Below are 240,122 nucleotides of genomic sequence, written 5' to 3'. Positions count from 1 at the left end.
TGTGTGTGTGCGTGCACACGCGCACCTTCCTGCTTTGGAGGTTTCTCACTGTGTGTGTTAGTTTCAATATGTGTTTCTATGCAGGGAGAGAGTCAGAGGGAGGGTGGAATGTGGTAAGTCAGCCCTCCTTGGAGGCAGTTGTTGATGCTTCCAGGATGCCGGATATCACTCTCCATTCTCAAGGTCTGGGAATGATTGTCTTTAATTACCTGTTTGGTTTTGCTCCCATATTTCTGGACGACCACATCTGTTTTTAATTTTCTGTCAATTACTAGAGCAATATATATTCCATGAAGAAAATTTAGGGAATACAGAAGACAGGAAAATAAAATGAAATGGGCTCATAACTCTGTCATGCTGCAGTAACCACATTAACATTTTGCTGTGTTCTTTCAAGTGTTTGGTTTTACAAAACCAGGATGATGTTGTACATGATGCTTTATGCTCTCCTCTATTCTCCTATTGTTTCCCTGCATCTAGCCCTCCTTATCCCTTAGCATCTGCTCTGCAGTACTCTGTATTTCTCCATTCTCCCTCCACTACCTTACTCATTCTCTCTCAATGGTCTCCCCAAGTCATTCTAGAGAGTCCATGATCCTTCCATAAAATCACTGGTTTGTTTCTACATTCAGATCCCCTTTTGTCATCCCTTTAAATGACCAGCTACTCTTCGATTACATGGCAAACAAAACATTACAGAGAAAAACAAAATATTACCTACCGTGCTGACTCCTGTTATCCAAGCCTGATATTTTTCAGACAAAGTAGATGTATTCCTACCTCTGTGTTTCCAGTGTTCCTTTGGCCCCAGAATCTTTCTTGAGCTGTTTTTTCTGATTCTTCAGTTCTGTGTCCTCAGAGGTCTTAACTAAACTTAACACAAGCACCTCATTGGCTTCACTGCGTTGTTTAGGACTGATTGGAACATTTACCTCTCTTTTATCTGTGAAGAGAAGAATCATACCTGAGACAGTCTTGTCTTCAATAACTGCTAAAAGAAAGAGTAAATTAAAAGTGTATGTTTTTGTTACTTTTCCAGTTGACAAAGGGGACTCATGTACATTATCATACTGTGAGTGTGTGTGTGTGTGTGTGTGTGTGTGTGTGTGTGTGTGTGTATTATATAAATGTTTGGGTGGGAGCTCCACCTCAGTCCCTGACACCCTGACATCCTATACCCAAAGAGTCTGAAATGTTCTGGTGGAAGATCTACCTCAACTCCCCTCCTCCACCTCTTTTCCCAAACCTGTCTCTTCAAAGCCTGCCAAACACAGCTTCTCCCCTAGAGAGGCTCAAGACCACTCCCATAGGGTATATAAGCTGCATCCAAGAAAAGACATGTGGTTTTCTGGTCTCTCATCCCTGTCTCCTGTCTGGAGGGACCGGGAATCACCTGGGAATGCTTTACCCATTAAACTGGGGCTTTTTCTAATTTGGTCTGATTTGGATTGCTGCATCAGAGGAGAGGTTTATCGAGGTACGAAAAACTTATCAATAATGTACCTGTGTAAGTAGAGGTGCACACACACACAGAGGTCAGAAATCACCACCCTGCAGAGTAAGGGATGCTGTCATTGAACACTCTCTACAGAAGCGTGACCTGCTAGGGTACTCAGCCATTCCAGAAGGAAGGATGTGACAGTGGTGCTGTTCGCATATCAATGAGAGAAGTGAGAAGCTCAAGCTTCACTAAGCATCCGCTGTTTTCATTGTTCATGTACTGATCAGCACTGCAGCTCTACGGGTACTTGAAGATGTATGATGTCTTCATACGCTTTGAAGACAGGTTACAGCTTAGCAGGCAAGAACCTTCTCCTGATGCAACTGGATATGTAACCACAACTTATTCTCTCCTCTCCTTGGCAACTAATAGACCTCCGGTGTGAGGCTATGAGATTTATGGAAAATACTTAGAAAACATAATATTCCCCAGAGCGGGGGGAAATAATAAGTGCTTGCATGACTGGAATAGGAAAAGGTAAGGGAGGAAGACAAGTTTCACGTTACTTGACTCCTATATACACCTGCCCGACCTTGCAGCAGCCGTAGTCATAACAAAGGGATAAAAACACAATAGGAACTATCGATGCATTTTTGATTACACTACTGAGGGATTTCTATTTCATACAGCAAGAGCCAGACAGGAAATCTATTATTTATGGCAGGTTATTTGTATGGGATAGAGTTCTTAGGACACTGGCTTTCTGTCTTATGAACTTATCTCCAAATGCAATTATCATATGTAAACATTCTACTTCCTACTGCTACTCAGAATGGCCTTCTGGAGAAATCCACTTTCCCATTACTAAAAGATACCTGTGTAACACAGTTGAACTTATTTATAGAAAACATCATTGTAAAATAATGAGAGCATTCTTGTGAGAAGAGGAGAGACAGATGTAAGACCAGGAAATGAACTCCGAAGGCTCCGTCAGAGGCTGCAAACTGTATATATTTTTTCATTATCATCTCAGTTGCATTATCTTCATTTTTTTTTTTTTGCTGGGCTATTGATATCTAATACCTTATGTGCTATCCTTATTGCACATAATGGAAAGTTGCCAAAGTGCTGTGAATTCAAAATTATAGAATACAATAAAAAAATTAAAATCTATGAACCAAATGTTTAAAATCTAAAAGGTCAATAGGGGCTGTAGGTCTTTCAAACTTATGATGTACAAGCAGGGGGTGTGAGGACTTCAAGAAGGATTTATTGGGATTGCCTTGGAGAATAAAATGGTATTCTAGGCATTCTGACCTTAAGGGCTCCAAATTTATAGCTTTCTTTAAGAAAAAAAAAAAAAACTGATTGCATAGAATAAAACCTACAAATGCACAGACCCCAGAAAGGAAAAAGTGTTTGCTGGTTTCTTCCATATCAGCTTCCTCATACCACCCTGCTATGTGGCTGCCAGCCAATTCCATGGCAAGCCATTTAAAAACAACGGAGTGGCCCCATATTGATTGGCAACATGCAATTTGGCTCCGTGAAGTCTGCAGAATGAATCAGGAGCTAATGTGGTTACCTGTCTGGCTTCAATGTATCTTTGTTTGCTTACCAGAGGCAAAACAATTCAATAGCAGGCCCTTTACAATCTCGATTATAAAGGGCTGCTGCAGTTCAGTCCTCCATGCACTGGCAAAACTCAGCCAACAGGTTTGGTGGTTTTATTTATTATTTATTTAATTTTATAAAGCTAGCCTCTAACGGCCCATTTATGATTGAGTGCAGAATTTCAGAGTCTTATACTACTGGCCTCTTTTGTACCTCAGGGCACTAATCAAGCTTATGTAGTCATGTCCAAATGATAATTACATGTCCAAGTGAACATGTGATACACTTGCTATTTTGTCTGTAAGAAAATTTATGGTGTTGCTCATTCTAAAAGCAAATCTATTGGTTTAGCACAGAGACTGAACATGGATAATAACTGTCCAGTGTATGGGCTCTATTTAAGGAACAATTAGCTTTTAAGAAGTACTACAGGGAATAATATTCATCTTCCTGGTTTGAAACCAGTGTATTGAATTTATGTGGAATAGGAGTTTCATTCATGCTTATTATAAGTTGTTATAGTTGAAAAATGGGGCTTTACAAATTGTCATTGGACATTTTGTTTTTTCTACTGGTGTATTTTGTAAATTATTGATATCCCCTCTATTAAATTTCAAGTAAGATTGACTCTCTTTGGGAGTCATAACAGAGGGGAAAGTTAAGTTTTTATTTCAGGAGAGCTTTGGAAGCAATTGAGATCTTCTGATACCATTTTATTTACTCATTTTGATGACTTTCCCCTTCACTAGTCTTTAAAGAGATAATTTCTGAGTCAGTAAAAAGCCAATAATCTAATTTGTACTAGTATTTGGGAACGTTTATTGCAGCGCAACAAAAAAACTGAAGCAGAAGTAAGACATAAAACGTAGGGACATTCCGCAGCTCTGCTGCTTCTGTCTGCAAGTGTTTCATTTCCCAGGCTCCAGCCTGCTTTTCTTCCTGTAAAGCCAGCGCCTTGGCCTTCTGGCGTGCTCTTTCTCCTTTTCACACCAGGAGCGTGTACATTTTAATACTGCTGCTACCTAGATTTTCTGTCTCTGAAATGCCTTTTCCTAAAGGAAGTGGGGAGGACAAGGAAGGTCGGGAGAGGTGTGATGACCTTCCTGTCCTCCCTCTTCCCTTCCTCCCACCCTTCCTGGAAAAGACAGATCCAGACACTTGAGATTGACGTGCGACGCGCACATGGTGTGATTCTGACCTTTCAGCTTGTGTTGACTTGCTTTCCGATACTGTCATAGACATCATAGCCAAAAGCAACTTGCGGGGAGAAAAGGGTTATTTCATCTTCTGGTTACGGTCCGTCATGAAGGGAAGTCAGAGTAGGAACTCAAGGCAGGAACCTGGGTTCGGGAACTGAAGCAGAGGCCATGGAGGAATGCTGCTTACTGGCCTGTTCCTCCTGGCTTGTTTAACTGCCTTTCTTATGGAATCCAGTACCTCTTGCTCAGAGGTGGCGTGACTCCCAGTGGGATGGACCCTCTCATGTCAATCATCAATCAGGAAAATCCCCAACGACTAACCTACCTCTAGGACAATCTGATAGAGATATTTTCTTAGTAGCGGTTCCTTCTTCCCAGATAACTCTAGCTTCTGTTATGTTGACAAAAAAATGAATGAACACACAGCTCTAATTAGAAAAGAACTGCAAGTACCACCCTTGTATAATATGTGTGCACAATATTTAAATGTTCTTTTATATATAACAATAGTTATAACATACATGAATAACACATAGCCAAGGATAACTTTAGACTTCTGACTTCTGATCTTTCTGTGTCCACCTCCTGAGAACTGTCATATAAGGTCCTGGGGGTTGAAGCCAGGACTTCACGCATACTAGGTGAACACTGTATAATGTGGACTACATCCCTGGTCCTGTATAATTCTTTTTTTTTTTATTTTTTTTTTATTTTTCGAGACAGGGTTTCTCTGTGTAGCTTTGCGCCTTTCCTGGGACTCACTTGGTAGCCCAGGCTGGCCTCGAACTCACAGAGATCCACCTGCCTCTGCCTCCCGAGTGCTGGGATTAAAGGCGTGCGCCACCACTGCCCGGCCTCTGTATAATTCTTAATATTAATCTATTCCAATTTAAAATTGAATTAGAATTTTCTCTCAGCTCCAGGTTGGGAAGAGCAGATGTTGAGTTTTATCCAAATGTGTATTTTATATCTATTGAAATGTTCACATAACTTTTTTCTCTTTTACATCAGCGAGGTGAATTGTTTTGACCTTTGCTTATGAAGCCCTTTCTGATTTTTCTTTTAAATCTTAACATCATTAATTTTTCCTTCAAAATGTTTTTTGAGCTATCATGGGTTCATCTGGCTTGAAAGTCTTTTTTTAAGGAAACATTTAAATTTGATCATGTGTGGTGTATTTATTTTTATTCTGTTTTTACTCTTATTATTTACTTTGTTCAATTTCTGTTGTGTTAAACTTGCTCCTTTTCAATGGATACTTAGGTTAATGAAATCTTTCATTAATGTTAATGCTTTCTTATTTTTTTGATGGAATTGCTAAGGCCATAAAATTTTCTCAAACCATGGCTTTTGATGCTGTTTAGTGTTTGGGAATTCTCATTGCCATTGCCATTTTGATACATTATTTGACCCACATATTCAGAAATACAGTTATCCTTTGGTTGCTGATATTTACTTTGGCGTCATACTCAAGGAATGTACTCAATATTAAATCCTTCTCAAGCTTTTCTACTGTTCCCTGCAGTGTTTTCCTCTTTCTCCTCCTCCTCCTCCTCTTCCTCCTCCTCCTCCTCCTCCTCCTCCTCCTCCTCCTCCTCTTCCACCTCCTCCTCTTCTCCTCACTATCTGCTTTATTTATTATATTTCATCATTACCAGTTTGACTTTTGGTTCATTTTTGTGGGATACTTACTTAAAATTTTGATACAGTCTGATTTAGCATTTTAAATTAATTGTTGTATGCCATGTTTCAGAATATGACTCCTGATCTTGATGTGAGAGAGAATTCTTTGATATTTTACTTTTTGAAGTTTCTATGGTGGTGAAAGAGCATGCTAACTGAATAAGGTGCTGGGAAGCATGAGCAAACCAGTTTAGGTGTGATGGTGTGCACCATCAACTTACCTAGAACCCATCTCTTGAACCTCTCACCTTTCTTTATTTGTGAAAGTTGATTGAAGATTTAAGGACCACAGCCAGCTGGATCCTGATAGGAACCTTGCGCAGTGTGTCACAGCCACATTACTCTGATTCTCAAAATAATACTACGAGGAGGTTTCTTTGCTTCCCCAGTTCACAAATGAAGAAAGTGTCATGGCCAAAGTAGGAAGTTGAGTCAGCACCAGAACCAAGACTGGAATTCACATTCTCAGGTGGGTCACAGCTCCCTGAGCTCAGGGGTCTCCTCTCCTTACTTTGTGCTTTCTTTGTTTGCCTGTTTTCCGGGTTTAATGTCTTTGTTCTGACTCAGATTCTGGCTTTTTTTCATGGGCCCTTTCAAGGGACAGCTCAGTTTTCATGATCTCCCTAGATCTGACTTAGCACAAACCTCTTATTTAATATGCTTTACTTCCAGTATGTAGCAGCTCTTAGGGCTTCCACTCCACCTAAGGCTTGAGGCTCAGTCTGTTGCTTGTCTATAAAAGGGTGGTAAGTGAGAAGTGTTTAGGGTTCCTCCATAAAAACTGTGTAGCCTATCCCAGGCCCCCTAAATGCCACTCACACTCATCTGTAGTTTTTACTTTGTTTTCTTTCATCTTTTGGTCTACACTTCCTCTTCCTTCCTCCGTTCCTTCGTTCCTCCCTCCCTCTCTTCCTTCCTTCCTTCCTTCCTTCCTTCCTTCCTTCCTTCCTTCCTTCCTTCCTTCCTTCCTTCCTTCCTTTCTTCCTCTATTTCTCTTCTTTTTGTCAGATATGCCAAAATATTGAAATGGAAAGTTCCAAGCACTAAAGAATATGGAAATGAAATGAAAAAAGTGCATGTCCTGCCTTGTGGAGCTCAGATCCCAGTGGAGAGAAAAGGATCACAAATGTACTGGTGTGCAATGGTATTTCAGAAAGCGTTTCAGACCTACTGCAGATGCTATGCTTGGAGAGACAACATCAGAGCTGGGTTTCTGATTGCACTCCAGACCAGTGAGAAGGAGATGGTTAAGAGACACTTAACTTAGAATGCTGGTATCTGCTGTTTGCTTCAAAACTGAGCGGTATCAGTCTGAGGTGAGGAGAACCCAGTGACCCTAGACCATGACGCATGGTCTAAAAGGACCTTGGAAAGAGTGTGTTTATGCTTTTCAGACCTTGCCTGTGGGCCTCTACTTTCTTCACTCCCTCTCTCCTTTTATTTTTCACACTTCTCAGAGTGGTTTGGTAACCACAGAACTGGTGACAATTTATCAGTCACTCAAGGGCAGGGCAGGGCAGGGCAGGAGTCCACAGTCAAGGCTGAAGCCCTGAGAAGCTCTTGCATGATGTGGATGTTTGCTTGACTCCTCACAGTTACACAGGTACATAGATCCAAAGGAAGAAATGTGTTTTTGGATGTGCTGGGTAAAGGGCAGCACCAGTGCCCTCCGCTAACAAAGCATGAGTTTTCGTTAACATGAACTCATTACATTCCTGACATCCAAGACATCTTACAGGCGAAGAGGATTGTTCTGGCTTACAATTCCATGAGGGTACTGTCCATCATGAGAGGGAAGGCAGAATGACAAAACTGGTCACACTGCTTTAGGAGTCAGGAACAGAGAGAGAAAAGGATGTGGGGTTAAGCTATAAAACCACAAGGTCTGCAGCCAGTAATCTGATGAAAATGGAATATTGGGGTGTCTGAAAATGACAGTCTTTCTCAGGAATCCGGAAATTCAAAGGCCACCAAAGCTGCCCAGAACCAGCTAGGACTTTCGGTTTCTTGTTGTGTGAATTCAAAGAATGAAATTCACAAACCACAGAGGATAGGTTTTAGAGAGAAGTTTATTATAGACTCATATGTAGGAAGCTGGGACCTTAGGGGGAAAATAGAAAGTAAAGATATAAAGATAGAAAAAATGGACATATAGATGGATAGGTAGATGATAGATAGATAGGTAGATGATAGATAGATAGATAGATAGATAGATAGATAGATAGATAGATAGATAGATAGATAGATACACACACAGACAGACAGATAGCAGAAGCACATAGGGTACAAGGAGTCATGAAGCTGCTATTCTGAGACCCCTCTAAGGTAATTATACCAGAAATTGGGTTGAGTATGGGGAGGGGTCAGCTGTTCAGTCAAGTTGGTACACCTAGGTATTCAGACCCCTCCTCTGCATTTCAGTCATATAGGCATGTGTAACATTTACACAGAGTTGCTCATCAAAGAGATGGGAAGCAGAGCTGTCCTCTGGCATTTCTGGCCTCCAGCAAGGACGTTCTCAGAACTGCTGCTCAAGTGTCCTTGTCCTACATAGTCAGTTTACATCTCCCGTTCAAATTTGGTTATTTTTCCAGCAAGTCTCCATGAAGGTTCCACAGCTTTCACAAACAATGCACCAGCTGGGGATTAAGTGTTCAAATGGATGAGCCTGTGGGGGGCATTTCACATTCTAACACCAACTCATCCATTCTTTTCTTTTCAACCTTATGTTTTAATTTGTTAAATTTTGTTTTATACTTGTACATAAAGACACATAGTTGTACACATTAGTGGAGTGTTGTTATAGAATATTATTTTAAGCTGTGTTACTTTTGTTCATGTTGCATTTGTTTAACTCTGTTAAGCTGTGTTACTTTGCCTGTCTAAAACACCTGATGGTCTAATAAAGAACTGAATGGCCAATAGTGAGGCAGAAAAAATGATAGGCAGGCCTGGAAGGCAGAGATAATATATAGAAGGAGAAATCTGGGAGAGAAAAAAGGAGGAGCAATTATAGGAGGAGTACTCCAGGGGCCAGCCATACAGCAAGCCATGGAGTAAGAAAAAAACAATGGTGTACAGAAGTAAGAAAAGGAAAAAAAAACCCAGAGGCAAAAGGTAGACAGGATAATTTAAAGTTAATGAAAGCTGGCTAGCAATAAGCCAAGCTAAGATAAGCCAAGCTAAGGCTGGACATTTATAAGTAAGAATAAGTCTCTTTGTGATTTATTTGGGAGCTGGTTGGCAGGCCCCTCAAAAGAGCCAAAACAAAACAAAAAACAAACAAACAAACAAACAAAAAAAACAAAAAAAGAAAAAACCCAACAACAGAGTGTCATACCATTTTTTTTTAAAGACTGGTTTTTATTATTTTAAGCAGTGTGTCTGTGTGTGTGTGTGTGTGTGTGTGTGTGTGTGTGTGTGTGTGTGTGTGTGTGTGTGTCTGTAGGGAATGCGTGTATATGAGAGCAGGTGAACACAGAGTCCAAAAATGTGAAATCCCCTGGAGCTGGAGTTATTGGTGGTTCTGAGCAGTCAGATGTGGGTGCTCAGAACTGAGTGCTGGTCCTGTATAAGAGCAGTACATGTTCTTAACCACTGAGCTATCACTCCAGCCCTCATGTACATTTCAATACACGTATAAGTCATGCGCTAATTATATCAGACTAAGTATAGGTATCATCTTAAATAATTTCTTTCTGGTGAAAGCATTTCCCTAGTTTTCTGAAATGCACAAAATACTTTATAGATGTAGCCATTATAGATAGCAGTACTGTGCAATAGACACCAGAACTTCTGGTTCCCACTTAACTGTCACTTAGTACCCAGTGACCAAGCTTCCTCTTTTCTTTCCTCTCCACTCCCACCAATGTCTGCTAATGGCAACTCTCCTCCCAGATTATGTAAGATCAATTTGTTTAGATTCCATGAAAGAAGTCAATAGGTGCTTATCTTTTTGCACATGGAATATTTCACTTAATAATAATCATCACAAACACAATGAAAGCATCTTATAAAATAGTGGGCTTTTATTTTTTATTCTTCAATATTCTTACATGTGCACCATATTTTCTTTATGCATTCATCGGTAGATGGATATTAACTTATCTTGACTTCTTTGCTATTGTGAATAGTGTTCCATATCTGACTGATTTGGATTACTGGATTGTTTGAAGCTCTATTTTTAATTTTTTTAGAGGAACATTCGTAAAAATTTTCCATAAAATTAGCTTTTTTTTCTCAGATCTCATTTCATAATAGCCTCCCTTTTCTCATATCTTTACCAAAGCATTTCATTGTTTGTCTTTTGGATGGTAGTTCTTTCAAGAGTGAGATAACATCACTTTAGCTGTGAACTGCTTTTTCCAGATCTTTGATCATGTTGAACATTTTCTTCATTTATCTGGTGGCATAAATAAGTCTTCTTTCGGATAATTCTATCAATCCTTCATTTTAAATTGGGTTATGCTCTTCTATTAAGTTTTTGGGATTCCCCACATATTCTGGATATTAACTCCTTTTCAGATGCATAGTTAACAGTATTTTCTCTAGTCTGGTAAATGGTCTCTTCATTTTTTCTCCCTTTGTGAAGAAGAATCTTCTTAGTTTGTTTTAGCCCCAAGAAATACATAGAGAAATATGCTTACATCATCCATGCTCTTTAGAAGTGAAGAAATAAGCTGGGCGGTGGTGGCGCAGGCCTTTAATCCCAGCACTCGGGAGGCAGAGCCAGGTGGATCTCTGTGAGTTTGAGGCCAGCCTGGGCTACCAAGTGAGCTCCAGGAAAGGCACAAAGCTACGCAGAGAAACCCTGTATCGGAAAACCAAAAAAAAAAAAAAAAAAAAAAAAAAAAAAAGTGAAGAAATAAATGTACACACTTCAGTGCTGTGAAACTGCACAGATCCCTCATGACACCATCATCTCTTGACAGGCAGAGGGTCAGACTCATTGCCTCAGATTAATTCATGACCAGCCGGCTATTGGCTCCCTCTCTTCACATATTTATCACCTGTTGTCACATTCCTTCTGTTGCATTGACTCCCTGTGTGGATTGTACTCTGCCCTGTAGACGACTAGTCCAGATGCCACATGATTGAGTCTTCTAGCCTCGTGGTGGAGAGCATATAAATGGATGACAATGGAGTATACAGGTCACCCTTCTGCTTGATTAGCAAATTTCTTCAAATAAATTACAATTCTTCTCAAAAATACCAGTCTTTCCTCTCAGTTTTGTTTATATTCATTTATTATTTTATATGCATATGTGTTTTGCTGAATGTGTACCTGTTCACAATGTGTATGCAGTGCCCTCAGAGGACGGAAAAGGATTTCCTAGTACTGGAGTTACAGATGGTTTTGAGCCCCTCTTTGGATGCTGGGAATCGAACATAGGCCCTATGGAAGCACAATCAGTGCTCTCAATTTCTGAGACATCTCTTTAGCCCCTCATTGCTTACTAATTTGATTTACAAAAAAGTCATACACAGATTATTTCAGGGCTAACAGGGAGTCTACAAATTATATCACTCAGACCCTTGTTTAATGTCGGCGTAAGGTTGTTTGCCTACACAAATTAAACAAACAAGGCACCCAATTAAATTCAAGTTTCAAGTAAGTATATGCCCCAGACATTTGAAAACACATGGCACACTCCATTTTATCTGGTGACCCTAGGTGAACTTTCTGAAGATTTTCCAGCAGATAAGTAACCAGCTTCTGCTTTTCTGAATAGAAAGAAATATTTCTTTAGACAGAGTCTAGAGTTCTTTGAAAATGGAGTACACATGTATGTTGAGACTGAAAGAGACTAAGATAAAATTTTAGTTTTTACTTGTTTTGTTTAGAATGTCCATGTTCTTTTTAGTTCCTTTTAGTTTGTTTTAAAGAATTACCATTATTAGGATTTATCCATTTTTGAAATTCATGTGTACATATGAGTGCCTTTGTGAGTTCATGTGTTCCATATGTGTACAGGTGCCCTGCAGAGGCTGGAAGATGCTGTCGGATCCCAAAGAGCAGCAAAGGAACTATTGAAGGTGAATTTCACATGATGAAGATTAAGGCCTATAGTGTCAACAGTGTGCAAGATACACTACACAATGTCAGATAAATTGAGGAAAGAACACAAACCACAAGTAGCCAAGCTACAGAGCATGTGTTGCTGGACTTCTGATCAGAGGAACTATTCACTGATCATAAAACATCATCTGAGATTCCTAGTAGGGTTAGTTGTGTTTGTTGAACTGACTGAAGAAAGTTCCTTCACAATTATGGCACTAAAAGGGGATCTCTCTCTCTCTCTCTCTCTCTCTCTCTCTCTCTCTCTCTCTCTCTCTCTCTGTGTGTGTGTGTGTGTAAACTAACACACTGGCATATTTTAAGAACTGGTTTCCTGATAAATTAGAGATTTTACTTTCATATGAAGATTTTTTCTTTAGCATTAGAAATTAGATTAGAAGTTAAAATGAAGTTTATTTTTTAAAATAATCTTTCTTGTCAATTTTCTAGACAAATTTGAATATCATCTATTTTACTTTTCAGTATCTTATTTAAATATTCATGATACAGAAAAGTTACACTTAAGCCCCCAAACTATATAACAGTCTGTAATGATTATTTATAGACAACAAAGAATTACTCTAGGCAAATGCCATGCAGGCTGGGCTGCCAGCTGTGTGCCATGTTACTCCTTTGCCTGTCAGAGCCCCATGGCTTTAAAGACAAGACTAGGGAAGGAGTGACTTCCCTCTGTGAAAAGTATCATTTACTATATAGTGATTTACTACTAATATGCCACTAGAGTGCTTCACATTTAAGGACTCAGATATTATGAATTATTACCCAAACAGAAGAAATGCTCATCGGTGAAACAATTTACTACAAATGAAATCTACTTTTATCAAGGATAACCTGTTACTTACTATGCCAAGACATCGTTCTCCGCATACTTTATGTACACACATATTGGAATGTCTGCTGGTGCTATGCTCATGATAGGGAGAGTAGCTGGGGAGAACCAGGCTGTGTGTCAGAGGCAGGGGGTCCAGCATTCAAACTCAAGCACTGTTTCCAGAACCTCGTAGGCCATTACCATGCTCTAGTTCTTACATAAAGCACAAGCTTTCTTGATGTAGGGTCAAGATCTCTGAAAAACACCATGAATTGAAGAACCATAGAACTTTATTTTTAAAGGAAAGCTCTGCCTGACATTTGCAGTGACCCAGAAAACCAGAGCAATTCTTGCTTCTGCAACTCAGGAGACACATGTAGCTGGCTGAGTGGCCTTTGTAAGTTTACATGTTGGTAATGTACAGCAAGTTTGAATTCCCAGTGGAGACAGCTCAATGGAAAAAGTGTTTACTGTGCAAACCTGGGGACTGACGTTCAGATACCCAGCAACCACGTAAATGCTGGAGCATATGGCAGCTCAATTGGAATCTCGATGCTAGACAGGTAGAAACATGGGATGCCCAAGACAAGCTGGCTATCTACCCCAGCCCAACCTGCAGGCTCTGGCTTCAGTGAGAAACTGAGACTCCCTGACTCAGAAAATAAAGAGTGACTGATAGAGAAAGATACCTGCTGTCAACCACTGGGCTCCACACATGTACACATGCAAACATGTACACACACACACACACACACACACACACACACACACACACACACACACACGAACGCCACAAATACATTGATTATTTTTCTCATCTACTTATGAAAGCAGAAAGTTTTTTTTTTTTCTCTTGAATAACAACAACCACTATTTAGGCCTCATTAAACTAAGGACAAAGAAAGTATCAGTCTTTCAACATGGAAGCAATCAGGCATGTGACAAGAATATTTAGTTTATATCTTATTGGGCTTGGATTGAACTTCTCAATAGACACTGAGACTCCACAGGGCAAAGCACTTTGTCCAAGGCGGGCCCTTGGGTCCGTAGCACCTGTTACTGTAGTTTTCCTGTATTTTGAAAGAAATCAGGGCACTGAAATTGGTGGAGAGCATGATTTAAACAGTCCACATAGTATCTGCTGTTTCCAGTCAGCTGGAAGTCACTGTCCCCTGCTTCATGGTGCATGCTCCAGTGTTTCCCAATACAGAAAAACCCTCTGAGCTCTGTCTAGAGTCATTAATATTTTGATTCTTTTTTCTGTGCATCTCGAATGGTTTAGAAAGGTTAACTGAAATGACTGCCTACACTTCTGAACCACTCACTCTTAATACCGAAGGTCTAGTTTTCTCACATTATGGGAAAGATGCCCTTTCAATGGAAAACCCACATTTGCTATAGTCTAATCCTGCACTGGACCTTCATTCCCACAGCTACAACATTTGAAATTGTTTTCTTGAAAATGCTTCTTCTTTTACATTCCGTGACCCTGTCATTTCCTGGTGTCCTCCCACCTCTGTATTACTTCTCAGTTTTCATATCTGGTTCCTCTTCCACCTCTTTCCTATCGAGTGCATGTAAGTGTTCTTTCTGTCTTCATTTTCTCTGCTTCTAAATTCTACATTTGAGTCAACCTGTCTTCTTATATGGCTTCAATTATCAAAGAAGTTGTTTGGTTGTCTGATTCAAATACCTCTTTGATTGGATGGTTAAATCTAATTTGACCCTATCAAATACTCTTTTTAATTTTTTTTTTTTGAGGCAAGGCTTCTCTGTGTATCCTTAGCTGTCCTGGAACTCACTATGTAAACCAGGCTGGGTTCAAACCCAGAGATCCAGCTGTCTCTGTCTCCCAAGCACTGGGATTAAAGACATGCACCACCACTGCCCAGCTTCCAATACTTTTTTTTAAGACAACATATTAACTAACCTTTACTGATATGCAATCTACAAAATCTTTTCAACAATTCTATGAAATTGGATAAGAAAGGATGCCAGTGTTCCATACTTCCTATTATGTTTTGAGCGAGTGGTCCCTGCTCCCAAAACACCATCTGTACAGTTTGGGTACTGCAGTTCAGGCTACAATGATAAGAAGTGTAGTGAACCCTTAAGAACTGAGGGTTGAAATGCAGATGAAAATGCATAGGCCCACACAAGAATACTGGGATTTTGATCCATCACTTCCTGTCTCCTTATCTCCCTCCCTGTCAACTTTGTGGTTCATGATGTAGTAAACACTCACTCCCAAATGTACTTCTGCCATTTCCATCCTCCACTGTACTCAGAGGACACACCAGGGAGCCACCTGGTCTTGGATATGAATTTTCAAATTGTGAGTAGCACAAACTTTTTCTCTCTTTCTAAGTTAATTGCCTCATATAATTTTATATAGTAACACGAAGCTGATTAATACACTCAAAGCTTAAAATGCCAGCAGTTGATAATAAATATACTGTGGTCCTCTGTCTCTACATGTGTTGTTTTGGGAATCATGGCTACTTGAATCCCTTTTCAGGAACTTCTGAACTTTCACCATTAAAGTGGTGGCTATAAATAACATTGCTCTAACTACAACCTGGATTCCATAGAACCCTGGCTGAGAACAGAATTTTATGGAGGTAAAAATGCCGTGTAAGAAGTCGTACATATTAAAGTGTATAATTCAATAAATTCTGGCATATGTAAATATCTGTGAAGCCATTATCACCTCCAATGTAACATGTTTGTCCACCATCTCCAAAGTTTCTCCCACCTTTCACTCCCTTATGAATGATGCCATCTCATTCCACCCAGTGGCTACCACTGATCTCTTTCCATTACTGAAGACAGTAATCTTCCTGAGTTTTATATTAATGGAATCCTAAGTATGTTTTCATTTCTCAGTTATTCATTAATTCATTAATTCATTCATATTTTATGTGTTTTGCCTGCATGTATTTATATGCACCATGGTCTTATGGAGGCTAGAAGAGAGTTACAGATGGTTGGGAGCTCTCATGTCAGTGCTAGAAATCAAACCCAGATCCTCTGCAAAAGTAGCAAGTGCCTTTAACTGCAGAGACATCTAACCAGTTCCTATTTGTCAGTTCTCATTAGTCAATCTAGTTATTCTGAGATCCACTCATGTTGCATTTAGTCACTTATGTTTATTTTTCCCAAGTAGTACTTCATGATGATATGGACTAAACATGTCCATTTATCTGGACGAATGATGGATGTCTGGGTTGTTTTCATTTGGTGTTACTATAAATAACCTTGCTATGGAGACTTGTTTTGCATTATCTTGAGTAACCCAGAGCTGATTTATTAGCACATTTATATTTTGAAAAGGTTCCAGGCAATTTTGCAAAGGAGCTTCACTTTCTTATACTTCCATCCTTAGTATATGGGAATCCCAAAGACTCTCCGTTCTTACTAATACCAGGTATGGTCAGTATTTTTAATTTTGGGTATTATAACGGGAAGATACTCTTATCCTGTCTTCCTAATGTGCATTTCCAAGTGATAAATTAAATTGAAACACATGTGTTAAAATAGAAATAACATGAGAAATCAGAAAATAATTAGAGAAAAAATGAAAAATTAGCATACTAGTTGGATGTGGTGGTGGTACACAACTTTGTGTTTCTCTGCAGTCCAAAAACATTTGCCCAATAGTCCCTTCACCTATGTTTCACATTTTAACAACTGAAACTCTTATTCCTAGGCTTTAACTATCTTCATGTTACCAAGCACTACCACAGCTGTATCTCATTCGAAATGCTTCCTTCTAGTGCATCTCAGGATCATAACGGTGGCTTTTGGACAGAGAAAGGTTAGGTAGCAATAAAATAAAATTGGTATTTAATTTGCACAATTCTTTGAAAATTCTGGATATATTAATATCTTTATAAATAGCTACTTTTTTCTCAGACCTGTTTTTATTTTTGTTTCATGAGGTGTTTTCTTGTTGTTATTTTGATTTGGCTTTTGTTTATTTGCTTGTTGTTATTACTGTTTAGGTTTGTTACATCTGTTTTTGTTTCATGAGACAGGGTCTCATGCTGTAGTCCTGGCTGGCCTTGATCTTGCTCTGTAGACTACATTTTCCTTGAATTCACAGCGATTTGCCTGTCTCTGCCTCCTGAGTGCTAGGATTAAAGTTGTGTACCACCACCACATCCAACTAGTATGCTAATTTTTCATTTTTTCTCTAATTATTTTCTGATTCCTCATGTTATTTCTATTTTAACACATTGTTTAAAAGCATATTATTTAATTTCAACAAAACTTTCAAATTTTCAATTTTCCTTTTGTGATTAGAAACCTCATCTTGTGATTGGAGAAAAAAACTTGAATGGTATCCTTGTAATAAATTTGTTGTTATTGTTGGTTTTTTTGTTGTTGTTGGGGTTTTTTTTTTTTTGTGTGTGTGTGTGTGTTTGTTTTTTTGTTTTTTTGAGGAAGGGTTTCTCTGTGTAACCATGGATTTCCCAGAACTCACTGTGTAGACCAGACTGGCCTGGAACTCAGAGATCTGCCTGACTCTGCCCCCAGAGTACTGGGATTACAGATGTGTGCCACCACCACCTTAATTTATTAAAGTCATAACACATAGTAGTTGTACAGATGAATGGGAGTCATCCTGACTTTCCATACACACATACCATATGTCCATCTACTCTCTTTATATTCTCTTTCCTTTCTTCTTCTCCTAGCTCTGAGTCTTCCTCCCATTGCTCTTCTTAGAATCCAGCTACTTTCACGTCATCTTTGAAATACATGCCATGTGCCCTTAGAAAGAATGTTCATTGTTTGTTGAATATTGAGTGCATGTGTTTGGTTTTATAGGTTTCTTGTGTTCCTTCTGGCCTATATTTCCTTGCCTAACTTCTGCCTGGATGTTCTGAGCATTAATTTGAATGGAGTAGTGAAACCTCCAATGATTATTATGCACTATATTCCTTCCTTTAATTGTCAATTTTTGCATCATATATTTTGATATTCAATTTTCAGGAACTTTTATAATATTTATCATTTTATACTTTCTTATTGTCTTGGTTTAAAATAATATATTATCTCTTTAACGTTGCTCATAAATTTTTTAAACTTATACTCTGTTTTACATTAGTAAAACTACCCAACTTCTATTTTGGTGACTATTTACCTGAAATATCTTTTTTCCACCCTTTCACTTTCAAAATATTTATAGTTCAGAATCTAAAGTGAGCCTCTCTTATACATTGTACACTAGATGTCTTTTGATTACAGAGTTTGATTAATCCATAGTTAAGCTTTGAATTACTGGCAAAAGGGTCTTCTATTGTTTTGATTTGTTTTTGCTTTCTTTATGTTTTAAAACTGTCTGTCTCATTTTTTTTTTGCGTTACTAAGTTCCTTTTTTAAAAATCTTTAAACCTAATTTTCATTTTCTCTGTGTGTACTCTCTTCTAATTACCACGAAGACTTCAGTTAATGTTCTAAAGTCTCAACACTGTAATTTTATGTTATACCACCTTGAGTTTAATAATATACTTCCATTCCTCCCCATTAACAGTGCCGCCTCTACCCTTTCAAGTTCTTGATGTGACAAAATTGCCTTGTTATAAATTATGTACATTAAAGTTTTAATTCATTAGTCTCTTCAGCCATGTATTAAACAAAATATGAAATTATAAACCAAACTTAAATAATAGGTTTTGGGTAAATAGTTGTTTTCCTTTAAATGTATTACTCTTTTAAATCAACTGGAAAACAAAAAGTGATTTCACACACAATTTCTCCCTGCCTTTGCTTCTATTGGGGTCTTAGTTTGCTTTATCCCTTTGGGTTACCATCTGGTGCTCTTTCATTTCAAGCCAAAGGATTCACTTGTACATTTCAGGCAGGTCGAATTTCAGATCTTTTTTTTTTTTTTTTTTTTTAATCCAGGAACATCATACTTTTGAAAGACAGTTCTGCTGGCTATAAAACATTAAAACATTTACCTGACAATTACTTTTTCTATTCCTACTGCTTCCTGGTTTCTGAAGTTTCTGTAAGAAATCTGTTGCTAATATTGAGAATTCCATGTGTGTGGCAATTACTTCTGTCTTGCTGATTTCATATTATCCTTGTACTGAATTTTAGATATTGACTATACTGCATTTCATATGTTTCTATTTTAGGTTACCCTACTTAAATCCATTGAGTTTTAAGGATGTTTACTTTAGTATCTTTCATTATTTTTGGTAATGTGGGCCCTAATTTCTTCAAATATCTTTTTGTCCATGTTATTTCTTGTTATATTGACACTGGCATGATATTTATGGAGAATTACATTATGGTGTTTCATGGGTCCTTGAGGATCTATTTGTTTTTTTTTAAAAACAAATAATTTTTCCTTTTGTCTTTTAGATTTGATTGTTTCTGTTTTCCTCTTTCCAAGTTTTCTAGTATTGTGTAAAATCTGATCAGCGGCAGGTTTTCATTAAATTCCTTTAGTGACCTTTACTTTAAGTTATTGTTGTACTATTTTATTTATAGCCTTTTATTTTTCATTGCATCTTTATTTCATTTTTTGTTGATGTTGTCATTTTGTTCGTGAATAGTTTCTTGACTTTTACATTTTGTTACTCTCTTGAAAGAACTCCTAGCTTCACTGACTTTCTGTTTCTTCTCTTTCTCCCTGTGTAGTGATTTCTATTTTGACATTAATTTATTTGTGTATGTGTGTTTGATTTGCTTTTTAATGTTGAAGTTATTAGCTTGAAACTTTTTTTCAATGCAGTTATTTAATGCTACAACCGCCGAGAGTCCACATAGATAAGGAATCCACAAGACTTCAATAGGTTGTTGGGTTTTTGTTTTGTTTGTTTTTCTCATTCAATGACTCCATAACTTCTTAGTTTTGTTTATTTTTTCTTTGACCAATGATATTTTTATGCTTAGTAGTCTGTTTTCAAGACATCATGAAATTTGAAGGCAAATGGATGGAACTAGAAAACATCATCCTGAGTGAGGTAACCCAGACTCAGAAGGACAGACATGGTATGTACTCACTCATAAATGGATAGTAGATGTAAAGCAAAGGATAACCAGACTACAACCCACAGCTCCAGAGAAGCTAGGAATCAAGGAGGACCCTAAGAAGGATGCATGGATTGCCTTGGGAAGGGGAAATAGATGAGTTCTCCATGAGTAAATTGGGGACAGGAGGGACAATAGAGGGAAGGGGATGGGGGATAAGAACATGAGGGAATGCGATGGTTGAGCTTGGGGAAGGATGGGGTGGGAAAGTAATGAAAGAGATATTTTGATAAAGGGAGACATTATGTGGTTAGAGAGATACCTGGTGCTAGGGAAATTCCCAGGAATCCACAAGGAAGGCCCCAGATTAAACTACTAGCCATAGTGGAGAGAGTACCTGGACTGGCCTATTCCGGTAATCAGATTGGTGAACACCTTAACTGTCATCATAGAGCCTTCATCCAGTAACTGATGGAAGCAGAGATCCACAGCCAAGCACCAGGCCAAATTCCAGGAGTCCAGTCAAACAACAAAAAAAGGGGGATTATATGAGCAAGGGGGTTCAAGATCATGATGGAGAAATCTACAGAGACAACTGGACCAACCAAGTTTGTAGGAACTCATGGACTTTAGATCAACAGCTGTGTAAACTGCATGGAACTGGACTAGGCCCTCTGCATGTGGGAGACAACTGTGTAACTTGGTCTGTTTGAGGGGCCCCTGGCAGTGGGATCAGGATAGATCCCTGGTGCATGAGCTGGCTTTCTGGAGCCCATTACCTATGGTGGGATGCCTTGCTCAGCCTTGATGCAGAGTGGAGGGGCTTGGTCTTGCATCAATTGAATGTGCCAGGCTTTGCTGACTCCCCATGGGAGATCTTACCCTTTTAGGGGAGTGGATGGGGGAATGGGTCGGGGGAGGGGTAAGGAGGGTCATTTGTCTTATGTCTCCAGAGTTTTTGTCATCTGAGCCATCCTGGTAGCCTATTTACATCATTTTAAAGTTTAATTATTATAGGCTGTAAGTACCTGGATTTTGTTTTATATGCAACACAACAGCATTTGTTTTTTAAGATGGCATACTGATATTATTTACATTTAATGTGACTATTAATATTGTTAGATCTAAATGTCGTTTTTTACTTGTTATTTTTACTTCATCCCTTTTCTTATTTAGTTTTTTTTTGTTGTTGTTGTTTAATTTTTCCATTGAGTAAATTTTTTCTTCGAACACATTTTCTTTTCAAGTTATTAGCTGTTCTACTTAGGAGTAAAGGGGCTTTAAAGATCGATAGGGTTATTTTTTAGCTCATTATTCTGATTTCAGGTAATACTGTGATGTTTGTGTGTACAGAAACCCTGCAGCAGTATATCCAACACCTACATTACTGACTTCCAAGTATCCCCTGTGATTTTTGTGTCATGTTATTTCTCCTACCTTGGCTTTTACATATATTATAACTCTTCCACATTACTGCTTTCATTCAGTTATTCAATATCTTATAAATAATTTCAAATAACAGAAAAAATATACACGCACTTACCTTTCCAGTTCCCATTGTTAACAATCTTCTTTCCTTTATGCTCGTTCATAATTTTCACCCCTCATTGTATTTCTGCTGAATCAGGCTCTTTGACATGGGTATGATAGTGCAGATCTGCCAGCTGAGTGTCATCTTCAGCTTCTGTATTTCCAAAATACCTTATGCTTATTTTGAACAATATATTGACTGAGTATATAATTCTGGACTGACATCGTTTTTCTTTATCTTTCAAAGATGCTGTTTTCTCACTTGCACTGTTTATGAAGAGAAATTTGCCATAATTCTTACTTATTGTTTGTCTATATATTGATATCCAGTTTATTTTTTCTTCAGATGTTTTCAATATATCCCCTATTTAACATTTTGAGCAATTTGATTATTACATGACTTATGATAGTTTTCTTCAAGATTTTCTGTGATGGACTCTCACTAAATTTCTTGTATATATCTGCTTTATGTTATTTATCACATATGAAAATTTGCATCCATTATTTCTGTTTTCCTGCTTGCCTCATTCTGAGGATTAAATGCATTTTTACTTAATTTTTTTCATGCTCTATCAATTACATATCAATTTTCAAAATCAATTTTTCTTTGTGTTTTCACTTTTAAATTTTTAATTTCTGTAGGTGTAAGTTCAGTAGTGAATAACCATTAGTCTAAGGATATTTTTAAAAATCACATTAATTTTAGTTTTTATTTGAGCTGGTTTTTATATTAACCATAGCTCTACACTTTTATTATTTACAATGAGCCTCACTATGTAGCCCAGGGTATAAACACTACCCTTTAATAAATACGGGTTATTTTATATAATCCATACATAAAGCTCTACTGGAAGGCAAAGGCATTGAAATATCTCAATGGAATAATTACAAATATGAAAAAACAAAGATGTAAAATAAATAGTGGGGCTTAAAACACACAGCATTTTTTACACAATATGCTGCAGTTTAAAAGGTACACCTGTTAGTACGGAAAAACATACAAAAATGAGATATAATAAGATCATTTTAAATAAAAAGCAAATAGGGTTTAGTTATGTGCCTGTTACTAAGAGTGGTGGTAAGGTGTGACATAGGGATTTTGTCACGCAGTGGGCAAGATAATGTAGGATACACAGCCTTGTACTTATTTTTAAAAGATTCTCTGTAACATGAGGAGTGTTCGATAAGCTCTCTAAAAATAGCTTCTGCTGTGCAGATTCTTAAAGGAAGAAAAACTTGCTTGTCGACATTTTATAACTAGTGAATGCAACTGAGGGATGATATTGTCTAGACCTCAGAGTGCCAATCATAGACAGAAATAGCAAAAATCTCATTGCAAGGGTCAAGGTTAATTAAGACATTGTACTTTGAACAGCTGACCTCGGAGTAAGTGTAGTGACAAGGGATTATCTCCAATTAGTGAATTAATTCTGAAGACAATTACCTACGCATGGATTATTTAGTTTACCATGAGTAAAATTTAGAGATCAGACTGTGGCACAAATGACGAACAGGGAAATGTCTAAAGAAAAGCCTCCTGCAGGGCCAGGAATGAGAAAATCCAATTAATTCCTGGAGAATACACTTTTGTTAATACCCTAGTGAGGATAAATGGAAAGTGATACAGAAAATATGATTGTTAAAATTGTGTATTATCTCTAGAAAACAGTGGGCATATTTTTATATTTACATAAATTATCAAACCAGATGTATTATTTCATATCAAGTCATCTTTTATTCTGACAAACAATATTATTAGTTTTACATAAATTAATAGTAAAATAGTAACCTTCAAGTAAGACCTTAAAATGGTAAAATTGCAGTTCTAATCAACACTTTTTAAAAATTTTTGATATTTAAGTAGGAATATCATTTTAAACTGTAGACTTTTCCACATATACTATTTCAGTGATAACATGACTGCAGCTAGCCAGTTCTATTTTGTCACATTGTCCTCCATAATAATCACAATGTCAGGATGGTCAGAAAGGCCTTGGGGATGATTCCCACGAAAGGGAAGGGCTCATTCACTACTGTAACATTTTCAGGAATCCTCATAATATCGACTCAACTTTCCAAAATCCATTCCTTCACTAAATTCACACACATACATGGGGCTGAAGGCAGCAAACACTATTGTCTAAGTATATGATGCTAACCAAACAGTTATGGTCCCTTCCTGAGAAGTTCTTAGTATCTTCGAATGTGGTCCATGGTAAGGAGTTTGAGAGTTCCACCGAGGATGGTCATTACACGTTTTAAGCAAGGAGGAAAAATAAAATCTGACTTTTATTTCATTTTCCCATTTTCTTTATTGTTTTCTCTCTCTCTCTCTCTCTCTCTCTCTCTCTCTCTCTCTCTCTCTCTCTCTCTCTCTCTCTCTGTGTGTATGTGTGTGTGTGTTTGTATGTGTTGCTAAGGCTAGTGCTCTGTCATTAATGTAAGCCTCCAGCCCCCAATTTACACTTTTTAAAGACCTCCTTTAGCTATTTTTAATTATATCATGAAAGTATTATAGAGAACTAATAATATGAGTGAGAAAATCAGCTACTGCAATGTCCAAAACAAAAATGGAGACAGCTTGAGCTGGAAATGAAGTAAAGGAAAACAGACAGGCTTCAGATACAGCTTTAACGGGAAATTAACTGGACATGGAGAAGAAAATGTGGCAAGGATGAAATTTTAAGGTGAAAAGCCTCAAGATTGGGATCCTCTTTGTTCTGAAATGAAAAGTTAATCTTACAGTAATTAAACACTGGCATTAGAAGAAAATACAAAGGTATAACAATAGTCAACATTAATTTATCAATACCACCAAGAATGAGGTGGAGAAGGAGGAAGAAGAAGAAGAGTATGAGAAGGAGGAGAAAGACATAAAAACCAGGAGAACTTCTTGGTATAGTGGCCAATATATTTTAAGTTTTTCATTGAAACATAATAAAGAGACCGAAATTGAGAAATCTCACAGTAATCAAAAGAGAACACCCAAACTCAATAATCAAAGAAGACACCCAAACTGGAAGGATTTGAGGGGAAGTTAGATGATCTGTCTTCTCCATAAAAGGATAGTTATCATTTTGTGACTGGTGATGGGTGAATTCCAAGATGTAAGTAATAAACTTCCCTTGAATCATGTCACTGTGGGTGGGAAGCTTGTGTCGGCCCCAGGTAGTGTGATGTTGCTATCTAATGATAGTTTCATAACTCCTCATCCTTTACCACCCACAGTGAATTATGAAAAAGTCAGCTACTTCCCTTTTTGGCTACCCCTGTGTCTCCAGCCTCTCAAGGGGACTTATTATTACCAGGAATGGGCACATGAGCCCAGGCTTCTGCTGCAGGAGCTTTGAGAAAGGGTACTTCCTACCTGGCAAGGGAGATGTGCTACCTGTCCTTCCTGTGCCTCTTCCTTTTTCCTCTAGCTCCCTTTTCCCTTTCCTTTCCTATTCTTTCTCATGCTCCACTGTGGGAATGCTTTGCTTTCTCCCCTGGCCTTCTGACATGTGATCCTTGAGTCACCAATCTGACTTTCGTAACATAGTCTCTACTCAAATGTGAATAAGCCTGACATCATACTTGGTTGGATCAGTACTTTAGTCTGTTTTCTGCTTTCATAACAGAATATTCAACGCTGGATAATTTTATAGAGAACAAAAATTTATTTTCTCATAGTTCATGAGACTGGGAAGTCCAAGATCAAGTACACCCAATGAGAGCTTTCTTGATATGTTCTAGTGCTGTGGATAGACAGGTAGGAGAGAAAGGGAATGGTTTGAATATTCTCAAAGGTGGCAGAGGTCTGATACCATGAACACCTTCCCAAAGCCTTTGCCTAACAACATTGCTCACTGACAATTGAAATTCTAAAGCGCTCATTTAAGAGGAACATTCTTGTCGTGGAAGCCAATACAATATGGGCAAAACTGATGAATTATTTCCTGGTGCCAACATCAAAAAGCTCTATAGAGTCACAAAACACCAAACTAAGAATTTGATGAGTCTGAACCACAAGTTACTGACTCCAAGGCTATCATTGTTTCTTCCACTCTTTTATTCTTTGAGGGGCTCACCACCCAGCTCCCAAATAAATACACAAAGTCTTATTTATGAATACCCAGCCTCAAGATTGCCTTAATTCTAGTCAGCTTTTCTGAAATTATCCTGTCTTTCTTTTGCCTCTGACTTTTTCCTTTCTTTACTTCTTCGTGGCTGGCTGTGAAGCTGGGTGGCTGGCCCCTGGGTCCTCCTCTCCTTCTGCTTTCACTCCTACCTTCTCTCTTTTTCTCCTTCTATTTATTCTCTCAGCCTGGCAGCCCCACCTACCCCTCTTCTGGTGAGCTGTTGGCTGTTTGGCTATTTTTGAACCAATCTTGTGTTTTAGACTGGCAAAGTAATACAGTTTCACAGAGTTAAACAAATCCAACACAAAGAAATGCAGCACATCTTTGACATCATTAAGCAAATATTCCACAGCATAAACAAATGTAACACATCTTAATCTACTAATCTACAACACAATGTTCTTTTTTCCTTTTTTATTCTTTTACTCTTCTTTCCTTTTTTATTCTTTATATATATGTATATATAGAATAAAATATATTATATATTTACCTGTTTCCAGAGTCACTGATAACATAACATTTGCAGCCAAATAAAATGCCCACTGGAACAGTTCCTGACATAACTTGAAAAGTAACAGAAAAGATTCTTTTTACATATTTTTGAGGTCAAGAATGAAGCCTCAACATCAGGAGTTAGTAAAGAACCTTCATTCTGTTTGAATAAGAATTTGAATACATGTAAGGTGGAACTAGGAACAAATAAAGCTGCAGGTGACCACTCTGTACACCACATAGAGGGTCTGCTATCTTCTAGTCAGTTCCCTTTTTAAAAGATTTTATTTTTTAATTCATGAATGTCTGATGTATACATGCATACATGTGGGTGCCCACAGAGGCCAGAACAAGACCATGTATCTCCTGGGACTGCAGTTCCAGGCAATTGTGAGCCTCTTGATGTGAGAGCTGAAAACCAAACTTGGGTCCTCTGGAAGAGCAGCAAGCACTTCTAACTGTTAAGCTCATTTCTCCAGCCACTTTCCTAGTGTGTTGCATTACAGGTTAGCTAATGTCAACTGTGGATTCTTCCATCCTTTGGGCACATTCCTAACCAATGTTTGACATTAGACAATTAAATAATAAATAGCTTTTATAGTTGAAGATACTTGCAGCTATGTTTCTAACCCTGGTCCAGAAACCCAAACAGGAACTCTGAGAATCACTGTTGTTCCCTATCAAGCCTGAATTGTTCTCACCTCACAGTTGCTAGATCCAATGAAACGTGAGATCAAGGGTTACCTGATTCTGAGAGCAAGTTTTAAGAACTTGGGTTGGGTGGGGCGGCAGTGGTGCACGCCTTTAATCCTAGCACTGGGGAGGCAGAGCCAGGAGGATGACTATGAGTTCAAGGCCAGCCTGGTCTACAGAGCGAGATCCAGGACAGGCACCAAAACTACACGGAGAAACCCTGTCTTGGAAAACAAAACAAAACAAAAAACAAAATCAAACAAACAAGCAAAAAAGAACTTGGGTTGGCAGCATTCTCCAAGTTACATTTTTCTCTGCTACTCAATTTGGAAGGCATCTCCTCTGAGGAATTACACCAGGCCAAGAGACAAAGAGTTCCTGCCAATGCATGTTGGATAATTGGTACAAACAAGAAACTAACTTTTGCTCCCTATCTCTGAGATGATGCTGTTTTTGCCCTTTCCTTCACAAGCTGCCCGATCTTGACTCAACCCTCGCTACCCAGTGGCCTAACCCTCTTTTCCTCTGGTTAAGGAAATTACACAACCCAAACCAGCCCTGCAGGAGCTGCTCAGTAAAGATCTCTACTAGAACTCTAGGTATCCATAACAGCGTGTGTTTTGGAAAGCCCAAGTATAGAGGCTATGGTTTAGCCTCGTTTTTAATTTAATTTCTTTTTTTTTGTTGTTGTTGTTGTTTTTTTTTGTTTGTTTGTTTTTTCGAGACAGGGTTTCTCTGTGTAGCTTTGCGCCTTTCCTGGAACTCACTTGGTAGCCCAGGCTGGCCTCGAACTCACAGAGATCTGCCTGGCTCTGCCTCCCGAGTGCTGGGATTAAAGGCATGTGGTTTTCCTTCCCTCTCCTCTACCCTACTTCCCCTACCATCATGGTACACCCCCTTTTTGTTTTTCATTATAAAACAAACCTGATTCTAAGGGATAATAATAAAATATAATAAGAAAATGAAAGCAAACATGTGGGTATAGAAGACAAACAGAAGGAAAAGAGTGCCCCAAAGGCACAAGAAACAGATATAGATTCATTGTCTACACACTCAGGAATCCCATAAATACACTAAAATGGAAGCAATAATATAGATACAAAGGACTGGTAGGGTAAAAATAAATACATAAAATGGAAGAAAAATTAAAATTAAAAAAACTAACTGATACAACATTATGAGAATAGGAACCTCCTCTGATGCCCTTGAGTTCATTTTCTGTTGGCCATCTACTGCTGGGCATGCAGCCTACCCTTAAGAGTAGTTTTTTTCCCCCAGTGAGACTCCCTTGTAGAATACTAACTTTTCATTTGCAAGGGTTATCAATTGGAAATAGCTTCTGCATTAGGGCTGGGGGCACATGTCCACTTATTTAAGTTTTAGAACTCATATGGTGCAAACCTATGTGTACTGCCTCATCTCTGTGAATTCATGTGTGAGGCATCAGTCCTGCTTTGTTTAGAAGGCTTTGTATCCTTGTTGTCTGTCCTCCATCCTCTCTGGCTCTTACACTCCTTCTGCCTCCTCTTCTGCAAGGTTCCCTTGAGTCCTGAGGTGAGGGATTTGATGGGGTCATCCCATTTAGGACTGAGTGTTCAAAGGTCTCTCATTCTCTGCACTCACTGGCTGTGGGTCTCTATATTTGTTCCCATCTGCTGCATGAGGAATCTTATCTGACCCATGGCTGAGAAGGCAGTGATGTATGAGTATAGTAGAATGTCATTAGGAATCATTTTATTGCTACTTTTTTTTTCTATTTTTTTTTTTTTGGAAGAGTAGTGTTTGGTTTCCAGCTAGGTCACTGGGCTATCTCATCTCAAGGTTCTTGGTCACTAAAGCAGCATCCGATATGGGGTCCATCTCACCGAGTGGACCTTAAATAAAATCAGATCTTGGCTGGCTACTCCACAATCTTTGTGCCACCATTGCATTAGTGTATTTTGGAGGCAGCACACCACTGTAGCTGGCTTGGTATTTACATTTCTCCTTTGGTAGTGTGCAGAGTACTTTCTGATATCAAGAACACTAGTCAGTAGCAGTGAACGCTGGGATTCCGCTAGGTGTGGCCACTGGGGTTTCCTGGTACAATGTGTTTCTAGGTGTTGGGACCTGACAATTAGGGTTGGGAATGGGCTAGAAAGGATGTGTGGCTGAGGGGGTCCAAAGGAAGGAGGAAAGCAGGGTGTTCCTCCAGGATCTGTGTAGTTCCCTGGGAATGTGGGGAGAGAGTGAAGAGAGGCCACGGCAGGTAGTCTGCTACAGAGCTGAGGATGAGACTGGGGCATTGTATTTGGAGGAGAGGATGGGAAGATCTAAGCTTGCTTTGCTGGCCTCTGCTTCTCAGGTAGGCTTTTCAGGGGGTTGCCCAGGGAATGCCTGCTGGAGGTGGATCCAGAGACAAAGGGATGAGTGGGGAGGAAGGCTAGGGAAGATCTGTGTGATCTGATTGGCTGGAGATGGGAGCCCAGAGGAAGGCTGCAGCAGCTGTTCTGGTGCAGAGCTGGGGCTGAGACTGGGGAACTGGATCTGGGAGAAAGGAAGGAGAGGTCGCCAGAGCTACAGTTAGCCTACCTGCATCCTTGTCATTTTTTTTTTTCATCTTTGAGGAAATGGGAGATATCATTTTAAAATGCTAAGAATCACATGTGCTAAAACTAAGGGAGACATTCCCACTGGACTCATTCTCTTCACTTCTGCACAAGAGATGCGGGGTCTTAAGTGCTATCTTTTTAAAAATTACTGGCTCAAAGCACATTGTATTTCTACACTAGTAACTCCCAAAATATGGCTGCATAGTTGGGAATTAGTAGATTTCCTTGTGCATCTTAATTTTCAGTGAAGTCAGTGAAAGGGTTTTATACGTTTGAAAACAAGGACAGCCATGAGGATCTACCAGCTTTTCTGTCCTCTATGGATATAGTTCTAGGAGAAACCGCTGGAGAGGCCCCAGGCTCTGGAGACAGAGCCCATCATTAAATATTTGCTGGCACTCTGTCTTAGCCCCCAAGAAGGCTCTTGGGGGAATTCTTTCAAGTCTCTCACTGAGTCTCTTTAATTTGTCTCATTGAGAAATTATTGTACCGAAGAATTCTAAGTTCCAACCACTGAATGACATTTAATCATTAACTAAGCTAACAGAGTAGGGTCAGCCCACTTAAAAATAATATAATGTCTGTAGTGAGCCATTTGTAAAACAGAAATTAAACCAACATGTTGAATTGTGTATGTAAATTGTTGACTATTTTCACTAACTTTTTAATATCATTACTTTTGAAACTCTATTTTAGTGTTAACAAACAATGATAATCTAAGGCAACAATCAGAAACAGGAGATGTGTTTTATAGTGAATAATTCATTGTGAAGTTTTGTCTTCCCAGTTTGAGTCACAGATGGAGTGAAGTATTAGTAAAGGGGTACTAAAGCAGATTGTGGTCTCTAACAAACTGTTCTTCTGGGTTCTTAGATATTTCCAGTATTATTTAGGGTGTTTATATGATTTAAAACTATTTAAAAATATCAACACAGAATTAAACTTGAGATATATATAAGTCCCAAGTTCTTACATTAAGGCATGTCATTCTTCCTAAAGAAAAGATGAGGCCATCCACTGCAACTGTCTTTTTCATGTTCTCAAATGGAGTGGCAGACCTCAGAACGCCCATCCCTCAGATGGTACTGCACTGGCTTCTATTTTGAGATTTAACACTCTACACAGTGAAAAGCAGAAAACATGAGCTTATCTCCAGATTAAACACAGACAAAAATAAGTGAGGATGTGAGCCTATTATGGATCATTATGTTCACTAAAATTAATTTAGTCAGTGTAATTCCTCCAATATTTTAGACCACAAGCATTAGTAAAATGAAAAAGGCCTGTCCATGAAACAATTCAATGTTAAATCTCACTTTTCATCCTTTTTTCCCCCTTTTATCTCAGTAACATTTGTTATGGTTGATCCATCCTTATTTTATGTATGTGTTTACCTTGTTAAATGTGTTTGTTCCACATTTCTGGTTTTTCTTATCGCACTGGCTACTCGTTCTTAGGTTCTTGCTGATTCAACTTCAAACCCTTAGGCTTTAAAGTTTAACAGGCACTAGAGCTAGTTTTTGGATTTCCTTAATTTCCTACTCCCCAAGGATCTCTATACAACACTCTATGTGCTCCGGTGGCTCTAAAATGTTTCTTTTCTTTTATATGTAATCCACAGCATGAGATGGACTGCTACGTGCATGAAGGAGAAAACTGAAGAGGAGGGGAAAGAAAACAATTATGGAAAGTAGACAGGGAGAGGAAAGAAGAGAAGAAGGAAGAGGAGCAAATCATAAACCCGATGTCTTTCTAAGTGCACATCATAATATTTACTGGCACATGAGGAAACTATTCACATTAAATCCAGGGAAAGAACCACTTAAGAGGACAGGACACAGTTTCCGGCATTCCCACAGAGATGGGAACACAGCCAGTTCTGACCTGGAAAAATGGGCAGACTTACAACACGGAGTGCACTGGTAAAGTACTCAGAATGTTTCCTTGGGTAAAGGATGATAGTTACTACCTCTGGGCCAGGCACTGATTGGTCTGACCTGACCCATGTTCAAGTGTACTCAAGAATGTAAAATTGTTTCTAAGTAGCTATATTCTAGAATAAAGTGTAAGAATCTGCGGGAATACAAAGGCATTCAGCTTTCAATAGGGTAAATTCATCTAGAATCAAGGAAAAACCAATTACATAGACAAAGAAGAAAAAAAAATAATGCGACATAGCAAGAAAAAGCCAAGGGTGACTCAGTTGGAACTGACCAGAGCTGATGCAGATGGTAGAGTTAGCAAATAAGGAAAAAAATTCTTAGAATGATTTATAAACACACACCATGTATTAAAATGTAAGAGGCACAAAAACAAATGCGCAGGGGTAAAAATTCCAAAGACTGAAGTAAAATCATTAGAAGTTCATTCTACATATTCAAAAAGTAAGCAGCCTCATGGGCCAGGTATGATGGTCAAGCATCACTCACTTGACTTCCATAAGAAATCAGTGCCATTTTCAAACAAACCATCTCATAAAATCAAAATGCAGTTAATAAAAATATTAACAACAAATGGATCATACGCTTTAATAATATAAAGAACATATTGATTTACTTTGGGAGAATTCTATGTGATATCATCTGTCAGAGGTTGCTCTGGTAATATTTTTCTTTAAACATCTTGAGTAACTGGCTTCTTGTTACCTAATCACAGATGAAAAATCATCAGCACCCAGGTCTCCTTATTTCAAGGCCCAGCTTTCCCATAAGTACTCTGAAGAGCGGTTCGGGGAAGTGAGAAGACTGTATGAAACCCAAACAAAACTCTTTTTTACGTGATGAGTGTTTGCCTCCACGTATGCATGTGCATTGTCTGTGTGCCTGGTGCCTGTGGAGACCAGAAAAGGGCACCAGATACCCTGGAACTGGAGTTAAAGGTAATTCTGTGGATGTTGGGAACTTGAGTCCTCTGAAAGATCCAACACGCTCTCAACCTCTGAGCCATCTCTCTAGCCCCTCTCTTACTACTCTTAGGCCATAAAAAATGATGTTTTCCTATCAGATGGCTTCCTCTGAATGTCATAACTGTTAATAACCCTGATGAAAATTGAATGTATTTAGTCACAGAGAGTTGTCTTTTGGGGAAGATGTAAATCCATCTTGTTTTGTAGCTTCACTCTTTTCTAGTAGAAAATGTAAAATGTTCTCCCCAAATCCAGCACATAATCAAGTGGCAAATACTTGATGCTCTATCCCATCAGTCTTTTAACCAGAAACAGTTTTATCCTTCAAGAGACACTGGTAATGAGTGGGGAAATGTTGTTTTTCACATTGGGGTAAGGAGGGCCATCCCTCAGTACCTGCTAGGGGCCTGACTAACATATCGCAATGTGGAGAACAGACTTTAAAGAACTCCCCAACCAAGTGCACCAGAAGTAAGAAGACAAACGTTAAATTGAACAAAATCCATCGTACGAAATAATCAGAATGTGAATTTCTGTGTAAAAAGTAAAACTTAATGAGTAATCATCTTGTTTTTCACGTGTATCGAAAATTTCAGTTGTCAACATCCACTTTAAAAGCTACTCTGAATGACCAAGTCTGATAAACAGAAAATACTTGGAAGGAGGTGGCGGCATAGGGGGTGATTTGGGGCGACTTTGGCAGTGCACAAACACAAAGCCCCCTGTGAGCCCCTTTTGAAGAGGGCGAAGTGTGCATCAAGCCGTGTGTGCAGCTCATTAGTCCCCTAACTGGACTCTGTTCTTTACAAGAGAAACTTCCTCTGGGGTTGGAATGGGGGTAGAGGACCCTCAAGGGATGGGAGCGGGCGGGCAGTTTGCAAGTCTGAGAAATACAAATCTTTGAGGTAACTAAATTAAAAACATGCTATGAAGCTATAAACTCACTACTGAATCTGTGGCCTGGGGTCAGAATCCCCGCAGGAGCCCTGTTGCCTCAATGCCTGTGCTTGTTAACATTTCTGTAAGGAGCAGCCCAGCGAAGTCAGCTCAGAGCAGGACTCTGTGAGGCCACATCAAAAATGACAACAGGCGGGCCGGTGGGATGAAGCAGCGGTGGGAGGTTCACCCTGGGTGAGGATTCTGCCATGGCACACCCCAGGAAAGTAGCAAGGACAAATGTAAATGTCCTGTCTCATTGAAAATCACTTTGGACTACACAAAGCCTATTCTTTCTTACTTGAAAAGCTACTGATCTTTGCATTCATATGTGTAAGAGATGGAGATTTTTGAAGGACCACAGAATAACCCACTGACAATTCTTGTGTGTGTTTTTCTCCATACTGATTAGAGGATGCTGGCTTAGTTCCATCCCCCACCCCCAACCCTGAGAGCATACCTCTTTCTTCGATGACTTCACAACTGTCTTTCATAGCTATGGCAAAAGAATAGAAACAATGTCGAAAGTGTTCTATGGAAATCACATGTGGGTATAAATCAGTATTGGTAAAGAATATCGACCAGGTCTTTTTAATTTCTTTTGGTGCTGTGGATAGAACCTAGGGCCTTATCCACACTAGGCATTCTGAACTGGACTCCACTCACAGCTCTAAAGTCCTATTGCCCATCTTAGGAGTTGCAACAGGGGGCAGTTTTCCTGCCAAGATGGCATGGTCAATATTTGGAGACAGGTCCAGGTCAGCAGGGCTGCTTAAGATCTTGAAATGTACAAGACAGGCCCCACAACAAAAACGGAAGTGGTGCTCAAACTAAGAAACAGTGGCCATCATATTAATAACGTTGGGCACACAACTGGCGCTCCATGCTCATGGTTTTTAAGTTACTGACAAGTGGAGTAAATATTGTGTCAGTATAAAGGAAAAAATAGCAATAGAACTGATAACTCAGACTTTTTTCAGATTCTCTAGGCTTCTGTCAATGATGATGGTGTAGATCTTGAATACAAAAGTCATGGGGGATACATTTGCAAAGTACGTGAGCTTGAACACACTTTTGTTTTAATTAAGAAATTTTTTTTCATTCATTTTACACACCAATTAAAGATCCCCCTCTTCCTTCCTCCTGCCTCTCCCCCCAGCCTCCCCCTCTCACCCTACCCCCACTCCTCCCCTACAAGAAGGCAAGGCCTCCCATGGGGAGGCACATCCAGTAGAGGCAAGGGGCTTGAACACACTTCCTAAACAAAGACTTGGACTACCTAAACACAAAGTCATCACAGGGCCTCACACAAACCAGAAAAGGCAGGTTTAGCTCTATCATCAGCAATGTGGTGTGAAACCTCATTGCATCATTATTGTGATTATGTTAAACTTGGAAGTTCGAAATGCTCTAAGTAAATGTAAACTGTTACAACCTCAAAATGTTTATGAAACTAAATTAGCCTTAGGAAAACAATCATTTAATACTAGAAGTGAGTGCCATACCATAGCAGATTATTCTGGTTTTCTATGTGTATTCCTTTTAAATTGTCTGCCTATGTTTTCAAGTTTTAGGAGTTCCTACAGAAAAGCAAAAGGCTTGATTTAAAAATCACCTAAGAAAATACATATTCTACATCATTTTGATTAAAGGTTCCTGCATTGTTTCCTTGGGCTAAGTCAATTGGCTTTGTCCTATAATGCATTAAACTTAGCTACGGGGTTAGGGTTAATTAAGTAGGTTCCTGTGGTTATTGCTCATGTTCCGAACAGCCCCAGCATAGGGACTTTATGTGATGCATTCAACTTTCGCCGTGTTCTTACCTTTAATATTTATTTTTTCTTTTATATTTGCAAGTGTTAAAATTAACAAGGCTTTTGCCAAATTTAACAAGCTCTCATGTGACAGCTTCACTCACGCTTTGTACATAAAGGCTTTGTGCCAGTGAGGGGTGTACACACAGCAATCATCTGATTTCTACAGGGAGAGGCGTACTCCTCAGTTGCATAAAGTCCTCACGCCTGCCCCATATGCATCCCACACCCTGTGAAACACATCAACGGCACTTGCTTTGAAAACTTGGGAGTCAGTGCTAGAGAGCGGGCTCAGTAAACTAAGGAGGGCTTACTGCGCTTGCAGAGGACTTGAGTTCAGTTCCCAGCACGGAGATCAGGCAACTCACAGTCACCTATAACTAGGGGATCGGATGCCCTCTTCTGGCCTTCAAATGTACCCAAATACACACACACACACACACACACACACAAATAAATAAATAAATAAAAATAATAATAAAAATACACTTTTAAAAAGAATTAAACAACTTTTTTTTTTTTTTTTTTGCTACAGAAGGGAACAAAGATAAAGACCGTGGAATACAGTTCACTGAGTTTTCTTTCCTTCGCTTCCACCACAAGCTTCTACTTCTTCACCACCACATGCTCAACAGGAATGGGTAGCTAACCTGAATAGGCTTTACTGGCTGCTGACGACATATCTAGGGTGTAGATGCAGCCCTTGTCCAACAGGATCTGGTCAGTGTCTTCCTCCAGACGGAATTACAGATGGCACATAATGTCATGCATAGGCTGAGGCTCCTCCTCAACTGGAGTCTAAAAATGGGGAAGAAACCTCCTTTCCTGTTACATTTGTCTCTCAGCTCTTGTGTGACATCCATTTTGTGAAATAGTGAAGGAAACCTCAGGGAGAAATATGATGAAGGCAAGAAAGAGGGTAAAGTTCTAAGCAACGGCAGTAACCCATCGACCCCAGACTGGGGCTCTGGAAAAGATACAGGCCACTAGAAGAGAGGGATGGGGCCGTGGAGAAACAGCCCATGTCACTTAGCCTCCCTTACATCTGAAAATTCCATGCCTTACCAGTCTGAGTATGAATTCTGGTCCCTCTTCTACCTTTGTTAAAGGTAAAACCTGTGGGAAAGCCCCATACCTTCACCAAGGGCAAGCTCTTATTCTTAGCTAAGGAATATCCTCTATTTTGCTTTTCACCTTGGAGGTATGCACATACTCCAAAGCTTTTATTGCCTCTTTCTGTGCATACCATACCCCGATCTATCTGCTGCTATGCTTAATGGACGCTGTATTTTAATTGTAAGCTTTTCAAAAAGGACATGTGGGGAAAATGTTGTCATTTCCTTCTAACGCATAGCGCAATGTATTTATACAAACAAATGGCACATAAATGGTAATTTATATGTTTTTGTGAAATGCATTCAATAAATGATCGCAAGAGAATATTCACACATTTACAACTTATATCCTTAGTTCCTAGAACTCACTATTATCAAAAACATTCTGAGAGCCAGGTGGATCTCTGTGAGTTCCAGCCCAGCCTGATCTACACAAAGAGATCTAGGACAGGCACCAAAACTACACAGAGAAACCCTGCCTTGAAAAACCAAAATAAATAAATAAAGAAAGAAAGAACAAAGAGAAGTTTAAAAAAAAAAAAAAACCCAGGGCGGTGGTGTCGCACGCCTTTAATCCTAGCACTTGGAAGGCAGAGACAGGCGGATCTCTGAGTTTGAGCCAGCCTGGGCTACAAAAGTGAGTTCTAGGAAAGGCACAAAGCTACCACAGAGAAACCCTGTCTTGAAAAACCTAGAAAAAAAAAACATTTTGTTTTTAAAATTGTCAATACTATTGTGATGGTCCCATTAATTTATTTTAGCTGCCATGTTTGATTCTGTGAAATAAGTTTTATGTGGAAGAAAAATAGATGCTAGTGAAGTATTTATAGTAAGGTTTTAGCTGGATGTCAAGAATTCAGTCATTTAAGCAACTTATTTTTCAATTGCTTAATAATAATTTTGAAACAGAAAGGTTATTTGTTTGTTTTGAAACCACTGTGGCTGTCTTGGGGAGCATGCCTAAAGATTCAGGCTTTCGAACATACGTAAATTGAGAGCTGTTCCTGCACTTTGGTCTGCTCCCTTTCTGCTTCTCACTTTCTTCCACAGCAGGAGCCTAAAGCTTTTATGGTTCCGTTAGTCTGCTTTATCAAAAGGAATATAGGAGGATGCTACTTTTGCAAATTTTATAAGGACAAGACCACATAAACCCCTTCCTAGGATCTTGAAAGAGGCCCCTCTGAGCCTGGGGACCTGAAGTGCTTGAACTGCTTCCAGGTAACTATCTATGCTTCAGTTTCAAATTCATGAACAATGCAATCTAGTATCCACCCTCAGTCATGCCGTGAGAAGAGGCATCTTATTCAGTTCTGAAGTTAACAGGAGAATCATCAACAAAGAAGGTCAAGACAAATGTAGGTTTAAACTTGATTCCCTCTTCTCTTTTTTCCTCTCCTGCACAGAGCAATGTACCTCTGGCCAAGTGACGCAGCTGGTATGTTGGAACAGACCTCAGAGGAGTCTGGATAGGTAGGAAGATATTTATTAGGAAATATGCTTGGAAGTCTCAGACTGTTGTTCTGAGTTCAATCCCAGTAAGTGAGGAACATATACTTAAAAACAAAGTCACATCCAAGCCTGGAACACCCATCACAAAGTTAACAGAAAAGAATACACTTTGGTTATGAATAAGCATTGAACCAAATTGAGATGCACATCATGGACATTTTGCTAAGAATTTAAAAGTAGAAAAAAAAATCTTACTCTTATTTTGTAGTCAAATATATATAACTATTTCACGTTTTCAAGATAAATAGTTCTTCAGTAAGAGGCAATCACACATAGTTTATTTTACCTCGACTATGACAGTTGAAGTCTCTATATCTGTTAAATGACTGTCTTTTTTTGCAACCTGAGCAAGCTTAGGCTCCTACCCTTTCGCAAAACTTGGTAAGAATGCTATGTGTACATTTCAAAGAGATATCTCCCAGTTATTTGAGAAAGACAAAGCTTGTGTGCTTATTAAAGCCGGTCAAGTTTTCAAAGTGTGTGGTGTGTGTGTGTGTGTGTGTGTGTGTGTGTGTGTGTGTGTGTGTTGTGTGTGTGTTCATGCATGTATGTAGGTTCACAGTAAAAGGAGAAAGCAATTAAAACCCTTTGGGTCCCACTGTCATTATTACAATGGTAAAGTAGATACTAAATTCATTGCCTTGTCAATAGACTGATTTTTAATATCAACAATATTTGTTATACTGAACATGATCTGTTCTCTGAAACTTTGATTAGAGTAGAGAGGAAATCTAGAAAGAATTATTCCATGCCTGCTCTTTTACAGATGAGGAAAGACTGGCTTTGGAGATCAGCTATCCAAGGTCACAAGGACACAGCTCTCTTAGTTTCTCCCTTTCTTGTGTGCAACTATAGGTGCTCTCCACTTAGTAAAGAGCAGGGATCACTCAACATTAACGTCTTTCTTTGCTTTCCTGTCATCATTGGGAATGATCAACTCCATCAGCTCTTCCATGGTCCACTTAAGGGAGGATCTCTGCCTCTGCCACCCTTTTGCTTCTTGCTTCTCTCTCTCCTCAAAGAAGACACACTTGGATTCGAATGGGGAGTTATTTCATATTAGCTTATGAACATAGAATGTTGATCTTAGTTTAATGGACATACAGAAGATGAGTAAGCTCTAATGACAACAGGAATGAAGAATGAGTTCAGCTGGTCTCAGAAAGCACATGTTTAAATCAGTGCTCTAAGTTTCTAACTCAAGAAAATGCAGATAGAATTGCAAATGAAACTTTGTTATTTGCTAGAAAATAACATATGTAGGATCAAAATGTGAAACAATAATACATAAACTAAATAGATGTGAGGAAATGAAAAAATGTTGATTCCTTAAAAAGATTAATGAATCTCTTACAAAAGAGAGGAAAAATATGAAAATCACTACTAGTGATTAAAAATTAGCATAATTATAAATAATATAAACTCCAAAAAGATAGCAGAACATTAAGAGTAATTTTATGTCAGTATACATAAATTTGGATTATATTATGATTATTAAGAATAGGACCATAAAACTGACTCAATATGAATTTGAAAATCCAAAACTTCTTTTTAAAACTTACACGTTGATTCTTTTATGACAAATCTTTACTCTCCTCTTCTCTTAAGCATTCCTTAGACACAGATAGTTTCTGTTGTCAGGGCTCAGGACACAATACATCAAAGTATGGTGCCCGGGCACACTGAGCATTTTTTGAGCTAAAGGAGACAAGAGAGCCTAGAAAGCAAGATGCTTCTGACCTTCTCCACCCTTCTCTTCTACCTCTCATCTCTCTTTCTCCCTCCAAACCAGCCATAAAACCTAGAAAAATCACTACCTGACCTACTTCTCCTGAAAGTAGGTCATAAGACCCTTGTGTGACAGATGTTGTGTCCTATACCCAAAGGAAAGGCCTGTTACAGAGAAGCTAGGAAGCATCCAAAAGACGTCACTGGGTGCTCACATCAACCCCCATCATCAACAGGTCCAATCCCTTTTTTTAAATCACATTGCTCAATATGTAAACTGTGTTTTTCATCATAGGTAGCCAACAACAACAAAACCCTACAGTTTCCCTGGGTAAAGGCTCTCATGAATTGTAAAACTTTGATTACATATATTTTCTTTTATTTATCTTTTCTTTGTTATAGAAGCATGAAGCTATGCTCTTTTGGAAGGATGAGGAAAATACTGCATTTCCCCCCCCTCCCTGCATTATTATGAGAAGTAACAGTAGTCTTACACAAACTTGTGCCAGAAACAGCTAGAAAGTAACACTTATCATTGTAAGAGGCCGTGTAGCCTTACTCCCCTAAATGTTCTCACTTTCAAGGGGGAAAAGGTACAAAATAATGTAGAACCAGTAAGAAAACTGTTAGAGACATATAAAAAGAATATACTCAATGAAATATATCGTATCTAAGTTGACTTTTAGATTTTGATCCAAGAATGAAAATACTATTTTGTATTTAAAAATATCCAATTCAATTGACCCTCAAACAAAAGACACACACACACACACACAGAGAGAGAGAGAGAGACAGAGAGAGACAGAGAGACAGAGAGACAGAGAGACAGACAGAAAAAGAGAGATCATGTGATCACATTTCCACAAATTTAGAACAAATAAACATTTATTATTTAAAAAATAGTGAATTGCAAAGATAAGAAAATCTCACAGTCAGATGAGGAGCTGATATTCAAAATAGGACCACAAGTGCGATTATAAAAGAAATAGTAATGAATTTTTTTCTATAAAGTGTTGGAGACTGATCCTAGTTCACTAAAACAAAACACAGAAATGAAAGAAGAAAGCTGAGAGTGTAAGACATATGGCAATATGTGTAGAAAACTACAGTTATTAATTTAAAAATCCAATTTTACTACTTTATATTAAGTACAAAAATAGAAAACGAGGATCTAAAATAATTCAATTTATTATAGAATAAAACATTAACAACTCAAGAATACATCTAATAAGAATGTCCAAGGTGTTTACAATCGAAGCACAAGGCATTCCTAAGAAAGATTATTGCAAACTGAGGTGTACACTATATGAGTGATCTGAAAGATAAAGGTAAGATTTATCTTCAAGATTACCTATCAAATGCCTTCTCAGTCAAGATCCCAGAAGATACATTTAGAAATATCAAGTTACCTCTGAAATGTATACAGAAAGGCAAGGATCAAGGTCAGCCACTGCATTCCTGAAGATCAGTCATGTTAGAGGGCTTGCATTTTAACGTATTGATTTCTTCCCCCACAAATATACAGTAATTAAGGCTGTGTAGTATTGGTGTATGGCCAGATAAACTGACCAGGGTACTCAGTATAGCTTAAAGAAAGCCCAACCAAACTGCCACATACTTTATAGTAAAGGAGCCGACACTGCTTTTCTTATTGTTATGATACAACACTTGCTAGTATATGCTATCAAAGAAAGGAAGATACTCCTGGCACTGAGGATTCGGATGATTATAGAAAGGACTGAATGATGGAGCTGAACCACTCAGGTCTTGGTGGCCTTGTAAAAGAGGGGGATGATTGACCTTGTGGGCTCTTTCATTTCTCCCCCTTCATTCAATCTGGGCCCTAGTCTATGTGATGGTGCCACTAACATTCAGGACAAATCTTTTGCCTTTAGTCAGGACTCACCCAGAGATATGCTTTACTGATATCCTAGATTCTTCTCAGTCCTATAAAGGTGACAGTGGAGATCACTGTCATTGTGACACTACCTTACTAGAGCAAAGGATTTTTTTTTTGTAAACAACTATTTGTTTTATAGGTGTGAGTGTTTTGCCTGAATTTATGTGAGTGTACTGAGTTCATGTCTTTTGCCCATGGAGGACAGAAGAGGGCACTAGATTCCCCAAAACTGGAAGTGCATGCAAGTTTTGAGTTGCCATAGGGTGCTGGAAACTGAAGGCAGAACCTCAGCAACAGCAGAAAATTCTCTTAACTGCTAAGCCATCTATCCAGCCCCAAAGGATGATTTTTAAAATAAAGGATGATTTTTTTTCAATTTGATATTCATGTGGAAGAACACCTGACCTCAACTCTGTAGACTCAGATCAGTTCTAGATGGACGGTAGATATGAACGGGAAAAGTTCAACAGTAAACAGCCAAGCAGAAAACAGAGCAGAGTTCATGAATGCCAGAGAGGCAATGAGTTTGTTAGCGGGACACAAAAATTGCTACTGACATAGAGAAAAGGCTTTTTTAAAGAAGGACATTCCAATTGCACTAAAATAGAGGGCTGGTATTCACCAAAAAGTATGACTGTATGAGAAACCAAGTGGTTCCATAGGGGAAAATTGTTAGCAGTGTGCCACACTGAAGGGAGCAGGCAAAAGCACCTTGGCCTCAGTACTGCCATTTTGACTTCAGACTCCATTTTCCGTACAGGGTAAAATAAAATTCAGGTCCCCAAGCCCTAGGGGAGCTGAGAACTTCCCAGTGGCTGATTAACCTCATCCCTAAACCATAGAATTGGTCATTATGCATCTTTAGTTCTTTAGAAACACTATGGTTGTTCCTAAACACAGAAAGAGCCAATGAATCTGATTGGTTGGACTGAAAGGCTTGCAATATATATTGGTTGACAATGATGGAACATTCAAGGAAAGTCCCTGATCTCCAAATCCCAACTGGTGAAAATTGTAACTGTAACTTGGCAATAAATGTTTGTGAATTTTATGCTTATAAACCCCACTTCTGCCCCTGCTCAGGGCTGTCAGGAGAAACAAGGCTCCCGAGTTCTTTTCCTGAAGCCCTGATTGATCAGTGATCTGCTTCATGGTGAATTATTAAAGTCTTTGGAACCCATACGTGTTGTCTCTCAGACTGGAGAGATGGTGCAGCAGTTAAGAGCACTGGCTGCTCTTCCAAAGGACTCGGGTTCAATTCCCAGCACCCACGTGGCAGCTCACAATTAATTGTAACTCCTGTTCCAGGGGACCTGGCATCCTCACACAGACATATGTGTAGGCAGAACCCAAATAAATAAATAAATATTAAAAATAAAAAAAAGTGAAGCCCCCAATCACAGCGGTTTATGGTAGAAGCCAACAAAGTGTGAATCGTTTATGTGAAGTTCAAAAGCACAAAGCACGTATGGTACAAGAGGTCAGAGCAGCAGCGGGCTTGGGAGTTCCTGACCTGGATGAAGATGGTACAACTGCGGAGGAGGACGAGGCTCAGAAACTGTTGGTTTTCTTCTGCTTCTTGATTTGGGTATTTTTGTTTGGTTATTTGTTTGTTGTTTCGTTTTTTTTTTAAACAGTGTATCTAACTTTGCATTCACTTTGTCAAAATTTACCTAATCAAATACGATCTTAGCATTTTCTGTGTACTATACATCAGTAATATTTAATGGAAAGTTCACTGATGCTTTATTAAAAGACCATTAATTAGTCATCTTTACTGTCACTGTCGTGTAAGAATGTGGGCCTCTAGTTTTTTTAAGAGAACCTAAACATATGAAAGTAGCATTAATTAATGAATTAAAATTAATTCATTAATTAATCATTCTTCCTAATCCCACTGACGTGTGTGTGTGTGTGTGTGTGTGTGTGTGTGTGTGTGTGTGTGTGTGTGTGTGTGTGTCGCTCTGTATATTTCAAGCTGGCCTTGAACCCATGACCCTTCAGTTCTGCTTACTATGCTGCCATTATAGGCATGCACCATCAGGCCCAGCTCATTTTTCTTATTTTTAAATAATGTCATTAAATAATGTCAACTAATCCAGATCAAAACACCCTGCTTTAGTTACTGCTCTTGTCATGGTGGAAAATATGTCAGAAGCAACATTTTGCAGTAAGATATCTTCTGGCTTCTGGTTCTTGTGGTGGGGGACAGGTGGCTTCTGGAGGCTGCCATCTGGCTTGTTCTTCTCTCAGCAGAAAGGAACCAGAGCTCATGGTGGAACCAGACACTGAAACCACCTATTCCAGCTAGTTCTACAAGCCAGGGCACTCTTCTGGTTAGAATGTGAAGGATCCCCCACAGTTTAAATGGTCTTTAGCTGAGGGTGTTGTTTCAGAATGCTACGAAGTCTTTTAAACAGAGAACCTAGTTGGCACATGTAGGAACTAGAATAGATCACCAGTGCTCCAAGCACCATGCCTCCCCTGAAGTATGTCTCTGAATCAAAAGTCAAATACAACTCATTCCCATTGAAGTTGTCTGTGTTCGGTATTCAGTTACAGCAATGAGGCATGTAAGTAACACAGCAATGTTCTCAAAAGTTCTGCTGACTCCTAGATCGACACCAGCAGCTGGTGACCAAGTGTTCAGACACATGAGCCTGAAGGGGACATTTTATATGCAAACTATAATACAGCCACATCAATGTGAGCATGAACAGAATAGCAGCCATAAGTTAACAGAGTGGCTTTGAAATCCACCTCCCCAGCTCTACAGTGAGATAGTTCTACACTTTTTGGTGATGATTTCCCTTCCTCAAGGAAATAATTGTGTGGAAGGTTTATGAATCTGTAGTATACAGAAGCTAAGAACCAGACAATTGGAGGCATTGACACAGCACTCTTGTTATTTATTATTAATGTTCTACATCTCTCTCAGTATTTATCTTAATTATCTTTCATGTTGGTGAATATTGTATATTTTTGCTAAATAATTATTACAAGAGTATCACAATAAGTTAACATGGAGTAGATATTAATACAAATTTGCAGCTTAAGCATATGTGCATCAATCAATGATGTCATATATATATATACTTCATTGTTTTTGACATTATATGAATTTCACGTAATATGTAATATTGTATTAATATTTTAGAAATTACAACCATTTTGCAGTCCTGTCCTGAATGATTTAAACTAGTCATAAGTTATTTCCAGGTAGTTGGTGTTAAAAAAGAATTGTGGTTTTTGAATGCATATAAAGTATCTTTCCTATGCTATCCAGAAAGGGTGGGTTTAGTTACTCACTCCACTTTCTGCCATTTGTGAACTCTAAGTTCTCAAACAATTCTTGGAATCCCCTGTGAAGTGAGAGTAATATCACATGTGTAGAACTAAACTTATCTTCACATGCTACCACTCACCATCCTTGATTTCCCTTCTTCTCTGCTCTGACATATGCATACTATTCATCTCTATCATGGCTGTTGAAACCTACGGATGAACACAGTAGGGCAGCTGATGGACATCCTTGAAGATGCTGAAATCTATGTCAAGGACCACCATCCTTTTACATCAGAAACTGCTTGCATCACAGGAGCTGCCAGCAGCAATGTACTGATACAGGCCTCAGTGCTTTCAGATTGCACTAGCATCATTTCAGCAACCATTTCCATGCTTACTAGAACACGAAGTTGAATTGAAGTTGAATTGGAGCTGTATCTAAGATGTTGTGCATGGTAGAGGGAGGTATAGAACTAAAAATGAGAGAGAGACAGAGACAGAGAGACAGAGACAGAGAGAGAGAGAAAGAGAGAGAGAGAGAGAGAGAGAGAGAGAGAGAGAGAGAGAGAGAGAGAAATCCACAGCAACACAGAGAGATAGAAAACAGAAAATTGACAAGGAATAAAAGTGCCTTTATTTGTAAACTGAATTCAAGCTTAAATGTTTTTATTTCAACCTGAATACTTACTGTAATTGGTGCTACTTAGTAGTCAGAGCCATTGCAGTTTTTCTTGTGAAATTATCAGTCATGTTTACTATGTTTCTGGTCAACATCATGTTTATTTGTTTCTCAAACTGGGCAGGATTCAAGTTAATATATGACTTACTTCCTACATTACACATTTTAATATGTGTGGATAGACACTACACATAACAAAATAGACAATCATCTTTCCTGTCATGCTTAATCTTTACTGTCAACTTGACTGTATTTAGAGTCACCTAGAAAATTGTTGAGTCATATGTCTGGGTGTGTTTGTGGGGGACGTGAGAGTGTTTCCAGAGAAGATTAGCCTTGGTGGAAGACCCACCCTAAATGTAGTTGACCCCCTTACATGAGCTTGGAGCAATGGGGATAGAGGAGAAAACCAGGAGAATGGCTGGGTCATCCTTTATCTACCACCTGGCCTTCTTGTCTCTACCATGTTGAAATCAATCTTCTGAAGCTTTAAGCAAGACAAATTCTTCCTTGATTTAAGTTATTTCTATCTAGTATTTTGGTCACAGTGATGACAAAACTAATAATATATCACCTGATAACCTTGTATTGAGACTCGGTGTATGGTGTAGGGGACATATTGTGGACATCTCTCTATGCATACATTTGTATTTACTCTCTCACACAAACATACAAATGTACTCTTACTTAACTATGATCTTATAGTATGGGCTTTAGATAATTTCCTTTCTCCATACATCATTTTACTTTTCCACTTTATAGGAAGATGAATGAGTTCACCCATGAAGAAATTTGGCAGAGTCCTTTTCCTTAATGGAGTGTTAGTTGTATATTCTTAATAGTAACAAATAATTCATTCTGAATAATAATGAATGATACAGTATTTCAGAGGGTAAAAGACCAAATGGTTATAAGACTTTCACTATATGGTCAATCTACTAGGTTGAATGTCATGGTTATTACATTGACTGTTTTTTTCAGTTTTTATAACAATTGTTTCAACAGACGAGCAAAGTGAAGCATACAATGACCATCCACACATCACACCTGCATCTGCATTTACCAGTGAATAGCATCTTTAATATTTGTTGAGATGCCTCTTTATTAGTTTCTTAATGCAGTCTTTTTGACTTTTCTCCTCTGAAACATCTTAAACACCTCTTGTTCCTTCATCCCTAAAGTATTCAACCTCTGTTCTTCTATACTCACATCATCACATGTAATTACGATTCCAGGTTGAGTGTCTGAAAATTTGAAATCTGAAATGTTCCAAAACACAAACTTTTGTGAGTGCTGATGTGGTTCCTCACATGGAGCAGTCCTCACCTCAGAGGATGAGCTGTTGTGAAAATGTAAGTCCCTAGAATACTGCATCAGGTCACCCCAGTCTCTATGTAAAAGGAGGACATGAAATAAAGATAGATTTCATCTTTCTACTTAAATCCAGACTCTAGGGCCAGAACCCCACTATGTATATACAAATAATTCAAGCTCTAGAAAATCTGAAACCCTTCAGGCGTCAAGTATCTCAGATAAAGGGTACCCAAGCTGTGCCACACACTTCTAACAAATCCCTCAGTATTGTTTTACATGTCGATGACTTATTCAGAGAGTCAACTTGCAAAAACTAGGGGGAATATCCTTTTAACTTTAATTGGGTAGCTCAATTCTTTTAAAACAAAGTCATACAGTCCTTAAATGGCCTTTGATTCACAGAGTTTTATCTTCATCTTCTTTGTCTATGCACTCTTCACAATATGCCACTGTCAGTAAACTAGGAGCTATTTCTCTCCAGATGTGGGGAGGAGCTACAGGTCTGAGTGAGTTCTTTCAGGGAAAGCATATTCCCATTCGGCTTTTTACAGCTGCCATTTTACAGGGACTACCAGCCTGAGGACCACTGCCTTTCAGCAGAGAGAATGTGACCTTGGCTCTTTACTTTTTTAAAAAAGAAATGATTTATTTTTATTTCTTCAGTGTTCTGTCTACATTTATGTTCGTTCATCGCGAGTGTGGCTGGTGCCTGTTGAGGTCGGAAGAGGGCATCGGTTTCACAGGTGGTTGTGAGGTGCCACGTGGTTGCTGAGAACTGAACCCCTGTCCTGTCCAATGGCAGTAAATACTCGAAACTGCAGATCCATCTTTCCAGTCATTGGGCTGGGTTTTCATGCAATCAAAGAAACAACTGGTGAAACCATCCAAGCGTGGGCTTCAGGAGACATACTCCTATGGTGCAGCAGTGACACAGGTATCCACCTAACAGGACAGATTGCTTTCGCACGGTGGCCAGGATGAAAACGTGCTTTCCCCATGTCGTTCCACACACTCATTTTGTTCTTTCAAATCACTTGCTGCCATTACAGAAACAACTAATCTCCCGGGATGAGGTGAAGCCTCTGTCTTTTCTCATATATCTCTATGTACAGCACAGAGTCTCAGCCCATTCCAGGTGCTCCCAAATTCTGCCGTGTACATTGAAATGAATACGATCCTGTATGGAGCTGGGTCTACGACCATATCACCTTGAACATACCCAGTTTCTTATTGGAGTTGGAAAGATCAGTTGGCGTAGGAGGGAGGCTTGTACGGCATGCATGTGAGTCTGGGTAGGGGAGAAGGCCTTCCTGCTTGGGAGGAGCTGCTAGTCCTAATGCGCTTGTAATATGCATGTGAACTTTGAGCTGTTGCCATGCGGAGGAAGGAATTACACTTCTGCAACTCACTTCCACCACAACCCCCAGGGGAACTCTAACGCAGGCACTGAACTAAGCCCATACAGCTGTGAACTTGATATTCAGCCTCTCTGGGTGCTATGCAACCTAGTCTGCTCCTTCCTGCTCCAGCAACCCCACCTCCTCCAGGTTCCTGGAAGGAAATCCCAGCCAGGGGATGGGATAGCAGAGAGCACTTCAGTTTCCCTGTTGAATGCACAGAGCCATCAAGGGCGGCGGTGAAGGAGGGTGAGCTGGGGGCAAGTATTGTTAAAAAGGGAACCACTGACTTCCTGTGAGCATGGGTTCTTCTCACCCCTGCCTGCAGCGCTGTGGAGGCTGTTGACTCCATCTTAAAGGACACACACATAAATACACTGAACCTGCTGCTCCAAGGTCCTTCGCGTTGGGGGCCAGGAAAGCTCTCTCTGGTAACATAGATGACCCCATTTTCCTATAGCTAAGGCCACCAGGCTTCTGGTTTCACATGTCCCCCAGCTGCTGCCATAGTTGTGGATCTGTGTCTCTTATTGAGAGCTCGCAAGGTTCACAGCACATGCTTTGCAGCTGCACCACCCAGCTAGAGGGTGAGACCAGGGGAGCATGGCAGGCTGAGATCATTTCCGCCCACATCAGAAGGCAGAGAGAAGTTTGCGGAGAGCTACAATGAGCCCGCCACCAACTGCTTTACATCTTCTGGGCCAAGATGTCTCTTCCTACACCATGCATTGATGGGAGACCACAGGGACAGAATGTTGTGGTGGGAACCGGCCTTAAAAATTGCATGGGTTTTAGGTGTAAGAATTCTTTCCTTACCCCTGCTTCTCAGCAATTCTGTTCAGCACATCTCAGCTCCACTTACCACTCCCTCGTAGGATTTTATACACATTCTGAGTGCATGGGCAAAAGGCAGAGAACAAGAACGTCGGTGTGGGAGGAAAGAGTAAGGAGCTTCGGGAGAAGAGAGGGAGGAAAAGGAGAGGGACACAGAGAGAAAGAATGTGAAAGAGAATGAATACACCAACCAAAATTTTCTTCAAACATCACAACACAAAGACAAAAGAAAGAACATTTCTTTTTTAATGGAAAATAGAAACAAGTTGGTAGCAGAGACAGGAAATCGTAAGAAAATTGTTTTATTTTATTCTTTTTTAAATCTTCATCCATGACTGCTGTCTATTATGAATCTCACCATAAGGAAGAGCCTGAGAGATTTTCCACTTCTCCCCCCACTGACCTGCCAATGTGGGTGAGTCACCCTTGGGATCTTTGCTTTCTGCTTCCCACATAGTCTCATGGCCTTTTCTGTAACCTGCCCCACCCACCACACTTGGACCCTAATTGCTGCCCCCACCCTCTTTCCTGTGCCCTGCACCTTCTACTCACTCAACCTACTCACTCAAGCATCCCTGATCACTTCCTCCTTCAAGCCACAACACCATTTCACATCAGTCACACCACCCTTTGCTGGCTTAGCAGTCTGTTTTCCCTTCTAGAGAGTGAGATGCTGGTCAGTCAGCATGGACTTTCTCTCGGCTTAGTTTTTGTGTTCTGAGGTCCTATGACCAATGCAAAAACAACAACAACAACAACAACAAAACAAATCCCTCAAAGAGTGAATACATGACTCTCCTAGAAGAAGGAAGTCTTCCCCCATGTGTTGTGGCTATCACATAACTGTGCTACTTGCTCTAACTCAAGAAGACAGGCAATCCATTTCTTAAATATAAGCCATTTCAGGACATCACTAGATACAACTAGATGTGGGCACACACAAAGTACCATAGATTTCCATATCTCTTGGCTTCAATTTAAAATGCTTTAGTTTGAGACTAAGCATTTATGTGGTTGCCAGGGAAGCCCCTAAATACAGTCTTTCTCAGCATTGCAGTTTTTAGTTCAGAAAAAAAAAGGGGTGGGTGGGTGGGTGGGTGGGTGGGTAGGAAGATCCTCTTTCTCAGAAATACTAACTAAATGGCTCCTTTATGGTGATTGGCACATGTTTCCACTGTAAAACCAATGCCTCTGGCCAGGAAAGACCTTTCTTCTTCTGGGCTTAGATCTCAGTGATACAGTACTTCTCTGTAATGACCTGTTCCAAAGCCAGGGAAACGAGAGAGAAGTGCAGAGGTGTTTACTCAAAGAGCAACCACCTGTCAAAAATAATCAGGTGAGGCAGAAGGCGAAGAGAGCCAAGTCTTAATTCTTTGAGATTTATATTAGATACAAAGAACTTCATTTATCATCCAGTTCTAATGAAAAAATAAATAAAAATCTCATCTGCTGTTTGATTTTAGTATAATGTATACTTTTAAACATAATTTTAAAGAGAGAACTTCACTCATTTTGATAACTGAGTCATATCAGACCAAGAAAACTGCTTGCTAGTGACAAGATCAGCAAAATTCTTGATTAATAGGAACTAATAGGAAAATTTTAAATAAAAAATTTTTTAAAGTTTTTTTGTTTTGTTTTGTTTTTTGTTTGTTTGTTTTTTAATGGAGACTAAAACTTGGTACATCGTCATAGAGAAATTAAAAGTGAAAGTAGGTTTTCATGACTGTCTACTCTGAGTTGTTCTGTGGTGGTCTTTTTCTATTAAAGCATCCAAACTGGAGAGTGGTGCCCAGCAGAATGACTGGACAGTGTTGCCATTAGAAATATCATTACCAGCTTCTTTGGCCCTGAAATACAATGCCACCACACACATTTTGAGTGCATGAACAAAAGACATAGGGAAAGAAAGATGGGTAAGGGGAGGAGCAGGAGGGGTGAGGGTGGAGTTGAGAACATAAATGAGAATGAATAGATTAACCTCAACATGTGTGAAAACATGAAGACAAAAGATAAAAAGCTTGTTTCTGGATGAAAAGTTACCAGGCTATACAGTTAATTTGAATGGAAAATAGAAAAGAGTTGGTCTCGAGATGGAAATGCATGCTATCTTCAATCCCTCCCAAGCATCTCTCTCTGTGCCCTCTTTGTTCTTCATGATTCTCAACACCGGGCAACTGAAAGTTTTTAACATGTAGGTAAGTCTGCTGTTTCTTGGCACCTCATCTGTTTAAAGTTTGGACTTGAAAGTTAAATAAAGCTTAAACTCTTTATCAGAGCCCAAAGGCTCCTGAAAGCTCCAGTCTGGTCCTGGTCTCTCCTCGGTCCTACATGGCTTTTCACTGTTCTCTTTTGCCTGTCCACCTTGAGCTCACCCTGATCTCATTCTTTGTGCTGAACTCAAGCCAATGCTCCCCACCACCAGTTCCTGTGGTAGAGACACAAGGCTTGCTCGCTTCAGAAACAAACAAACAAGTATGAAACAAGACATTGAAAAGTCTTGAAATATGTCAAGAGCAACTTATTGCATGTGAGGATCAAACCATCAACTCAAACCCCAGAGTCATACACAGGCATTCCAGACAGCAGAACTATAACTCTCTAGATCTCACAACACTTACTAGCATACTAAATAAGAGGTTAGAAAAGATGAAATTCAAACTGCTTTGTTTAAAAGTACTTTAAATAATGGATTGCAATATTTGAGGACTGGACTAGAATCTTAGCATTTTACTTTTTTTGTTTTTGTTTTTTCAAGACAGTTTCTCTGTGTAGCTTTGCGCCTTTCTGCCTCAAACTCACAGAGATCCGCTTGGCTCTGCCTCCCGAGTGCTGGGATTAAAGGCGTGCGCCACCACTACCCAGCGCATTTTACTTTTTTACCCATTTATCACTCTAAGTTAGTTTTCTAACTAGGAAGAGTCAAAGGCTTAAAGTGGTTTAATGGCCAGGAGCAATTGAGTCACAAAATCAAGAAAAGAATTAAGATGTCCTGATGGCTGCTGTATCTCACTAAGGTCTAGATTGTAGGCTATATTCTCTGAGAATATAACATTTCCTAAGCCTCTTCCATATTAGCAACACTGTGCTAGACTCTTGACATGACATTTCATTTAATTTAAGCTCTAATATCACAAAGTAATGTATACTTCTTCATTTGAGGAAACTGTTAAGAAAAAAGAATCACTTTTTATGAGATCTTACAATGCAGATAGATACAGGAGTTTCATATTTAGAAAGGCAAGCTGGCTTAAAGATTTGAGTGTTGTTTTAATACCTCTAAAAGCTGTATTTATATTCAAGATTCCTCACACAGGAAAAACAAATATACACCATTCTTTCTTTAGCTCACTCATATATTTGTATATATGTAATCCATTCTCTCCTTTGCTAACAGATATTTATCAGGCACCTTCCAGAAGATAGGTACTGTTCCTTGTATCAGATACACAAAGGTGAACAAGTTAAGCAAGACTTAATCCTTTGAGGAACATATTTAAGGGACATCAGATGAAAAGTGAGCAAAGAAATAGACTAAAAACAATGGTAAGAAAGAAACAAGGACTTGAGATGAGGTAGAAAATGAGAGTTGAGGATCTACTTCAGAAAGGAGGGTCAAAGAAGGACGTTATGAAAAATACCCAGTGGCACAAAGTATTCCAGGACAGAGGCCTGTCTGAATTCAGCATATGGAATCAGGTTAGGGTGAACTGAAGATGGGCAGGCAGAAGCTACAGTCAAAAGCCACACAGGGACAGAAATGAGAGCAGGATGGAACTGGAGGCCATATGACCCTCTGGGATCTTAAATACTTTAAGTTTTATTTAACTTTCAATCCCAAACTTAAACAGACTTAATGCCAGGAAACATCAGTGTTACCTACATCTGAGAAACTTTCAATTGCCCAGTGTTGGGAATTGTTGGAGGCCAGCTCCCGCATTTATTTATCCCAGGGACTCTTGAGGAGTGAGGGGTAAGAGATTTAGATGGAAAGAGAGAGACAGACAGGAACACAGGATAGCCTTGGGAGGGCCTGGGTCAAAACCCACCAGCCCCTTCTGTCTCTTCTAAAGGGTTTTTAAAGGAATGCCAAAGGGGGAGCAAAAGACTTTCCCTCATCACAGCCAAGTGCAGAACATTCCAAATGCCTGGTAACCATGCACATGGTCAAGCCAACCACTAATGCAGCCCTGCTGTGTAAATCAAGCTCAGATCTCACTAGGAAACCTCTGTGGACCCCAACAAGGAAGCATGAAGACAACAGCAAGAGTGAGCATAAAGAGAGGTACTAGAGAGAGTCCAGCTGAGGAGTGATGCTGGCTAGACCCAATGGCAGTGAAAATGGGAAGAGATAGGTGAGGTTGATAGACATTTTAGAGGTCGAACTGAGAGCTGGCTTCTAGGTTAGCCTGACCTTTCTAAAATATGGATTGGGAATGCTAAAATAGGCACTTTGACATGACTTCGTGCCTGGCCTGAATGACAGTGTCATCGGAGGGTGCCTACGCTACCATAGGGACATCTTTGGGTCTGACAATGTGAGTGGTTATTGTCCCCAGACCATGTGGCAAAGTGGGTATGTCCTTGAGGGCCAAGGCTTTTTATCTCTGTGGTGTATTATCTGTGTAACTTCTCCTTCTGCCATGAAGTGAAGAGGGCAGAAGACCCAGGGAATAAGACAGCTCACGATGGAGCAGACAGAGTCCTTGAGTGTGTAGACATTTGCTGTCAACCCTCAGACACCATATTAGATTGTCCTGTAAGATAAAAGCCATGTCTAAGTCTATATGAAATAAATCCTACTGTTCCAAAAGGTAGTATTAACAATGCTGAGAGTAAAAAGGACTTCCACTGAAACAGGCTTATCTCTGTCAAAGAGAGTTCAGACTTTATATGCTCGCTTCTTCCTGGACACATGTAGAAAATGATTTTGTCTTTGTTAACAGGAAGAGGAAAGGTGTCAGATTAAGTAAGTATAGCAGAGAGAGATTTGTCATCTCGAATTAGGTGTTCAAAATTAATACATTCTTTTGTTTTCTATAATTTGAATTAAATCAAACTTTATTCTTAGGAAATTTATTCTCTATATTGTGGTTCCAAGAAAGTGATGAGAGCTTTAGGTTCTGCAGAAGCAACAAGATATATCCCCATCCATTACAATGGCAAATGATTATAATTTGTTTCAGAATATGGGTTAGGGGAGCTATCTTTGTAGAGCGTACAGTTCTGTGGAAAATAAAGAATCATTTAGATAATTACTAAACAATGTAACAAGTACCATGAAGAAGACAAAAATTTCACTGGACAAATACTGGTAAGATTTTTTATTTCTTCAAAGAATTTAGGTAACAATAGAAGGATATGAGGAGAAAAGCAGGATTTTAAGGCTGACAGACATCATATGTGAACTCTTTTACCTTGAAAGGACCATGGCTAAAACTTTGTTGAGCCAATGTATGCGACTGGGTTAAAGGACCTCAGAGATTGTGAGACTGGGAACTTCAGAAGTTGGGGAAGGGCGATGTTAAATCCTACAGAAAGGTTAAGTACAGGAAGGTAAGTACAGAAACAGAGGGTTTTTTGTATTAGGAAGTCATGGAGAATACATTGTACAGTGAGAACAATTAATGTTAGCTAAGTTAAGCGTAGGGGGCCATTTTTATTGTCTAAGATATGTGAGAAACAGGAGCTGGAGAGTTGATAGCTCTGTGGTTAAAAGCACTGGCTGCTTTCCAGAGGACCCAGGTTCAATTCCCACTACTTACATAGTAGCTCACAATGGTCTATAACTCCCGCTCCAGGGGATCTGACACCCTCACACAAACATACATGTAAAACAAAAACAAAAACAAACAAACAAAAAAACCCAGTGTACATAAATATTTTTAAAAAATCTTAAAGATTTAGAAAAAAAGGAACTTTGAGAAACAAAGTCAGAACTACTATACACAGAGAGAAACTGATAAACTCAAGATATGTTTAGGAAGTGAAAGTAGAAAGATATTGTGATGAATTAAATGAACTTAATTTTAAGAAGATATGAACCATTGGGTAAAAGTTTTTATAGTCACAAAATTCAATCTATTCTAAACATCCTAGCAGCTATTTCTATTAATAAGAGCAAAGTGTAGCTCACCTGCATCTAAAAGCCCATTTTGTCAGCCTGAGACAGATTCAATATTGCTTCCAAAACTAGTGAAACCAGAGCTCATATGCTACAAAGTTCAAAAAAATTACAATAGAGGGTGGGCCTCTTAAAGGTGCTTTGGATGTTCGTCAAAGTAGTAAATGATGGCTTTGCAATGCCAAAAGCGTGTTTGTAGAAATTTAAAATAAATTTAAATTCTGGAAACATTTGATCTCAACTTTACACATGCTCATATGCCTTTAGCTCATGTCTTTTTTTTTTTCATTCATTTTATATATCAACCACACAGCCTCCTTTCTTCCCTCCTCCTGCTCCCCCCAACTCCCCCCTACCTTCTCCCCCATCCCCTCCTCCAACAGGGTAAGTTCTCCCAGGGGGGGACAGCCAGGCCTGGTGTATTCAGTTGAGGCAGCACCAAGCCCTTCCTTGATAGCTCATGTCTTATTTCATCTAATTCACTTTAGTGGAATCCAAGCTAGGATTCATGGGACAGTTCTGCCACATGACTCTGTGTTGCAACCTAGAGCATCAGTATGACTGTTGTTTGGAATTTTAAAATTTGCTTTTACCATTTTGGAAGTAGCTTTTACTCTGAGCAAGCCTAAAACAATTATATTGCTTTCCTGCATCTTCTAGGTTGTACCACTGTATCTCATTCTTCTGAGAGACGTACTTGCTTTATAAAGCACATTTGAACACTGCTAAATCAGGGTACATCTGTAATCAACAGTGTCTTCACATTGGCCAGAAAAAGAGCAGCAGCTCTCCCATTTGTGCCTCCTAGCTCAGAGAGTCCTTGTCACTAAGGTTTAGCTCTGTGGTCTCCATCCCCCACAGTTTGACACTTCAACCTCATGGCTGCCCTTACTCTGTCACCTCACCCCTCCCTATGTGCAAAGACTCTTGTCCAACTTGCAGAAAGAGATGGTAGGAAAAGGTCTCAGGGGAAATCTCTCTCTTCCATTGGCCCCTCCTTCCCTCCTCTTCACTGAAATTGGAAGTCTAGTGCACATTTTTATGCTTGCATTTTTGTGCGTCATCTGTGCCTGGTGTACCAGAAGCCAGAAGAAGGTGTCAGATTTCTGGAACTGGAGTTACAGTTGGTTGTGAGCTATTCTGTGGGTACTTGGAGTTGAACCCTAACCCTCTAGAAGACTATTCAGTGCTCTTACCCTCTGTGCCATCTCTCTGGCCCACAATAGACTGAGTTTTATCTGTATTTTCATTAAACACAAAGACAAGAGAGTGGATTTATCCAATAAGGCAGACTTCTTTGTTCAGTAGAAAGGTGTTTTTTTTTATGTTTCTTTTAAAAGTATTTCTTTCTTTATTTTTATGTGTTATGAATGGTTTATAGGCCCCACGGTGACCTGAAGGAAGTGTTATGTCCCCTGAACTTATAGTTATAGACAGTTGTGAGCTTCCATGTGGGTTCTGGGAATTGAAGCTGGGTCTTCTTCAAGAACAGCCAGTGATCTAAACCCACAAAACATCTGACCAGCTCTAGTACAGAAGTTTTTAAATGATAAAATGTCAGAATCTGAGAATGTGCATTTTTCAAATAATAAACATATAAAAGTAGTTCCTAGAAAAAAAAGTAGTTCATAGAAAAGTTTTGTTCTCCTACAATATTTTGTTCATTGATAATAATGTTTATTCAATCTGTTATTGTGACCATTGATTCAGTCATGGATCAATATCACTTTCATCAGTACATTTTCCTGTAGGGCAAGCACAAGCTTCTCCACCATCCTGAGCCTCTATTCCTATCAACTCCAATATTTTGTATAAACCCAGCCTTGTGTGTAAATTTGATCATTGGTTCATTCATTCATTCATTAGATTTTTCCATAAGATCATTATAGTAACCACCACTGATTAGACAAAACAGTCTATTATCTACAAGTCAAGTTTATAGTGAAGGAGGTAGAGATGTAGAAACATAAATGAATACATCACCAGGTTGGGAGAAAATTAACAAAGTCTTAAGGTAGACAATCTCTATGAGGAAGTTAAGCTGTTGATTAACGAATGTTCAGGGTGATAAATGTGAAATAAGTAGGAAAGAGCATGTTCAGAGCATAGTATGGGAAAAATGGAAGATATAAGTAAATGGGTTGAGTAATGTCCCCAGAAGCTGAATTTTATTCAAATGAAACCTGGAAAATATTGGTATGTTTTAAACAAGACTTAATATAACCTTATTTGTATTGATAGAAGATTAATTTACTCCTTGGAATGGCAATTGAAGGGATGGAAGATAGAAATTTGGAGATCAGTTTAAAAGGTTTTCCAACAGTACGAGTGCTTCATCTCATGTGTTCCAGGTGGAGATAGAGCAGAATTAACAGGTGTCTCACACAGAGTGAAAAGACTTGTTCACGAATTAAATACAGTTGTAAAAAGAAGGGAGAAATAAAATGCAAACTTTTTTCTTTCTTTCTTTTTTTTTTTTTAGAAAAATTTACTGTGTGCATATTGGTACATCTGTAGATAGGATTGAGAATTGAGGCAGGTTTAAAGAAGGGATGGATGAAGACTGCCAGTGTCTGTTGGGTTGGCGCCAAGTCAATCAATGGACTGTCAAGAATGTAGCAGCAAATTTAAGTCTAGAGACTTGACACTAGCTGATGCTACTAAGAGTAAATCATGAGAGAACCTGCATGAAGCAGCCCAGAGACAGGTGTACTACTGCATCTAAAAGCAGTGCAACAGCAAGCTGTATGATAAAAGGGTTAGACAAACTAGAACAGATGAACACCAGCCAAAGCAATATGCAGCGACGTTGAGAGGCCAAGAGCAAGATGCGGCTCATGATGTAAATCTGTATGTCAACACGAAAGACTTGGCTCAAACTGCAAATCTGTGAGTCACTCAGGAAGGCAGAAAGGGGCCAACACCGAGTTCTTAGTGTGTCATAGGAACCCTTCCAAGTCAGGTGGATAGAGAAGACCCAACATGAACACTCCCGTGAAAAAGCCAATCAGGGTCAAAGACCATGTGTAGATGGTGTTTTGGAAGCTGACAAAAGACAATGGCTAGAGAAGTTAAGACGAACTCTAATGCTACTGGGAAGTCACATAGGACAGAGAAGAGGGTGACAGTGCAGCATCTGGCCATGTGAACATCATTAGCAAGCCTATCAAAATGCATGCTCACAAGGATTCTATAAGTCCTTATTATTCTTAGGATAAAGATAAAGTCTTGGAACCTGGAAGGCCTGGCAAGCTTTGGTTCCTGTCTCTTTCTGCAGCATCATTTCCCACACTTTGCTGTTCTTCATGGTACCACATATAGCCCCTTTCATTCCCTGTACGCAGGTTTCTTCTTTAGCTCCATTGTTCTTTCTGCTGAGAATATTCCTTTTTCTCCCCACACTCAACTAACATCTACTATTGTTTCAGATAGAGATAGACAGTCAACCTCTTCATTTCAGGCAAACTTTTCAACATCAAGATTAGACCAAATGTAACATTGTGTGTTTCAATCAGAGATTCACATGTTTCCTGTGTTCTGAACTTATCAGGAGGATTAATTAATGACTAGGTTTTCCACCATAGTAAGGTAGGGCATGGAGCATGCCTAGTTTTGATGATCATTTCCCCTCCTCATGCCAGGCAAATGATTGTCTTCTATCAAGAGCTCATTTGTCGAATGAAAAATGTTAATGTCGGCTGGCCTTGCCTCTTTCTTTCTGTGGCAATATCGCTCCTGCCATCATGGTGAATATTCTTAAGACCCGTCGGACGTTCTGCAAGAATTACGGCAAGCACCAACCCCACAAAGTGACATAGTAGAAGGGCAAGGATTCTTTGTATGCCCAGGGAAAGTGGCGCTATGACAGGAAACAGAGCAGTTATGGTGGGCAGACTAAGCCTATTTTCTGCAAAAAGGCTAAACCTACAAAGAAGATTGTTCTGAGACTTGAGTGTGTTGAGCCCAACTGCAGATCTAAGAAAATGCTGGCTATTAAGAGATGCAAGCACTTTGAACTGGGAGGCGATAAGAAGAGAAAGGGCCAGGTGATCCAGTTCTAAGCTGATCTTGTTATGAAGACAATAAAATCATGAGCTTGTACTCACACAAAAAAGAAGAAAAATGTTGATGTCCACTTCTGTAACCTCATGTAAGCTGTTTATATAACTTCTGTAGCAAAAACTGTAGAAAATGATTTGAGCAATTTCTGTGATACTTTCCTTAAATTTATTGTCAGTCAGTTTTCTTCATTTTAAACCTTGATTGATCAAACTTTGGAATTGTTTCAGATGCACACTGCTGTAAACCATTACGCTTACTCCATCTGAAATGCAGATACCCTTCTAAGGTTGCTAAGGTAACATGACTTTCGTATATTTTATATACGTTCTCCCTTTTAATATGATGGCATACCATGCTTTTTCCATCTGATCCCCAGTTTTTTCAAACACTTTACTTAAGACCAAGTTAACAGAACACAACTGTTTGCTTGAAGACAGACATGGCCAATTCACAGAGTTGGCCATGAAAAATGAGTTTTAATAGACTGGTACAGGTATGAAAAAGGGAGAGTCCTTATTCACACTTGGTGAGAGGTTAAACTAGTGCAACCACAGTTGAAATGAGTGTTCATGTCTCTAATCAAGTGTGGTGGTTTGCATGAGAACAGGCCCCATAGGCTTATATATGTGAATGCTTAGTCACCGGGGAGTGGAATGGTTTGAAAGGATGAGATGGATTAAGAGGTGTGGACTTACTGAAGGAAGAGTGCCACTTGAGGTGGGCTTTGAGGTTTCAAAAGCCCACACCATGACCAATCTCTTGCTCTGTCTACAGATCAGGATGTACAGCTACTGCTTCAATGCCTGCCTGCATGCTGCCATATTTCCCACCATGATGATAATGAACAACATCTCTGAAACTAAAACAAGCCCCCAATTAAATGCTTTCTGCTATAAGTTGCCTTGGTCATGGTGTCTCTTCGCTGTAATAGAACAGTGACTAAGACATCAAGCTAGAACCAGAACTACCACGTGACCCAGCTATGCCACGCCTGGGCCTGCGTCTAAAGTAATCTAAACTCTACTTGTACTTCCATGTTCACTGCCTCTTTATTCACAACAGCAAGGAAACTGAATCAGCTTAGAAGTTCCTCAACATATGCATGATAAGTAAACTGTTGCATATATAGACAACTGAATATTACATGTTGCCCAGCTCTAAAGACAAATGATATCATGCAATTTTCTGGCAAATGGATAGAACTGGAAACAGTTAGACTAAGAATAGTAATTCAGGCTGGGCAAACAAAAATTTACATATTTATTCTCATATATGGATCCTGGCTTCAAATCTTTTCTTGCTTGTTCAACTTGGACCACAAATGGAAGCTAGGAATCTAGAAAGTGGGCATTTGGGGACACAGATGTATTGATAGATGACAATGGATTATAGGTAAAGGGAAAGCAGAGAGGTGAAATACTGAGGGTAAAAAGCCTTGGATAGGAAGGACCATGGGAAGATGGGAGAAAATGAAAGCGTGTGGAGAGAGGGTTGGACTAAAGGAAAGGTGTATTAACTGGCCATATGAAAACCTACTGTCTTTAAACCAATTAAAAATATAATTGGGAGAGACAGTAGAACACATGTGATATGAAAGGAGATGAAGGGACCCTGGGGGCAAAATGTGTAAGCAATGATGGAGTAGGGGCTGGGGAAGAGAAGGATGTAGTGGGTAGATGAACTAAAGCTAAGGATGCATGAAAAAACTTTGTGAGAAGCCACTAATTACTAAGCTAATTTCAAAGTATAATTACAAATAAAAGGAAAATTAAATGGAGGTACCCTACATGGGTGGTCAATGCTGTTCCCAGAATATTTGAAATTTTAAACAGAAAAATGGCAAAACCCAGCATGGGATACTAATTACTGGCCAGGGAGGCCTCAGAGGTCTCCAAAGTGACACTGGCCATTGCCATTCCTTTTGCTTACTGAATATAAATATGGGGTATGTTTCTGTGGCTGAAGATACCACATATTTTGGCTACAAGACAGAAAAATCAATTTGAAACTGACTATGAAACTTCTTTCCTGCTGGCTAGCTCTCAAAGTGACAAAGTGCTATGGAAGCTATAGGAAAATACTCTTATCCAGTGTTGGCTCTTGCATAATAAAATACTGACCTGTGTAGGTGGAAGTTTCTTTCCCAACTACCTGTTCCCAAATACCCAGCAGCTGTTTCTTAAATAATTGATTCAGAGGCTTAATATTACTTATAAATGCTCAGCCAGTAGCTCAAGCTTTATAATCACTAGCTCTTACACTTAAATTAAGCCATAATTCTTATCTGTGTTTAGCCACGAGGTTTGGTACCTTTTCTCACTGCCTCATTCTCATTACACTTCCTCTGATTCTCTCTGGCAACTCCTGACTCCACCCTTCCCCTTCCCAGAATTCTGCTAGCGTAGCTGAAGTTTTCCTGTATCCTGCCCAGTCTGCAGCTGCTCAGACCCAAGTAAACACACAGAGGCTTATATTAATTAAAACTGCTAGCCATTAGCTCAGGCTTACTACTGGCTAGCTCTTACACTTAAACTGAGCCCATTTCAATTAATCTATATGTTACCACGTGTTCCATGGCTTTACCTGTGTGCCATTACATGCTGCCCCCTGGATAGTGGGCTGGTATCTCCTGACTCAGCCTTCCTCTTCCCAGAATTCTCCTTATCTGCTTATCTTGCCTATACTTCCTGCCTGGTTACTAGCCAATCAGCATTTTATTTATTAACCAATCAGAGCCACATATATTCACAGCATACAGAAAGACATCCAATCATTTCCCCTTTTCTTTCTGTTCAAAAGGAAGGTTTTAACTTTAATGTAGTAAAATTACATATAACAAAACAGTTATCTAGCAAGGATTATAGCTACAATAGATAGTCTATTTGTATCTGGCAAAATTAAATAAGATATCCTATCTATCCTATATTTGTGAGTCTAAGGTTTCAGATCTACCTTATCTCTTATCATAAGCAAGGAAAACCATAATTATAACTATATGGTCTTCAACTACATCAAAGACCTCAGAAGGATATAATATTACCTAAGTAAACAGGAAGTGCATTGTAAGCAACTTCCAAAAATCTAGAATGACAGAAACAGCTGGCTGCCTGGACAGTCACCCAAAGTTCTTTTGCAATGTTGGTGCATCCATCTTCAGCCTATAGGCCTAGAGTCTCTCAGTTGCTTCTCTGTATCCTGTAGAATGTTTGAGAGTTCCTTCTACAAAGCAGGAACATGAAGGACCATCTCACCTTGGAAAGTTCAGTGATCACCTTCCTATGGGTCCTGTATGTTGGCTGGTCGCCCCACCTGTACTTCCTGCCTGGCTACTGGCCAATCAGAATTTTATTAAACCAGTTCATGTGACAAATGTTAACAGTGTACAAGAGCGTTATCCCACAGTAGACCTGTCATGCAAAATGTCACCACTGATATGATAGTGACATAACAGTTTAGGTATAACCAGTCACTTTCTGATCGGATTTGAGACCACATGAAGGAATTCATACCTGATACTATAAACCTGATTAAAAACCTATGGTTGGGAAAGATAAGTTTTAATAGAATCTACTGTTGGTATTTTTCTAAAGGGTTATGTTGTCAAACTACCTATATCCATAGACCTGGAATGCTCTCAATCTTGGTCAGAGATACTATTTTTTTTTTGTATTGGACAGTGGCCAAGGCAGAAATTCATTGCTGGTCAAAGTATTAAGAATAAGAGACTGGGTGTTAAGCCCTAAAGGAGACTTCTTTAACAATTAGTTCCCAGAATCCTAATGACCAATGTCAGATAACACTGCAGCAGAAGAGGAGGAGGAAGAGACAGAAAGACAGCAAGAGCATAAGGATGTGGAGGAGTAATATGAAATGCTGCCTTCTGGACATGCCATGCTGTTCCATGTATGAACTCAGTACTTGTGGTTACTGTAAAGTCTTGTATGAAGTTAAGACAGCCCAAATTCCAGTATGGAGAGTGGAGGAGCTCGTAAGACCCTACCTCTAAGTGGGGAGTTATTGGCAGTAGATTGCTGAGGAGAGGGTGAATCATTTTTCTTTGAGTGTGCAGGTTAAACAAGCTCCAGGGGATGGTCCCAAACCCATTAGCATATGGGCAGTACTGATTGGGACTTGATGGATTTTTAAAAAGAGAGTAGGACTTGAAACTGGGAGGAAGAATATGAAGGGAGTTAGAGGGGAGAAGTTTAAAGGATGTGTATGATCAAGATACATTGCATACATATATGAAATTCTCAAATAATAAGTTTAAAAGAAAATGAAGTTAACAAATACAAATCAGAGAAAATATGTGATGGACCATGGGAGAGAGAGGCTTTCAAGAGAGGGGAGATATAACACAGTGGTACTAAGGGGTCAAGGAGAGAATGGAGCAAGAAGGGCTAAATGGGGTGAGGAATGGAGGCAAAGGTAGAGAACAGAACTAACTAACACTAAAGAGTTGTGGAAAAAGCCATATGGAAACCTGTAGAAGTGTCTTAAAATATACATACTCATACATAGAAAGTTTAAGTGGAATTACCCTATAGCAGGATGATAATGCTCTTACTAGATACTATGAGGAAAAAATAAAATGCTCAATGCCTGGAATGGTCACAGACACACAAATATTATAGGATATCATCAATACTCTTGGTTCTTTTCCAAAATTTAATGATAAGACCCTATTGCTATAGATACCACATATGAGAGTCTTAGACCATGAATAAATCAAGATGGGTCTGACCTGGAAGCTTTATCCCTATTGTCTAGATTTCATCATGCTGGAAAGTGCTATACACAATACTGGAAGAAAAAAAGAATCCTCAGTCTTACTCAACTGTGAACCACATAAGCCACAGTAGTTACCCACTTACCAAAATAAGCCCATGGGCACAATAGTGGTACCAGTGTCATCGTAGTAACCTACCATTTTCTAATTGTATTGAAGGTTACTCCACAAGATGAAACAAATACCTGGGGGTATTATTGGGTTTAAGAACCTGAGGTGAGATGGGTCACAGGCCTTATGGGAGAACCTACTACTATTATTCTGATAAATGGACATAGTGTTAAGTTGCATCATTACCGACTAGTACATCTTTCAACACCCATCAGAGAATTTTCTTCCTGAAGATGCCAATTAACACATTGGCCCACACTGAACAAAATGCAGAGAATAAGAGACTGTGGAATGCTCAGCCCTAAATAGAACATCTATATCATAACCAGTTATTCCAAGGCTCAGAAATTATTATAGAAAAAGAGGTGGAAAAATTTATGAGACAGAAATGGTAGATTACTACAAAGAAACAGTGTGCTGATAACACATTGGGGCAATTGCATATATGTACTACAGTGGTTTTGACAACATGCGCAAGACCCATGTAAGCTCAAGCCAGCAAACAATGCAAGTTTGGGGAGTGAGGAGAGCAAAAGCTCCAACCCTTAGCTGAGGAGATATTGGCAACTGGTAGCTACTGGGAAAGGGAAGTCATTTTAAAAGCACAGACCCTGGTAGGTCAAACACTCAAGAGTATATGGGCAGCACAAATTGGACTCCATGAGTTTAAAAACAAACAAACAAGCAATCAAGCAAGCAAACAAACAAATAAGGACACTGTTAGGATTCTGCTGCATTCCAGCTGCATGACTCCACATGCACAGTTCAAGAGCTAGACAAGGGGTGTGGCGTCTTCCGTCATCAATGTGTGCTGGTGATTATGTATGTGTGGTATGGTCACGCAATCTGTGCATGCATGGCATAGCTCTCTAAGCCCACCTGAGCTCTAAAGAGCCGTGACTCACACCCTACCCTCTCTCTCTATTCTGTTCTTTCTCCCCCCACCATCTTTCTCACTGTTCTCTGCACATGCACCCCGCCCAGGCCTGATTCATCTGCCCCAACCCCTCTTCCTCCTAATAAAGCTCCAATACTAGGTAGTTGTGGCCGTGCCTCATGACCTCTTGGTGCGGTAACCAGCACCACTTATTTTTATAGACCAAGGATAGCTGGGCAGGAAAGAAGGGGTAGGTAGATCTGGGAGTAGTTGGCAAGGAGGTGAATATGATCAAAATATTTTGTATAGAATTCTGAAAGAATTAAGAAAACAAAAAAAGAGATAGAGTGATGATCTAAGCACTGAAATCATGGAAAATGCCACTGTTTACTTACATGAAAATCAGTGTTTGCTTTTTAAAAGCCATTAGATTTAAAATTACATTTTCTCTAATATGACACCCTAATTATTTTTACTGATTTAATGACCTGACTTCTAGAGATAGAAAATTATCAAACTACACAGGTCAAAAGACTAGGGGAAGAGGAAAGAAAAATGAGAGGTTCCTAAAGGAAGTAAAATGAAATTTGGGGTTTGGGTTCAAAATGATAACTTGTCCACTTCTTACCTGTGTTACCTGCTGAGTGTTTGCTAGAAATACTTAATAAAGGAATAGCGGTGGAAGACCAATCTGTAGAAGGTGCAAGGGTGGTAAAACTCTTGGGGGTCTTACAGTCTGGTAAGACACATATGTTACCTGGCAATGCCATTGACAATATCCTATAACAGCTTGTGCCTGCACATTTAAAGGAGCTACGGGTGTTCTGTAGAGTCTTGGGCTATTGATAGACGCTCATATCCCACTTTGCCTAACATGTCTATGTAAGACAAATTGCTAAAGGTCTTATTAATAAAAAACCCAGAGCCAGATATTGGGGTGAAAAACTGAGAGATCGGAGGAATAGGACAAGCCAGAGCCAACCCCACCTCACCAATCCCCAGCTTCCAAAGAGACCTACTTCCCATATACCCACATCTATATGCCTTTCTGTTCTGCCATCTCACTTCCTCTCTCTGCCCAGCTACATCATTTCCTGTCTGTCTGTACAGACCTCCAGACCTCTATGGTTAGTGTTGGGATTAAAGGCTTGTGCCATCAAGCCTGGCTCTGTTCCCAGTGTGGCCTTGAACTCACAAAGATCTGAATGGATCTGTCTCCTGAATGCTAGGATTAAAGGCGTGTGCTATCACTGCCTGACTTCTATGTTTAATATAGTGGCTGGCTTTCTTCTCTGATCTCCAGATAAGCTTTATTAGAGTGGACAATATATTGGGGGACACAATATATCACCACATGTCTATCCTCTGTATAAAATGATAAAGAGCGTTACATGGGATTGGGACAGAAAAGATCAAGATGCTTTTTAGCAGGCTCTGATCTTTGTAGGACAGGGTAAGCTTCTACCCCATTACTCCAGTGTCTCTTCCTGTAACAAGCCACCAGAAGTTCAGACTGTTACAGCTTGGGACTACACCAAATCAACCTGAGTAAACAGTTCCAGCAGGGTTTGGTTCTCAGCCATGGAAAGAAATGATGTATACAGCACTAGAAGAGCAGCTGTTAGTGGTATATAAAACATCGCAACAGGTGAAATCTATAACAGGCTCCACCCCAGTTAGAGATTTCTGCTTATCTACATAACAAACCTGCTTATCCAATAAAGGGCTGGACCGAAGGCCTCCTGGCTACCCCCTTTTTGATGTGGCACAGAATCAAACCCTGCAAAGGTGGCATGCTGTTTACAAGCCATATCACCAAATGCTGTGCAGGCTGTCTTAGGACCCGTGTCCTTTAAAGCCACCAAGAATCCCCTAGTAATCAAACAGCTAAACAAGACAAAGAACTGAAAGGGATGAAATTCATCCTAGCTACCTACTAGTACACAGATGGTACTAGTAGACACATGAAAGAAGAATGATTAGCTGTTGCAATACAAAAGAAGCATTCAGTTGGGTGCTTGCTTACAGTTTCAGAGGTTGAGCATATTATCACCATGGCAGGGAACCTGGAGGCACACAGGCATGGCACTCAGGAGAAGCAGCTGAGAGCTACATTCTGATCCATAGACTATGGTGGTATTTTATTTGTACTGAAATGTGATTTTAATTGTATGTTAATAAATAAAGTTGCCCAGGGGTCAGAGCTATTAGAGCCATAGAAAGAGCGTGGTGGTGGTGGCACATGCCTTTAATCCCATAGATCTCTGTGTGTTCAGGGATACAGCCAGCATTGGAGACATACACCTTTAAGAGCTGGAGGGCTGTACTTACAGGCAGTGATGAGGCAGTCATGTGTTTGGGTTTACAACCAATGAGAAGCAGAACAGAAAGACTATTTAAAGACATACACACAGGAAGTAGGTCTCTTTCAGAGAGGTAGGAGCACCGCAGGAGCAAGGGTGAGATTTTAGCTCTGAGCTCTGACCTCTTGGCTTTCTCTTTTACATTGGTTTTGTGTTTTTTATTTAATAAGACAGTTGGTTACATCTACACCTGGAGCCCAACATGACAAGAATCCATTAAAAACTGCTTGGCTTGGCGGCAGGTCCGGTTTCCCGCAAGGGTGGTCAGCTCCGTAGCCCAGGCGGTTGGCTCCCTAGCCCAGGCCCAGGTCGACTTGGCCTCAGGCTGTACTAACCATGAGCTGCTTGCTTAAAGCCGGTGCTACAAACAACTCAGGCCTGCCCTACCAAACAGGGCCCCTGCCTGTAAAGCCAACACATGTGGTCAGACCTTAAGGAAGGCAGAGCCAAGCCTCGACTCGGCTCAAGAGGGAACACGTGGCTGGATTTAAGCTTTAGCCAGCTACGCTTTCTTGTGTTCTCTCTCTCTCTCTCTCTCTCTCTCTCTCTCGATTCACACCTCGGACACTAGGTGGCTGTTTTGAAATTTCCTCAGATTTCTACTGTTCTACACAGATTTGATAAGTCATAACATATCAGATATTTTAAAGGAAACTATTTAAAAGAGAAATTTTTTCCACATTTAAAAAAATGGGTTTTATGTGTACATTGGAAGAAAATTGGGTTTTGTTTGAAATTTTAGGCAGTCTGACAATGGAACAACTATATGAAAAGATTAGTATTGTTGGAATTATGCAGTTTATCACTATGCTTATCCTCATTTTACTATTTAAAAAGATATTCAATTTAAGTGCCAGGATGACAGTTTTAGAAAACCTTGTTAAACCTGTAAAAATTCAGGCAGAAGAAATTAACAATGAAGTTGTTTCAAGTTTGGATCATAAGGTTACAGAAAGAAAGCCTGTTTTCACACAGTCACCCTTAATTTATCCTGTAATCGTACAGCAGTTGCCTGATCAAATGACTACACAAAATAATTGGGCTCCAATTGAAATGTTGGATTTACGAAGGTTTGAGGAGGCAATAGTATCTTATGGCATGCATTCCCCATATGTAAAGCAAATGTTAAACTCTTGGTCAACATATAATAGGATTGTACCACAGGACTGGTGGGAGCTGGCACAAGCTGTTCTGGAACCCAACCAGAGGCTTCAATTTTTAACTTGGTCCAAGGATGAAGCTAAAAACGTAGAAAAACAATGGAGGGATAAAGGAATACAAGTTTGCCAGGATCAGCTTATTGGAGAAGGCCAATATGCTTCAGTACAAACACAATGTTTATATGATGTCCAAACCCTAATTTTATGTCAAACAGCAGCCTTGAACACATGGGACAGAGTTGAGGAACAAGGAAAAAAACTGAGTCATTTACAAAGGTTATGCAAGGCCCAAAAGAATCTTTCACAGATTTTTTACAAAGACTGGCTTCAGCAGTAAAGAGAATGGTCTCGGATTCAGAAGCTAGTAAGATAATAATTGAATTTTTGGCCTTTGAGAATGCGAATGCAGCATGCAAAAGATAATCAGGCCATTAAAGGCAAGATCTGCACCTTTGGAAGATTGGATTAGAGACACGGTTAATGTTGAGTCTGATGAGCATGATGATATGTGGGTTTGAGGAATGTTAGATGTTTTGGATGTGGAAACATCAAACTCAAAAGGTTTGAGGAATGTTAGATGTTTTGGATGTGGAAAGCAAGGACATTTGAAAAGAGACTGTAAATAGGTCATTCCTAGAAACAATGTTTCTTCAAGGAACAATGGCAACAGAATGCCCTGTCTTTCTGGATTATGCAGAAATGCAGAAGGTGTGGTAAGGGAAAACACTGGACCAACGAATGTAGATCAACAAAGGACAAACAGGGTAATCCTTTGCCTCAATCTTCGGGAAACTCCTAGAAGGGCCTCATGTAGGCCCCCACAGCAAATCCAGTTCAAACCTTTCCTGCAGCCATAGAGGAAAGCCCTGCTCAGAGCAATTAAATAACCAAATGCCTATTGGAATAAATCATGCTGGTCAGGATGATGAAACAGAGAGAATAGAAAATTCAGGAGAAAACATAAAGAAAAATTTTTGGCAAACTTCTATTAATGAACAAAGACCAAAATTAACGATAAAAACAAATGGTGTTTTGTTGTCTGGTCTGGTAGACACAGGTGCGGATGTTACCATAATTGCACCAGAATTTTGGCATCCAACTTGACCTCTTCAAGAGGTAAATGTTCAACTGTTAGGAATTGGGACATTATCTCAGGTGAAACAGAGTGCAAGATGGCTCGAATGTATAGATCCAGAAGGACAGAGAGAAAAATTAAAACCATATGTGGCTAATATAGCTATGAACCTGTGGGGTCGAGACTTGTTGCAACAATGGAATACTCAGATTAACATCCACCCAATCTCAGAAACAAATTATAAACTAGCACATGTTTCTGAGAGAAATATTAGAAGATATTGTTCTAATGAGTGGTCACCAGCCATCCATATTATACAAGAACAGGGTACCACAACTGATGATCTCCCAAAGACACCAACAGCTCTACCTTTAAAATGGTTAACAGACAAGCCTGTATGGGTCTAGCAATAGCCCTTAACAACAGAGAAACTCCAGGCTTTAGAAGAGCTGGTAGAAGAAGAGTTAAATGCTCATCATATTGAAGAATCAACCAGCCCTTGGAATTCTCCTGTATTCGTTATTAAAAAGAAATCTGGTAAATGGAGAATGGTAACAGACCTTAGAGCAATTAACAAAGTAATTCAGCCAATGGGCTCTCTACAATCTGGGATGCCTTTGCCTACTCTGTTACCAAAAGGATAGCCTTTCATAGTTATTGATTTAAAAGACTGTTTCTTTTCAATACCCTTACAAGAAAAAGACAGAGAAAGATTTGCTTTCACAGTGCCTTATAATACTATAATAATTCTCAACCGGTTAAAAGATTTCAATGGAGAGTCCTCCCACAGGGAATGTTGAATAGCCCAACTCTATGCCAATATTTTGTACAACAGCCATTGGAAGTGATACGTAAAAAATTTCCTAAATCTATAATTTATCATTATATGGATGATATTTTACTAGCTGACTCAAATGCAGATACTTTAGAAAGAATGTTTGAAGAAGTAAAGAAACTTTTGCCTTGCTAGGGATTACAAATTGCTCCAGAAAAGATACAAAGAGGAGATTCTATTAATTATTTAGGATATGAAATAGAGCTACAAAAAATTAGACCCCAAAAGGTGCAAATTAGGAGAGATAGACTACAGACTCTTAATGACTTTCAAAGAGTATTTGGAGATATGTCTCATATATGAACTATTGTTGGGGTAAAAAATGATGAACTGAATAATTTGTTCAAAACCTTTGAAGGTGACAAGGACTTTAATAGTCCAAGAGAATTATCACCTGAAGCTGAAAAAGAATTGGCCTTGGTAGAAAAGAAAGTACATGAAAAGCATGTGGATCGTATTGATCAAAAGCTGGATTGCATTTTGGTTATTTTACCTTCTAGGCATTCTCCTAGTGGAATATTAATGCAGAGGGAAGATATTATATTGGAATGGATATTTTTACCAAATAAACCAAATAAAAAATTAAAAATTTATGTGGAAAAAAAATCTCTGACTTGATTTGGAAAGGAAAATTGAGACTTCGTCAATTATCAGGAATAGACCCAGCAGAAAGTCATACCTTTAACTAAGGAGCACATTGAAAAATTATGGACAGAAAGTGAACCTTGGCAAAGAGCTTGCAGTAATTTTTTGGGAGAAATTAACAGAAATTTCCCAAAAGCAATAGAATTGATCTTATAAAGAGAGCTGATTGGATCTTGCCTCAAATTGTATGGGAAAAACCCATATCTGGAGTTTGTACATTTTATACAGATGCCAACAAACAAGGAAAGGCAGGTTACAAATCAGAAAATTTAAGTAAAGTGGTTCAAAGTCCTTATAATTCAGTTCAAAAATCAGAATTGTATGCTATTCTGTTGATATTAATGGATTTTTCAGAACTTCTCAACATAGTAACTGACTCTCAGTATGCTGAAAGAGTAGTATTACATATTGAGACTACAGAATTTATCCCTGATGCTTCATAATTAACTTCACTATTTATTCAATTACAAGATACAATCAGGAAAAAGAGTCATCCTTTGTATATAACTCACATTCGATTCTATACTGGTCTGCAGGCCCTCTAGCACAAGGCAATGATGAGATTGATAAATTATTGATAGGAAATGTGCTGGAGGCCTCAGAATTTCATAAAAAACATCATGTCAATAGTAAAGATTTAAAAAAGGATTTTTCCATAACCTGGCAACAAGCCAAAGAAATAGTAAAGAAATGTCCTACTTGTTCCTTCTACAATTAAATGCCATTACCAGCAGGATGTAACCCAAAGGGTACTCAGAGGAATGAAATCTGGCAGATGGATGTGTTTCACTTAGCAGAATTTGGAAAATTGAAATATGTACACCACACCATTGATACTTATTCAGGATTTCAATGGGCAACTGCTTTGAGTTCTGAAAAAGCTGATTCTGTAATGACTCATTTGCTAGAAGTTATGGTCATCACGGGTATACTTGCACAAATCAAAACGACAATGCTCCATCATATGTCTCTGTTAAAATGAAACAGTTTTTAGGTTATTATAATATAAAGCATATTATAGGTATACCACATAATCCTACAGGTCAAGCAGTTATAGAAAGATCAAACAGAACTCTAAAGGATATGCTAAATAAACAGAAAGGGGTAACAAACCCCCCCAGAAATAGACTGCATAATGCTCTATTAACTTTGAATTTTCTCAATGCAACTGAGAAAGGAACAAGCTGCAGAAAGACATTGGATAATAGAAAAAACTACAGAATTAAATCAGCCTATATACTTTAAGGATGTGCTGACCTCAGAATGGAAACCAGGGTATGTATTATGTTGGGGATGAGGTTTTGCTTTTGTTTCTACAGGAGAAGATAAGCTGTGGGTACCATCAAAATTGATAAAGGTTCGATTTATTTGAACAAGGGAGACCTCTTAATTAGAGGAGGTGATAGTTCATCAACCAGCATCCAATTTAAACTAACTTGTACCAGTAACATATGCCTTTTCATTTAATCAGATAATAACTTGCCAAAAAGGAACATCCCCAAAATTAATCTTGGGGAAAGGTTTTTGCTTTTGTCTTTTAGGAGAATGAAGGTTAAGGAATCTGAAGAACACTGGACAAATGAGACAACTGAAGAAAAGTGACAAATCATCTATTCCAGGAAACAGAGTGAAACGGCGTATGGGTATATATTATCTAAAATTTTTTTATGTCTTCCTAAATGTTTGTTTCTGCTTTTCTCTAAAGATTTAACACTATTGGTCTTCTAATAGTCCCAGTTCAATTAAAAATTAAAACTGACTTTGGAGTTGGAGAATGGCTTTAAACTCAAGCATGTTGCTAAAAGAAAAATGCAAACTCCCCGTATCATGCCAGAATAAAAGAGCCATCTTCTGCTATGGGACAGGACAAAAGCCAAATTAATTAAGGGACTATTCTAATACTAATCTCAAACTCTTTGATTCTATTCTGATTCTTTAAACTTTTCTTAAAGTATGAATTTTATATCAAAATTTACAAGACTAATATATAGATATATAGATATATATACATTTTAAACTTTGTTAAGATATGAATGGTCATATAGAGTATTAACTAATTCTAGAAAAAAGGCTTCAATTAGCTGCATATATATGTCTTTTTGTTCGAGTCTCTTATCAGTTTTCTGCAGGAAATCACGGCCAGGCCTAACATCAACTGAAGTCTCCAGAAAGAAGATGGGGCCCCACAACAACAACAATTCCACGTGGACAATAATAATATCATTAAGCTGACAGCTGACAAACATCATCTACAGCTCAACTTTGAACTACAAGGTGCTCAGAGCAATTTTTTTTTTTTTTCGGTTTTTCGAGACAGGGTTTCTCTATGTAGCTTTGAGCCTTTCCTGGAACTCACTTAGTAGCCCAGGCTGGCCTCGAACTCACAGAGATCCGCCTGCCTCTGCCTCCCAAGTGCTGGGATTAAAGGTGTGAGCCTCCACTACCCGGTGCTCAGAGCAATTTTGAGATGACTAGCTGAGATGATCCAGTCTCAAAGACTACTTGAATAAGGACTTGAGATAAACCCTGAACTTTGGCATTATACACAGACTGGATAATGAAGGATGTAGTTACCTTTCCTAGAATTTGACAATTAACCTAAAATTTTTCTTTCAGGATAAAGATAACTTCGCCCATACCCAGCAGGAAGCAATTTTAAGAATACAATGCCCACATTCCCAAAGAGGTGGTATGGGGCAAGTGGTTTTTTGGTCCTTTTAATGGGTTTTGGGTCTGGGATAATTTTCATTGTTTAGGGGGGTTGGTTACAAGTTGTTGTCAAGGGTTAGGAAAAAGGCTAAGCAAGGGAGATTAGATTTAAGTTTCTTGTTTTAAAAAAAAGGAAAAGAAAAGAAAGAAAAGAAAAAGAAAATTACTAGTTTTAAACACTTTACATTGGATTGGATTGTTTTATATTGTATACAAATTTGAAATTGATATTGTTAGAAAATGCTATATTTATTTTTCTAATTGTATTTATACCATTCATTTAACAATGTAATGCAATTTTCTGATCTTTGAACATTATTATTACCAACTATTAGGATATAAAGAAATGAAAGTAAGTAGTTAGCCATTACAATAGAACTTGTAGTCATATTAGATATGTTTTAAAAACTGAGCAGATATATTTTAGATAGACAGGTCATCTTCAAACCCTTCAGAGATCTACAGAATATGGCATTTAATATGTTTTAATAACTTAGAAATTTTTCTTTTTTGAGACATGTCAGCTCCTGGCAGTACCAATCTACTTCAGAGAAAATATGGGCATTGAAGAAACTGCATATGGAGTTAACTTTCATTGTGGCAAAAGTTAGCCACTGGACAACAAAGAATCCTCGAATCAACAGGACAAAATGGACAGACAGAACATGAAACAAAGGACTACTGATTCTTGCCAAAACAAGTGTGGTTATGGCTTTATCAAAGGCATCTTCTGAGGCCAGGACAATATGGCACCATCCCTGAAGTGGCCTTCGCAATTTGGAAAAGGTACAGTGCCCTTTTCTTCGAAGGCAGCTGAACAGTCAGTGGGCCAATGGCTTCTGTTGTGCAATGGAACAGCAGCTGAAAGCTCACGCCTCTCAATAGTAGACTGACAGAGGGATGTGGAGAAGAAGGGGATGCTGAGATGAAGCCATATATACACAGCCAAAAAGAATGGACAGCTGAATTCAAAAACCGTCAACAATTTCCAGAATTTAAAATCCTGAATCATGACATGACACTAGTGGAATTCAGGTGTTTCTGGTATATAGACTGCTCTCACCCGATGTGAGGTTGAACTGTTGACCTTGTGTACACCCTACTTCACAAATGAGTCTGTCAGATATGCTAAGCCTATAGGCTGAAGATGATGCCCCAACACTGCAGAAAAACCTCTGGTGACTGTCTAGGCAACTAGCTGTTTCTTTCAACTCACAAATTTTTTGGAAGTTGTTTGCATGCACTTCCTGTTTTTATTTTTTGTTAGCTAATATTATTTCCTTCTTGGGTCTCTGAGGGAGTTGAAGATTAGTTAGTTATAGTTGAAGATTAGTTAGATATAGTTGAAGATTAGTTAGTTATAGTTGAAGATTAATTAAGATAGAAAGTGAATCAGATACATTTTGGACTTACCAAAATAGGATAGATAATGAAATTATTTGCTCTGAATTTGTCAAATACAAATGGACTAGACATTGTTTAGGTATTTATTGCTTGTATATATTGTATATAGTTATTGTACTTTTGTATATAGTTTTTCTCATGTTAGTTATAACCTTTTTCCTTTTTTCTTTTTATTAAAATAGAAAAGGGGAAATATGGTGGTATTTTATTTGTACTGAAATGTGATTTTAATTGTATGTTAATAAATAAAGTTGCCCAGGGGTCAGAGCTATTACAGCCATAGAAAGAGTGTGGTGGTGGTGGCACATGCCTTTAATCCCATAGATCTCTGTGTGTTCAGGTATACAGCCAGCATTGGAGACATACGCCTTTAAGAGCTGGAGGGCTGTACTTACAGGCAGTGATGAGGCAGTCATGTGTTTGGGTTTACAACCAATGAGAAGGCAGAACAGAAAGACTATTTAAAGACATACACACAGGAAGTAGGTCTCTTTCAGAGAGGTAGGAGCACCGCAGGAGCAAGGGTAAGATTTTATCTCTGAGCTCTGACCTCTTGGCTTTCTCTTTTACATTGGTTCTGTGTTTTTTTATTTAATAAGACAGTTGGTTACATCTACAATAGACCCAGAGAGAAACTCTTGGCTTAGCATGAGTTTTTGAAACCCCAAAATCCACCCCAGTGACAAACTTCCTCCAACAAGGCCACCCCTCTTAATCCTTTTCAAATAGTGCCACTCCCTGCTGACTAAGCACTATATGAACCTATGGGAGTCATTCTTATTCAAACACCCACAGGTGGACATCTATAATCACCCACTCCAATACTCGGGGATCAATGTGCAAGACGGGGCTGAAAGAACATAAGGGCCAGAGGAAGGGGGTGGAGCACTGTGGAACAGTTTCCTTTGAGACTGATACATTCATCCGGCAGGGCAGCTCACTAAACAGTGGCATAAACAACTCAAAATAGCTTCCCGGGAAGTTCTCGAGACTGAGGAAATTCACTAAGACCCACCCTCCAGTGGTAAACAAGCCAAGCTGCAAAGAGTACGGGGATCAGAGCCACTGCCTGGAAGAGGATTAGACCGGAGTCACTTGGAAAGGACACTTTCCAACCTGTTGAGCTCACTGCCAACTGTGAAGTGTGCTCCAGGTTCCCAGCTTTTGTGAGCTGTTAGCCATGCTGGTATGGGCTTTGGTGATATAGCTGGCATTGAGTCATTCCGCTCCTGTAAGTAACCCTTTATCCCTACTCCTGTAAGTATCCCCAGTGAAACAGCTTGGTAAATTGGTTTGCCAAGCTGAACTTTGGTGGTATCTGTTTTGTGCTTTGGTCTGTCATGGGCTCCCTATCTAGGGTGAGTAGACATGTGTGTGGCATCTCCCCAGGAAAAGTTTGTCACCCGACAGGCATATTTAATGACTTATTTTAGGGAGGATGGACTATATCATTATCTACATCACACACTGTATCTCAAGACTTTAAATTGATATTTTGCAAGATATTGTTATTTTTCTTAGAAGATTAACAATTAAATTTCACATTATAACCTTACATCTGACATTTTGAGGAAAATATAGGAAATTTTGTACACAAGTAAGTTTTTTTTAAAGTTATATTAGTTTACATTTATGTAAATTATGTTTTACATGTCATGTTTTAAAGTAAAATTGATTCGATAATGTTACTTATTTTCATTAAGTCAATAATTGAATTACCCACATATTTTAATAAAAACCCCAAAGTTACAAATGGAAGAAATATCCCACTGACCAGATTCACTAGGCCCCTCCCTGACAGAGTAAGCTATAAAAACCAAGTCTCCCTCAAACAAAGCAGAGAGACAAGCTGCAAAGACTCTCAGACCAGACCAGCCAAAGAGATTTAGACCAGCTGAGGCACCTGGAAAGGACATTCTCTAATGGGTTGAGCTTCCGGAACATTGTGCAGTGTGCTCCAGGTGCCCAGCTTTTGTGAGCTGTCACCCATGCTGGGGTGGGCTTTGGTGATGTGGTTGTTTTTGAATCATTTCTGCTCCTCTAGGTCACCCCTCACTCATACTCCTGTAAGTAATGCCAGCAAAACTCACTGGTTCGCCAAGTTGGACTTTGGTCGTATTCGTACTTTGGTCTGTTGTAGGATCCCTATCTGTGTTTAGTAAATGTGTGTGTGTGTGTGTGTGTGCAGTGTGTGTTGTGTCTCCTCAGGAAGTGTTTGTCACACAACACACGGGAATGGCCTCCCTGTCCTTTGCAGGAGACCATCTCACTGCAGACATGTTTGCCCCCTGGCTCTTACAATCTATCTACCCCCTCTTCGGAGATGTTCCCTGGGCCTTCCATGCAGGAGTTGTGTTGTATCACGGCAGCTTGCCCTACTAACTCAGTTAAGAACTAGGCTCTGGTCCTGCTTCTTGGAACCGAGCAGGTAGTTTCTGTTGAAGAGCCACAAACCAAGCCAATCAATCTCCCAACACCCCCGCACCACCACCACCCCAACCCGCATCACGGACAAAGAGACCTGGCTGGTACTGCAGGCCTGAGCCACAGCAGCTCAAGGTGATAACCAAAGAAAGACAAAGCCTGGGACTTTTCCAAATGGAAAAGCTATAGCCTTAACCAGCCTCTGACTAGCCTTACGTAGCCAATTAGAAAGTACTAATAGTATTACCACTTGCTTAAGCCAGTCATATCTGAGATGACCTAACTGCTGTAGGAACTCCCCTTAACGGTGCTTAAAAGAAGCCTGTGAGCTTCTCTCAGGGGGTTGTAACCCCTTTGCCTTTGTGTCAGGTGTGCAGCCCCAGCATGCTGGTATCCTTCTCAAGATCATAAATGCTCTTTCTGGTTGCATATGTGGATGGTGGTCTTTTGTGGAACTTCTCCAGGACTCTAACAGTATCCACTGGGACTGGGGTCCCCATAATCAGTTGATCTCTGCATGGTGACTGGTTGATTCTCTAAAATGGTTTCAATTTGCTACAAAAAGAAGCTTCTTGAATGTGGGGGTGAGAGCGACATTTATATATAGGTGTAAAGATAAGTTTTAGAATGTAGGCGTTAGGAATCATGCATCTCTAGGAAAATGGCAGTAGTAGATTCTCCTCTGAGATCTGTGACCCCAAGTAGTTGGCCAGTTCCTATTATGAGGCGTAATTTCCCTCCTGTTGAATGTAGCTCAGGTCCAGCTAGATTGCTGTTGATTACCATCCATATATGAGTGCCGCTCTCCTACCTTTAGGAATCTCTGGACGTTTTGCTCATTATTGTGGTTTGTAGATGCCACAGCTAGCTGGGTAGGAGGACTGTTTATTGCTTCCCTCCCTAGGCAGATGGGGCAATGAAAGCTAGCCCACAGGAAGGAGGCTTTCAGATTAGATCTGAGCTGTGCCCAAAGTGTGTGGTACCTTTAGTAGTGGGGACTTACCTTCAGCCTCTGGGAGGCAACCAAGAACACCCGCAATAGCCTGTATCATTTTGAGAGTCACGTGGACTACCCTGACCAACTCTAATGGAGGTTTCTTGTGTCTGGTATTGGAAGTTTTGTCAGGTGGTCTGTGGATCTTGTAGAGAGTACTGTCAGTCCATTTGGCAGAGCTTATAGGTATTATATATAATTTGGGGTAAATACAAAAATAACGTGGTTCCTTGAGGATTTAAAATTTTATAATCTAGAGTTTAAGCTGTAAGGTTATTTCCATGTATGCAAAGGGGAACACAGGTCTGACCCTGCAGCTCCTTGAAATCTAAGTAAGAGGGAAACAAGTAAGTTTTAACTATCAAAAATGTATCTGCAGCGTGATGGGGAGGTGGGTAAAGTGCTTGTTGTGCAAGCATGAGGACTTGTATTTGGATCCCTAAAAAAAGTGACTGTGCATGTGTGTAACCCCAGTGCTGGGGGATGAGAGACAGGGACCACCCAATCTAGCCTAAATGGTGAGCTCAGGCTCAGTGAGAGACCCTGAATCCAAAACTTACATAGAGAATGATAGAGGAAAATACCTAGCAGTAACCTCTTGCATCCACATGTGCACATGTACACGAACACACACACACACACACACACACACACACACACACATACACACACACATACACACACATACTTACAAAAATACAAAACCCTACAGTATTTCCAAATTGGGGATTATAGTCACTTTGGGGGCGCTGACTGCCTTCCTGTCTCCCACACGTTATCTACGTATTTCAAACAATAACTTGTGATTGTGCTTTTTTTTTAAAATGCAAGTAGGTAACGTAATAGTGCTAGATTGGTTTAATTATACTATTGAATTCATAGTGACTTTTTTTTTTAACTAGTAGATATATATTCTTTTTTTTTTTTGGTTTTTTTTCGAGACAGGGTTTCTCTGTGTAGCTTTGCGCCTTTCCTGGAACTCACTTGGTAGCCCAGGCTGGCCTCGAACTCACAGAGATCCGCCTGGCTCTGCCTCCCGAGTGCTGGGATTAAAGGCGTGCGCCACCACCGCCCGGCTAGATATATATTCTTATTGGTAAACTTACTAAGCATAACACCACAACATGAAAAGCACTGTAAATACTAATCCTTATACCTACAGATAACTGTAGCATTCAGTCCTCATCAAAGATGTTTGTTTCTTATCGCAGTAGACGGAGACTATTACAGGAAGCCACAACTGGTCAAATGCAAAGAACAACTGACCTTGAGGCACCCAGTCCCAGTTGATGCATCTCTAATACAACCCCTATACTCAAGGCTCAGGAAACATCACAGAAGAGGGAGCAGGAAGCCTGCTGCAAGAACTGTCTTTTAATACAGCAGAAAAGGCACACTCGTGAAACCCCAATGGTGGCTTGCTGCATTAACACGACTGAACAATGACAAAATCAGTTGACTTGCTAAGGTGGATGAGGGAAATCTCAGAGACCTCCACTCCAGATGAAGCACTAAAGATAGTTAAGGACTGCTGAGAGTGAGAATGAGTCTTTCCCATGGTGAGATTCCCCCATTAGTTAAGTGATTCAGTCAGGCCTAACCACACGTGGACATAGATAAGACACAAACACCTATATACACACCTACAACACACACAAACACACAAACACACACACACACACACACACACACACACCTCTGCACATACAAACACACTACACCAAAGTCTGTAGGTTATAAGTATGTGTGTGTAACAAATAATCGTTAAAGAAAAGAAGGCCATAAGTTTGAGTTTAAACAATATGTTGGACCTACGAGGGGTTCTGGGAAGAGAGCAAGGGGTGGGGAATGATGTAAATATGGTATACATGTAAAACTGAGCAGGAGTGTGTGGAGGGGGTGGGGTGGGAAAGTATTGTGATAAAAAGAAACAAGTTAACTTCTTGAAAAACGGCCCTTGGTTTTCATTGCTCTCCCTTCCTTGGTGAATAGCAAGAACACACCAGCCGTAGAGGCATTCCAGTTTGGAAGGAGAATTCTCTGAGGCAGAAAGGGGAGTCTAACTCCCGTGTTCACAGTGATACCTACGTGAAACCAAATGAAACCAGGAAAAAAAAAAAACGATTTAGGAGGCTCCTTAAGCCCACTGGGGATAGTTTTGCATAGGAAAGCCACATAACTGAGACAACTGGGACATCATTTGAGCCTGATGAGCTCCTTGTGGTGAGTAACAGGAGTTGACAGACATAAGCAGAGAGAGTTTGGTTCACTTGGTCACCTTAAATGGACTGGAGAGCCTCGTGCTGGCTTAGCCACTCACTATGTTATCTTGCCAACCCCTGTGTTGATATACCCATGCAGAATCTGTTTTGTCATCTCTTGGGTAAGAAAAATTATTGATGCTTTGCGGATGGATGTATCATTTTTGAATCAAGCTTTCTCAAAAGGATATTATAAAGGAGCAGCATTTGAGTAGGGTGAGACTGTTTTCCCTTAGAGGAAAATTGAGAAGAACTACCAGCAGCGTAATACTTGAATTAAGGAAGTAAGCCATTGCACTGACTTTGAACAACTTTTTTTTTTTTCAACTTCCTGCAAAGAGGACCCTTTACAGTATTTTTGGAGAAGTTAGTAAAACCGAATCTGACATCACCATTTAGCAGTGCATGCAGCTAGCAAGTGGTTTGTTCTTAGGGTAACAGAGAAGGAAACCTGCTCCCCATCTGATAAGACACAGTGCAAAGTATGCATTAATTTCTTTTATTTCGAGTTAGCTTTACAGAGTCAAACTTCTAGAGAGATAACCATTGTTTTGCCTTTCAGGGGGACGTGTGCTATTTCTTAGGGACACAGCTGATCTCCAGATATGGCCATGTATTTGTGGCTCAAACTTCTGGCCTTTGGCTTTGCCTTTCTGGACACAGAAGTGTTTGTCACAGGTAAGCACTTCAATGTTAACTTTTACTTTCTGATGTTCTGTTCCTTTTGCGGGGAAGGATTGTTTGAAATGGATATTTTTAAATGTTGTGTGATGGAGACTGAAAATAAGCTGGCCGGCCCACTACTCCAGGGTCAAGGTTGTAGCTCAGAGAAACCAGGCCTGTCGCAGGGCAGCAGACACTGTTTCTGTTCAAAAGACGTACATGGTTTGGGGGAAAAAGACACAATTAAACAGAAAGCTGTCTCAGTCTCTTCATTTGACAATTGTCCAAGGATGTCACTAAAGCAATATACCTGGACATGCAGCTATGACAATCAAAAGAATTGTTAAATAAGTCAGTTTTTATGCTTTTGAGCAAAATACGAATGGTTTAAAATCATGAGACAGCTTTGGTTGTATGTAAGCCAGTCAGTCATTTCAGACTGAAGGTTGCTTCCTCAAGTGTTGATGGTTGTTAAAATAGGGTCTCGAATGCTTGACTACAGAAAGGTTTGAAGATGAGTTAGGTGCTTTCAAAACTGTTAACTTTTCATGTTGTCTTGTCAGAGAATGCATTTTGAATTGATTATTTTAGTTCCTCAATAATGGTTCTTACGAGTTCTGCTGTGGAAATTCTGATAGAGCCACCGCCCTTCCTGGGTGATGGGTAGATAGCTAGACGGCATAGCCCCGAAGAGGTAGAAATATTAAATTTCTTAAGAATCACACAAACGCTGTGTCCTTCTTTACTTGCTTAAGTCTGAGATCTTCCCACACTTCTGGTCTGGTCAATAGATACATCTTGAGTAGTTTCAGTTCGGGTTGGAGTTTTGTTGATTATTAAGTGACTCATAGATAGCATTTCTCCTTGTAATGTTTAACCTAAAACCATCTTTTTATTATCAAAGGGCATTGGCAATGAGTCTTTGTAGAAATTTCAGGATACTTTTAAGTAGGAACAGTTTTTAAATCTAATCAGAATTCAATTTTAAATTTTTCTTATGTTTACTGCTCTGAAGGATGGAGCACTAACTAACCACTGAATATGTCACATGGCTAAATTATGGTTTTGGTCATCTATGGGCCTGGGAAAGAAATACAGCCTGAGATAACTTTCTCTTGTTATTACTACAGTAAGTTTGTTTTGTTTTTTAATTGGAAAGGTTAATTTAAAAAAATCCACTTAGGCCAGTTGTGAATTTGTTTGGTTTAGGTTTCCAACATAAAGATGATTTTTCAAAAATACATAGAACTACAGAAATTTGTCATAATGTACAAACTACTTCTCATGTTGTCATCCCTCTACATTTTTTGTATAATCTAAAGAAAATTATGAAGAACTTAAGGTTACATATATGCATTTTATTATAAATTAGCATATTTTCACTTGTAAATCCCCTCTCAAGGTAAGTTACTAATTCTTTTTAAACGAGTATGAAAGAACCCTGAGATACCTTTAGGCCTCAGAGCAAATCACCATCACATTTTTAAATCAGGCTATTTGGTGTTTTTTACAGAAGAAGCATATTTGAATTCATGATCAAAATGTGTATAAAGGGATCTAGAAACCTTTAAATCAACCTTGCTAAATATTTTAGTCTATAAATAAATAGATGTAGATAGATTATTCATCAATATACAGATGATGGATAGGTAATAGATAGCTGATAGAAAGAAAGATTTTGAAAGATCAAGTTTACCATGATTGCTCCCATAATACTGAGGGTAGAGACTTCTCAACAAGGCACTGATAGTCTCTCTCAACATGTGTATTTATTATTGGAAACATATACACATAATAACTATTTGTATTAGAAAATGGTGTTTAGCATTTCCAGACACATTTTTGATTCATGTTTTATACTTGAGAATTTATTAAAGCTTTAAAGTATATACTTTTCTTTTTTAAGAAACAAATGACTTAGAGCCTACATTTTATCTTCGGGTGTTAAATTAATTCTGTATATATAGGAAATAAACTTTCATTCATCAACTTTTTATTATATGCTTTAGAAAAATAAAGAAGTACACTGACATATAAATGAGACACCGATGGACAATACACATCACTGTAGCATGTTACTTAATTTCTGAGTCCTCATGAGACCAAGGTCAAATTTAAATTCTTCCATGGCACCAGTGATGCTGTGTTCATATTTACAAAATGTCTCTGATCCCTTTGCTCTGTGCCTCTCTGCCATGGCAGTTGGATACTGCATGCTTGTTTAAAAGTTCTTAATAATTCTAGAGCACGGTGATGGACTAGGATGCACAGGCTGGGTGCAAGGTTTCTACCTCTAATAGAGTCCTAATTCTAGGCCTATCTACCACCCATCATCTAACGGCTAAAAAGCATCTTCAATTGTGCCCTGAAGAGTGTGCAGTGAGATATGTTATGAGTCAGAACAGTGAAAACTCATTTCCTGAGCACAATTGTTAATTTTCCATCAACTTTAAAATATCTCATGTAACAAATATGTACTTGGCCTTGTATACCACAAGCATTTGATACAAATTATTAATTGAGTTTGACAAGCACTCCTATTAAGTTCTGGAAATAGCAGGAGAGCCTGGGCTGTGGGAATGATGACTTACTACTTTTTTTTTAAAGATTTTTTTTTTTTACTGCCAAAATGTTTTCTGTGACCCTTGTCATTGCTAGAATGTGAAAAGCATTTTGTTGGAGTCAAGAAAGGTGAATTAGAAATGAGGGGATCCTTTCTCTTGCTTGACACTCTGAGCTTAGGATCAGAGTGGTGAATTGCCTTCTCCATTCAGTTTGGTATCTTTCCAACAGTGTCAAGCAATGAATGTAGCATGCAGATGTTTCTCCATTGTTCATGTGCATATGCACACCGGCATATAGATATGCATACATAATACATACACATAGTGCTTTGTTTATTTGTTGTTACCACCTACTACGTGTCTGTCTACTGGGTCTCTGCACATACTTAGCTGTTCAATACTGAGGTTCTGTGAGCGCAAGTCCTTCGGCAGGTTTAATGTTCCCCTGTCTAGACTGACTACTTCTTCTGTGCCTGCGAGCTTATTTCCAACCTCCAAACTAATCCTTCAGAAATGGAAAAGTTCTTTTCTGAAGTGCATTCACTCATATGCTCTGCAAACAGCTAAAAAAAGTTTGTCAGCTTCCAACATCTTTGTTGGGATCACCTCAATTCCAAGTCTCATTATCTTTTGTCTGTAACATGGGACAGTATTTTTTTTCCACCAGTATGAATCTCACCCTTTCTTCATATAACTTAAAGTATTAAAATTGGGGGGAGGGGGGGTCCTGAGATTTCCTCATTAGCTGTGTTCTCTGTTTTTAAAATGTCAGCATGTACACACTGTACAAAATCATGACATGGATTCTGCCATGCATGCCAGTAGTGGATGTTGGTCTCATTCCCCCTCCTCTTTTTACAGGCCTCTCCCTATGTAGCTTCCTTTCCCCTCCTCCCCTCCTTCTCTTCCCCCATTTTCCATGACTGATTCACAGAGAACGAGTGGGAGGTGCTTTCAACATCCGGTTCTCTATGCCCTCCAGTCCTTTAAAGGTCCATGAACATTCTGTTCCTTCTCTGACACTTTCTCCCACTTTTCCCATTAATGTGACGAGGATTTTATTATTGTGAAAATTATGGAGATAAACAATTTTTTTTTTTTTTTGGTTTTTCGAGACAGGGTTTCTCTGCGTAGCTTTGCACCTTTCCTGGAGCTCACTTGGTAGACCAGGCTGGCCTCGAACTCATAGAGATCCGCCTGGCTCTGCCTCCCAAGTGCTGGGATTAAAGGCGTGCGCCACCACCGCCCGGCACAAATTGGTATTTTTAATAGTATGTACCCCACATGAGAGCATAAAGTATGTATTGTATCTTTCTGAAATTCTATGTCTGATTTTATATCTGAGTTCTAGTTAGTTAATAAATATCTGAAGGAGCTCCTTGATAAAACTGTTGATGATGATGATGACTACAGGGGAAGAACAGGAAAAGAAGGGAGAAGAGGAGGTGGGCAGGGAGGGGGAACCTCTAAGAGGAAGGCCAGAAAGAGAAAAGGAGCAAATAAAAACTATTAAGAGGCAAACTGGGAAAGTAGAAATAGAAATTTTGTCATGATTAAATAAATTTATTTTTATTTAATTTGTTCACACTTTGATCCTTTTTTGTTATTTACCTCTTTTATATCTATTTCGTTTCTTGTTGGGAAGAACATCCCTGACTTCTTAAAAATGCATGACTTGAGAATATTTTTCCTTGAAAAGCTCTTGCTAATATCTTGTTGATGAGATTCATTCTTCAGAGAAAGGTGTCCCTAGGAAGGGGGGTCAGGAAGGAAGAGGGAGAGGCACATAGCAACACTAAGGTGTGGGTCAGTCTTTTCAAACATTGATTTGGATACTCAGGTTGCAGATCTGGGCTTCCCTTCAAAGGTAGATGGAAGATACTGGACACACAAAGTTTATCAAGAATCTGGGAGTCATTTTCCCCCATTTAATGGGACAGTGGACTCTAACCAGAGTAGACAAATAGTGTATATATCAAGATGATTCATTTTGTTGAATATGGTATTAATAAAGACATTAATTTTCTATTAAATTATTTATGCAGAAAGAAACTGCAATGAACTCAATTTCTGTCCAAACAAATTATATCAGTTTTTCAGTACTGGACTCCAAACCCCATAGCAGCAGCCTGTCACTCACTGAAGGATCAGCATGGATTCTGCTCACACAAAGATGAAACTTCTTAGAGAGGTTACAGAAACAAAAATTAAAAATTTCAGAGTATTCACTTAGCAACATCATATGATATCTATTGATATATAATATACAAATATACAAAAATAAAGATTATAGTGGTCATTGGACTTTCTGAAGCATCTGCTGTGTTAGTTCCTGGCCGTACTGTGAGGTGAGAGACCCTACAGCCAGATTCATCTTGAGATTTTTTTTTTTAGAAAGAATTTTAAGTATTTTTTAAAGGAGATAATGGGAATGCCATTTGTAAGACTGTCTTCAAGTCAGCTAGAATTAGTTTGATCAGTGATCCCTCATTTGCATAGCATTCTGATTAGCTTATGCACCTTACACTAGTTTCTTATCCCTCAGTGGAGCAGCGACTAAAGAACAGGGCCACAGTATAAAACGACGGGTAGGGGCCGCAAAGCATCCTACTGTGGTTCCTGTGTTTCATCAAAATGAATGCAATTACTACCGTGAACACAACTTGGGTTAACTCTCTACATGAGTGGAGCTTTATCTGTAGCCATACTATTGTTGTAACTTGGATTTTTTTTTTTAAGAAAAATTTCTCTGTCTCTCAAAGGTTGGCCATCCTCCCTTTTCATGCCTTTCTGTCTCTCTGTCTCTGTGTGTGTGTGTGTTTTCTCTCAAGTGAGCAAATTAAAATTGCTTTTCAAAATTTAGCTCAAAAGTCATATCCCTGGAGCTGTTTCACCTCTCTACTCCATCCCATGCTATGAGCATTCTGTCTTGTGGAGAGTCTCCAGGAGTGCTCGTCTTCCTGCCTTTCCTTCTCCTGCTTCCTCTGTCCTCCATTTCTACTTCTTTCTCTCTGTACCTGCAGAACCCTTGTAGCCATCACCGGATCCTTTCTTCTTTACCAGTGTCGACTGGTCCCCAGTGCTTGCTTTATGAAGGTCTGGGTAGTCTGTGAATATGACCCTGCCCTGTGTGTATAAAGTGCTTACTAAATCATATGGATAATTTGACTCCTGCCCTTTTATTATTGCTGTCTGTGTAAATTACTCAAAGTGAAATTTTCCATGTTGAAGGAATGTCAAGAAATAGAAGCAATTGTACAGACTCTTATGTTCCCTCTTTAGATCACATGGTACGAATAAAATCCTCTAGTTTTTTCCTAAGTAAACCATTATTGTTTTAGACAAATTGAGAAATCCAGAAATAAATAAACAGATTCAGAGTAAAATCAAGGTCAGATTTCCCAAACAAAGAGACATAGATTATTGGCACCCAAGACCTAAAATATTCCTCAGTATCTTACTTAATCAGGTCAACTAAATCCATTCATTTATTTAACTTGAAATCTGATGAACCAGTATTTGGAGAGTGAATTCTCTCCACAGCATCCACGAATGCCATGCCTTCAGCTGGCATTCTGTGATGTGTGGCCTGCTGTGATGTGTGGCCTGCTGGCTAAGACAAGATTACAAGTCTTCAGTTTCTTATTCCAGACTCAAAGGCTCTTACTCAAAGTAGTAACATATTTTGCTGAAGATAATTATTGGTCGTGATAATTTTTTATAGATACTTTTAAAAAAAAATCACAGCCGGGCGGTGGTGGCGCACGCCTTTAATCCCAGCACTCGGGAGGCAGAGCCAGGCGGATCTCTGTGAGTTCGAGGCCAGCCTGGGCTACCAAGAGAGCTCCAGGAAAGGCGCAAAGCTACACAGAGAAACCCTGTCTCGAAAAACCAAAAAAATAAATAAATAAATAAAAATAAAAATAAAAAAAAATCACTAGTTTAAGACATAATACTCAACAAAGAAACAAACCCACTTCTACTTTGGTAAGCTGCCTTCAGGACAACAGTACAACTAGATTTTTTTTTCTTCTGTAGACACTTCAGCAGAAGGTGTTCTAGAACTCCCAGCGATTGTGCAGATGATTAGATATTTAATAGAATAAAAAAGTGGTAGACACTAAAAGGAACTGGGCAGTCTCTGTGATTTGCTTTACTTGTCTTGGGATTTGTTCTCAGCAGAAAATCCTTCCATGGAGAAAAGCCTTAAGGCAGATAACTGCTTTACTATGGCATAAACAGCTCCTGGCTGAATGTGAATTCCAGAGGAACATTACAAAGTCATCTGCTGGGAGTGGAGTGGGGGAAGGCTTCCATTTTAACCTGGGTCTGTCTGTTTTTTTCCAGTCTACTCATTTTGTATTAAGTCAATCTTGCTGTTGTTTCAGCTTGGTAACCAGGTGCTTAGAGGATGACAATGTTCATATGCAAAACACAGCAGGACGAAATGGTAGTTGGCCATCTCAGAGGTCCTCTGTAGGCAGCATGCACCACAGGCCTACCCACTTGGTTTAACTCCTTCCACACACCATTGCTCACTGGGTCTCTTGAACATCTTTGGCAAAATCTAACTCATTTGAGGTTCTTGCTCTGTTGAAAAGTACAAAAAAATCTTTGATTAATATGTGTTTCCCACAAATGCCAGTGCCACCCAGTTGATGCACAAGTAATATGATGAGAACACAGGAGAGTGAGGGAGCACAGGATTGAGTGTCTCTTAAGGTGGGTGATATGAGGAAAACAATGGATTTCCCCCCCCCATTTAACTTGCTTTTGATATTACACAAAGTGAGAGGCATTGAGTAATTTACTCAAGTATCTGATTCTGTTTTGTTTTGAAGTGCAAGGGAAGTAATTTGACCTTTGTTAAATACTTTGATCATGGAAAACACACAATGTTCTCATCTTGCTCCAGGAAGTGCAGGCACCAGCTCATCTTTCCACAGTCACCCCAGAGCACAGCGGTGTTGGCCACAGTGGTATTGCCCACATTTCCACTCTAGAAACAGGTTGGATCGGCTTCATGGGAAGCAAAGAAGCAAATTATTTACTGATGCCTTAATATTATAAATACGGATTGCCAATCAGAAATTGTAAATCACATAAGTTGACTCATTAGACATGGATTTCCAAGTGCCCTACTAACCTCTAAGGTTAAGTGTTAACTTATGCCCTATGAGTCTTGAATATGCCTAGTTTCCAATGAGCTGGGTTGTTATGATCTGAATTTCATTATGGGTACTTTAGTTATGATCCAAACATATAATGGAGGGCTCAAAAGACGGCTTAGTGATTAAACAAAGACATATAATGGCTAAAAACCACTTAGTGATTGGTTCAGAGTCTTGACTGTGATAGTGAGCTACACAAGGAGAGTAGGGACAGAGTCTGTGAGCTGACAGGCAAACTCAGTCTTAAAATATAACCTAGATTCTACTGTAACTGCCAGGAAACATTGTGGAAATCATGCATCAAAATCTCAATTTCCTCAGATGAGAAATGGGAATAATGACAGGAAATATTAAGTGAGATAATCTATTCACTGAATCAGTTGCTTGCAGAGTGCTACCTCTGAGTCGGAAATTATTCTAAAGAAGAAAAGGCACCCACTTCCATGCAAAAGGTGCTCATGTGAGAAAGAAGAAATGATTGAGAAATGTTCATATGTTAGTAAGTGTTGTTTCGACAATTGAACAGTATAATATGGGAGAAGGCCAGATCCAGGAGTGCATGTTTCTTTATGGAGTCATCAAGGAAGCTCTACTTGAGGACAAGTCATTGAGCCAATTGATGACTAACTAACATGAAGAGGAATATGATGTGATGAGAATTTGGCAAGCACAAAGGTCCTTTGATTACAGCAAGCACATTGATGTGTTTAAGGCATAGAAAGGTCAAGTATAGTAGCATGGTGATCAGGAAGATGAGCAGGAGACAAGTATAGAGTTCCCTGTAAGCGGGGTATGATGGTACATGTCTTTAATACCAGCACTTGGGAGGCAGAAGAAGGCATATCTCTATGAGTTTGAGGCCAGTCAGGTCTACATAATGACTTACAGGACAGCCAGGGTTTCATAGTGAGACTCTGTCTCAAAACAAAACAAAAAAAGAATTCACCATGAGTATACTGAGAAGATGCCATTCGGAATCTTAAGGATGATCTAATCTTATTTCTGTGATGCATATACTACCCAGGATGCTGAAAAGAAAATAGGTTGAATGTAAATCAATCCTAGAACAGGAAGAATTCGGGTGTGTGGGGGTGGGTGGGTGGGTAGGATGGAGATAGGGGTAGACTTTTACATAGAACCAAGAAAAGTGGCTTCAGGAAAGGGACATGGAACGTGGAAAGTGATGCTGAAGAGGAATGATGGGTAAACAAGACAGCTAGTGAGAAGAAACAAATGGATTTGCCTTGCAGGTGTGTAAAGGACTTAGCACATCTGCTGCTTTGCAATGATATATCATTTAAATGCACATAAAATCCCCAAATCTTGTCCCTTCTTGAAAAGTGAGGCAGGGGAGTCTTTGTCACTGCTCTGTAGCATGTCTTGTTTTTATGCACTTTGATGAAAATAGTCAAAAATACCTTTTACTCAACATGCGGGTGACTTGGAGCTTTGTTATAAGATTTTTGTTTTTGTTTATTTTGCTGGGTTTCTTTTTGATTGTTGTTATTGTTATTGTTCAAATGGTAGTTTCCAAACCAAAATTTAAATCCTCCATTTTGTTGAAACATTTGAAAACCAACTGGCTATCAAGTTGGCAGGTGTTAGGTAGGAACTAACACCCTTGATAATGATAAATCATGCTCATGGGAAGAAGGCTGTAGACAGGTGACTAATGTAATACTTGCATCATTTTTACTTCTGGCATGATGGATTTTGTTTGTTTCTTTGTTTGTTTGTTTGAGTTTTCATTTAAGTACCACTTGCTTTTTTTCTCACTGGTAATTAGTTAATGAGAAAGATAGCTTTGTGAGGAAAAAAAAAGGTCTTATAATATCTCAACATTTTACAGTGATAGCTTATTGCTTTCAATATAAATAATTCTTCTAAATATGCTTCCAGATAAATAGGCAATGTACCAGTACCATAGTCTCAAAGGAAATAACAATATTTAATGTACCAGTAGCATATTCTAAAGGGAAGTAGCTGTATTTAATTTTCCTTGTTCTAATATTAAATACTAAAATTGAGGAAGAATAAATAAGGAAAATTGAGGAAGAATAAATAAGGAAAGGGAAGTATTGCTGAGTATCTGCATGCTTGTTTCTCTACAAATTGCTTAAGGTACACATTTGCAGGCTGCCATTGCTGGGGATCAAACCCAGGTCCTTATGTACTCCTGGCAAGTACCCTACCACTGAACTAAGTCTCTCGGCCCTTGACCATTCATTTCAATAAGAGAAGCCACATGTGTCTAAACTCAAAGAAAATGAATGATCGAAATTTGGCCCTCATTTTGTTTACTGTGTCTTTTTTAAGTTGAAAACAGACACTAGATGCTTTGACAATTTGCTGTGATGTCTGAAGTGGGAAATATGAAATGACATTGGAGAAAGTGATGCAGCTTTCTCTTTTTGCTCCTACTTAATTTTCATATAACCGTAGAGGGGCCACCTGGGCACATCTACTTGAACCCCGTTTGAAAGAATAATCCATCACAGCAAATGTATGAGGATGGATGGAGGGAGAGAAATACTCCAGTGTTTGAAAAATAGATCATCACACATGTAGTCTCTGCCAACTGTGTACCAGAAGGTACGATTGCTACAATGCAGAAAAACCTCCATTGCATAAGCATTGAAAAGGAAATGTAAGCTCAGGGAACCTAAGTAATCTGTTCTCAAAAGTGTTAGCTCTATTACGTGCACAGGCATTACCTTTTTTGTTTCAGGGATAAAAGTGTAAGGTAGAGATCTCGTTCTGTTGGAATGATAGAAGAATACATTCTTTGTAAATGTGAACAGCTGTGACCGGCCCTTGCTGGGTGGCAGTCTTAGTACAGATGGAACCCACCAGACCATCCAGAAGCTCAGGGGAGGGGGTAGTTCTCATACTGGGGAGGATGAAAGATGCTTACAGGTTGACGTATAAGAGGAAATCAGCAAAGCCTTTGAAACAGCAGATTTTCCCGTTTCTGAGCACAGACCGTGGTTTGTGAGGGCAGCTAGAAGGCATGGAAAAAACCAACATGGAGGATGGCCAGTGAGAGATCAAAGGCAGGGGAACCTCAAAGCTCTGGAAGTGAAACAAGTCGGATATAGCATGAGGAGGACTTCAAAGATGGGGAACAAGATCATAAAAATAGTTTGAGTTGTCAAGTCTAAGAAGTGTGCCAGTTCTGTCACATTCTGTTTCCGGGAGGGCTGTAAAATGGAAGATACTTTCTATTCATGTCCATTTAATTACGCATATCTCCCCATGTATCTCAGCCAATTTGTAAAAAAATAGGTTATACTATGCTCAAACACAAACTCCTTTTCTTATTCTTTCAATAGAATACATTCTCTTAGCATCAGTTTTAACATGTATACTTCTAAATGCAGGGTTACATCAGAAAATCAATGTGAAAGCATTTCATAAATGTAATGCATGGGACAATACCAGGGATAGAACAGTACTTAAGTGTTTGGAAGTTTATAAAGGGGTTGGAATTCTGCCGTTACTAATATATGCAGCTTCCGTTTGGGTCTTCAAGAGTTATGGCATAAGTTGAAATCTTGCTTTAAAAACAAGCAATAGTTGTTATGTTATTCTTTAAATCAAAGTATAGAAAAATGAAATGCCCAGCCATTTTTAATGCAGATTCCTATTTTGAAATTAATCTGCTTTAAAGTCATCTATATTTGCTAAAGAACAACAAATAACAAAAAAAAATGATGAATGCAACTCATAAAACATGATTTTATACAAAATTGTCTCCAGTTTGTGTTTCGTCAGTGTTTATGAGAAAGAAACTTCTCATAGATGTATCATTTAGCTAAAGACTGATTGTTATAATTTAGAAGAAAATATTCACATAAATGTATTTTTGGCAAACAACCCCCCCCACATGGGCCTATATTTTAATTCAGCTATTATTCTATCCCCATATATTAAGTTGAAACAGAAAGATTAGTAATTTTAAAACAAAAGTAAAACATACTTCATTCTAAAAATCTTTCTTGGCTGGGAATTTCCTTATATGGTTACATTTCTAGGACTATCAGAATTTGCCTTTTTCTCTTGGCCACCATTTTATGGGCCAAACACCTGGATCTGATGGGAAAGGGGCACTTCCTCCCCTGGCTTTTCTAATTATCCTCTCATAGATATGTGTGCTTCATGCTTGTTAAGAAAGTGGCCAGGGTTTAATATCTGTCATTATAACACACAGTTAATTGTGGCATTTTCAATGACTTTTCAAATTAAATACATTTTTAATTTCTTTAATAAAACAATATTGAGAGGTACCTTTAAAAACATTAGGGCTACAGATGTTTTCCTTTATAGTGTTAATTGATTTAAGGTCCATCAAAATGTTGTTAAAATGTCCAGAAGTTCACAATAATGATGGCACATGGATCAGATTAAAATTCTTTTTATGCAGGGGAAAAAAAGAAAAGAAAAACAACCTCCAAACCAAATAGCTTATTCTCCTCCATTCAGATATATTTGGCGAGTGCATTGCAGCAGCCAGGTCATAGCTAAAATTTTACTCTTAATTATTTATTCTCTTACTTTATAATAATAAAAAAGAAATATAAGGGGTGTATATAACATATAAACTCATAAAAAAGGAGATATAAGAGGTGTGTATAACACATAAACTCATACAGATGCTTAGTACACGTTTTGGTTTTGTGAAGACAGACAACCATACATTTTCTATTTCAATTTGTTCTTCTGCTTTACAACTGTGCCAATTTACTAACCTTTATTTTATTATTTCTTTTTAATTTTGAGATCATAATATAATTACATCATTTCCCCCTTCCTCCTTCCATATGCCTGTCCTTGCTCTCTTTCAAAATCATGGCCTGTTTATTCATGAATTGCTGTTACGTGTGTGCGTGTGCGTGTGCGTGTGCGTGTGCGTGTGTGTGTGTGTGTGTGTGTGTGTGTGTACATTTAAATTTCCAAACATATCCTGCTCAGTCTGTGTAATGTTATTTGTAGGTAGGTTTTCAAGGTTGACCATTTGGTGTTGGAGACTCTATTGGTGTGCTGTTCCCTGGGGACGACTATTTCTCCTGTTGCCAGCATTCTTTGCCTATAGTTCTTTGTGTAGGGTTGAAGCCTTGTACCCTCCACCCCATCTGCTTTGGCATACCTATTGTCCTTGTTCAGCTCACATGAAGGCAGTCATGCTGGTGAGACTTTGTGAATGTAGCTTCAGTTGATAAAAATACAGTATTATTTTTCAGTCCTTTGGTTAGGCTTCGCTCTAAAGATATTTTAATTACCTCTTACTTCATTTCAACCATGATTCCCTGATATCAGAGAATAAATAATGTGCTCTGTAACCTGAGAAAGCAAAGGTGAAGGAAGGTCTCATGAAGTTCACGTGAACGTGTGTATAACAGTAGTATTTTAATAAAAGTAAAATTGTGTTTTTATAGAAAATAATGAATATTAAAATTAAATTTTAAATGCTTATTATTTTTTGGTTAAAGTTATTATGAGTTGCAGATGCACAAATACTGAAGAAAATTTGTCTAAGGAGAAATTACAATGGACTGGATCTATTAAAACAATTCAATTAATTCAGTGTAGTTATCTTTTTTTCATGATTTATTTCTCTTTTACTTTCATGGAGTTTATATTGCACAGATGTAGTCAAAATAAGTAATTTTTTGTACAACATATAATGGGATAGGAAGGAATGGAAATCTCTTTCATGGGCATCACTATTTTTAAATGACACATTTACTTGGAGTCTGTTGGGTACTTTACACAACATTCAAAGGGGACATCATATCATTTACAAAAACTTCAAGAGTTCAAAAACATTTACGGGTGAGAATGTTGTCAGCTACAAAGATCTATGAGGAGGGTGAGCAAACCAGTATTAGTGTGTGTTCACTGTGAGAACTATACAGATACCCACAACTGTCTGTGCTAGGCACAGTTTACTCCTTGTTTCAGAGCCCGAGAGTCTAAGCCATAGATATTCATTAGGCCATGCTCTCTTTAAAAGAGACCCCTGCAACCACGTAAGTAATGATTTCAGATAATGTTTGTTAGGGAGAGTAAACACTAAGGGTTACAGATGTGTGTCTACTGTTCGCAAATGGAAGGAGCCCGGATCTGTTATCTTCAGTTTTTAAATTAAAAGATATTGTTGCTTTTCTTTCTTTCCTACCTCTGCCTTTCCTACCCACTGCCCTTTCCTGGTCCTGGCACCTGTTGCTACAGGATAAGGGCCTGGTACAGAGGCTGTGGACTGTACAGGGGCTACGGAGGCATCTTAGATATCCAACTAGCAGTTGATGCCAGACCAAGGAGCCAGGATGCAGAACTCTGTTACACAGCACAGGGCTATCTTCTCATGCATTGCTCCACCTTCTCTGAGGAAGTTAACCGACTTTGTGTTTTGCAAGAAAGTCACGTCATGGAGGCGGGTTGCAGGGTGGGTACATAAGGGAAGTCTAGTTTCTGTGAGGTGGGAGTTGAGAGCTCAGACATTGTTCATGGTCTTCCAGATGGACGTCAAAGCCAAGGCACCACATCCTGTGACTAAAAATCGTTAAAGGGAGCAGACATGTATTTTAGAATAACAGAAAAGATATCTAATGATATCTCCTTATCTAACTATAAGGAGATGAAATCAGAAAAGTAAAATTTATTTTACTTAAAATGGAAGTTCTGTTGTGTTTATAGGATGTGTAAATTCTACTGTAGGATGAAGTAAGAACATGTTACTCAGATTGCACATATGTGTATCTGTGTCCATGTTAAATGCTTTGATTTAACTTTTCTATAGAACAAGATTTATGCTCTGATCTAAAACATACAGTTACTAGAGCAGTGAAAATTATCCAGGTGCCCTTGTTAATCAATCACTCTTATTTAACTAAAAATAAACCCCTTGGAGATACTGCCCTAAAATCACACACATACCTGTGATGAAGTGTATGTGTCTATGTCTCCCATTTAGTGGGCAAATCACTTATAATTTCAATAGTGTTTTCATTTCAAATTCTCTTGCTGCTTCTAGATTCTGACTAAGTCCGAAAGCATAAGTTAGGAAATATTATGAGAAACCTTTTTTGCTTGTATTTTTTCTCAATTCCCACCAAAATAGAAATATCAGAAGTCTGTAGAAGTCCATTTTTGCTGAGTTTCTGGCCCTTAGGCTTCCTCCCAGCTTCAGATCTTCAGTGGTGGCTTCACGGAGCCTCTGAGCAGTTGTACTCAGTGTTCAATAGCCATTGTCCCACATCTCTCCCTTCTTCCTGAAGGGACAGAGATGTCCCTACCTTTCCTATACCATCAGCTCTTGTATATCAGTTAAACATGGATGGTAGCATTTCTTTCATAATTAGACAGAAATAGTCCGATTATTGTTGGTACTTAAAGAATGTGCTTAATTAAATTTAAACTCTATGAATAGTAGGGGAGAGAGAGAGAGAGAGAGAGAGAGAGAGAGAGAGAGAGAGAGAGAGAGAGAGAGAGAGAGAGAGAGAGAAGGAGGAGGAGGAGGAGGAGGAGGAGGGGGAGGGAGGGAGGGAGAGAGAGAGAGGGAGAGAGAGAGAAATGTCTAAGATCTGGAAACTTTGAAACAGTTGAGGTTTCTTCATGCACACTGAGAGATGGCTTTTTAAAAAACTGCTTGCCTCAATTCTTCCTAGCATAAATCTGAATTGCCCTTCACATTGAATTTTATCATCTCAAACATGTCACTTTCTGTTTGTGACTATTGTGTTAATTAAACACTGCTATTTGTTTAATTAGCTGTTTCGTGTGTCGTTTTACCTGCATTTTGGTTGAATCCTACTGTGTTTTGTAGGTTTCCTCTTTGAGGTGCTGTTGACTGAGTTCAGGACCTCATCTTTGCTAAGCACACACTCTGGTTTGAGCTGTTTCCCCAGCTGCAGATGTATTTTTAACACACTCATATTGTCATTATCCTTTACATTTCCTCTTCTGTGAACATATTACTTACTGTGGCAAAAATTTTCTATGAAGTTGTGTAAAAGAAGGGCATGCATCTGAGGACCAGGTGACAGACTGACAACAATGGCCAGAGGTCACAAGGTTTTCTGCTATGTCAAAGACTGAGACTGTGCTTGTGTTCATTTTTCTCTTTGGGAGAATCTTAGAGTTTCTGGAACACCCTGAGAAACTCAGAAGGGGAGTCTAGACTCCATTCTCCTTCTTCCTAAGAAGAGAGCTCACAATAAAATGTAGATGACTTTTCCACCAGGGCCTCAAGATGTTGTCCAGCTTGAATCTACTGCTAGTAGAGTGCTTCACAACGTGGAACTCTGCTGCCCTGGAGTTCTGCACCTGCCACTCTACCCTCAAACTTCCACCTCTAACCACACGCCTATTTGCTAACTTTCACACCAGATCTTTGAGAACAATACATTTAGTAAACTCCCCATCTTTTCTGAGTCCTTTCATGGTGGAGTTGAAAGAAACCTTATAGGTCAGCCATGAGAGTCAATGTCTGTAAGGCTTCTCTCATCCATCCTCACTATTCCAATGTTTTCTAGAGGCTATTTTAAAAGGGCCAGTCATAATCCTTCAACTACTCAAATGAATTGAAATTCATATTTTCAAAATCTTGCTCTATCTAACCCTGAGGCTCTCAGACCGTTTCCTCAGGATTCCTTGAACAGTCTTCAGACAGTTTCATCCTCAAACACAGTTGTGAACTCTACCGTTTCCATGTGCATTATGTGTACTTTTACCATAAGAACAACAGTTAAAATATTTATTTTAATAATAATAAACAACCCAATATGTGCTAATAAAAATGACAAACATATGAAAAAACATTCAGTAGAAATAGTTTTGTAGTTCTTACAAGTCTTTTTTGTTTGTTTGGTTTGGTTTTTTTGTTTGTTTCTTTGTTTTTTCCAGACAAGGTTCCTCTGTGCAGCTCTGGCTGACTTGGAACTACTTGGTAGGCTAGGCTGGCCTCAGACTCAGCGATCTGTGTGATCCTGCCTTTGGAGTGTTGGGATTAAAGGCATGTGCCACCATGCCTTGCATTCTTACAAGTTCTTCTTCTTTTTAAAATCTGTCTTCTTAGAGAAGTGCTAGGGTCTCACACTTGCTTTTCTATTCAGCTTTTGCAATGTGAGATGCTTTACCGTTTCTGGAAAGATCATTTACTAGTGAGAGAATGAGGGAGACAAAATTGCTTTTTGGTATTATCATAAAAATAATACTACATATACTACTCAATAATTTTTTGTTTGTTTGTTTGTTTTTCGAGGCAGGGTTTCTCTGTGTAGCTTTGCACCTTTCCTAGAACCCACTCTGTAGCCCAGGCTGGCCTCAAACTCACAGAGATTCCAATTCAAAAATTCCACCAGAGGCTCTTTGAGACACCATGAGTGTCTAGAACATGTTCTTTTTTCTTTTTCTTTCTTTCTTTCTTTTTTTTTTTTTTTTTTTTTTTTTTGGTTTTTCGAGACAGGGTTTCTCTTTGTAGCTTTGTGCCTTCCTGGAACTCGCTTTGTAGACCAGGCTGGCCTCGAACTCACAGAGATCCACCTGGCTCTGCCTCCCGAGTGCTGGGGTTAAAGGCATGCACCACCACCGCCCTGCTAGAACATGTTTTGCAAACACTGACTTCAGCCATCAGGGTGGGATTGTCTCCTTAGAGTAGCATAGAACATGACAATACTGCAAGCATTTGAAGGTGTTTATGACATCTTCACCGATGCTACGCTTCCTTAGAAAAGAACATCTTACCTTTGCTCTTGTTTTCTTTTCATTCTTTATCACACCTTCTATACCTTCATCCCCTTTCCCATTCAGCTGCTTCTGGACACTAAAACTTTTGGTTCCATTGCCAGTGAATGGCACTAGAAACTGCACTTTTAGGACCTGGTAATTTGATCCAAAAAACATGTATCTTCCCCAAACTGGCTATTGAGAAGTTAGCATGTCCAAACTGGTTGGCTATTCATTGTATATTTGTAATTATGAGACACATTTATGGAATGCAATGTGATGATTTGATTAATATGTAAATCATATAGTTATCAACTAAGAGTAATTAGCATACATACACATCACCTCATACAACTATCTTATGAGAAGACTTACAAACCCTTCTTCTGTTTAGTTTGAAATGCATAACACATTACCATTAATTATAATCACCTCATTGAGTAACAGAACACTGGTCCTTAGTTTCTTCCCATTTACTTGTAACTTCATACCTGTCACTTCTCTCCCCATAACCTGATAATCAATATTCTATCCTGTTCTCTTATGGGGTCAATTCTTTAAAATTCTACAGATGAACGAGATCATGTGTTATTTCTGTGCTTATAGCTTATTCCCCTAGAGGTCAGTCCCTGTGGTTACAAATTATAAAATTTCATCCTTTATTTTTATGACGAACAAGTGATGTCATGATCAGCTTATCCAGATTTAAGCAATGTGCTTGCTCCATGGTATATCAGCTATTTTAATAATAGTGATGACATAAGACAAGTAATTATCAAAACAGTTGGCAAGAATAAATACTTACTGTGCTAGAAGATATTATGTTTAATGAGTATATTAACTCCTTCGCCTACTCTTACAGTAACTTGATGGTGAATACACTTTTTTTTTATTCCTGCGTTATATAATCTTTAGTTCATAAGAGTTAGACAGTTGTGACAGTATAACTAATAGGAGCTGAAGAATTGATCCCCAAACACTTGAAAGAATCATCAGTCTCACTGGTTTTCCAAGGTTGTGCTTTGATATGTGTATGCACATATGTAAGTGAATATTTTTATATTTTTATAATTATAATAATTTTATAAGTGATATATAATACAATATTTTATATTATAATTATATAATTTTATATAAAATTATATAATTTTATAAGTGAATAATTGCGAATGAATTTCTGACTGAAACATTATCATTGAATTGAATTTTTGATAGAAATGTGAAACACGGAGGGAAATGGAAAGAAGAGAAGAAAGGAGAAATTCATTAGGATTGTTGAAATCCATAAAGTATAGGTCCCTCCTGATGTATGTCTGATTTTCAGCTTAAACCCAGATGGCTGGCGGCAGAACACTGCGTTCTTCTCCTCCAAGGACAATGTCACAGACACAGCTGAGACTTTTAGCTATTTTTCAGTTATGTTTCTTTCTTTTTTTTTTTTTAATGTCGGTCTGTTGAAGTATAGCATCAAAATATTTCAGGAAGGAACTGGGAAAATTAAGGTTTCTCTCTTGAGTGTGAAGGCTGCATCTCAAACCCTCATTCTAGGCCGGCCACTCCCTGTGTGCAGGTGTCTGTCACGGGGCAGAATGAGCACAGTGCTCACTGGTGAGGGACAGCTTGAATGAGCCTGGGCTCATGCCAGAGCAAGAACTGCTTGCCAGAGAGAAAGGGAGGGTGGGAGGGAGGGAGGGAGAGAGAGAGAGAGAGAGAGAGAGAGAGAGAGAGAGAGAGAGAGAGAGAGAGAGAGAGAGAGAGAGAGAACCTGTGTCCTACTTCCCAAGTCTCTGCAGTTAGGAAGTGTGACAGACCCCTGAGCCCAGGATCACCTTCCCGGTGAATGAAGACACTCTGCCAACACAATAGCACCGCAGGCAAGACTGAACTTACCCTACTTCTTTTGTGTAATTCTGCAATACCTGGTCCCGAGCCCCGCTGAGTACACCTGCTCCCTTCTATACCTAGTTGAATTCCTTTCTTTTCAGGCTATTAGCAAAGCCAAAGCAAGCTGCTGGTGCTTACAATTTGAATAACAATGGTCTTTAACTTTTTCTGTTTTTTTTAAAATGTGGAGCTGTCAGGAGCACTGTTAGCTACATGATCCCATTATCTAATTAAGGAAGCTTGAACGTCTTCGAACTATAAAAGGGCACAGATGGATTTGTCGAATTAGATGAGCTCAGTCCTCAGTCTGAGTAATTCAAGATGCCAGCAAGCTTCTGGGAAGAGCTGAAGGAGTCAGTCGAGGTAGAAGCTTAGTCTAATGAACATGGTCTGAGGAGGGATGATGGAGTCTCGCAGCTGCTCTTAATCAGTTCTGGTGTGGTGGCCATAGTATATAATTTTGTTATGCAAAGCAGTTTGTGGCCATCGAGACAGTAGGCTTTAATGCCAGACTTCTTGAATCCGATCTCTGTTCTCTCTTCACTTCTCTTGGGGAGTTAGTTAAACGTTTCTGTGCCCCAGTTTCACTAGCTATAAATGCTAGTTACTTGACTGGTTACTTCACAAGTACAAAGGAGTAAAGTAATTGGCCATAGAAACCATCAAATGCCCATTACATGTTATTATCACTACTGTTATTTTTTAATTATTCCTTTAACTATGGCAAGATGCTACCTGGTCGGTAACGGGGATCACACAAAAGAATATTTTGCAAGTTTGAGAACATAAGAAAAAGAAAAGTTTTTTTGTATTACTAGTCACAGTAAACTATTTAGTATTTCTAAAATATGTATTTTTTTTTTTTTACACTCCACGTGCTTTTGTGTCATCTAAGGAATGTTTTGTGTATTAACAAGAATGCACAGAAGTAAGCAAAAGACGAAATAAAGTTACTCAGGCAATTTTCTACTACAGATTTTATCTATTTGTATGAAAGAAAGTAAAGGCATATAAACAGACACACACTCTCTCAGAAAGTTGGTCTGTGGATCACGGAGGAGAATATGGTCTTTTATTTATGTCTGTGGTGAGCTGTGAGAAAAAAGGAACAGAACATCTTCCCATATTTAAAGGGAACTGTGTGAAGATGAGAAGTATTTGTCTGGAACACTTGCTTGAAATTAGTTCTGCTGTAGTTGTGAAGTGCATTAACCACAAGAGCGTTAGGTTTAATAGAAAGGATAGATCTGAAGATGCTGCGAACGAGAAAAACGACATCTCTACTTGTCCTTTGGAGAACAAGTCTAACGTGTCCCTGTAAGTTTGTAACCCTGTCATGAGGGCAAAAGGCAGACGCTGCTATCCACTTCTCAGTAGGAAAGCAGAACTTCTTGACGCACTCTTTTTGAGTAGTGTTTTTAATAGTGGCTGAGAAGGGGACATGTTGAAAACCATCACATGACTGGACACAGTCACGTGCAGTTGTCTTTAATGGCAGCTTGTGAGTGTTCTGAAAGTCCAGGAGGCTCTCAGCTGCATGTGTGGATCTGTTCTGGCCTTCCCCTTCCATGTCTCCTTCAGCCTTGCCTGTGTGAAGCCCTCTAGCCACTGCTTGGGAAGATAACAGACTCTCTCCATGGTCACTTTCAGCCCTGGTAGTTAGCTTGAGAATCAACACCCCACTCTGCCTCTGCTCTGCCTTTGAACTCCTCATGGGCTCCTGCGTGTTATGGAATGTTTCTCTCAGTTTTGTGCAATGCACATGTCAGTGGTGGTTTTTGTTGAAAAGAGAAAGACTTTGGTATCACTGCCCTATGAACACTGACTTAGGCCTCTCATTTGGAAAGTATCTTTTGGATCTGAAGAGAGTAGAGACAGTACCAAGGAGATTTTTTTTTCCCTAGGGATAGATATACATTTTGTTACTCATTATAATTTTAATGAATGTCCTTTGACATCATGGGTTGGGCATGAGAACTAAACAGCTGAATTGGCAGCTCCCCAAATGCAGCAGATTCCGCTGGAGATGGCAGCACCCTTGAGCCAGACCCCATCTGCAGGTTAACTGTGTAGTTATAATCCTGATCTCTACAACGCCATATCCTACCTAGTGTGTATAACTGACTTCCTTTCTCGGTTCCGCCCTGTCTGATTGGTAAACGCAACTGAAGCGTTCAAGGGTGGGCAAGGCCCAGCAATAAATACACAGCACAGAGGGTTAGGTATATCTGGCCTTGGGGTAAATACGTTCTGACTGACGTATTGAGGATAAGTGGCAGAAGGCACAGACAGAGGATCATGAGTTTGAGGCTAGCCTGGGCTAATAGTGTCTTTAAAATAAGATAAAATTATAATAGAAGGAAACATGGATGAATCTCTTTCCTGCAATAGGAAGACAAGGTGTGTGTGTGTGTGTGTGTGTGTGTGTGTGTGTGTGTGTGTGTGTGTGTATGTGTGTTTACCTACAAAGAATAAATGACTATTATCTGCTCAAATACTCACTTTTTTTTTTAATTTTTCCGAGATAGGGTTTCTCTGTGTAGCTTTGGCACCTTTCCTGGAACTCATTTGCTGGCCTCAAACTCACAGAGATCCGCCTTGCTCTGCCTCCCAAGTGCTGGGATTAAAGGTGTATGCCACCACCGCCTGGCTCAAATACATTTAAATATAGAGGACATCTGTTTACATAGACTTGAATAATAGTGGTGAAACACATGTATGTGTGATGTGGTGTGAGAGAGAAGTATGTGTGCGATGTCTGTGTGTATGTGTGTGTGTACATACATTACACGTATGTAGCAAATAGAGCATGGGACAATGGAGAAGGACATTTGGTGACCATGATAGCCTTAGAACAGATTTCTTGGTCTTAATAGATCTTTGCTGGACTAAAGGTTTTTACAGATTATTTGTAAAAGTAGTTTATTTTATAAGGAAGATTAAAATAACAAAATTATGTCGGTGCTGTAGCAAATATAAAATAGCAAGAATTTATGTTAATTTGCTAATTCAGGTGAAGCTTTGATGAAAGGACAACCTTTTAGTGTGCAGAAAGAATAAGTGAGAAGATGCTGGACCAGAAACAGACCTCAAGGGCATACAGCATCTCGTGAGCAGAGCAATGCGATCTTGATGTAATAGGTCTTCCAAGACATACTTCCATCATTTTAAAATACTAGGATCATTTTCATCTGTCACTATTAGTTAAGTAATTTTTAAATTTTTATTTCATGTGCATTGATGTGTTTGCCTGCGTGTATCTCTGTGTGAGGGTGTTGGATTCCCTGGAACTGGAGTTACAGACAGTTGTAAGCTGCTATGTGTATACTGGGAACTGAACCAGGGTCCTCTGGGAGAGCAGCCAGTGCTCTTAACCACTGAGCCATCTCTCCAGCCCTCCTTAAGTAATTTTATTCCAAAAATTACAAGACCTCTCAGTAAAGTTCTATGGATTACTGTGTCACTTTTCTTGGTATCCAGATGTCATACATGGTAAAATACAAATGGAGTTAGAGAACCAGAGTCTAGACAGACTTAGAGCGACGCCAACAGCCATCCAAGCATCAGACACTCCTCTGTCACTGTATTCTTTGTGTCCTTGCCTTCTTACTTGCCATGCCCTCTGCCTCCCGAGGCTGCCACACACGTACACCTTTCATCAGCCTTCTAAAAAAGAAGAACAGAAAGGACAAAACGGCCATAGTTTTTTACCTTGTAATGCTTTTGTCTTTTCCTTTAGAGGTGGGAGTCTTCCCCAAAGGCTTATTGGGTTAGAAATGTACCCCAAGACCACTCATTGCTAGAAATAGTGGGAGGGGTATTTGAGAAATAAAATACATTCATTTTAAAGTTAAACAGGGAAGGTAGTGAACAATAGATCTCATCACATGATTTGGGGAAAGATACATGATTAAAGCTGAGGTGAGAATGGATTATAAGGAATCTGGAACGCTTGTAACAGGGGAGGGGGTAGAGGAGGAGAAGGAAGAAGAGGAGGAGGAGAAGATAATGATGATGGTGGTGGTGGTGATGATGATGATGATACAAATACTTTTTAGGTTAGATGAAAAGTATGCATGGCTGAGTCTGAACCTAGTGTGGCAGAGAAAAGCAACTCTGGAAAAGCTCTATGGAAAGAAAAAACAAGGGAGAGTCCACAGATAGTTCAAAGTCCCAGACTATCTAGGACTGTGTTCTTTTTCTATGAAAGAATTAAAGAGAATTAAGAATTTCCTAAAGGGAAAACTAAGAGAACAGAGCAGAAACCCACCATCTATACATAAGAACAGCAGTAAGATCACCAGGGAGCCATGATACATTTCACTAGGAGCTGTTTGTATAGGCACAACAGGCAACACATAGCATGCAAGCTGAAGAACGTGAACACTTGGTCAGTGGCCTTCTCCAGAAGGAACTGTTTCCTGAAGCCTCCCTAACAACAGCAGCTTCAGGATGGTGAGCATAAGACAAGTACAGAGGAAGAGGTTGTGCTTGGGGTAAAGTGTTGTCATCCTTTATGAAAGTATTTATGAAGATAAAACCAAAAAATGCAATTCTTTACATCCTTCATATCTTTTTTTAAAAATGAGTTAAGCTGTTTGATGAGTGTTATAGATTGGGCAGTGTGATAGAGCACAGTTTATGACAAGGGCGGTCAGACATCATAAAAGGAAGGCACTGGGGACAGGTGAGTGGGTGTTAGCCCAGAAAAGCCTGGCAGATGAGAACAGCCAACCTGTCCAGTGATGGAGGAAAAATCAGCTCTAAGGATTAGTCACTGCCAAACAAACTTTCAAATCTACCACAGTTTGAACCTTGATAATGAGCTTATTCATTTTTTGTGGTTACCATGCAAACATTTGTGTATTTCTTTGTAATATCTGCTTAGTGTGCCAGTTTGGGATGCTATTTCAGCCATGGTATTCAAAGCAGAACCCATTTCTAATCCAGGATTTCTCTCTGCAAAGCAAATGATCAGCATATTTCTTTTGTGTGACTGCAAAGAGACACAGGCAAGAGCGCTGTAAAAGTCAGGGTTTATTTTAAATGAAACCTAGGATCTTCACTGTCTTTGAGTCTTAAAGCCTACTAAATGATGACATCACTTTACCCAAAGTACCCCTCTTCCTCCTTACTTCTTATGTTCAACATCCCAAGAGAGAGCCTCATTTGGTAAGGATAGTGCATTTTTAATCAGGTATGTACGTGAACTTTCTTTTAGACTTTAGCAAAATGCAGATCCCAAGAGGCTAGCCATACTCTAGTAGGTGGCCCTACATCCAGACATATATTGGCAACACCAAGTGGACTTGGTGGGTTTTACAATAAAACAAATAACACATGAAATTGGCAGGCAGTAGTAGAGAGAGAAGTTGGAAGGGAAGAAAAGAGGAGTGGACTTGATCAAGCAAATTGCATGTGCAAATGAAATTCTCAAACAATGAAAATAACTGATACAACTGTGTTTCTCTGCTCAAGAGTTTCGATTTAGTGTTGTCAGAACATTTTTTTCCATGTTAAAATACCATAGGCTTCCATTTTAGATTTATCTGAGGAGCTTTCATAGAGATGCAGACATGTGTAAGATAGGTCTTAAGTGAAAGAAACCCTGGCATAGCTCGGTCAGAATACACAGCGAATGAGGCATGCTGTATCAAGTAAAATGTTCCTGTTGGTTTTCTTAGCTTTTCTTTCTAAAGAATCAGCACTGTCTGCCTAAATCTCCATGAAGAAATGTTTATAATTATTGAGCAGCATCTTCTGATTTTACTAGGTACAAAAACACATTCAACTTCCAAATATAAATACACATAGCTCCAGGCTTAAGGCTTAATAGTTAAACAAAAACCCACTGACATATGCAAGAAAGGAATGCAAAGGAATGTTCATACTCATGGCTCGTAAAAAAAGAAGCAAACTGGAGCAGAGACCAAAAATAATTAGATAATTGAATAATTTGGGTCTAGAATGAAATAGAAATATTTGTACACTGTTTTTAAAAGATGAATTTTCTCTCATGGATGCCCCCAATACTTAAATGTATGTATTAATATATAAATTATACAATAACTTATTAATTGATGTATAACATATTACTATATATCAAAATCTGATTTGGGGAGAATTATAATGGAGATGTAAACAGCAAATAATTGCCCTTTGTCTACCCTGGCTCCTCCTCCTTCTCCTCCTCTTCCTCCTCTTCCACCTCCTCCTTCTTTTTCATTTTTCTTTGAAAATTTATCCATTTTTTTATTTCTGGATTTTTTTTTTCATTTTTCTTTCAGCTTTGGTACAGTGTTAACCAGGGGTAACTGGAACTAGAGAAGGTGAAATATTACAAGAGAGGGGACTACTTACTACTTTATTACATATCATGTTTACTTACATGCATTATAGTATCGACTCTTATTTATTTATTTTTAATAGATTTTTTTCACATCATACATTTTAATTAGTTTCCCTTCCCCGAACTCCTTCCAGATCCTCCTCACTTCCCCACTTCCCCAAGTCCACATCCTTTTTTTTTTCTCTCTCTCTCATTAGGATACAAACAGGCATAAATAAATAAAATAAGAGAAAATAAAAATAAACCAGACAGGACTATCTAATTAGTACCCTTGAGGTCTTTCTTGTGCTTTGTAGAATTTTAAAAGATCTTTTTATATTTTTTTTCAACCAGGCATGGTGGCACATTCCTATAATACTAACAGCTGACGGGTAGAGTGAGCAGATCCCTGTGAGTTCAGTGCCAGCTTGGTCTACACAGAGAGTTCCAGGCTAGCCGGGGGTTCTGAATGAGACCGTCAGCTTTTGTTCTGTCTTCCCAGTTTATACACAGTTGTCTCCCTTGCACTCACCTGCTCTGTATTCCTCCTAGCAGGACCCCGAAACTACAGGCATGCACACAGCAACAGCATCTAACCTGGATCCTTCCTTTAATAAGTTAAATCCAGAGGACCAAGCTTAAGCATTTGCTTGACATCACCTTTCAGAGGGGCTTGACCTTTCTGACAGCTTCCTTTCAGAGAGTCTGGGCTCCCCCAGCTTCTACCCGAGCTCCGATCTTTTATGACTTTTAGCCCCTGGAGTCTGTGTTGGTATGAATTCCATTCCAGAGACTCTCCTTCCACACTATCTCAATGGCATCACCTACTCCACTGCTTAATGTGTCTTCTGTAGGTTGATTTCTCTGTCTGTCTCCAGCTCCTTCTAAAGACCTGCTTTTGCAGCTGTTTACTTGACACCTCTGGCACATGTCCCATCGGTCCCACCAGTCCAGCTTTAGGGAAACTGTTCCTTCTGTGTTAAGACAAATCCCCAGGCTAGACTGCTCTTCTGTCTCTGGTGATATTATTTGAGAATGTAACAGTCGTTCTGAGATCAAGTGAGTGATTAGGCATTTACCCTGTAGATGTCAGAACAAAATTGAGGATGGAATTAGGTTGGATATCACAGGTTAGGATGAAATTAACCCAGATTTGTGAGATAATAAATTCCTTGGGGTTTAATCCATGAGTCCTCCTCCTCCTCCCCCTCCTCCAATTCCTCCTCCTCCTCTTTTTTTTCACCTGCTAATTGTAGCAGGAACTATTTTATAACATTTTAAACCATTTAACAGCCTCTTGGTCCACAGCTTCATGACTAACCTTGTACTCCTGACTTCCTCTTTACACAAAACCCAGATGTCCACCTATTTCCCGGCAGCCCGAGGCTGATGCTCAGACTTTCCAGCTGCACCTGGAAGCTCTTTGTCATCAGAATTTCATTTTTTTTTTCTCTTCAAACATGACAAGATCTGATTGGCCTCAAGCTACTTCCCCTGTCGGGGACCTCAGCACAGAGCCTCAATTTCATCCCTCGAGTCCAGGATTAGTGCTGCCAGCCATAAAGAGGACAGCAGGGCTTCTAATACCACCATTGAAAGATAAACTCACAAGTAGTGAATGGCAATTTTTATAAAGCAGTCTTGTGTGTGGAGGACAGGAGAGGTATCATTATCATGCTTTCGTCGTGAGGTTTTCATATTCCTGAAATGTTGGTAGGTGACCTGGCTTCTTCTGCAGTCTTGATCTCCACCAGCCCCCTGGCTATTGTAATGATGGGTCCTGGTTACAAGCACTTCCCCAATGTTCTTCTGGAAATTCCCAATTTCAAAAACACTAGTTCAAAAGATGAAAAAGAAGTTGTTTTTGATTGCTTTGAAGTGTAAATAAAGACTTTTTTAAAAAAAAAAAACAAAAACCTGTAATTTGGAAATAACTTTAGATTAGAGAAGCATTTCAGAGAAAGTATGGATCCTCATGTGCTGTCTGCTCAGCCTCTGCTGATAGTAATATTTGACAAAATGCACATTTGTTAGAAATGGCAGTCAGTAGTACAATACTGCTAGCTAAATTATAGCTTTTGTTTGAATCACATGTATTTTTTTAAAACTGAATGCCCTTTTTCTACTACAGCATCCAACGCAGGACTCCATGTTGTATGTGATAATCACGCTTCCCATGGGCTTCCCTGATTGGTGATGGAGGCTCTGTTCTTCCTTAACCTCAAACCTTTGAGTTCCCAGTAGATGTGCAGAACATTCTTGAATCTAGGTTATATGATGTGTAATTTGAATGTTTAAGTTTTTTCTTGAACATGGATGCTAATTGTAAATAAATTTCAAGATAATTTTATTATCAAATCTAACACGCTTTTTAGGATTGCATAATTTCCCATTAAGAGCATATTGCTGTATGTTCACAACCATCCTGAAGCTCAGACATCTATGCTTTCTGCAGTACTGGCCCCAGGAACAGAGGGAGTTGTCTATATTCCATACTTTGCAATGAATATAGTTGAATGTGTACTACATTTTTCGTGAGCACAGTGAATCATCCACACCCCACATCATACAATAAAAGTAGTTGAATGTTTACTGCAGTTTGCTCTCACAAGTATTAGTGAGTACAGAATTTCTTCTAAAACAACTTTTCAACTGATGTGTGTGACATCCTTTCTGTAAGTGATCATTTCCTGCTTTCGGTTTGCCTTCCTTGCCATGATAATCGCTATCTATCACCCTAGAGGGGCAAAGTGATGGCTAATTCTCTACAAAATCTATCTTTGATGCTCACCACACCACGGCAAGATAGGCTTTCTTCACCTGCCCAAGTGCTCAGATAAAAAAGAAAACATACTGGTAGGACTAGTCCAAACAGTGCTAAGAGGTAGAGTCTGGACTGAACCTTAAGTGTTCCAGCTCATTGTCATTTAAACAGCCCATGGTTTCATAGGACATCAGTTACAGAAACAGTAACCTTGAAATAGTAAGAGGTTGGGAGGGATAGGAGGAGCACTAGAAACTTGATAATTTAGTAGCAGAACTTGCAGAGGGTGGTGTGGTGCTGTGTGAAAGGACAGTGTATTCATCAGAGTGTAACACTAGAACACTTCAGCAGAGCACTGCCACACGTTAACATTCAGATAGATGGATAGACAGACAGTAGATCCTTTCAAGTTCCCATCTTTACTGCCTCTTCGGGAACCTCCATACAATCCCACTGCTCACTTACTTAATTCTGCCATCCATCCTCTATGTTTTTGAAGGTGATACTGGTCGTTGAAGTGTATATATGCAATACAACAGCCATTGCAGTTCAGTAAAACGTGACCACTTCTATGTAAGCATCTTCAAACTGTGGATATTGTATACACACTGCTTGCTCTAAAGGCAAACATATAAGGTTACTCTGTTTTTTAGTCCCTGTCACATGAAGAAATTTATTAGAAAGTACACAGATAAAATATGGCTTCAAATAAATTTATTATAGAAACTATCATCATTAATACATAATTAAAATGATTGATTTATCATAACAATTCAAATAATATAAATACCTGAATTCAATGGGTGATGCTAATGAACAGTTGACAGCAGTTAATGCTAATATGATGATGTGTTTTCCAGGTGGCTACATTAAACTTTCTGTCTTTAACTCACAAAAATGTACCCTATGTAATAAGGTAAACTTCCCACTACACTTTCAAGATCAATATTAACTCAATCGAAGTCATCACCAGCCAAATAACCTGAGTTTCATGTTGTAATTAAAGTATTTCTGTGATTAGAAGCCCACATTTCAGTGATTAAAGATCAAATATAATATGTCAATCATCCTTGACATTTCTAAAGTATTTCTCAGTCCCAGACACCTTATGAAATAGAAAACTCCGGTTCTACCTTATAAACCTGCCTTTATTTAGTGACCAACATAAACATCTAATCTGTTGAAAAGCATATGCCATTTGTCAACTGTAATTAACAAGAAGAAACTAGCTTGTTTCAGCCTGATTCTCTCCTCACTGGGAATAATCTAGTTAGATTATCATGAGACAAAATGGTGTGAAAAAGAAAAAAAAATCCATGAGTTCTATGTTAAAGTCTCCATTAAAGTTCTCTTGTTTTATGTCTTGAGATGACAGACTGTGCAAAGAACTGCATTTCTCTTGTTGCATGCCACACACAGTTGTCTTTCCATGTCAGTAAGTTGCATGAATGAGAGCACATTAGTAAGATGATAATTCAAACAGAATCCCAGTTTCTTCCTTCCTTCCCTCCTCCTTTCTTCCTTCTCCTCATTTGCCCTGCCTTTCATTTTGCTTCTGAAACAGGCTCTCCCTCTCAGAATGTAGCGCAGACTGTCTCACACACCTTCCTCCTCTTCACTCAGCCTCCCGTGTGCTTCAGCCCAGAAACATTCCACCAGCATGGTCAAAGGATGTGTTTTTGCCCATAGGTCATATTATTTCTAAAGGAAGGTAAAGTCCTTTCTTTTTCTTAATGACATCTTTAGTAAACTAGTAGCCAAGTACTACAATGGGTGGGGGAGTTTCTGTGAACATTGCTGATGTCATTGGAAAGGGCACATAGAGGAGGCTGGGAGCATTGTTTCTGAGAACAGCGACAAGAATACCACTTCTCCCTGGTGGCCCCTGAAACCAAGGCTACTGATGTGATTTGGGGTTCAGGTGTGAACACTGTGGTGAAGAGTCAGTAAAGGAAAGACATGAATCAAAAGAGACCAAATAAGAGCAATTTTGCTTAAATGACCATGAAGGATAAGCAGTTGCCATGCCTGTTTCATTAGCTCAATCTCATCCACCCAAGCATGGATGGGGACAGCTGATGCTGGGCACCAGGAAGCCAAAAGGAGTCACATTTCTGAGGTTTTAGTGTAGCTCTCTTGCGATAGGTTCACCATAAACGTTGAGTGTACTTTGACATTTAAAATGCTTCATCCAATCAGAAGGATGATTAGTCAAGTAAACATGAACCTACAAAGAGGCCTTCACTTTTTCCACTCAAAGTTGTGAAAACTTTGTTGGACAATTGTCCAACAGAAGAAACCAGTGACTGATGCGTGTGAGTGAGGGAGTTCCCTAGTGACCTCTAGGAAATAGTCTCAGGGCCTGGCTGACCTGGCATTGCTCTGAGAACATCCAGGGCCCTGAGATTCAGAAATGCCTCCCTGAGGATAGCAGAGCCCACTGTACAGAGATAGACCTGCGTGTGACCAGCTACTTGAAAACCAGGTGGCTTGCTGGGCTGATACCTTTATTGTCACTCATAAGTGTCATTTTTGATAACATCTCTTTAAAGCCTTCCATGAAATGAGGGGGACACACTGAAGGTATGCAATAACATACAACACTGAATGTTGATTAGTGTGTTCAGGCTTCAGGGTACAATGTATACTGTTATGTGGGAATATCACTCAGTGTTTTTGTTCAATATGAGGAAATTATATTGAAACAATTAGGAGAAGTATCTTGCAGAACTCTTATTCAAGATGGTAACCACTTTAAATGCCTAGTTCATAAGGACAACATGAAATTTTGTTTGATGATCATAGGAATGAACTGTGATAAGCAACCACTCATGCCTCTCATTTGTAACACAAAATCCTCTTCTAGGATTGTTTAAATAGTCATAGCACCCCACATCTGTACTAGATACTATGATTTTAGGTCTGTGGACAAAAGCTCACAATATTACTTACTTTATTTTTAACTAATAATGTTTGTACAAATTTACGTGCATAGTGTGGTGATTTGATGCATATGTTATATAGCATTGATGAAGTCAGGATAATTAATGTATTTATTACCTCACTCATTTAGAATATTCAAAACTCTTTTCTAGTTCACTTGAAATATGTACCATTTCTCAAGTCACCCTGTTTAACTGTGGCTTTGTATAATTGTAAAGCATCTCCCTTCTGCCTTTCGATCTCCTCACTGAACTCTGAGAGTCATACCCTTCCCTGTGTTTATGTCTCAAGTTTTTTAGATTCCATGTGGGTAAAATTATTATCATTCCTAATTAATTTCACTTAACCATATGCTCTGACTTCATCCATGCTTTAACATGAGGCAGGATTCCATCTTGTTTGTGACTGAATAGCATTCTTCCACGGTGTAACTCATTCTCTGTATTATGACATGTGTTCATGGGCACTTAGGTTTCCATTTCCTGGCTACTGTCTGTAGAGCTGAAATGAACATGGATGCCTAGATGTCTATTAAGCATAGCAATTTCATTTCTTGTGTACACATATCTAGCAGCCCAAGATTGAGACTGCTTGGTTTTTAAAACCTGAAGAAGATTCTGATTGGTTCAGTTAGGGTTCAAAACCAAGTTAATTGCACACAATACAAAATTCAGTTTATTCCTCAACACACATATTAATATTTTGGGGTTATCAGTTTGCATTTTGTTCTCCATTACATGAATGTAAGTGTAGATATGTATGGAAATTCAAAAGTGCATGAAAATGTCAACAGGGAACACAGCAGTATGTGATGAAATGAAAACCCACGCATGCACTTTCTCACAGTGTGTTTCAACACACTATTGCTGCAATTTTAGTGCTACAGGACCAAAGTTACAAACCTAAAGCGCCATCAGAACTATTTACTGTTATATTCTTTCATAGACCAGATGCTATGTGGGACATAAAGAATGCTGGTTTTACCAGATTCTTTCAGAGGCACATTTGCTGATGTCAAAATGCTGCAAGATGACAATAATGTCAGTAAGAACAATTGCTAAGGTTTATTGAGTTCCTTCTTGTGGAAGGATCTCAAATGACTTCCCAGTAATGAGTCAGAGCAGCCCCATAAATAGATACTATAACCTTCCTGTAACTGAAGATGAATGGATGGAAGTAGCCAAGAGTGCAGAATTTGCTACTAAAATATTTTAATAGGAAAGGTGCATATCATGACAGTTTAAAGTTGGCTGGATACTGCAGTGTGCTTGGGGAGAGCTGGGGAAGTTGACGGTTAAGAAATGCACATAAAGGCTGTGGGTTGGATGGGAAGATGCCTGACCTAGGGAAAGGCAGAGACAGAGAAGGAAGTAGCAGCCCTCAGGAGACCAGTGTCCAAGATCTTTGTTTCAAACAAGGAAAAGGGCAGGGAATGGATTTTCAGAACCCTCTACTACTAAGTGAAAGCATTATGGAGCTTTGAGGAAATCGGACTCTTTGGATTCTGGCTGGCCTGGGATTGAAGTTTGGTGCTGTTGCTTACTTGATTAGGAAACAATTTATTCAAGCCATCCATGTCTTTCTTTCTCATTTAATAAACCATGAGCAGCACCATTTATCAAACAGAGCCGTGGTTCTCAACCTTCCGAATGCTGTGACCCTTTAATACAATTCCTCATGTTGTGGTGACCCCAACAATATTTTTGTTGCTACTTCATAACTTGGAATTTTGCTACTGTTATGAATTGTAAGGTAAAATTTCTGTGTTTTCCAAGGGTCTTAGGCAACTCTCGTGAAAGGGTCATTTGACCTTAAAGGGTTGTGGCCCACAGGTTGAGATGTACAAGCCTATCTTTAAGTAGCTTACAAAGCTAGTAAAAGAGCAAGTTTCTTGACTATCAAGAATGACTTGCAGGCCTGGGAATGTAGCTCAACTGATAGAGTGCTTGCCTAGCATGCCTAAAGCCCTCAGTTTGATCCCCAGCATCACATGAGCCCAGCATGGTAGTGCATGCCAGTACTGCTAGCAAGTGGAGTGAGGGGAATCATAAATTAAAGGTTATCCTTGGCTATGCAAAGAGTTTGCGGGAAGCTGGGGCTACATGAGATCCTCCCTCATACAAATGAATAAATAAAAATAATGTCTGAAAATTGGAGGTCTGTCTGGGACTGTGGGTAGGAAACCAGAGGAGGAAAATTGGATCCAGTTGGGGATTTGGGACTTGTTGATTTTTCCAGCATCTCCTTAGCCAAGGTTGGCTTTGAATTCTCTGTGTAGCCAAGTCTGAGGATGTCTTTCAACTTCCGAGTCTCTTGTTTCTACTTCCTAATTACGAGGGTTACAGGCAGAAGCCACCACACCTGTTTATGGTACTTCTGGGGATTTATGGACGTTAGGCAAGGGCTAGTCTAACTGAATTACAGCCCTAGTCCTAGGTAGGAAACTTCCTCTAACACTTAGATCAGTGATTCTCAGTCTTCCTAATGCTGTGACCCTTTAATACAGTTCTTCACATTGTGGTGGCTGCCTCGCCACCATGCCACCATAAAATTATTCTGTTGCTACTTCATAACTGTAATATAAAAATCTGATATCCAGGATATCTGCTAAGTGAGCTCCATGGGGGTTGCAACCCACAGGTTGAGAACCACTGAAATGAAAAACCATTGGTAAAAATCCTTAACATGGAAAAATGTTTCCACATGGGACAAATGGCATCAGTTAATGTGGCCAGGCAGAGCAATAACCCAAGTACACATCTGTCTTTCAGGCCTTGCTTTCATGATACTATCATGTATAATATTAAGGAAGTCATCCAACTTAAGTAGATCAGCTCATTGAATTGCAAAGACTGTAATATGGTATTTCCTAAAGGTGGGCATTATTTTTATATATGATAATAGAGTATTCTCCACAAATATAGAAAATCCTTGCCTGATTATCTTTGATAGTTTCATAATCTTGGATGGAAAGGAACATGTTCTAGTTTCGATTAGATCTTTCCCATTGTAGTCTGTTCACTCCAAGTTTCATTATGCAAATCCTTAGTGAAATGTAAATGCTGACCCAAGAGAGGGTGAGTGCTTATATTTTTAAATACTGAATGGGATTTAATGTTCTTTTTACATTAAAGTATCTTTTGTGAGTGCCTTGCAAAGTGAAGTGCTTCTGAAATCAAACCAGTCATTACACAAACTTAGCTTCATCGTTGAAATATGATTTCACTAAAGCAAAGTCGGGTCAACCTGAAATTCAGTATTTTGTAGCAGTTAAGTGTACAACCCGGCAGCTTCACCATGAACTAGAGAAGTTGCGGTTTTACCCCGAGATAGAGCTGATTATGCTGGTGCTATGGCAACCGGTTGCACCATTTGGAAGCTCTTGTGTGCTTAACCGCATGAGCTGCGCCTCTTCCTTTCCTCTAAAGACTCAGAATAAGAAAAACAGAAGTGTGCGAGGAGGAGAAACCACAAGGGCAGCAAAGACACTGCTGTGAGCCTTTAGCTCTTGCAAGCAGCAGCATGGTGAGAACAGCCCACTGAAATCCTCTCCTGCTTGAAAGCTGCCTCTCGGCTACTTCTCCCATTATGCCTGCCCCTTAATGATTTTGAAAGTAAGCCAAGTGTTTCTGTTCAGCATGTTCAGGACTGAGAAATAAGACAAAAAAAATTAGTTGGGCATTCATCAACCTTGGCTTTGATGATCCACAGCTTTGAGGAGGTTGGGGGACTTGCAGCCTTGGGAGACATTTGATGCTGTTCATGAGATGGAGAACAGTTTGGTGGCCTTCCCACAATGTCGTGCTCATTTTCTTTTTATTTCTTATTTGGCCTCACACACACACACACACACACACACACACACACACACACACACACACACACACACACACCCTCCTCCTGGTGTTAAGAAAGATAGATGGATTCTACCGTGAGAAGAGCTTCAGGCAAGCTCACCCTGTTCACCATGCAGTACCTTAACCCGTGGCTTACAAGCTGCTGAAGTTATGGCACAATCTTTTGTTGTTGTTTACTTTATTTTATTTTATTTTTTTGTTTCAAATCATGGAAATACTAATAAGAAGACATCTTTAAACTTATTTTCCTATTTTTATTTCTTTGACGATTTGGATAAAAGGGCAGACTAGCTTCTGTTCCCACTCTAGTTTGTCTCAGGCTGCTTCTTTTTCCCCTAAATAATGAGAATTTTCCTTTTTCACTATCACCATCTGACAATTTGCATTTTAATTGATTTTTTTTAGTGAGCATTCAAAGTAATGGGTTTCATTGGGGCATTTTTATACATATGCATCATTATAGTCAATCTTTCTTGCACAGTGCCTCCCTAGTCCCCCTTTCCTCTTCTTACGGGTCTCTTTCCTCCCCCAATAGGCTTTCCTTCTGCTTTCATATCTTATATCAGCAGTTCTCAACCTGTGGGTCATGACCCCTTTGGGGGAGGGGTCGAATAAACCTTTCACAGCAGTCGACTAGGACATCAGAAAACACAGATACTTACATTGCCATTCACAGCAGTAACAAAGTTAGCTATGAAGTAGGAAGGAAAATAATTGATTGTCTGGGATCACCACAACATGAAGAACTGTATTAAAGAGTTACAGCATTAGGAGGTGGAGAACCACTGCCTTATACAGTCCGTTAGCCTTTTATAGTCTCTTTCCCCCTCTTTTAGACTTCTTTCTTCAATATCAATGTCCACCTTCCATTTTTATGCCCCCCCTCTCTGCCTCTTTCTCTGCCTCTCTCTCTCTCTCTCTCTCTCTCTCTCTCTCTCTCTCTCTCTCTCTCTCAGAAAGATACAACTCCACATAAGAAGAAAATATGTGATAATTATCTTTTCAAGGCTGGCTTATTTCACTGAACACGATCTCTAATTTGATCCATTTTCCTGTGAATGTTGTGACTTACTCTTCTTTATAGGTGAATACAATTGCATTGTGGATACGTATCATTTTTAAAATGCTTTGCTAACAGGTTCATTTTCAATGATACATTTCGTTGGGTGTGGAAGTACATGATTATAACCTAAGAACTGTGGAGACTGTGGTAGGAGGGTTGTAAGTTGGAGAGCAGCTCAGGCTACATTGCCAGTTTAAAAGGAGCTTCAGCTATTTCACTAGACCTTGTCTCAAACAGAACAAAACAAAATGAAAGAAAACACTAATACATTTTAATTTGTCATACTCTGGATTCTATTTTGATGATATATACTAGATATTTTGATCATTGTTGATTCTCTCATAGCTGTTCAGCACAAATATTGAATTTAACATAAAATATTTTTTTGTATATCACAGTGTGGTTGAATAAGCCTGGGTGCATATATATATACATATATGTATGTATATGTGTATATGTATGTATGTTTATTTATATATCAGATTTCCAGTAGATATGCAGTTGTCTAAACGTTACTATCTTAAGTACTTCAGCTTTGTATACATTTATTTATGATTTTTAGCTCTATCTAAGAAAGAGGAGAGTGCTATCTATTTTAGAGAATTCCTGTAATGTTATATAAAGTATAATTTAACAACATTCAGTATAGTGCCATACATCCAGTATCTGCTTATTAAATAGTGACATAAATTCCTAGCACTGAAAACAATAAAACAATTTTGCCACTGGTGCTAGTACATTTTGGTGAATCTGTATAATTCTTTGACTATGATCTTAGTCTATTTCAGAGGAAGCAAAGAGTTACAGAAACATACACACTAAAATGTTAGTTAGTATAATTAAATAGTATTTGCTGCCTGGCACATATTCTCTACGTCACGTATACACTCCTGGATTTAAATAATGGAAAACAGATAGCTACATAAGACTAAAATAGACATTCTAAGTCTGAAAATAAGCCTATCATGGGAACTGTTTTAGACAAGTGTGTGGGTGGGGAATATTGCCACTAGCAATTCTTCCTCTACTTCTCCACCCCAGTCCTCACCGCAGCTTAAGAAAATAACAAGGACATGGGTCACACTGCAGCTTCCTACATCAGCATTTCTGCACAGAGTCGGTATTGTCAACATGGTCCTCAGTCAGCTGATAATACAAACACAGGATTCACATTTTAAATCAGTCAGGATTACAATACTGATTATGCAGAAGCACATATACAGATATAGATAATTGTTACTATCTAAAACATCTTAAGCTGTGCTCTCCACAGTTCTGCTGTGCTCATTCTGTTGGGTATCCTGCAGAATGTCAGAGGAATGATGGACACTTTGGGGAGATGGTGACAATGATGATTTTTTTAAAAAAGTGTTTTCCCTTTTATAAAAATAGATTCTTTTCTCATACAGTATATCCTGATTACAGTTTCCCCTTCCTCTACTCCTCCCAGTTCCTCCCCACCTCCCTTCCCATCATGATCCACCCTCTTTCTGTCTCTCATTAGAAAAGAACAGGCTTCTAAGAGATAACAATAAAACATGACAAGATAAAAGACGTGATAAAACAAAAAGCATCACATTGAAGTTGGACAAGGAAAACCAACAGAAGGAAAAGAGTCCAAGAGAAGGCACGAGAATCAGAAACCCACTCTTTCTCACACTCAAACACACTCTCCCACACTCAAGAGTCCCATGAAAACACTAAACTGGAAGCTGTAATATATAGGCCGAGAACCTGGTGCAGACCTGTGCAGGCCCTGTGTTTGCTGCTTCAGTCTCGTGAGCTCATAGGCGCTCTGCTCAGTTGATGGAGAGGGCCTTGTTCCCTGGTGTGCTCCATTCCCTCTGGCTCTTGTACTCTTTCCACCTCCGCTTCTTTGGGGTTCCCTGAGCTCTGAGGGGGGCGGGAATTGATGGAGACATCCCATTGAGGGCTGTGTGTTCCAGTCTCTCTCTGCTTAATGCCTGCCCGTGGGTCTCTGCATTTGTTCCCGTCTGCTACAGAAGGAGGCTTCTCTGCTGATGGTTGAATAAGGCACTGAGATGATGATGGTATTTGGGAAAGGGTCTCACCATAGCCCAAGAGGGCCTCAAACGCATTATTCTCCTGCCTTAACTCTCAACATGTAGAACATGGACCGTTTTAAAACATGTGCAGCAAGTTCAAAAACGCGTATGCTGCCATGATTACGCATTGTTGTTGCCACTAGCACATAGGAAATGACCGTTTTTGTTGTTTCCCTTGAAATTATAGACTTGAGTTATAAGACAAGAAAATAAAAAGAGAACCATTGTTTTTTTTTTTTTCTTTCATGCCTGCTGGATTTATTTATTTTATTTTTGTTCATTGAGAGTCCCTTGAAGTCCAGGCTTGTCTGGAGTTTGCCACGATCTAAGGAGAATCTTGAGCCCCGATTCCCCTTGCTTTACTCTCCCAGCTGTGAGGGTTTCACTGTGTGCCACTGCGCCCCACTTTCCAGGCTTTCCTAACTTTCTGTTGCTTATCTAGTTAATTAGCATAATTGAAATTGATAGCAGGATACATTTAGACAAATACAAAACATTAAAAAGCACATGTTTTTAAAGTTTCACGCGTGTGTTACGCATAGTCACACAGCTTGTGATAATTCTCTGGGTTTGGAAGAGGTGGACATGATACCTGTATTGAAAAAATAAAACAACGAATCATCTGATTTTAAAGTGCCTTCATTCATTAAACATTTTCTGGTTTAGTCCTCAATAGCGTTTCACATACTAACACTTTCCTTATCTGCAATTTATGATTTTAGAATAGTGTCAAAGCGAGGGTTGAATGTTTAATTGCACTATAGAGTCTACAGTCAGCAGGATTACTACTCTTTGTCCCCATCTTATTTCCCAACTTTGACTCTTGTATCTCTGTCATCAACTTGAACGAGTTCTTTTGCCACTTGTGAATGATGTATTAATTATCTTGTGTGGCTTACAAAAATATTTTAGAGAGTGTCTCTTAAATCCTTGTTTTAGTTTTGAATGCCTGCTCTTCTCATCTCCTGCTCATTGTTCCCAGACACAACGCCTCCCAGTTCTGAGGTTGTGAGGTAGAGTTGGTTCCAGTTTCTCCTGCTCTGTGTGTTGCTTCTGTTTGTCCTGAGTTGCTCTTTGGCTCACCCTGTTGTCCATCAGTCTTGCATTCCTTTGATGTCCGATGCATTAATGAGGGAAGCCAACAAATATAGGTTGAAATTCTCTGAGCCTTGGTTCAACTTGTAAATTCAGAGCCCCTCAGGAGATTGAATGGCATCAGGAAGGCATTTGCTCTCTGGGTCCTAGTGTTCCTTTTCACGTCCTGGACTCCATCTCAAAAGACACCAGTGGGGTCTTCTGGGCTGTGAGTATAAATCGCTGGAATTACTGTCTAGAGATAGGTGGCCTTTCTTTTACTCGAAAGACTCAAGGTACAATGTGAACACCACCAATGTTTTGACATAAAGCTGGTAAAAAAGAATGAGGACTATTGTTTTTAAACACACACTACTTCAAATCTAATATGCCATCATATGACTGTGAGCAAACCATTGTTGTTCTCTGTTTAATTCCCTATAAAATACAGAAAAGAATTGCTGCCTTGCATGGCTTATTGGGATGATAAAATTAAAAACAACTGTTGGGAAAGCGATGTTGCCAGTGTCTGTAATAGGATTTCAGTGAATTGTTTACTGTCAGTATTCACTTACTGAGGAGTGGCTGGAAGCAGGAAAGTCTACTGCCTATAGTTTTCTAAAATCTTTTCTTTTTTTTGGTAGTACTGGAGATGGAACCCAGGGGTTCTCACATGCTAGGCAAATGCTTTCCACTGAGCAACAGCCCCAGAACTCTGACCCTGGTTATTTTTCCTTTCCTTTCCTTTATTCTTTTCTTTTTTCTGAGACACAATCTCACTATATTGCCCAGGCTGGCCTTGGATTCAATCTGCAGCCTAGTCTTGCTTCGGAATGCAACTCTTTCTGTAACCTCTGGAGTAACTGGGGGATTACATGCTTATGCTATCATTCCACTGTTTATGTAATTTTGGTCCTAACTTGGTCGTCATTACAGACTGGATCATATTCCTCATTTATAGAGTAGATATAATCCTTTATTTTTATTTATGTCTGTCGGTATTGTCCTGTCATGCTAAGAGGGGAAAGCATGCAAACTGTTCTAACTGGCTCCCTGCTTTTGTGTCCATCTACTGGTCCCACTTTTGTATAGCCTTTATAATCATGGAGGGAACTTACACAGATACATATTCCAAATCCTCAAAACACAGCAATGCCTTTTAGACCAGTACTCAGAGTAAGTGTTTATGTCATCCATTCTGCTTCACTCTCCTGTCCGTGCCCAGCAGACAGGCTTAAATCCCCTCACAAATGGTATTCCGTGGGGTTCTCTGTCTTTCTTTTTTGTTCTGGAAAGGAGGTAGTGGTGGATTGGGTGCTGTTTAAAGCCCAAGCATATCCTTTGAAATGTCATTTCCACTCCAATGGATTCCTACTTTTCTTAAATCTCTGATGGCAGACTTAGGGGTGTGACTTCAAGGTAACTTTGATTTGCAATCATTTAAACATTTCAGGTTGTGAAAGAAACATATTGGGAAAGGTAAATCCAGTTAACAATACACGTGTTAGAATAACACAGCTTTGAAGATCAAGGGCTCTCTCATCTCCATGCTCACGTGTTTAATGTATCTAGTCAATTCCACTGGTAATTCACAACAGGATTATAATGGGGCAACACTCACCAGGTGGATGGATGATTTACAGATTTCTGGTGCTCTGGTGCCATCTACTGAAATGTTACGAAAGAAAAAAAAATGCAGGAAAGTTGTGTAAGAGGAACAGTAAAACATTCTGTAACACATAAAAACACTGAGCAGAATGCTGTTTTTTGTTTGTTTGTTTGTTTTTTATTGTATGTACTTGGTAGGTTTATAGACTTTAGAAAAAAATCTGTGAAATTCATAGCTTTAGAAAAGTGATTTTTTTTCTCTTAACTGTCACCTGTACTGTTTGAATTTACACTGTATTTTTCTTCAGCTATTTTTATTTCTTCCAAATTATGTTCCTGTACATATGATGCCATTTTACTAACACATTTTACTAGTTGCATTGGCCATGAGATGCTATGCAGAGGTTTTATGTCTAATACCAGATGTATTGACAATAGACGCTTGCTTTCCGGTTACAGAGGCTAGGGTGGAGAGTGCCATCGACAAGGGGACAAATCAGGTTGATACCTTGACTCACTTGTTCAGCATGGCCCCAGACAGTTAATCTGTGACCCTGCAATCAGTCCAATGAGAAGGCCATGTACTAACTAAATGCCCCACAAACCCAATCACTTCAGGTCTGTCTGTGTAACAATAAGGATCCAGGAAGGTTGCATCTATTTATAATGTTCATGGTAATCTGGTAACGCGAGGGTAGGAAATACAATAGACAATTGTTTGGTCAGTTTAAAAAGAATTCCAGAAACATGATAGAAATATCTCAAAACTGTCGTACATATTTAGTAGCACAGCTCCTATGAATAATTATGTGCAGTCTTCTTCTACCTTCTGGCCTATATGATATATGCACAGAGGTAGCTGTTATTATATGGAAAAGGTCTGAAATGGCCCATGCACGGGGATGCATGGCCTTCAGACAGTAGCTTTATAAGTATGCTATTTCTATAGGGCAACTTAATTGCATTTCTTCTTTAAGATTTGTATTGATTGTTTTTGCTTGTGTTTTTTTTTTTGACACGGGAATACCTGGGAACATTCATGCATACTTTGAATGTGTACTGCTGAGCGGCATTCATAGTTTCTTAAAGTGATTGGTTTATACTTTGGAGCAGTTTCTTATTTAAAGAAACTTATTTAGAGTTATTCTAAATTTTTTTTGACTGGTTAATTTTTTTTCATTTTATGTATCATGTTGAATAAGACTGCTACTTTTACTTAAATCCACTTGAGAGGATTTTGTGACCAAAACAGTAATTTTGGTCTTACATTGACTCTAAAGAGTAGTTCTTAAGTACTGGAATTTTGTTTTAAATATGCATGCCTGTGTCTGGATATTTCTGTGTCTGTATGTAATATTTTAAAAATGAAAGGCAAGTGGTAGTATTTTGCTAAGGGTTTGCAATGGAAAAAATTTAACATTACATTGTAATAACTGAATGTAAAAGAAAATGTGCTGTCGACTTGAGAAGACTTTATGAAGACAGTACACATTAACAGAGAAGAAACAAAAGTGTGATCTATCTTTAAATAGGAGTTTCCCAAGTATGTTAAATATTATCTTACTCAAGATGAAGGGATTTGTGAGACAATGAATATCAAACCACAGCTAGATCAGAAACATAGATGTTAACCTCTGACCAAGCTTTAGAATGCATTTCACAGCTCCAGTGCTTAGTGTGATATGACACTTTTGGCTCTTTGTGTCTGTTACCAAGTGTTCACTAAACAAATGTTATAGGAGATCAGGTTGAATTAAATCCACTTTTTGAGACACTTCCCATGAGTGTGGCACAAGGAATTATTTCTAGCCAGTACACTCTGGTACTTGATGGCCTTTGTTAAAAACAAAGGTACCAGGGCTGGAGAGATGGTTCATTCATGAATATGCTGGTCTGAGCAATCATAAAGACTTGAGTCCAGATTCACAGCAGCCATGTTAAACAGATACACAAACAAGCTGGGTGCTGTGGCATTCACCTTTGAGCCCAGTGATGGAAAGGCAGAGAAAGCAGGCTCTGTAGGGAGCTGATTCAGTGGGAGACCCTGACTCCAAAACTTAGATGGGAAATGACTAAAGAAAGCACCTGGCATTGATTACTGGCTTCTACCCACACATACACACAGCTGTCCCTATGCACACATGAATACATGCATGTACTACTCCACCATACATACAAACGTGCCTATTCTGCAATTCATTGTTAGCTTTTTACTATTTACATATGATAAGTTGTAAGGTTATAGTCTTTTATAATGCTTTGTCTTTGTGTTACACATTTGAGAGCACCAAGCTAATAAATTAGTACCATGAAGCAGAATGGTCTCCAAAATGAGTGATGGACTAGTACAACCTACTCTAAAATTCCTCTTTCCTCTGTGATCAGAGTTATTATTTGTTTTCTTCTCCAAATTCATTGATCCTGTGGTTTTGGTCACCTTCAGATAAACATTCAACCCCCTGTTAGGGCCTGCAATGACTACTCATGAGCTCATGCCTGAAGACTGTCACCAGATGGGTTTGGACTCTCCTTCATGTTTACTCTATGTTTAAAGTCATTTAAGAATTTCTCTACTGGTGATTACATAGTAGATAATACATACCCCATATCAGTGTCTTCTCATTCTTCTGTTCTTCATTATACTATACAGTTCTTGCCAACTGTTAATTATCGGTCTAAGTAAGGTACATATATTATTTAAATGTCTTTGCAGACTATTGGATGCATTGTCCTTTGAATTCTTGGCTTTTCAGGGTGAGAATCATGCCTTTATCATGGTTGACTCTCACTTCTAACAGCAAACCAACAAAACAAGAATTACTTCCTAAACTTAAGTGAATAAAATGAAATGAAACTCCAAGGAACCACATGCTGATATTGAGAATGGGTGTATCAAGCTATTTTTAGACATTGAAAAGTTTAATATATATATATTAATTATATATATTATATAATTAATAATAATATATATTCACAAGAGAAGGATAGGATAGGATCCTGTTTGTTATGGTTTCATATATTCAAGCCAACTTGAATATTTTAAACTTTTTGATATCCTATATTCTTCACAATGACCACAGGTTATTTTTCATCTTATTTAAAATGTGGTCTATTAGTTACTGATGTATTAATACTTTGTTTCTTCTTATTATTCCATTTGCAAACCAGCATAATTCTAAGAAGTTAATAGAATGGATCAGAGGACAGGAACGCCTTTAAGAGGGACATAAAAGTCATAAAATTAGATGGAATAGAAGGTACAAGCTGACAAGACAAGAATTGGGACAGTTTTTCAAATAATTGTTGTGGTGGAATGGTCTTTCTGTATGCTGTGAATATGTGTTGTTCCCATTGGTTGATAAACTAAAGCTGCTATGACCTATGGTAAGACATGATAAGAGCCAGGTGGGAAATCCAAGCAAAGATACAGGGAGAAGAAAGGTGAGGTCAAGGGGGCCACTAGGAGCTGCGGGGGCGGGGGATGGGTAAGATGTAGTAGAACACAGTTGAAGCCACAACACACGTGGCGATACATAGATTAATAGAAATGGGTTAATTTAAGATGTAATAGATAATTAGCAATAAGCCTGAGCCATTGACCAAACAGTCTGTAATTAATATTAAGCCTCTAAGTTATTATTTTATAAAAATGGCTGCTGCCCAGGTGGGACCAGGCAGGACTGAGAAACTTCAGTCTACAATGTATTTTCAAAACAATATCATCATAAGCCACATAGCAATGTCTCAGTCATGGATGGACCTTAATTCTGTCACCCAGTGACATTATAGCCATTTTTAATTATGAGAATATACTCTATGATATTAGCATAGTGGCAAAATCATCTTATGATGTATGGCTTAAAAGATATGCCCATTGATAAGCAATGCATGATAGTACTTCAGTATGGATGATAAAGAGAAAAATAGAAGACATGAAGAAACAGATGTAGTTTCATCTATCAGTTACTTATCTGAACATACATATGAATAAACACTTAGACACATTTATATAAAATGAGTACACACCTCTGATGGCCGTTCTGAGGGGAGAAGAATTTCTCAGATTTATTCTACTTAAAAATAGAAAAACCCCTTGCCAGGAAGGGACCTTAATTACTAGGCAATCCCTTCTTCCTCTTGAAGATTGCTTATTTTTCAGAGCGTTGCCTTTCTTCTTAGAAAATAACCTTCTACTGTTTCTGGTAGCCACTTAGTAAGAAGGTGACGAAGCCTCTCATTTCACTGTCGACTGGACCCGGCGCCCATCTCACGCACACAGCTTCCCCTGTACCAAGTTTTTGAACTCGTGACAGACCCCTCTGAGCTCATTGCCTCACTGTTTCAGGAAAACCTTTTTCGAAACAGTCCCCGTTCACTTCTTTCCTCTTATGGGGAGTACGCCGTCATCTTAGCTGGCCTTCTCCTGGTCATTCACTTAACCCCTGCTTTCTGTCTTGGACTTTTGTTTGGGAATCTGTTTCATACCCAAGGCTACAGTGTCCATCTGTGTGCTTCAGCAGCGGGCAGCGTGAGCCCTGCGCTCTCCGAGCAGATGGTTCTGAAGGATTTCCCATAAAACCATCAGCACATCCAACTTTCCTCTTTCACTTGAGTTTTCTTTCCTTTTTAATTCAGTGAAAATGTCCAAACTCTATCTATCTTCAGCAATTCGGTAATGTGTAGAAACACCTGTGTGACCCCTTCCTCTGTGTCACTTCCGTCTCTTTTCCGAAGACGTGCAGAGTCCTGGGGGCTTCTCCCTAAGAGTGTCACGGATGCTCTTGTCCCCCACTTATTCCCCAATGTCACTTCCATTATTCTCTATTGTGCTTCCTGTAATCTTTGCCTTTTCCTGCCTCTAGTTTACCTTCGCCTTGTGTTTATTTTCTGTCTTACAAATACTGATTCAAAGTTCAAAAATTTTCCCTTAGACCGCCCCTTAAAGACGTCACTCTACTGACTTGACTCCAAACTGTGAGAACATTCCCACATTCTTATGCCTTTAGGACCACACATCAAATACGTTAGGTCAGCGTGTAGCTGTCTTTGGGACAGCAAAACACTACCAGAAAAAAGTAAAATGAGAACTTGGATTCACTGAGACAAAATGTGCTGAAAATAAATATGAATCTATGATGTATAATTGCATGCATGCTTTAAATTTGAAACTTTCTAAAAATTTATTAAATTTTATTTTATTTTTCAGGGCAAGTTCCTACACCCACTAATGGTAAGAATTAATATTTAACCTTTAATATTTTATTTTTTACAATCTCATGTATTTAATATAGATATACTTTTTTATTTATTTGGTAAGGAAGTAAGGTTGAAGAAGAAAGTTAATAATACTATATGGTTCCTGACTTTCACATGTTCTTATAATTTTTTCTAATATAAAGTTTAGTAACTATTTGAACATACATTTAAATTATATAAATATTATTGTATTTAACATTTAACATTACTTAAAATTGACAATAAATGACATAGCAAGCTTCTAATCCCCTTAAAAATTCAACACTGTAAATAAATTTAAAAAACTATAAATCAATATGAGTTAAGATTTGAATATGGAGAAGAAACTGTGATCAGAATATATTGTATAAAAAATTATTTTCAATAAAAAAGAATTGAATTAAGGAAGTAGAGGGAAGCCTAAAAATGATTTCACATTTATTTAAGGACCAATATATTTTATAAATTAATTTAATCTAGAATTTGTTTGCATTAAGAATTTAATATATGTTCTCTTATAGGTAAAAATTAACTTTATAATATTTTTTAAGAGTAATTAGCCCTTCTCCCAGTTATGCTTGGAGATCTGTCTAATACTAAGATGTTTTATATTAATTGTTTGAAAAATTTCCTACTATAATTCGATTTATTTTCTATACAATTTTCTGAGTTTTGAGAAAAGTAAATTTAAGTCATGGTGATGTTGTCAGTACATTAAAATTAATTAAAGCCCAAATCATAGAAGAATTGACCTGTAGGTGGTTAAAAAGAAACTGAATTCCTTACATGTTGCTGTAAATATTTGTTTCCTGACTAATCATGTGGTTGATAGCGTGTCTTAAGAAGGTAAGTGAAACCATAAAATATGACTGCTTTAATAATTTAAATACACATTTCTAGTGGAACAAATCTGATATAGTCTAAAATTGGATTATTATTGGAATTATTTTTCATTAAATATAAGTTTATTCTGAATGCTAAAACACTACACAAATACTAACAAATCCCACTCCTGAGCTAAACATAGAAGCATATTCTTTTATTTTCCAGTCTCTAATAATAGAATTTTATAGTTTCATTGTGTGGGAGAGAGGTTCATAAAGCACTCTCTGTATAGCAGGTTCTGGTTGGCTCATGCCAACTTCTTAAATGAAATTTTGCATTTTCCTTTACAAAACATGATGTCACTCTCAGCCACACAGATGAGACACTGTTGCAGAACAGGGCTGGGTGTGGGATAGGACCATAGTCTACTCCCTACCCTGTTTGGAGTTTCATTATTTCTTCACTAACCGTCATAATAAGCAGATCAGGGTGGAGGTAAGTTAGAATTGTGACCCATAATGCAAAGGAGAATGGTGCCTCCCCTCAAATATAACCAATGAGAAGATAATTGTAGTGTAGAGTGCTCAAAGTGAGAATTAGGGAACAATATGGAATTGGCAAATTTATAATTATAAGTTCTACTTGGGAGACTTGAACTAAAGTGTGTGAAAAGACATTAATGCTTCTACATGAGAGTGACTTTTCTGAACACTCTTCTTCATATACCAAGAACTGTATTTGCTTTACTAGAAGAGAAGAGGTCTTGCTGCAACATTCTCTAGGACACTCCTTCCATTACTAGAGTTGATATAACCCCAAAATAACAAATTGTCATCAGTAAAGATGACAGTGAGTTAACAACGAGTGGACGGGACTTCAAATCTCTCCTTCCACCTCTCCTCTCTCCTTACTCCTCTTTCTGCTCTGCACTTTCTCTTTTCTTTTTATCAAATCCTCTCTTCCTTTTACTCAATGTATAGTGGAGGAAAGACAATTAGGTTAGAATCGTGACCCTGAAGGTTAGAGGTAGGGCTTACCTCTAGTTTAAGCACACTCAGTTTTGATAATAAAAAAAAAAATGCACATTTTACTATTCAAAGAGGTTAATACATATTAACCATGGAATATTTAGGAAAAAAATGAATCCCTATAAATTCAAAGAGCATATGATATTTTTAAAAACAGAATTTGATGCATTTATTTTTTCACAAAGGAAATATATTTTAAATAAGGAAATCAGAAAAGTGCTAGATTTACCCCATTGCACTAACTCCTTTGCAGACAGCACTTTCCATGAGTACCCGCATCTACTGAATGTGTTTGTCTTTCCCGCCTTCCCGCCACATCATTCTTTTAAAACAATGAAGTAGAACAATTTTATTTCAGTCCCATACGTCTCTGATTACAAAGTCAAACACATTTTGGTATTTTCATAAAAGCAAGATGTTCCTACTTCTGTTTGTGAATTTTGTTTCCCAGGTTTTACCCGCATAACTCTCTCCCTTATTTTCATTTGGTTGATTTATTTCTTTTTTGAATCAGCACATATACAAATTTTCTTTTTAGACGGGAATTGTTTATATAGTTCAAGCTGGCATAGAATTTGCAATCCCCTGCCTCAGCCTTTTGAAAGATGGGGTTGCAGGCATGGCCCATCTAGACTTTTCACCCCTGCCTTCCTGCCTTCCTGCCTTCTTCCTGCCTTCTTCCTGCCTTCTTCCTGCCTTTTCTTCCTGCCTTCTTCCTGCCTTTTTCCTGCCTTTTCTTCCTGCCTTTTCTTCCTGCCTTCTTCCTGCCTTTTCTTCCTGCCTTCCTTCTTCCTGCCTTCCTTCTTCCTGCCTTCCTTCTTCCTGCCTTCTTCCTGCCTTCTTCCTGCCTTCCTTCTTCCTGCCTTCTTCCTGCCTTCTTCCTGCCTTCTTCCTGCCTCCCTGCCTCCCTGCCTGCCTCCCTGCCTCCCTGCCTCCCTCCCTGCCTCCCTGCCTCCCTGCCTCCCTCCCTGCCTCCCTGCCTCCCTGCCTTCCTTCCTTCCTTTCTTTTTTTTCTATTCATTTGGAATCCTAACTCTTCCAGTGCTTTATTTCTGGCTTTGTCCTTCTCCACTATTGCTTATCATCTGTGTTTCCAGATTTCCTCAAGACATCTTACCACTGGGTTTCACTCTTCTGAATCAAGATGCTTTGGGTACCTACCCTACAAGTAAATGGGAAGAGAGCTAAGGGGAGTTCCTTTTGGGTCCATTTCCTCGGCTTTATTTTTATTTTTTTTTCAAATTTAGATTAAATGCATTTATTCTTACTGCTAGCAGAAGGAAGGTGACCTTAGAGCCAATATACAGTGTGCCCTGTGGAAGTGGAGGTTAAGGGTTTTTTTTTAAGGGCAGTCATCAGAAAGGTATTATGGATATCCACAAATACCTTTCCTCGTTTTTATTTTTAACTCTAATTATAATGACTATCTATATATGTATCCATGATTAAAATCTATAGCTATATATGGTCATGTGTGTGTGTGTGTGTGTGTGTGTGTGTGTATCTGTATATGTGCACATGTGTGTGTGCCTGAGTATAGATGTCTGTGTGAATACATATTTATTTCTCACTGTGTGTATATTTTTAGGTATGTATGTTGTATGTATGTGTAAGTATGTGTGCCTGTATGCCTGTCTGTGTGTATGTCTGTGCATATGTGTGTGTGTGTATGAGAGAGAGAGAGAGAGAGAGAGAGAGAGAGAGAGAGAGAGAGAGAGAGAGTGCACTACATATCACATAATCTCGGTGTCTGTGTATGGGGTTGGAAAGTTGGTACAAGCATATGAATGGGTATTTTGGGTCCCGATTTACATGTTTGTTCTCTTTCATCACCCATTAACATAACAGGACCGGACACAACAGAGAAGGCCCCTCCTCTGTCTCAAAGTGACCCTTTACCTGCTCGCACCACTGAATTCACACCCTCAAGCATCTCTGAAAGAGAAAATGACTCCTCAGAGAACATCTATCTTTCAGGTGACCATTCAACCCAGGTCTCCCCAGAAACTTGGATAAGATTGGTATTCTTATTACAAAGAAAGGTTGCCACACGAACATTCCTAACCAAAATGATAGTGGGGGTGAATTTGCCTCTTAAAAACTTTCTAGGGTGATCAAATTTTTAAATTTTAAGTAATGCAAGCTGTTTCTAAGCATTCGGTTTTCTTCAGATAAATAAAGTGCGGGTGGCTGTAGACATCTGTAGAGGTTGCTGAGTGGAAACAGCACAGACACGATGATTTAGATAGAAAGGGGGTGTGGGAAGACCCTAAAAGTAAAACCAGGGAAGGGACTGCCCATAGGCTCCAGCTGCTGTACTGAGCAGGGCACAATTCTCCCTGGCAGAGTTCTGCCGCCTCAGAACTTCCTTGAAGCTGCTGCCCTGAAGTGGGATAGATACTTCCATTTCTTAATTTCGTTCCAGGTTCACATTATCAGAAATGCCTAAGATAGGTAACCATTTTTAACCATCTACTCAGAACTGAGGATTCGGTTTTGTGATGTACAATTTTTCCAGTGACATTTTCATTATTTTAATTCTTACAAAGAGAGAAACAGAATTGTGAAATCTAGTAGTGGAATCTAAGGTAGTGCCGATGTGTTTACAGTGAACCACAGAGCGAGTGGGAGTTGTTTTTCCAGGGAGGCTTGTGGCAATTCCCTCCAACCTGAATATGTCAGAGATTTGGGTTCCTCTTTTGTTCAACTCTAGATTTGCCGGCCCAGTCAGGACATCATCGGCTAACATGAAGTTGTGCACACATTTCTGAAATCACATCCTTGATGCCGTTTTCTTAGGCAAACAGGTTTCCAAACACACTTTATAAGACACTGAGCGAGTCTACTGCTCTAGAGAACCATTTATCTTGGTCTAAAAAAGTAACAAGCATATGCAGCATCAACGCAGACATTTTACGTATAATGCTGCTGATAGGGACTGTGTGTTAGTAAGGAAGCAGGTCGTCAAGGGAGCAATTCTTTTTTTTTTTTTTTTTCGAGACAGGGTTTCTCTGTGTAGCTTTGCGCCTTTCCTGGGACTCACTTGGTAGCCCAGGCTGGCCTCGAACTCACAGAGATCCACCTGGCTCTGCCTCCCGAGTGCTGGGATTAAAGGCGTGCGCCACCACCGCCCGGCCTGGGAGCAATTCTTTTAGTAAACTCAGGACTTCATAGCTCATCTTTATCTGTGCCACCAGCAGAGTAGTCTCTTAGAACCTGTGTACACCTCAGAGCAGACTGTTTGAAGCTCACGGAATTATGAGGCTGAAAGCCACTGGTATGGGGCCGGACATGTGGTGACCCATCTTTTCCATTTTTAATCTCATTTCATATACATAGAACACGCATATGCAGCATCTTTCTTCATTCACACATTTAATGTACCACAGTGTTTCAGGTAGACCAGCTCAGGAAAGGCTTATGGTAGAATGGACTGGGATTAAGGATGAGTAATATCAAATATTTTTTGCCACAATTTGATGGTGAAATTTGCTTGGAAAATTCCTTATTCTTTCAAATAGAAGAGCATATTTTCTTTTCAATAGTATGTATTGCTATCTAGTGATATTTCAATAATGTGCTGAGGAAAATTTTATAATTTATATTTATGATTGATCTGTAGTTTTAGGTGTAATTAAGTTTTTCTTAGTTGCTGATATACTTAGAAAATATTCATTTTTCTAATGGTATACATTATTCAAAATTGTCCTGTTTTGAAAATCCTTACAATAAGTATTCACATGGTCACATCACATTGGAGTATAGAATACTATTTTATACGATGCATATGACTTTTTAAACTAAATATAGGATGATGTTTGTATATATGTATACACACCAATATTTACTATATATTACACAATGAAAATTAACCCTCTCCAATCTTGTGTTTTAAATAAACCATTTTAACCATGACTTTCAATACTCTAGGTTCTTGGCATTTGGTTCTGTGTGAACATGTGTGTGTAAGCATGCATACATGGCTGTCTCCATAAGTTTTCCAAATGCTGGATGTTATCAATTTGTTAAAACCGCCAATAGGGCGGTTTAAAATGCTTCCTGTTGATTTTATGTTTCTTCAATATTTCACAGTGATAAGCATTTTTTCATATATATTTTGGCTGTCATGCACATCTGTGCATTCTCCTGTTCTTTCTTCATGATTTTGTAAGCAGCACTTTAGTATGTTTTAGAATTTTGGAGTTTCCTACTCTTCTTTCTGTCTGTAAAGGCACCTTTCATCCTAGTCTCAGTCTGTAGAGTTGTTGGTGCATCCAATAAGTTTTCAGGGGTCATGAAGTCAAAGAACTAAACTGGACATGTGCGTCTTCTTGGGGAGGAATTTGTAAGCAAGAACTCAGGAGCCACTTTCCTGCCCAGGAAACTTCAAGATCTTAATACATTGGGTCATGTCACATGGTGGCAATTTTGCTCCATGTAGTTGTCTTAGAGTTGAAACTGCCAGGAGCAGCAGAGATCGACCTAACCATCTCGCTTTCTAACCTCAGGTTTTTCATTGACCACGCCGCTGCCTCACCTTTCACAGCAGCCCAACTTGCAGACGTCCTCTGCCAGAGGAGCTGACACCCAGACACTCAGCAGCCAGGCTAACCTCACCACACTCATGCCTGACCCACCAGGTTTGCGCGCGCGCTTTAGACATGCACAAATACGAAGAAAAGTACTGAGAGTCGCCTCCCTTTAAGAATGGCGAGAGAAGCTGTGGCCACCTGTTCAATGTGGAACACTTGTCGCTGACGAATTAGTAATTTTATAGTTATCCTTAGGGTGCAAACCATGTGACAAAAGATGTTCTAACAGAGATGAAATAATGCTCAGGGGTGGAGGCTACCACAATGTTCTATGTTTCTACAGTTGTCCTTATTGTTTAGTGAAGACTTCATCCTCTAGTAATAAAGAATAATGTATGTAAATCCGTAAGACCTTGAGCCAATAAACAGCTGTCAGGAATGAAGGATTTCTTATCCATAAAGGGGACTGAAAACTTATTACGATAATGTCATTGTCTGCCATTTAGAGAGTGAGAAAAAGGAGAAACAGACACAAATCTCCTATACAGACAAGATTCCTTTTTCTTGTCTCTTCTTAAAACAATGCAACATATTCTCTCCTTTCTTGTCCCAAACCAGAGTCTTCTTCACAGTAACTTCACGGTGTCCCTTTATATGGGATAAATTTAAGGGTGTCCTTTCTCAGGCCATAATTCCATAATGTCCTACATATACATACACTCAGTGGCCTGAGTGCTTGGCTAGCTGCCACACAGGCAGTTAGACATGTAACAGAGGCCTGCTGGCTGGCAGCAGAGAGTCTTGCTTCAGGATAAATCAAGCATAGAGATCAAGTTCACACATAAGATAATTAGTATTTTAAAACACTAATACTGTTCCCTTGGCCTAAAAGCCACCACAGGCAGTCTACACACTTCAGACAAGGCAAAGAGAGGCCTCATCTGATCCTACTACTCCAGCAGAGCAAAATGGACCTAGTTCTTTTTAGCAAATCCATAGACATAGAAAGCAGAGAAGGAAAGAAGCCATGAACAGAAGCATGCTCTGAGGGCTGCTTGCCACACAAACCAACCTGCTCTGCCATGAGCAAATAATTCTTCTTGGCCCATTGGCTAATTTCACTAATTAAAAGGTCTATCCCGTGCAATGGATATAATTAAAATGGAAAATGCCATTCTTAAGTGGGTGACTGAGATTACCTGCTTAATAAGGAAAATGTGGTTTTCAAATGAAGGGGGACTCTAGGGATTCTGAAGACAGTAGAGCAGGGTCTCTCGACATCAGAGGCACAGGAGATGATTGGGAGGGACAGGTGTCTATAAAGAGGGAGAAGCAGTAAGTAAGGTGGAAGGCTAGTGGGGGGAATTGTCTGCTTTTGAGATTCCACAGGCAGCCAGTTTGTGTCTGAATGAAGCCCGAAAAGGCTGCCTGCAAAACCCTTCCTCCTCTCCTATTACTGTGGATCCTTCCATTGTTTCTAGAACCAGTGAATGGATGCTCCATGTAGTCACTCTACGCCATGGTTTCCTTACAGCTGGGAGCGTTCAGTGGTGTTTGAAGAGTAGGCCAAGAACAAACTCAATTGGCATGGAAATTCATTTCCACTTCTCAAACCATATGTGTGATAACTTATGGATTCAATCCATCTGCAAATGGGGGATGTTTGGCATAGTCTTAGCAAAGTGCTTTAGAGAACAGCCACAGGCCACTGAGGAAACAGAACACTGTGCACCAAAACACACATACAATGACCTCGAATGTGAGGCTAAGTTCATATCGCTGAACCCGGGAATCTTGACAATGAAACCACCAAACAAGATCCCCAGTAGGAGCTAGCTCTATTTCTTTTGTGTTCCCCATGTCAGCTAGCACAAAGCTAGTCACCTGATGGGTGACTATACATGGGTTGCTTGTTCCTGAGTGCTGGCTGTGATATATGGGGGAAACATGTAACAGGCATGAAATGCTCTGATGCCTGACAGTGAATTTCTAAGCAGGATATGCAGCTCTTTTAGCTACATCACTCGGCACTCTGCCCAAAATTGGGAAATAAGGGGATTATATTGGCATAATTGGCAGTGTGCTGATATAAAACCAATTTGATATCTTCCTGGCATGGGAACCTTCTTAGTAAAATGTCGTATTTTGACCAGAATCCAATAACGAGGAAAAGCCCGGGGCTCTGATGCCACACAGGCAGGAGACCATTTAGCTCAATTTCAGGGAAATTGACTCTGAGCACCTGTACACAGGGCTTCCCTCCCCAGAGTAGCACAGCTACCTAGGCCTCTAAACAGGTGCTAGGCCACACTTCCTCCTGGGCAACCTCCAATGGCCTTAGCATCTCCAAGACAGCATCCTTCTCTTCTCTTTGAAATACTTTTAATATTACAGAAGGCAGCACTTGACTGGGAGTTTGGACCTCCTTGGGCTGTCCAAGCTGTTTCCCAAGACCCCAACTATTTTTTTTTTGTTGTTTGTTTGTTTTTACTTTTTCTGTCAACTGGTACCTGAGCTGTACAGGTTTCTACGTGTCTTCCTCTGAGTTCATCTTTCAGCAAGTTCTCATATTGATAGCACAGTCTATGGAATTAGGACTATGGGATGGGTTGGGTTGTGGTTAGGGTTTGGCTAAATATTGTGCTGCGGTAGTAGGTATACCAGGTAGCTCATTGCTCTGCCTTAGTTCCATAATCACATCCATGTCAGCATGTGGCATGATGGAGTGACAGTGTTGGTGACCCTTCTGATTACAGGTGCATCAGGGGAGATGACTACATTGGGGACCGTTCCTGCAGACACAGCCCTTCCTGCAGACACCCTCACTCTTGCACGCAACAGCTCTGCTGCCTTACCTACACACACCTCCAACATCAGCACCACAGATATCTCCTCAGGTGTGACCATTATGTGGCATCTGTTTTAGGCTATGGAGGCTCCAAACTTGAGTGTAACTCTTATTTTACTCCAGATACTACTTTCAGATTTCCCATCTTTTTTTATCATCTTGATAAGAAATTAGGCAAAAGAAACTTATGAGGAAGCTTTTTGGGAATAAATTCAGTTTTACTATTATTGTAAAGTTCATGACAAAAAAGTGGATAATAATACATTCGTGGCCCGTAGCTCTGGGATCAAATCCATCTGCCTCAGTTTTCTAGACAATCTAGGACAGGTAACTCTGTTTCCTTTCTGTGAAAATAACCCTAATAAACTCATTTCATAAATTTCATAATTGATTTGAAGACTACACATGCAGCAGGTTTAATAAAAAGGATGTAAGAAAAGCAGCCATTGGTCCCATTAGTATCCAAAGTAAGGAGAGCTGTAATTCAACAGAAAATGCTCGTTTGAGGAAAATTATTTTTTTCAGGTAACAGTTATACTAAGGAGCGAATAACTTGCCCTTTAAGTTGTGATCTAATATTTGCAATTACTTGAAATGTGTGTTATCGGAACAATTTGTGCATAAGTCTTTGGCTCACTTTGTTACTTTGGAAAGTATCAACTCAAATGCAGGAAGAATCACTTATCTTTGCTAAAGAGTTTGTTTTTCCTCAAGTTTCAAGGTACTCAATGTATTGACCTTTATCCTTTTGTTCATTTCCTTGCAGGTGGCAACCTTACAACCACTGCACCAGCCACTCTGAGCCTTGCAACCACTGGCCTTCTAAGTACAATAGGTGACAACCTTACCCCCAGTCATGCAGACACACCTCTGCCAGGGCTGCGCACGTCCTCACAAGCTCTCTGGCTGTCTCTACTTCAGGCTGCCTTCTTAGCGGAATCTTGAGCTCTAACCCTGATGGTCCCAGAGCAGAATCTAGACACTGGTGCAGCACAGGCGTAGCTGAGGCCACTAGGATATAGTGTCCCTACCATGCCTCCCCTGTGGCATTTATGAGGACCCACATAAGCAATAGCTAAGTCTGTTAGAACGTATGACTCTGAAGGGCAGATGTAGTGTATGAGGAGGAATTTTATCAAAACCTCTACCCTAGAAGATCTGTGGCAGTGACATTGTTTAGGGTCAGGAAGCCAGTGCCGGCAAGCCCATCATTCTCCCCTGATTCTTCCAACTTTGAGAAGATTAGCAGAAATCCTTTGGCTTGCACGGACTCAGACTCCCACCTTTTCAGTTAAATTAGTGCTTCTCATCCTGGAGGTTAAATGACCCCTTTCACAGGAGTCGCCTAAGACCATCAGAAACATCAGATATTTATGATTCATAACAGCAAAATTATAGTTACAAAGTAGCAACAAAAAATTTTATGGCTGTAGGGCACTACAACATGAGGAATTGCATTAAAGGGTCACAGCATTTGGAAGGTTGAGAATCACTGAGTTAAATTCATATATTACAATTACAATTGTAATCTTACAGTGAGTGATATTACAAGGTAATTGCTGTAAGATCAATTAGCTACCCCGAATCTTGTGTGTGGTAAGCATATAGAGGTTAAACATGGGAGGAAAGCAGTCTTTATTTATCAACATCATCTGATCAAAAACAAAAACACAACATTGCTTCATAGGGGTTATAGTTAAGAAAATGTAGTTTGAGACCAACAAAGTGAATAAAGACTTTTAAAATATTTTGGCAATTTTTAGATTTGGTCCTGTCACCAAGCTGACATCAAATCTGTACCCCAAAGTCTACATATTGCAACAGTCACAGTTCTGTTTATTTTGTATTTTAATGAAGATAATTCATACTTAGCTCGTTGGTTTATAATATTTGCATGTGTGAGGGGAAAATAAGTCATTAAGCAAACTGCATTATGTATTCAGCCTAAACTGGAAAGTCTATGAAGCAGATTCTCAAAGATGAACACAGCAGATACATTTTAAAATAACATTTCAATGATTTGACTCTTTCCCTTTTCATCCCTATTACAGCTACCACTCAACCCAAGCCAACATGTGGTAAGTTTGTTGACCCAAAGGTAGCCTCTGTCGCTTGGGAACAGCATTTCAATCATTTCTCTCTTTCTTCTTAATGCACTATTTCTATTTTTCCTGGCTAGTTCTAGATTTTAAGAGCCGCTGTCTTTCCTTTTCTTCCTCCCCTTGTGGTGGAAGCCAAGTTTTTCTTCATGGCCCATGTTACCCTTCCATATCCTTTTGAATCTCAGCACTGCAGTCAGGTCTCCATTCACTCAAAGTCAAGGTCAACCTCCATTGGTTTGTTTCCTTAACATGATGTCTCAAGTTCCAGCTCCCTTGCTCTTCCTCTGTATCACCAACTCCTCACTTACACTCCTACCTTGAGTCAAACGGAGCTGCCTTTATCTTTAAGACTCCTGATGTATATACCTTGCTTTTCTTCCTCTGCATTTGGAATTCTTTCATATTCCTCCTTTTTGGTGCCTGCATTTGTTTTCTGACACCTTGCTCATACTTGAAAAATCAATCGAAGTCATCTAGACTTCTTCATGTCCTCCAATCTGAATAGATGTCTCTCGTTTTGCTCTTACATTATTTGCTGTCTAATCTTATTTTACATCGTTGCTTAGCTCTTGTAGTTCAGTCTGTGTCCATCTTGGTTTAATACTTCACCTTCTAAAAGCCAATTTCATCAGATTTGTCTTTGTACTCTTAGTATTTAAGACAAAGGGCATACAGTTTTGCAAAATAAAAACGAGTCTATAGGAGCTTTGAAGATGAGGATAAAGTGCTTGCTGCACAACCGTAGGGACATGAGTTCTGATCCCCAATGCCTATGTAAAAACATGAACTTGGCATCAGATGCCTGTCAGCCTAATGCTGGGGGGAAGGTAAGAGGATCCCTGGGGTTGCTGGCCTGATACTGTTGCTCAATCAGAGAAAGACCCTGTCTCGTAAAATTAGATCAAGAGAAATAGAGGGAGATGCCTGATGTCAATCTCTGGTCTCCATACTCATGCACACATGTGTATGTGCATGCCTTCACATACATGCACAGATGAACATATATACATGTAGACACACACACAGACACACAAATACACAGAAATCATTTTTAAAATGGATATGTAAATTAATAGTTGTTTGAAAGAAATTTTTGCTAGTCAATAGAAATTGTTGACACTAGCCAAAAGGATTTATGAAGGATTTAGTATCAAGCATAATAATATTACAGATGTAATGCCACCAGTGAGAACTTACGGTCTCTAATTCATGATGGGGGAACTAAATGGTTTATAAAGACATTAAAAAAAAACAAGAGTAGTTATAAAGCAAGGATTAGTTTGCATATGCGTTTACTAGATAAACTGATTTGTCAGTTAATTCAACAATTAATTATTGAATTCTTGCTAATAACAGAAAGATATATTATCATGGACCTGAGTTGATTATAATGATCAAAATAGACTAGTTTTGGCTCGCAGGGCCTTTACAGTTTAGCAAGCAAGACAGATGAAATCTAATAATCATCTAAGCATAGACTGGGATCCTTCATGGGAAAGGAGAATTATGAAATAATGACTTAGGGGCACATGATACAGTTTTTATTTTTACATATTTCTGAGGATATTGTGTCACAGACTATAATCTGATTTGGTGATATTTTGGTGTTTTATCTGCTGTTCTTAGCCCCAGTTTGCTAATTGTTCTTTTACTTCTGTTTGCTGCATACATTAATAAATTCACTCTTTTGTAGGTCATTCTCTGTACAAAAGAATATGTTAAGGCATTCTTATCTAACAGCATCTCATTCATCCTGAACAGTGATAATTTTCTTTTTTTTTTTCCAGATGAAAAATTTGGGAACATTACTGTGCATTACCACTATAACAGCAATAATCAGGTTTTTGAGGCAGAGCTAAAAAGTGACGGAACCCACAAAAACCCATGTGAAATTGTGGGTTGTAAAGAACTTGAAAATCTACAACAATGCTCAAAGGGAAGATTCAACTTGTCTGATAGCTCATGTACTCCAGCTAAAATTATAGAATTGGATGTACCACCAGGTGAATGCCAATTTCTTTCTATCTGTGTATTTAGAACAACTGTGTGATTTCATGCATGTGTTATGGTGTTTCTGGGGGCTAATGTGGTTAGAGAAAAAGAACTGGGGAGAGAGAGAGAGAGAGAGAGAGAGAGAGAGAGAGAGAGAGAGAGAGAGAGAGAGAGAGAGAGAGAAAGAGAGAGAGAGAGAATTGGTAAGTATGAGTTCCCTGCTGAGAACACTGGAGAACACGAAGAAATACATACTTACTCTTTAGGGCCATCACTTTGTTTACAAAAAAGATTCCTAGCTGAGCAGTGGTGGCACATGCCTTTAATCCTAGCACTTGGGAGGCAGAGGTTGGCGGATCTGAGTTCAAGGCCAGCCTAGACTACAGAACAAGTTCTAGGGCAGCCAGGGCGACACAGAGAAACCCTGTCTCAAAATTCAAAACAAAAAGACAAAGCAGCAACAACAAAGAGGTTCCTATGGATTAAAAACAGCCTATTTTTTGAAGTAATTATACATGAGATTTCTTGTTCTTCTTTTTAAATTCAAAATGTTCTTTGTCCTCCCCTGCCTCCAGAAGTTTCTTATGTATATTAGGGAAAATAACAAACTTAAACATTTAATGTTTTTTGAAAAAACAAAACAAACAAACAAAAAGAAACCAAAGGGAGAGTTCTAATTATGTTAATACCAAAATTGTAATCCCAGCATGTGGAAGGCCAAAGCAGGAGTATTTCCATGTGCTCAAAGCCGGCCAGGGTTACATAGTGAGTTCCAAGCTAGCCTGAGCTACAATGCAAGATGAGCCTGTGTCTCCAAAACCCAAAACAGATTACTAAACAAGCCTTAAACCCCAAAGACATTTTTTTCAAATGAGAAAAATCGACTATTTTATCTAATTGCTCCCTTGAGTTGTGGCATGGGTTCCAGCAGCACACATTTCTATTAAAATATGTGGAGTGGAGATGATATGTTTGATTTCAGAGTATTTAGTGAGAGGGGGCACACCTTCACACTAGGAACTGTAACCTAAGGGCACTTCTATGTTTTATTGACAGGGCGTGAGAACTTTACCCTGCATGACTGCACAAAGCCAGTAAATGCTAATACCACAATTTGTTTGAAGTGGGAAACAAAGAACCTTACCTGTGGCCGAGGAAAACTTTCATACAGATTTCACTGTGATAATGGTAGGATACTGAGTAAAGAAATTCTATCATCAGAAGTTATTCCAGACATGACTTAAATGTTCTTTCTATATACTTGCCCTCCTCCTCTGACCCTCAGTGATCTGTGGTAAATTAGAATATAATAACTCCAGTATCTGCCACTGAAACAAATTCACAAAATAGAAAAAAAAGCAATCATGGATGGTAACTATAGAAAAAATCAAAAGTAATTGAAAGACTTTTCTTGATTACTGTTATATACCAGACATCATTGAAAGGATGAGAAGATGAGAAAATTATAAGAGTAATGGTATCCATATTCTCTAGACAGGAAGCAGGATATTATATACATTCAGAGGTTACTTTCTTACACCTCAATCAATGAAAATTATTTGCAAGTTCAAGAATATTCAGGTAACAAGGAAAACATGTGCTTCTGGGAATGAACTTGAGTTTCTACAGAGTAGAGTTTCTTTTAAAATATATTTGACTTCAATGCGGTGGACTCTTTGTCTTCCTGACATCAAGCCACTTGCCAGGACACACTTGGCAAGACAGAAAGATGTATGTGCAGCTCTGTGCACACACACAGAGGCAGAAGAGGAAAGTATGACCCTGATTGTCATCATCATGCCAATGGGAAGATACTGAGCTATGCTTTAATCAGTGTGTCCAAAACGGGAACAAATACATAATGAGCTATCAATTTTAAAGATGTAAAAGAAAAATCTGCTTACACAAAGGCTAAATTAGTCGTAATCCTGGTTTCTCTACAAAGTTGAGTGTAGTAGTGCTGTTTGCAGGATCTTGGGCTTATTATTCCATCATTTGCAGAGGCTTTGCTCCAACATTAAGTCTTAAACACATGGCATCAAAAAAGTAGTCCACACACTGTGTGTCACTTCATATACTCACGTGCAATACTTATTTCTTGCAGGTATTTCAAATTACTCTCAAATTAATCTTAGAGATCTTGAACCCCAAAGAACTTACAATTGTGCTACAGAAATCCTCTATAATAATACAATAGTTTTCCAAGAAAATAAATCTGTGGAGACGGATTTGGGGAGTGAGTACATTACTTATATTTATAAGATAAAATTTCTGTTTCTTTTATGGGATTACATTATTTGGGGAACCACAGAAAATAGAGAAGAAAAATTTTAAATTGATTTTAAGGTGAATTGAAAAATAATTATGCAAAACTAAAGTTGTTCTTTTTCTGTTGTTCAAAATGTGTATGTTGCAAGACTGCTGGACACAGTTAAAATGGTTTACATGGATTGTTTCCATTTTCTTCATTTCCTTTTCCCTTCCTTTTATAACATTCTTCACTCTGGGTTCTTACACCTCTTCCCCTAGTCCTGTCCTGCTTCTCACAGAAGAGGAAAGTAAGTAAATCGACCAGTATTGCCCTGGCAAATCTATGTGCATAATATAACACAGGAACCGTAGCTATCAAATTGCTGGCAATATCATTAGTAACAAGGTAAAGCTTAATAAATGGAAAGGGGTTCCATAAAATAATACCATTTGGGAAGACAGAAGTGAAAAATTCCAAATAAATTTAAAATTTGCTGGTAAATGTTAATTTGAAAAAGGTGATTAATGAATGATCAACTATGAAGAAGACAAAAGGTGCCATTGCTTACAAACAGTAAAGTCATTTCTACAATAAAGATTTGTGTTTATCAGTGGAGGGAAAGGAGAAGAGAAGCAGTAGGAAAGGGAGAAAGCAAGTGAGGGAGGGAGAAGGGGAAGGAGGAAGAGAAGAGGTAGAGAAAGACAGAAAGCGAGAGTTGGAGGGAGGGAGAGAAGGATGGAGGGAGGGAGAGAGAGAAATAGAAATAAAAAGCTAAGTATGATGGGAAATATTTTAGGTGCTTGGGAGGTTGAGACAGGGTGATCCAAAGTTGGAGGCCTGCCTGAACAACTTACTGAGACCTACATAGTGTATGAAGGCTTGCCTGAGACAATGCAATCCTGTCATTGAAAACAACTGGAACAATAACAACAACCCACTCCACAAAATATGTTACGACTTTCTGGTATTTTACTCACATGATTCTAATTTGTTTCATAGCTGAGGACAAAGGGGATGCCCAAATTCATGTCTCCTATCCCTCCAAACTAACATTAACTACATCAAGAGCAAATAAAACTGCAGGGTAACCAGACAAGTTTAATATCATGTGGGTAGTAAAAACTTCGAATGAGGCCAGGGAGATTGTTCAGTGGGTAAAGGTGCCTGCTGCCAAGCCTGAAGACCTGAGTTTGTTCACAGTATGCACATGGTAGAAGGAAATAACCAATTTCCGCAAATTGTTTTCTTACCATCACATGGGCATGCGCATGCACATGCACATGCACATACACACACACACACACACACACACACATACACACACACACACACACAAACATGGACACACACACATATACTCAGACATGGACACAGACATACAAATAAATAAACAAACAAACAAACTAAGATTAGCACAACCTTTTAAAATCAGTGTAACATATGAATCTTTAAAAAGTCTATATTTGATAAAATACAAGTCATTTCAGTTGTGTTAGTATCCCTATAGAGAAAGGATATCAAATGGCCATCAGTCATTGTGTCTCAACACGCACAAATGTTCCACTGCTCTAAAAGCTGAAGTTATGAAGTACCTAATTAAAAGCATGTGAGCTATTCTGTGTATCTTCAGAATAGGCAAGTTTGCTCAAGAAAAAAAACAAGAATCATAAGAAGATCTATAAAATTGACTTCATAGTTGAATACTCCTCTTTGAAGTGATTGAAGGAAATAGCATATAAATTGTGTACTGTGGGCAAGTACTCATGATTTATTTATACCCAACATGGACAATTTCCCAAAATATATAGGAATAACTTCAGTTACATAGCAAGACACCAAATATTCCAATTGAAACACAGGAAAGCATTTTGACTGTGTATTTCACAAAAGATATACAAATGGTGACTAAGCCCATGGAAAACTTCTCAGCCTTATTAGCCATCTGGGAAATGAAAGTCAAAACAAGATGGAGATTGTACACATAGCCACTAACAAAAGACTGACAATATTATTGATGAGATTGTAGCAATTCACCCAACATAAGAAGAAAGACTATATCTGCAAAGGAAAGTGGATTCATGAATATGCATCCACTCTTAGAAAGAGCCCAAACGGCCCACAAGTGTTTAATAATAGAGAAAACATGGAGTATGTTAATGAAGAACACTGCTCATTATCCCTTGCTCTAATGAGACAGTTGCCATATAAAGATAAAATATTCATTTAGACCATAAGTTTGGAAATTTCAGTCTAAGACACTGTGGCACTGGGTCTCTGATAGGGCCACCAGTTAATAATGGTAGGAATGTATCTTGAAGGGAACTACTCATCTTGTGTGTCATGAAGGAAAAAGAAAAGAGAAGAATAGGGACCCTTGATTCCATTTGAGTGTTTGCTTCCAAGGACCCAACGATTTTACACTAGGCCTTATCTCTCCAACAGCCCACCAAGACATGTTGTGATGTTCAGCCACCAACCCATATAGCCTTACTGATTACTAAAAAGACATAGTTATAATGTGTAAAAATAAAATCCAAGTGCTATATTAAAACCAATGTAATTTGTGCAAAATATTACTGTTTAATTCTATTTATATATAATGAATACAAAGTTACATTCAATCTATAGCATTATGAAGTAGACCAGAGAATATGTGGTATCTCAAGGGAGCTCATTTTGACTGTCAAGTGACATACAAGGACAACAGAAATGTTCTATATTAATTGTGATGGTAGCACACATGGATGCATAAACTCATAACTCATCAAGCTATACCTTAAGCAAGTGTCTGTGAGTGTAAATTGTGTCTCATTAATTATATTTAGATGTTTTGCCCAGCAATATCTCAAAATACCAAAATATCTGAACAACAGTATCTGTGAGAAAAGAATATTCTTAGGTATTCTTCAAATCACTGGGATCTCTAGATTTCCTACTGCTGTTTGGAGAGAAATATACTCTATGAAAGAAATCTAGTCAAAGGAAGCAGCATAAGTCTAAAGACTTCATTGAGATTTTATTAATTCACAGTCAGTCAAAAAATGGCTGTTAGTGATTCCAGGTTGTTATGTAAATACTATTTTTTTCAGTGTCTTATTTTTTCCATTGTAACTCTTTTCTTTTTCTTTCTTTTAAACAGCTCCAAAGAAGCCCCTAAATGTTTCATGTAAGAATGTAAGGGAGAACAAAACATCAGTTACCTGGACTCACCCTGCATCTTTACTCCATGGTTATTATTTATGTTCCAATAAGACCAAATCAGGTAATTTTGTACAATGTAATTCCCACAAAGGAAGACAAATCAAGAATTTTTAAATGCTGGCACTATGGTTTTAGCCAGGGAGTTACAGGGCTTTTATGTAGATGGTGAGAGATTTCTGTATGTCTCAGTTTTAGAACTGTCATTAACAAAGGACTTTCCAGCTTCAATGTAGCAAAAAGCAAGAATATTCCTAACACTGATTTTCCTTAACCTTTCTTAACTTTAATCTTGACATTAAAGCACAGAGAAGGAAAATTTTCTTATGAATAACATGTTGTTCCCATCTTGCAAATATCATGTAATTGGTCTACACTATTTTGAACTCATCACTCAAGCCCCTAGATAAACAAGCAGACAAATGCAGACATACAACCTTGTGTGAATAAAAATGAATGCCATCCCATCTAACCACTCAAAGGAGAAACCTGGGTAATTTTAGTTCTTAATTAGTCTGCTTCAGAAATTAACGTAGTCCCCCAAATGTGGCATGACTAGCTTTAGATAAGTCTGCTTAGATGAACAGATGTCTACTGGAGAAGATCAAATATCTAGAACATTTATGGAAAGCAACAGACAAGATTGGAGTCTCTTAAAGCAACCTGCATATCGGACAGACCTTTACCTCTGGACTAGTGTTGTGATGAACTGAGCACTCACAGATTCCTTTTTGTGTTTAGCTGGAAGAAATCAGACATATGTTACAAAATTTGAAAACTAAAGATCCATTTTTGTATATTCTTACATTTTGATGACATTTTCCTCCTTATTCTTGAAATCATAATAATCAAATGACTAAAGAAAGTTAAGAGGCATGTTATCCTTAGCCCATGTTATGGAGAGAAATATAAGCAGTGCATTTGAGAGTCTGATAAATCAAAAGTAGATGGAAAAGACAGGAGAAATAGTGATTCTACGAAGATAAAACAGAGGGGCTACTTTTCCTCTGCTTCGTCGGACTTGTGTTTTATGGATCTTTCTGTATGGTTTCTTCAGAAATACACTGTTTGGTTTTTCTTTCTGTTTTTAAGATTTTTCTACTACTCTGTTTTGCTGTACTTCCAGTTTGATGTATTCTTTACTGAACTGTTTGTATATCAGGGTATGTGGTAGAGTTACTTGTGTATATGGTTTATTTGAATTCTGTATAGTCTGAAGAATCCATATTTGTACTGAATAGCATAATTAAGGTAAGGATAGGATGAGTTATTAAGTTTGGAGAGTCTTGTATGTCTACAGACAACATAAGGCCCTTCTTACTGTCACTTAGCTATACGGCTGTTCAAACATAATGCTTGCACATGCTTTCAGGGGAATGAAGGGAGCTTGGGCGATACGTATCTTCTAGTCTCCTAAACTGTGCACTGTTAACTGAATTGATCCTCCACTCTAGTCTTGTGACAAGACCACCTTAAAGATCCATTGAAGCTGCCCCCAACCCCCTTTCCATGATCTCTGACTATAGTTAAAATGATTTGCCAGTAACTGAAGACTGCTTGGCCTCTGTTTTCTCACTCATATCTAAGGTATGCTGCAGGGAGATCAACATCCAGTTTATCTGGATGATTTGGCAGGATCCTAGCATCATTCAGTCCTTTAAACTAAGCACCCTAGTCCAGGTAAAAAGCCCTATTCAGAATTCACTGGTCTAAAGTCTTTGAAATGAATGTCTTTACATCAAACTTTACATTTCATCTCATCATTTCACAATGTAACTATTTTCAGGATCTCCAAAAGTTAGAAAAGAAGAGAGAAATATATCCAGTATTTATTTCTCTTGGGATATCTGGTAATTTTATTAGGTTCTACTTAAAGTGTTTTTTGATATGATCTACTATCTCAAGAGAGTTGTTTGTGTGGTGAGAATCAGATTAACACAATTTTAGATGATTTTTCAGCAGCTTCAGGTGAGATTCCTGACATTGTTATATTCATGTTTTTTACCATATGCTATATCTTGAGGAGCTGTAGCTTTGTTTTATCAACTTAACAACACCTAGTGACAAGAAGATACACCCCCCCTGCATTCCCGGATCATTGAGGAAGAGGCATTTTCAGCTTTGTGCATTCAAATGACTAATTTTTAAGGGTTATTAAAAAACAATGTGCATATTTTGAAACTATGATGAGTTAGGAATCATTATGTATATCTTTTAAATATGACCTTTTATTTGACTCTTTTGACACTGTAATATCCCTTGGATAACAGTGTGTTTTCAATAATCCCATTGGGGCAAGCATGCCTATACTGTTTGAAATAGTCTCCATGAAGACACTTTAGAGGAGATCAAGTCTGGAAATTATCAGTTCATTTCTCATGTTAGTCTATATATATATATATATATATATATATATATATATATATATATATATATATATATATATATATAGCACTGGTGACAAAAATCACTGTCTTCCCAGGTGTTTTCAAAAATGGCAGACATGACTTGGATGGTGGGCATACTACTATTGCTTTATGGGGGAAAATGAAGCACTTAATGAAATAAGGTGTTCATTTGTTCCATACAGTTTGTTCCTCTGAGACCTGAAAGTATTTGGGTTCATAACGAAGCCAAGAGTGTTCATGTAAAGCATCGTGGAATGTATTAGTGAGGGTTCTTCACTGGAAGAGAATCAAGGGGATGTGTGTAACAATTATTAGATTAGTTAACACAGTCTGAGATTGGGTAATCCTTCAGTGTCCATCTGTCCGCTGCAGAGACAGGAAAAGCAGTAGCTGTTCAGTGCAAGAGCTTTGGAACCTCAGCAAAGAAGGACCACAGTCCAAGGCTGAAGGCCTAAGAGCTCCCTGCAGTGTCACTGCTGTCAGCTGTGTTCAAAATTAAAATGGTGTGTGATGACAGCAATAGGTGAAAGCATATCCACTCAAGAAGAGTCTGTCCTTCATTCATGAGAGAGCTTCATCCTCATTCCACATTCATTTAGGCCCCTATCTTATGGGACAATGCTATCCATATCCAGGGCAGATCTTTCTCACTCACTTCACAGAACCATGTGCCAGTCATTGTCTCACACACCTCACAGACATACAAGTGTGACTTACCAATTTTTAAGGCTTCTCTCAATTCAATGAAGTTGTCACCCAAGATTAACTATGACAGAGCCTTTCAACCAAAGCTTGAAATTCCTTAGTAATTTCAACAAACACCCCAAATATTCTGTCCAAACACTAAGAATCTCCATTAGTTACTTCTTTTAAAAAAAATCTTCAGATTTATTGTTCAAAATAAATGAATCATTTCATTTTTGTTGTATTAGGTAAAATAGGATTGAATTACATTATAAAGCTGTGTTTTGATGCCAAAATGCTTATGAGATTCCATATACAACCTCATGAATTTAGGTCACCAAATAAAAGCCAAACTGAGCTGGAGATCAGTAGCCTTAACCCCTGGATATTGTCCCAGTGGTGAAGGCATTATCCTAAAAACCAGGCACCACATGAAAAATGTAGCAGAAGGGTCAGAGGGTGCCATCTGACCCTTCTTTTATGCAGCCTTCTTAGAGAGAATTCTCACTATGTGTAAAGCAGACCTGAGCTAGAAAGTCATATCTTTTCCCAGGCTTTAGGGATTTCTGAGAAATAGATACTGTAGTGGGTAGCCATTCCAGCTTGGTTCTGGAAGTTCCAACCCCCATTGAGACTCCTGGCGCCCAACGTGACTCTGGCAACTGTCACGCCTACGAGGCGGGGCAAGGGGAGGCGCCTGGGGACCCGAGAGCTGGATGGGCTAGCGCTCTCTCGGTGCCGGAGTCTCAATGGGGGTTGGAACTTCCAGAACCAAGCTGGAATGGCTACCCACTACAAGATACCATTAGAAAAACTGCTTTTCCTCACTTATTATTGAGATTTCCATGATGATGTTTCACTGTAGAAATTTGGTCATAAGTATGTGTTGACTTTCTGATACTGCTCCTGAAAGCCCAAAGACATATCCAAGAGCACCAGAGAAGTATCATCTCAAGAAAAAGTCAGGCTTCACCCTATTGTGGGCATTTATTTCCTGCTTTTCTCCAGAGAGCAGGTGAAATGGTAAAGGTAGGAGCTCAATTTCCATACCTCAGTGCCTAAGCACCATCCTGGCTTCATTTCCCTTGTCTGTCGTCAAGGACAAATGGCTTAATTTTTTTATGGCTCAGTTTTCTACAAAATACAGTGATGTGGCAAATACCAGCTTTATAACTGTGGTGATGGTTAAATCAATTAACTCACACATCACATAAACAGTGATTGCCACACGTAGAGTCATTGATCACTTTTTGGTGTTATTGTTATCATTGTAACTACTGGCTAATAACATGCTGCTTAAAATTTCTTTGCTATAATAGTTTTCTACTTAAAATGTCAATATGTGCCAGATGTTTTCTCACTTAACATATGCTAGCTCTTCAACCAATGTCCTAACTCTTAACTTCTCATCCTCACCAAATAGCCCAAATCTGCTGTGCTAGTCATGTTTGTCCATAAGCTCAAAACATTCCTTCTTTCATTTATGTTGTTTTGTGGCAATGCAACTCAGTAGTAGCATGCTTGTATAGCATGCACAAGTCCATGAGTTAGACCTTAACACCCCAAAATACCAAGTTTTTCTCTTTCAACTCATTCAGTTTTACTCATCTTTCCATGCAAAGCCCAGATCCCAGTTATCATAATCAAGCCTTCTCTCATTCTCATGGCTCCATAAATTACTACAACCTTAAAATAATGTGAACCTACTTATTGGTGATCTGATGGCTTCTTCCCTGAAAGGCTGTGGCAGTAGCTCATGCTGATGCTCTAAGGTCAGATTTAAGTATCAGAAAAGGTGTGAGAAAAACAACCATTCTAAAGCATTACAACTTAAGACTTTGTAGTGTTCACTGGGGCCTGTGTTATGTCAGAAGAGAAAAATCTTCACAAACATGTCTTAAGTTAATTGAATATTCTATGCACCACATTAATGATATGTCATAACTTTGGATGCTTTCAGATTTTTAGAATAATTGGATTTATTCAATGAATTTTTGAGTAACTGTGCTGCTTTCTCATATATATACATACATATTTATATAAACACACACTTACACATATATGTAAAATTAAACACACTTAGGCCGTTTTGATCACCCCTCTCCATCTCCTCCCCCCTATACTTCTCCTGTTCCTCACTTCCAAATTTACAGCCTCCTATGTTTTTTTTTTAATTATTGCTACATATACATGTAAATGACGAAACATAAAAATGCAGCCTGCTGAGTCCATCCAGAGTTGCCTGCAGGTCACTCGATATCAGATAACCAATCAGAAGCATCATCCCTAGGGAAGATGGATTATCCTGATCTCAGAAATTGCTAATAGCTTGTAGTTCTTCATTTAAGGTTGGGCCCAATGAGGTTTCCCCCACCCAGGTTTGGCTGTCGACTGCTGTTGGAATTGTTTGGCTCTCATTAGGTAGCTATGCTGTTGACATTTCTTAGGTGTAGGTTTCCGGTCATTGCTAGAAGACACTATTACACCGCAGACTTCCTGGTCCTCTGGCTTTGTGGTCTTTCTGCTCTCCTTCTTCCTTGAAGAAAAGAAGTTTCTTTGATGAGGGGTAAGAGGTACACTTACTTGAGTATAACAATACGAATTCAGAATTCAGATAGGCAGAGTACTGGTTTAGGGAAGTGCCAGAGGTAGTGTTCCTCTAGATTCTATGACCAAACTAACCACACACAGTTGCCTATGTTTACAGTACCAGCTGTAATTTTCCTCCTGTTAAGTGGGCCTTAAGTCCCATTAGACAGCTATTGTGTACTGCCAAGATCTGTATACCACTATTGCCCCTTTGGAGATGTCTTGCTGTGCTGGTCATTGTCGTTCATAGATGTCACAGCTAGGTAGGACTACTGACTGTCTCCCTCCTTTAGTAGCTTGCATATCATCTGGTACTGAGAAAGCTAGTCCTCAGGGAGTAGGTTTCCAGGTCAGTTCTAGTAATGTCCTCCCTCCTTCTCATGGCCCCATGAATTTTGTGGTGTCATTAGCAACAGGGACTTAGCTTCAGCTATGGGTAAATATAAGGTAATGATTACCTGTGTCTTCTTCAAGCATCCTTAGTGTTTTGTATTACTCTTCCCTCCCTCCTTTTCTGTGTTTTCCCCCTTCCCCTCTTAAAGCCCCCTTCACATTTCTCATCTCCCTCTTCGTATTGCCTGTATCCTGCTGTCCCCTCTCTAGAAACTCACTCCCCAGTCCCTTTGTATTTTCCTGACTTCTGCAGTTACTCCAGGTTGTATACTCACATCTAAAGATTTGGAGCTGGGAACAAAGGTGAGAGACAACATGTGGCGCTGGTCTTTCTGTACAAATTCACTTAATATTTGGAGTCTGCTTAGAATGATAGAATGTAAAAACCTAGTTATACGCATAGGGATCCTGACTTTCAGGAACTTACTAAATCCTTCTTTCCTCTTAATTTTAGAAACATGTACAAAATTGGCGAAGAATGCAACCTGGTTTGAGGTGAACTCCCTGAAACCTTACACATACTATCATGTGTCACTTTACGCCTATGTTGTTGGGCGAGTGCAACGTAATGGGACTGCTGAGCAATGCTTCTTTCGGACAAAAGCGGCTCGTAAGTTCTTTGCTTTAATGTTTCTTCCATGAAGGGCAAGGAACAACAAATGCCATTTTCATGTACAATGCATTGATCTTTCTGCTTTGTTTTAGAAATGCATTGTCCTGGTTGGTATGTTTGTTAACATCTCAGATTTGTTTAGAAATATTTAAAAACTGCTATTCAAAGTTCACTCTGCTTATCAAATGTAGTCACAAGGTTGAAGGAACAAAGCTGGAAGCTTCATCAGCTGGTGGGTTTTTTTTGGGGGGGTGGGGGGGTAAGACTTCATGCACTTAAGCCCCTCAGCAACTTAGATTAAAAGTTCTCCCTTTACTATCCAAAAACACTAACTGCACCAAGATACAGAGCATTGATCCCTATTCACATGACAAAACATTTCATAATATACAGCTTTTTTTAATGTCATATTTTACATTGGACATTTCAATGGTCTGGCTTTCAGTGTGATGTTTACACAGTTTGTGGAAACAAACCTAGATTAGTGTTCAAGGTAACTGCTAATCTCAATTAGGGGCAGGGAAGAAGAAAGAGTCTGGGGTTCTGGTAGGATCTACGACTATAGGACCTAATGAGCACCAGATTCTTGGAGAAAAAAAAAGTTGTCACTGTTAAAACATTCTCCACATCACTGAGGCTCAGGTTTTAAATGACTAAATCCTAAAATCTCAGTATAGAGAGGAAAAATGTACACACAATCCCACCACTAGTTCAGGAACTGTTGGCATTTGATAACTACTAGAGAAGGAGAGTCAGTTACCTTTAATGATGTGACCCTTGATAGGCTGACCACACATTCAGACAGGCCCCAAGCCCAAGAACTAGCTTCATGGGGCAAGAAGAAGAAGAAGAGTAAACTCAAACCTGCATGGGTGGTAAGGCAAGAAGACGGGGAGAAGAGGCGCTGGGGTGTGTATGTATGTGTAGGCTCAAATATATACTGTATGAGAATCTCAAAGAATTAATAAAAGTATCGAGAATTTTCCAAGTCCTACAGCTATATGCTATTGTTGCCTTCCCAGGTTTCTGGGATGTCAAAGCAAATGTAAGTGGTTTGTTGCCTCAAGAATATCACCTGGTGTTGAGTAGGATATTCAGAGGAAGAGGACTGGGCTGTACAGGGGACCTTACATGTTTCTCAAGCATCCTCCCCTGTCCCTCATTTTCACTTTTCACTGTTACTTAGTTCCACATTCTGTTCCTCAGGGATTGTGCAAACTCTCAGGACTTTAGCATGTCTTACACGTTAATACTTGATGAAGAGTGACTTATTTTTAGATGTTTTAATATAGACTTTGAATCTGTGTTCTCTTGTGCAGACCAACACTTAAAATGTTTTACATTGTACTCGGGTTTCAAGTTATTTAAGTTTTCACATATCAAATGATTGAGATAACAAACACTTCTTTATTTTCATAGGGCCAAGCGTGGTTAGAAACATGAAAGTCATCCGGAAACAAGAAAATGTTATAAGTGTCACATGTGAGCCTCCTAGTGAAATTAATGGCCCTGAAAAATCTTACATTTTGGAAGTCAAAAGTGGAAATTCTTTATTTAAGAATTTCAAGCACCCCACATGCAAATTTGAAGTAGATAATCTCTACTATTTAACCGAGTATACGTTTCTGGTAAGGTCATGCTTTCCATAATCACTACTTTCCCAAGCTCTATTACAATGTTTAATGCTAAGTACTTGCATGGCATGTAGGTCAGTGCTTATATGGACTTAAAGATTTCTGATGACTTGTAGAATCAACACTAGAACATTCAACAATTTGGTGCCAAACATTTTATCTCTGGAGTGAAAAGCAACGTTTTAAGGCAAAATTTTGTTAGAACATCTGCAACTTCAAAGTGACCACTGTAGGGAAGTTGTTGCTCATGTGCCTGGTAGGAGACAATTCATGAGTAGCAGATCTTTACTTTGCCAAATATTTATTTTTATTGTTTTCGACTACAAAATTTTGTGTGTGCTTTGAGGTTAGAAAATACTAGAAACAAATTCAGTAAAGCATTTGAACATAAAGTGAATGTAAAGAAGCTTAAAACATCTGTAATTTCTCTATGGACCATGTATTATAAAGATATTTCTGTTCTTTATAATGAAAATGGTTATGCATTAGATAAAAATCAACATTTCTAATACAGTTATGTAAATTTTATTTTTTTTCTGTATTATTTCATCATGCTCACCTGTGTACGATTTTGTTATTTAACTTCCAGTAGTTACATAAGGTTCTGCCATGTGGTTTTTATCATATTCTACTAACAATAACTATATTGAGGTCTAATATACACAGTATTCAGTAAACATGTTTATTGATTAATAGCAACTTCATGTAATGTCGTTAATAATTTCTACTCAATACATGAAAAGGTCAACTCAAGGAAAGAAAAATCTTACTTTGGCTTCTAGTTTGAGGGAAGGCATCATGGCAGGAGCCTGATAGAACTGGTTACATTGCACCTGTCTTCAGAAAGCAGAGAGAAACGGATGTTGGTGCTCAGCTTCTCCCCTATAATTATTCCAGTTAATACCTTATACCTGGTAGCTCTGTGGTGCTGCATTTTGGGTTGGTTTTCCCTATGCAGTTAACCCTATTCCCTCACACACAAGCCTAGAAATGTATTTCTTAGGCGATTCTGGATCTGTCAAGATGACAATCAGTATTAACCATTGTAAGTTTACCTGTCAGCTTGACACCCAAGAATGTAACTTTTAATCCATAACCTTCCACCTATTGTGTTCTCCTCTTCTTCTCCTTTAAACTTGCTCACACACTTTTCTCACCACGCTTCACATTTTCATATCTCTCCTCTTTCTTCCTGGAGATCTGAATGAGAACAGTAAGCAATAGCCATGCTATAGCCTGAACACTGTGCTATCATGAGATTTCCTTCATCAAAGAGATTAATCCATCTCTTTTTAGTTCACCATTACTCAATTTCTCAGCCATGGATAGAATCTAGGCAGATTCCTTGCCAAAATGTATCATGTAGCTGATACATTCAACCCTGGTCCCCTCCAACTCTTGTAACACCATAGGCTGAACACTTACTAGTTGCCGTTCTCTTGGTATTCTGGTCTTCAGATTCCTACCACAATTATATATTATATTCTGCTTAAAGCATCTGAGACCTTCTCTAGAATGAATCTCCAAACTCTTTCACCTTTTCACAAACCAGTTCCCAAGGAGTGAGGATCATGTGCTCAGGTGTATCACAGCAGTGGCTCTATTCCTTGGAGGATATTTTCTTTGTAATTTTTACTTTATTTATGAAGGCCCATGTGTATGTGAATGTGGCTAATACCTGCTATAGTGCACATGCATGGAAGTCAATTCTCTCCTACCATGGGTTCAAGGAATTGAATTCAAATTGCCAGGCCAGGCTTGTGTAGCAAGCAGTGTTATCTGCTGAGGCATCTCTTTGGCCCCTGGTTTTCTGTATTAGCTACTTGTCTTGTTGCTATGACAAAATACCAGACAAATTAACTTGAGAAAGAAAGAACTTATTTTTATCTCAGTTGGAGGTGGTACAGACCATCATGATAGGGAAAGGATGATGGCAGGACCATGAGGCAGCTGGCCACATCTTATCCACAGCTATAAAGCAACAGAGTAATGTTAAGCCTGCTTTCTCTTTATTATTTAGTCTAGCATGGAATGGTGCTACCCACATTTAGGGTGGATCTTAGTCCTCAACTAACTCCGTCTTGACACTCATTCACACAGATATGTGTTGAGCTTTTTTCATGGTTGATTATAGATCCTGTCAACTTAATTATAAACATTAATCATACAATACGATAGTGATAGTTGACTTCATTGGCTTCTTGTCACTACAAGTGTTTTTATATAATCACCATTTTGGACTATAATTTTTAAAGAAGGAAAGTAGTGTATTAGTTATGGTTCTCTAGAGTAACAGAACAGGAAGAATATATATGGGATTTATTATAGTAGCTTACAGGCTGTGGTCCAGCTATTCCAACAATGGCTATTATTTCCAATGGAAAGTCCAAGAATTCAGCAGTTGTTTAGCCCATGAGGTTAGTTGTCTCAGTTGGTCTTCAGCATATGCCAGAATCCTGAAGAAATAAGATCTAATGCCAATGACAAAATGACTTAACAGCAAGAAGAAGAGCAAGCAGGCAAAGAGCAATTGCTTCTTTATTCCATGTCCTTTATATAAGCTTCCACAAAAAGGTATGGCCCAGATTAAGGTGTATCTTACTACCTCAAAAAATCTGGATTTAATGTGGGTCTTTCCACATCAAATAATTCAGTCAAAAAAAAATTCTCTCGCAAGTGTACCTAGCTGCCTGGATTTTAGTTAATTCCAGATGTAGTCAAGTTGACCTCCAAGAATAATCATCACAAGTAGTTTCTAATTCATTAAAAAAATGGTGTTATTTTAAATGGTGCTACAGTGGTGATTATATAGTCTGACTTGCTCATATGGTGAATTACAGTAATGGGTTTTCTAATGCAAAACACTCTTCATATTCTAAGAGGCAAATTATCTCTTCTCTTTCATAGTGCATTATTTTTCAATGCATTATTGAACAAATAGTTTAATATTTATTTAATTCCATGAGTAGCTATTCACAAAGGAGATTATTCAATAAATAGGTAGAGATGGTTTTGACATCTGAGTGGTATGCATAAATTTTGTTGCGTTTTGGATATATTTCACTCTTTTTCAATGTTGAATAACTTTAAATAGTGTAGGGATGATTTGTACCCTAGAAATCCCTTTGATCCTTTTAATACAGAAGTATTCTTATGGAATCATTTACATTGTCTTTCACAATTAATGGTTCTTGCAGATATTTTTTGAGTGAGTGTGCCATTTATATCTTCCCGAATGGTGTTCCACATGGAGAAACAGCATGCTGTTACTAAAGCATCCTGCATTCTGTTCCACTGTGTGCAGCTTCCTCAGTGGCCACAGAGTTCTTGGCACAGTATTCCATTTAGTCTCACACACACTCAGCTTTTATCTTCTTGATGTCTTTACTCCAGGACTTGCTTTTCTTTGTAGGATTCTCTTCCACTCTTTAAACATTGTAAATTATCACGTATCTGGGATACGTGAGTGAGCATTATAAACATAGAATTCAAATTAGGAAATAATTATCACTTAGCTATTCCTTCTCCCACAGCATAAATAGATCTCTTGTTTTCTTGATTTCACTCATCATAACTTATTTCCACATGCATTTATAACCCTAAGACAATAGACACACTTTCATGAGGATGTAATCGTCTCATATTTATTCAGTATCACCATTTCCACTAAAGATATTTATGTTTATTTTTTTTTGTAGTAATTTATTTCTAGTGATAGAATTTGTTTTGATGTTTTTCTCATTGTGTCTTTACATTTTATGAAAAAATAATTATGATAATTATTACTGTGGTTTGGAAAAATTTGTATCCTGATCCTACATGGCTTGTCAGTTATATCAACCTGCCTGCACACAGAAAGTAATGGATTCTTAAAGTACATTGTTCTGATAATTTCTACCTTAATGAAATCTATAATGGTTACTTGGCAAAGTTTACAATGTAATATATCTACATATGTGGAGTTTAAAATTCTATTGCTATAAATTTTATTGCTTTATAAGAGGAACTTGACACAATTTTGTTTATGGATATTGGGAAATTCTATAGAGAGTGAAGGCTTCTATGCATGTTTATCAGGATTGTCACATCATGTTAATCCCCTGTAATGATGTTATTCAGATCTATTTTCACATAATTTATGTGGTGTCAGTAGTCTTGTTTCAGCATCTCTTTCTGTTTCCTTTTGGACCAAGCTGATTTTCTTTATTTGTATTAAGTTTTGAGTTCTTGGTGTTTATGGTAATTATTTCCACACTGCAATTTGTTCATTTTTTACCCTCAAAAATATGCACATTCCACACCCAACTCTTGTAAACAGCAGATTTATTTTAAAAATAAAATGTGAGCCTACTAGCATACTAATAGACAACTTTATTTTTTTGTCTATTTACTGTACCTTAAAATCATTAATTCTGGGTTTCACTTCTTGAACTGTGTTCTTCCATTTCCATTTGTTATTGATGTCATTCAATTCATGACATTCAAAAGGTAAACAACTTTTCTATCTTCTTGACTGCACACAATAAAATAACCTTAAACTCTCAGCTTTGACTCAGTTTTTTAATGAAAACAAGCAGCATTTTTTAAGAAATAATGTACATTTTATAACATGCCATACACACTTAAAGTAGAAAACTAAATTCTTTTCTTTTTCTTTTTCTTTTTATTTAACTGAAATTCAGGTCTCCTTTCACAATGGAGAGTATCAGGGAGAGGCAGTTGCTAAAAATCAATCAACATCTTGTAAGTCATCTTGGCCTATTTTTTCTACCTCTATGTGTATGCATTTGTTTGAGCAAAGCTGTGCTATATTGCATCCATAGATTGACTCCTTGGTTGCTTAAAAGTATTTTATAAATACTGGCAATTTTCAAAAATCTCTGAATAAACCCATATTAAAATACAGTATCATAAAAATTAAATTAATAGATTTGATCACTTAGTCACTAAGTGAATGTTGCCTTTGTTACAACTTTTAAGAGTATTTATTTGCACAGACAGATATTTTTGGTAGCTCTTTTAAATGGGACTGCTTTCTTGACTATAGTGTTTGGCATATATCTGTGCTAGTGATATGTGTGCTGATTATGTTCTGATTTCTAAGATATCTTTAGTATATGGAGCATCATTATAGACAGGAAAGCACACACAACCCGCCCCCCCCCCCCAGGTTTTAGAAGTCATGAATAGCTAGTTTTCTCTCTGTTCGGTCTACCATTTACTGGAATCACACTATTTAGCCTCATTTCAGGAATTAAAACACTGAGGTTCATAGGTAATAGGATTCTGGCCAAATTCCCTTTAAGTAAGGAAGAAGTAAGGTTGGAAACTCCCTAGCCTGGCTCTGGGACTCAAACTTTGATGTCACTGCATGGGTTTATTGCATATGAAAAGAATGGCATGTAACCCAGGATGGCATGTAACCCAGGATAAAGATTTGCCAACCTAGTGGGAACTCATGAAATTTGGATCAACAGCTGTGGAGCCTGCATGGGACTGGGCTAGGCCCTCTGCATAGCGAGACAGTTGTGTAGCTTGATCTTCTTAAGGGCCCCCTGGAAGTAGAGGCAGAATTCATCCCTGGTGCATGAGGGGGCTTTTTAGAGCCCGCTACTTATGATGGGACACCTCACACAGCCTTGAGACAGGGGGAGAGGCTTAGACTTGCCTCTACTAAATGTACCTCCCCATGGGAGGCCTTACCTTCTTGTAGGAGGCAATGGAGGGTGGGTTGGGAAGGGGAGGTTGGAGGGGCAGGAGGAAGAGGGGGATCTTTGATTGGTATGCAAAATGAATAAAGACTTTTCTTAATAAAGAAATAAAAAGACAATAAAATAATAATAATAATAAAATATTGCCAACCATGCTTTGCTCTGCTTTCCCTAAGCATGCGATTCACGTTGATTCTTAATGAAAACTCAGGCTAGGGAAAGTGTTAATCCTTACTGTCAAATGAAATAAATTTTGTCTCTTGGTTAATTGGTTTTATTCCCCAGTGAGCATGTAAGAGATTTATCTTTGTGGGATAGAAGCTTTTATGAATCCCTTAGGAGGCTACCCACTTCTGTGCTCAAATGGTAAACTATGAGTTTCTTTCTGAAAGCTGTAATAACCACATTACCTCATTGATCCCTTTAAAATGAACCTCTGAAAGGGAATTAAATCTAAATGATAGTTTTCTACAAAAGTACAGTATTTAATGAAAAGAAGTGGAAGTGCTCATTTATATTCTAATTAGTCTCTTTAAATATAAAGGCCTTGGGAATTTTGAAATAACAGAGCCCATCATTGCAAAATCGAGATTTTAATGTATTTCATCTTATTCTAAAATTTTAGCTTTGGATATTCACCATAAATGAAAAATATTAAAATTCTAGTTCATGAAGGTCACTCACATTGTCTAGCAAAGTACTTGACATAATAAGCTCTTGTGTGTCACTCTTCACTTCTAGATAACGCTAAAGCACTGATTATCTTCCTGGTGTTTCTGATTATTGTGACATCAATAGCCCTGCTTGTTGTTCTGTATAAAATCTATGATCTGCGCAAGAAAAGATCCAGGTGAGAAACAGTTCATTTTGAATTAGGAGGCAATAGTAGTTGTAATAATGTCACAAGCTGTTTTCCCAAAATGCATTGACTGAGCAATGGACCAGAGAAGACAGTGTGAACTTCAGTTTATGACCAAATTGGGTGTCAATTCCATGACTTAACATGAAATTATTGGCTTGCTGTACGTACTTATACTCTCTACCATTGCTAAAGGCATTGTAGGCTTGTTTGGATAATGATAAGTGCAAAGACTGTACCTTCTCTTTCAACCCTCAGTGGATGAAAGTCATTTGTATACAGCAAATGCAACAGGAGGGAAGTTCTGGGAAGTGTGTTTATTTCCTTGCTCAAGATGATAGATATTTAGGAGAAATGGAAGGATTCACTTAACTTTCTCACGCTTCGGAAATTCACAGGCAACTCTTGGTTGATTTCTTCCCTCCTCCTTGTTTTCTTCACTCTCCCCAAGTTCCTGTTCCACCTCTCCCATATCCATCCTTTCATTCTCGACCCTCTCCTATTCCCCCTATGCAGTCTCCTATTATCCTTACCTTGATTTCTCCCTCGCTCAGGACATTTACAAAATGGTGTTTGCTCAGTTAAGTTGAATGCCAACTGAATTCCATGTTCCTTACAAATAGAGAAACTCATGTTTCTTATTTTCACAGCAATTTAGATGAACAGCAGGAACTTGTTGAAAGGGGTGAGTATAAATGTTTCTTACTGATGAATATTATTTCGCTACATTTGAATCCTCTTATTTTAAAATAGGGACTGTGCATTTTAAATTAAACCTGGACTTTGTCCATTGACACACGATGAAACAAAATTATTTTTTCTAAAAGTAGCCATCTGTGTGAAGTTATCACAAATATTGTCCCTGGCCCTGAGAGTACCACAGTGATTGTCTATGGTCTCTGCCCTTCAAGGTTTGGGAATCTAATAGAGGAAGGCAGGTGTATTGATGAGTAGGGAACAATTTGGTAAAATGTTATATGCAATATGCACAGTTCTGTGTAAAGATAAATGATAGAAATTTGCCTGTGGAGGGTGCAGAAATTTGGTTGGCTAAGACTGCTGGGAAACATCAGACCAACTAGTGAAGAAGGAAGAATAGGAGAGCAGATGGTATTCCGTAGTGATAAGGTGATGTGGAATATCTTCAGTTTGCCAAAGTGGGATGGGTGGTGGATCCTCCCACTGAAGACACAGTGATGAATAAGATAGACATTATATAAAAGAAAAGACACTCCTCCTTCCAACTCTTCTATAATTTCTTTAGGTTTTAAAGACATAATCCAATAAAAATCATTAAAGACATTCAAACTATGCTTAAATAATTAAAGCGCTTATTTTTCTATTACTTAAGACAGAATTTCAGAGCACCTCTATGTCTTGTGTTACCTCCTTTGTGAAGGGTTTCCTTCTGACAACAGGAGACATGATGTTTGAATGCAGCAGCTTTTGGGCTGGTTCGTTAGAGATCTTTAGTTTTAGTCTCCTTTAGAGACTGTGTACCAACCTGATGCTGTTGTATTTGTTCATGTCTTTATTGATTAGCCTCCCATAAATAGGGTGCAGACTTTGGAGAGGCTGGAAGTTCCTCTTTTTTTCAGTGTTTTCTCCTCACTGCCCAGATGAGTGTATGGAATTCAGTGCATGTCAATGAACAGATAAAGTCAACAAGGTAATATGCCTAGAGTGTTGGTTCAGTTAGGCTGAGAGGAGAAGGAGGAACAAAGGAGTGATCACACCTGGGCAGAGGGCAGAATGCACTTCCAGGAGTTAAGGTGGATTGGAAGTATCAGCTATTTCATCTTGTAATTAATACCAATTGCAACTGGAAAGACTTTAGAACTTACCCACTCTAAAACACAGCTTTCAATTCAGCATGGATGAATACTAGGCATCTCCCACCACCTAAAGGAACTGCTTACTGCAGCTAGCCAAAGTGGTAATTGTGTTTGGAAACAAAGTTTTTGTGAACAGTCATATAGCTATACCACACTCATGGACAGCTTCTTTCTTCATCTGACAATCAGTACAGTTACCATGACACCTGAAGAACCAGCTGGGAGAGTAGGAGAAACATTTGCATGTGTAATAGCACAAATTTTCTTAACCTTTTAAATCATGGTTTACCGGGATGGAGAGATGATTCAGAGGTGAAGAGCATTGGCTGTTCTTGAAGAGGATCTGGGTTAGTTCCCAGCACTCACTAGGCTGCTTACAACTGCCCTAAAATCTAGATTGATGGGATCTAGATTGATGCCCTCTTCTGGCCTGTGTGGGCACTGCATGCATGTGGTGTACATGCATAAATGTGGACAAAAACTCACACACATAAAATATATCAAATAACAAATATATCTTGTAGAAACCCATGTTTTGTCAAGATCAGTATATTAATATAGCTCATAGTGAAATTTTTCATAATGGAAAGAAAGGGGAGTACTCAGTACCCATCTACATTTTTTTAAATCATAGAAAGTTATCTCACAATGTATTTAACTTTTTTAATATTCTTGAGATACAACAGATGAATATAATTTGTTAGATAGTATAGTGTAACAAAATTAAGATGAATGATAGATACAATAGTACTAATAATTTTCTTTTATCATCTGTACTATTACAATAACTACACAAATGTAAAATTAAAAATGGAGGCTGGGGATAGAGCTCCTACGTGGGCAGTCTTTTTAGCATGTGTGAGGCAATTGATTAGAAAAATAATAAACATGACATATAGAAATATGTCAACTAATATAAATTCCATGTAAACAATTAAAAACATGGATTTCTAACAATGGCGGTATGTGTTAAGGACCTTTTATCTAGGCATAGGATAGGGAGAAGCTCATGATAGTAAAGAGAATAATACAAAGTCAGAAAATATCTGAAGTACAAGACTTAGAAGTCCTTAATTTATAGGCCAACACTTTCATGTAAATGAAATTCCCCACAAAGATAGGGAGAAAAAAATTGTTGAGGACTAAGTTCAAGATGTGAACTCTATTAACATATGCATATCTGACAGACAGACAAACACAACACTGGTCTTGAATCTCACTTGTTTACAGATGATGAAAAGCAACTGATGGATGTGGAGCCAATTCACGCTGACATTTTGTTGGAAACATATAAAAGAAAGATCGCTGATGAGGGTAGACTTTTTCTGGCTGAATTTCAGGTATGTGTCATCATTGATATAGGGTAAGAAATTCCACGTGGTCATCAAGATGATTCCGTGTTACATATATTTACATAACCGTTTGCCTTAATTTATCCGCTGAACGCAACAATATAATACAGGCATATGTTACTGCAATATTTACAGATGAGAGACTCATTGAGGGTGAAAGGTCATTCACAATATGAAGCCGGTTAACATCATAGTATGATGTTTTAGTGCATTGTAACCGATTATGAAGTCCTGTCACAAATCATATTTGGATCATTTTGTATTTGTGTTCTTGATGACTATCTAATGATACGTCATGAACTAAAAAGTTCTGAATGTCACATTGATTATTTTGTATTTTTCATGTAACATTAAGTTTGTTCTGAAATTCCTTTTTTATTTTAATAATTTAATTGTTCTGTCATTGAGTTTTAAAGGAAATATGGTGTTTTTGAAAAATGTAAAATAAAGTTAATTCTAGCTTATTAACCATGTTTGTCAGTAGAAAGGACATATTTATAAGTTCCCTCATTTACCCACAATGGTGACTGGCAAAGGAAAAAAGAAAAAACTAACTTTCTTTCTTCCTTCCTTCCTTCCTTCCTTCCTTCCTTCCTTCCTTCCTTCCTTCCTTCCTTCCTTCTCCTCCTTCTTTTTTGGAATCTTCTGTAACCCCAAGAATCTTTGTGTCTTCCAGAGCATTCCACGGGTATTCAGCAAGTTCTCTATCAAGGATGCCCGAAAGCCTCACAACCAGAATAAAAACCGTTATGTTGACATCCTTCCCTGTGAGTGCACATAGGGAACTGAGTTTCTGTGTGTTGACACTGCATGACTACTCGTTATTTCAATATCAAAACTTTCTTTTCTTTAAACAGATGACTATAACCGTGTTGAACTCTCTGAAATAAATGGAGATGCAGGGTCCACCTACATAAATGCCAGCTACATTGATGTGAGTAAATACACTGGATTATCTTGTAGCCACTTTTGGTTGTTGGATATGTCCATTTTCTTTGTATCTATGTGTTTGATTTAGTTCCTCCACTGATTTCACAAAAAATTGGGGAAGTTATAGAAATATTTAAGTAAAGCCCAAAACATCTCTGATACCAATAATAAAATCACTAATGTTCACACAAAAAAAATTGTAACAAGTATGGTTGCTGGTGCTGTAAGCAAAGTAGGGCTTTCTTCTCAGTGAAAATAAAAATCAACTCCTTGCTGTGTATTAAGCTGAATGATCTCTGCATGCATTTCTCATAAGAATCCTCCATTTCTCCAGCTGAGCACACTGTGCCTACTATATACATGAGGCGTGGGAGGCTCGGGTTCTTCAGTTATTATGAGACTGATGGAATTAGTAAATGTTTTAACAAGAGGTGCGACTCAGGTCTGCCCGACCCCTAACCGGTGTGCTTCTGTGACGACACAGGGCACTGCAGTACTTGCTTACTCCATTGATGCTATTCATCGCTCCCTTGTCGTTATCCAAACTGTAAATATCTCGACAAAATTTGCGAAAACATTTTAAAATGTGGCATACATAATTTTTAAATAAGTATGCTTTGTGGAATTAAAGACTTTTACACAGTACAAAAACACAATGGCTAAGACCATCATCTTACCCAATCTACCCAGTATTTCCTTTCATCAGGAAAGTCTTCATTGTTTACATGGAGTTTCTTATTAGAAAAGCAAAACTCCAATATTCACTAAGGCTCGCTTATTACAAATATTATACTCAACTGTTATGTTTCCTGTATAGGCATATATAAACATACCCACAACAGAGATACATTTTTTGCATGGATATACATGCACATATACACATCTAGTTGTATAGATATAGAGTATTTAGCTATCCAACATATTAACGTACATGTAGATCTTTCTCTGTCTACATAGAACACATATAACAGTACTCTAAATGGAAGGATTAGCAGAATCTTCCTCTAAGGGCCCAGAGAGCACTTCCTTTTGACTTTAGAGATCATACTTAATCTTTATCACAAATTCTCAACCCTCACTTGAGTGGCCGAGCTTCCCTTGATAGAACATAACAGCTCAGTAACAGAATCACTTTAGGTATGAAGTCAGATCTTGCTGGATTTGCTCACAGGCCTGTTCCTGTACCTTTCTTGTTCCAGTTACAAAAACCTAAGGATGGGAAGGTTTATTTTGTCTCATGGTTTGAGGTACATTGTATCACGATGGCCACAGGAGTGTGAGTGGCTGATCACACTGCATCTGCAGTCAGGAAGCTGAGGAACATAAATGCTAGGATTCCATTTGTGTTCTTCTTTTTATTCAGTGCTAGACCTCTGTCAGGGGAATAGTGGTGGGTCTTCCTACCTCCTACTTACTATGATCAGAGTGGCTCTTCCTACTTCATTTAAGTGTCTCTGGATACTCCCTCACAGACATGTATGGTTTGTCTCCTAGGTGATCTTCAATACTGTCCAGTTGGAGATCAAGATTAAACATCAGGGTTCAGGGAAAGGGGAGCTGAGAGATGGCTCAGCAGTTAAGAATACTGGCTGCTCTTACAGAGGATCTAGATCTGGTTCCCACCACCCACATCAGGCAGCTCACAACTACCTGTAACATCCATTAAGGGGAACTGATACCCTCTTGTGGCCTCTGTAGGCACCTGCCTGCACACACATGCTACATCAATACACACTCAGACACACAAACAACTAAAATACATAAAAAATGAACAAAGATTAAACATCACAAGCCAAAGTTTGCTCGCTCCAGTCCTAGAAAGTTTTTGTGGTTTTTGTTTTTGTGGTAATTCATGGAATAATTAATGGACATTAAGTGTGCTTTATAAATTTCTACTACTACAAAGAAAGATGTGCCACCTTGGTTCATATTATTACCCTATGGGTTTTAATATATCTATAGAATAGATTTCTAATAGAGGAATTTCAGATTCAAGAAACTTATATAATTATAATTTTTAAAATTTCTACATGGCAGTTGCTCTAACTTATAATCTATTCCTAACATAATTATTTAAGTACTTGACAAAGTATATGTTATGATATGATATATGATGATTTTTGTGTAATTCTCAGTTCTTCTAAAGGGTGGGCAGTTGAAATTGAGGTCCTTTTGTTATTATTATTATTGTTGTTTTTCTTATATAAATGTATAACATTTTATTGAAGTAGAAATTCAAATTTCACCTTGTAACATATATATATATTGTTTTCAAGAATTAGTTTCTGAGATCTAGCATAATAAAATATCACAAATTAGTACCAGGAAAACAACATAAACTATTCTCTGAGTTCTTGAACCTAAAAATCTCAAAGCAAGATATCACTCACGCTGTCTGGTAGAAAAATCCTATTGGCCAACTTTTGGCTGCTGGAGGCTTCTAGCTATCCTTGTTTTTACTGATTCATGGCTGCCTCTGTCTAGTCTCTGCCTCCACCTCATGGCCTTCTTGCCTGCTCCAGATCCTCTGTTTTTATAACCTGCCCCTTTCACTTGTATGGACACTGGTCATTGCACTCTGTGACTCCCTTTACTAAGGTAAAAGTGTTTGTTTTTATTTTTCATATCTGGAACTCTCAGCTCTACAAAGACACTATTTTCATTTAAATGTACATTCTGGGGTTCCAAGTAAATATAAAATTTGGGAACAAGAATTCAACTACACAAATCTATGTAAAGGCCTAAACTAATTTAGATATATTTTCTAGTTGGATTACTTGAGAAAGATACATCTTTGGTATCTGTGTATTAATCATTAATAAAGTCACTTTTTGAGATATCATATGGTTTTCCAGAGCTAAATTATTCACATAAATGATTATGAATATTTGGTAACATACTGTAATTTATTAAATGCATTTATTGTTTATCAGTCATCATTTTTAGTGATTTCCATGTATTAATTAAATAACTCTCACGATTGAGAAACATTCCCAGTTTTTCTAGGAGAATCAGAACTGGGATTGCATCCCTAGGTAGTCTCTGAAGATAACACCCGAAACTTATCTCTCATCAAATATTTTTGATACCTAACACTTTTTATATTCTTACTTAAAACCATACCCTGGAATCTAACTGAGTTGACATATTTTTCCTGACTATGTGAATGATCTCCATAATGTAAACTCTTATTCCTGTTTTACATGTTCTCTGCGAAGCTTGTTTCCAGTAGCAAGTGACACTTTCAACTGTGAAGAGTGGTCTCCCAAAATAGCTTAGTCATGTGTCATAATTTTAACTGATTTGGGCAAGTGACCTACCTCTGCAGGCCACAACAATTACTAGTGGCCAGGTTTTGTTTTCGAGTACACAAGTTTATTTTCCAAATGTCTTGTCCTTCAAAAGAATGTAATGAAGAGAAGACATGGCAATACTAAAGATTTTGTAAGGATTTGGGTAGACTCTAAAAATAAATAGCCCATGTATTCTGTTCAAATATGTATGATAATGATGGGATCAAGTTATAATTACGTTTCTCCAACTGAGCTCCAACCCCCTGGAAGGCAGATCTTATCAGCTCCTAGGTAGGTTATTGACATACTGTAGCTGCTCAGCATGTTCTTGATGAATAGATGCAAATGACTGATACTATCAGGAGACTGACTGAAATTAAGCGAGGATTCATATACCTGATGGGCAAAGTTTCTATCAATGGCAGTGCCACCTCTTCCTATGGAATTTTCCCCTTTACTAAGGTGAAAGTGTTTGAAAGCATTTTGCAAGGAATTTGCATATTTTATCTGTGTCTGCACTGCTTCCTTGTCTTAGTCAGTGGAGCAGAGAAAGCAGTCATTACAGGTAATGAATGTTTTTATTTTTCATATCTGGAATGGCATAAAAGGACTCGAGGGAATACAAAACATGTTCCAGCAATAGTTAATATGTGCAAGTGTAGGTGTGTTCCCAGAGGTATTTATTGCAAGAAATTGAGTAAAACTCTGAAAAAGAACGCCATGACTGGTGAAAAGGTTCAAATAGCAGGAAGTACGGTAGGGCAAGTAGATTATAAACAAGGAAAGTCCTGATCCGATTGCTAATTGCTGCACCATCCCAGATGAGATGAAGTCTAATTATAAGAGCTGTTTGGAGTACATAGTAAAAATACATGCAGGTCATGAAGGCTGTTTGCGAATGATAACTAATGTGTTCATCACCATTAAATGCCATGTTACACATTAATAACCCTACCCCCACCCACACACTGAAAACGGCCAGACATGTTTACAACCATGATAGAGCTATATCAACTTCTCCTGATTCACAATTTTTCATGTTAAGCAAATAAGTGTTCTATAAATGACTTTTCCCTTTGTGTTTTCTGATCAGGGCTTCAAGGAACCAAGGAAATACATTGCTGCACAAGGTAATGTATATCAAATCCTGGAGTGACTCCTGGAAACTTGTTTTATAGCATTTCTGAGAAAGCATTTCATAACTTGTATTTAACTTCTAGGACCCCGGGATGAAACGGTCGATGACTTCTGGAGGATGATCTGGGAACAAAAAGCCACAGTTATTGTCATGGTCACACGATGTGAAGAAGGAAACAGGGTAAGAGTCCAGAGGCTGAGGTTGGAACTTAGGAAATGCTGAGCTGCATCTGATATTTGTAATATAAACAATTCTCTGTTTTAACTTGTTCGAACCTTGTTTGAACATTTTATTTACATTTTCATGCCACTAGAAAACCTAAATTTGTATGCAAAGTTTGTGTGTGTGTGTGTGTGTGTGTGTGTGTGTGTGTGTGTGTGTGTGTGTAATATTTAAGTCAATTAATTTTGAGGCTTTCATTTGGCATCGTGATAAGTTCCATGCATTGGAATGTGCCAACGTTACAACTATTTGTGAATGACCACAGCAAAACCGACCTTGGGTAGATGATGGACACTCACATAATTCAGTGTTGAGAGAGAGAAATAAAAGCCTCTGGTTTCCCGAGCCTGAAGGTGACTACTTGCAAGCACGTCGTCACTTTTCCTAATCTTCTTGTAATAGGTGGTAAGGACCAGGCAGATTGTCCTTCTACTGATTGGTTAAGATAAATCCATCCAGAAACATTAGTGGGAAATAGAACACATTCCAGTTCAAGGTGCACATGTTATTAAAAAAAAAAAAAAGAATATGCAAACGTTTGGGAAAATTTCAGTTGAATAGATTTTTTGATTGTTGGTGTTTTAGGGAGTAAACAGAAACTGTTTTATGATACACTGGAGTCATGAATGATTTTTTTAAAACTGTAGAACAAGTGTGCAGAATACTGGCCATGCATGGAGGAAGGCACCCGGGCTTACAGAGATGTTGTTGTGAAGATCACTGAACACAAAAGATGTCCTGATTACATCATTCAGAAGCTGAACATCACACATGTGAGTTTATTTCATTACGTAACTTTTGGCTTGGTGTGGCTTTTTATAAAAGTGCAGCTAAGGGATATTAAATGTGAGGAACTAAAACACACGTGGGAAAAATTATTTTTTAATGATCTTTAGGAGAAGGAGCCAGGTTGAAACAACCATGAAAGCTGACAGGATATAATTTAAATTGCTGATTGATGCATTGTTTGTCTATACCACTCACAAGCGGCTCTTATGCTGGACCTCTGAAGTAGTAACAAGAGGGTCTACAGGATGTGCTAAGTCAGTAATGAGGTTATTAAGTGGAAAAACAACCCTGCTTGTCAGTAGTCTGCCTGCATTATGGAAAGCATTATTTTAAAGATGGCACACTACATGAGAATTAAAAGAAATACTAAGTTACAACTATACAGTTGTGAGAGAGAGTATTCGGTTCAGCAGAGAACGAGGTCAGCATGGCCTTGGGAAGAGTTGAAATGGAGGTCATCTCTTATTATGCAATCCCATTTTCAGGAAAATTCCAGATAGAGGAGCCTATAAAGGCAGAAAATAGATTAGTGGTTGCCTTAGGCTGAGGTTGTCAAAATGGGGAGTCAGATGGGTTCAGGCTTTCATTTTATAGTGACAACAACATTCTATCATTAGATAGTGATGATGTTCCACTGTGAATGTAACAAACACACTTTAAATACATGGACTCTTTGGTTTACCATGTATACCTTAATAGTGCCATTTAAGCTATTTTAGTTTAACTTTTCTTTGAATTCTATTCGTTGGAGTGTTTTGGTGATCTGAACTTTATTTGTGCAAAGCTCAGATACATTTTTTTCAGGAAGACAGAAACTGAAAACCCAGGTTTGCTGTGTATTTCTTTTACTGCCTTCTTTGCTATGATGGTGTTACTCCCTGTTCTGCTCTTGGGAGATGAACAAGCCTATCTATGGCCAGTAGAAAAATGCATGCTTGGTGAAGGACCTCATTGCATGTATAGAGGAGCTGTTAGGGGCTGATGTCTAGCTTGTCACTGTGATTATTCTGAGGAAGCTATCTTAATGGATTTATATAATTTCTATTGGAGACTTGCAAGCCAAACATTATATTATTTATCTTTTGAAAGTGAGTAATTCTCTGTGTGATAATCTATAAAATAGAATGCAAACCAAATAATGAATTATACTTTCTACATGTAGGAAATAGTCCTACTTGCTGGGAAAACAAGCAGATGCATTCTAAAACGCTGTGAGAGTACTGTTTACTTAGTAGCCAAAACTCGACCTACATCTCTCTGCTTGCTTTTTAAGTCCTTCTCTTTTAGTCTATTATTGTTTTTTAACTTTGACTTCTTTGCACAGAAAGTCTGAGAAGTTTCCACTTTCCTTACTCTTCCTTGCTCTGTTCATCATTGGTTTACTGGGTAGTGCATGTGAATCTTAGTGTGGCTTCTCATGGAACAGGAAATTGGAAAACCAAGGAAGAAAGTGTTTGAGGCAAAGGTTTGGGGGTGGTTACATGAGGAGCCTATTGTGCAGATCCTCTTTTTTACATATTCATCTCCCTGAGTTTGCTTTGAAAGAAACCATCTCAAAGAATGCATTATCTCTTGACTAGAAAAAAGAGAAAGCAACTGGAAGAGATGTGACTCATATTCAGTTTACCAGCTGGCCAGACCATGGGGTTCCTGAAGACCCCCACCTGCTCCTCAAACTTCGAAGGAGGGTTAATGCTTTCAGTAACTTCTTCAGTGGTCCTATTGTGGTGCACTGCAGGTAAAGACTTCAGGGCCAGAGCGCCTGTGGCTATGTACAAACCTTCTATTGGGCAGCTAGGGACATTTATTGACTAGTGCTATTTTGTCAATAATCTGCTAAGATAAACTTATATTCATTTCTCAAATAACTGTTGTTATAAATTGACATTGTGTAATTGCATACATTTGTGGGGGCATAAACAGATGTTATGATTTGTGAATTAAATAACAAGGGCCTGAATGTAAATAAGTAAATAAGTTTCAAGTTGAAACTTGCGTTATTGCCTACCTTTGATGGCTGCCCCACTTCTTCCTTGTGAACACAGCTCATATTTTTATTCCTTTTAAAAAATTGTGTGTGTGTGTGTGTGTGTGTGTGTGTGTGTGTGTGTGTGTGTGTGTGTGTTTAAGATAGAGGACAGCTTTACAGATTCAGTTCTTTCCTTCCACCTTTAAGTGGAATTCAGGGATCACGCTCAGGTCAGTTTTGTCAGTCAGGCTCCTTCATGCACTCAGCCATCAGGTATACCACTCACCTCATTTTTCTGTTTGTTCCCTTAGTGCTGGTGTTGGGCGCACAGGCACCTACATTGGAATTGATGCCATGCTGGAAGGCTTGGAAGCAGAGGGCAAAGTGGATGTCTACGGTTATGTTGTTAAGCTAAGGCGACAGAGGTGTCTGATGGTACAAGTGGAGGTACAGTAAAACTTTTCATGAGTAGGCTTACCATTGTTTGATGATTTAAATCTTCAGGGGGTGGTGGTGAGGGGTGTAAAAGAAATACTTATCATAACAAATTCAAACGGTGGAGAAAGAAGGTATTTTAACTTCTGAGAACTAAAACAAGCTAATCTCCATCAAAAGAAATGTAAGCTTAAGTTATTCCCCAAACAGTGAAGTCATTTATGATGAGAAAAAGGAAGCAGCATTGGCAACTTTTCATAACATTGAGCAAATAGAATAGTATAGGGATCAAGAGCAGATTTTGTTTTGTTTGTTTTTCCACATAAGATCTCACTGTACAGCCTACCTGACCTGGAATTTGGAACAGAACTCAGCCTCCCAAGTGATAGGCTAAGAGGCAGGAACCACCACACTCTGCAAAACCCTAGCTCTTTGGACTAGAGTTCAGAAATTCAAATATAGGCCCTGAATTGCTTTATTATACACTGTTGGATATTTTAAAATCTTTCTATGCCTAAGATCAACTATCCACAAACGTCAATATTTATCTCATATAACAAGAACAACAATAAAAATGGGTGAAAGGAAAATATAAGTTGAAGCACTTAGACACATTTGGAACATGTGCTATGGCATTTGGTAATTGGAAGAGAGAGAACAGTACAAGTTTGCCTGTGTAAATGGCCATAACCAGAAAGAGACATATGAATGCTCCTTGGATTTAGCATAGCTAGAATAACAAAATATTGGAAATAATCGAAATGCCTATAGTGGGGAATGGAAAAAAATCACAGCAAATGACACACAGTGTTGGAAAGAACAACCCAGTGTGTGTCTCTCTGTGTGGTCTGATGCAGACATGGAAACCACAGGGGAATCAATATCAGTGAAATTCATGTACTTTTGTGTCTGTAGTTAAATAGACATGCATGCAGATTTGTAAAAATAGAATGATACTCAGAAAATAATCAAAGTCAAAAGATGTGCCAAACTAGAGATGCCAGTTTAAAAGGCTTATCACAAATATATCTTTTCCTTAAACAAAAACCAACAAACAAAAAAGGACTCAAAGGAGATAACAAAAATGTTTAGAATTGCTGAATTTGGGTTTGGCAGAATGAGATGTAAATAGTTTTCTTCATGAAAGAGAAATGCTATGAAAACTTTGAATAAAATGTTCTATAGGATATCAACCAATTTTTCTGACTTACATTGAAAACTATTATAGTTTTGAATAATATTAATTTCAATCTCAATATTAAATACTGAAGGAAGTAACAGAACATGAGTTAATGAGAAATCTAGGCATAAAATGAAAGCCACATACAATGGATACTCAAATATATTTGACAAGCTATTTTTTTTTCTGGAATTTTTAGTCCAAAATGCAATTTATTTATATTCTGGAAAACATGACAATTTTGAGACTATTTATATGTCACAAATATCAATAATCTTTTATTCCCACACAGCTCAATGTGGAAAATTTTGTATATATGTGTATTTTAGTTACATATGACATGTAGAGCTCTATAGTACATGTTAGTTATGTGTGGTGTTCTTTACTTTTGCAGGCACAGTATATCTTGATCCATCAAGCATTAGTGGAATACAATCAGTTTGGGGAAACAGAAGTGAACTTGTCTGAGTTACATTCATGTCTACAGAACATGAAGAAGAGAGATCCACCCAGTGACCCCTCTCCTCTGGAGGCTGAATTCCAGGTAACAATAGTCATAAGCAATATCAATGGTTATAAGTAGCTTTGAGGAATGCAGCTCGTTTTCCAGTTACGTGGCTACAAACCAGTGGAGCACAGAAGAGGAAGCTAAGACTCTGAGAGTTCTTAAAAAAAAAGTCTGAATTTATAAACCAGTTATGTAAGAGGCCTGTTTAAATCCCGAAGTCTGAATCTACAACCAATACTCTTGCTTCACTAAGCTTATATGAAGAGTTTCAGAATATTCACAGTAGCCACAAAATGGTCTGCCACAGGCAATGTAACATCTCACCTTTAAACCCTGCATCTAGTTTTGGTTTCAAAAGGAAATAATTAGAAGAATTTACAACTGATTAGGAAGTTGAACTGGCTGGAGCTGGTAGACAGAACATAAAGGATAAGTATGTGTGTCTCTACCTCTTTATTAAGTGGTTATTCTAAAAGCCAACTGGAGATGTATTCTTCTGTAATTTCAGTGGGTAGACATAGCTATTCTCAAGCAACTGCTTTGTCAAAAGTGGTGTGAATTTTCCCTTCCACCTTTAATTTCTAATTTACTGAGGCATTCAGTTTCAAAAGAGAAGGGATAGACTTTTTATCAAATGGAGACCACTTGACTAATTAGGATGAAAGTGGGGCTGAGCTTGGAGGATGGGGAGCATCTAATGATCACGTTTCACCATCTTCCCTATAGTGGGGGACTAGCAGACACAGCACAAGATTGAACATCAGGAAGCTTTAACATTATTCTCTTTCCCTTTGAACTGATGAGCTGACCACAAGCCCACTAAGTCACACATGAATACTTGTTGTTTGGTGAAGCTGGTATATTCAAGGTAAATATTTGTATGTATAGTCACTAAAGGAAAGAGGAATTTGTTTTTCGCTGAAAGGTATGATTGAATTTTGCTGGGTGCCAAGGACATTTGTAGGCACAAGAGTCAAAGCACTTTGCAAGTGGACATGGGGAGAGACCTGCAAATACTACTCCATCCAAGCAGACAGAATGTAGAGACTACAGTATTATTCCATCCAAGCAGGTAGAGCATAGAGACTGGAGACCAGCAGATAGAAAGAGAATGAGGGGAAAGATTCAAAGCGGCTGGCAAATGTGATGGGATGTTGTAAGGTGGAAGCAGCTCTTCAATGAGCATCTTTCCTTTAGTAAATATATATTGAAAATATTTAATTGACACACAATTGTACATATTTGTGAAGAAGAGTAGGATGTTCCAAAATATGTCTGATACACATGATAATCATATCAAACTATCCTTACATTACTTCAACCCCAACTGCCTTTAATTTACAGAGGAATTATAAAGTAAAATCATCAGTGGAGAGTTGAGGGAAATCAGGAGAAGGAAGGCAAAATAGATCTTAATGTTTGAGGAGGAGGAAAGAGTAAAAGATAATTTTGAAGATAGTAAGATTGAAGGAAATTATTGTGTGATCACATAATGTTTATGGCCATGAATTGAAAAAGTGTCATTCAGTGGTTTTGATTGAGTTCTCTGGGAATAGAGGTTGTGTAAACCCATGTGATCTAAAAAGTGGTTATGTGAAGATAGAACAGCAAAGGAGTTGATGGTCTTTGCAAATGAATGTTTATAGCAATGATGATGACATAAGAGGGAGTCACATAGAAATCAATAAAGAAAGTCATAAGAACAGTATGTTGGAGACTTTGATAAAAACAAAAATTTATAGGAGAAAATTGCTAGAATAATGATGAAGAAGAAGAGTAATTTACTGTAACATGGATAGTTCAAGTAATTAGTTTAGACATGATGTCATGTTTGTGATAAAATTGACAAAGTTGCAGTGGTGAAACCGGATGGGTGGAGAGTAGAAAGAATGATCCCAATAGATGAGAATAAGGCATCAAGCTCCAGCAAGGCTGTGTAGATTATTTCATCAATGCTGGTTTGACCAAGGAGATGAGCATCTTGTGGGACAGAGCCCATTACTTGCCAGATCTAAAAATAATGAGGTTGGGTGATCTTGAAATTGGCAGCTGATGCCTCTGAGTGAATGACATTGAATAATGAGTACTATAATATGAGGGGAAGAAAGAAAATTAAATTCATTGGGTTTTGTGAATATGAAATTAGTATAAATGGTTTGCAAGTGGAAGCAGGGAGCAAAGAGAATATGTAATTGCTATTCAAACTATGAGGCAAGAAATTTAAGATTGGCAATGATTCAGCTTTTTTGGTGGTATCAGTGATACTTCCTTGGTGTAAAAAGGAAATGAAAGAAACTGTTAGGAGAAGAGGATCAGGGTATATTCTTGCTGAGGATAGACCATGAACATCAGAAGGTTGAGAGAAAGGTATTTGCTGAGATACCACAGTGCTGCATTAGCTTTTCTTGTGGAAAATGAACAGACTTCTGTTCATCCCAGATAGGACACTCAACAGGAAACAAAAGTCACAATTTCATCCAAGTTCACCTCAAAGAACTAGTATATTTATTGGACTTACTTGCAGAGTACAGGTAAAGGGCTAAATAGTGTCGATGTCTCCAACTAAATGGATCAGTGCAAAATCCTACACCATCATGGATAAGGACCTCCAGGAAGCTGCATCAGGGAGCCCTCCTTTCAGCTAATCTTCCATTTCTGACATACTCTAGCATTATCCAAGATCACGTGGGGTTGACCCTGGGACCCTGCCCTCACTTATTCTACTAGGATGTGTCGGTGGCCTCTTCACTAGTAGCCTCTTCACCTAGCTATTATTGTGCTTCCCTGGACACTGTCAGCTGCACTGATAGGCTTAGCCTTGTGGGCACATGAAAGACTCAGGGACTGAAGAGTAAACAGTCCTCCATATTTCACTATTGGAAGATGATTCATTGGTTCCACTTAGAATACTAGGTTCTAGCGACTTGAGGAGAGTGGTTGTTGGGTGGCCTCTCACAACATGATATGGTGTTTTCCAAGGTAACTGGTTTCCTGTGTTACTTACATTCTTCATTGCTGTGACCAGGTACCAATAAAAAAGACCACTTATGGTTGAGAGAAAGCAGGAGGAAGTAAAGGAGGAAAGGTTTAGTTTGGCTCATGGCTTGATGGTTTAGTCCAATATGGAGGAGAAAGCAAGATGGAAGAGGTTGTTCTCAGGGTTGGATCACAGAACCTCTAGCTATACTGCCTCCCACTTGGCAAATGGTCCATATTGTCAGGCATCTTCAGTATCCTGAAGTCTCCATTGCAACTTAGGTTTTCCCCTCACAGCTTCACGACCAGATCACTCCAGAATTCCACGCAGGGCATCTAACCCTTCTACACATTGACTGGCCTCAGTGGCCTTTTGGAACCTTATTGGAAAATTCTATAACATCCACACCCTTGCATCTTGCGTGCCTGAAAAATTAGCATCACATGGACAATGCCAGGTTCCTTTGCCAGCTGGAGATGCAGCCTGGACCTCTTTGAACACAGCTGCAGCTGCTTCTGTATGCCTCCATGGCTGAGATTTGGAAAATACTTCCCTAGATAGCATAGCTGAGATCCACTGCTATGAAGGCTCTCATTGTATAAGCATCTCTTTTCAAATGACAGTTTTAAAATGAGTTTGAATTTTTATATCCCTGCTCTGTCCCCATGGGGTCTTACATCTCCTGGGTACCTTTCTTGTTGACCCAGACGTATTCATTTAAAATAACTTGCTATTGCAAGATGGATAATAATGAAAATATGTGTTTTGTGGTTTTGTCTGATAGAAGAACAAACTATACTACTTTGCTATCAAGCATCTCTTAACTAAGGAGCAGATTCTATTAGGTACAAATGTCATTTTGCAGCCCCAGTTCGACATATCAAAGCTACTAAATGTGGGAGCAATAAAAAGGAAAGGTTCAGAGTCAAATTTAAAAACTGTCACCCATGGGGAGTTATGCAAATTTCACAGGCACTGATGAAATTCTTGTTTATAGTGATATCTAGGCTACAATAATTAAGGAAATATTTACATTTTAAAGGAGGATTTTGTATTTATTTGTTTGTTTCTTTCTTTCAGAGACTTCCATCATATAGGAGCTGGAGGACACAGCACATTGGAAATCAAGAGGAAAACAAAAAGAAAAACAGGAATTCTAATGTTGTTCCATGTAAGGAAGTTTACTTTTATATCTTGTATCAGGTAAAGTTAAGGTGTGTTTGGACTTATTTAATGTAAGACATGCACTTGATTGAAAATTTTAAGTTGTTTGTGGGCTAGCTAAACTTTAGTTTTAGGCAGATTATTTAGATCCCAATATTTTCAATGAAGATGGACAGTATTAAGTGTATTTTCTTCCCCTAAACAACACACACATTAAAAAAAAACAATATAACAGAAATAGGTTATTAGAAGATGAAGCCTCTGAGCTGGGGCAAAGAAGGGCTTCTTCTTTATCTTTATTGTGTGTCCAGGTAATCACCAAACAGCAGAGGTTTTAACAGTCATTTGTTCTCGTTATCACTGATATCTGAGAGGTTGGAAGAAGGTAGAAATGTTCAATAGATTGTCAGTCACTGAATTTACTACATTGAAATATGAACAATTTTTAAGGCTTTAATTCTCCTTACACATATTGGCGGGATCACACCTGGCACTGCTTTGATTGCATCCAGCTGCCTGTACCAAAATTAGCACGAGTAAAATATAAGCCAAGCTAGTAAACAAGACAACCAGATAAATCAAATCAGCATATGGCTGACCTAGTTAATTTCTGCAGAAGTCCTTGTTAATACATTTAAAATATGGAATTGCTAGTAATGTAGTTAAATACGTCATCAACTGGGTTTTTACTAATTTAAAATATTGTGAAACAAGAAATGCTTTAGCACTAAATAAAATTAGATTAAATACTAATTAGTCTGAAGAATGTATTTAGTAGAAATTGTTAATTTAATGTTAATTGAATAACATTGAAAACAAGAATCTAAGTTATGATTTTTTTAAGTTATATTAACCAGAACAGTGGTAGTCCATGAACAACTTATGTGTGCATATCAAACACTACACAATCAATTAGAACACAATGATGCTACTTTTCATGACCTGAGCTCTTATTACTGGAATCTTTTGAGTACTTTCTTTTTTAGACTTCCAAAACTAATTTTAATCATTAAACACTGAGTGAATTAATGATTAGACTCTTATTGCCGTTAGATCAGCACATTTAATTCTTAGTTTCCTTTTCATTTCTACATGTCTGTCAGTCCAAAATTTGATTCTTTTTTCATTTGAGTTCTCCATTGAGCCCTGAAATTTGCTCATGCATAGAGAGCATTCTCTGTAGGTGAGTTCAGTCCTCAGCCCTGTTTACTTTCCTGGGAAGACTTGCTACTGTTTGTTTTTACATAGATGACTTTAACAGAGTGCCACTTAAGCATGAGCTGGAGATGAGCAAAGAGAGTGATCCCGACTCAGAGGAGTCTTCTGATGATGAAAGTGACTCGGAGGAAACCAGCAAATACATCAATGCATCATTTGTGATGGTGGGTACCTACACTTCTAAACCAGGATCTGGCCCTTTTGAGATCATGTCTGTGTTGTTAGGTCCATTGCTCAGGCAAAATTACACATAGCTGACAAGCTCAGTGATAACCACATACTCAGAGGCTCAAAAATTTCACCTGGTTATGCCATTTTAAACATATTAAGCAGCATGAAAGAGTTAAAACTTTATCAGTTGTTTCAGGGCAAGGCAATGCTATTGCTTATATTTTAAGTTAAACATAATAACATACTAGTTTTAAAAATAAAATTAGAATAAATATAACTATTAAAAAGCATTAGTTATTCAAATCAGCAAAACTGAATTTGTATGATGATACAGTGAAAACCTTTTAACTCAGATAACTAGAATTAGTTATTATTATTGTGACCACCCCAGCCCTGGTCTTATTAGTCTTGATAGTCACATATCAGCATTTTGAATGTCTCTCCCATGAGTTTATGTCATACACCTTTTTGGACAACAACAACAACAAATAAACCAGAAAACTAAATGCAGGATCCAGTGAATACTTAAGTATTTAGTTGGATTTATTTCTTCTCTATATCTTCTATAAATTACATTTTAGTGAATATTATCTTACTTGTGCTATGCCGTGAGAACATCTACAGACATAAGTTATAATAGATGATAAGGATAATTTTAAATACTTATGTTGGTTCATTTTTTGTAACACAAATTGCTAAACAGTCTTATTAATAAAATCCTCACAGCCAGATATTGGGGTAAGAGCTGAAAGATCAGAGAGGTAGGGCAATAAGCCACTAGTACTTACTCCTATGAAATCCTCTGCTGAAAGAGAGCAAGCTCCACTCTCCACCTGGCCTTCTCACTTCCTCTCTCTGCCCAGCTCTATCACTTCCTGTCAGTACAGACCTCCAGACTTCTGTGGTTAACTAGTGGCTAGCTCCTCCTTCTGATTTTCAGGCAAGCTTTATTTTTTGAGCACAAATAAAATAGCACCACAGTTCCTCTTTTTTTGGTCTAAAATAAAAAAGTTTATAACTAATATAAGAAAAACTATATACAATAAGTACAATAACTATATAAAATATATACAGGCACTAAATACATCAACAATGTCTAGTTGTTGAATGACAAGTTCAAAAAAAATTCTCTTATTAACTATCCTATCTTTGTGAATCCAAAAGATTGTATCTAATTCATCTTCTATCCTAATTTGCATTACTAACCAAAAACTATCTTTTGATGTCTTTCAAACTTATATACTTCACACTTCTTTAGTGAGTTTCTTTTCTGAATTTCTTAACAAGGAAAACTATAACTATAGCTATCTAATCTTCAACTCCCTCAGAGACCCAAGAAAGGATAATATTAACTGAGTAAGAAGGAAGTGCAAACAAGAGACTTCCAAAAAATGTGAGAAATGACAGAAACTGATGGCTGCTTGGACAGTTAACCCAAATTCCTCTGTAACGTTGGGGCATCCATCTTTGGCCTACAGGCCTAACAATATCTGACAGACTCATCTGTGAAACAGTATTTTCCTAAGAGCCCTCCTATACTTGTCTTGGCAAGGATCAGCAGTCCTTTCTTTTGTGTCCTGCTTGTCTGTTTGGACAGCATACTGTCAGCAGTCGAGGCAAGGGCACTTTTTTCTACACATTTTACAATTACAATAACTATTAGAGAAAAAAGATTTTTAGAAGAAAAATTATTCTTGCAAGGTAGCATTGCATAGTGTAACTCTAATTTCACATTATTAGCTGTGAATTAACTATTTTGTGAATAGATACTACATTTTTCTTGGACTTGAGAATCTTAACTTTGTTAGTGGCAATGATACCAAATCAGCTATTTTTCTAAGTGTTTGAGTCTACTGCTCTCTTTTTTATTGCAGCACTAACAAATTCCCACTTTTGTGATTTTTTTTTTAAGAGTTACTGGAAACCCGAAATGATGATCGCCGCTCAGGGGCCACTGAAAGAGACTGTTGGTGACTTCTGGCAGATGATATTCCAAAGAAAGGTCAAGGTTATTGTGATGTTGACAGAGTTAACAAATGGAGACCAGGTATGTGCTTTGGAGAACGCTGTGCTAGAAAACCCTTGACCGTCTGATGCTGTTCCCCATTCTCGGATTCCTTGTTTATTGCTGTGCTCTCCATGCTTTGATCCTTCTGTGATACTTCACCTCATTAGCGTTTCTGGGGCCATTGTTAGGTTGGCTCCATTATCTTATGTCTGGGTGCTGGACATTCTCTCAATTCCTGGGTGTAGGGAGAGGGAACCTACATGATGCAAGGATATACCTCTCTATGTTTGTCCTATATTTATATGATAAACCCACTCTCTACTCTGGACAAGTGCTTTTATGTACGGAGCTTTTAGTATCCATCTGGCATTCTCTATATGCAAACATCCTTTGTACCTAAATGACCCTCATTGTCTCTCCTAATCCCATTCTTCTAGAAAGGCAAATCTTTTTGAAATCTTCAACTATATTCTTCCTTCTTTATTCCCACATGATATTATTGTCATAAAACTCTATAACTGGAAATACACTTACCATGTACATTTAATTTTCACTTAATCCATGTGACATATGTTTGGTATTTTCCTCAGTACCTAGAGATACCATTAAAATCCCCCAATGGTAGATCATTTAATAGAATTTTAGTTCTGACATATGGTGAGGCTTATTTAGTGAAAATCCTCATAAGCAGGAACCACGATCGATTACTGTCTCTGTCTTCATCTCCGCCCTCTCTTCTCTTACCTCTCTCCTCTATAGATCCTTTCTGTCCATTTCCCTTTTCTCTCTCTTCTCTGTCTCTGACTTTTATCCCTTGCCCTCTCCAGATCCAGCTCCCTCCCTCTACCCTTGTCTCCTATCAGCGGCCCTCTGTGTTGTCAGCAATTATGGGATGTAGAGATGTGTGGTTCCCTTACTCTCCAGTCTGACCCTTTATTTTGTTGCGGCCTCAATGTGGCTTCTCATAGAGTTGGCCATCAAGATTCTGGGTGAAGTGTTGGAGCAACACAAACTTTGTTCTCAAGGACCAGTGGAGGAATAGTGTGGCCCAAGTTGTTGGAAAGGTCGAAGCTAATGTCAGCTCATTCTATAGAATTTTGAAGAGGTTAGATGATTGGGGTTTAAAAAGTGGGACAAATCCCAGACACCTCTCCCAGAGCTGATAAAGCTCCCCTTGGATCCTTTGATCACTCCCAAGTAGACACCGCACAGTGAAAGGATCTTCACTATATTTGAAGTAGATTTTAGGTTTTTATAAAGCTTTTGATTTTAGAACATAATTTCCATTTAATAAAAAAAAAAGAGAGGTGAGAAGAGTGAAGGAGTTCTGAATGCTTTAAAGAACAAACCCAATGCCTGCATAGAACCTGGTGAGTCTTGTTCTTTTTTTTTTAATCTAGGAAGTCTGTGCTCAATACTGGGGAGAAGGAAAGCAGACATACGGAGACCTGGAAGTGGTGATGAAAGACACCAACAAATCCTCAGCCTACATTCTCCGTACATTTGAACTGAGACATTCTAAGGTATGTAAACACTTCTGTTGATATTTACTTATGATGCAATTAATCTGATAGCAAACTAATATATAGTATTTGGGGTCATCAAAGCCGCTGTCTATATAATGGTTCTGAATAAAAATTCTAAGTTATTTGAATGAAAGCAAGTGTGAAGAAAATGCAGCTGTCAAAGGATAAAGTAGACTGAGCTTCATTTGCATTAATGTTCCCTTCACCTCTGATTGCAGAGGAAGGAGCCCAGAACTGTGCACCAGTACCAGTGTACTACATGGAGAGGGGAAGAGCTTCCTGCAGAACCCAAAGAACTGGTGGCTATGATTCAGAACATCAAACAGAAGCTTCCCAGAAGTTGCCCTGAAGGGATGAAGTATCACAAGCATGCGCCGATCCTAGTCCACTGCAGGTCAGGGGGCTGACGCGATGTACTCTAAAGCTGGCAGGCTCCTTCATTTCTACTGAATTCTGTTATCCTGATGTGTAAAACATGTGACCCAGTGAAAATGCCCGTGAAGTAATTCACCTGTATTACAACTGCAGCAACAATATAAATAATGAAGTTTATAAAAGCAATTATTCTAGGCCGGTAGCTGTTTAATATCATTTCATGTAATCTTTGACTCTCCACCACCTAGCATTAGACCCGGAATGTTATGTGTGGTAAATTTGAACAGGGAAATGACAGAAAAATGTATGAATGGATTGGCTGACAGATTTCATTATGTATAGACTTACGTGCATTGCATTCACTCTACTGGATATTACAGAACCTGAGAGCTGAATGATTTGTTTCTAGTAAACACACTTGAAGCTATTTATTTTTTTTTAATTTTTTAAAATTTAATTTTATTTTATAATACCATTCAGTTCTACATAACAGCCACAGATTCCCTTGTTGAAGATATATATATATATATATATATATATATATATATATATATATATATATATATATTTTTTTTTTTTTTTTTGGTTTTTCGAGACAGGGTTTCTCTGTGTAGCTTTGCGCCTTTCCTGGAGCTCACTTGGTAGCCCAGGCTGGCCTCGAACTCACAGAGATCTGCCTGGCTCTGCCTCCTGAGTGCTGGGATTAAAGGCGTGCGCCACCAACGCCCGGCAAAGCTATATATTTTTAAACTTTGACAAAATTGTGTGTGTGTGTGTGTGTGTGTGTGTGTGTGTGTGTGTGTGTGTGTGAGTGAACAGCCCATGTCACATATGAGGAGGTTAGAGAACAGCAGCCCTCAGAACCACTTTCCTCCTGTCACATTGTGGGATCCAATAATCAATTCAAGTCACCAGAACTGAGTCCAAGCACCTCGATCTACTGAGCCTTCCCACCTGCCCTTAATTTAAACATAAACTGATATTTCAGTGCTTGGCAACTTGACTTTAAACCCATTTCTGTGAGGACCCTCAAAAGCACTCATACTCATTTAATTTCACTAATTCTTTCTATGCAGACACAAGTGTCACCCGTAGCAGACAGCTATATAATCTCCTCCAGACAATATTGAAAATATGCATAATATGAAAACTTTACAGAAAAAGAATATTAAAATAAATGAGAAATTAAAAGCCATCTTAATGTAAGATGAAATCTGTAAATCTGACAAAATGGTTTTGCAAGTTGTGAAAGTCTTCATTGTTGGCATCACAGTTGTGGGAACAAGCTCTCATTGGTGTACCCCTTTTCAGGATTATTTGCATTTTTAAAGTGAAATTTATGTGGAAAGAAAACTGAAGAGCAGAAATTGAGGCTTGAGTGTATTGCTTAGGGCGTCACTGGATGTTTCTTAGTGAGGTCTAATACAGAGTACTTTTTGATTACCTGAGGTCTGACCTGAAGCTGTATTACATTTTCCACCCACATTCATTCTTCCTCCCATGGTTGGTAGATTATTCGGTTGTCCTTGTTTTAGTGAATAATTCTGTCAAGCGTTTTCCCGCTGATGTAGAAGTAGAACACTGTTAAGAGTATGGGGAGAAGCGAAGAAGGGAGGCAGTGCAGGAGTAATACTTGGGTTTCGTCTGTTTCTGAACGTGCTTTGATGTTTCCTAAATCTTGGTTTCCTCTCCTATCAAATCGACCTTATTATATTAGTTCTAACAACCCAAGACATTACTAAAAGTGCTTTTGAAGACACAAAGTCCTAAAGAGAGGAAAGTATATTTTTAATGTCAAATCCACGTCTCACGAAGCCACAGAATCAGCAACATCACAGTCATGCATGGGATAAGTCCGCCCCAAATGTATTCACAGGAACTCATTTGGCCCTTAAAAAAATAAAGATGCCTTTAGTAGATGTGAAATAAAAACATGTCCTATATCTCAGGGTATATGCTAATAGCGTTTTCACTATAAAAAGCTGAATTACTTCATTTTTTACTTACAAAGAAAAAAAATAACTCTTGTTCTTTTGGCAGAGATGGATCCCAGCAGACGGGCTTGTTTTGTGCTTTGTTCAATCTCTTGGAGAGTGCAGAAACAGAAGAAGTGATTGATGTTTTTCAAGTGGTAAAATCTCTACGCAAAGCACGGCCAGGGATGGTGTGCTCCTATGTAAGTGTCCCTTGAAGTCACTTTCTAGTCCTCTGTATTTCCATGTGGGCGCTTCACCTTCGCCTCTTCTCTATTCACAGATTCTCCCCTTCCCTTCTCCTCTCTGTTTTCCCTGTTTTCCCACTCATTTTTACATTCTAAACCTCCATGAAGAATAATCAATATAAATAATATAAATAAGACCTCATTAGAGTTTGTCAGCAACTTCTTGTGACAAGTTATGTAGTTACATCATTAAATGCCCATTCAGTGTTCATTTTTCCTCTCTTTGCTCATTTGTCAACTTGTCTTGCTGCATAACAAACCAGCCCCAAATTTAGTGACTTCAATAACATCAAGGCATTTCAGAGTTATTTTATTGATCTACTGAGTTCCTCAGGGTTAGCCGATGAGACCCAGGTTCATATGTCTGCTGTCAGATGTTAGATCCACTTAGGTCTGGCTAGCCTAAAATAATCTCTGCTGCTAGGAAATTGTCAAGTGACTGTCATTTGCCCTCGACATCAGGAATGAGTAGCCAGTGGCTATGTGTAAAAGGCTAACCCAAGCTTATAGAATGGCAGAACATTAAGAGCATGGGCAGAAAGAGATGTGCCACCTCTTGAAGTCAAGGCCTAGAACTGTCATAATATGGCTCCCAACCAACACAATTCTGAGGCCAGCCTAGAATCAAGGGGCCTTTAGTTCACACTGTAAAAAGTTATACAATGGGAAGCAGTATGTGTTACATTTATGTAATCAGTGTATCCTTTACCTGCAGTAGTAACCAGAGTTGAACATCAACAATTTAGTAACTATCCCCAATATAATTTCTCACCGAAAATACAAAGCTTTCATGTACATGTGAATTGAATTTACACATATGGATTTTAAAATGTATTTGAATATTTGAGGAATACATAGGCTGTAAAGAAACTCAAAGGCAGATAAGCATTAAATAATCAAAAAATTAAATTGACATAGAAAGTATAAGAAGGTGAACGGGGGCACTTCGCTTTAATTTGTGGAGATTCAAGCAAGTTTCTTGAATGAGGTGATTCCTGCTAGCATTCATCAATGATGTGTGCACATTGGCCAGGAGCATAGGCACAAAAGTGACATCTGGGCAGAGGCCAGGGCTCAGTCATCACATGGTGTGTAATGGGGAATGCCACTTGTTTGGTGGTGTTCACCGGGTACCTCCTCTGATCCTAGAGAACTGGAAGTCAGTTAGAAAGCTCCTGACAACCTGTCTCGAAAAACAAAAAGAAAAGAAAAAGAGAAAAAAAAGAAAGACAAAAAACGAATATGTCAGAAAACTTTCTGTCCTCTAGACTTTTAAAAGGTGATGGTTAGTGCTTGCACATTTCTTTGGACGTAGGAACTTTCTTCATGCAAGCTTTTGGTGTTTTCTTTCACCAGGAGCAGTACCAGTTTCTCTACGATGTTATTGCCAGCACCTATCCTGCCCAGAATGGAGAAGTGAAGAAAACCAACAGCCAAGACAAAATTGAATTTCATAACGAAGTGGACGAAGCCAAGCAGGATGCTAACTGTGTCCATCCAGCTGGTGCTCTGAACACAACTCAGGAAGAAAGCAGAGCTGCAGGAGCTTCTGAGCCCACCAGTGGTACTGAGGAGCCGGAACATTCTGCCAATGGTCCCGTCAGCCCAGCCCTAACTCAGAGTTCATAGGGAAGGGCTCAAGAGGGACAGCTCAAAAATCTCAAGTTAGTTGTTTCTATTTTTCTAGAACTAGTGAAAGAAGATGGCTGTGCAGTGGTTCATGGAGTCTGTGTCCAACCTTGCCACTGTAGAAAACTATTTAAAATTGTCAAAATGTTTTGTACAGTTTTATGCTTATTTTTAAAATGTATCTATCATTCAGCAAGAATGTGTTTGTGTGTGAGTGTGTCTGTGTGTGAGTATGAGTGTGTATGTTTGTGAGTGAGTGTGTATGATGTGTATGTGTGAGGGAGTATATGTGTGTGAGTGAATGTCTGTGTGCATGTGCGAGTGTAAGTGACTGTGTGTGTGTGTGTGTGTGAGAGAGAGAGAGAGAGAGAGAGAGAGAGAGAGAGAGAGAGAGAGAGAGAGAGAGAGAGAGAGAGAGAGAGAGAGAGAGAGAGAGAGAGAGAGAGAGAGAGAGAGAGAGAGAGAGAGAGAGAGAGAGAGAGAGAGAGAGAGAGAGCGCTAATTGACATTAGGGAGAGAGTGCTTTCAAACCATTCTAAACGCTATTGAGAAGCATTGCTTTTTTCCCCTGAAGAAACTATATATTTTATATCTAAACCATTAATTTGTTTGAAGGATCCATTTTTATTTTAAACACAAACTGAGTGTGGACTCAGTTCTAAGAATAACAATGTGTGCATTTCTGAAATGACCTCAAGATGTCCTCCTTGTTCTACTGATCATCTTGTAGTTTAGGATGCTATTTCTGGAGATAGATAAAAGTACATAAGAGTGTTGTGGGTGTGTATAGCTGCCTCAGAAAGTTAACTAAATTAACATTTGAGAATTCATGCTCCACATACTGTCATTTCATCATTATCTGTTAATGCATATTTAATCAAAGGTAAAAATCTCAAGAGAGCTTAATTGTATACACCTAGGAAATAGAACTTTGCAAATGGGATGTTGTCTACATAATAAATGAAAATTACTACTTGATGCTCTCAATCATATTCATACATGTTATGACTGAACCTAAATAACTGCCCTTAAACAAATACAATGTATGTTAAAAACACATAAAATAAAAACAGGAGCATGAACATTTGTTTGTACTGATCATTTGCATATGAGATCTCAAACAGATATCTTATATAATTCAGCATTCATGAGAAACATAAAATTGAATATGCATATTTCCTGTGTTTAAGGCCATCTTTACTTTCATTGAAGTGTGTTTATTTTGAATTTTGTAAATGTTTAGTTTACTCTTACCAAGAAATAATATTGATAACCATAATACAATTTCAACTATTACTTTCCTCATGTATATGAAGTGTGTTGTATGTTCATATGTGAAGTATGTATGTGCCTATTAAAATTTGTTTAAGACAACCAAAACCATTTTCAAAACACTTTCACCGGTCCCAATTCTTTAAAAAAAAACCCTGAAGTTTGTTATATGTTAATTCTATAGGATCTAAATCTAAAGACTCCTCAATAATAATTTCCCCAGATATAAGGGAAATAACTCCTTTAATGACTCCTGTACCAGCTGATCACATTAAGTATTTACTGCCTTTAATTTGGTCTATTGCTTATGGCATCTCTGGTCTGGCTTCTTCAAAGTGGCTTAAGCACCCACCATCAGTTCTGTACAGCTTATTTTATTTTGTGTTCTAATTATTTCATGAGTGTGTCACACAAAACTGGCCATTAATCCTTTTACTAGGGTACAGCCCCTTGCTCCTGTTCATGGGGGGAGGGGGAGGCAAAATTGACAGTGAAACAGTTTCTTCTTCAAAGTGACCTTAGTTTTGTTGTTTGTTCATTGGTGAGAAAAACGAAGAGTGATCAATGGCAAGCATCAGAAGGCAATGAAATAGGAGTTGGCTTTTCTATGTAGTCCTTCAAACTTTCCTACCTCCGTCTCCCCGCAGAAAAGAAGTTTCTGCGGCTTTTCACTGGACAGTGTCATGGAATTGGGCAGTCCTGATGCTGGAGAATGTTCAGGGACGTGATAAGGCTGGTGTCTGTGTTTATCTGAGAGTGGAATCAGAATACAAAAAGCGTAACTTCTACGTCTTCAATGATACTTACTGGAACACAGTTCTACAACTGTTTACTCAACAAGCCATTTGCAGTGGCATCAAAAGCTGTGATTGCTTCGAACTCTATGAAGACAGTGCATGAAGGCTGATCTAAATTTTGCTCAAGTGTCTAGGTTAAGCTTTCTACCAAGAGTATGGAAGACTTGTAAACACGTGAAGCTCTTCAACTTAGGAAATATTTTTAGGACTTCAGTAAAGTATAAAATCATTTAAAAATTATGTGTAAGTAAAGTATTTCTTCAGAGATTTCAACTGCAAGTAATATCCTCCAAGTGTGAGTGTTGTGCTTAAAATGTGTATTTTCCACTTGAGGCTATTCTTTCGAATATATAAAATAAATACTTAGAAAATAGAGCCACAGCAATTTATATTAATGTGAAAAAAAAACAAGCTAGGAGCAATTTTCTTTTGCAAATGGCATGGTGTGATCAAGGAAGTGGCAAACAGTGGCTCAGAGGCTGGTGGTTCCATGAGAATGTATGTCAAGTGAGAGGAGAGGCCTGTGCACTCAAGTGTGGAATTCTAGGTCTGATTTTTAGCTGAAAAAAAGAAATTTTTGTGGGGGCTACAAGATCATGTCTTTAGCCCATAGCTTATATTCACAGGGAATATGAAGATGGCTGTGCTGAGGCTATTCCTCACTATTACTAATTCTAAGATCTTTCCAGGAAAAACAAAAATAAAAAACAAGTAAAAAGTTCTTACTTTTAAAAAAGCCTAGTCCACTTTAGAGCTATCATACTGAGAGTCCTGTTACATTTTTTTTTTCTGGGCATAAGGAAATTTTTTTCCTGTTTATTTCTGGTGTCAGAATTCATTGGGAATAAATGATTCATTCAGTAACCTTAAAATTCAACACTCCATAATTTTGTACAGAAGTGACACATAAGGAGGTGTAGGAAAGAGATATGCATTTTAATATATTCTTGCAAGAGTTAAATTATGAGAAGTCATTGGCCAGAAAATGTCTTTGCAATGTAATTCCAAAAATGTAAGCTTCTGGGGTTGGGTAGATGTTTGAATGGTTGTAGTGTTTGCTCAGAAGCCTGAAAACCCCAGTTCATATCCCAAGCACACACACTGAAAACCTGCTGGGTAGGTGATACCAAGCAGCTGTATGCCCAGGCCTGGAGGCTAGAGACAGCTGGATCCCGGGAAACAGAGGGCCAGGCAGTGTAGCCAAAATGGCAGAGAGAATGATTCAAAATGGTAAAGCAGAGAAGTAACTAAGGAAGATATCCCTTACATTAATCTCTGGCTACCACACATGTCCTTACAAATGAGTGCACTCTTGTTCCCATGTGCGTGCACACACACACACACACACACACACACACACACACACACACACACGCACACCCAACACACACAAGAAAAATGTGCAAGCTTATGGTTGTAACTATAGCACATGATTGATAAAATTTTTGTATTCATTTTCTCCTATTCCCTCTATAATATTGAAATTTATTGTGTCTTAGAGCGAACTAGTATAGATCTTAATTTTAATTATTTTGTTCATCATAGAGATTTGTTATAAAATGCCACATTGGGTGATGATAACACTAAATAAGCAAGTGGTCATTTTCCCACTATGAAGTCCTTGAAACAGGCAACTTCAACAGACATAAGGATCAGTGACAACTAGTCTCGGGATTGTAACTTTTATTTTCTTGTACAAAGTTTACAAACTTGACTGATTTGATTCATCTGAGAGTTCTTCAAAGAGAAACATTCAAATTCAGGCTATTTAACTTCCTGTTTTAAGTGGACACACACACACACACACACACACACACACACACACACACACACACAATCTTACAACTTTGACCAGAAAGAACAACAGGCCCGTTTTACGTAAAAGCGGTACAATTAACTTAAATTTTTAACTTTAGAAAAAAATTACATCTATCATCTTCAGATACAATTCTTCCTGCTAAGAGGAATAACTGAAGATGAAAGCATTAATTGAAAATGAATAAATGTGTGAAAATAAAAATTTTTAAAAAGCAAGCTGTTCTGATTCAAAGAGCATATATCCTATACTATTAATTATAAAATATTTTATAACTGATATTTGAGACATAGACATTATTTTCACTGCATCTGTTTCTATAGTCAAATTTTGGACCATGGTCACACGTAATATATGCGTTTTCCAGATGGGAGCAGAGCCTTTGGCAAATTCAGTCTCTGGATGCTATATCACACCCAGCCAGCGATCTAGCCAGCATCTGGGCTTGCTCTTGCTGGCACATGCTCTTCTTTCTTCAGAGAATCAATACCTTGCCAGTGAGAAGAATGACAACTTCAGTTTATCTTCCTTCTTTTATTTATTCCATGATCAAAACAAAACTGTATAATGTGCCCTCCACGATGCTGCACGGCACAGTAAGTTCAGCTGAACTCATTCACAACACTGAAGTTATTGTGCCAAAGTAAACATACTCAGACATCATGGAAATTTTGTTCCTATAATGCATATAAACAAATACTGCTCCATCATTAAAGTGCACATTAGGGAATAAAGTATTGTAATTAATCACAAATGTCACTGTCCCATTATCCCCTCACTAGGACATCAGATATTGTTTTACTGTTAAGAGAAGTGGTTCTCAACCTTCCTAATGCTGCCACCCTTTAATACAGTTCCTCATGTTGTGGTGACCCCAACCATAAAATTATTTCCGTTGCTACTTCATAACTGTAATTTTGATACTGTTATGAGTCATAGTGTAAATATCTGTTTTCTGATGGTCTTCAGGGACCCCTGTAAAAAGGGTCATTTGACCCCCTAGGTTGAGAAACACTGATTTAGATAATATTTTTCTGTTTTTAGCTACTTATCAATCAGCGTTTAAAACTAGTGATCAGAGGCACCATAAAACACAAGCCACATCTATAAAAAATGAGTCTCATTCACTCTGTCTGGAGTGCCACAGTGAGTCTTGAGGATCTAAGTGTCTCTGAACTTACAAGACCAGGCAAGCTGAATGGACTCCCAGTGCAAAACAGCGCATGTGGGCCAGTGAGATGACAGTGGGTGAGAACACTTGCTATGACCCTAAAGACGCGAGTTTAACCCTTAGGATCAAAATGGCCTATCCTTTGACCTCCACACCCATACCATTGTGTTAATGCATCCTCACATGGTTCCTCCACACAAGCAAGCAAAAAAACAAGCTAACTAAATGTGCTTCCGTGGCTTACATATGTTCCCCATTTTCCTATACTAAAAGTGGGATATCTAATATGCCTATATATTCTTGAAAAGGGAAACTTACTTAATTAAATAAAATTTCTCTTCTGTAGGAAGCTAATCAGATCCAAAGAACCTGGCATCCTGTCCAAGAAACAAATATAGTCTTACGTTTTGTGGGTTTTTGTTGTTGTTTTTAGGTTGTATCCAGGTGTGGTCACTCACTCTTGTAATCCCAATATTTCAGAGGCTAAAGAATCTTGCAAATTTTTTTTACCAGCTTGTGCTATGATAACCTCCTAAAAATTAAATTACAGGTTACATTAACCTTAAGTGATTTTTCATGCATCCTATGTAAAGGGGGAAGATAAGTCTGGCACAGTCCATCTGCCTATTCCCACTGGCTAACTCAGGCTGAAAGCAGTGTATCCTCAGTGTTCTTAGGCTAAGAACATGAGGTGAAAGCAAATAATTCAGATGTTTTATCTGTTCACATTGTAATAGCCGTTGTAGATTACAACTAGGATATTTTGCTGTACACAGTAAGTTATAAAATTGGAAAATGGACATTGACATGTTTTACAAAGGAATTTCTATTTCCATTTAATTACTTATTTTCATTGTATCCATTACTTAAAGATAGGGATAGGAAAATGAGGATGCAAATGACTGAAAGCTAAAAACAGTTGATATTTTTGTCATAATTAGCAAGAAAGAAAATACTGAACTTTCTCCATGGCCATCTGGTGTCTGTTTTGAATTAGAGTTGACTTTGCCAATTAATCATCCAGAGTTTCCTACACCTGGGATGCCTCCTCCTAAACAGTAGTAGGGTTGTTAGCTGTGTCAAGAGACTCTGATAATGTTGAAATCATTTATTGAGTCATCCTCTTTAAGGCTACCAAAGACTTTTCCCACTATGTGTTCTGATATGGTTGCCAAATCTTGACCATCCATGGGGCTTTTGTCTTACATTCTGATTCTTGACTTTCATCCCCAAGCTTTCCTGCAGCAGCTAGAAATCCCAAATGAAGTCTTGTCAATCTTAAAGGACAAATGTACCATGAAGTGCACCTGACTCACTTTCACATATAGGGGACAATGGTCCAATACCTGTGCCATGTGACTTGGATGAGGTATCCTATCTGTGATGCCATGTTGTAAGATATCAATTGGATTTCTCAGCAGGTATAAATGTGCAGGTTTCTTCTACAATGACCTACTGTTTCTCATCTGGACTCACAGTCAGATTAAATGTCTTATAAGAAGTCTTATAAAGTGACTTCTTTTTTTTTTTTTTTTTTTTTTTTTTTTTTTTTTTCGAGACAGGGTTTCTTTGTGTAGCTTTGCGCCTTTCCTGGAACTCACTTGGTAGACCAGGCTGGCCTCGAACTCACAGAGATCCGCCTGCCTCTGCCTCCTGAGTGCTGGGATTAAAGGTGTGCGCCACCACCGCCCGGCTCATAAAGTGACTTCTTAAGCAAAAAAAGTAAATTTTGTACATAAAGCATGCTTTGGTGGATTTCTCTTCATGTCCACCATGGATGTCCCTTTAATGAGACTCTGAAAAATAATTTCTACTGTTTCTTTCACCAGATAGCAAAATATTCATTCACAATACTTGTTTTAAAAAATGCACAGAACTTTTAAAAAGGTCAAAATTGGCCAAAGCAATTACAGTTAAGAAATGTGTGGCATATATATTTTGGAATTTCATGTAGTTATTATAATTATTACAAATATTTTAAAGTTAATTTTCACACAAGTGAAAGAATTTCCATGTTCAAGAATTTTAAATCATTCTCTAGGGTGTTCTTTTAATTCTACTACTACCTGTTACATTAAGTTTCACCCATTCTTTTACTTAGTAGTGTTGGTGGGGGACAGCAGAGATGACAGGAAGGCATTCATTTGAATTTATTTCTCTCCACATTTACTTAGACCAGTGGTTCTCAACCTGTGGGTCGAGATGTCAGGGGGGGATGTCACATATTAGATATCTTGCACATCAGATTTACATTATTATTCATAATAGTAGCTAGTGGTGATGTAGCAACAAAGTAATTTTATGGTTGGGGGTCACCACAACATGAGGGACTGCATTAAAGGGTTGCAGCATTAGGAAAGTTGAGAATCACTGACCTAGGCAAACTCATCACCTATATTTTTAATGTTCCTTTTAGAGTTTTACTTAGATTTTAAAAAATTGTAGTGTGTGAATATTTGCTCCCATGTATATATATATATATGTGCCTGTCTTAGGGTTTTATTGCTGTGAAGAGACACCATGACTACAGCAACTGTTATAAAGGAGAACATTTTATTAGGGCTGGCTTACAGTTTAGAGGTTTAGTCCACTGTCATGGCAGGAAGCATGGCAGCACAGAGGCAGACATGGTGCTGGAGAAGGAGCTGAGAGTGTATATATCTTTATCTGCAGGCAGCAGAAAATGAACTGACTTGAGCTTCTGAGATCTCAAAGCCCACCCCTTAGTGACACACTTCTTCCAACAAAGTCATACCACCTACTCCAACAAGGACACACTTCTTAATAGTACCACTACCTATGGACCATGTTTTCAAGCACATGCTTGTATGGGGGCCATTCCTAGTCCAACCACCATAGCCACATGAATGCCTGGTGCTTGCAGAGGTCAGATGAGGGCACAGGTGTAGATGAATTTGCTAAATGGTCTTATTAAATGAGAAACACAGAGCCAGATATAGGGGTGAAAACCTGAGAGATCAGGGAAATAGGGAAAGCCACAGCTAATCTCACCTTACCAATTTCACAGCTTCCAAAGGGCAAGCTACTTCCTGTCTACCCACGCCTGTATGTCTTGCGGTTCTGCCATCTGATTTGCTCTCTCTGTCCAGCTCTGTCACTTCCTGTCTGTCTGTACAGACCTCCAGACCTCCACAGTTAACTAGTGTTGGAATTTCAGGCATGTGCTACCATGCCTGGCTCTGTTCCCAGTGTGACCTTGAACTCATAGAGATCCGGACAGATCCCTGCCTGCCAAGTGATAAGATTAAAGGTGTGTGTTACCATTGTCTTTTATATAGTGGCTGGCTTTTTCCTCTGATCTCCAGGCAAATTTTATTGGGAGACACAGTATATTGGGGGACACAATACATCACCTCATGTCTCCTGTCCCACTGAACACCTGGAGCCATCAGCCCACCACCTGTTCAGCTGCCTTAGAAGGAGGGCACTGTACCTTTTCCAGATTGCAAAGCCACTTCAGTGATGGTACCATATTTTCCTGTCCTCACAGGACACCTGTTGCCAAAGCTGCAACCACACTTGTCTTGGCAAAGATCGGCAGTCCTTTTTCTTTTCTTTTTCTTTTTTTTTTTCCTGCTTGTCCATTTTGGACAGCATACTGTCAGCAGTTGATTTGAGAGCACTTTCTTGCCCAGTGGCTAACTTTTGACACAGTGAAAGTTAACTCCATGTGGAGGTTTTTCAATGCCCATATCTTCTCTGAAGTAGATCGGTGCTGCCAGTTGCAGACATGTCTCATAGTCATTAAAAAAAGAAAAAAAAAACTATGTTATTAAAACATCTTAAATGCCATATTCTATAGATCTGTGAATGGTTTGAAGATGACCTGTCTATTTAAAATGTGTCTCTGCCTGACCTTGAAAACAAACCTAATACGACTACAAATTCGATTGTAATGACTACTAACTTTCATTTCTTTATATCCTAATAGTTGGTAATAGTAACATTCAAGGATTGGCAAGATGCATTACATTGTTAAATGAACTGTATAGGTATAATACCTTGAACAAGATTAGAAGTATACGTACATACAGTATTTTCTAACAAAATCAATCTCAAATTTGTATCAATATACATAATTTGTATACAATATATAAAAGTCCAATCCAATGTAAAATATTTAAAACTAGTAGTTTCTTTATAAAAGTAGATTCAATAATCTACCATTTTATTTTATTGTATCTATATAAATTAATCTCAAATTTGTAGCAAATTATATACATAATTTGTATACAATATACAAAAATCCAATCCAATGTAAAATATTTAAAAGTAATAGTTGTCTTTTAAAAGTATGCTCAATAATCTACCTTTTATCTATATCATATCCATATTGTTCTTTTTTCTTTTCAGAGTAGATTCAATAATATACCTCTTATTTATATCCTCTTTTTTTTAAAACAAGAACCTTAAATCTAACCTCCTTTGTTTAGCCTTTTTCCTAACCATTAACAATAACAACTTGTAACCAACCATCCTAAACAATGACAATTATCCAAAAACCCATTGAAAGACCAAAAACCACCCAACCCTCCTCTTGGGAATGTGGGTGTCATGTTTTTAAAATTAATTCCTGATGTTTGGAGGTGAAGACACCTTTAGGGGATCCTGAAAAGAAAAAAATTGTGTTAATTGCCAAGTCCTGGCAGAGAAAGCTGTATCATTTGTTGTTCAGCCACTGTATAATTCAAAAGTGCAAGGCTTGTTTCAAGTCCTCACTCAAATTGTCTGTGAGGCTGGATCATCTCAGCTAGCCATCTCAAAATTGTCCTGAGCAGTTTGTAGTTCAAAGCTGATCTTTCAGTAATGTTTGTCAGCTTAGTGGTATTATTATTGTCCATGTGGAATCATCATTGTGGGGCCCCATCATCTTTTTGGAGACTTCAAATTTGCTGTTAGGCATAATCGTGATTCCTTGCAGAAAACTGATAGAGACTCAAACACAAAAACATATATAAGCAGCTAAAAGAAGCCCTTTTTCTAGAATTAGTACTGTATATGACCATTAATAGCATAACAAAAGTTAAAATATATATATTAATCTTATAAATTTTGATATAAAATTCATACCTTAAGAAAGGTTTAAAGAATCATGTATTGTGTCTCCCAATATACTGTATCTCCCAATAAAATTTGCCTAGAGATCAGAGGAAAAAGCCAGCCACTATATAAAAGACAATGGTTCACATGCCTTTAATTCTATTACTTGGTAGACAGGGATCTGTCTGGATCTCTATGAGTTCAAGGCCACACTGGGAACAGAGCTAGGCATGATAACATATGCCTTAAATTCCAACACTAGTTAGCCATGGAGGTCTGTACAGACAGGCAGGAAGTGACAGAGGTGGACAGGAAGAAGAAATGATGTAGCTGGATAGAGAGAGCAAATCAGATGGCAGAACAGTAAGGCATATAGACGTGGGTAGACAGGAAGTAGCTTGCCCTTTGGAAGCTGCAGAGTTTGGTGAGGTGAGGTTAACTGTGGTTTTCTCTATTTCTCTGATCTCTCAGGTTTTCACCCCTATATCTGGCTCCATGTTTTTTATTTAATAAAACCATTTAGAAATTCGTCTACACACACAGGATCATCCTGGAATTAAGGATGGTTATGAGCTACCATTTTTGTGCCAGGGAGTGAACCTGGGTCTTTTGCAAGAGCAGCAAGTGCTCTTAACTGCTTTGCCGTCACTCCAGCCTGTAAGCACTATTCTTAGAAATGAATGAATTCTTATATAAAAGTGACACAGAAAAGACCCAGTAAGAAAATTAAAGGCCATTCTAAATCCAACTGAAAGGCAGCCAAAGAAAACTCGAGTTCACAGAGCAAGAACTATGAAAAGTCCTTGCATGAGGTAGGCTCCATTTCACTCACATAAGAGAAATGCAAAGTGAAACTACCCTGATAACAATAGCTCTTGATGGTAAACACATAGACGCTCACCTGTGGATATTATATCTTTACCTAGACTGGAGGAAATGTTGACATGGAAAGGAATATGTGGCTTTTAACATATTCTTTCAAAATTTAACATGTGAATTTATTATCTGTTTTAAAACAAATACATTTTAAATTCTTGAATAGAAGTTCAGATATATAATTTTGTTTGGTGAATATTTTTCCTCTCTCTCTTTCACACAAACCCTCACAAACAGACATATAACACACACACGCGCACACACACACACACACACACACACACACACACACACACACGGAAGACATACAGAAGCAAGAAAGGGAGGCAGGGAGGGAGGGAGGAAGTGGGGTTATAAAGGAGTGAGTCTGGGAAAGAAAAGTCAAAATAATTTTCTTTTTAATTTGACAAGGCCAGAAAACATTCAGAAATACACTATAAAGTATAAATTATATACAAGTGCTTCTTTAACTTTTTAATAAATAATTACTTAAGTCATGTGAATTTGTTTAAAAATAAAACTGTAATGAGTTGTTTTAACAGTAGTAAAATTTCTTCTTATAACATATCACAGTAAACTATAAAATAATGACTTTACACTGCACTTAATGCAAACAATCATAAAAATGACAAATTGTCACACACAGAGACTTTCCCCAACAGTGTCTCCTTCATTCTTTGGTCCTTTTTCTTATTGATATTGCTTTATTAGAAATCTCAGTGCTAACTTACCCTATTAGTGAGCTCTTGAAATTGAGTCTAGAGTCCTCTCCAAGGCTTTGCTATTTCTGAATTCCTTACTTCATATACCTCTAAGCAGCATGATTTCACCACAGAGTGGATACACCAGATAATCTTCCACACTGCTTGCATCTGGTCTTGGGTCCTTGGGGATGTCTACAGCTGCCATGACAGCTGAAGAGCAGTGTGGAGGGAGTATTAGATACAGGAATTCCATTTTTTATCTCAAAGAACGTTACAGATATTATTTCACTGAATCCTGTCATTGACTGTTGCTATGAGATGTCAAAGCTAACTTTTAACTTTTCCTTCTGGAAATACTAACTGTATTTTCTTCCAGGATAATTCAGTAAGTCCTTCTTGATTGTTGAAATGTACAAAACCCATGTGGCTCAATTTGTCTGAACATTTCTTTCTACATTAATTCTTCCTGGGACACAATTACATTTGGGTTCTAATTATTTCATGATTACTTGATTACTTTTATTTACTGTGCTTTTAGTTTCTTGTTTGTGTGCATGGCTTCCCTCAGTGCCTCTTGCCTAGCGTCTGCTCTCCATCACTCTCCCTCTGGAATTTGTAGGGCATGTCCCTTTTCCTTTCCAGCTTTGAGAAGCCTAATGTTTGGTGTCTGACCACTCTATTGTCAGATCTTTCAGGTCCTACACTTGATCATCAATTTTAAATATTTTAAAATATATGACAAGGTGGAGTTTTTATAATTTTCCAATTTAATTATTTGTCAGCTATTTCTGTGGCAATCGTATCCTCTCTCCTCCTCCTCCTCCTCCTCCTCCTCCTCCTCTCTCTCTCTCTCTCTCTCTCTCTCTCTCTCTCTCTCTCTCTCTCTCCCATCACTCCCTTACTTTTGTTTTTGGAGTGAAAGGATATATTTATAGTCCTTATATTTTTATTGTACTTCCAAACTCAGTTGATTTTCTTTGCTGTGTTTTTAATGCTCATGGGCATTTTGTTCTCCTATCTGAAGATCCTTCAAATTTGTTTTTTCCCAGCTTCTGTCAACAAGTTAGAATTTAAAACATAAATTTAAGTTATATGGATCCCTACATAGTTTTTACTTTTTGGAGTTTCCTTTTGACCAGATACTCTTGGAAGGGAGCAGCTCTCTGAACATTTTGTTCTAAGGATCATCACTTGGCTTGTCTGCCTCCCTTGCCCAACTCCAGACACCTACCCTGATGACAGATCTAGAGATCTTATCCCTGACAAGAGGCCATCTGAAGACAGATCAATTCTCATGGACTCTGTGACTGTCACCTACCCCCAGAATCAGGGTTGGTTCTCCATCCTTGACTTACATAGCACTCCACAGCTCTGCATAAATGCACCATTTCTTCCAGTGCCTGTCTCAGGAAGGAGCTCCCCAGAACCCTGTTTGAACCTCTGTGCATCCCTTTTGTAGCAGTTTGCAATAAGAACGCTGAATAGGTCAATAGGCATCATTGCAATTATTGAAGGGATAGGACACCTGGATATTAGTCATCAACACAACTTTTTAAAGAGTTTTTATTCTTCAAGGCTGTATTTGTGTGTGACTGTGCACATGTGTGTGAGTGTATGCATGTGGCTGTGCATGTGTATGGAGGCTAAATGTTGACAGTGGGTGTCTTCCTCAGTCATTCTTCAATGCCCACCCTCTCTCCTTGTTGTGGTAGCTTTAATGCCTTTTCTTGAGATAGGGTCTTCTGTTAAACTCTAGCTCATCCATTGTCTTGATGGCTGACTGGCTGACTGGCTGACTGGCTGACTGGCTGACTGGCAAGGGACCTTCTTGTGTCTGTGTCTTGGAGGTAAGTTTACAGGCACACACCTCAATGCCTGGCTCTTTATGGGATGACAAGAATCTGGACTCTTGTCCTTATGCTTATAGAGCAATCATGTTGTGCAGATGTAACCAACCGTCTTATTAAATAAGAAACACAGAACCAATGTAAAAGAGAAAGCCAAGAGGTCAGAGCTCAGAGCTAAAATCTCACCCTTCCTCCTACGGTGGTCCTAGCTTCCCGAAAGAGAGAGCTACTTCCTGTGTGTATGTCTTTTCATAGTCTTTGTTCTGCCTTCTCATTGGTTGTAAACCCAAACACATGACTGCCTCGTCACTGTCTGTATGTACATCCCCCCAGGTCTTAAAGGTGTATGTTTCCAATGCTGGCTGTATCCCTGAACACACAGAGATCTACCTAGCTCTTCTACCAAGTGCTGGGATTAAAGGCGTGTGCCACCACCGCCACACTCTTGCTATGGCTCTAATAGCTCTGACTCCTGGGCAACTTTATTTATTAACATACAATGAAAATCACATTTCAGTACAACTAGAATACCACCACAATGTTGCCAAATGAGCCAGCTCTCCAGTCCCCAAGACTGCAATTTTGGAACATGTTTAGGTTCACAGAAAAATGAAAAGAATGATATAAACATCCAACATGCCTCTGGCTCCAAGCATTCATTTCCACCCTCATAATTTTATTTTAGATGGAGGAGGGAATTGGGAAGGCAGAGGGGAGGTGAAGAGGCTGGGAGGGGGGTGTGAAACTGTGGTTAGGGTGTAAAATAAATAAATACATTTTGAAAAATGAAAAAAAAATATTTTAATTCTTTTGCTATTATAATGTAATTGCTTCGCTTCTCCCTTTTTCCTCCCTCCATACCCTCCCATATACCTCTCCTTGCTCTTTTTCAAATTCATTGCCCCTCTTTTAATTAATTGTTTGCATATTTACATACATACATTCCTAAATACATAAGCATAACCTGCCCAGTCTGTATGGTGCTACTTGTGTGTATGTTTCAGAGATGACCATTGAGTCTTGGATAACCAATTCTTGTGCTTTCTCTAGGGAAGACTATGCTAATGTGAATGGAGGAATGACCAGGAGGCCTCAGCTCAACACAAAGACCCATAGACAACCAAGGAACACTGAACCAAGGAATACTGAAAAGGGGAGAAATAATCTTTCGCATAACTTTTTTTAAAGTATAAATTTTATGCAATTCAACAAAAAATACATATTATAAGCAGTCCTCAACGTCATCCCTATGTCTCTCAAGCAGGTCATGAACACTGAATTTCTGGTTTAGAAAAACATACACAACACCCCTTTTGCCTCTAGAGACATGGTTGCTTTACAACTGCACTGCCATTGGCCATTTCCAACATTTCCCCCATTGTATATTTTAACCTCTGTTCCTGAACACACCTTAGAAGAGCCTAGGCTTCAGTGAGCATGCCGTGGCACATGATAGGCTAGGGAAACATTGTATTGGAGGCATTTAAAAATGAAAACTCGGCACTGGACTCGGTGATGTGTCCTCACCTCTGACACTTGAATAGAGCTTTCCTGGCTGTGGAACACTGACCTAGCGAATGAGGCAAACCTCCTGCCATGAGATGAGAAAGTGAGCAGAATGTGAGGTGAATCTAGAGAGGAACTTGAATGAAAGATTGATGAAGCTAAGGACACGCAGCCCTGATCAGCCATAGCCTCATGCTATTAAAGACTTACATCTGAAGGAAGCAACTGGTTTTCCATCCTTTCTATCCCCTTTAACTGTTTTTTTTCTTTTTTTGACCTTCTATTTAAAAAAAATATTTATACACTACTCACCAAGCTTTAAGACAAGAGGTGGGATTATTTTAAATCAGCTAATAAAGTATGACACCTCACAAGATGCCATTAGAGTTTTTCCCCTGTGTGACTTGTGCAAAATAAACACCTGATTAATGTCCATGTGAATACACATTAAGAAATTCCACCCCTCCCAACAAATCAAGTAGTTCCATTAAAGTCCAACACCTAGTACAAACGGAATGCTTCTCTTGAGCTAAGGGGCCCATTCAGTGACTTCATCACTGACTGGACCTTCAATACATGGGTATCATTTTATATTATGAAAAACTGCATTTTGAATGGAAGAGGCATTTTATGTATGAGATAAGTCAGAGTGTGCCTTTCCCAATGAAGAATGTAAAATAAATATCTATACATCCTAGTTAGAGAAGGCACTAACCCATCAATCAAAGCATTCTGATCAAGTCCATCTTGGTGCATCAGAGTTTATCAGGACCGCCTGGACAGCACAGGAGACAGCAGGTGGCTGCCTGCTGGAGAAGTCACACTGCAAGCAGTTGCTCACTTCTTCTATGGTGGAGACTGCAATTGTGGGAAATAGGGGGGGAACTTGTGAGGAACTCTTGACCATCTTATGACTCTCCTCAGTCTCTCAGCCTTCCATCCAGGAAAGGATGTTAATAGTTCAGGAGGCATTCATAAGGCTCAGCCCAACTGCTCTGCTTTAAGCAGGAGTCTCATACACAGCCAGAGAAAACACCCATTTTCAATACTTACTCATTTGATAGAAACAGGCTTCTAAATATGTGAGACCTAAGAGATGATAAGCAAAGCATCATTTCTACATAGCATTAAGAAGAGAATCATTTTGCACATTGTAAAATGTTCTTTCAAGTTGTTAACCCATCACACAGTACAGTAGATGTTCTACTCCCATTTTTATTAAAAACAAGCAAACAAACAAACATCAAGCTAATGTTTTTCTTGATGATACATATCTGAGTTGGAATTAAGAACTCAAAAAGGAACAGTAATTTATTAATTTAGAGATGAAAATAGCATTTCATCTTTGAAAGTCGTGTATTAAAGGACATATAAATCACCAGGATTATGGCCGAGGGGCTGTGATAAATGTAATATGGAAACTCTGGGTTTGTTTATATACTTGTTTCTCAAATTTCTTCAGGGACTACAAAGGAAATCTTGGAAGAAGATTTGAAATTCTTAAACAAGTCTAACCTCACTAAATTATGAATTAAAATGTCACAGAAAATAAATCTCTGAATGTTTTCTAGGAAGTAAGTTGTTACTCAGCTGGCAACCTGATTCCAATCTCCAGTGTGTTAGTGGCAGGTCATTCATTTGGGACATGGAACAAAAGTTGACTGTTCTAACAAGTTATGAGAACTGGATGCCTTAAAAAGAAGGTCATACACGTTTTATGCAACAAAGTCAGCTTTGTTTATATGTGACCACAGATATCAGAGGAGCTATTTATGTAATTATTTTTGGACTTTTTTGCTACTATAAATGAGTTACATGCAAATAAAATCAAGTAGTATAATTATTCAGTCTTTAAATTTGCATTTCAGTTTCTTGTCATAAAAACAAGTGATAACATACTTTTAAACACACCTTTATATTCAAGATGAAATTATTATTGTTTCAACTTGCAAGTGAATTTTATGGAAATAGCTTTTCAAGCCCACAGTAAGTACGGTAAGGTTGTATTTTTAGTCCAGAACATTTTCTTCTAAAATATGTATTTTCTAATGAATGAGGACAGGATACATATATATGTGTATGTATGTGTGTATGTATATATATATACATATATATATATACACATGTGTATATATAATATGTAATATATATTAGAAATAAAATTCAATTTTACTGATATATGCTCCTAGCTTAATGTGAAGTGTCATGGGATAGTAAATTTCGTAGGAACTGTATGTATCTTCTCAGAAGCAATCTTGTAATGAAATATATATTTGCATAGGTATCGTTGTTGTTCCTCACTTTGCAGAAAGCACAATGACCACCAGGGGGCGCTAAAACCTTTGCAATAGTTTCCTTCTGCTGGTGGGTGCGGTTTCTAAGTGCTACTTCTTTGTGGATGGGGTATGATCCTTTTCATGTGCACACTTGTATATTATGTCACTGGGACTGCTGGCAGGAATGGCACTATAAGATAAATTAATATTATTCCTGTGGGGAGAGACATTTTAGCCCATATTCTGTACAGTTTTCCCAAAGAGGATCAACCTGGCGTTCCCACTTACATCTCATGGGAACCAACTGTGGTATCCCTCTCTGACACCAGCACCCCAGGAGTGAGGGACACATGTGGTCAGAATTTCCTCATATAGATGTCCTACCATTGTTATTACATCATGTAGTACCAGCACCCTCCCTTTTGTATGTGTGTGTGATGGGTGTGTGTGAGTGTGCAAGTGTGTCTGTGTGAGTGTGAGAGGATGTGTTTAGCTTGTGTGTGTATGTAGAATTCCCAACATGGTGTGACATGGTCACATGGACTGACAGGTCCCAGTAACCATATTTCCCAAAGAGAACTCATTTCTGTCCCAAACTGTCTTAGTATTGTTTATTGTTTTCTCGGAGCCCCAAGTTTAACTTTATTGGATTGACGACAGACAGAGATTGTGCCTCAAAAATGCTGGCAGTTTAAAAATTAGATTTTGCCACCTCAGGTACCTTCATGGTTTAGAAAAAAAACCAAAAAAAAAAGGTGAAAAGGAGATAATAAAATATTAATTGGCGATCGCTCCAAAAACATGCAGAGAATATAATGCATTGAAAATACTCATGTTCAGTTATTTATCTCTGGATCTCTGGCCTGCATAACATACTGGCAGCCTTTGTCCTGGCCTTTGGTGACCCTGTTGCCATCTGTCTGCTGTGGGGTTCTTCTGTATCTGCCTCTGTTTCCCCTGTGTGAGGAGGAGGACATAGCATCTCCTCAAGGAAAGTACCTGATTTTGCTACTCTGTGTTTTGCAACCTCCTTTAACACCTGTGAGGCTCGTTTTCTTGATGTAACATTTACCTGGAGTTGCTATTCAACTTTGGCATTCATGCATGTGAATTTCTCTTACTGTGTGACTCCCCACCTCCTAGAGTAATTATTCCAGGAGATCTGAAGGTATTCCTTAAGGGAAAGCTTCCCAGCAGGAGGAGATGGGCACCTCTGAGTATGTAGGCTTTGATTTCCGTGGACTCCACAGCATTCTCAGTCCACAGGAACCTTTAAGCTGGCAATGCAAATAGGAAGCTCATGGTGAGACCTAAATCTCCAGTTTGCTCTTGATGCCAGAGTACATTTGAGCTATTTTTATTTACTTCATGCTCATGATTCATGTGAGCAAGTTTAAGGGAGACTCTCTCACAAGGAAATACGACTCCTTAGCCACAGGTTCAGCTATCACTTTGGTCAAATGTTTGTGGTCTGTAGGCCTCTTATAAGGATCAATCAGTCTGTCCTTATGGCCTGTATTGACTTCAGACTCATTACTGCATGCCCTTGGCCTCTGAGTTATAGATTACAGAAGCACACAGGCTGTATCACAGAGCCTAGTGTTGCCACTGAGTATGCTAAGGACTCACATTACTGGCCTCGGACCAAAGCAGACTTGTCTCTGAGGTCTGATTGCCTTTTTTCTCTTGACACAGCTTCAGGACAAGACAGAAAAGTGGTCTGGGTTTTTCACACAAATGCTTTTTTATTTTTCAGAGTGGTCCTGTCCTGGGAAGTGGGAACTCTACATCAGCTGTGAAGACTTTGGGTCTTCCTACATGCTTTCTTGTCACTGACACTGACATCTGTACCTCTCCCTACCTCTGAGCCTGTACATTCACTGACCCTTGGCACAGCAAATGAGCTTCACAGTTTCCTTCCCTCGCCCAGTTCGCCACTCCGACTCTATACACAAGCATCTGTCATAGTCCATCTTGCCTTTAAAAACAAAACTTTTGCCCGGTGGTGGTGGCGCATGCCTTTAATCCCAGCACTCGGGAGGCAGAGGCAGGCAGATCTCTGTGAGTTCGAGGCCAGCCTGGGCTACCAAGTGAGTTCCAGGAAAGGCGCAAAGCTACACAGAGAAACCCTGTCTTGGAAAAGAAAAAAAAAAAAAAAAAAAACAAACAAAAAAAAAACAAACCAAAAAACAAAAACTTTTATATACAAATTTTTATTCAATATACTTCGATCCTATTCTTTTCCTCGATCCTATTCTTTCCCTCCTCCAACTTCTCCCTGCTCCCCTCCCACCTACCCACCCAGCTTCAAGCATTTCCCTCCTCCATGCCCTCCCAACCCCACCAAAATGAATATGAAAATAGATAACCAAATGAAAACTAGAAGAAAGAAATAGATAAGGAAAGCAGCACAAGACAAAATGCGAACAAAGCAAACCCTGGAGCCCAGGCCCTTGCCCTCATGCGGAGCCCCCATCTTGTCTCCCAGGGTCTCCCCCTTTGACGTCGCCTTCATCGTGGAATAGCTGCTGTCTCACTACTTCCGGCTTTCCAGCCTCCAGCCTCAGCATCCTCCCGGAACTCACTTCTTCCAAAAGTTATGCTGAGGGCCCTGAAATGACTATACGGCATTTTGGCTCTTGAGCGCTCTGTTTTTTTCATCTGGAAAATAAATCCAGCACACTGTTAATCCCATGTCCTTCCTTCTCTACTCTGGCCAACATGCCTCCATCTGAAGTGTCAATGAGCAGGACTTGCCGGTCCCTTGCCCATCTCTAGCCCATCACAGGGACTCTGGAGGACACACAGCTTCTGCCTCCTGCTCTCAACACTCATTGAGCATCATTTATATTAATGCCCCTTCTAATGGGAAAATCAGTCAGGTGGCATGAAATTTATTAAATGAAATAATATATAGGATGATTCTATGTCCTCGAGTTTTTTTTTTTTTTTTCTGGGAACAATGAACCAGTTTCTTTCAGAAACCACTGCATGGGAATAATGGCTTTTAAAAGAATGGAGGTAAGGCATTTTACATGTATAACCATAATTTTAGAGGTTTATTGATTTCTCCTCTTATATGTATAACACTGTTCAATCTGTATTACTGAGATACACAGCCATTGATCCAGAGAAACTGTCTGACTCTACCTCTCACCTTTGACTAGAAATATAAATAAATAAAAAGTTACTCCACTATTTGCATGGATTTTTCTTTTATCCTAAGTACTGTATTGACTAGCGTGTTACCCAACAGAAACCCACACACACACAAAGGAAAAAAAAAACAAAAAACCAGAAGGGCAGAAAAGCCTGCTGTTTTGTCTGCTTTTGTGACTCACACTAACTAATCAGATGAAACCACGCTCTGTGTGTTCATTTAACAAACTAAACACACCACATAGGAATCATCTCGGGCATCTCCCCTGAAACCAAGTTTATTTAAGGTCCTTTGGCAGGGCCGGTGCTGGAGCAGCCAACTACTCTTGGATGCTTGCTCGTGCAATTTGACACTTAATGGTTTTCCCTTGGCCGAGAAACTTAGCAAGCAAGAAATCAGAGAGGAAGGCAGTGACCCGGGCTCCAGTGCAGCAGCGGACCTTGGGTCTGTGGGAGGGAGTGGTGGGAAGAGGAGGTGGGACACGACTGCTGCTGGGCGCTGTGCTGAAGAAGCGTCAGGCAACAAAAGCATCCTGGGCTGGAGGAGAAGGAAGGACTCCTCCTTACAGTGCAGACAGGCCCTCCGAAAGGTGGGTGGGCAGGCGCTCCAGCTTGCCGGAGGCGGCAGCGGAGCTGGATCCTCTGGTTGTGCAAGACAAGACAGACTCTGAAGGGAGGTGAATCAACCCTGTGAGACTCACTTTGGGAGACTTGTCCTGTTGACACAGTTGCATGACTTGAGGAAAATTCCTTAGCTGCTCTTAGCTCCACTTTTCTCTAAATATTGAGATAATATTACTGAGCATTGAGGGCAGTACATGCCACTTCTCACTTTGTCTAAGGCTAAATCCAAAGGCAGGCTAGCTGTTGAGTTTGTGGAGCTATTTTCTGAATTTTTTCTTTTTCCTTCTTTTCTATTTTTTTTTTTCAAGACAGGGTTTCTCTGTGTAGTTTTGGTGCCTGTCCTCCTGGATCTCACTCTGTAGACCAAGCTGGCTTCAAACTCAGAGATCCTCCTGGCTCTGCCTTCCCAGTGCTGGGATTAAAGGCTTGCGCCGCCGCTGCCGCCACCACCACAGCCTGGCTCTGATTTTTTTTCTTTTTGCGACGATGTCTCACTATGCAGCCGTGAGTGGCCTGAAACTCACAGACATCTGCCTGCCGCTGTCTCCAAAGTGCTGGGATTAAAATTATAAACCAGCATGTCTGAGCCTAGTTTATGGCTTTCTGAGGCCTCAGTTCTCTTATGTAACCGAGAAACCATACGATTTGTCACCTCTCAGGGCTGGAAAAAAACCTGTCTGGGATAATGTGCAAAATAACCTATTACAAAAATGATTGACTTGAGGGGCCAGGTGGAACACTTGCTACACCAACAGGACCAGCGTCTGGATCTTTGGGATCTGCATAAAAAGGCAAACATGGTGCCGCCATCCTAACCATGGTCAGATGGGAGGCAGCAGGAGGCAGATCCCTGTAGCTACCCGGCCCGCTGAGCTAACATACTGGGTCAAGATCCAGGCAATGAGAGACCCTCTCTACAAACAAAAGTTTGAAGATACCTGAAGTATGACACCTTACGTATTCTTCTGACCTTCACAAATGCATGCACACACATATAAATGTACTCACACAGAATATGTACACACACACACACACACACACACACACACACACACACACACACACACCAAACAACCCAACAACAACAAAGAAAAAGAATGATGGACCACAGTAAGAATCCCATGGATAATGCTTGCAATGAGCTGCCTTGTGCCCTTGTAATAAGATGTAGGCTTTGGTAGCAGTAAGAGCTGGGTAGCCCTAAGCTAGGGCTTCAGGCTTAAGTGCCTTACCTATGAACCCAGCTCAACCACAGTCTAATAAGAACTCACATTGTCAGAACCCAACCCACTTGTTCTCTTTGTCTCATTTCCCATCCACCTGGCCTTGGCTAGTCCCTTTGATCTCGGTGTGTGTGTGTGTCACGGTCTTAGTTCTCACTGTCTGGTTCCCAGACCAATGCCCACTTCAGAGAGGAAGTTTCAAAGCAGACTCAGCTTCTCCATCCTTCGAGGCAGGATATTGAGTCACCCTTCCTGTTACTGTTAACTCAGGACAAAGAGTTCCAGCACTAACCACAGAGTCCTGTCTTATTCACAAGGAATCCCCCAAGGTGGCCTCATGAAGGAGATGAGCCTGCCGATACTGGCCACTGCGTCTGCTGGCCACTCCCTCAGTCATGTCTCTGCCTCCGTTTTCTGGCCTTTGTGTGCAGCAGTTGGGAAAACAGGCTCTGCTTGCTATAAATAGTGAGGTCATGGGTGTTCAGACCTTTATATACAGCCCCTCCGACATTTATTATATCTCTCATGGCATCTTGTAGCACCTTGCCTTTAAATTGTGGAAGGAAATTTAGAACACTTACATAATGTGCCCCAGGTCACACAAACATTTACATTGATAATGATAATCCTCATCTTTTGTATTTATTACTCATCAGTGTGTCTGAACCAACTACAACAAGTTTTCCCTGTGCCAGCGATGTTCCAGCCAGTGAGGAAGAAATAGAAAGGAAGGAGAAATTGCTCTCTCCTTTGCATGGTATGACGTGAACACTGTGCACATGAACACATCCCCTCCTTACCTTTGTTCTTATACCATTGGCCAGAACTTAAAATATGTCCACATTTGGCCACAAGAAAGGCTGGGCCAGTATTGTTCCTAAAAATATCTAGGATTCCATTATTGTAGAAGACAAAAATAAAAAATGAGGGATTAGCACTTTTCACCATAGTGCTTCAAGATGCTTTCATGAATATTAATTACATTAAAAATGTGTGAGTTTGGGCTGGAAAGATGGCTCAGTGGTTAAGAGTAATCCTCTTTCCGAGAGTCCAAGTTCAGTTTCCAGCATTCAGTCAGGTTGCTTACAACTAGCTATAACTCTGATGACCTCTTCTGACTTCAGAGGACAACTGCACACACACACACACACACACACACACACACACACACACACACACACACACACGCAAGAGTACACACATGTATAAACAAAAATAAAATGCTTTTTAAAAGTAAGAGTTTTTGTGACTGTCATAAGTAAGTTGTGAACTAACCTTCTTGCCATACTTGTAAGGAAGCCCTAGTACCGCACAGGTCTGGTTACTTCACAACTCATAGAGGCACCTTGCACATAGCAGCAGGCACAGCAGATACATCGAGGCTCCCTGGGCACACCAGGCTTCACTGTTCACCAGGCTTCAGTTTTCAATGCTGAGTGAATCACACAATGATCTCAGAAATTATGAACTTAACAGATTTGACCATTAGCTGTTCTGTAATCTAACTTTATCTTCATGTTTTTCACCTTTCTAAGATGGAAGCTAAAGAACAGGAACCACAAAACCCTTTTCAGTCACAGTGAGCCTCTTGTCAGGGCAGCCACCAAGGCAGGCTGCGGATCGGGCCTTGGAGCCGAGGACTGTATCTGTCAGGTATTACACTAATCTGCTTTGACAAAGCCAAATTTTCGGTCCAGTCTTCCCGTTGCACATCTGCAGAACTAACAGGAGGGATGAGACCGTCTCCAAATCCCACTGACACAGCCTCAGCAGCAGCTTTCTCTCATGCTCTTGCTTTTCACAGCCGCCGCATACAAGTCAGGGTGGGAAGCTGGGATCCCTTCGGGGGATCTGAATGATCTTCTGTGGGCTGTAAAGCAGCCAGCCCCAGCCTGGCCCTCTTGGTTTAGCTGAGGTCCAGGCATAACAGGTCCACCCTGCTGCCTCAGACCAGGCACATTGAAGAGGACGCATGTGGGTGTTTACACAGGACCAGGGAGCTTCGGCCTGGCTGAAGTTGTACTTGGCTTCTCACTTCTTGGAGAACTGGAATTCCCCAGAATTTCCCCCAAATTAAAAGAACCAACAAACTGTATTACAAAAACAAACAGAATTTGTTTTTTCTTTTAACAAGTAAAAACTAATTTATGCTAAAGCTTTGTTGCCTCGAGTCAAGCTAACCTCATGATCTCCTGCCAATGGTTTTCTGTGTTAACCTCTCAAGTTCGTCGGGATGAAACCCTGCTGGAAAAAATATATGGTTTTCAAGCCACTAATTGGCCTAAAATGATCCTGGATTTTATATAAATACATGAGATAGTACTAAAAATAAGAGTTGCGTTTGTTGGCCCAAAAGTTCAGCTTCCATGTGAGGTCATTTCTTTTTATTCCTCAATATTTAGGTCTGCCTTAAGAGTGAAGGGGACACTTTTCTTTTGAAAGTGTACACTATAATTTCACGTAAATAAAGAGGCAGCTTTGATTTCTATTTTTGACTGCTAAAATATTTTCTAAGAAGTAAGGCAGAAAATAAAAATCAGTCCCTTGACTACTTGTTGCTAATATTACATATATATTATAACTATTATATATAATATATATTATAACCTTAATTTCAGATTAGCTTGACATATATCGAGCTAATCTGTGATTAGGCAAGACCATGACAATGTCAGGAACAGTGATCCAGACTCATTCACTCATGGGTGGCAGAGAAGGGAACGGTGAATAGATCTGGATCATATATTGCAAATCTATCTGCCATCCTTGGTAATACTTGTTATGATACGGCATGAGGGAGGCCTTGGCAGGTTGGGCCAAGGTGCCCCAGTGGGTGAGGGAGACGCCATGCAGCGGGGATGTGCAGGGCTGCAGTGTGGAGTGGTGGAAAGTCATCCACACCATGCAGACACACGTCCACGTGGAAAGTTTATTTTGTGGGGAGGGGAGAGGGAATGGAAGGAAGAAGAAGGAGAGAGAGAGAGAGAGAGAGAGAGAGAAGGAAAGAAAGAAAAGCAGAGGTGTGCTGTGCAGCTTTGTGGAAAAAAGAGAGGGAAAGAGGAAGAAGGAGAAGGAGAGGGAGGGGAGGAGGAGGGGGAGAAGGAGGAGGGGAGAAGGAGGAGGGGGAGGAGGAGGGGGATTTCCTTTTAAAGGGGGGTGTTTTCCTCTTTACTTCAGGATGCAGGGCAGGTCTCCAAGGGGCGGGCCAGAATGCCAACAATCCTCAGACCTGTGTTTACCTCCTAGTCTATTCACACTCCTGCTTCAGTGTATGCCCACGGCAGGCAGGCTTTTTCTTATCTCTAAATCCCTCACATTAGAATTCCTTGGGGTCTGTCTCTCTCCAACTCCCCCTCGTATTACTTACTTTTCTGTTGCTGAGATAAAACCCTATGACCAAAAAGCCTTACAGAAGACCAAGTTTAAGTGGGCTAATGGTCCCAGAGGGGTAAGAGTCTGTCATGGCAGGGAGGCATGGCAGCAAGCAGCAAGTTTGGTGGCTGGAGCAGAAAGCCAAGAGCTCCATGGTGAACTGCCAGTAGGAAGCAGAGAGAGAGAAAACTGCAGGTAGGGCAAGGCCGTAACCTCTCAAAAGCCCCCTCTGACGACAGACAAACTCCCTCCAGCAAGGCCATCACTCCTAAACCTCCTCAAATGTTACCACCAACTGGGGACCAGGTATTCAGACGCTGGAGACTGTGGGAGACATTCCTGCGCAAACCACCATACCCTGAACATGAGGCACCACTCCAGCCTCCTGGGATGTGTGTGTGTGTGTGTGTGCGCGCGCGCGCGCGCGCGCGCGCGCGCGCGCGCGCCTGTGTCCTTTTTGATTGACAGCTGCTGACCCACTGCTCAAACCTGTCAGCTGCTGCTGTTTCTACTCTGATCCTTCTCTGGAACCTTTCAGAACTCCACGGACTATTCTCTCCTTCCAAATTCAATGTTGTCATCACTACATCCGGCTTCTTGTTTCTTCCTAGCATGCTCCTTGTCAACTCCAAATTATTAGCATTTTCCTGTAAGGGACACTGTAAATCACCTGTCTGTATTTCTTCAAGCATTACTTGCCTATTAGGGCTTTGAAACCTATGATATAACTCTGAACCTTTTACGATGGCTAATCTTCCCAAGTTTCATGATAACTGCTGGCTCTTCAAAGTTATTAATACCCTATTTCTGCAGCATACAACACCAGAAGTAGAGATTCTCCCGTGCTAGTCCATCACTAGTCTGAACTGCCTGCCATTTCCTCAATGCCTTGGCTTGGCCATGAGTTTTCTGAGCACTTTGGACATAGAAAAGGCCAATGATTTCCCAGGGACAGTGGTGTCTCCAGTTGTGATGGCCTCTAAGGGAAAAAAAATAAATCCCTCTTCAGCTTCCTCTATACCATTGTGTCTGAACTTGGGTTTTTCCTACTCTCCCCATTTTCTCTGTCCCCTCGTGGACTGTGCTGTCTGTTTCTATGTCTTCAATATAACCACTCATCTATTTCAGTGAGCTATCTCTTTTGCTGATTCCTTGAACGCTCACAACACAGCTGTCCCCTTTACACACATGGCCCCGAAACCAACATGTTTTCATTAGTTATACCCTTGAAGGCTCAAACTCACACTTCATTGCTTGGTACTTTAAAGTTGTCCTGGGAAACGGAGTTTGTAAGTCCTTGCTTGGGGTTCTCAGGTCGGGGCATTGCTGTCCTCTTTAATCCTGCCCCCCACCGCCTCTTCATTGCCATGGCCACTGGGACAGACGGGTTCATCTTCCCTTCACAAAGGTTCTAGAAGATTTTTCAGCTTTTGATTCTTGCTGTCTCAGCCTAGAACAAGTCCTAATTACTTCTGATCTGCATCTGTACCCATTCCATGGTCCCTGAACTCAATTGCTTTAATCGATGGCATATAACAATTATGGCTGTTTATATGTCTTTTACGTACTGTCCACTATCCAGCAGCTCATAAGGAAAAGCCATGCAGGCCTCTTAACTTTACTGACAGATGCTTCTCATCACGTGGGGTCTATGTGTCCATTGCACTGTTTACACACTAAGCAGCATTTCTGCTTTTATGTTCTTAGAACTCCTGACAGCATGTACCTCTTACTTGGAAGGCCATGACCTTGAAGTTGGTTGCTCTAACTTCTTGTTGTTCTTTTAATCCCAGTAAACACGCTATCTCTTCTAAGAATCATTTCAGTCCCTGCTCACCTCCTCTTTGGACTTTTCCTTCTTAGGAGGGAGTTTTTCCTTAACTGAAATCTCACACTCACCTACAGTTTAGCTGAGAGTCAAGCTCTTTCTGGTTACTTCAAATATACACCCATGGGTGGAGATTCTGAAAGTGAAGTTCCAGGAGAAAAATGGGAAGTGAAGAAACGCATTGAGTGGGCAGAAGTGGTGCAGGAAGGAGAAAGACAAATCTTGACAGGAAACATCAGTAAACCAAGAAGAAGGAGCAGGAACACAGGAAGACAGATGTCTCACAGGGCAAGGTGAGACTTTACAATCCAGATCAACAGGGAAAGCGACTGGAGCAGTTGACTAACGATGTGGGGGAAAAGTACTGATTTCATAATTTGATACATGCAAAAGAACAAATTTAAGCTCTTAATTAAACAGACTTTCTTTTAGAATGGAAGAGAACTTTGAAAATAAGATACACTTAACACTATTGGCAAAGGGAAACATTTTTATCCACTCCATTATCTTAAAGGCACAAATTTGTGCTTATTGAAAGATAGACCTTTAAGAACAAAAATATAAGGTGTAAATTTGGAATCTATACTTGTAACATGCAAAATTCAATATAAAATTAATATCCAGATATAAACACACATGTTTATATGTCTTAAGAAAACTATTTCACTGAAAAGTGATAAAAGGATATGACATGATTGATACAAAGAACACAGTCAGTAAAATAAAAAAGAAACAGAATGGATAATACTGCCTTGATGGGCAGAATCACTGACTTATTTGGAATATTACAAACTCATTCTTTTAGTAGATATTATGTGCTTGTTACATGCATGGACTTTGGCATGTCACTACACTCAATACACATTATTCATTAATGCCCTTTTCCCTATGAGATACTGATGAAATAATAAAGTCATCATAACACAACAAAAACAAATAAACCCAGACTCACTCCTGTGCCTAAAGAAAAGACAGAATGCTTTTGTTGGATTGAGGTTAAGATTTTTATTTTATTTTACTTTATTTACTCATTTTGACATAAAAGATTCCATTGTTTTTGGAACTGCTATTAACCTGAACTATAACCAGTTTCTTATTTTAGGGCCCTTTATAGGTATTTCCAGAAAGGAATGTTCACTTTAACATGTTTAATATTCACTTATGTCCAGTGTATTTATTTACTTTTTGTGAATGACTGAATTACTTTGTTCCAGGAAATCTGCTGAAAGCCTGCCACTGGTTTTTATTGACACTGTAATGGTCTACTTGCGTTTTTCTGTCTCTGTTGTTCATCTTTTTGACTTCTCGAATTCCTGGACAGGCTGCACTTCCTTTGAAATGGGCTTTGTCGTATCCTAGCTTTTCAGGAAGACTTGATGTGGATCTGACGTTGAGAGGCACAGGTGTAAGGAGACTGTATTTGCAGCCCTGTGAAGCTTGAAGAAGTTGCTTCTTGTTTGCAATTTGGCCTGAAACTTAGTGAGGGCGTGCAGTGGAGAGTGCTTCTTCTGGGGTCCTGCAGCGGGAGGGGAGCCACACAAGTCAAGAAAGAAGCAACATTTGGAGTACATTTAGAATTTTCTCAGAGAGAGACAAGAGGTCACGCGGGATGCCCTTAGGCCTCTGGGTAGCCGTGGCTTCCCTCTGGTTGCCAGGGTGATGTATTGAAGGCAAACACTGGTCTGGCTGCAAGATCTTCAGAAACTTTATTGACCTCATGATATACACTGGCCACACGCTAGGAAGCAGTATAACATCTCGGGCTCGTCACAAAGGAAACCATTTTCACAAAAGTTTACAGGGGTTAAGAGCTCCCGACACTGCAACAGCTGTCACGATTCTCGCCCTGCTCAACAGCCCCCTGATATAACCATAGCAACCCGCAATCCACAGTCAGCTGCTGGTGGGTCCCAGCAGAAAGTCGGTACCAGTTCTCCACTCAAACCCAGCTCTGGGGGTTTTCATCTAAGGCTGTCACAGGAGTTAATATCAGTAAAATGGACGTCACTGGATACACATACCATTTATTTCTTATCTCTTTTGTACCTCAGGACACATGCCTAGAATATGTAGTCTTGTTCTAAATGCAGGAGAGGGCTTTACATGGTGACTACTTACAAGTAGCTTGAGCTCCTTTGCACATCTAGCTTGCTGGAGAGAGCTTTGCAGAAATCACTCCCCACTGTTTCCCACATCAAGCCTGCATCTTTCTGCTTTTCTTTTCTTCCTCAGCTGCTTTTCCAATATGCACAGACAGCTTTCTGAGTCTTAATGTCCTCTCAAGGACTGCTGAGGGTGCAAGAGGGAGTTGAGAGAATGCCAAGAGGAAACGAGTGAGCCAGCAGCAATGATCAGAGTGGGTAAATCTTCAAGCCAGGTGAAATTGAAAGAAGGTAGTGCTTACCATACCACGAAAAGGAATGAATTAACAGTCTTTGATTCTGTTCACTAACCTTGGTGATTTCTGGAAGAAAAGCACACCCCGAAGGCTGGATGGATCATGGTCTTCAACTATCAGGTTTGATCAGCACTAGACACCTCAGTCTCCTTGGATGAATAAGTTTGATTTGTACCTACGCCTTCAGATGAAAACCTCTTCCAACCCTGCTTCTATTTACCTATCCTATAATCCGCCATCCTAAGTGACAGGTATGTGATTAAAAAAAAAAGCAAAAGAAAAGAAAATCAAGATAATGTATGAAAAACTTTGAGTACATCATGGAAGACTCAAAACCTCAATAATACTAAGAAGAAATGGCTGCTCAGATGTAACACCCATCCCAGAAAAGAGCATGTATTTTATAATAATCACATTTTAGCATCAGGTTATCTTAAAGAGCAAACGTGCTCGCTTTAGAATCAACAGACTATAATAACAGATCTCTAGCTAAGCAGTCTGCCCAAACAGCAAAAACTGAATATTACCAGCTTTACTTCTGTTTACCAAACTTTATTTTGCATTTGCTTCTGAAGGTGTTGTGGACAAATTTTTCATACTTTTGATACATGTCTCATCACTTTATCAACTTACCCAAACCTCTCACCATTATTTATGCTGCCCATTGGAGAATGTGTAGACATTGCATGGACAATCTGGCCTTCTTACGTGATTTCAACAAAGGACTTCATGTTCTTGTGATTCTCTTATTATTTTCTTCATCAGCGGACATGATAGGCTAAGTTCCCTTTAACCCTCCTTCCTCCTCTTCCACAATTCCCAAGCTAGAACATACTTTACCATCTTCCCACCTCCACCACTGTTAGGTGCTAAATGCTATGCATATTGGGTTTTCCCATCTGAGCCTCATGCAGGTGACATGCATAGCTTACAGGCTGTTTATGTATGTTTCCATCCCCGTCTTCCTCATGCTTAAGCCTGAGGCTGTTGAACTACTGTTCACAATGGGGAGCTTGTTGACAACTACTGATTGAGAACACTTGTCTTGATCTTTATGTGAGTAAAAAAATAAATGCCTACAAGTCAACACTGAACCTCGAAAGCTTATGCCTTAAAGAAAACATGCACTACTTTAACCACAGAACAACTCCAACTTGGGTTTTGATATATAGACTCACATTTCTCAGAATCTATTTGGGTACTTTATCATTATGCCAAGTAATGTGTATTTAAAGCTGAATGGTTTCTTGATCCCTAAACATGTCTTTGGTGGTTTTAATGAGAAATGTCTCCCATAGGCTCATTCGTTTAAACTCTTACTCCCCAGTTGGTGGCCCTGTTTCAAAAAGTTAGGAGCCTCTAGTAGGCAAAGCATTGGTAGAGGAACTGTGTCCCTGGGGGTGTGCTTTGAGAGCTTATAACCTCATCTTGTTTCCTGTTCTCCCTTTCTGTTTCCTGAGTGTAGATTAAAATGTGATCAGATTGCTGCTCTTGTTGCCGTGCTTTACCTTCCCATTGCCATGCCTCCCCCACCATGGTGGACACCACCCCTCTGACACTGTCAGCCGACTATATTCTTTCTATTACCAGTTGCTTTGTGTTAGGGTATTTTTATCACAACCACAGAAAAGTAACCAACCAATGTGATGGGTTCCTTCTTTTTAACCACCATCAAGTCTGTGACACCCTTCATGGCACTACATTGACAACTCTGATACCCACTGAAATAGTATGGTTTTCTCACTAGCCCCCTTATCCCTGACGTGATTGCCCACTGGCTGCTTTGTGAAGGCTGGGGCAGAACTTCGTATTCTTGGGTGATGTTAGTGACTCTTTGAGTCACCCTTGTTGTTTGCCATTATTTCAAATCCATTTTGCTCTTTAATTTGCTACCATGCATTAACTAGTCTTCTTCATATTTAGTTCTAAAATCCATTCTCTTGTTTCTGTTTTCGGTTGACATATTTTTGGTTTTCATTGCCGGGTGCATCAATTGTTGACTCAGTAAGTGGTATTTCCTCATATACTTCCTCCAGCTAGCTGTCTGAGTGGATTGAAAGCAACTCCCACCTAACCAACTCAAACATCTTTTATCTGTGGCTTTTTAAATTTTGAAATGGTATGTCTTATGATGTCTAAACGTCTTCCGTTGTTTGCTCATTTGTTTTTTTTTTTTCTTGAACAGAACAACTCTATGATGGTGTCTTGTGCATGAATGAAGTTGGTAACTGTCAGAAATCAGGAAGGAGACTGGAGTTCCAGAATCTGTTTTCCTGCTCTGACCAACACTGCAGCCTCTGAGGAACTGCCAGGTAAACTCTAGAACTTCTACCGGGTTGAAAATTCTGTGTTCCCATGGAATTTTGATGCTTACAAAAAAAAAAGAAAAAGAAAAGGAGAGAAAGAGAGAGAGAGAGAGAGAGAGAGAGAGAGAGAGAGAGAGAGAGAGAGAGAGAGAGAGAGAGAGAGAGACATTTACAAATTAAATCATGAGCCAAAGAAGTCTTTGTAACTCAGCTATAGTTTAGGGTTAAGTGACAACTCTCATGATTTTAGGGACTTGAATGCTATAGGAGAGTCCCAGGGCCTGTTCATGATTACCTAAATTCCTCCTGCTTATGCACTTTCCTTTTTTTAGAATGCTCTTCACACACTGCTGAGCCTAGCACAAACATCTTCTCTTCAGTAAGCATTTTTCAGAGACTCATCACACTCATTTTCTACTGCTCCAAGACAGAAGTAAATATAGTCCTGTGCCACACAACAGTGTTTTGAGCAATGATGAGCAGTGTACGTGGAAGTGGCCCTGCAATATGACGACTGATGCTTGTGATGTCATAGCAGTTGTGATATAGCAAAAACTAATAGTGGTACTGCTAGCGCAGACAAACCTAGGCTGCTGACAGATGAACAAAATTGCACATATTATTTTGTAAAGTACATAAGATTTTTTCGTATTTACTGAATTTTATTCTTATTAATTTACTGTGTTCTATTATATATATGTGTGTGTGTGTGTGTGTGTGTGTGTGTGTGTGTGTGTGTGTGTGTATTGAGAGAGGTAGATAGATAGATAGATAGATAGATAGATAGATAGATAGATAGATAGATAGATAGATGAGAGAAAGATGAGAGAAAGAGAGATTGGTACATAAAACAACAGTTTGCTGAACAGTATTCTGTATCATATCTCATGTTCTCTGTGTCTCTTGGTTGCATCACATGAAGTGGCTGGCTTATCCCATTTGGCTTTGTGTAAGTACACTTCATTGTTCTCACACACTGATAGAATCTCCCGACAATGCATTCCTCACAAGGCACCCCCATCCCTTCTGACTTCCCTTTGTGCCCCTGTAGGTACTGCTCAATGGCTGTTCTCTAACTGAAGTCTTGGAAAGCAAAGACTATACCTTTATATATTTTGGTGTGTCATCATTTTGAAAACTGTATTTTTAAATATAAATGCTGACACATATGTCTTTCACAAATGTTTGTGATACTCTAGACCAGGATATGATAGTACACAATCTTGATTATGCTCATAAATCTTGTAAGATACAATCTACAGTCATTACAGAAAACAATTTCTTATGATAATAAAGAAAATAACCACTTAATGCCTTGTCATAATTCTTCTATACTTTTTATTTATATTTGACAAATCACTTGTTTCGTCATATAGGACAGATTTTTCTAGAAGTCTGTGTCTTCAAAGGGAAGCCAAATTTGTCAACATACATGAAACATCATCACTGCCATAGCCTTAACTAATGTGACACTGGCAGAAACACTCTGCTATCTCCTCTGGGATTGTAATAAAATCTATTTTATCTGAAAGGGTCACGTGCAAATTGCATTTTCTCTTACTCTTGATGGACACCAGTGATTTCTTTGTGCCAAGTTCTTACTACAAATGGTTGATTAGTTCAGAAATATCTTGTGCTGGAGGAAAATATATTCCCCTTGAGTTTACACCAGCATATTCTACTTCAATGCAAGAATTATTAATGTGTCACCATTATATTTCAGTGTGGAAAGGTAAATGACACATACTTGACAAGTGTTCTCAAAGAATACTTGTAGCTAATTTAAACAACAAGTGGCCTCCTCCCTCCTGTCTGTGAGACGGCACCATCGCTGATGCCCTTAGCCCATTCCGATCATTAACTTCGAATTGCTTCAGTGGGAGTTGTGGGATACTCATGATGGGCCCTCAGAACTTGGTGGCTTCCTTCTGTTCAGTATTTATTGTGACTGAATCACCTGATGTCTTTGCATTTTCCTGCCTTTCATATGTACAGAGGTTTTAAGTATACTTTTAATACACTCCATATCACGTTAAATGCATCAGTTTGAATACATGTCACAACCTGTGCTGTTTTCCTTGGGCTTCCAAACATGTGGGATCATTTAAACTTTCATAGCCCAGCACTTTACACATGAATAGTGTTTACTCAGTGCTTGGTAGAGTTTTGTCTCTTTAAATTTTGAATTGGTTGCCAGTACCAAGCTGGTGCATTCTAAGCAATAACTTTCCATCAACCGATCCAACAGCATTCTTTCTCTCTTTTGAAAATCATGGCTGATTAAAAGTCTAATGCAACAGCTGTTAGTGATCATGTGATTGATATGTTTTTAAGGACAGATGTTGACTATTAAAAGCAGAGCGCTTGGGTTTCTCTGTAGTAGATGAATATTTTCGAGTGGCTGCTGCTGTTTTTTTTTCCCACTTGACTTTTTCTTATTTTCCTTTCCCTCTCTTTCCCCCACTCTTCTTTCTACTGTTAAACAGAATATGATTTAAAGAAAGCAGCTTACTTCAAAATGTATACAACATCTCATGCCCTGCAGTTTTCAAAACAAGTGCGGAGAGATGTTCCATTTTTGATGGTGAAAAGTTTCTCAAATTTTTACTTTGAAAATAAAGAGACTCTTTCAGCTCTGGTAAACATAAACATGGTAAAGTTCAGCAGAGTTGAGAAGTTTTCATATAGCTCAAGTTTTTTTAAAAACAGCATAGAATTTTTATTAGAAAAAAATAATGCCAACTAGTTCTGGTTTTCATTGTTAGGGATTTCTTAAAGTGTTCTCATGTTAGAGAAATTCTTAAAGGATGTAGCATATGCATTCCGTTGAACTCTCTTTGAACATTCAGAATCACTGTACTTTAATGCCTTGTACACATTCCTTCCTTGTAACTCTGACCAGAAGATTCTGTCCTGAAGTTTGGGGATCTGAATTTGTGATAACACAGTAGTTTCTGAGTCGATGGGAACGATGTCTGGGGAAATGATTCATCTGGTGCTATCTACTAGGAGGAATAAAAGATTGTGCTGTGAAAAAGCGAACCAGGACGATTTACAGAGAATCGTGGTGTTTTAGAACCACAAAGGCTTTGTCAATCACCGGAGAAAGAGAGCATTTAAGACCCTCACCATTCAGTGTAGGGCTCAGGAGCGATTAATCAGCAGGAGCCACAGAGCCCTCTGAAGGATTCGGGTACAGCCAGCACATTTACTCCTGCGGTTGGACCCTTTCAGCTTGTTCCAGTTTGGGTGGTCCTCTAGGATCTCCACTTCTACTAGTTCCCCTGCAAGGATGGAAAAGCCATTAGCTGAGCCCCAGTGAAATCAGAATATAAGCTGCAAGGCTCAGTCACTCGGTAAATACTAAGCATTTATGTAGTACCTTTAACCCTAGAATTAACTGGAGACAGCCACAATATAATTCCCACTTCACACAGAAGGGGTGAAACAGTAATTTATTAGAGTGACTGAATAACTTAAGCTTTCTGTGAATAAAAATATACCATCAGAATGCAAGTTATCCATTTAGCTCAGTCCTTAAGAAACAATCTCTCAAAGGGATAGGAAGACATACATGCTCAGCTTGAGGAAAAAAAACTAAACACAAGTGCATCTCATTCTTGCCTCATCAGCATTCATGAGCTCTATGTAATTCACATGGAATTCATGTCTCTGCTCCTGCCATTATTATTATCCCCAGCCTCCAAATCAGTATTCATTCAGGCTGTATGAATTTAAAGCTGCTTTCAAAAAATCTCCACTACTGTTTTACATTCATGGGCTTTGTTTTGACATGCACAATATTTGGTCTGAGACTAATAGCTCATTGTTGCTCTGAAGATGTGTGGGAAGCTGTGCTCATCAGTGACACCCAACGTTCACCCACAAATGCTGACTGTGTAGGAAGGACTGTGCACCAAGCATGGTGTCAACGAATGAACTCAGAGTGGGAGCCAAGCCCAGATCAGACTATTTTTATTTGCATGATTAAAAGCATGTGTATGTGTGTGTTTAAATGTATGACACTGTGTGTGTGTGTGTGTGTGTGTGTGTGTGTGTGTGTGCGCGCGCGCGCGCGCTTGGATATCAGAAGTCATATCCCCTGGAATTGGAGCTACAGGCAAATAAATAAATAAATACATAAATAAATAAACAAACAAACAAATAAATGATGACAAAGGAAGAAAAAGGAAAAGTTAAGACTTTCTCAATAAGGAATCAGAGAAGGCCAGACTGACCTAACAGAGCCTCATGGTGGCTTCATAGTGAGCACGCCCAGACTGGACTTACCACATCGGAGAATACATGATTGCATTAAGGGGGTAATTATTCCTCACATCTCTGTAGCAAAGCTTTAGTGTGTTCACTTTTCCAAGGGGACCGTCTCTTAGCTAGGTGATTAGCAGGCCCAGCTACATAAGTACTGTAACTTAGAATGTTAGGTCTCTGTCCAGGCCAGAGAAATAGCTTTTCCTTGATGGAAAGTAACCATAAAATCACTGAGGAGATGGGTTGGAATCAGGGTGTAGATACAACCCATTTCCAGCATGAAAATCTAGAGGTTCAACTAGAAAGCTGTTTGTCAGAAAAGATTAGTGTCTGGACTAGAGTTTCAATCCCATCCTCACTTTCCTCCAGACAGGAGGGAGATAAGAAACAGAGCTCCCTTCAGCGTTCCCATCCAGAAAACCAAGGATATTCCTAACAGTACTATAGATGTAACCAACCGTCTTATCAAACAAGAAACACACAATGCAAAAGAGAAAGCCGAGAAGTCAGAGCTCAGAGCCAAAATCTCACCCTTCTGCCTGCGGTGTCCCAGCCTCCCGAATGAGGAAGATCTTTCCTGTCTGTTCGTCTATTTAAAGTATTTTGTTCTGCCTTCTCATTGGTTGCAAACCCAAACACGTGACTGCCTCATCACTGTCTGAATGCACAGCCCCCTAGGTCTTAAAGGCATATGTCTCCAATGCTGGCTATATCCCTGAACACACAGATATCTATGGGATTAAAGGCGTGTGCCACCACCGCCACACTCTTGCTATGGCTCTAATAGCTCTGACCCCCGGGCAACTTTATTTATTAACATACAATCAAAATAATATTTCAGTACAATTAGATTACCACCACACAGTACTGCTTTCTGGGTCACTATCCCTAAAACGACTAGCCAATTCCTATCTCATGTTCTCACCACCAGGCTGACCTTGAATTTACAGTGAGCTTCCTGCCTCTACCTCTGGGATGCAGGGATTATAGATATGAACTCATCCAGGAAGGCTGGTACTCTTTCTTATGGTACCATCCTCATCAAATTCTTCCAGGACTATGCTCCCAGGGATGAGTGAATTTCCAACAAGAATAAGCAGGCTTTTAATTTCACTGTGGCCAAAAGCCACAAAGTCTCCAAGTATCTCCACAGACAGATTATTTCAAATGTGGCCATGGGTTGATTTTCACTTATGAAGCTTACAATTATATGTTTAAGTTGCTGTTTTCTTTTTCTTTTTTTTAATTTTAATTTAACTTTACAGCCCAAAGAAAGCACAATATACTTTTACAGAAATGAGTTTTTTAAAAAAAATTTTATGGATATATGAATGAACACTATAGATCTCATAATTTTCAAATTTTGTCAAGAACAACAATTAATAAAACCCTGATAAATCTGCGGAACTCTTATGTACACTACACACAATGTGATACTTTAATTTAATAAATATGATTTATTGGGTTTATATGTGGTTTTAGTTATATGATTCTTCACTTCAAACACCACTGACTGTATCTTCCACTACTATAAACAGTATCTGCTTCTAATTTTTGTCATTGCAATCAAATAGGAAATTAATAAACTTTTCAGATGTTTCTCAGGTTCCATCTCAATTAAAAACTCCACTAAGTATGTTTGACAGAATGTGCAGAAGGCTGCACACCAAGAGCTTTCTGCTTTTGTGAAATTTCCCAGGAAGAGGTGCACATGTGCTCTGAATGAGAACCAGCTCTTTCAGAAATATGAATTCACCCAAGTGTTTTGCTGGGACCCAACGCACCTGAGAACCCTGGATTGTATTATTTCATGTGAAATTAATCTTAGTTTTTCCATCTGTGAAATGGTAAGAATATCTGCTTTAGAAATGTCTAGGAAGAGTAATTTTACATTGTAATGTGTGAGCTATGATTGTTCAAAGAGGTGTGCTGGTCCTTTGTGTGCCTTTTATGTGTGTACATACTGTGGGAATACACCAAAAAACTCACAGACTGCGGAATGTTCTGTTTAATTGGAAACCCTCGATAGACTTGCTTAATAAATGTGCTTCTATGATCACAAGGATTTGAATCAATTTATTATATCAAATATCAACATGCATTACTCTAAAGTTTATATACCATTAAAACATTGGTTGATGGTTCTGAGTTTACAGCTTTACAGTAGAAGGCAAAAGTTGATTTTTGTGTACTTGGGAGAATAATTATGAAAATCAGGTTATAACCACATATAACCTGAACTCCCGATCTGCTCACTTTGGGATGTTAGTGGCATCCTTATTGGATGCAGCTACCATTTCTCTGTTGCATTAAAAGTCCTGTTCATTGTAGTTTGAATCAGTGCTCTCAGACTATGCTTAGGAAGATCACCATGGGCTTTGTGAGCAGATAGGTTAATAAAAGAAGAGGAATACCAATACTAGGAACATACTCTCAGCAGGTTCAAACATGAAGATGCTTGAATAATTTATCAGGCAAAACAAAAGTAATAGACGAACGTTCAAAATGACTTATGTAGACACATATTTATAAATTTTATGTTTTTGAGAACTTGGTGTCTACATCACCACCATTCCCCCTCCACTCAAACTCTCCTAATGTCCGCACTCCCAAATTCATGGTCTAGTCTTTAATTTTTATTGTTATATGTATACACAGATGTGCATATATATGTGTGCATAAATATATATAAATAGAACTCTTTGAGTCTATTTAACATTGGTTATATGTACTTGTACCCAGAGCTAACCACTTGCAATTGAACATTAAAAGTAATATCGTAGGTAGGCAACGGGCTGTGATAAGACTACCAAATCCTGATTTTGATTTTGGCTTTATGAGTCAGCCTAGACTCCAGACAATGGTCTTTACTTTTAAAGTGTAATCTGTTTCAAGGCTCAGCTGAACACCTGACAGGACCAGTGTGTCTTTTTTGGCCTTGGATGAGCCAGAAATACCAGGTATTCTTGTCCTAAGAAACAGCTGCTGATATCTGCATTTGCTCTGAGTACACACACACACACACACACACACACGCACGCACGCACGCACGCACGCACGCACTCACGCACGCACACGCGCGCACACACATGCCCACACACGCACGCACGCACGCATGCAAGTCCTGCATGTGTCAGACTCTTCTCAGTCAAGGCCAGAGAGGAAATTCTGTGCAGACCTCAGTCGCCTCCTGTGTGTGCAGTCCCTTCCTTTCTGGTAGTGTCCTAATAGCTTCTAGATTTCACACCAGCTTAAATGTTTACCTAGGCTTCCCTGCCAGAGCGGACCACTGCTCCCCTCTTGTGCTCCGCCTCTCCCATCTTCAATATGCAGCTCCTCCAGCAAAAGCCTAGCTCACCCACGGCTTCATTCTGTGCTTTGCTTCCTTCTTCCTAGGGTTATAGTCTTGGGGTTTTTGTTGTCTGCTTCACTTAAATGCTGTCCTGTGTATTTCATTCAACTGTACGATATTTTCTGTAGCAAAAGATAGATGAGTGGGCAAATCCAATAACATTTACTCTGTCATGTTGGGGGTGGAGCATACGAGGAAATACTAATATTGTATGTATACTGTGAGCCACTGAAATTCCTCTCTCCTTGAAAATGTCAGTGGGGACTTATCTAGCACAGTTCATATAACTGAATATCAGTCAGTGGCTAAGAGCTGTTTCTATGCTGTGGCTTCTTTGTTCTAAATCATTCAAGTTGATCTCTTGTGTTTATTTGAAATAACAAAGTAGAGGCTTTCAGTATAAAAATAGGAATGACAAGGTTTAGAAAATAAATGCAAACTAAAGAAACCAAAGCCCTCATGAGAGAGACCTGGTTCTTCACACGTGCACAATTATGTAAGTCCTTCATAATGAACAGAAGCAAAATAGTCTGCAGAGATTTCTTGAATTAACCTCTAGTATGATGTATGCCTAAGAATAGAGAAAAAAATCAGATGTTATGAGAATATAAATTGCATTGAAGGGTGTTTTCTTTGGGGCAATTTATTTACTTATAAGTTCAATTAAAAATAAATATAAGCAGCATGTGGTGACTCACATCCACAATTCCGGCACTCAGAAGGCTGAGGTAGGAGAATTGCCAAGAGTTTGAGGCCAACTTGAGATATCTAGTAAGTGCCAGGCCAGACCAGGCTGCAGAGCTGGAACTTGTGCCACAAAAAAAAAAAGAAAGAAAGAAAGAAAAAAGAAAAGAAAAGAAACTGCACTAGTAGAATTCAGAGAGAGCTGGGTTAGATAACCCTGTTCCTTCGAACTGCAGAGCTTAGTCAAGAGCAAATAGGATTTATGAACATTTGCTTGCTGGCTCTGTATATGAAGCTGTTTTCTTCTTGGATATCAAATTTCATCAGAATGTTTATGTAAACCACAAAAGGTTACTTTCTACATCAAAACTGACCATGTCAGCAGTCAACTAGAGTTCTGCTTTGACCATTTCAAAGGTCTAGCTTTTTATTCAGTTGGATAGATTTACCCTACATATTCTCTGCTTGGAAACATAGTCACTTGGTGTTTGGCCAACAGAGAACAAGGCCAGACAGATACACAACATAATGCATATAATTTATATACAGTCTGAGGGGACAAAAGTCCTTTTCCCACTGTACTACAGATCTGTGCAGTCTTACAGTACAAACTTCCTATAAATGTTATACTGATCCTACTCCCAGCTTTCATACTTAGGAAATTGGGTGACTCTCCCAAGAAGGAAACACTGAATAAGAGCATAAATTTGTAGGAATACTCAGTTTTGTTTAAAATACCTAATTGCAAATCTGACTTCTTTGAGGTATCAAAATTTATATTGCAAGTCACTGAGGATCCCGGCTTGAAGAGAGCCAAATATGACAATGCATTTAGCCTAATTCATTTTCTGTCTGAAATTATAAAAGTGATGGCAGGGCATTTGAGGTTACATCATTCGTCTTAAACCCCATTCTATTTGCTGTGAAAATGCATTATCTTTGTCAGTTTATAATAATAAGATTTCTTTTCTCTCTTTGTACCTCAGAGAGCCCTAACATACCATCTCACACAAAATACAGATGCCCCAAAGACAAAAATACCACATAGAGAAAGTAAAATGAGAGAAATACAAATAAGCTCACTTAGCCTCATGGCCAGTGTAGATTCAATACAAATTCAGATTCAATACAAAAACTTGTGGGTCCACTGAGATTCCAGGAAAGCAGATCCCACACGAAGACCCAAAAGAATGAAATGAAATTATCTTTTAGTAAATGGTACCCTTGTGTTGGTTTTCCACTCCTGAGGTCCAAAGGCAAGGACTTTTGCATGCTGAGTGAGGCTGGGCTACTGAGCTACACAGCCCAGCCTAAAGGTCAATTGGGAGCATAAAATGACTAATTATGGCGTAGAGAGAGGCACCATGATCATTGGCTCCCCATTCCATAAAGGACCATTGATGGGAGAATCTGAAAGTCTTAAAGAACTCAGAAATGTGGATGCTCAGACATTTGTTGACTATAAAGTCAATGTGTCAGGTCCTGAAGACACGGTTGCATCTCTCATCCTCTAACTAAATACTAATTTCCATGCCAGGTGGATTCCAGGGCATGTACCAACTTCTTTAATGATGATGAACTTAATATCACCTAAGAGGAATTCCCTGAGGAATTTAGGAACTGACAGGGGAAAGTACCTTGCAGTAAGTTACATGGTTTAGAAAGAAAACTGAGGAGAGTTCAGAAAGTGTTGTCTAATTTAAATTTTACTCCCTGTTTTCTCACTTGTTGAACGGACTTGAAGCTTGGCTCCTTCTTCAGACTTTTGCACTGTTTCTCAGAAGAATCAATGAGAAAGTCCCGTCACTTCTTCAAATGTATGAGAGAGACCCCGATGATGACACAGGAGCTCAGCGGCATGTGATGCGTTCCTCATCATCTCACTGCTGTGTGTGGGAGTGGGGGACAGTGAGGGTGGGGGATGACAATCAAACCAATGGCCTTGGCCCTTACTCTTCCTCTCTGTTTCAAAGGAGCTCATAGCAGGCAGTTTTTCAGTAAACCGACCCCTGTAGTTATTTATTCTTTGCTTAAAAAACAGAAGCTGCCTTCTTTTCAACTTAGCCTGCTTGGCACATGGCTCACTCCACACAGAAGTGGGAGGAGAAGAATATTTCCCATTCCCATTTGAGTATCTCCTCCTTGAGACCAAGATCATTATACATCCTAAGTGTGTGTACGAATTTCTGTAGGATAGACTTAGTCACAATCCTTAGCTGCCTGTCTTGGAGGCCAAATCTTTCCCCTCAATGAGCATGCTTCCTCCAGATAGCCATGCTAGTACTCAACTCATGGGGTGGTCATGTGGACTGAACCTGATAACTTTCACGATTAGAAGCAATTTCAGCAGAGCAAGTATTTTGGTTGCTGCTAGTGAGACTTTCCATTTCCCTGCACTAAGTGCACAATGTTCAAGGGTTTTAAAATGCAATGCTCAAGTGGAACAGTGGGAAGACGTCATGTTTGTAGGGGTAGCATTCCTTCCTATAGCATTCCACCCTCCTGAAATGTTAGCTGATTATGTTATGATTTACCCAGTACTAAGAAGCTGCAAACCAATAGAGATGCAGTTCATGACAACAGTATACTCTGGAACAAAGTGCTCTTTTGACAGGTTTGTATTTCCCGAGTTCACAGACAAATTAGTAGAGCTATGAAACTTGCAGGCAATGTATGGTTAATGTAAGAGTCACTAACTGTCAATCCCTTTGGGGAGTTATCCGTCAAGGACATTTCTCTGGACTTGGGAATTACCTCTTGGGCCAGTCATATCATCTACAGATAATTGTTCTAATTTCAGTGCCTAGTAACTCATTAGTCACACTTTTTAATATATTATATTCATATCTTCATGTTCATCTAGAAGGCCTCAGAGTTTCTGATCCCAGTCTGTAACATATGCCTCTAATAACAGCGTTTGCTATGCCATTTCTTCTTTCCCTTTTTGTCTCTTTAAAGGTACACGAGTTATTGAGTAGCGTAGGCATTCTAAGATTAAACTGATGAGATCAGGCAGGCCTAACTGCTTTGTTTTCTAGAAGTCAAACAGACTGCAAATTTACAGGATATAAGTAGTTCTGTTAGACAGGGAGGCACCAACGGGGAGACAGATGCTTATTAAGTTCATGGATTAGGGCAGGAGGAGCTTGCGGAAGGCTGCTTCCAGGGCCCAGCTCTCAGCACGGTGATTTGGGTCCCACAGTTGCCCTGGCTGTGACAAGGCAGCCAAGTGGAGCCAGTTCCAGGGCAACCAGAGAAACCTTCCAAGTCCTCTTCCTTTCTGTTGCTTGCTTGCAGCTTACTGTAATGTTGACTTAAGAAAAACATGTTGTTTCACCAGTTCTTTTAGATTGCTTAAGATCTGGGCAAATTCAAAAGTGATTTTAAGGAGAATTATTAAAAGGTCCTGGCAAAAATTACCTTATTTGCTCCAGCGAAGACTTTGAGTACTACATTGAATAGACATGGAAAGAATAGACAACCCTGTTTTGTTCCTGATGTTAGTGGAAATGCTTTGAGTTTCTCTCCATGTAAGCTGATGTTGACTGTGGGCTTCCTGTAAATTCGTTTTATTATGTTTGAGGTATGTTCCTTGTATTACTAGTCTCTCTAGGACTTTTATCTTGAAGGGGTGTTGGATTTTGTAAAAGGCAAAAATTACCTTTCTAAATGAGTGGCTTTCTAATACAATGTAACATTTGTTGATGTGTTTAACATAACCTTATAAAGCACACTCTGAAGGCACACAGGAATTCTTTTGTGGCAGGTCTCTTCCCCCTCTCCCATTACCTCTTCTTTGACACCACTTTTCATTTTAGAGCTTTAAAATAATTTTACTTCTCTTTTTTATTTTGATTATGATTTTTTTTTGCTTCATTTCCAAGCATTTCTGTCTCGATGAGTTTTAAAGAGAAATTGCTACAGGGGCATGGAGAAAACAGTTAAAGCATAAGCTGTTCTTCTAGGAGACCTGGGTTTTATCCCCAGCACCCATATGGTGGCTTACAACCCTTTTAACTCCAGTCCCAGAGGATCTTATGTCCTCTTCTGGCCTCTGTGGTCACCAGGCACAAACATAGCACACAGACATACACACAGGCAAAATGTATACAAACCTCGCCCCCCTGTGCCACAAACACACACACACACACACACACACACACACACACACACACACACACAGTGAAAATAGCTACAAACTATTCTTTGCTTAGTCTTGTCAAATATTTTCCTACCTGTGTCCCTGCTACTTAAATGAAACTCACTGTGAAAGACAACACATGAAACATGTGATTAGGGAGTCTGGATTTTACATTACTGTCACACTGGGTACTAGTGGTGTATTTGTCTAACTTTTATAATATGACATCCAAACCCCCAGGAACTCTCATGGGACATGATAGAGAAACAGAACGTTTAAAGAGGTGCTTGAGTTTATCATGAGATGCCTACCGTGGACACTTAGCCAATATAACTGATGTCTATAGGAAGAGGAAACAGTTGCAAATGAGACGGTGAAGACAGGAAGAAGGTGACTCTCTGCACATCACCAAGAGAAGACTCAGAAGAAAGCAAGCCCATCTACACTAGATAGGGAAATCAAGGATAGATCAAGATAACTGCCACATCCAAGTCAAACTTGGCCAATCTATGAATTTATTGGGGCTTTTACAGGACTATAAGTGAGAGGTTACTTACAGAAGCAGGGATGACTCAAAGATAGCTGAGTCACTGAAAAAATTCCCAAGCCACTATGCGTGATGATGACTCATGAAGCTTGGATCCTCGGAGTTCTCTGCATGAACATGCAGTACAAGCCCTTGTAATGGATGGAGAATCTCTCCCCAGCATATGTTTACTGCTCTTAGCCTTTGTGATTTTCACTTCAGCTTTCCCACACGTATGAATTTTGTTGACTTTCTGCATCTCGTGATCCTCCCACCTCTTCCTGGAAGGAATGTTTAACTTGGAACTTCTTGACCTCAAAGGAGCCATCCAACAGGATGGAATGCTTCAACTATGGAGAAACTGCTGCACCACATGAAAAAAAATGAAGAAAGGACTTTTTGGGGACTGATGAATACTTGAAGACCATCCAGAATGCAGAATATTTTTTTTTCATGGCTTTCATTAATATATAGTTTATCCTATAAGTATACAACTAAGGCATCAATAATGCTATATAAAGAATATGAACTACTAGTGATGATGGAAGATCCTACTTCTAATTGTAGGTCACAATACCACATGGGTTTTGTGGCTAAGTGTGGGACTTAGAAAATGTTCACCATAGTAAAAAGTTTCTGAATGTGAAATTACCAAAAATTAGTTCAAAATCAAAGGTCTAGTGAATTCCAGGTGTTTCTATTAGTGTGTATCAACGCTGTATGTCACATGTTCACCACAGCTATGGATTTGACCACACAGAAGGTATGTGCTTCACTGTGCATGCTAACATGAAATGCCAATGGAAACATGATGGTTTAACTACAGAAAACAAAATCTTTTAATATTTCCTATCATCATTCTTAAACATATAAGTACCAAAGTAGTGTATCTTTGTTTTGCATTATATTAATTATATTCAATTAAAAAAAAACACCGCTTGAGTTCCTGATTTGAATTTCATTTTAAACAAATTAAATGAGTTTATCTTAGTCTTAAGACCAATTTTTCAATAATTTGTAAAATGGCCCTAGACATACTTCTATACTTTTGTACTTTGTATTTATGCAAAACAATGTTCTCTTCCTTGGTAATTATAAAATCAAAATATTGATCAAACCTGAAAAATGTTGAAGACACTCTCTGTTGTGCAGAATCAAACACTCAGCCAGTGTTCAATTCTTTATGTAAAACTACACAAGCACACCTATCACTGATCTTTAATAGGTACTAAAATGACATGCATACTAAAGAATTGTTTTAAAGCAATTATTTATTTATTTTTATTAAGAAATTTTTTATTCATTTTACATACCAACCACAGATCCCCCTCTCATCCCTCCTCTGCTCCCCCCAAGCCTTCCCCCCCTAGCCCTCATCCCCTCCTCCAAAAAGGTAAGGCCTCCCATGGGGACAAAACAGTTTTGTGATTTCTTATGCATATTTTGCACACTCACTGTGCTTATTAATTTTCCATTGCTGTGGTAAAAATGCCACGGCCAATGAGAATTTAAGCAAAGAAGAGTTTGTTTGAGCTTATGGTTCTGGAGAGAGAGTCCACAATGGTGGGGAGAAATGGCAGCAGGCAGCCAGAGAAGGAAGCTGAGGGATCACATGCTCAACCACAAACAGGAAGCAGAGGAATCTAACAGGAAGTGGGATAAGGCCTAAGATTCTCAAAGCCCACCTCCATGATATATTTCCTCTAGCCAGGTTGCTCCACCTCCCCAAACTGAGGACTAAGTAGGTTTCCAAATATCAATCCTATGAAGGACATTCCTCATTTAAACTATTTCACTTACATACCCTGATCATAGAAATTTTTCCAGGGTAAAAAGGGGTTGAGAATAGAAAAATGTTAGAGATCTCCAGCCTTCATTGGGATTTGATATTTTTCTAGGACATCAGTGGTCAGAAAGGCTTGCTTTTTTCGTGGGAGCACTGAACATTGCTGTTCGTTTTATGAGAATCCCACTGTGATAGTCACATTATTGTCCCTAGTGGTTACTGCTCTTCCTGCAGGGGGATTGTACTTCCTGACCCACTGAGTTCAAGGCTAGCCCAGTGACTTGCTCTGGCAGTAGTGGGAGTGGAGTGGATCCTTTATCAGTAGCAGCTTGAAAAAAACGCTCCTATGGTCACATTATTGAACTTTTCCTTTAGATTCCCAAAGTCATCTCTCTGATACAGGCTACTTTTAAGCCTGAGCCCAGGAGAGGCTAAATGCAAAACAAGACCCAAGTTAAACCACACTCAATAGTGTGGTAATGCATTACAATTTACATTACAATATGTAATACAAATTAAAGCTATTGTATGACAATGATAATTGGGGGTTATTTGTTACTGCTGTAAAGTCTAGCACAAGCTAATTGATAGAACACCCTAGTGGAATTTCTTTTTTGGCTGAGATATACTTAAAATACTAAGATGAGTCACAAGACTCCAAGTCCACATTCATTTTCCTCCTGCACCTTCTCTGTCTCTATGATTTATTTTCCTCAATGGTTCTGGAGTAAAAAAGAAAAATTGTTTAAGAGTGATTACCATTCCCGAGTACTTCTTACAGTATTCGATATGGGGCTTCCTCTCCTCACATCAAAAACAAACCATAGAAATGGGACTGGAGGTTTCTGGTCCAGTACTGTCAACTGCACATGACCCTATAAACTCAATCCCAGAGACACATATTGCCTTGTCCAACTTCTTGTGGCCAATGAGGGACAAAGTGAATTACAGAGCTAATATTATGGGGCAGTTCCCATTAGAGACCTCAACTTCTTCAAGGAATTTCAGTAGGCCACAATGAGCTCTGACACATTATTTTTGTCTTTGAAACATTTGGAAAATGAGTCATGTATATAACAGACACCACAGGAAAACAGACATGAAACATTTAGGGAAAAAAAAATCTAACTCCTTAGTCTGTTTCCAAGAACTGAGAGGAGACCCTGAAGAGGCTTGAAAGCAAGCAGCACTAACTGTCTGCCCTCATTGGGCCAAAGAGTAAACGCTCCTCAGTACAAACAAATGACGTGGAACCCATCGGCACATGAACTCCCAAATCAAAGTCATTTCATGACCAAAGAAGAAGGAGGAGGAGGAGGAGGAGGAGGAGGAGAGAAGAAGAAGAAGAAGAAGAAGAAGAAGAAGAAGAAGAAGAAGAAGAAGAAGAAGAAGAAGAAGAAGAAGAAGAAGAAGAAGAAGAAGAGGGGGCCAGTACAAACCCACAGGCAAAACTTCTCTGGCTCCCTTCATTTGGGAAAATGAATCTTTTCCCTCTGATTGTCAGAATAAGTGGGTGTCCCCACTATTTATTTCAACTCCTTTCAGTCCTTCTTCCTCCCTCAGGCAGTGATATGGAGCTACCCTTACATTTTTTTCTTTCTTCCCCAAAACAAACACACAGGGATGATTAAATTTATGAAGAATCAACAGCCATGACTTATTAACTCTGTTGGGAAGGGAGCAGGCCCTGGTTCATCCATGGTACTGAGCCTTGACTTCCAGAGCCTGATACGAAGGTAAAAATTAAATAATTCATTTTACAGAAACTGTACAGTCACTAACCTTCGATCCCCTTCAAGAACCCTGGCCTGCATTATCTTTTCCCCAAGTCTATGAGTTGTGGGGATGCTTTCTCAACTTTTTCATACAACATAGGGCTGATTTTTATGCTCAAGTTAAGAATCTAATATATCAAAATTTAGTGTAAGGTGATATCAGGTAGGTAAAAATAATTTTAACTTATAACAAGCTTTAACTTGATAGCCTTTAGTATTTATGGATGTCTTAAAGTATGTGCTTATTCCTAAATGATGCCTAGTCATGCCATTTCAACCCCAGCCTGTTAATGACCCCATTTGCCTACGATAAGAATCAGGCCTTTTGCATTCTGATGCCCTATAATTTCTGATTTCTATATACCCTGCTTTGCAAGGCTACAACCAATATGTCACATGTACAATGCCTCCCCTTACTACCCACATACCTGCAATTCCTCTGTCTGAAGCAACAGAAGAATCTGCTCCTGTTTTTCCTTGCCTATTCTCATAGCACACTTACATTACTGCAAGATGTCTGTTAGACTTGGAAACTTATTTTGTATTCATCCAGAGACACCTCACTTTCCAATGTACACACAATGCATACAACCATCCCCTGATGATGTCATCTCAGTCACACTGGCCTTCTAATAAACCATCAGTGCAGATGAGATACCTCGAGGTGATGTCTAAGCACTGATTTTGTACATCTCTGTCCTAACATATAGCTTCAATTTCTTCTTTCTTCCACATTACTCCAATACTGGATTCCTCTTAAATCTTCCAACAATGTTTACCCATGCACTAGGACTTCTATATATTATTCTCTTTGGCTGTAAAATGTCTTCTATCAACCTCTCTTTTTCTTCTGAGTCTCAATTCCTATAGGCATCTAGGCCAATTTATTCATATAATAGAAACTTCCATGTTCAAAGAATTTCTTACATGTGTTATGTTCATTTACTAACATGGAAACATCAATCTTGCCATAACAGCCAAGAAGATACAAATTATTGTCTACTCAAAAAAATCTGATTCTAACTATTCTTTAAAATTGTCATCTTCTTCATATTTCATTATTAATACCTTCTTACTTAGGAACCATTAGGGGAAAGATTAGATAAGGGTGTAATGGGGGCAGATTAGATAAGGGTGTAATGGGAAAAGATTAGATAAGGGCGTGCTGGGGACAGGAGGGGAACGTGGAGAACATAGGAATTAACAGTGCTGAGGACAGGGAGCAAGAACACAACACAATTCAATGGAAGGGAAACTTAGCATAAGTAAGTCTCTGAGGAAGAGAAGAAAATATTTAAAAGGTTGTTGATCCCAAGAAAACAGAGGCGAGAGAAGGAATGTAATGAACAATAAGAAAAAAATTGTGACAAACAGTGAACAGCTTTCAGTGGCTCCTGCTTTCTCTAGGAAATCTGAGCAATACACAGAAATCCATCTAGAAAAATCTCTTTGTTCCAGGCTGCTAAGCAGCAGTTCCAAGGGCTCATGTATCTGTTTTTCCTCACATGCCAGACCAGAAAATACACACACACACACACACACACACACACACACACACACACACACACACACGATCAGATGGTTCTTCAGTTGATCAGGCATAAAACGCCTGACAGCTCTCAGGGGTTCACCATATCGACAGGCAAAACAACCATGCTTGTCAGATAACATCATTATGCCTGGCATGGTAGGCACTTTATCTGGCCCCATGCTGTTTCATGGGCAGTCCAGATGATGTACACTTCCACCAAGCTTTGCTGAGAACCGTGCTTTTGATCTACAAATATCATAGAATGTCATGCACATATTTTACAGTAGATTACTTTAAAATTCCACTCTTTGAGCAGAAAAAAAAATGACAGTTGACAAAATCTATTTTAGACTACAGAATATTATTTTGTACGTGAAAAGAGTTTTTAGATGAGAATGGCCATGTGTTTGGTGTTTATGTAGCTGGCACTGTGCTGAACACCATTACAATAATAAAGAAAATACCAGATAATCATTGTTTAAAACCCTAAGTTTAGGGACTGGAGAGATGGCTTAACAGTTAAGAGCACTGACTGCTCTTCTAGAGGACCCAGGTTCAATTCCCAGCACCCACATGGAAGTTCACAACTCTCTGTAACTCCAGAATCCAACACCCTCACATATACATATATAGGTCAAACACCAATAAAATAAAAAAAATCATACTTCAACATTAGATGTCCAAAATAATTTTTTGAAAGTACAAAATTGGAGAACTTATACATTCTAATTTCAAAATATGCCACTACAAACCATAATTAAGGAAGTATGATGTTGGCATAAAGTTAGATATGTGGACTGATGGAAATTTCAAGGCTGGACCTAATTCAAGGAATTCCTGATAAAAAGAAATTGTCAAACTGCATGGAAAAAAAATCTAAACAGAGGGAGGTTCTATTTAGAACAATCTTTTTGTACACCATGAATACATATTACTCTCATTGGCTAATAAAAAGCTGATGGACTGATAGCTGCAAAGGAAGAGATTGAGAACAAGAACCAGACTAGGGTGCTATTTGAGATTTGGATAGAGTCGCCTTTAATCCAGACAGTTGCTGTCAGAAGTGACAACTTATCAGTCCCTACATCCCACTAGCCTCTCAAAGTGTAAAACAAGCTGGAGAACCACAAGAAAGGAAGGGCGAGGAAGGCACCCTGCAATGACGATCCATGGCATGGGAAACTGCAGAGGATTCTGCCAGGTGACCTGCTTTGGAAGGGAATGTCCTCGGCTTTGTGCAGAGCCTGGTTCTTCTACCTGGGAATGGTTCATGAGTGGGCTGTGCTTTTGTTGTTCGCTTTCCTTTCCCTTTCCTGTGGGGCTCTGGCTTCAACCCTTGAGACTTATTTCTCTCTTTTATTGTTTCTGGAAGATCCTCTATTTTGGGACCTTCTCAGTTCTTTCTTGCTTCTAGAAAGTTAAAAGTCTGGAAGTAATGGAAGACTTTCAAAGGGTCCCGTTTTCAGTCACATGGTACCTTTTTATAAACATCTCCTTTAGAGGTGTTTTAGGAGCCTGTTAGGTAGCTCAGGGGAGAGTAGCATGTGTTTCTTTCTCCCCCCTCCCCCCCCCCCCAGAGCTGAAGACCGAACCCAGGGCGCAAGCGCTCTACCACTGAGCTAAATCCCCAACCCCTGAGAAGCATGTGTTTCTTAAGCCTGACAACAGGAGTTCGATCTCAGGGTCTCACAGGTGGAAGCAGAGAACTGAGCCTGGTAGATTGTCCTCCGACCTCCAGATGTGTGTTCCACATGCACATGCGCAGGGGCACACCTG

General features: G+C 38.9%; 1 protein-coding gene, 1 long non-coding RNA gene and 1 pseudogene across 7 annotated transcripts; 2 read left to right on the top strand and 1 right to left on the bottom strand.

Annotated features, from left to right (window-relative positions):
• The first annotated feature begins 58,527 nt into the window (after positions 1 to 58,527).
• On the top strand, positions 58,528 to 58,892 carry LOC102907554 (large ribosomal subunit protein eL42-like; annotated as a pseudogene).
• A 21,946-nt stretch (positions 58,893 to 80,838) lies between these two features.
• Ptprc (protein tyrosine phosphatase receptor type C) lies at positions 80,839 to 188,481 on the top strand. Of its 6 annotated transcripts, XM_076547513.1 has the most exons (33): positions 80,839 to 80,975; positions 81,056 to 81,171; positions 127,411 to 127,434; positions 131,141 to 131,269; positions 133,801 to 133,932; positions 136,581 to 136,721; positions 137,439 to 137,507; positions 138,724 to 138,750; positions 140,562 to 140,777; positions 141,823 to 141,954; positions 142,871 to 143,002; positions 146,157 to 146,279; positions 152,744 to 152,899; positions 154,322 to 154,530; positions 159,219 to 159,279; positions 160,989 to 161,097; positions 161,757 to 161,791; positions 164,172 to 164,281; positions 164,970 to 165,060; positions 165,151 to 165,227; positions 169,610 to 169,646; positions 169,737 to 169,834; positions 170,524 to 170,649; positions 172,246 to 172,403; positions 172,946 to 173,081; positions 174,644 to 174,793; positions 178,815 to 178,905; positions 180,147 to 180,280; positions 182,200 to 182,334; positions 183,696 to 183,818; positions 184,040 to 184,215; positions 186,237 to 186,372; positions 187,774 to 188,481. In XM_076547513.1, the coding sequence occupies exons 2-33, from the start codon at positions 81,099 to 81,101 to the stop codon at positions 188,044 to 188,046; spliced, it is 3,819 nt and encodes a 1,272-aa protein (XP_076403628.1). In that variant the 5' UTR covers positions 80,839 to 80,975; positions 81,056 to 81,098; the 3' UTR covers positions 188,047 to 188,481. The 6 variants fall into 6 exon arrangements, with proteins under 6 accessions (XP_076403628.1, XP_076403629.1, XP_076403630.1 ...); XM_076547514.1 differs by lacking the exon at positions 131,141 to 131,269; XM_076547515.1 differs by lacking the exon at positions 136,581 to 136,721.
• Positions 108,442 to 110,198, bottom strand: LOC143267793 (uncharacterized). The gene is made up of 2 exons (XR_013043298.1): positions 110,059 to 110,198; positions 108,442 to 108,663 (listed from the first exon to the last, which is right to left on the bottom strand). It is a non-coding gene; the product is annotated as an uncharacterized LOC143267793 (long non-coding RNA).
• Positions 188,482 to 240,122: the final 51,641 nt, after the last annotated feature.

The sequence above is a fragment of the Peromyscus maniculatus genome, chromosome 11, assembly GCF_049852395.1.
Source record: "Peromyscus maniculatus bairdii isolate BWxNUB_F1_BW_parent chromosome 11, HU_Pman_BW_mat_3.1, whole genome shotgun sequence".
NCBI classification, from domain to species: domain Eukaryota; kingdom Metazoa; phylum Chordata; class Mammalia; order Rodentia; family Cricetidae; genus Peromyscus; species Peromyscus maniculatus.
The sequence above is the reverse complement of the archived record's forward strand: the minus strand, read 5'-3'. Positions and strand labels throughout refer to the sequence as shown.

Excerpts from the sequence above, each read along its gene's own strand:
- Ptprc (XM_076547513.1), top strand. The coding sequence starts at position 81,099 with ATGGCCATGTATTTGTGGCTCAAACTTCTGGCCTTTGGCTTTGCCTTT. Across the intron at positions 159,280-160,988 it reads TAAAAATCAATCAACATCTT|ATAACGCTAAAGCACTGATT; the intron begins GTAAGTCATCTT and ends CTTCACTTCTAG. Across the intron at positions 178,906-180,146 it reads GAATTCTAATGTTGTTCCAT|ATGACTTTAACAGAGTGCCA; the intron begins GTAAGGAAGTTT and ends GTTTTTACATAG.